The sequence below is a fragment of the Scardinius erythrophthalmus genome, assembly GCF_964197995.2.
Source record: "Scardinius erythrophthalmus genome assembly, chromosome: 22".
NCBI classification, from domain to species: domain Eukaryota; kingdom Metazoa; phylum Chordata; class Actinopteri; order Cypriniformes; family Leuciscidae; genus Scardinius; species Scardinius erythrophthalmus.
Genome location: NC_138242.1, coordinates 20,963,768 through 21,195,542, shown reverse-complemented (window position 1 = coordinate 21,195,542; position 231,775 = coordinate 20,963,768). Strand labels below are relative to the sequence as shown.

At 37.5% G+C, this 231,775-nt stretch overlaps 19 protein-coding genes across 44 annotated transcripts; 10 read left to right on the top strand and 9 right to left on the bottom strand.

Annotated features, from left to right (window-relative positions):
• Nucleotides 1-2,425: 2,425 nt before the first annotated feature.
• shisa2b (shisa family member 2b) lies at nt 2,426-9,467 on the bottom strand. The gene is made up of 2 exons (XM_081352004.1): nt 8,493-9,467; nt 2,426-4,392 (listed from the first exon to the last, which is right to left on the bottom strand). Exons 1-2 carry the CDS (start codon nt 8,794-8,796, stop codon nt 3,812-3,814), a joined length of 885 nt encoding a protein of 294 aa, XP_081208130.1. The 5' UTR covers nt 8,797-9,467; the 3' UTR covers nt 2,426-3,811.
• A 1,378-nt stretch (nt 9,468-10,845) lies between these two features.
• spice1 (spindle and centriole associated protein 1) lies at nt 10,846-18,777 on the top strand. Its single transcript, XM_081352988.1, has 18 exons — nt 10,846-10,910; nt 11,138-11,247; nt 11,346-11,393; nt 11,476-11,622; nt 12,680-12,782; nt 12,874-12,992; nt 13,102-13,184; nt 13,276-13,382; nt 13,494-13,613; nt 14,873-15,141; nt 15,227-15,358; nt 15,451-15,574; nt 15,691-15,804; nt 16,352-16,698; nt 17,672-17,855; nt 17,942-18,023; nt 18,190-18,253; nt 18,371-18,777. Exons 2-18 carry the CDS (start codon nt 11,155-11,157, stop codon nt 18,422-18,424), a joined length of 2,190 nt encoding a protein of 729 aa, XP_081209114.1. The 5' UTR covers nt 10,846-10,910; nt 11,138-11,154; the 3' UTR covers nt 18,425-18,777.
• Nucleotides 18,691-24,342, bottom strand: LOC308682959 (uncharacterized protein). Of its 2 annotated transcripts, none has more exons than XM_081352986.1 (7): nt 24,025-24,342; nt 22,710-23,000; nt 22,590-22,628; nt 22,246-22,497; nt 22,005-22,109; nt 21,477-21,713; nt 18,691-20,474 (listed from the first exon to the last, which is right to left on the bottom strand). In XM_081352986.1, the coding sequence occupies exons 1-7, from the start codon at nt 24,056-24,058 to the stop codon at nt 19,126-19,128; spliced, it is 2,307 nt and encodes a 768-aa protein (XP_081209112.1). In that variant the 5' UTR covers nt 24,059-24,342; the 3' UTR covers nt 18,691-19,125. The 2 variants fall into 2 exon arrangements, with proteins under 2 accessions (XP_081209112.1, XP_081209113.1); XM_081352987.1 differs by having other exon boundaries at nt 22,246-22,410; nt 24,025-24,332.
• Nucleotides 24,343-53,082: 28,740 nt separating this feature from the next.
• boc (BOC cell adhesion associated, oncogene regulated) lies at nt 53,083-78,311 on the top strand. 2 transcript variants are annotated; one of them, XM_081352985.1, is made up of 19 exons: nt 53,083-53,338; nt 64,046-64,170; nt 64,585-64,866; nt 67,883-68,029; nt 68,774-68,917; nt 68,997-69,290; nt 70,098-70,370; nt 70,508-70,767; nt 70,877-71,036; nt 71,829-71,888; nt 72,082-72,291; nt 72,956-73,134; nt 73,246-73,345; nt 73,432-73,554; nt 73,670-73,852; nt 73,962-74,164; nt 74,296-74,384; nt 75,615-75,775; nt 76,089-78,311. In XM_081352985.1, exons 2-19 carry the CDS (start codon nt 64,062-64,064, stop codon nt 76,223-76,225), a joined length of 3,114 nt encoding a protein of 1,037 aa, XP_081209111.1. In that variant the 5' UTR covers nt 53,083-53,338; nt 64,046-64,061; the 3' UTR covers nt 76,226-78,311. The 2 variants fall into 2 exon arrangements, with proteins under 2 accessions (XP_081209111.1, XP_081209110.1); XM_081352984.1 differs by having other exon boundaries at nt 70,877-71,042.
• Nucleotides 78,312-79,186: 875 nt separating this feature from the next.
• On the bottom strand, nt 79,187-88,618 carry usf3 (upstream transcription factor family member 3). 2 transcript variants are annotated; one of them, XM_081353275.1, is made up of 7 exons: nt 88,509-88,618; nt 87,736-87,820; nt 87,569-87,633; nt 87,213-87,244; nt 87,003-87,085; nt 86,806-86,902; nt 79,187-86,614 (listed from the first exon to the last, which is right to left on the bottom strand). In XM_081353275.1, the coding sequence occupies exons 3-7, from the start codon at nt 87,613-87,615 to the stop codon at nt 79,776-79,778; spliced, it is 7,098 nt and encodes a 2,365-aa protein (XP_081209401.1). In that variant the 5' UTR covers nt 87,616-87,633; nt 87,736-87,820; nt 88,509-88,618; the 3' UTR covers nt 79,187-79,775. The 2 variants fall into 2 exon arrangements, with proteins under 2 accessions (XP_081209401.1, XP_081209402.1); XM_081353276.1 differs by having other exon boundaries at nt 79,193-86,611; nt 88,509-88,605.
• Nucleotides 88,619-88,922: 304 nt separating this feature from the next.
• Nucleotides 88,923-95,058, bottom strand: naa50 (N-alpha-acetyltransferase 50, NatE catalytic subunit). 2 transcript variants are annotated; one of them, XM_081353174.1, is made up of 5 exons: nt 94,586-95,058; nt 91,616-91,752; nt 90,938-91,057; nt 90,647-90,713; nt 88,923-90,458 (listed from the first exon to the last, which is right to left on the bottom strand). In XM_081353174.1, the coding sequence occupies exons 1-5, from the start codon at nt 94,591-94,593 to the stop codon at nt 90,281-90,283; spliced, it is 510 nt and encodes a 169-aa protein (XP_081209300.1). In that variant the 5' UTR covers nt 94,594-95,058; the 3' UTR covers nt 88,923-90,280. The 2 variants fall into 2 exon arrangements, with proteins under 2 accessions (XP_081209300.1, XP_081209301.1); XM_081353175.1 differs by having other exon boundaries at nt 91,616-91,749; nt 94,586-94,751.
• A 2,461-nt stretch (nt 95,059-97,519) lies between these two features.
• Nucleotides 97,520-104,946, top strand: atp6v1ab (ATPase H+ transporting V1 subunit Ab). 2 transcript variants are annotated; one of them, XM_081353172.1, is made up of 15 exons: nt 97,520-97,637; nt 99,010-99,102; nt 99,385-99,513; nt 99,618-99,832; nt 100,060-100,197; nt 100,288-100,439; nt 100,646-100,808; nt 100,898-101,006; nt 101,094-101,216; nt 101,306-101,420; nt 101,897-101,960; nt 102,093-102,296; nt 102,438-102,532; nt 102,639-102,810; nt 103,378-104,946. In XM_081353172.1, exons 2-15 carry the CDS (start codon nt 99,021-99,023, stop codon nt 103,468-103,470), a joined length of 1,854 nt encoding a protein of 617 aa, XP_081209298.1. In that variant the 5' UTR covers nt 97,520-97,637; nt 99,010-99,020; the 3' UTR covers nt 103,471-104,946. The 2 variants fall into 2 exon arrangements, with proteins under 2 accessions (XP_081209298.1, XP_081209299.1); XM_081353173.1 differs by lacking the exon at nt 97,520-97,637 and having other exon boundaries at nt 99,006-99,102.
• A 602-nt stretch (nt 104,947-105,548) lies between these two features.
• Nucleotides 105,549-117,509, top strand: gramd1c (GRAM domain containing 1c). Of its 2 annotated transcripts, none has more exons than XM_081352136.1 (18): nt 105,549-105,738; nt 106,397-106,495; nt 106,821-106,956; nt 107,090-107,190; nt 107,340-107,435; nt 107,520-107,600; nt 109,012-109,136; nt 109,237-109,396; nt 109,981-110,140; nt 110,227-110,364; nt 111,254-111,372; nt 112,308-112,450; nt 112,568-112,671; nt 114,019-114,189; nt 114,420-114,489; nt 115,435-115,554; nt 115,639-115,744; nt 116,016-117,509. In XM_081352136.1, the coding sequence occupies exons 2-18, from the start codon at nt 106,406-106,408 to the stop codon at nt 116,082-116,084; spliced, it is 1,989 nt and encodes a 662-aa protein (XP_081208262.1). In that variant the 5' UTR covers nt 105,549-105,738; nt 106,397-106,405; the 3' UTR covers nt 116,085-117,509. The 2 variants fall into 2 exon arrangements, with proteins under 2 accessions (XP_081208262.1, XP_081208261.1); XM_081352135.1 differs by having other exon boundaries at nt 105,622-105,738; nt 109,981-110,149.
• A 141-nt stretch (nt 117,510-117,650) lies between these two features.
• Nucleotides 117,651-126,036, top strand: zdhhc23b (zDHHC palmitoyltransferase 23b). 6 transcript variants are annotated; one of them, XM_081353265.1, is made up of 5 exons: nt 117,651-117,936; nt 118,496-118,669; nt 120,304-120,996; nt 122,390-122,557; nt 123,784-126,036. In XM_081353265.1, exons 2-5 carry the CDS (start codon nt 118,533-118,535, stop codon nt 124,055-124,057), a joined length of 1,272 nt encoding a protein of 423 aa, XP_081209391.1. In that variant the 5' UTR covers nt 117,651-117,936; nt 118,496-118,532; the 3' UTR covers nt 124,058-126,036. The 6 variants fall into 6 exon arrangements, with proteins under 6 accessions (XP_081209391.1, XP_081209393.1, XP_081209396.1 ...); XM_081353267.1 differs by having other exon boundaries at nt 123,817-126,003; XM_081353270.1 differs by having other exon boundaries at nt 122,399-122,557; nt 123,820-124,601.
• ccdc191 (coiled-coil domain containing 191) lies at nt 125,739-135,619 on the bottom strand. Its single transcript, XM_081353264.1, has 16 exons — nt 135,355-135,619; nt 134,887-134,925; nt 133,805-133,934; nt 133,548-133,706; nt 132,837-133,239; nt 131,981-132,125; nt 131,509-131,699; nt 131,068-131,311; nt 130,568-130,995; nt 129,933-130,024; nt 129,055-129,137; nt 128,882-128,983; nt 128,257-128,400; nt 127,518-127,670; nt 126,398-126,552; nt 125,739-126,271 (listed from the first exon to the last, which is right to left on the bottom strand). Exons 1-16 carry the CDS (start codon nt 135,418-135,420, stop codon nt 126,100-126,102), a joined length of 2,706 nt encoding a protein of 901 aa, XP_081209390.1. The 5' UTR covers nt 135,421-135,619; the 3' UTR covers nt 125,739-126,099.
• A 747-nt stretch (nt 135,620-136,366) lies between these two features.
• qtrt2 (queuine tRNA-ribosyltransferase accessory subunit 2) lies at nt 136,367-149,868 on the top strand. Of its 2 annotated transcripts, none has more exons than XM_081353437.1 (9): nt 136,367-136,450; nt 136,731-136,975; nt 137,359-137,414; nt 141,959-142,035; nt 142,263-142,472; nt 143,238-143,437; nt 145,006-145,157; nt 148,275-148,371; nt 148,771-149,868. In XM_081353437.1, the coding sequence occupies exons 2-9, from the start codon at nt 136,776-136,778 to the stop codon at nt 149,012-149,014; spliced, it is 1,236 nt and encodes a 411-aa protein (XP_081209563.1). In that variant the 5' UTR covers nt 136,367-136,450; nt 136,731-136,775; the 3' UTR covers nt 149,015-149,868. The 2 variants fall into 2 exon arrangements, with proteins under 2 accessions (XP_081209563.1, XP_081209562.1); XM_081353436.1 differs by having other exon boundaries at nt 145,006-145,175.
• Nucleotides 149,869-166,046: 16,178 nt separating this feature from the next.
• Nucleotides 166,047-183,211, bottom strand: drd3 (dopamine receptor D3; the record flags this gene model as incomplete). Its single annotated transcript, XM_081353434.1, has 7 exons — nt 166,047-166,771; nt 169,516-169,873; nt 173,119-173,190; nt 174,436-174,626; nt 177,738-177,874; nt 179,045-179,157; nt 182,924-183,211. The coding sequence occupies 7 exons, from the start codon at nt 183,209-183,211 to the stop codon at nt 166,575-166,577; spliced, it is 1,356 nt and encodes a 451-aa protein (XP_081209560.1). The 3' UTR covers nt 166,047-166,574.
• Nucleotides 169,751-202,399, top strand: kpna1 (karyopherin alpha 1 (importin alpha 5)). 4 transcript variants are annotated; one of them, XM_081353433.1, is made up of 15 exons: nt 191,113-191,231; nt 191,358-191,469; nt 192,422-192,558; nt 193,329-193,442; nt 193,539-193,638; nt 193,730-193,824; nt 195,869-196,000; nt 196,149-196,237; nt 196,314-196,413; nt 197,707-197,870; nt 198,386-198,464; nt 199,830-199,955; nt 200,049-200,176; nt 200,292-200,467; nt 200,713-202,399. In XM_081353433.1, the coding sequence occupies exons 3-15, from the start codon at nt 192,433-192,435 to the stop codon at nt 200,898-200,900; spliced, it is 1,617 nt and encodes a 538-aa protein (XP_081209559.1). In that variant the 5' UTR covers nt 191,113-191,231; nt 191,358-191,469; nt 192,422-192,432; the 3' UTR covers nt 200,901-202,399. The 4 variants fall into 4 exon arrangements, with proteins under 4 accessions (XP_081209557.1, XP_081209559.1, XP_081209558.1 ...); XM_081353430.1 differs by having other exon boundaries at nt 191,146-191,231; nt 191,358-191,545; XM_081353431.1 differs by lacking the exons at nt 191,113-191,231; nt 191,358-191,469 and adding an exon at nt 169,751-169,896.
• Nucleotides 186,608-187,958, bottom strand: LOC308683138 (thiosulfate:glutathione sulfurtransferase; the record flags this gene model as incomplete). Its single annotated transcript, XM_081353435.1, has 4 exons — nt 186,608-186,662; nt 186,790-186,952; nt 187,046-187,168; nt 187,826-187,958. The coding sequence occupies 4 exons, from the start codon at nt 187,956-187,958 to the stop codon at nt 186,608-186,610; spliced, it is 474 nt and encodes a 157-aa protein (XP_081209561.1).
• An 832-nt stretch (nt 202,400-203,231) lies between the features above and the next one.
• fam162a (family with sequence similarity 162 member A) lies at nt 203,232-207,660 on the bottom strand. 4 transcript variants are annotated; one of them, XM_081352592.1, is made up of 7 exons: nt 207,237-207,654; nt 207,051-207,123; nt 206,877-206,933; nt 205,278-205,373; nt 204,839-204,950; nt 203,634-203,742; nt 203,232-203,558 (listed from the first exon to the last, which is right to left on the bottom strand). In XM_081352592.1, the coding sequence occupies exons 3-7, from the start codon at nt 206,926-206,928 to the stop codon at nt 203,445-203,447; spliced, it is 483 nt and encodes a 160-aa protein (XP_081208718.1). In that variant the 5' UTR covers nt 206,929-206,933; nt 207,051-207,123; nt 207,237-207,654; the 3' UTR covers nt 203,232-203,444. The 4 variants fall into 4 exon arrangements, with proteins under 4 accessions (XP_081208718.1, XP_081208717.1, XP_081208716.1 ...); XM_081352591.1 differs by having other exon boundaries at nt 207,051-207,660; XM_081352590.1 differs by lacking the exon at nt 207,237-207,654 and having other exon boundaries at nt 207,020-207,090.
• mix23 (mitochondrial matrix import factor 23) lies at nt 207,036-211,373 on the top strand. Of its 4 annotated transcripts, none has more exons than XM_081353411.1 (5): nt 207,036-207,502; nt 209,898-210,023; nt 210,177-210,323; nt 210,954-211,013; nt 211,099-211,373. In XM_081353411.1, exons 1-5 carry the CDS (start codon nt 207,452-207,454, stop codon nt 211,147-211,149), a joined length of 435 nt encoding a protein of 144 aa, XP_081209537.1. In that variant the 5' UTR covers nt 207,036-207,451; the 3' UTR covers nt 211,150-211,373. The 4 variants fall into 4 exon arrangements, with proteins under 4 accessions (XP_081209537.1, XP_081209539.1, XP_081209540.1 ...); XM_081353413.1 differs by having other exon boundaries at nt 207,061-207,479; XM_081353414.1 differs by having other exon boundaries at nt 207,454-207,502; nt 209,902-210,023.
• A 743-nt stretch (nt 211,374-212,116) lies between these two features.
• Nucleotides 212,117-213,415, bottom strand: LOC308682438 (cystatin-B-like). Its single transcript, XM_081352156.1, has 3 exons — nt 213,205-213,415; nt 213,015-213,116; nt 212,117-212,824 (listed from the first exon to the last, which is right to left on the bottom strand). Exons 1-3 carry the CDS (start codon nt 213,274-213,276, stop codon nt 212,696-212,698), a joined length of 303 nt encoding a protein of 100 aa, XP_081208282.1. The 5' UTR covers nt 213,277-213,415; the 3' UTR covers nt 212,117-212,695.
• Nucleotides 213,416-215,595: 2,180 nt separating this feature from the next.
• On the top strand, nt 215,596-218,612 carry LOC308682391 (uncharacterized protein). Its single transcript, XM_081352102.1, has 7 exons — nt 215,596-215,981; nt 216,086-216,230; nt 216,319-216,432; nt 217,142-217,286; nt 217,380-217,528; nt 217,610-217,749; nt 217,854-218,612. The coding sequence occupies exons 1-7, from the start codon at nt 215,882-215,884 to the stop codon at nt 218,006-218,008; spliced, it is 948 nt and encodes a 315-aa protein (XP_081208228.1). The 5' UTR covers nt 215,596-215,881; the 3' UTR covers nt 218,009-218,612.
• Nucleotides 218,613-219,344: 732 nt separating this feature from the next.
• Nucleotides 219,345-229,016, top strand: LOC308682627 (uncharacterized protein). Of its 5 annotated transcripts, none has more exons than XM_081352461.1 (19): nt 219,371-219,778; nt 220,519-220,567; nt 220,674-220,736; nt 220,839-220,903; nt 220,998-221,113; nt 221,201-221,261; nt 221,561-221,762; nt 221,857-221,937; nt 222,026-222,079; nt 222,166-222,324; nt 222,409-222,848; nt 223,591-223,980; nt 224,161-224,742; nt 224,822-225,491; nt 225,705-225,778; nt 226,022-226,183; nt 227,707-227,867; nt 228,084-228,174; nt 228,257-229,016. In XM_081352461.1, exons 1-19 carry the CDS (start codon nt 219,715-219,717, stop codon nt 228,349-228,351), a joined length of 3,579 nt encoding a protein of 1,192 aa, XP_081208587.1. In that variant the 5' UTR covers nt 219,371-219,714; the 3' UTR covers nt 228,352-229,016. The 5 variants fall into 5 exon arrangements, with proteins under 5 accessions (XP_081208589.1, XP_081208591.1, XP_081208590.1 ...); XM_081352462.1 differs by having other exon boundaries at nt 225,705-225,763; nt 228,257-229,011; XM_081352463.1 differs by lacking the exon at nt 220,519-220,567 and having other exon boundaries at nt 219,345-219,778; nt 220,693-220,736.
• The last annotated feature ends 2,759 nt before the right edge of the window (nt 229,017-231,775 follow it).

Sequence of the window (231,775 nt, the reverse complement as noted above, 5' to 3'; positions counted from 1 at the left end):
TCTGACCTTAAAGTTTCCATATAACATGCCAGTAACACAGACAGACTTTACTAACAACAGCAATTATTGTGTTTTTTGTTTGTATATTATAATTGTAGGCAGCCATTGTCTGGGTGGAAAGTTTGACTTGTGCTGTTAAATGTGTTTAAAGACACCTGTGCTTTCTAACAAGATCAACTAAACTATGAAGAGCTATTTGTGTTTAGCACATTCAAGTAATATTTCTTTAAATTCAACTCTCAAATTCTCATTTGTGTACTGTTGAATTTAATCAAATACTAACTAAACACAACTGTCCTCACTTTAAAAAGTGATCGGATGACTTATCTTAAAGTGAGGAAACCTGTTGCCTTAAAATTAAGCAAATAAACTTCATGCATAATTGAAAAAAATTAATTGTGAACTTGACAATTACACACAACTTAATTTTTTCAGTTACGTTTATTTACTTAAAAAAGTGAGGAAACCCATTGCCTTAAAATTAAGTTAATTCAACTGATGAGTTTTTACAGGGGCCTTATGTTTAAAACTTGTTGCATGTACAAAATTAAATTAATAAAGGCACAAATTATGTTTTCAGGTCCGTGAGGTCATCAATGCAGTGACATATAGGGTGAGTTCTGATTCAACTGTCATTTGATACAACAACATTTTTAAATGTTGCGGGTATTTGTAGGTAAATGATCACATACATTGTGAGCGAAAATTGATATTTTTAGTTTTGTTCAAGGTGTTTAAAACAAGTGTTTTAATAAAGGTAAAAAAAGTATTTATTATAAAATGTCACATCATACATAAAATATTTGTAATTTTAACAACAGTTTTCACTCTACTAAGTTGATGATTTCTATCACTGTAGAAAATGTAACACACAGCCTGTTAACATCTCTGTTAGACATGTTAACAGCATGTGTCTTTTTGAACTGGCAGCACTTCATCTTTCAACAACTTGAAGAATCTTACCATTTTTATTCCTAATTGTATGTTGACAGCCGCTGGAACTTACTGTCATTCATCATTTTCTATTTTATCAGCATCTCCTTCAGAGAGACAAGCAAAAACGACTTAATTTGACTGTAAGACTACAATTGTTTGGGAAGGAAATTAATCATCATATTAGACTGATATCTGAAGTATCATGTGACACTGAAGACTTGAGTAATGATGCTGAAAATTCAGCTTTGACATCACAGGAATACATATTTTAAATAAATTGAACATTTTATAGTTCACAATATTAGTTTTTACTGCATTTTTGATCAAATTAATGCAGGTGAGCATTAGACTTCTTTCAACAACATTAAAAAAATCATTGCGACACCAGACTTTTGAACAGTAGTGTATAAATATAATTTATAGCCGTTCAATCATGACGTCAGACCAGGCTGATTCAATATGGGCTCCGGTATCTATATCTATCCTAATGATCTAAAAGAAATATGAGTGCATGTGCATAAGGTTTTGACTAACTGTCTTTCTGTATATGCAAACACTTAGCATGGAAACTATGCAAAGATTTATGGACGCAGCCCCTGGTCTCGGTTTCATCATGAGTGTTGAGAGTGATGAAAGTCTGAGCACTTAAAGTCCATGTGTAACAGGAGCATTCTGGTTTTATTTAGCTATGGCAGTCTTGCATGTCTTCATTTGAGACGCCACACATACCGCTGACAGCAGCACTCAGCATCTCTAACTAACAACCCAGTGACACTTCACAGTCTCTAAAAATATTTATTATTATTAATATATTTTATATGTAAAAGACACATCGCACCCTGCTTTTAGAGAGAGAGAGGCACATTCACTCAAATACTCATTCAGTTCCACAAACACACATGTATCGTACACAAAAATAGATCTGATGTGCATGTCAAGTTGCCCACAGATACATACAGTCAAAAAAAAGACATGCTCCCTGTCAAAACGTATTACTTTTCTTATAAGGGTACATGGAGAAACCGTCTTGTCAAAATTGAAATGGATAGTTCAAACCTGAATGAATTTCTTTCATTTGTGGAACACAAGATTTTCTAAAGAACTGTTTTTGTCCATACAATGAAAGTCAATGGGGTCCAAAACAACCACAACATTTCATCAGATATTTTAGATATTTAGATATTTTTATACTATTAAAAGTATTTATTAATATTTTGAATTAGTTTTAATTTTCAGTTTTCATGTTGAGGTTTTAGCAATTGTGCTTTTATTTAATTAGTTTAAAAAAAACAGTTTTCATTTATTTTTAATTTTAGTAGACTTTAACTTAAACTTGTGATATTTCAGGTAGTTCTAATTTTCGTTTAAGTTTTTTAAGTTACATTTTTCATTTAATATTTATATTTTATTTCAGATTATTTCAATTATTATTTTTTAAAAAAATTTTTTTTTAATTTTTTTAATATATATATATATATTTTTTTTTATTGCATTTGCATTAGTAGTCGCATTCTGGAGTGACTAGGTGGATGTTTACTGATCCAAGCAAAAATAACCAACCCAAATATGGCTCGGCTCCCTGCCTTAGTGTTATTCTTTGGGAATTTGTTTGCCCTTTTTTACCATCCATCAGTCAAAAAACTGAAAGAAAACAAGCTGCCCAAGATTCGAGGTACTGTTAAAGTTTTTTAAAACGTGTGCTTGTAATACAACCTTTTATAATGTATTTAGGTCATCCAGCTGTATTATTTTATTTCAGATTATTTCAATTATTATTATTTTTTTTTAATTAACTATAACAACTCTTGACTCTCATTGTATGATCGAAAATAATAATAATTTCAACATATCTTATTTTGTGTTCCGCAGAAGAAAGACACGCATTTTTGAGTCAACTATTGTTTTAACTTTCAACTTAAAGCCAGATAACTTAGACTGGTGATTTTCAATCAGGCATCGTTTCATTTCATTGTGATTTTTCTGCCAGTTTGAGATCTAATGCTGGCGTTTTCAAGTTCAGACGGGTGATGGCCTTCTGCTGAAGGAGTCTGGGACTTTTCTTTCCGCGCTAAACTGCTGCCATTGAGCGTGCTGAAAGAGACCCACTTCAAATGAAATGCCCTGGAACCCTTTTGGTGCTCCTCGAGTGTACCTTATGCTAAAAGAGGGGAGGAAAAGTGGCACACATACACAGTCCTTTCACAAGGCAGAGACTTAGTGAAGGGGAACAGTTGGCAGACACTTTTTACTGCGTAATTGACCTTCGCACATCGCTTTCCAAACACAGGCCTATATTTTTGTATATTTTCTATTCTGTTCCTTGGCAATGCGAAAACGCAAACTTTGGTTCTGCAGAATGTGAGTGTGTATATGTGAAAATGTAAGTGAGTGTGTCTGTGTTGCAGAGGGGGGAGCGTCACAGTCTGTGTCCTGTGTTCACTTCATTAGATTTTAAGCATCCAATAGGGAGCCAGGACTGTTTTTCACATTACAGCACCTGTGATTTCCATTACACACAACATATAGTGCACTACACACACACATATTCACATACTGCATCCCATAAACCAACGCGCCTATACAGTCACGTACAGAGTGCACAAGGCACGGTTATACAACACAAATATACATTGCATATGTACACACACACGCGCTTCATTTACAACGGCACCGTTAGTAACTTAAGGCACGTTACACGCACTTCCAGCCATTTTTATTAAGCACTGTGTCCTTTATATCACAGAACCAGTTTGAGAGTCTGGACGCAAGTGTGTGTTCATGCCAACGAACAGGCATTTTGTGCTCTGAATTGATTCATTGTGTTCTTCTTGTGACTTCAATTCAAATTTATTTCCTATGATGGTCCCATTGGCATTCACATGGTAATTGGAGGGTATTTCTGATCCCCGGACACACTGGTCACACTAGCCACGCTGGTTGGCGGAGGGTACGGAGACTGCAATGGGCGGTATCCCGCTTGAGTGGGGTCTAGGAAAGCTGGACCCGGAGAAACGGGGTGTGCGAAACCGATGTACTGAGGATGCAGGAACTGGCCTTGGTGAGGAAGAATTTGAGTGGCCTGCTGGCAGTTTAGCACTGAGAAGTTGGTGGGCATGTTCACGTACACGCTGGCGTCTGGCGGCAGGCAGCACGAGGCCTGAGCGCGTAGCATGGGGACGGGTGCAGGACGGGGAGCGGCGGGAGGCGCCGAAGAGCTGGAGGAGGTGGCCGTGCTCGATTGGCGGGAGGACGAGCCTCGCGACGTACCCGTGCTGGCCATCATGGGAATCGTCTCGAGGACACGGGCGCTGCTGGACCCTCCTCCTGAGCCGCCACCTGACGTAAGCTCCTGTTTGGGACGTAGACAGCGGCAACAGCACACGGCAACAACGGAGCCCACCAGCACGAATGCCACGAAGACCGAGCCAACGATCAGGAAGGGCACGTAGATGGGTACTGTAAAGCAGAAGCAAGAAAATAAAATTATGATAAACTCAGAGAAAAAATTATATAAGCTGCACTGTTTAAACTACGTGAATAACGTAGGAGAATGACATTGAAGAAAGGGGGTTGCGCACACAATAAGAATTCTCGTCGCTTCATAATATTAAGGTTGAACCACTGTAGTCACATGGACTATTTTAACGATGTCTTTACTACCTTTCTAGGCCTTGAAAGTTGCAATGACATTGCTGTCAATGGAGGGACAGAAAGCTCTCAGATTTCATCAAAAATATCTTCATTTGTGTTCCGAAGATGTTCAAAGGTCTTATGGGTTTTGGAACGACTTTTTGGGTGAACTAACCCTTTAAGTAGCTTTTATAAACGTGCTTTAGAAAAAAAACATTACTGTTGTGCATCTTGAGACGAAATAATGGCACTGACATATTTTAAGATATGTCAGTGCAAGTTGCTTTCAGTTAAAACATTTTAAACATGCATTTTAGCCTGGGACTAGCTTAAATCTTATTTGTGGAGTCACATACTGTAAACTCACCGATTCAGGTGTCACAAAATTAAAGTACACCTCACAATAACGGTTCATTTCAAATAGAACATGAGTGAAAAATGACTCACGGTTCAGTGAGGGACTAGATGTCATTTGGCTCTTTTATTAAAACATAACCTTTTCATAAGAGACATTTGTAAATCGAACATCATGGCTCGTGCATATTCATCGCAGTGTAAAGGAAATAGACAATTTCAGATAAAACCATGTATACTCGCACACAGAGCTTGTATAGATTTTAAATTATTGTCGCTGTTTTTATTTTTTATTGCATTTGCATTAGTAGTCGCATTCTGGAGTGACTAGGTGGATGTTTACTGATCCAAGCAAAAATAACCAACCCAAATATGGCTCGGCTCCCTGCCTTAGTGTTATTCTTTGGGAATTTGTTTGCCCTTTTTTACCATCCATCAGTCAAAAAACTGAAAGAAAACAAGCTGCCCAAGATTTGAGGTACTGTTAAAGTTTTTTAAAACGTGTGCTTTTAATACAACCTTTTATAATGTATTTAGGTCATCCATCTGTATTCACTGCTATTGATAGTAGAAAATGTAATGTTATAGTATCAGGCTTCCCAAATTACAAAAACAGAGAAAAGTGCTGGATGGTAGCACACTGGAGGACTTTGGGGAGTTTTGTTTGTGCATAGCCCTTGAGCAACGTTTTTTCCGGCACTTTAGAAAGCCCATATCCGTTTTGAATTCCACTATGCATCCAAAGCAATTATCCTTCCGCAGCCATAAGGAAGACTAGGATATCAGTAGTGTGATTGAGCTCCATGTAACTTTTACACCTTTAAAAATAACAATAAGCAAGTTTGAAGCCTAAAGCATTGCTGAACCTTGTTGATGTGTCACAGTATTCCACATTTGTGTATCTTTAAATCACAGAACAGAGCGCTCGCATGTTTCCACCCCGCTCACAGATGGGTAACCTGCTGGCCCATGTGAGATGAAGGGATTTGGAGAGAGAAGCAAAAATGAAAGACGAGATGTTGCACTATAGTGACTTGTCCCCAGGGGTCCAGGGCCCCTCATTAACACTTATTAAGACAGTTTTGATCTGCTCTAATCTCCTGCAACCAGCGGTGACCTCTCTGCCCTCACTGCCTGACCATGTGCATGCTTTTTCCAACAGGTAAATTGGACATTAATTAGACATCTGATCCCCTGGGTAAGCTTTCAGCATTTGTTTTGTTGCATCTGCTCAGGATCTCTCACCCTCTGAAATTGAGTTGAATCGAATCATATATAATAGCCATGCAAAATGCATTTGATTTTATTAAAGGAGCAAATCAAACTCCACTTCAGCCATAACTTAAAAAAACAGCCATTGTTTAACAATTTATTACTACGTTATTAAATCAAACATGATTGCTGAGCAAAAAATGACAGGGGAATCATTTTTACAGGAGCTCTTTTGTGCTTTGGTAGTTATTACTATAACAGTGGAATTTTTCAGTAAATGACCTGAATTTTGGCAAGCTTTGAGTTTGCGTGCATGTTTTGAAAATCACTGCTTTTTTGGCAGTTGAAACACGAACACCCCCCCTTTTTTTAACTCACTATTCACAGTTACACACAAATGTGTGTGGAAAAACAATAGAGAATCTGTTACTACAGGTTATTTCCATAGATTTATTGTTCCTGAGTGACATTACGCTTTTTCCTGTTATAATCCAAAGTGTTAGTGGTGACAAAAGGTGTCTAATGAGATGGACGGCGACACAGTCAACCCAGGACTTTTTCAATAGTTTTGTTAAAGCATGTAAAATATGTATTTTTTTTTATTCTTTGTATCATTTAGATAAGCACATCCATTCAAAGTAACATTAAATCAAAAAGAGAAAGATAAAACTATGTAGGATGTTTAAGTCAAATCAGGAATGTTATTAGTGGATCCAGCCAATGTATCAGTGAAGTTCACATGGACAACAGCAAGGCCCCCTCATGTCCTTAAAAGGTTTGGGCCCCCTTAACTTGAATTCACACCTGTTGCATTATTGTCCATATGGAGCCAGGCCTTCAACTGCCAGACAAGCTCTGTCAAACTTAATAGCAGACCACCATTTCCTCTTGCTTTTCAGATATGCATCATTAGAAGTGTCTAAAAACCCTATGTTTCTAATGTAAAGTCTTTATTTCACTGCTGTTTTTGTCTGTTGGGTTTGTCAATTTAGGCCTATTATGTTTGAACCGTTTTCTCAGGACAAAAACAATGTTTCAACTCAGCGCAAGCTGTCACGTGTTTTGTTTTAAATGTTATAAATTCATTTTTATACATTTTATATTTTTGCACTTTTGGGGTCAGTAACGATGGAATTATCCGAACCTATATAAAATGCAGCTACTCTAAGAAATATTCACTGAACTAAATAGCGTGACAACTAGCCCCGGTGTCCCCAATGAGTGTGCACTTATTTTCAGTTTAGCTGAGGGGAAATTCGGGGACTCCATTTGAATTCAAAGTTTTTGAGCTTGCACAAAGGCAGAGGAAATGATGCACTGGCTTGGTTTTATGAACGAGGCTGTCAGCACATCGCACTGCGGATCCGGTCAAGTCTGAACTTGATCCTCGTGGGGAACCGGACGACTGGATATCGCGCGCGCGTTACTGTGCCAACTAGTTAGGCCTATTTATAACTTCGCGCAGTACAATTTACCATTTGTGAGTGAGTGGACGGTTAGGTGTCAATTTGGATGCCAATTTAACTGCAGCTGTCAAAACCTGGATAGCAATGGCATTTAACCCTTATATTTATTGGAGAGAATCGTTAACGATTCTGGTTCCGATTCCTTATTCATCCACTTCCGGATAATGATTCTTTCAGTACTTTTAAGCAAGAAAAAAATGCATTTACAGTCCTCAACACAGTATATTACTAAATGATATAATTGCAGATTTTAACAAAACAGCTATAAATTATAAGAAAGAAATAAAATAATAATTTCTAAATAATCCAATATTTGGTGCCACCAATTTAAAAAAAAATATATATAAAAAAAATAAAAAGCTAACTGATTAATTCAAGCATTGATTTATTTATATGAATTTTTGCACACATTTTCTTATTGCACACAAAAAAATCATAATGTGTATCACGGTTAATTTCGAGTCGGAAATGACGAGTCCGATTAATTCAACGGCTCCAACTGATTCAAAAGTGATTCACTAAAATGGCTTGTTCATAAGAATCATTCGCTCGTGAATAAAAGCGCTTCGTTTCCAACCCCAGTTCTGCTGGATTCTTGGAGATAAACCGCCAAACAACATTAACCTTAAGCGTTTTTAACCTCATTTGAGCACGAAACTCAACCCAACAAACTTTCTCTCATATAGTGGAGCTTTTACTCACAAAACGCCTGAGGGACACAACGGGTGGGTCGATATACGTTACACACTGTTGCTGCTGCTGCTCTGAAAGCTATTGAATTAACCCATTTAAACTTAGCTGGAGTACAATTCGATTACACAGTAATTGCCTAATTTGTTTCAGACAGAGGAAGTTACTCTACCAGAAAACAATGCAGATGTCGTCTCAGCTTACCTGCACCAGAGTTTTTGTCGTCCTTGTTCCCAGTGTTGGAGTCTTGCGTCTGTTTATCATTATCGCACGAGCCCTGGTCCAGCCGAGCTTCAGTGCTGGAGCAGCAGTACCTGAGCTCGCACTTCCCGCAGCAGATGATGGCCTCGGCGCTGTCGAAGCGCTCCGGGCACTGAAAGCCGTCTCGCCACGCGCCCTGAGAGTCATGCCAGCCGTGACAGTACTCTCCACTCGCCTTCACGTTAATGATGGTCAAAAGTGTCAATACCACCGTGACGGCCATCGGGAATCCCGTGCATCCCCGCATCCTGTCACAAACCCGTACAACGAAAACACTTCAGGTTTTGGTCAGGACCGGTTAAGTTAATGACTCGGCAAATGAAACTAATAAAAGGAGGAGACGCTGTAAAAAGGAACCCAACTAACAACTTTGGAAATGTCATTGGGCAGAGAAATTCCGAGGTTAATTCAATAGATCCAGCAGAATTGCTCCAGACAAGTATCCACTGTTTCGGTCACAAGACTTCCAGTAGCTTTGTTTCAAATTGAATGCATAGACGACACATATGAAAACGCATAAGAGCCATAACCGATGGGGTTTTATGCACATAAACCATAAATTCAGAATATCCCATATTCCTGTGAGAAACCTCCAGGACTTCAGACAAACTTTGCATCAATCCCGCTCTGAACGGATCTTCATGTCGCCACTTCTCAAATGTCTTCCCCTGAGAAACCAGCACTGACTTCACTTGTAATCCATACGCTCGATTCTTCAATGTGTTCTCACGAAATCTTTTTTTCTTCCCAGTCAAGGAAGTTTTTCCATATTAATCCATATCATGCTGTTTTCAGTTAAGTTTGAGGAGGTCCATCTTAATAATATTTAAGAGAGCACTCAACTGCTCCTAGTCAGCTGTCAATATCTCAAGCAGGACAGCAGTGCATAGTGAGGGATTGATAGACTGAGAGTGACCCACTGACAACTCTCCTTCATCCAGAGGGTAGCTGCTGCTACCCGTCAACCTGCGCATGCGCAGTGCCGTGCCTTAGATTAAAGCTCTGACTTTTTGCTTCTCCGCCAGTTGCACAGCGCAAACAAGTGTCATTGTATGTTGGCGGGGGCCCCTGGGCGATTCAGGAGCGGCTTCTGTGCGATGGGTGTTTAGCGGTGCCCGTGGGGATCTCCCTCAGCACAAAAGAGACGGAAACGCCGTATTGTAATGCATTTAGCTCGCCGGTGGCTCACATCCATTAGGGCCCGCAATTAGGATTAGAAGAAGATCGCTTTCTGTAAATAAAGGCCACTATCAACAGCAGACGGACAAAAAAAAAAAAAGTAAAAAAAAAAAAAAGCTTAATTATAGCTCAAATTATACTACTAAACGAATATTAAAACAAATAATGTATAATGAACAACATGTTACATTTAAACCGAAATAATAAAAAGGTAGGCTATGCCTATATACAGCAAACGGACAGGAAAAAATAAATAATAAATATATATTTATTAATATATTAACACAAATAATACAAAGATAAATTATGTACAGTAGTGTAGTGTTATCTTTTATATCATAAATAAAGAGAAATAAGGATGCCACTTTAATATTAATATCATATTTATTTATAATAGCCTATTACATGCTCTTTACATTTGAACAAAGCGGGATAGTACTCCCAAATATTAAAATTCTGTCATCATTCACTCACCCTCATGTTGTTCCAAACCTGTATGAATTTCTTTTTTCTGCTGAACACAAAAGGATATATTTTGAAGAATATGTAACCAAACAGTTTGGTTAAAGACATTCTTCACAATATCCTTTTGTGTTCAGCCGAAAAAATAAATCCATACAGGTTTGGAACAACATGAGGGTGAGGGAATGATGACAGAATTTGCAGTTTTGTAAAATGTAAAAAAAAAAAAAAAAAAAAATGGTTCGGAGTGTTCTCAGTGTTATATTACATTTATTTTAGTTTCTATTTAAACACAAGAAGACCTTGTTCTTCGAGACTTCTCAAATGGCAAGCTTGCAGAGCTAAATAAAATGCCATTTGAAACAATGGAAATTTTAAGGCGACAGCGCACTCTGGTGGACAATGATTAACTATTTCAGGAACGTAATAAAATATTAAAACCTATCAAACAAAGACAACATTAATTTATCTATATTTAGCTTCTTATGATATTTCCTTCCCAATTTTTTTTTTTTTTTTTTTTTAGAAATATTCTATAGTCTTTAAGAAACAAAATTAACCTATGTTATTTTACAGCCACAGAGCGTGGGGACTTTTATTTTAAACTGTGTTGTAGCGGTGCTTTTAAATTTGTCTTGATCAACGCTTCCTCAATCCTGTTACTACAACACCCACGAAAACAAACGATAACATCTTTGTCCGTTAATCCGTCAGTTTCAGGTAAAATTAGTGTAGATTTTGTCAGTATCCAAGCCAACTTGTGTCGGTCATTCATTATAGAGCGATTAGCTAGCAGTTAGCCAGGCTGTGTTTGAATTTTTAGCGTAGTATGTGCCAAATAATGTATAGATTAAGCTTCATAATTCGTAAAGATACAAGTGCAGACTTTATCATTAGGTAAACACGGCGTATATTTTGTCCAGCAATAACATGTTTTGTTTCCATAGGTGACTGTTACTGTGAGATGTCTTTAGTGCGAATGAACCGTCCTTTATATGGTGTGGGTAAAAGACCAGTGCGAACCAAGAAGGTGTCTGCACCAAAGAAAGAATGGGTGGTGAGAAACCTTCATGCAACACGTTTAAACCCTTCTTCTTCTTCTTCTCTTTTTGGAAGTGGTGCCTTATAATTTCTCTCTTTCCCTTTTTCTTTTAGGACACAGTCAATGATCTTTCATTGCATAGAGCCACACCAGAGGAGCTGGTAAGTTTACTGTTAAAGCGTGTAAGTTTATTCTTATGCATTTATTAATATATCTTTTATCCTTACATTGATCTCCTCTCAGGCCCGACGTCATGAGATGCACAGATCTCAGAATAAAGTCGTGGCACAATGGGAATTAAGAGAAAAAGCTCTCACACGCAGACGGAGGAAAAACCAGCCCTCCTTCCCTCCAGGACTTGATAGAGCCCGACTCAACATCATCAGAGAGGTGCGTATGGATCACCGACTGCTCGCAGAATTAAGCTTATAACTACAATAACTACAGCTGGAAAGAAACTTAACATGTTTTAGCCCTATGTACTGTATCATATTTGATGTGCAGATTTCTGTTAGGCCTCTAAGTTATCAACATGATGGAAACATGACTGAAAAACCTCATGGACACAATCTACTACATGCCTCCTGTAGTCTTATTGACAGTTTTTTTTAGAAACTACAAGGCCTTTTTTTATTATACTTGTAAAAACGTCCACCTTCAGGTTGTTGTCTTTTTGATGGGAAATCTTTAGTGATTTTTATAAACTAAATGTAAGAATAAGTTGTAGCCTATGTTGTTCGTAATATTTCGGTTTACTTAATTATCCATACATCACTTCTTTTTTGTTTTAGAAAAAAATCATGTTAAAACATGAGTATCAAATATTATACATCTGGCTTTTGATGAATGTTTATTTCTACTCTCAGTTTATTGTATTAATCTCTCAATCAGTATTAATCTCTCAATCATCGTTGCATTGCATTATATGTTTTGCCCCACAATACAAAATACAGAGCTTTGATCATAAAACAAATCAATTTAATTATCATGATTTAAGACATATTATTGGGAGATATGGAGTGACAACTGGTATTTATGTAAGTAGTCTACTGTTATATAAATCTTGCTATATAAACCTATTGACATTACAGAATAAAATTTTACTTTTTGGCCATATAAATATCAACGGCACCAAATTTCTTATTTTTTCTCAGTTTGGCCTCTGAATAAAATGTTTTATTTCATACTCGAGTATGAACTCCACATTCTCCTATAATGTATCATACTATAGTCATAACATCAGCCATAAAAGCCTGATGTATCAGATATAATACCCAACAAAAACACACATGCAAACTTTTTTTACAGTAAACTCTTCCATATTAAAAAAATCTGATTTTTCTGACCATTTTTTCATATGTCAGAGTTAAAACAAGCTCATACTAACATTGTTTCCACCATTTTACATATCAGATCACAAAAAGATTATGAAAATCTATTTGTTTAGGTGTTTTCAGATCAGTGTCAGTTGCAGGATGTCATTGCTCGATCAGACAGAGCTTTGGCTGTGGTGAAAGACCTGTTTGGTGATGCACCCCGTCGTCGTACAGGTAGTCCATTCTTGTGCAGTAGAAATTGATGTGCCATTATCTGATTAAACAAGTATTATGTACATATACAAGCTCATACATTTTTTTATAGGCTTCCCCACCATTACCGTGGCACCTGACTGTGAGTCTGACTCTGAGCTTCCTGTTCATCGAAGACCTGATCCTCCAACCCAGCTGTCATTACTCAGCCAGTCTATGATGGATCAGCAGGTACTGATTCATGTGCACCACCTACAGCTTTTACCCTGTAATAAAACTAGGGCTGTCACCATTCCTCGATTAAAATTAGAGTGCTTGATTTAAAAAAAATCTTTTCTAGGCCCTGAATGAGTTGGAGGAGTGTAAAGAGGATCATGATGAAGTCCATGATTCCTCGGTGCACCTCAGCTCTATGATGCACAGGTGTGAAGGACTGTTCATATCTCCTCAATAAACAACGTCTAATGCTGTTTTGATTGTCTTTAACATGCCTTTTTTTAATGCTTGTTTTCAGGAAGAGAAATCAGTGTAGATCAAAGTCCTTTCCATGGGGTTCAGACCACCCGGAGCAAGATCTACCCCAGACACCATGTAATACTGGAGTCCGAGAAGACCAGGCAGGTAATGAAGACATGATATACTTTAGATCATTTCAGGTTAGATGTGATGTTACCTTGATGTCATGTTTAACTTTGTTGTTTTATTTTAAACATCTCTGCTCCTTTTGCCTAGCCCTCAATGCCACAGTGGCTGTAAAGCGTGTGAAAGCCAGACAGACTCATCCTGATGTAAACCAGTCTTCCTCACTAGTCAACCAGGTTCTGAACCCAGAGCCTGTTTCCTCTCAACCAGGTAGGACACTGACTACGTTTACAAGCTGTCAAATATCGGGTTATGGTCGGGTTAAGGTCACTATTTGGGTTTCTGAAACATTCGGAATAACCCGTTTACATGCGTGAGCAGAGAGAGTTACTCCTGTATACATGGATTTTGTAATCAATTGGCAATATCCCGATGTAAACGGCGACGCATGGTTACCGTCTAGACGTACGGACAACCTTAAGACGCAATATGCGTCATTTCCGATTCTTCTTCCTGTATCCAAAGACAACAACAGCAGCAGCAGCACGTGGATAATGAATAGTTTGGGGCAGATAGCGATCGCCTTTGTTTGCGCTTTCCTCCTCGCTCCAAAAGTGTGGTGCTGTGGCGCCATGTTTACCTCTACTTATTGTTTACTTCTGGTATACTGCACACGGGTTTTTGTATGCGCCGTCTCTACTCAAAAGACCGAGATTCCTTGCGAATAGAACATGCGCAGATCACAAATCAATGTTCCTTTTGATGGGGATATGCCGATACGCGTTTACATGACCAAATATTCGGGTTAGAAAAGGGGTACCCCAGGGATCATATCCGGGTTTTTAAAAAACGGGATATAAGCATATTCGGGTTTTTGCCAGTGTTTACATGGCCGTGCGTGACCGGGTTATTGCTAATATCCCGGTTTTGAACGGGTTATTGGCTGCATGTAAATGTAGTCACTGTTATCAGACACTATTTTATAAATATATAAGATCATTTGAACGGTACTATACTACTATTCAACGGTTTGGGGGTGTTTTTAATAATTTTATTCAGAAAGGATGCATTATATTGCTCAAAAGTCACAATAAAGACATTTATGTTACAAAAGATTTCATATATTTCTGAAAAATGTATCACTGTTTGCATAATATTAATATTAAGCCGCACAACTGTTTTTAATATTGGTTATATTAAAAAAGTTTATTGAGCATGAATTCGGTATATTATCAGCAAAATAGAAATATATAGAAAGAAAATTTAAAAGAAACTTTAAAAGAAAGTTTTTAACGACCCCAAACTTTTGAATGGTTGTGTGTGTGTGTAAATATACACATATACATATAGGCTATACACACTCACATAATTTAAATATACTCATTTAAATATTAATATTAACTTAAATTGCTTTATATTAAATATTATTATTATATATAAAATTCTACACTTAAACATTCTAGATTAAATGGCAATAACTGCATTTCATCCAGATAAACCTTGTTTTTTTTGGTTTGTTTGTTTTTCAGGGAAGAGAAAGTCAGTTCAAGCCAATAGGGGGCGCTCAGGGCATACTTCTGTCCTGAATGGTTCAGGGTTGAGCTCTCTGTCAGGAAACCAGTCCAGTATGGAGCTTCTGCAGGGTATGCTTGAGCAAGTGGAGACTGAGCTGGACTCTCTAGACCACCAGAGGCCCATGAGCTCGGAAGCCAGACCGCAGCAAGAGAGACAGGGCCTCACCGGCTTCTCCGTGGCTCTAGTGGCGACGCTTGGACGTCTAGCCAGACATATCAGAAAAGTGAGGCCACACACAAGTGAAATACAAAAGTTGTTTTGAAATCGTTCAGTCGAGTCACTTCCTCATTGACATTACCCGCACACAGAGAGAAGAGGAGGCTCTGAGAGAGGCAGAGGAGAGAAGGCGGCTAGAGGAAGAGGTGAAGGAGCAGCGGGCTCTGATTGACGCCCTGACTGTGGAGTCACTAACACTGAGGGAAGAGAGCGCCACCCTGCAGGTGAACTATTTGTCCTTATTATCCAGATATTATTTGCTGGTTTGTCCGTTCAGATGCCATTTTTGATGGTGCTTCTTGTTGCTTCCGTACAGACGAGGCTGCAACAGCAGATATCTGAACTAGAGCAGCGTCTAGATGCTGTAGTACTGGTGGTGGGAAGACCAGATTCTGCAGAACCACACACAACCGTTCAAATCACAGACAACACAGCTCAAAGTAACTATCACAAACTGTAGATCAACCTATCAGGCACTGTTTTGAAGTATCTTACCATCGATTAATATTTGATCAGGATTGAACAGTGATTAAGAGGAGTGTGTTGCGTTCTATAGAAAGCATCAATCTGGAGTCTGGCTGTACTGAAAAGGATCTACAGCAACAGGACTTTGTCTCTGCAGCTGTTCTGCTCTCTCCTCCTCGCCAAAGAGATGGTCTGCCTCCCGCTGGTCAGTCTGAAGTGCACAAAGATCCCTCATTCTGTCAATTTACACCAACTAGTGTTGAGGGCTTAAAACCAATGCAAACATCACTATTGTTGTTCATACTTGCTTACAGTTCAAACTTAACATTGTGGAATCCCCACAAAAAAACCCATAGACATTGAAAAGAGGTCCCATACATAAGAATTTGAACAATTTCAACAGTACCCACCTAGCAACCATTCTGAATCCCCTAGCAACCCCCTTGAAAAAATACTCCTTAGTGATGAATTTGCAAATACTAGGTTACATTTTTTTTCAGAACAAGAAAAAATACTTGGGCTGCCTGGCAACCACTCAATCACCTTAGCATGATGGTGGTGGGTTTGCATGAGCAAAACAACAACTTTCACAATGACATTTTAATGATTAAGCAGCAACTGAGTTTTAAGGTTAAAAACGTATGTATTTGTGTCTTAGGAAGTTGAAAATTTAAGTTTAAATGACTCATGAATGTGAGTATGACCAATTGTCTCTGGTATGACTCACCAGTATTTTTTCTTAATTCTCCCAGTGTGTCGTCCACATTCACACGCAACCTCACTGCCATACAGTGGCTCCTATTCAGCAACAGAAAGCCAGGGTTCACTTGAGGACTTCGATATCTCCATCTCTCCTTCCTCCTTTGCCAGCCTACCACGGCCCGCTCCTCTGCTGGACGATCTCTCAAAGGACGCCATGCTAGGGGAGATCGCCGAACTGACCCGTCAGAACGCAGCGATCCGGGCCCAGTTGGGGCAGCACCGTCCGTCTTCTACTGGAGCTTCAGTATCGAGGGAACACAGCGCAGACCGGCTGTCCTCAACAAATTCTGTAGTTAGACAAGTGTCGCCCTCTACTGAGCCACAGCACACACAGCAGGTTAGTTATTGTGGAATTAGGTGCAATGTAGTAGTCTGTTTTTCATGTTAATTATCTCTCAATTTTGTTTCTCATAATTGTGCCTTTACATCTCACATCGATTTTTTACAATGTTTTTAAAAGAAGTCTCTAATGCTCACCAAGGCTGCATTTATTTGATCAAAAATACAGTAAAGACAGTAATATTAAATAGTATTACAATTTAAAAGAATTTAATTTTTCCCTGTTTTCAGCATCATTAATCCAGTTTTCAGTGTCACATGATCCTTTAGAAATGATTCTAACTTGCTGATTTAGCTCCAGAAAGTGCGTCATTGTAACATTTTAAACATTTGTGCTGCTTATTATTTTTGTGGAAACATTGATACATTAATTCATCAATGATTCTTGGAATTTAAATGTTAAAAAACAGCATTTATTTGAAATTTAAATCTTTTTTAACATTGTAAATGCCTTTTACTGTCACTTTTGAATAATTGAATATGTCCATGCTGAATAATGTAGTTAATTTCTTTAAACAAATTCTTACTGACTTACTGAAACCTTTTTCTCACATTTGCCAAGATTTCTCATAATTGTACCATTTTATCTCACAATTTACTTTTCATAATTGTGGAGATATGAAGGCAGGCACAATTAAGAGTAATAGTCACAATGTCACAAATTGCATATATATATTTATTTTACACACCTGTGACCTCATTCTAAAGCTGAAGAACCACGTTGCTTGGAAGAATTATACTTTTTTTTTTGTTGTTGCTGTGTGTTTATTTTAGGAAATCTAAAGGTATAGATTTATTATAGCCAGGTATATGTAGTAACCATTTTATAAAAGCAATACTTCTTGGGGCTTAGCCTATTGCTTTATTCTAAACCTTCTCACAATTACTCTTGAGGTTGATAGAGCTTCCATAGTACAGAGTGAGTTTGAAAGTGGTAGGTTCTTACATTGACATCTTTTTTTTTTTTTCAGTCTGTTTGTGTAGAGAGATCCTCAACAATGGAGATAAAACAAAAACTGCAGGAGTTGAACCGTCAAAGTGCCGAAGCAAGAGCTAGACTACTAGAGCTCATTGAACAACAGAAGCAGAGCACTTCCCTCAGAGTTTCCCCTGCCATTTCCCCAGTACCTCCTCACTCCAGCAGCACTCATACAGGTGTGTGTGTGTGTCTTTAAATTATGCTTACATCATCTCTCAACCTTCAAAATGAGATGTATATGATGACTATTGATGTCTTACAGTTGTTAGGGGGTTTACTCCAGAGCAATTTGTAACACTTCCTGAGAGAAGCCATTCCCCACAACCCAGTGCAAGCAGTCGAAGGTGAGTTGTGAAAAGCCAAGAGCAGATTTGCTTGTAAGATTTGATATATTCAACTTGGACTCGGAAAAGCGGCTTAACTGTACCCGTATAATTACAAGGCATATTCCAAATTGGTGTGTTGCTTTTTACACCAAGCTAAGTGACATTTCTAATGCTCTTTTCTTAGGTCAGCGGGAAGAGACTCACCACAAAGTTTAGATAGTGTGGAAATCCAGAGCATTGAGAATCAAGTATGAGATATCATTTTTAATGCACATATAACCATATATATGTAGTTGTTTTCTATCAATAGCAAGTTATTAATTTTACATATTCATGCTTGCAAACTTGTCTTTTATTTCTGGCAGGTGGAAAAGCTTAAAAGAGAGGGGTGGTTTGCATTGTCATCTCATATCAAGTGACTTGAGGAATATCATCTATGCATAATCGCATTCCAAATATATTTGGTTTTGATCACATCCTGGCTACACCCGTGTAATGCTCATGTAAAGATTCTGTGATGCCTTGTGGGCCTGCCTATGCATAGGACCTTGCACAAGGTAACAGGTGTTTCATCAGATAGATAAATAAACACTAGATGACTTCAGTCTTCTTTGCAAACAGTTTAACCTAGTGTGTAATCCTCATATGAAGTATTTAAAATATCAGTATGCATGTAGACAATCTTGACTGACTGTTCAACTTTATTTAATGCATTGTTTTTATTTTTATTATTAAAAGAAGTGCACAATGCCACAATAAATTTTAGATAATGAAATGCTTTGTGTTGGTTTTGTATTTCACATTTTTATAGGCATTATTTTTCTGATTTTGAGGACATTACAAAAAGCAAAGCGGTCAAACATTTAACAAAACCAATAGGAATTGACATTTCAGAATTTCATTGAATATTCAAGCAACTTTTAGTTTGTAACACTGGTATGGAAACAAAACTAAAGTCTTCTATAAATGTTTCTTACCTGATTATTGATTGGTTTTCAGTAGCATAGCACCATATAAACCACCTAACAATGGGAAGAGTTGATCTATAAATGTTGAGAAATATGCTTTCAAATACTTTTAATGAAGTTCAGCACATCAAACATGTCAGATACCCGTATTTTTAGTCTACATCACAGTCCCTATGTGGCACAGCCCACAGCCTTCCACTCCTATATATGAATTTGACCTCGCACTCTAAACCGTCGGTCTTGACTTTAAAGCAGCAGCCTTCATCCCTGAGCTGAGCGGAGTGTCTCTGAGCCAGCGCCTGTAGCTCATCCCAGCTGCCACTTTCTCCCTCTCTGACCCACACTTTCCCACCTACCTCGACCAGAACGTTGCCACCGCACCACTGCATGTCTCGCAGCCCCTCTGCCTTGAGCAGATACATGCATGCGCAGCGTGGCGCGCACACCTTAAAACGTCCCCTCTCCTCTTCATAGCAAAGGCAATGCAGCCGTACCAGGAAGGAAGTGGGTTCTGACGTGATAAAACGCAAGACCTCCTCCACCCCATTATCGATGGCGACAGGCCCGTGAACCCTGTTCACGGAAAACAGCTTCGCGGGGCCGATTATCCGTACCGATTCCAGAATGAACTGGAAGTTGTGTTGCTCTCCGAGTTGTAAGTAGCTCTGCAGTTCGGATAGGGTCTCCTGGTGCAGCTGCATGAGAGAGCCCAGGCCCAGCTGCGCAGGATTAAACTCCAACACAGAAAGCAAGCGATGTCGGACTCCAGCGTCAAATGCTTCAGAGTTGAAAGCAGGATTTGACAAGACCAACCGCACGTGTTGAGTGACTGTAGCAATGGAGGCGTTTGAAAAGTCAATGGTGGTTCGTGTGGGCTGCACCACTTCCAGGAGACGTGCGATACGAACGCAAGCCTCCACGTACTGTCTAGCTAGAGGGGTTGCATCCTGGTCTGAGATGGATGGTACCATGCTGCTAAGAGCTTTACGGATGACCCGTGCAGAGACGCCCTGGAAGGAAGTGACCCGGTGAAGCCTGCTGGGCCTGCAGGAAAACAGCCCCTCGACTGAAGAGGACAGCTGGAGGCCTTCCTGGAGGGGATGCAGGTCTCGTAGCACCTGAGCGAGGACTCTCACGCTTTGCAGCAGACTCTCAGCGTCTCCTTCAGTCCAGCACTGCTCCACTTCCCGCAGCAAAGCAGCCTCCACTCTGCCGCTGGCGCTCAGCTGCTCGATCATGCCTAGTATGCCTCCGCTAGGTTTCGCCTCGGGCTCCTCCAGAACCTCTGCCATGCAGTCCCACACCAGAAAACTGAAAATGGCCCACACCGTGCGCTGATCCGTGCAGTCACCAGGACACAAATGGTCCCAGCTGCGTAAGTGGTCCTGATCGTGCAGGTGGTCCCAGCCGTGCAGGTGACTGTGGATCCCACTGCGGAGGAGAGTCTCAGCCTTTTGCAGCAGCCTCAACAGCAGACACCCCCTCTCAGAGAGCAGGACCCCTACAGATGACATTCATGTTGGTTTCATGTAGTTATGCAAAACTTTGAAGCCATTTTCAATAAAAGATTAAATGTATTGTCATGTGGTGTAACTATCAAATAAAAAGAACTTACACCTTCAATACGTGTATATGTTCAAAAAATTTAAATATATTTCTCAAGATTAAAAATATTTGTATTATTTTATTCTATAAAAAAATTGAAATTATTTTAGTTTTTTTCTGCATATTTTTGCATGTTGGTTGCATCACAACATTAATAAAATACTAATAAGCATTTAAATGTATATGTACATTATTATAGTATGTAATTTTATTATATTTTCTAAAAAAAATATATAAAAAGATTATGCCAATCTACTTAAGGTTTCTTCTCAAGAATGTTTAATGAGACTTCATTATATCAGGACAGTTGTATCACCCTGACATTTGTGACTATACCCTCAAAAAATATTTTTTATTTATTTATTAGAAATGAATCATATGAGGCATATTCAAATCGTATGTATTGCATGTAAATGATCCAGACAAAAAAAAAAGAACCATAATCACTAGACCTTTCTAAAGATAATTTTTTTTTTAATTCAGAGAAAGACTTGTCTGTTGGAAACAGTAAAGGAATAAGAAATACATCTTTGTATCTGGTTTGGTAAAAGATGCACTCTACTTAAAATCTGTCATCATTGTCTCATCCTCATGTGGTTCCAAACCTGTGTGACTTTCTTTCTTCTGTGGAACACAAAAGAACATATTTTGAAGAACGGTGGTAACCAAACAGTTTTGGTGACCATTGACTTACCTTGTATAAACAAATCTCTCAAAATATCTTCTTTTATAATCCACAAAAGAAAGAAAGTCATACAGGTTTGGAACAACATGAGGGTGAATAAATGATAGAATTTATGCCTTTAAAAAAAGATTAACACCAAAAAATGATGGATCAAACAGAATCTGAGTTCGAGCCAAAGATGGATCTCTCTGGATTGGATTGGCCATGACTTACACTGAGGGCTGAGCTCTGCCACTCTGCTCAGTAATCTGCCCGCGTCCTGCGTCTTCTCCATGTACAGGGACACTAGAGCCTCCAGCTGGGCTGAGTCTTCTATCGCGACGCCTTCGAGAAGGTATTCTCTGACCGTCCGACGCGGCAAACCCACCGCCACACCAACCTCACAGACATTAAACCTAATCTCATCCCCCACAGTCAAGCCCAGCTGAGCCATGACCTGCTGCAGGCCTCCTGATGGAAACAAGACCAGACATGGACGACATCAGTTCGGCAAACGTAGATCTTACATTCATTTTGGTCAGCCCAAGCGTGACGTTCCCCGATGGGGGGGACCTAGGGGAACCTCCGCCCAATTTAACCCCCCAGCAGAGGTCTGTAGTGTGTACGCCACTGATTTTGGAAACCAAACCAAATTGTGGTTCCCTTTAAGCAAATTTACAAGCCATATACAGTATATTTCCTACCCCAAGTCAGTCTCTCGAATATTTTCAACAAAATGGGTAATGCTGAAATATGAATCACCTGACAGAGGTAAAGCTGCCCTCAATTGACCTCTGGTTTCCTCCACTGCTATTTGCACACTGTTGCCTTCAGGCTCTTTATTAAGGTCTTCCACCAAACCTTTCACTGAAAAATGCCAAATTTGAAAGACAATTTTAAAACAGGTGACTGATTGTGGCATGATAATAATAATTATTATTATAATACTGCATGCATTTAGATCTTCTCCGTTTAGATATAGATAATGGTTAGTTCTACTGACCCTTAAGTTCTTCGGCTAGCTGTTTGTCCTCATTTTGTAGCGCTGTGTAAAAGCTCTTGCATGCTTTTTCTCCTTTCTTCAGGCAGATGGACAGCAGGGTTTTTGCTTGCTGGGTTGGAATAAGTATGGCTTCGATATTCTCCATCTCCAACTGAGTCAGAATGCCTTTGGAGAAGAGATCGTAGGAGACCGGAAGAACAGAACAGCCCAAGCGTGAGCTCAGAACACTAAACAGAGCCTGTAGATGACGTTCTGCGTGGAGACATGATAATGGTGAGGGCCTGGGAGACATTTACATGAACATTTAGTGAAAGTGAAAATGCTGAGAATATGTAACGTCCTACCTGTTGGACTTTGCTGGACAACTGTTGTTTGGGACTGATCTAATATGAGAGCACAAAACGTTTCAGTATTTACATCATGCTACTGCATTTGTGATTTAAGTCATGCATGATATAGCATACCTTCTTCTGTCAACCAGGTTCGTAGACGCGGGTAATATCTCTTGCATGTCCTCAGACACTCCATGAATCTACAGGCATCGTTTTCGTCCATCTGAGCGTCAACAATCTCTAGAAGTTTTCGGGCTTTGTTGGGCGGCGTTCGCTCAGCTTCAATTTCATAACAGTTTTCTCTAGAGAGCAGCCCTACAGATATCACACAGTCTAACAGAGGACCCAGGTTATACAGGGCATCCACCAGAAGCATCTGTGAAGACAGGAGCCGGACCTTCACTGCTGGCTTCTCCTCCGGTCCTGTAGGAAGAGCGGGGTAAGATGAGCCATATTTTACACTTAAATTTCAGAATGGTTCCTATCAATTCAAATGATAAGACGGACATATAACTTTAAAAGTTCTCCAGGACCAGTACATCTATATAAATATATATTTATATAGATATACTGGTCCTGTGTATATATATATATATATATATATATATATATATATATATATATATAGTATGGGTGTATATATGGGTGATTCTTAGACTATGGGCACTTTTATGTTCTTTGGTCATATTTTTAAAAATAAACATCATTTTGTACAGATTCCTCTTTCTTTGTCAAACTAACAATACTACCACCTTAAAAACTTTTTCATACTTTTCAACCTCCTTATAGGCGTCAAAATCACTGTTTTCTCCTTGTCGCACACCCAGACTTTTTAAATTCAACAATGAAAATACAGTTTAAAAATATGACTTATCTGGTAACTATTGATGTACCTGAATTAAGCACTAGTAAACTAATTAAAATACATTATAGTATTTAATGTGAGACCACTATGAATATTAGTTTTTATACAAAATATAGAACAATTTTTTTTATTCAACTTCACAAGGCTAAAAGTGCCCCTAGTTGAAGAAACGCCAATATGTCAATATACGTGCATGTGTGTGTGTGTATATATATATATATATATATATATATATATATATATATAATTATTTGATCCCCTGCTGATTTTATCTGTAAAGAGGAGTGGATCAAAAGGATAATTTATTTGTAAGTGGACGAACTTACAAAATCAGCTGGGGATCAAATCATTATTTCCCCCAATGTATATATATGAAACAACTTTATATAATAATTTAATGAATAATAATTTTATAATCACTCTCCAAAAATAATGAAATAAGATAAAAAAAATACAGTTTATGCACAATTTTCTGAGTAGACAGACAGACAGACAGACAGACAGACAGACATACATACAGACAGGCAGATAAATAGAGAGAGTATATCAACAGTATATCTACAGTATCAACATGAAACTTACCCGAACTGTGGGGTCTCTCAGGTGAGGAAGACATCACAATATTTTATGGGCATAATTAAAACTCATCTTCAAACTATAAGAAGTTCATTCAAATGTTTCACTTTCATATTCCACGCGATTTATCCATGTCAGTTCAGTTGATAGAATCCTGACGCGCTGAGACAGAAGAATCGACGATGACAAACGCACTCGCTCTCTATGTAAAAAGAAAAAAAAATTACATAGGCCTACTTAAAGTTTAATCAATGTATCGGCTGAACGCCAACGTTTTTCATGAAGTGCCTCGAAGAGTTCCTCAGTTTACCACTTCCTGGAAGTGGTGAGCTACCAGTGACAGCTTCAAGTCTGAATCAAGTCGGTCAACAACGTTTCATGTTCATAATCAACAGTTAAAATCTCGGCTCCCACGTTCATTAAAGATTCATTTTGAAAATGAATCCTTAATGAACGTGGGGTTTTTCAGTGGAGAGTCTGATTTTGAGATCAAATTATACAGTCTCAGGACTGAAACGTTGAATATTTAATTATACGTGACTAGGCTACTCTTTAATTTATAATTTTAGTTTATATAATCTGTTATTGCTTAGGAATAAAAAAAAATACAGTTCACTATGAACACATTGATTGTTGCGGGGCATGTTGTCACACTATGATGTAAGTTGAACCAATGGAATAATATCGCCTATTGTATGTAAACTGCAAAACAATTATTTATGAAACAAAACAAGTCATTCAACTACAAAAATGTAAAAAGTAAACCTACAAACAAGTAATATTGGACAAATAATATTGCAATTAATACATTGTATAAATGTAGGCTATAACGTTTAAAACACATGAAGCAATTTACCAATATACAAAAACATTTGTGTATATTTTTATATTTAATATTTTGCTTTTTAGTCAGCAACTATCACCTTACAGCATTGTGATTGTTGACTAAAACTACACAACAAAATTACTAAAACTTAAACTGAAAATAAAAGCTAATCTAAAATGTTAATACATTCTAGAATAATATCTAAATAATACTAAAACAACACTTCCTTGCAGCTCTCGATTGGTTACTGAAGCATGCGAGCTGAGACATCTACCGGTGAAGGAGACTGCAGGAACAGGTGAGGCCAGCAGGGGGCGCTTCCCATGTGGTTCCTCCTAATGTCCCAGTGTTGTAATGGCGATATAACACTTTTTTCATGTGGGAAAAAAGGCGGCGTCCATGGGACATGACATAAAACAGGCTCCTTGTGGTGACTGAGAGGAATTCTCTACTCTGTTTTAATCACTTTGAATGGAAATGTCAGGTAATGGTTACAGAATTTTGATTGTATGCATGTTGTGCTTGAGGAACGGACCCATTTCCGCGTCCAGTTTAATATCAATATCCCACAGCTTCCACTGCGCCTTATACCAGGGGGGCACTTCACTTATCACTACTCTATGCAATATGTCCTAGTGGTTTTTGGAAGGGAGGGGGTATCTGAGGGATATGAGGAGGAGTAAATATTGAACAAAGTAACTGTGTGCTCTCATAAAGTGGTTGGGAATAGCAGTGCAAAATGCCAGGTTAGGGGTCGTCACGGAAACCCTTCATACACAGGGTGGGGCCCATTGTGGCAAGAACGGTCGAGTGGAGGAGAAGCTGAATGGCGGATTAATCCCACACCAGTGCATCTCAATGCTCCGTTCCCACCAAGAGCCAAGAGCTCATTCCCATGTGCTGGTCTTTATTTCATCCATTCAGGAGTCAATAGGTCTGCTTCACCCCCAACCTCCACTCACACACATGCACTCATGAACACTGAAAAAACATTGCAGTCCATATAAATGAACATATGCACACATAAGTGTGTTTACAATTCATTATAATAACTGATAAATTATTATTAGCAATATTCATTTCAATATAATCATTTTCATTAATCCTATAAACAAGTGAGCTCCTAATGAAATGGTAAAGTCAACACATTTTAGTCTTTATAATTTCTCACTCTTGAAAATGCATGAATTCCTAAACTTGTGCCCTCAGTAACACCCTTCACCTCCCATTTTCAAACACTCAAAACCATGCAGGGTTAAATACACATTCATTCATGTTCACATACCCATGCATTCATTGGCACACTTGTTTAAAACAATGAGGAGCTCTTATAATGAGTGTGGGGGGGGGGGGATGGGGCTGACTGGTTCTTCTTTAACACATTTAAATCTACACCCACTTCACCTTCATGAAGAGACACAACATCCTTTCACTTCCCAATGAAGCACATTCACTCACATTTTCTCTTTCATCAGTACTTGACGCAATATCCTCTGTGGCAAGAGTGACACACAGGAAACTTTGATGGAAGATTTGGTCAGTCATGTGAGCTTGGAGGAGCAGATGTCTTTGACATTTTGCCTGATTTGTCAACATTAGCATATTTCATAGTAATGCTAATGTGTACAACTAAACATTACAAATTTAAACATTTACAGACTCGGCTATAACGTGTAGTTTGTGAGAATTAATAGAGAGGTTTTATTTTATCTCTTCGACTCTCACTTCCCTCTGTCTTTCTGTCAATGCTCTTGTTCCCATCATGATGGTGACAGTCTGAATATTAAGAGTTAATGTCAGTCGCCAGAAGAGGGCGGTAGAAACTGTTGTGCTTTTGGACAATCACCGTTGCATGTGATTTATAAGAGGAATTTTGCTTGTTTTTTTCATGCTCTCACCTTAAGGAGCTTGTTTTATAAGTCCCTTATTATCTTTATCGTTTGTATTTGTGTAGTTGGTATGATATAAGCATTCCTTTATCTCAAACAGTAGAGAATGTCGCTAGCAACGTCAAAGTCATGAGTTTGCATTTAATTCCAGTCTTCAGTTTCACATGTAAACAATACTTTCGGAAAGTTGCTGTATATTCAATCTATTACACATTTTAAACAGTATTTTGCTAACTGTTTTATACACTACTGTTCAAAAGTTTGTAATTATTAAGATTTTAAATGTTATTGATTTCTTATGGTCAGCAAGGCTGCGTTTACATGACAAAGCCACAGAAAAAACAGTTATATTGTGAAGTATTATTCAAATTTAAAATAACTTTTTTCTATTTTAATATATTTTAAAATTTAATTTACTCCTGTGATGGAAAAGCTGAATTTTCAGCATCATTACAGTCATATGATCCTTCAGAATTGGAAATAGAAATCTTTTAATACCATGAATGTCTTTACTGTCACTTTTGAGAAATTGAATGCACCCTTGCTGAAAAAAGCATTCATGTCTTTTAAAAAATGACTTACCCCAAACTTTTGAATAGTAGTGTTTCACAGTTCTGATCAAATTCAAACTAAATATATCATTCCGTCTGAAGATAGTTCTTGATTTCTGCAGAACTTGTTCAACAGGTGTTTCAAGTCATAGTTTTGTTGCTATATTTTTGGGGTTTATCAGTATACTGATTTTGATTTTGATATTATATTTAAAATCATGTTTATTTATAATTGTACTTTTTCCTCTTGTTTGTTACATGTGAAGTATAGATGCTCTTTAATGTTCTGTCCTGGAGGTGTTTGTATACAACATCAAAAGTTTTAGCAGTACTGTACTCTGTATCGACCAATCAGAAGCCACAAAGTGAACTGTGGTCTTGTAAAATCTGTTGTATAAAGTTTGCATGTAATGATTTCCTAATATTAATAAGTCGTGTAAACCATCTTAATGCATGAACAAACAAATTGTTTTCAGTAGTGTAGCTCGTGCGTTATAGATATCATAAACCAAACAGAGACGCTTGAATTGTGTAATGTTTGTACCCAGAAGCATATGTCGTACAGTTTACTCCCACATATCTGATTGTGTGTGTGAGAAGAGTGCATGAATTTGCGTGTGTGTCCAGGCAAGTGTCCGCCGCAGCTGTGCGGAGCTGTGATCTGAGGCCGGCTTTTGCTTGCTGTGAAAATATTATTGCAAGTGTTTATTATTACAGCACTGAGAGACAGTGGGAGTGTTGTGTGCCGTGCGGGCCAGCGAAAAGGGGGTGTAGACCAGGAGTGTGTGAGAGGAAGGAGGGGTTTTTATGCTCATTCCTTCTGTTCCCACCGACCGGCCCCCAGCGAGGCACGGTGCATTGTGGGTAGTGGGGAGGCCTATTGGAGTTGATTAGTTCCGGCTGAGTCTCAGATAGAGTTCTGACAGGCCGGAGAAACGGGCTCACAGCGTGAACAGCCCCCTCCTCACACACACCCTTGCCCTCTCCAGCAGACAATAGAAGCAGCATGACAAGAGCTTTTTAAAACACTCCATACACTCCACTCTTCTGTCTATCACACAAATGTGGACACACACAAACCCTATAACTATATCATATTATGCACAACACAGCTAGCTTGACAAGAGCTTTGTAAAGTCTTCTGATTGTGAGCATCACTATTACAATTAAACATACTCAGGGTGGGGGATTTTAACAAACGCATAACTCTAAGTATTCAACTTTAGCATTTGACTTGTCATGCGCATGCATTACAGACATGAAAGATAACTAAAAGCATGCAACTTGTGGTGTGCATGAGGAGTATGCGATTAGAAGTGATTAGAATGAAGATTTACACGCGGTGACCGAAAAAACAGGTGAATAAAATCCTTATATAGAATGAGGGACCCAAGTCAAAAATGAGAGAATAAAAAAAAAAAACGATGCATTGGCTCAAAAGAGGCCATTATGGTAAATATAGAAATATACATACATTTAAAAAGAAAATACAGTAAATCTCTGTATGTGGTATTTGATGTCACAGAAAATTCCCATGATGCAAAGGGAATCACAGCTAGTGACCACATTGCAGTCGGTGCTGGGTAGATTACTTACAATTTGTAGTTGGTTACTGATTCCAGATTACATGACAAAAATTGTAGTTAGTAATGTAATCCATTACATTACACATTTTTTACACTACTTTTTGATTAAGTCAAGTCAAGGCAAGTGTATTTGTATAGCGCTTTTCACAATACAGATTGTATCAAAGCAGCTTCACAGTATTAAATTAAAATTACTAAGATTACTTTTAGATTACTTTTAGATTACTTTTAACCTAATTAGTTTAGCCTATCACGTTTATTTGAATAGGATAATCTTGTACCATATTCATGTAAAAATACAAAGAGAGAACAAAACCATTCTTTTTTATCAACATCATGAAGTGCATTAAATATTACATTTGTGATGGAACTGCAGTGGGTTTGTGAGTTTAATGAAAAACTATTAAGTAATTAAATCATAAAAATAAAACAGAATAAATCAAAATAATAAAAAATTTGATTTATAATAAAATAAATCAAAATAAAACACTTACTAAAGACTTTAAATTATTTGTTTACCTGCATGTCATGTGACCATTAACCGACGTCAGGGAACCATGAACTTAATATTATTTATTTATTATTATTATTTTATTATTGACCGAACTTATTCACTTCAAATCTCTGGGGTTACTTCAAGTAAATATATTACGTCAAAGAGGTTCAGTTGACAAAAATGTTTTGGAATCCCTGCATTGTATGTAAATATGAAATGACTTAATTCATGTAAATAATGAAATGAATAAATTTGTACATTTTAATGTGTTTGAAAGACGAAATCCTTCCATAGACAGTAAAACATGGTTATAATGCTCAATGAGTGATCATTCAAATAATAATTAATGTGTTCATCAGGAGCTGATTAGATATGCAATGTTGAGAAAACACTTTTGAAAACACAAAGTAAATGCAGTGATCAATTGCAATGTGCGTCTCAGTTTTCAGTGATAGTCACATGACTAGTGGCTGGTCTGTGTGTGCAATTCCACAAACCTGGAAGACCATCTCAACAGATATTAGCAGTAGACTTTTATAAAAAAGGAAGTAGTTGAAGTAGTAGGGTGAATCAATGCATTATTAATAATGTACTGCCATTTTGAGAAGAATATAGCCTGGCTAACGTCAGACCTAGTCTCATTTGAGACGTGGTCTGGGAACCACATGTTCATTTTCTCGTATTTGAGGCATGGTTTACGAATGCCCAAAGCCGTTTATTGGGCGCTACAAATGTCTATCAAATGCGCCTGTACGTAGCTCATAGTAGGGCTGGGCGATAAAACGATAACGATATGTATCGCGATAGACACGTAATCAATATCAATAAAAAATGCGTTCGATAAAACGTTCGATAATTTTTTTTTTTTTTCGTCGGAAGAAACCAGCAAGCAGGTTTGATTGCATGAACAAAGGCACTCACTCTCTAGTAACTAGATAAAACAGGAAAAGTCAGCTCGCCTGACTTGAAGTCTGACCGTAGTCAGACCAATGTCATCTGCAGATTATGCAAGACAGTCGTCAGTTTCTCTGTTATTCGCGTGCTGATGCGCTGTTCTAGCGTGTGTTTCTCAGCGTGTACATGTGAAGCTCACATGCACTAAAAGCCTGTCTACCAGCGCCTGAATACTAAGTAATCTTTCGAGTCTTATTTTGCTCATACTGTTATATACACACAAGGTTTACATAAACTAGTCGGATATGTCTAAAGTGAAAGCAAACTTGAGAAAATTGAGAGAAAATCTGCTTGACAAATGCGTGTATAATAGACGCGTCGCGCGCAGCTCTTAAAGAGACAGTAGTAATAGTAAACACATTGCCGCTTGTCCCTAAAGGGATAGTTCACCCAAAAAATAAAAATTATCTCATTATTTACGCACTCTACTGTTGTTCCAAACCTGTATTAATTGCCTTCTTCTAATATTTTCTAATATTAATATTTTGAAGAATGTGGGTATCCAAACAGTAGCTGGTCCCCATTGACTTCCATAGGAGAAAAATATACTATGGAAGTCACTGGGGTACATCAACTGTTGGTCATTCTTCCAAATAACTTTTATTTTCAACAGAAGAAAGAAACTTATTCGAGTTTAAAACAACGTGAGAGAGTAAATTATGAAAATTAGAATTTTTAGGAGAACATTTTATTAATGTTAATAAAACAACAAAATGTAAAGAGAAAATCACTCACTGCTCTTGACTAATAACTTTATTAATAGCTTTAATAAGTATCAATGTATAATTTATAGAAAATAGAAAGAAATAGATTTATAGAATTTATAGAAAGAAGTTGTAATATTATATTTTTGCCATATCGCCCACCCCTTTATAAAGCATTTATTACGTATTCTTTAATTTTGCACCTTAATGTTAAGAGATAATTGTTAAGTGTTCATTGTGATTTTAGACTTTTGAGTTTTCCATGGTCGTGTTGACATTTCTGCCTTTATAACTGATGGGATTATAATCAGAGGTAGGTTAAGTTTAAAATAAAAAATCTTTAAATGTAATATATTTGTCTCCTGAACTGGTCCTTATTTTAAATATGTTATAAAAAAATTCAATAATTATCGATATCGGCCGATATAAAACACTTATATCGTGATACAGTTTTCAGCCATATCGCCCAGCCCTAGCTCATAGCCAATCGTTTCAATTATACCAGATGACGTATGTAGAGCGACAGAAATTCGGCGAGGAAGAAGACGAAATAAACTTGCGTTCTAAACTACTTAGAACACTATCTAAAGCTGCATCGAAAGGTAACTTCGCGTCTGCTGCCATGTTGGATCCATAGATATAAACAAACTGCTTCGGTGTGTCGCATTGACGTCGTCATCGTCTTGCTGCTCCCTCCCCGTTCTGTGATTGGTTCCCTTTTTGAGGGGAAAATCTGGTCCATGGTGTCCAGGCTGCCTAGCAGCGTGAATAAAATCGCGCTGCGTTCAAGGCAGCATGGGGAAACCCAGGCTAAGAAGAATATGTAATCAATCAATAAAAAGGTAACTGTGGTCTGTAGTATTTTAAAACGTAACAATCTAATCACAAGCACTTAATTTTTGGAATCTGATCATGTAATCCAGATTACATGTAATCAGTAACTACCCAGCACTGATAGTAGTGCGCTACCAATCATTCATAACTCTTCATTGCAATACAGTTTTGCAACTTTTGTAAGGCAAACACTTGTACAGAATTTTTCATTTCAACATTTTTTTCCCCTCTACAGAGCACATATGTGTGCCCTATCGGATCATCAGCTCTTTTGACTCAGGCCAGAAACCTCACAGACCACTCTAGCAACTTTCAAGGACACACCCTCAACACCTCAGAATTTTGTGAGGTGAGTCACTCGCATTTCCTTCAAAAGATGTAAAAACTTAGTTTACATTGTGAAATTGTCAAACTGTAAACAGAGCTTCATCAAATACACCATTCAAACCTGTAGCTTCAAGTGCTTCCTGTGACATCCCAACACTGGCTTCCTTGAGCACTCGACGCACAAACACATAGTTCAGGAGTGATACGTGTAATCCTCAACACTGTTTATATAGCCAGTTACTGCAAACCACTATATAGAGCAAACTCAACACAACACTCCAAACCTCCTCTAAAAAATAACATCCCCTCACAAACAGCAACACATCGCAACCGCACAATGTTGCTAACCAGCTCTAAACCACACCGCTTAGTTCACCCACCATGGTGCACTCCAGGGGCAAACTACATCAACACCTCCCTGCCCCGTTTTTCCTCACCTCTCTTACTTTATCTTACCTCTCTGTGCTCTCTTATTGCCCTCTCCCTGCATTCTTCTCTCTTTTCTCTCTCTCCACACATAATTGATTAAGGGCCGCTTCCATAAATCAATTTGGTATGGGCATCAGTCAGTAATGAATGGGGGAAGCCCCCCTCCGAGCGTCCAGTATTAATCTAGCACAGCAGGCTCTTCTACTCAGAACTCTCTGTCTTTCTCTCTTTTTCTCCTTTTCTTTTTTGCGTTCACAAACACGCACACACTCGCATACACGAATTGGACACAACTGCCAAAAACACACTCTATAAGCTCAGAGGGGAGCTGCTTCTCATCCTGGATGAAAGAGAAAGAGAAGGACGGGTGGAAAGGATGGAAAAATGAACGGACAGGCATATGAAAGAGAGAACTTGTGGTAAAAACCAGCGATGGCAGAGCAGAAAAGGAGTGATGGCAGGAGTATGTACTCAAACACACATACTCGCTCTCATTGATTCCTCACAACCAGACTCTGGACAATGTTCCAATGAAAACCAAAACTTGTTTTCTTAAATATGTAGCGTATGTTTGATAATGTTAACGCTGGATCCTGTGGCTGTTTTACACACACACACACACACACACACACACACACACACACACACACACACACACACACACACACACACACACACACACACACACACACACACAGTTTTGGGGTAACACATTACAAGTACCATGAGTTATGTAATCCGATTACTTTTTTCAAGTAACTAACTAAGTATTGCATTACTTTTAAATTTACAACAGAATATCTGAGTTACTTTTTCAAATAAGTAACGTAAGGTACTCATTATTCATTTCACTTTTGGTTTGAAATGGCCTTCAAATTTGCAGAACTTTTTTTTTTTTTTACAAACAAGCAAGCCCAGCCTAGGTGAGAAAAAGTAATGCAAAAGTAACATAACATTGTATTCCACAAAAAGTAACTAGTAACGCAATATTGTAACACATTACTTTTAAAAGTAACTTTCCCCAACACTGTTTATATATGTATACAAATGTATACACACACATATATACTACCATTCAAAAGTTTGAAATCAGAGAAGATTTTTTTAATGCAAGGATATATTATATTGATCCCAAGTGACAGTGAAGACATTTCTAATGTTACAAAATAATTCAATTAAATTCTGTTCTTTTGAACTTCTATTCATCAAAGAATCCTGGAAAAAAATGATCAAGGTTTCCACAAAAATGTCAAGCAGGACATCCGTTTTCAGCATTGATATGTTAATTGATCACTAAATCATCATATTAGAAGGATTTCTGAAGGATCATGTGACGCTGAGACTGAAAACTGGAGTAATAATGCTGAAAGTCGTTGTCATCACGGGAATAAATTACATTTTAAAACATTAAAATAGAAAAGGAAAAAAGTCGGCACACCACGGCTCCAGAAATGTGAAAAATTTAATGATAGACTCACACACTCTTCGTCGGACGAAGAGCCGATGTGCTCGAAACGTTACCACCTGTTTGTGAGTCTATCATTAAATTTTTCACATTTCTGGAGCCGTGGTGTGCCGACTTTTTTCCTTTTCTATTAATTTCCTTGTCGAGCACCCAATTTGAGCAACATATTGCTTTGCTGTGGATGTGCGTGCTTTGGATCTGATTTTACTAAAACATTAAAATAGAAAACAGTTTTAAATTGTAATAATATTTCACAATATTACAAATATATTTATATTTTAATTTTATATTTTATTAATTTTGTATTTTTGAAAAGCTGAGTCAAATTCCTCCTCTTCTTTTGCACGAATAAGCATTTACAGATGCATACTTGAAAATGCACCATAAACAGTGTACAATCCAGGCATAAATAGCGTACTGTGGCATTTGTGGTTACCCAGAATGCAATGGAAAATAGTTTTGATGTTTCTATCCTGATCAGGTAACTATTATTGTAATATTGCTCCTCATAAATAAATGATTTCTTTTAATATCCATCTAGATAAGGTTAGACACAGTACTAAGGTGTAGTATTGCATAGATTTTCCTCCCTTTACTTTAGCCCATTTCTTCCTTCTTTACACTTTTAGTTTTTTCGTCACTGCTGTTTCTCGCCTTTCAGTACCTCAGTTCTCTCTTCCACCCCCGACTCTCTCAGCTGCAGAGTGTTAGCGCTGATGATAGCGTAAGCCATATAGACTTTAAAAACAGTTTGTCTTAATGAGCTCTGAGGAGGCGGGTCACAGCTGAAGCCAATTGCGAGCCCTTCCTGTCGGCATGGCTGCAGGCTCTGAGGTCACGGGGGGTCACTCTGGCCCCACCGGCCCAACGGTCTAATCCACAGATGCATTCTTACACTCATGGGGACACATCTGGTTCTGATGCAACACTCAGCCGGCTCTCAGGGTTTAGGGGAGAAAGGGAAAGGGTCACATACTTCTCAGTGTCAAAGTCAGGGCCGAAGGTGGCATGTGCTCGCGGGGAATTTCTTGATCTTTCTCCTCTTCCTCGTCGGTCGGAGCCGAGAGCAGGTGAGATCTGGATAAATCGACGTGGCAGCGCTTTGAAGGCACTGCCAGTAAAACGAGCAACTATTAACGATCGTAACTAACAAGCTGCAGGCCTCGCTGATGCACATTCTCATGGTTGTTTAATGCTTGTCTATTGCCATGTGTGCGTGCTCTTTCATGGATGCCTAAAGCTAATTCTTCACAGACCAAAGCACTATTTCATACCCCCTCACAGATCTGAAGATCAAACATTAATGTACCTGCACACATACGGTAAACATATGCAGGTTTGTTAAAGATCAGACACGCATTTACACGATTTGTTTGATTTATGCGATTATGCGTTCATGCACATTGGTCAGTGTTGGGGACAGTTACTTTTGAAAGTAATGTATTACAATATTGCGTTACTCCCTAAAATGAATTGCGTACTAATTAAGTTACATTTGTGTTACTTTTTCTCACCTGAGCTGGGCCTCCTAGTTTGATTTTTAATAACAAATAGACAAAAGTTCAATTTTTGGCAAATGTAAAGGCTCTTTTACACCAAAAGTGAAATGAATAAGCCTTCTGCTGGATTGCAGAAGAATAGAACGCAGGAGGAGAAAGTTTCACAATCTTAATTTAGCAATAAAAACAAAACAAAATTGAGATTTTTTGAGATTATGCTTTAAGTTCAAAAGCAAAGACATTGGTTAATAAAGTAAGATTAAATACATAAAGTGTGTAATTTAACTCATTTAATTATTGTAGGTGTTGTAGGTATTCTGAGTTTGCATTTCACAGTTTTTATTAATTTTGAGGAATACTGAATGTATTTTTATGCAAGTGAGATGAGTAAATGCCTGCTCACATTTAGTCTTGAACTACAATAACCGTCATGTTTACACACAGCGCACACAATGCCTCTGCACTTACTTTCGATTTCTCTCAACATCGGGACAGGAGAGCTGTCTTTCAATACATGGGAAAACAAAGTTGCATTTATTAGCATTTTCTTTGCTGATTTGGGGGGTAAAGCTGTGTAAATTATGCATAACTTATTTAAATGTTTAAAATAGATTGAAGCTGAAGTGTGTAATTATTGTATCACTAGCACCATGAAATGGACGGTTAAACAATTATTGTTTCCAAAAGGTTTTCCTTAACAATCCTCTATCTGCCATTGGTCGGCCAGACAGATAGTCCTTTCCCAAACTCACGTCATTGGTTGAGCCAGATGCCAAGTCACCTGACAACTTGCTGTCAGACAGACTGGTATCTGGCTCGACCAATGGCATGAATTTGGGGAAGGACTATCTGTCTGGGATGCTTAAACAAACAGAGTAATGCTTTAACAACACCACAGTGACAGTTCTCACATTTTGGGGAAATCAGCCTAATGGCTTACTTATAACATGATAAGAGAACGTTTTTTAACAATGAAAAAACACTCCAGCTTCAAAAGGAGCTGAGATTACTTCACTTTTATTGGTTTCTGAAATACAAAATATTTAATAAGCAAACATGCAATGGAATGTGTGGAACTTTGGGAATGGCATTCCGATTGTGCGGAAATCTCCGGGTGCAGATTCCATGTGGGCCTGCCTGGTCATAGTCAAACGAACTTAATTTAATTGTGTAAATTCACTAAAGCTGGTTCAATTAAGGTTAAAAACACAATAGTCACATTAACCATCAGCCATACACACATACGGATCTGAGGTGCTACTAATGAAGGCAACTGCACACCTTTGCAGGAGCTTGCATGTCTCATTCTTTACTAGTTTTGCTTCCAGATGCTCCATACACCTGAACCTATAAAACGGAGTGCGTTATGCCAATTTCTGTTCTACTTCTTCACACACACACAAACATGTACACACATGGCACCATAATTGGCTCCTACTCCCTTATCGGCTCCGACTCTACACCCCCCCCCAACCCCTAACCCCTACCCCACCCTTAACAGGCCCATAAAAGCACATCTGGAAAGTCACTCTACTCCTCTCACCCTTTCCATCTCTCTCTCTTGCTCCCTCATGCAGCCGACAAGACGAACACTACAGAAAGAGGCTCTCATGAGCGCCTACAAACACAGAAATAACACTGTCAGCCTAAGTGAGACATTCTAATGAGCCATCACCACAGAGAAGAGGCAGAGGGTGGGCTAAAAATGATACACATGCAGATAGCGTTAGCCGTGATGACCGCTCTGGATCTACTGAGGTGCGATTTCATGAAGTACCATGGAGATCCACTCACCGAAATAAGCCATTTTGGCTCATTCATATATATATATATATATATATATATATATATATATATATATAGCTGGACTAGTCAGTCCCCTAGTTGATGTTTTCGACATGACTACATTTGCACTTGCGCTTGCTTATTTTTCGGCCATTTTTATATATATAAATATATTTTCTTTCTAGATATATTCTCATAAATAAATATAAATCATTTTAATATGCTGATTTAACTTTCAAAATCCTTTTGCATAGAATAATCTTTTGTAGCATAGAAATGCCTTTGTTACTTTTGAGCAGTTTAATGCTTGCAGAATAAAAGTATAATTTAAAAAGAAAAGAAAAAAAAGCTTTCTGACCCCAAACTTTTGAATGCTCATGTATATTTATATTGTCCAAAATACATTTAAAACATTTTTTTAATTTGCATTCACTCATGATTGGAAATGTATTTTCTTGCATCTTCGAGTAATTTTGTAATATATATTGATATTTGAAGGTTTAATCCAAATGTATTTTAGTTTAAAAAGCCAAGCTGTGTACACACTGTTTTCAACATACATTAAGCATATATGAAATACATTTAGGCCAGAAAAACAAATTCCATATGGGTTGCAAATGCCTTTTCCAACATGACGATTTTTTTTTTAAGGCAGGGTTTCCTTTCTTTTAGCAGTTATGTTGAGAATTGTGATTTTTTTTTTTCCTTTCATTCTTCAACAAATGGCATGTCACGTCCTTATACCATCTCTGATATAGCCCTAGTTTGAGCTCTAACTCATTCAAACACATGATCTAATTATTGGTGTTAATTTAGTATGTAACCTGTTTAAAATGACCAATTGTGACTGTACTGTATATTGTACAAATGCACATGTTTGAGCCACAATGTTTCTGACTCTGTGTTCTGTCAACTATGTTTATCCACTCGTGGGAAATCGGAAACATCAGTACTGGGCACAGTTCATCCACCTCAGCAAAACGAATGCTGTTCTTACTCCATATCGGAGTATTACACGTTTTTTTTGTGTGTGAAAAACAGCTTGAACTATCTCCGGCACTGGTACTATAACTATATATACATTTAATGAGAGCCTCTGTGGCAAAGTAATGGTTGGTTGGGTTATGGGGTACGGCACTAGAAGGAGGCATCGGTTTCGACGAAAGGAAGGAGTGACTCGCTATGTTAATTCATTGAGATATCTCTCCACAGATAAGCTGACACAGTCTGATTCAGTCTGGCTGTGATCATTCACTCTCTGTTTTCCAACGGATCCAGGCACAGGACCAGGAAGAAAATAAAACAAGCCACAAGAATCTCCTGGCTAGGCTCTAGACTCCTTTTTTTTCTTTTTGCTCTACAACTTCTTTAGGCCCAGAGAGAGCAAGGGGGAAAGAAAAGGGGAGTAGGAAAAAAGACGCCAGCATTTTTTATTCTCATTTTTAATGAAGTCTTGAGAAATGGGAGGCATAGCAGCACGGGTTGAGTTTCACTTTTGGGCCCAAGCCTCTTAAGCAGGAACATATGCAGCTCCTGGGCCCGAGGGCTCAGGTTACTAGGGGGGCACTAAAACGTCGAGTGAGAGAGAGCGAGAGAGACAGGGTAATACAGAGGGAGACAAGCGAAGAAGATTAAGAAAGAATGTGTGTGTATTTGTGTGTTAAAAGTGAGAAGCAGAGAGCGAGAGAAATTAGGAGAGAGGGAGCGGGAAACGGGTGGGTAGTTCTGCGGTAGGTAAATAGAGTTCTGACCCGGGCCCAGTCATTGGAACAGCAGGCCTTCTGCTCCACGGGATTTTCTCTGGGTTTTGTTTTGTGTGTGTGTGTGTGTGCGCGTGTTTTTTTTCCAGGTTGGACGGGGGAAAGGGGAGGTGGGGGCGCTATTAACGAGCACCATCGTTTTTCTAATTAGAGCTTTGGGGAATATTTTCTTAAGGACTGTCGACCCTCCTTGAAGGGCTCCCAGGAGAGGGTGTGTGTCTGTGAGTGTGTGTCTGGTGGAAGAAGAGGGGAAAAAGAGATGTGTATGAATATGTACTTGCAAACGTGTGCTTGTGTGTTTGCGCTCACACACACAGACACACACATATATATTATATATTTAGCCTGTTAATGTGACATATATGTGGGTGTGTGTGTGTTTGACGACATACAGTATATAGGCGACACACATATGTATAATATATATTAGTCCTGTCCAATCGATTAATTGCGATTAATCGCATCTAACGTAAAAGTTTTTGTTTACATAATATACGTGCATATATATATTTATATATTATACATACATGTGTGTGTGTATGTGTATGTGTATATATACACACAGACACCACACACACACAAATATAATATATAAATATAATATATATATACACACACATATATTATGTTAACAAAAACATTAAGTTAAATGCGATTAATCGCAATTAATCGATTTGACAGCACCTATATATTATTCGATGTACATGTTTTTTGCTGTGTGCTTTTAACTAAAGTCAGTCTTGTTCAAATCCAAACTTATTGAGGACACATGGAGCTTAGTCATATTTCCAAGAGGATGACACAAGAGCACACACACACTCGCCTCCGTTTCATTCATACCTTATGGATGTAAAAACACACTCGCTCCCACTGTCACACACGTACTGTTAGTTCATTAAGTTTTGATGGTTAAGATCCTCTCTCCTTGTGTTCAATTCAAGGAGCAAAGGAAAATTTTCTTTTCTCTTTTCTTCCTTTTCCAAACCTTCTTTTCTTCTCATTTTCTCCTTGTGCTGTTTCTTTTCAGTGAGTCTGCTGCTCTTGTCTTGGCTTTGATCCCCCCCACCCCCCCCATTTGTGGGCCTCTACTGAGCTCAGTGGAGCGGTTTCCTGAGTCTGCCTAGATTAATGAGTGTGTGTGTGTGTGTGTGTGTGTGTGTGTGTGTGTGTGTGTGTGTGTGTGTGTGTGTGTGTGTGTGTGCTTGAGAGTTAAAAAAAAAAAGAGTGGGAGAGAATGAGGGAATGAGAGAGAGAGAGTTTGAGTCAGTGTGTATGTGAGTGTGTGGTTCTCTTTTGGCTTTCCAGAGACCGCACATTATTTTTGTGAGGGTTTTTTATCTTCAAAGTCACTGTATCCACAAAGTGCCTGTGTTTGCCTTGCTCGCTCGCCATTTTGAAACATTCGCAATCACAGGGTTGTTGTGGACATGACGGCAATCTTGCTTTCACAGTAAAAAAAGCAACACGACCGACATGCATGCTCATGCGTACACACATAAACCCGCACACACTCACAGAAGGCCAGTTTGGATGACGAGGTGTTTGAGTAAACAGTGTTAGTCCATAAAGTTGTTGCTTTGTGTTTGTGGATACATGTTCCATCCAAATAAATCCAGAGCGCCTATCAGATGCAAAACCCGTAATCAGATTCCGGAATAAATTGCAAACTGTTAAAAATAACTTTCTTATTGGAGCCATGTGTGGATTGGATAGGGGGGATGTTGCTGTGGTGGGTCATAGTGAGTTGTAGTATGAATCAAACCAGTGGAAAAAAACAGTTTGTCTTTTCTGAGATAATACAGCCACGTGAGCCATGGCTGCGGCGTGTTTATTTATTCTCACAACTTAGTGTGTGTATGTTAATACACAAACGCACACTGAACACGATTATACAAACACGCATGTCGTGTACTGGCCCTTCTTACCTACACATACACTCTTTAACCTTGATTAAAAATGCCTTGTTGCTTTGCATTCACACATCTACACATATTAGATGGGGGTAATATATAGTAGAGGTATATTTTATGATAAAGACTGTACATTAACTTGTGTATTTAATGGCTGGTTACCAAATAAATTAATTAATGAACATTAAATATAGATTTAAATTTAAATGATTTTATTATGTGAAAAAAAAAAGAATGATACAAGAGATATGACACCAGCATTGGTTGCCTGGGACAAAAGTAAGTTATATCGAGTACAACAGTCGGTTTCCGGAAATAAAAATTATATTTATTTTCCCCAGCGATACAACTTATAAACCTTTAAAGACAGTTCTTTCCCTCATTAAAGCCTTTAAATGTACCTTCTTGTGGTTGGCTTCGTTCATCGCTTACTCTTTAATGAATACTTTTTAAAAATCCCTATTGGAAAAATGTATTTGATAAACACTTCCGTGACTTTTATTGTGCATTCCATTTGTCCTCGGAAATGGGAAATTTCTAGTTTCCTAGTAGGAGATTTTAAAGGTGGGGTAAGCGATATTTCAAAAACACTGTTAAGGCCCGTTCACACCAAGGACGATAACTATAAAGATAACGATAAAGATATAATTCTAAAAATCGTTCTCCATATTAAAGAATAACAGAGTTCACACCACAACTATAACGATAAAGATATGAGGAACGATATCGTTGGGATCACTTTCAGAACGATTTTTTTTCAGCTGTCAAACGATAAAACACTGACAGTCAATCAGAATCCATTCTAATTTAAAGGTCTCGCGCATTTAAAATGGGGCGCGCGAGCGCGTGCTTAGAATAAAAAGACCGTTATCGTTCGTTGGTGTGGACGCATATATAGTTATCTTTGTCGTTATCTTTATAGTTATCGTGCTTGGTGTGAACGGGCCTTTAGACATTGTTGATATTTAAAATCAACCCAAACAAACACACCCCTCTCTTCATTGCTCCGCCTCCAAAACTCACTCTCCAATCGTAACCGCCCTGTTTCGATTAGGTCTCGAACCCCGATCCCCCCGCATGCGAGGTGAATGCACTAACAATCGTCAGCGCGGCGCTGATGTCTGTTTATCATAGCAGAAGTGCAACGAAATAATGCTTCACGAAAAATAAAGCGCAGATAATGAACAAATGACAAGGAAGCACAAAAAATACAGTACGTACAGTACACAAGTTTGTTGTTTGTTGCCAACAGCACAGCAGCTTCAGCCTCAACCGTAGTGAAACAGTAGAATATATAGTTTATTAGCACTTCTGTTTGTGTGTGTCTCAATAAACTCAGTGGTGCACACATTACTCTCCAAACTCTATTTGTGGACATAACACTTCGGCATTATCGGTGCAAAATACTACTTTTTATGTGTTTGTTTTCCAAAAGAGCAAGCATAACAAAGGTTTACCGCGTCTAACTTAGTTTTCCGACCTGAGGTCAGCTGGGGTGTGACATCATTCCCAGCTCTTCCGAGGTAAATGGAACGCAGCAAAAGGCCGTTCAAAAAGTAGAAGGGCACTGTTGCACTTATAATTAAACCACAGCAATTTTTTTGTGAATCAAGCAAGTCTCCATATCTCCGCACAACACAGAATACGTTTTTCCAATTCATTTACATCCAAAGATGCTTTATGACAGAATTCGCAAAACCCATAATGGTAAGATTTCAGTTGGATTGAAGACATTTAAACAAGTTATTCCTTTATTGAGACTAAAAGAAAAACTGACGTGTGTGAGTTCCTTTACAAGCCTGTGAGAAGGGAAACTGTGCGCCAGGTGTTTCTGATTAGGACCCCTATCAGAAAAAGACAAGAAAAGGGGGGAGTAATTGTGGAAAGGAGTCTAAAACTCTCCCTTTTAACTTTGTAGCCCATAGATCAAACTCCAGGCAGCTCCCCTGATAGGCTCATAAATACCTCCTCCAAGCTCTCATCCCTTATCATACTGTTATTTCTACACTGATTGCAGTGGTTACATGGGAAAGGCCTGATATGTCTCACACTGTGACAGCACTGACGCATATCCTCCAAATTGTGTGTGTTTTTGGGAGAGGGTTTGATGAACCACAGTGTGTGTGAGGGCATGATGGTTGAGTTATAAAGATCTGGGTCGTTTGTGTAATTTTTAAGCGCTGTGTTCAGTAATCCTCGTCCCTTAATTAGGAGACAAATATGGACCGCATGACGATGATTATTTTTTAGAGTTCAGTGGTTAAAGAATTACTCTTACATATCAACAGAGGACTAATTAAAGTTTTTTGTTGTTGTGGTTCTTTCAGTTTAATTCATAACTAATAATGTTCTAATAAAAACTAACTTGATGACAACTTGTTTGTGCAGAAAGGTTTAACTTTAATAACGTGAAAGTATGACTATATGTTTGACTGTGATTTATCTGTAAGCTTCACATTTAACCACATTTAAAGTTTCCTACATATCAAATATTGTTTCCCATAAGTCATTCATTTATTAAAAGTCTATTAAATGTCATTACATTTTTAAACTTTGATTATTAATATTATGTAATGTATTTGAAATGAGCTTGGATGAAGGATGATGAATTAAAAATGGAATGAAATACAAATTCTGAAAGTCACGGACATTTCCATTAACAATACAAAACATAACACAATACAATGGGTAATTTAAAATATAGGGAAAACATCTGTACGAAAATCTAATTCGAAGACTTTTTTAGACCGTACAACACATTGGGTCTCCCAAAAACATTGCATAATATTAATAATTAATGTTTGAAAATCCAACTATAAAAATGTATCTATTTATACATGGCGGAAAAACACTTAATTTCCCAGAGTTACATATTTCACATCCAATTTTGTTTTCATATTTTACCTTTTTTTTTTTTTTTACATTGAAGTATAACTTAGAAGATTAATTTAAGTCACTGTTTAAAGAAATGTAAGTGACTTAATTCTTGGCACATGTGTATTTGGTATGAGCTCCGTTGTACCAGAATTGGTAGTATGTAAGTTCATGTGTTTATTTGTCTTGAGTATAGGCTTCTGTGTGGTTTTGGGGAGCAGCACTGATTTGTGACACTGAGGTGGAGTCAGGGACAAAGCCAGAGCATGTGTGAAGCCTGTTGTTGGACAGCGCATTGTAACTCTGTCTGCTTATTTGATAAGAACTCGTCCGTCTTAAGGGAAAATAAACAGTTGAGTTGTTTGTTGCTTAGCCTTCAGGAAGGAGCTTTTACTAGAGCACAACACAATATTTACATCACTGTTTACATCATATTAGACACCCCTCTCTCTTTCTCTCACTTCCCGATCTCTCTCTTCCTTTCTCTCTGTTTTCTATCTCTAACTGTGGCCAAGATGAAGAAGAACTGTTGTATATGAACATTAGTTTGCAAATTAATGTCACATCAATATTTAAAGTCAGCATAAAATCAACAAAATGTGTTGCAAATGCTATTTCATATTGAATTTAAAGGGTTAGTTCACCCAAAAATGAAAATTATGTCATTAATGACTCACACTCGTGTCGTTCCAAGCCTGTAAGACCTCCGTTCATCTTCGGAACACAGTTTAAGATATTTTAGATTTAGTCCGAGAGCTTTCTGTTCCTCCATTGAAAGTCAATGGACGGCATACTGCCCATGTCCAGAAAGGCAGTACAGACATCATCAAAGTAGTCCATGTGACATCAGTGGCTCAATCTTAAGTTTATCAAGCGATGAGAATACTTTTTGTGCGCAAAAAGTAAACAAAAATAACGACTTTATTCCACTATTCATTTCCTTCTCCCTAGGCCTCGAGTGAGTTCACGTAGTGTTTTTGCGTAGCGCGTCTGTGTTGTACGTTGGTTAAGTGCAGATTTGTCAGGAAAGACTGCCATTGTTTTAACAAATGCGTTTTTTGTTAAAACCACCGGTTTGAGCTTTGAATGTTATGGAATGTTGTTCAGTTCTAATTAATGGTTCTCACATGTGGAATATTGCCTTTAAAAAAGCTCAATCAGTGCAGTCCGATTCCCAAATGAACGACTCTTGTGAGCCAGTTCTTTTTAGTGAATCAAATCCAGAGCAGCGTTTCCCAAGAGCATCGTATAAGCACAAGTAGATCGTTTAGATTGGTGCCAATGGTTTCTACAATCTACTTTGGCATTCGATACATTTGGAATACAGGTAGTCCGATTCATGAGCATCTGATGCTGTACTTTTTAGTGAAGCAAACACACACAAACTTTTTTGTTTGTTCAGTATTGTTGTTTGGTTATAAGAATACTTTATGCTGCCTTTGAAAGGACAATGAAAAGTCATCAAAAACTCTTTTTTTTGCAAGAGTTGTTCTAAATGTATTCATTATTGAACATCTCATAATTTAACAATGGATTACATTTTTTCCCAAATATTATTTCATAAAAGTAATAAAATAGGTTTCACTTTATTTTGATGGTCCCTTTAACACATTCTGTTGACTATAAGTAACGTTGCACCTACATGTCTACTAACTCTCATTAGAGTGTTAGCAGAGTATTAATAGACTGGTAGGGTTGGGGTTAGAATAAGTTGACATGTAGTTGCAAAGTTACTTGTAGTTAGTAGAACGTCTGTTGGAGGATCATCACAATAAAGAGTTATCAGATATTAAACAGACAGTCTACTACTCTAATAAGAGTTAGTTGACATGTAGTTGCAAAGTTACTTATAGTCAACAGAATGTTCAAAAGGGACCATCAAAATAAAGTGTTACCATAAAATAATTATTAATGTTAACATTAGGAACATTAGGAAACCAAAATCATTAAATTACTCACGATTCCAGCATTAAAAAGGAGTAATTAACAAGAGCGAATTTTTCGCTGCTAATGCTGCTATTTAACACTATGCGCTGTTGTATTTGGCAATATAATAAAATGTGTGTTATTTTAAGAGCTTTATTAAGGAAAAATCCACCAAGACCACCCTTGTAAATGTCAACATAATCAGTGAGAATGATAGCAAAGATATTGTAATTATCTATGAAATGGTCTAAAAGGGGTGTGCGGGTAGCAAAACAAAATTGGTACTAAGATTGAGCCCTGTGGGACCCCACAAGTTAAGAGAATTGATGAGAAACAAATAATTCTGGTGACAATGTAATCAATCAAAATGTTTGTCTAGGAAGTGTTTCAGGCTATTCAGCCAGTCTTTCTCTCTCTAATAGTCTCTGTATGTTCATCAAAATGCTTTTAGTGTGTGCACTGCAAAAAGAGAGCGAAAGTCAAAAACAGGGAATGTAAGAGAAATGGGAGTTTGTTTCCATCTGTTTATTCACTATTGTGACTCTGTCGGTAACCCTGCCTTTGGCTATGAGTGACAGATAGAGATCAGAGGGGCTCTTATCAGTCAAGTTTCTCTGGAATGGTCAGACTGTTCTACAATGCTGGGCCTCGGGAAGTCGTGCCAAGATGTTATTATGATGGTATTTCACTGAGTTCCGTGCAGAGACTTAAATATCTCAACACATAGGAACATTCACAATTCATAAATATTCAAAACAGATTCTAAATATGTAGATTACCGACAAACTGTAACTCCATGCCTGAAAAAATAACATTGGAACACTCAATTGTGCATATTCTGTTACAAGCTAAAGCATCGTGCGCACATTTGTAAAATAAACAGTCTACGAGCTCCCTGGGTGCATATGGCCTGCACTTAGATTGAATGCTTTGTCAAGAAGGTAATTTTGCTTGCGTGTGAGCCATTGCTCCCAGGTTGTGTGTGAGGCTCTGTGAGAAGTCATTTTCCGAGCCTGTTATTTGTAGCGGATGAGATCATGCTCCATTGCTGACACTGAACATAAAGAGGCATTGAGTAAAAAAGAAACCTATCCAAGAGTAGAGGTACACACACGTACGAAGAGAGGTAGATTTACAGAGGTCTGTGCAGTGCGCACACACTTGTTCAGGTACACAACCATACACACAGACACAGGGCTACATTTATTCACCGAGGAGGACACACACACTGGGAGTGGACCGTCAGTGTAGTGGAGAACCAGAGGACCATGGGGACTATCGTTTTCCTCGTTAATTATGACCGTCTGGCAAGCCCAGGGTCCAGGAAGTGTGAAGGGGGGAGGAATGGAGAAAGAGTGAGGGTAAGACAGGGAGGGGCGGCACAGGAGAGACAGGAATCAAGATAGAGAGCTCTGTGTAGGAGGGCAGGGAATGTGGATGATAAAACCAGGTGCGTCAATGGAAAAGGGTAAAAGACACCTTAAATCTCCAACATATGTCGTCTTTACTCCCCTCTAATACATTCTGCAGTCCACCTTAAATCTGCCAGACTGCAGCCTCTCCAGACATCCAACCTGGAAACCAGACTTCTTCCATCACAGACGAAACATTATTCTCCTATCACTGCCCCTTGACACCGAACACCATCAATTATTGTTCAAATATCATTCTTTTTTATTGAACAGCAATATTGAATATTACATGTTACATTTTATGAGGGATAAATACAAAAAATTAAAACTCATAATTTACTCATCCTCATGTTGTTCCAAAACTGTAAGACTTTTGTTTTTCTGTGAAAGAATGTTTCTGATTTTGTCTACATAATAAAAAAGTCAATTGGATCCAAAACAACAGTGACATTTTTTTTAAATCTCTTTTTAAATGTATTTATGAACCTAAATAACCTGTTATTTTAGTATTGTTGTATATACTATTATATATTTTATAGCTTTTAGCTTTATATTTAAATTTTCATTTGAGTAATTTTGTTATGTGCTTTTATTTTTATTAGTATTTTGTGTTTTAATTTGGTTATTTCAGTTTTTATTTTAGTAATTTTAGTACTTCAACTTATTTCAGTTTTTTTATTGTTTACTAAAAAAATTATAGTCTATACATTTTATATTTTTATTTTATTTGAACGTTATTTCAATTACTGAAAACTATTTTTATTTAGTTATTAGTTCTTCTAAATGTTTGCATTGGCAGACTAAAATTCAAAATCTCTGAAGTACATATCAAAGTGTTTTTTTAACGATTTCTGTCTAAAAATCAAGCCCTTGTTGCTTGTAATAAAAAATCCCATAAAAACACAGTAGGAGACACAATAACAAATAAGTACCGCTTGATGAACGCAACATAAAACCACATCATTATTTTTTTTGCAACTAGGCTGCAAATGAAAATACCACCTTTCCATGAAAAAAATCCAGAGGTCATTAGCCCAGGTTAAGTCCAGGGCAGACCGGGTCAGCCATTCTGAAACGCTTTCCCCCATTCCTCTGCTCCGAGTCTAGTGGAGCGACACTAGGATTTGAACGGCTCCAGGTCCAATTACTGCAGTCAGCCGCATCTGGAGCGAGTTAACAGGCCGATCCAATCCAACCGCGCCAAGGCAACACACGCCCCAGTTTTGACGACACAAGGAATAATAACAATAAAAGCATATCGCACACGCACACACATAAACTCTCCCATCCAGAAAAATAATAACAGCAATAATACAGCAGGAAATGAAGAGTCGCAGAGGCCAGGGCACAGGATCACACAGCTTTGCGCAGGCCGTTCTGTGTATGTATCAGCATGAAATGTGGCTTCGTGACATGTTTCGCTGCGAGGATTGTGATTTACATGTTTTAGTAGTGTGTGTGCATGAACATTTGCACAATTTGTTTGTTTACATAACCTTTCTAAGCTTTAATAATACAATATATTTGAGCTATTTCGTCTAATAGGTGTGGGTTCTGCTTGAGCGATAATGCACTTTTTTTAACTCTTTTACTACCGGTCAAAAGTTTGGAATATTTTTTGAAAGAAGACTCTTATGCTCACCAAGGCTGCATTTATTTAATGAAAAAACAGTAATAACGTGGAATATTATTGCAATATGAATATATTTTACGTATTCCTGTGATGGAAAAGCTGAATTTTCAGCAGTGGTAGTGTATGTGATGAAATAAGTAGTAGTATTAGGATGAAATATTTTAGTAAAAATGTAATCAGAATTTGTTTGTAAAAACATTAGCACGCAGATTTCATGCATACATGAATGAATGAAACTTACTATTCTAAGTGCAGTGTGGAGTTTAGCCATGAGTGAATGCTTATTCGATATGGTTTATTTTGTTGATTAATTCACTATTTGATTAATTATTAATAGTGATTAAGTCGTTCGGTAAATGTTTAGGGTGACTTGTGAGTTTAAATGTGGTGTACTATTAAACAGTGTTGTTTAAGCGCTAAATGTAGGCACTGACAGCGGCTCATTCTTGGTTTTGTCACACTGAGGAAGTGACACAGCTGCTAAGGTCAGCGGTAGACACGGTGCCCGGGGGTCGTTGTCATGGCGCCCGTGTCGAGTAATAAGGTTAGACCCTGAGACTCTTAGCATTCCTTCAAAGGCACACGTGCACACACATGCACACTTCACAAATACACACAATCAAATGGTGCTAAACATTTTCAGACCTTCCACACTGCGAGTACTGCTCCTCTATACACAAATAGAACACACACATTTATAAGACACAACTGCCTTACATACCAATTCTTTGAGCAACAAGTGTGAAAAGCCTTAGGCCACAAGAGCCCTGCTATTTTAAACATATCCTCTATAATCACTGCAATCATCTACATATCAATCTGTTGGTCTTTATTATGAAGCTGTGAAGTTGATGGAGGTTTTGGTGAGAGGGGAGCAATGCATGCTGGGAATGATACATGCTGGGCCAGAGGCATTCTGGGAGGAGCTCCCCTGCAGGCTTGGCCTCTGAAACAGCAGCATGGTTAATGGCCCTTTCATGGCTGGGCCACAAAGGCTTTTGTCTGTGCCTAATTCAGCCTATGGTGCACAGGGCAAGGAGGGAAAGTGCACTAAAATCCTCCCTGCACCTCTCTCTGGGATGGGGAAGCTTTTAGAGGAATATTGCAGCCATGTTAAAATGAGCCCTTTGCTAATGTAATTTATATAATACAGAAGAAAATAATAAATACATTGCATTTTACTAATAAATACATAGGATTTGTGTATACAGCAGCATATATACAAATGTTGTAATCCTTTGCATAAACAACCTCAGACCACAGATGCACCCACATGTATTTGCACTGCGACTGTGCCAAACGAATCCGCACATGCCGAACGTGAACCATAAATTGCAGTGTAACGTACACACTTCCAAACATCCGCATCTCCAGCGTCAGAGAGCCGAGCCGTGCACATCACCTATAAACTTCACAAAAAAACACAAAAGACAAGCCACAGCCATCCCTTTTTTATGGCTGCCTCTCAGTTGTGGATTTATTTATGTAAAAACAGCAAACGTTATACATTATCACAGACTACATGACATCAGATATCTCATATTAAAAGTTACCTGAGACAAATCTAATTAGCCGAACAGGACAGCAAGCTTCTCATCACAGCATCCTAAATTCTGCACTGATGCGTATTCATTTGAACTTTTGATTGCTATATTCAAATTATATGAATGTTCTCAGAGGGAACCAGAAAAATAAAATACAATTTTGAGGCTGTGGTGGGAACCCATGCCATCCATTTATTTTACCTGTAGTAAAAGGTGCAATGCAATTTCCGTTGCAAACATATGTGTTTAGATGTGTGATTCCACAGTGTATCTTATCATCATAATATTGAATTTCTACTAGTGTCTTCTTATGTTATTTAATTGACAGGTGCAAAAACATTTTTTTTTTAATTTTGTCTAAATTTTGACAACACGACAACTTTGGAACAATGTACATTTGTGACCCTGGTTCACAAAACCAGTCACATGTCGCACGGGTATATTTGTGGCAATAGCCAACAATACATTGTATAGGTCAAAATTATCGATTTTTCTTTTATGCCAAAAATCATTAGGATATCAAGTAAAGATCATGTTCCATGAAGATATTTTGTAAATTTCCTACCGTAAATATATAAAACATTCATTTTTGTGAGTGAATGCTGCACAATCATGAATATAAATGAACAACTTTAAAGGCGATTTTCTCAATATTTAGATTTTTTTGCACCTTCAGATTCCAGATTTTCAATAGTTGTATCTCGAGCAAATATTGTCCTATCCTAACAAACCATACATCAATGGAAAGCTTATTTATTCAGCTTCCAGATGATGTATAAATCTCAATTTAAAAAAATGGACCCATGTGACTGGTTTTGTGGTTCAGGGTCACATTTATGCATTTGGCAGACACTTTATCCTATATATTTTTATTGTATTTAATCACCCCATCTTGGAGTTTCTAGTTCTACTATTTGAACTATAGCACACCTTCTGACTGCTTAATTTCATTTTTTGCAGTCATTGTGAGTAGCCCCGCCCACTATGACATCTCATTGGTCTAGAATCCAACTCCTCATAACTGTATACTACATTTTTCAGTTATTTTTAATCAAGAGATGACTTGTGAGGCTATAAATGAAACTAGGGTTCTCTATCACCACAGTAACTTGAATTCAAAAACTGTGTGTTATGGCAGACAGGCATAGTATATTACACATAGGTCCTTAATACTTTTTTATTATTAGTGGTAACAGCTTAGACCCACCTGCATACTAAGACTGATGACATGATTTGAACAATGAGCTGTATTGAGGTTCCTGTAATTACTGGAGCAATTACAGCATGTGTGCATGCCAGCAGTGTGTGTGTGTAAATTGGAGAGGGTCTGATTGTTGGTGTGTCAACTGCAGCTGTGTCCACATGGGCAGAGAGCCTGCACAGCTAATAAGCATGCAAGTCTAATTCATCCTCTGCTATAACACCAGCTCTCATGCCAAGCAAACCAAAAAGAAAAACATGTGGCTCTGACATGGCATGCAAAAAACCAGGCAAGACCAACCACACACATCGCCATATAACAGGCTCATGCACGTCAACTTTCACCTGAGGAGCAACAGGTGACACGCAAACAAGGAATTTAGTATTTTTTTAGACTTAATTACTTTGTAGTATCTTGTTACTAGATTAAGTGCACTGTTAAAAAAAACTTTTTAGGTACAATAAACATGGCTGTGTAAGTCATTTAAAAAATGTGTTGAATCTCGTATAACTTAAAATAAAGTTTAAAATGGCTTCACTTATTTTGATGAGTTAAAGTAATGTAAAATCATATTAATTGATCATGTCTTTTTTACAGTGAAATACAGAAGTATCTTTTTCAGTTTTATTGAAACTATAATGCATTAGATGCTACTTATTCCAATAGTGGCTAGTCTATTAAAAAAAAAAGAATAGTTGTATAACATTTTTTTAAATATATCTATTCATTTTTAAACTGTGATTTTAAACTATTTGATTAGAAAAAAGCTATTGTAACTTGATTTTTGTAAAGTGATTTTTAAGCTACTTTGGGATAGGCTATACTTGTGTCTCATTAATAAGAACTAGAACTATATTACAGTAAGAAGAGGTTATCTATAGTAGTCATTTTAAAAACTAATAATTATAAGTAAGCCTAACATTTGTAATAATTGTTTATAATTTTAGTTTTAAGAAATAACTAGCCTACTAAAACTGTTTGCCATAGTTTTCAATGCTGAAATGCGCCTTCAGGTAAATAGTGTGGGAGGTCTTAGTGCCGTTACCACCGACCGCGTCTGTTCTCGTGTGATGTGTGCCCGAATGGCCGGTTATTAATGAACCCAGTGGCTCTGAGAGACCCGTGTTTCACGGTGAGGTTTTCCCGCACAACACGGCACAGCTGCGCCTGCGGGACTGTCGCTTCAATAGACTGGGGTCAACGCGAGCCCTGCGGGTACGAGCGCATACCAAATCAGGGAGAACAGAGAGGCAACGGGAGGGGGAGGGGCTCCGTATCCTGCGCACGTAACTTTGTGAACGTTTAGGTTTCGCACGCAAGATAACGCAAAGTTCTCGTTACGAACGTTCCACTCAAGCTTTAAAACGTATTTCTTTAGGCGAGACAAGCGTGAACTGCGCTGAGATTTGGGAAGGAATCTTTATTGTTCTGATCCCTCCTCCTTCTTGGGAAGTGGGAGGACCCGAAAAGTTGCTCGCAAAAGGGAGAATTGTTCCAGGACTCAGTCATCCAAAAACGTCCTTTCAATGCAAGAAGTTGGGGAGCCGAAGAAAATGTCGGTGCTGCTGCAGTAGTAAATTACTAAAGCAGTAGCGGTTTGCGGAGAAAAGGAGGAGAGGAATTGCAGTTTTCTTGGATTAAACAGCGAGAACCGCTGGGAAAAGTCGACCAACGAAAAACTAGTGGATTCAACTGCAAACTACTGCACGTTTTTGGTAAGTCTCTCTCTCCTCCCCCCAAAACATCTCTTGTTTTTAGGAACCCCACTATGCTATTCTAATAGATTTCTCGAGTTTTCTTCACTTTGCATAAAATTTCCTTCATTTTGTACTTTTGCGAACACTCTACCTGTAGAAATTATCGCGTGTTGTTAATCTCAAGAAGATGCATTTTTACATATTTTTTGTAAAAGCATGCGGGTGTTAGCAAAATAGCTATTTTGTTTCGACGTACTCTTATCAGATTGCTGTAATAGATTCGAGGTTACGTTTGCTATTTTTTTCTTCTATGAAAATGGTTTAGTAATCGTATTTGTGACGGTATTTCAGTAAAAAGTTAGTTAAATGGGCTTTGGATGCGGGTGTAACGTTAATATTCATTGTTCCCCAATGCTAATATAGGCAAAATTCTGTACTTGTCTGTATTTATGAGATCATGTTGTATGCTTATATCGATGTATTATTGTCAGTATTATGATGTGTAAGAGCGTCTCTACGTTACATGAAAACATTTGGCATAGTTTTACAGGCCTCATTCAGCTGTATAGTAGTTGACTTTACTGTGCTCAACGCAATTTTACACTGAAAAAATACCTCAAACTTTAGTATTCTATATATTTTGTTATTCTATTAATATTTGGACGTCTGGATATCTTATTTTCAGAATAAATGTTTTTTAATATTGATGATTGTTGGTCAAATATATCATTGTATACAATTACAAATCAGTGTTGTAGCTGTTACATAGAAATATATAAGGGCTAAAATTTTAACCGATATTATTTACCGATATTCACACATTTTCTTCTTAATCTGTTATCAATTTGTCAGACATAGCTAACTGTTAGAACAAAAATAAAATTGCCACTATTTAGATAGCAAAACAACTTAATAAGCACATAATAGATGCATAATAAATAAATGGTAATGCATAAATAAGAATATTGTGTTTTATTCTAGTAGTCTAATGATTTGGTTATTATGAAAATGATCAACATAGGCCATACAAAACTATAATGTTGGTCTATAGAATGTAATTTGCTCATTGTATGCTTTAATGTGGGAATGAAACCAAACCTAATTGAGATGAACCACTAGAGGTTTGATTTCTCATCTATTTGTGCACACCTCTTCTGCGTGGAAAACTTCATACAGTCCGTCATGGTTGTCATAGAGTCATAACAAGACAATACAGTTACAATGCCGGTAATGAAGTTCATCAGCGCCTCAAAATGTTTGAGCCCAGGTGCTGCATTGTTCTCGAAAAAGAAGGAAAACTGGCCAACTGAGAGGAATGCTGGCTGACCTTGCGTTTGTTTCAAACTAATTTGATAGATTCTTGTGAGCCAGATCGCTCTGCTCAGAATCGGATGCCAAGAATTCAATCTGAGGAAAAACTGTGGTAGCTGGTTTTTGCTCAAGATGATTGGTGGTCGGGTGGATCAAAATTGTTCCATAATTGATCCCAGTCTGATTATCTTTTTGGCTTTCATAGTGCCTCTGACCTTATTTGGTTATAATGCTGGGAAGGCCTATTAGCTATGCACAGATGGATGCACAGATTTCAGATGACATGCCCTCACTGCTCCGCATTCTTTCAGTGTAACAGGTATCCCATAGCTGAGCCAGAGAGGCCCGTCTGGGGATTTGGAAAGCATGATAAAGGCATATTAGATGGGAGGGATGAGGCTGATCGGGTATCAAGCGTGGTAGAGATGTCAGGGATGTGACATATGTCTTGTTTTCATAGGAAAATAGACAATGAGGCTGTAGACATCATCAGCATAATGAACTGATTTCTAGTGTGTGACCAAATGAGAGCTGATTAGTCTTGTTGGACGTGAAAGTTTATTGTTGCCTCAGAGGTTTTTGGACCGACTTATTGTTTGCTTAAAGGGTGTAACTTTTCTGTTAATTTGCAGAAGAAGGCTACGTAATAAAAAACTCCTTCAGGTCGGCTTTCATGTCTGTTTCAGCGGGTATATTCATGCAGTCATAACAGCCCGAAGGCAACAATCTGCGGGTTTGTGTGTGTGTGATGCTCTCCAATCAGGATTATCTTCTCATAGTGGAATGCACAGGGTGTCAGTTTGCTATTTCCAAACGCTCTTTGAATTATCCAAAGCTCAAAAGTATGGCAGCTGTCAAGAGGCAATTTTTAGCCCGCAGTGAAGAATAATTGCCTCTAAAGTATAAAGTCTCTTTTGGGACCGCACCTGGCCGAGGTAATGTAGTTTCAGGGCTTTCTCCATTTCGTTAGGCCCTTGATAACACCTGGACATCCTGGTGGCTTGTTGGCTTTCTCACTTTCTCATGTTTGGTTGATGTTTTCTTGGAAAACCAGAGCGTGTCGTATGTTTAATTTTACTCTAAAACCTATGAAATCTCGCTAATGTGTTACCTTGTCATTTCACCAGTCATTGTTATAACTGTATCGTGTCAAGCGCTTGTTTGACCAGAGTTGACATCAAGGAAACGCACAAACATAGCGGCACATTGCTGTTTGTGTCAGTGTGTCTGTTGCAAGGCGGTGAGATCATTGATAAACTCCAGACCCTGGTAAGTAAGCAGCGACTGTTTGCAGACAAACAGCTCAGTGTGTGTAAAGCTGATATTTGTACAAAGATTAAGGATCGTTTGACAAGCACGGAGTAATGGAGACGCTCTCACAAGACCGTTCACACTCTCTCGATAACTCGCCTTCAGAGAGCTATAGCTCACTGTCAGTCACACACATGCTCTGAAACACACACACACACACACACACACACAGACAGACTCTGTTAGTTGTCTTCATTATCTGTCGAGTATAGATTATACGCCACTTTCATGTTCTGAATAATTCTTCTAAATTAGTCCAAATCACTTTTGATGCAAAATGCTAATCTGAAATTGTCTGTTTAACATAGGGAGGCCTGTATAAGGCCTGTATAAGGATAGCCTACATTCATTCAAAGTGGTCAGTAACATTTTTCATATGCTGACCAATGTTTATTTGATCTAAAACAGAGTAAAATAACTGTTTAGTCTTTGAATATATTTTAAAATGTAATTTATTCTTGTGGTGGCAAAACTGAATTGCTGAATAAAAGTATTAATTTCTTTAAAGCAAACGTTTTACTAACCCCAAACTTTTGAAAAGTTGTGTATCTGATGCCGGTGACACGTCCATCAGCACAGCAGTTTTAAAAAAAAGCATTTGTTTCTTCATCTTCATGATTTTTGGACACCATTTTCAAAATCCAAAGGCTACTGTATTGTTTTGCAGTTTAGGGTTAGTTTATTATGTGGTTGGTGTTTCATTTGATGTGTCTGCAAACTGTGTGGTCATGAATGTTGCAGGTGTTTACAGTTGACAAGGGCTTCCTCTGCCAAAGCCAGACCTATGGCTCTGAAAGTCCTAGTCTTTTGACCCTTAACCATAATAAACCTTTTAAAAGACATTTTTAAACACTTTTCAGCTTTAAATGTCCTATTTTGTTTGCTTATCGACTGTTTTGTTTGAATCAGTGCTGTTTACAGCCATTCACTCAAGCAACAGAGCATTATTGCACGAGTACTTTACAAACAATATTAGTACATTTGATTTTTATTACATATTTTAATTTCCTCTCCCTTTCTGCCTGTTTTTCTCGATCTTTGGCTCTGGACTCTTGCTGGCGAGCACGCAGGCAGTCTAAGCTCACTGAGTTCCTGTTGAATAATGTGGAGAAATTGCTTTAGATTTATAATTGGTTCCATTCACTATGATGGAAAAGCTGCCAGAGCAACAGGGGCCCCTCCGTTCTTCCCTCTCTCTCTCTCTCTCTTTCCGCTCTCTTCTCCTTCAGACCGCTCATCTGCACAGCTACAAGCTTTGTCTGATTTTACGAGAAAATATGTTCTGTATTAATAGCTGTTCTTTATTTTGTAAAGAACTTTATATAGTGTTTGTGGAGCCAGAACATTTGTCCTCCCCTGTGAAGTTTTTGGTCATAATTTGAAAAGTCAGAAGGTCTATGTTGGATTTTTGAATTATGTTGTAGTTTGGTCTGTATTTAAGCTATTGAAAAGCTATGAAAGTGAATATTTATTTAAATTAGAGCAACACACAAACACTATCTTTGTGGAGACTCTCCATAGATATAATACAATCTGTATATTCCATCTCCTTACACTTACACTAACCACTAAACCTTCCCATCACAGAAAACATTCTGCATTTTTACATTTTAAAAAAAACTCATTCATTATGATTTATAAGCTTGTTTCCTCATGGGGACCTCACATTAGATCCCCATGGTGACACAAGTCCCCATGAGTCAGTGTGCTTTTAGGTTAAAGTCCCCACCGGGATAGAAAAACATGAACACACACTTTATTCCAAATCCATCAATGACTTTTCTTTTTTCTGATATATCCTCATGGCATATTTGCCTTCACACAGGAGTTTATCTGTACAGGCACAATCAACTTTTAGCTATTTTGTTTTTTCATTCGCTCTTTTTTCATTTGTATTAAGATGCGTGTGAAGTGATCTAAGTTCATTGAACCTGTTTACTGATTGCCTGACTTGACAATATTTTCTAATAAGCATCTCCAAGGCAGTTTTGTAAATGGATTTTTTTTTTGTGAACTGAACCTCTTATAATACCTGCCTTGGTGGGGAGCAGCATGAAAACAGAGTCAGTCTAATCCTAACTGACAGTTCCCATCGTCTGGCCGAACGGAGGTATGCGGTCATGTGACCATCCTGCTCACATCCTAGTGCCCGAACTCAATAATTAGCGTGTGCTAGTTAATGCTGCCTTGTTATATGAATTATGCAAATATCAGGGTGCTTAATTGATTAGAGCCCCTGGACTTGGCTCGATCTTTTGCTCGTTAATCCCTTGAGTGGGTCTCATTATTGTATTTTTTGGGCAGGGGTGGATGTTGCTCATTAATACACTGAAGGGTACGGGGGTATTGGCCTTGTTAGTGGCTTTTGATGTTTAATTTTCCGGCATGGGAACGACTGATGTCTCTCCGGTGTATTGTGGGAGTCTAGGCAGTTCTGGAAAAGATTCTACTTTGCTTACACCTGTTAATCTGTTCTGAGAGCCATGAGAATGTTCCAGAAGATTAGTGATGGTGAAGAGCCCTGAAGGTAAAGTCATGGCTTTGGCAGCAGGTGAACTGTGCCCAGAGTTAAGGATATTCATGATGAATCTGCTGGTGACATACAGTGAATCAGCACTTTAAAATATTGCAATGATTTCAATGCACATTTTATTTGGTTCCTAAAGACCATGCTGTTAGATTAGTTTCACAGTCCTTTTTTGTCTTTTAATTGTGTCCCTGAGTTAATAAAAAATGTATTCATTTCTGTGAATCAGTTTAAATGAGTTAGTGAATCAATTCAGAGCTCTGATTAAATTATCTGTTTGGATAATCAATTAATTTTTTTTACTGAAGATTCTACACTACATTTTCATTTATTACAATGATTTATTTTTTGATTCATCAAAAATATGTAGGTAAATAGTAGCCTACTGTTTGTGGTGTTTTTTAGATTAACTCAAAGAAATGAAGTTCTTCTGTTCATTTACTGAAAACCAATGTGGAACATGTCTTTTTTTAATTTGTTTCAATGTTTAAATTTACTTACACTACCGTTCAAAAGTTGTTGTTTTTAAGAAATGAACACTTTTTTTCAGCAAAGGTGCATAATTGATCAAAAGTGACAGTTAAGACATTTATAATGTTTTAAAAGTTTAATAAATGCTGTTCTTTTGAACTTTCCATCCATCAAACAAACTAATACAAATAATATCATAGTTTCCACAAAGATATTAAGATTATTGATCATATGAAATCAACCTGACAATACTAAGAAAGACTGAAGTAATTCAGCTTTGCCATAACAGGAATAAATACCATTTTATCAGTTATTTTAAAATGCAACAATATTTCACAATATTACTGTTTTATTGTATTTTTTGATCAAGTTAAAGCAGCCTTGATGAGCAGAAAAAACGTTCAAAACATCAAAAAAATCGTACCGACCCCAAACTTTTGTACTCTTGTACATCAGTGGAAGTTTGATCAAAATGGTGGTTCCTCTGATGGAAAAATATCTATTTTCTGCCAATGCAGAGCATAAATCTTTCTTGAGATGTTCTGTGTACAGAATATAAAAGGGTGTAAAATAGTGAAAGATTAATTTTTAGCTGTACCGCTTAGTCCTAGTGCTGAGTGTGTTGTTAATCTCCTTCTGAACTGTACTTTCTCCATTTTGGCTACTTCAGCCAAATGGCCAGCAAACTTCAACTATCCACCATCTCAATTTCCCCCCTCTTCGGTCAATCACCAGTTGACATCCACTCTCTAATTTGGATCCCTAAAGCTTAGATCCCCCCCTACACCCACCCCCATATCCACTAACCACTGTTGGCTACCCCCCCCAAAACTGCAGCCCTTACTTGTCCATTGAGCAGCTCCCATCAGCTCTTCCTCTGGTCCTTCTGAGAAACGTCTCTCCTTTCACAGGGGGCCGTGGGGTTATTGTCCGTGCGCCGGCTCACTGCTTTACAATGACTCTCCACTCTATTAAGGTGCGTTCTGCCTGTTACCGTCGCCCAGAGCAACGGGCCTCCCGCATGGTAGATATGTGCTGTGGCATTGTGGGCCATGGGCCCGCGCGGGCAGTTGAACCCAGCACTCCTCACACTTGACACCGCATGTGTTTATCTAAAGGGGGGGTATTGTGATGTTTGGAGAATCGAGGATGGGTCGGGGGGGTCTGAAGGACATAAATAGGGTGAAGGGAGCGGAGTGATAAATATTCAGAAGGAGCTAGACCCCACCTCCTCCCCTCACCTCCTCGTTACTCTTCTCCTCCCTCTGTGTGGAAAGCAGATGGAATGTGAACGGTATGAGGGAGGCCCACAGCCGGCAGAGAGCAGTTTTATCCAATTAGTAGGGTTGTCAAAATGAATTTCACACAGGCTGGAGGACAATAGTGACCAGAGTGGCCCTAGAAGAAAGGACTCCATTTAGTGACAAAGAGGCATTATGAAGTCACTTCAGTATTATGCTTTTTGTCTCTCTTTCTTTCTCTTATAAACAGTCTAAATGCACATGCCTTTGTACAGCCCTTATCCAGATGCTCAGATCAATGCGATCTTGGTTCTCTGAAGGGGTCACGTACTTATACCGCATCACATTTTTCACTTACAGTATCATTTGACTCCCCCTGCCCCTGTGCCCTTTGGTGAAGAATGGAAAAAAAATGGCTGTGCTATAAATTATTTTCCATTACAGTTGCGACTTGATATCAATGTGAAGTGTTTGTGTCAAAGACGATGACATGAGCTGGATTGCGCATGTGTGTCTGAATAAAGCAAGTGTGTTCAAGGGGATAACTTGTGACGCCTGAGACAGGTGGCTTCACAGCCAAGGAGAGACTATTGTCGCCTTTTCCAAACCTATAGGGCAGCTGTCCTGTTCCTGTTGACAGCACAGCTTAGTTGGCTGCAAAGAGCCTGATAGTCCTGATAGTAGTTCTAGTGTTTTTTTGATGCAAACATCTAGTCTAATTTTCACAATTCAGTAGAGCTCATCAATAAGGATGGCCCAGAGTTTCAAGTTGGATAACAGAGCTGTCTTGCCTAATCGAGTCAGTTCGGTGGTGTGTGTGTTTGTCAATATATATATATATATATATAATTATAAATTAATATATCAATTAATTATAAATCTGAACTACTTTCTCTACCAGTCTAGAAAAACATTTTTTTGTTTGTTTCACTGGAAGTTTGTTGAAAGATTTCATTGGCTGAATGATTGATAGTATACCCAGCAGGTACACAACAGAACTTGACTATGGATTTAAATATGTGGTCAAGGTAATGCTATATCTGGCTAACTTAAATGAGGTTTTTTTTTTTTTTTTTTTTGTGAGAATAATGTTCATGGTCATCACTTTGAGTAAGTTATTTGCAAAGAAAAATATTTTCATTAAACATTAGGTTCTCTCTGAAAAAATTGCTAAAATGTATTCATTTATTATTTGTTTATTCATTTATTTTGTGCTAGTGTAAATATTGGCAGAGCAATTACAAATCTGAACGATTCTGAACTTTGTTCTTGAGCAGCCCATCAGAAAAAATAATTGATTTATGTTTTGTCTGGGTGTTTGTCCATTGGAAGTTTGTAGAAAGACATATTTTCAATGTTTCATTGGCTGAATGTTTAGCAACTGACTGTACTTCCATCCCTCACAGTCACTGTGGGTCAAAACACAACTGAAACCATCATCTGCACCTACAGAAGTAGTAATAGATATAGTTGTAGTACTAGTAGCAATGTCACGAGTTGTAGTATTACTAATCTTAGTAAGTTTGATAGTATCAGACAAGGTAGTAAATCATTCATTTTAGCTGTAATATTAAAAACAGCAGTGATATGAGCCAATCACTGACTTGATTAAAGCTGACGAATCATGACAGAGCTTAAACTTAACATAGAGAACTTGACTAAGTGCTCACTTAATGTTGTAGAAACTAGTTGTTGAGTGTTTGCTTAGGTCAGGATGATCTTAGCTACGCAGTGAGGTTCCCCGGTGTGCCTGGAATCAGCATCATGCCCTTTCCACTTCAGAGATGAAAAACAAACAGGCTAATGCTGTATCGGACAGCAAAATCCATCAGCGTTTTAACACATACGGTAATTAAAATGATTAGTCCAACATTTCCAGATCAGTCAGACTAAATAACATCTCTCTGCAGCGTTATTCAGACAGCAAGACTTGTTTATTTCTGGTGTTGGAAACGGAAAAACATTTATTTAGGGCCAACCCCAAAGTCTGTAAATGGCACACATTCTATTCCGTCAGCAGAGTTTGGCTAATAGCTAACGGCTATGTACCTACCAGCTCCAGGAAAACAACTCTGAATCCCAAGACGTAGACTTCATTTATTTTTGTAGAGTTTTTTCTTTTTTTTCTGGAATTGCGTCGTGTGGTTCCCTCCCATGTTTGAGCTCTCAATCTTTCTGTGAGCTTTCATTAATCATTACTTACAATTGATGGGAGTAGAGTTGTGTGTGTGTTTGTGTATGTGAGAGAGAGAGAGGGAGAGATTTGCAGTCTGGGAGCAATGGACCACCCTCCTCCTCCTGACGGGAAGTTGTTAGTTTAACCTGACAGGAAAGAATTCGGGAAACTTGGCAATGAGAGCCGAGGGAGAGAAATGCTCCCTTTCCTGCATTAACTGTTAATACACTAACCATTACTCTTTTTCTCCCTCTCCACTCGCTCTCTTTCTTTCTCGGTTTGCGTCTCTGTAGAGAAGACATCACACTACTCACTATTTCCAGAAAATACAAATGATATCACCCCCACCCCATTGTTCTTTGTGTATAAAATAACTAAACAGTCTTTTTCTTTTGAACCCGCCGGTATCGGTTACACCTGAGTGAGGGGGCTCAGATTTCCCCCTCTTCTTATCCGGGCACCCGTCTCAACAGTTCGACCTGCTGTATGTGGGTTTCAGCGGATGTGTGTTTCAGCATGAGTTCTGTGAGCTTGTAAGGAAAGATTGATTCAGGAGTAGCAGAACGCCATTTTTGCGCTCTTGAAGGCACAATGGGAAAGCTATTCATAGGGTCATTCCAAATGAAAGTGAGCAAGAGAATCCCTTCACAAAGTGCCCTGCTTTAAGTGTACAGACCGCCATCACGCTGAGAAAGTAATTTTGCAGTTAATGATCATATGATCCTGAGTGATATTCATTTAAACCTTAAGACCTGACATAGGATCTTAAAACACACCGGAAGTGTTCCTTTATTTATTCTTTTTTCTTTTTAGAAATTCTTATTTTTTGTTGAGACGGTGCACAATTTAAAATCTCCCTGAAAGAGTACCTAGAGGGAATAATTTTTACCAATATTTTTCACAACAATTTTAACAGCTGTAAACTTAAATTTGTATGATATTTAAAGGTAAACTTTGCTATTCAGAGTCATTGCATTTCATTCAGAAGTGATCAGTGTTGTGAGTCATGTTCACTACCATTCAATAGTTTCCGGTTGGTCAATTCTTTTGTTTGCATTTACTTTTACCAAAATATTGTTACAAATTGAAATAAATATTTCAATTAGCCTATAATATATTTAATGCCTTTTATTCCTGTGATGGCAAAGCTGAATTTTCAGCATCATTAATCCAGTCTTCAGTGCCACATGATTTGCTGCTCAAGAAACATTTCTTATTATTATCAATATTGAAAACAGTTGTGCTACTTAATATTTTTGTGGAAACCATGATGTATACAGTATATAATTTTTTAAATAAAAAGTTTAAAAGAATAACGTTTATTTGAAATATAATTTTTTGTAACTTTTTAAATGTTTACTGTCAATCTGAACATTTTAATTTGTCCTTGCTGAATAAAAATACTAATTTCCTTAAAAAAACTTGCTGACCCCAACATTTGAATTGGTGTGTGTCTTCATGTAGAGTGCTCTAAATAAGCTCCCCTGAAAAGTGCTCACTTTAATTGCATTGGCCTTTGAAGTAAGTAATGCATTGATGAATAATGCTGAATTTAGTCTTTTGTTGTTTTGTCAACTATATGAATGTGTATGTGTTGTTGGCTCACTGCTGTGTTCTCCTTATTCGCAATATAATGTCACACCAACAACAATTTCAGCTGATAACCTCTTTCTCGTTCTCTCTCGCAGGGGTAGTGCATGGAAGATGTCTGGGATATTGGACTGGATACCATGGGAAAGAAAGCGGAAGTTTCGAGCGCTGTGTGCCTTGGGTGCTCTGCTGTGCTGCCTGCAGGATAGTGCTGCTGTTAGAGGTGGGTTTCTGACACCTTGATTCTGCTTCATTAAAACTTCATAAAGCTTAATTTGAGCCGGAACAAGCTGGACTCCGATCCAGCACCTATTATAGTCCTTTTTTTTAAATAACTGATATATTTGTTCTGTAGGCACTGATGTTTGCCTATAGAACAACCACTAGCTCTGCACCCCTATACCCAAACTCACTACTTCAGACTTAAGTGAACGCACCTTGTGGTTCTACGTGTACTGTGCTAGACTAATTGGGACGTTACAGCATTTACATATTGTTGCCCTACTGTTGTTTTGATTGTTTCTATTTTTCTCCTCATTTGTAAGTTGCTTTGGATAAAAGCATCTACATTTAATCATTTAGCAATGTAAAATGAAAATATATATTCACCATACTTGTGTTCCACTTTCTCTTCTAGATGATGTCCCAGTCTTCACAGAGGAGCCTTTTTCTGTGGTACAGAAACTGGGGGGCAGCGTGACCCTGCGGTGCAGCGCCCTGCCTAACCATGCCAACATCAGCTGGCGTCTAAACGGTCGAGAGCTGCCAGCTGGGGGCAACGAGGAGCTGGGAGTGCTGGTGTGGCCCGGTTCTCTCTACATCCCCTCCCTTACAAACCTCACCATAGGCAGATACCAGTGTGTGGCCACCACCAGCGTCGGGTCCTGCGCTAGTGTGCCAGCCAACGTTACTGCAGCTAGTGAGTACACACACTTTTGCAAGTGCCAGTCACTTGGTATGAACTTTGAAAATGTTCTGTGCTGAATTCAAAGGGCTCTACAGTGTGCGGTTGTGTTCCAGGCCAAGTTCTACTGCTGGTGTGTGTGTGTGTGTTTGTCCTAAGTCAGTGTTGGAGCACGGGAAGGGGTGTGTAATGTGACCCACCATAATGCCTGTGCGTGTGTGTACGGGTGAAACCACGGGCCCCATTAATGAAGGGCCTCCTCCCTGTTCTCCACTACTTCTGTCTTCTTACACAGAGACAGAACGGAAAAAGAAAGACAGAAAAAGAAACATTGAGCAACTTTTTGTTAGTATAATGAGGTGAATGTGAGTTTGTGCATGCATTTACTACCGTTCAAAATACTTTTCAGCAAGGATGCAGAAAATTGAATGACTTATGATCATGTTCTCCAGCATGATTTAAGAACGACCCAAAGAACATCTTTAACCTAAATGGAAGTGAGAACATCTTAGTGTCTGTACAAAGAAACTACATTTTTTTCAGTTTGTGAATATGTGCCACACACGAGATTCTAAAGAACTGTGTGCGGATGCATGCTTGTTTGTGTGATAGTATGAGGAGCGCAGGTTTGGCAGACTAGTCGAGGCAGGATATTCTGTCAAGATGAGACGCGACATGAGATTCTTGACACCATTTTCACCTCACAAAGCAGACATCATTCACCCCCCTGACTTTGCTCTCTCAAACTATATGCATTTCTACTCATGGCATTTAATGGTGCATTGGATTTCAGTCCTCTCACTGCTCATTTGTTTTTTCTAACTTTCAGCCTTGTTTTACTTTGACTCTTGTACATGTGTGAGATGTAATTGATAAGGTCTATGAATTGGGAGTCGAGAGCTAGGGGCTTTACAGATGCAAGCTCTTAGCTGGGGCCCCTCGTCTCTTATGATCCCACGTTGGCCCCTCACTCTAATTTAATAAAGACCTCCTCCCTTAGTCTGCCAGGGGTTGGACGGTTCTTCTGGGAGGGCGCTGCGTGTGATCGCGAGCCTGAAGTTGTCTCATGTCTCCATATTTCAAAGGTCTGCCCATTTGTTTTTGCTCTGTGAAAGAGCTTGGCTCTCCCTGGTATCCGTCTCTGTAGGAATCCTGTCTGAAGCGTCTCCCACCGGGGAGGCCGTTGCCTGCCTGAGCATTATTTCAAACTCTCCTCTTGAATTCCTCCAAAGACAAGCGAGCCTCCCGTGTCCTTCGAGCCAAGAAACATTCCTTCGGCACTCTCTCTCTCTCTCCCATTTTTTTTCTTTCTCTCGCTCACACAAAAAGCACACCTCTTCACATATGTTTTTAATACATGGCTTAACAAATTCTCAATAAACTCTTGGCCGAACCTGTTTTTTTTTTATCATCTTTTAGGGCTATGCGTAGTCTGACCAGTGATATTCCACACAATAGTTACTGTATCATCGCAGTATGAGTTTTAAATGTCATATAAACATGAGCGCTCATACGCACAGGCTCTGCGGCCCCAGACATAAAAATGATGAATGCTAAGTAACCGTGCAGCATGCATTGGAGTTGGAAACTCATCTGATCTATTTTATAAATACTATTAATTCTGCACAGCTCCCAGCATTCCCTGCTCTCCATGCCTCCAGGAGACGTATAATGTACCGCACACATGCAAAAAAAATCACATATTCACCCTTTACCTCCTCACATATAAATACAAACATATTAGAAACATATAAACGTGTGTTTCACAGTTTTTACTTTATAGTCTGCCACTGTTTTTTCAATTTATTTCATTCGTTCACCATAAAACAGCATAAAAGATAAAAAAACATGTGCTATATTCCAAGTCTTCTGATGTTCTATGATTACATATATAATTTTTTTTTGTAACATTGTAAATGTCTTTACAGTCACTTTTGATCATTTTAATGCATCCTTGCTGAATAAAAGTATTAAAAAACTTACTGACCCCAAAGTGTTAATGGCTTATTTAGTTTTTATTACATTAAAGTTAACAAGATGTTAATTAAATGTTTTCTCCCTCTTTTTTCCTCTCCTTCCCCCCCCCTCACACACCTGAAGGGAGGAGGAATGTTTTGAGGAGAAGGAGGTAAATGGGGGAGTCAGTCTGAGGAGGGGTAAAAGCTGTGCACTGAGGAATTTAGGAGAGGTTTGGGGCGGTGGGCTGTAAAAAGACCCTGATTGATTTAGCAAATGGATCCTGGAATTCTCATCTCCCAAAAAAATGATTTCAAAAACCATTTCACTTCAAAAAACCAGGCGATTATGACTTTGAGATTACAGATGCAGCTGGTGTTAGAGAGTTTATCAGATGTTGATTATTTAAGTGCTCTTTTCATCCATCATTGTATGTCTTTGCTTCCAGGAATACTTAACAAAGAGCTTTTTTAATCTTTACCTCACGGATCTTTTGGCTCTGTTGTACATAACTTAGAGACATTTCAGACGCCAAGGAATATAACTAAACTCTGGAGAACAATGAAACAATTTGATTTGTGAGAGGAGTAATGAACAGTTGGGGAGATATTTGATTAAGTTCGGGGTTTTTCAGAACAGCGCTGAGCAATTTTCCCTGTCTGCCTTTGGAAAATATTCCCTTCACAGAATGACACACAGACTCGCTTAGACAGAGTTATTCTGTTTTATTGCAATCCAGTCTGCTTTTCCTCTCTTGAAACTCAAGAGATGGGTGACCTTTAGCCTTTGACCTCATTTTAGCCTGGGCTGACTTGAGCTTAAGGAAGCTAGACTTTCTGTCTCTGTTTTTCAGAGCTATTGGGTGTCTGCCCATTCGATATCCCAGTAAAAGTCCTAAGCATATGCACTCTAAAGCTTCTCAGTTTCCTGAATGGAATACAAAGAGGCTTTCAGCTTTGAAACGCTCAAAACCAGCATTTGGACGTTTGAGATTTCCGTTGCTTTTCCTATTTTATTAAATATGCTATATGTTTGAGAAACTTTGTATGATAACTCTTTGTTTGTTTCCGTGCAGAACTGCGAGATTTTGAGCCAGATGACCAGCAGGAAATTGAGGTGGATGAAGGGAACACAGCTGTGATCGAGTGTCATCTGCCTGAGAGTCAACCTAAAGCTCAGGTCCGCTACAGTGTCAAACAGGAGTGGCTGGAGACATCTAAAGGTGCGTTTTACAAACATACTCTACGCCAGTGGTTCTCAACCAAGGGTCCTGTGACCCATTAGTGGGCCCACTTTAGCCCACTTCTAAGGGGGGTACAAGATGGCTTAATATTTTATGTAATTGCAATTAATGTCTTTGTGCAGTCAGTTTTCTCTTTCATTTTAACTACTGATCTTGCTGAGCAAACAAGTTTTAGAATTGTGCATGTTTCTAACTTGCTACCTAGGTACTACTGAGCTAAGTAGTACTCCGGTAGCTATTGGCTTGGCATAGACATTGTAACTCATTAGTATACTATGTAGAAAGTATGCTTCTGTCTCTCCTGATTTATGGCTAAAATTTAAGCCCACTGTTATCATCATTAATCATTAAATCATTGGATCTGTTATGAGCCATATCATTTGAATTCAAATATGATTTGCTGCAATTATTTATTCAAATTTTTAAATGCACACAAGACGATTCTGGTATTTGAGTGTTTGGCAGCTCTTGTCTTGTTGAGAGACATCAAGTCTTTGCATGTTGTCTGGTCTTGTCCACTCAACAAAGCGCTGCCTGTTAGCACGATTGTCTTTCTTGCAATTACTCTAGCTGTTCAAATATTCAGTTTAATGATGGGGAAGATCACAGCTTAGATTTAAGGAAATTACCTTAAGGAATGTTCTAGATTCTTAAATTAAATTCTGTTGAAAAATACTGTTCTGGCCTAAAGATGCTAATCATTGGTTCTTCATTGTGTCCTAGGGAATTACCTGATCATGCCATCAGGAAACCTTCAAATAGCTAATGCTACACAGGACGATGAGGGTCCCTATATATGTGCTGCTTACAACCCTGTCACCCAGGAAGTTAAAACCTCCACCTCTACCGATCGTCTCCGAATACGACGTAAGTGAACACAAAGCATAAAATGAACACATTCTGTCAATTTTGTTGACATAAAATTGACACGTATTATCTTGTCTAGGTTCAACATCTGAGGCCGCACGTATCATCTATCCACCTGCATCTCGGTCCATTATGGTGAACAAAGGCCAGCGACTTGTGCTTGAGTGTGTGGCCAGCGGTATTCCCACTCCACAGGTCACATGGGCTAAGGACGGTCTGGACTTGCGAAATCTCAACAACACCCGCTTCTTACTGAGCAACTTGTTGATCGATGCAGCAAGCGAGAGCGACTCGGGCACTTACGTGTGTAACGCTGATAACGGCATTGACTCTGCGAGTTCTGCTAGGGTGCTGTACGACGTGCAGGTGTTTGGTGAGTAGGATTTCAAGAGAGAAAGAGTATAACACTAAGAGTTGTGTATGGCCCATCATGCTTTTTTTTAGGAGTATTTGATGAATAGAAAGTTAAAAATTGCATTAAATAATGTTAATGTTGTTACCATTTTATTTTTTTCTATCCATTTAAAATATTGTATAATTGCTCTAATAACTGTATAATGTTAAAATTCATGGTTCTTAAAAAACATTTGGATTTGTTGTAACTGTTCAACTGGCAGAACATCATCTGGCTAGTGGCCCTTGGGTTATTTATTTGATTATTTGTTCAAGTGCAGTGGGGTTTGAAAAGCAGGAACCAGGGCAGTGATGGAACATTTTACGTGTGTGGAAATTTCGATTTCCAGTCATTTAATCCTGCTTCAAGATAATAAGCGTGTATCAGAACCAGAGGGCTTAGTGAATAAATGTGATAATAAGCATCTAAAAGAACCCACAGTACATTTACTGAACAGAAAGAGTGTGTGTGTGTGTGAGAAGGATTGAGTTGCTGAGACATTGATGAGGTTGTTTTTGTGGGCTCGTCTCACGGCAGCTGTGATTAATTAAGCCGCTCTGGCTGTTGCTCTAATGAGCTCGAGCTGATTCACTAGCATCCAACCATCAAGTTTTTGGAGAGGGTGAGAACCCAGTCTATCCCAGACTCCTCTGCAGCAGCATGCCATCACAAACAGCACTCATGTTTTGTGCTGTTAAACCATTCAAATGCTTGTTGTTTTATGCTTTTCAATTTTTTTTGATGTTTTGACACATCTTTCTGAAATTCCCTTCTTTGGTCTTTCAGAACCTCCTCAGGTGCGTGTCGAGCTGCAGCAGCAAGACGTTGCATGGGGCGACACGGTGCGTTTAAGCTGTCAGGTGAGTGGCAAGCCCACTCCCACTGTGGTGTGGCTCCACAACGCTCAGCCCCTGAGCCCGTCACCACGCCATCGGATGTCCTCGCAGGTGCTGCGCGTGCTCCATGTCGGGCCGCAGGACGATGGCATGTACCAGTGCATGGCGGAGAATGGTGTGGGAAGCTCACAGGCAGCCACAAGACTTCTCACTGTCCCAACAGGTATAAAACACTTCATTGAAAATGATAAAACTTAGTATATTATTATATAGATAAAAAGTGACCTTTGTCTTTTTATTATTAATAATAATAGTAGTAGTGTTTTCCATTTTTAATTAATTAATTTGTATTTATTTCAGTGCCGTCACGGTCAGGTAAGCTGCCCATGATTCGACCGATGAGCCCAGATAAAGTGCTGCGGGAACAGCCACCTTTGAAGCCTGTGGCCACCAGTGCAGTGCTGCCTTTCGACTGCTCTGAGGTCAGAGTCTCTCCCGCCGAAGCTCCAGTCATCCTGAGTCAGCCACGCACAGGAAAGGCCGACTACTATGAACTTACCTGGAAACCCCGTCATGATGGAGGAACACCTGTGCTGGAGTATGTCATCAAGTACAGAAAGGTACAACACTGCCCAGTTCATTTGTACAGTGTGATCTGCCTCGTTTCACTCTATAATCATGTGATTCTACTCCTCTGATTCATTGTGTGTATTTCTTTCTGTCTGGCAGGCTGGAGAATCTCCCGGAGAGTGGACCACTAGCACCATTTCAGGCTTCCAGCACAAACTGACTCTTACTAAACTGCTGCCTGCCAGCCTCTATGAAGTGGAGATGGCCGCTAAGAACTGTGCTGGACTTGGGCAGCCCGCGATGATGACTTTTAGAACAGGCAAATGTATAGCCACACAGCTACTTTAAGATTACCTTTCTGCATCAACATTTGAAAATTTGTGTTTCTAATGTTAAATGTTTAGAGGAGGTGCATCTTCTTGAAGCGGTTTATTTTTCTATAATGACCCATTTTATCCCACCTAATACTTGTCTACTTAAGTTATAACAAAATTAATTAGCAAGAAATATGGGTTTGAAATTAATTTGACCGACTAATGCCATGATTGACCAATCAGAATTCAGTATTCCAGAGATATTAGTATGAAAAAGAGCAATTATCAATTTATTTATAAGAAAATATCTAAAATGTAAATAAGTTGATCAGATTTAAAAAAGAGACATATTTCAACTGTTTATTGCTTAAAAATGAATAATGAATATTTAAAACCGTTTATTTAATTTGTTTAAAGTAGTGCTTTAGTAGCATTAGCAATCATATTTCACTGCAGAATGCCATGATTGTCCAATCAGGATCCATAATCAAGAGATAGTGGTATGTAAAAGAGCAAATGTAACTGTAAAATTAATAAATCACTTTTAAAAATGACAAATAAATATGCATATATAAAACTGTTTATTTAATTTGTTATAAAAAGGTAGTCAGTTATATTAATCATTTACAATTTAGTGGTCATTATACACAAATATTTTGCCTCAGAATGATTGACCCATCAGAATCAATTATTCAGAGAGTTGTGTAACAAATTACACTTTTTTAAATATCTGAGCTGTAGTATGAAAAAAAGAGTGAAATGGTGAATTAAAGTGTCTCTTTAATTTTGGTCTGCAGGGAGAAGAGGAGGACCCGTAGGGCCTCCAAAAACACCAGATGCGCCACCTCGTCTCACACGTGAGTATACGTTTGCCCCTGTGATTATAATATAATGAGTTTGCTGTAGTTCTTTTAAGGCTGCAGTAAAGTACTGAGGAACTGTAACATTAAATACAGCTTAAAATATGTGTCAATTGTTCTGATTAATAATATTATGATATTAACTCACATTACTGTTATTTTATTGAAAAATGTTTTTTTGTCTTTTCAGCCCCAGAAGCTCCAGACAGACCCACTGTTTCCATGGCCACCGAGACCTCAGCCTATGTGACGTGGATCCCTCGCGGGAACCGTGGATTCCCCATCCAGTCATTCCGTGTGGAGTACAAGAAAATGAAGAAAGGCAGTGGAGAGTGGGAGGTGGCTGTAAACAATATACCTCCCTCTCGCCTCTCAGTCGAGATAACAGGCCTGGAGAAAGGTGAGATTTAGATCCTCTTCACATAAGTTCTATCATGCTGATAGTATTGAATTTAGGCTTTTATTCACATATAAACATTCATCAACTCACACATCAGTTGTGGTAAACGGAAGCTCAAGCATGTTTGCTGGACATGGAGAACCAATGAGGTTTGTTCTTGCCCGTCAAGCAGGTTTAGTTGAGCTTGTTTGCTGATCAATATTTAAATGTGAATAAAAGCCTAAATTTAGTCTGTTCATCATATCAAGCGATCAAGTCTCTTCAGAATATTTGGACTAAACTGCTCAATTCATATGGATAAGTTTTACAATCTCTTTATGAACTTTTGAAGCATTAAAGTGTTAGTTGCGTAGCTGTCAATGGAGGGGCAGAAATGTTTCACCAAAAAGATCTTCATTTGTGTTCTGAAGATGAACTAAAGTCTTACGGGTTTGAAACGATATGAGGGTAATTAATGATAGAATTTTACTTTTGGGTGAACTGTCACTTTAAATAACTCATTTTTTAAACAAAACATTAGTTACACATAAAAAAAAACTTTGGCAAGTAGCTTTTCCTAATTAGTTTGCCACACTAGACCAAACTCATGTTTTCCATGATCTTAAAAACCTGTAGAGATTCACTTGCAGTTGACTTATTTCTTGTTCTTTCCATTGCATTGCAGGAACATCATACAAGTTCAGAGTTTTGGCCGTTAATGTGTTGGGAGAGAGTCCAGCGAGCGCTCCCTCTAAAGCCTACACAGTGGTGGGCAGCGGTCCACCAAACCGACGTCCTATCGACGGACCCTACATCACCTACACTGAAGCCATCAATGAGACCACAGTCATCCTGAAATGGACGGTAAGCACTTCCTCACTAAACATTTTTACATTGTCAAATTCAAGAAATGCGACCTGTTTGTTCTCACAAGATTATCAGACCTTGAAATAAATATTTATTTTCTCTCTGCAGTACACAGCAGTCAATAACACCCCCATTTATGGCTTCTACATCTTCTACCGACCCACCGATAGCGACAATGACAGTGACTACAAAAAGGATATAGTGGAAGGTTAGTCGTGTCCTTCCTTTTATTTTTTAATTTCTCAACTATATATTAAAGGAATATAAAATGTAATGGTCTGGCGCTCTTTTTAGGTGACCGCTACTGGCACTCCATCACTGACCTACAGCCTGAGACGGCTTACGACATTAAGATGCAGTGTTTCAACGAAGGGGGCGAGAGCGAGTTCGGAAATGTCGTCATTTTAGAAACTAAAGGTTCGTTTCCTTTTCCTCACACTCACATTCCAAACCGCACCTCAGCCATTTTCTAGAACATAGATCTCTTCTGACAACACAGATCTTAAGTGTGAACATCTGCGTGTACTTACAGCTCGCCTTCACCAGAGGACCACACCTCCAGAGACCTCATCGTCCAGACCCGACCATCCAGGAAACCCTGTTCCTCGGCCTGGTGATCTGCCTTACCTCATTGTGGGTGTGGTACTCGGAGCATTCGTTTTCATCATCGTAGCCTTCATCCCAATCTGTCTGTGGAGAGTCTGGGCCAAACAAAGTGAGTGCCGTTTTAGAAACATTCAAACAGTCAAAGATCTTCATTAGTGATTCAAAGATATGTTAAGACAAGGAACCCTGGATGAATTTTGTATTTCTCGTTATTTCAGAACAAACTTTAGATATGCGCTTTCCAGCGTTGGCAGCTACAGTTTCTCCATGCCAGTACACAATGGTACCCCTGCAAGGATTGGCTCTAGGTCGGCCTTGTCCTTTAGACCCCCACCTGACATCTGCCCACACTGTCTACGCTCCTAAAGGAGAATACATTCCCAATGGGAAATACACTACACAGTGCCTTCCTGGACACCGGGTAAGTTTTCACTTTGACCTTTCATGTTTTGTGATGTTCAGCACAGTAGTAAACTTCTTGGTCTGCTGAATTAGACCAGCGAAGGAAGGTATTGTATTGCGTTGATGTTCAATCTCTTGTTTCTTTTGTAGGAGGATGCTGACAATGAGTTGGAGTGTGATGCATTGTTACCTCAGAAACTTCCCAATCAGCAACCACATATCCACAATTACTGTAACGGGTAAGAATTGTACTATTGCTTCATTTTATCAGAGAAATCATCCCTTTGAAGTGCCCATATTGTGCTCTTTTAAAGGTAATAATTTAATTTCTTGGGGTCTGCTTGAATACATTTCACAGAAGCCTACTTAAATGTCCTAATTGAACTAAGGCCTAATCCTGGCTCAATCTAAGCCCTGTCTGTGAAACTAGGAAACGGTTAAAAGAAAATTTGTAGGGCTGTCAAACGATTAATCGCGATTGATCGCATCCAAAATAAAAGTTTGTGTTTACATAATTTATGTCTGTGTACGGAGTATAATTATTTTCTATATATAAATACATACACATGCATATATATATATTTAAGAAAATGTGTTATTTATATATAAAATATTTATATATAATATAAATTATATATAATATAAATATATATACACAGTATATACATGCAAATATTTCTTAAATATATGCATGCATGTGTGTGTATTTATATATATATAAAATAATTATACACCGTACACACACATGTATTATGTAAAAACAAACTTTTATTTTGGATGCGATTAATCGTTTGACAGCCCTAAAAATTTGTCTCATACTGTACATTGCTGCAGAACCTCTTTCAACCCTCTGCCTGAAATTCTCTGTTTTAGATCGTATCTCTTTAAAACCCATCTTTCCGAAAAGCCCAGTCTGCTCTGATTGGTCAGCTGGCCTAGTCTGTTGTGATTGTTCAACCACTTACCAAAATCGAGTTTCAGCTCCTGAGACTTCATGAGTAGCTGTAAACCGTATTATATCTATGGTAACTGTGGCGTCTGTATTGTTGTATCAGAGTCCGATTATAAGACAAAGCGAAATCAGCCAACTTGTTCTTTGAGGGCGGGTCAAAGCAGCAAGTTGGCAAGCAGTATGCAAATGTGTGACACAGCAAATTCGGCAAGACTACAAATGAGGCAGCAAGTTTTTTCTGTTTTTTCTGTTTTTCATTTGGTGTGATTTGTTACACACTAAAGGAAAGGTACAATAAAAAATCAAAATACGTGCTTTTGATCTGACAAATTCCTGATAGATAAAATCAAGTCCTGTTCTACATTTTATTCATCATTGAATATTGATCATTTGTCACGTTATGGAGTCAAAATGGGTTGCGAATGCTGTTTCATGGTGACTGTTATACTGTGACATAAGTTTTTTAGGGAAACCCTGAAATGAAATTTTAACTTAGTCTTTTTTTTTTTACTTTTAGGGTCTCCGGTTGTCCTGAAGAGGGATGCTATGTGTCTGATGGTTCCCCCTCGCAGGTCCTCAGCTTATCGGGACCTACATATCCATCTCAGTGTCCTGACTCCATGCAGGCCGATCACTCGCTGACTGAAGCAGTTCATTTGGAAGGGGAGGTCACTGCTGGTGCGTTTGGTTATTTTGTGTTACAACAAAAGCAATGTCAAAAATAACTGCGATTTTAAAATGAGACAAAATGAACTAAGGTGAATGAATTAATACTATCTGGCCCGGGCCGCTGCACCCTGCATCTACACACGTTCGCCACTCTACTTTTTAGATTGTTATAGAAAAAATGTTGTACACTAATTATTTAATTAAATGCATATAATTGATAATTATGCAGGGGGTGAAAATTGTCAAACATGATAAAATTTAGCATTCTAAATATTTTTTATTAGAGAGTAGATGAGTAATCTGAATGCATTTCTCCCCACAGACTTGCCCCTGTTTACAACAGTTGATGCGGGCATAAACCAGTTGCTCCTATATGCTGAGCAACAGGAAGTGGGAACAACACATAACATGAAGCAGCTTGAGGAACAAGGGACCAGGGATGATTCAAAAGATGGATGAAACTGTAGACAAAAAGGGGGGCAGGGTGGGGGGGAAGAGAAAATATTTATTTTTGTATAACAGATGCTATATTTATATATTTATGTGTTTGTACATTGTACATTTTTTTAGAATGTATATATTGGTTGTTTATATCAGATGTTATACATATTTTGGTATGTTTGTCTGTTACCACCAGGACGTTTTTATAAGTATGCTGTATAATTGATCCTCATGTGAGATAGGAACAACCTGACACCTCAACATCATACAGTATCAGTAATAAGCTCCAGGTTTTCCACTGGCAAGCATCTCTTGATGTTTGAAGTACAGCTGGTGGGAAATGTAATGCTTTTTGGGCATTATGATAATGATCCATTCATTAAGAATGTTGTAACTTGCAGTGCTTTGGGACAATTGACTTTAAGATTATTTGTACGCCTATGTACACTATATTGCCAAAAGTATTGGGACACCCCTCCAAATCATTGAATTCAGGTGTCCCAGTCACTTCCATGGCCACAGTTGGCATGCAGACTGTTTCTACAAACATTTGTGAAAGAATGGGTCTCTCTCAGGAGCTCAGTGAATTCAAGCATGGTACCGTAATTGGTTGCCACCTGTGCAATAAGTCCATTTGTGAAATTTCCTTCCACAAATAGTCCACAGTCAACTGTTAGTGGTATAATAACAAAGTGGAAGCAATTGGGAACAACAGCAACTCAGCCACAAAGTGGTAGGCCAAGTAAAAACACAGACAGGGTCAGCTCATGCTGAGGCGCACTGTGCGCAGAAGTCGCCAACGTTCGGCAGAATCAATAGCTACAGACCTCCAAACTTTGTGTGGCCTTCAAATTAAGACCTAGAGCAGTGGAGTCGTGTTCTCTGGTGTGACGAATCGCGCTTCTCTATCTGGCAATCCGATGGACGAGTCTGAGATTGGCGGTTGCCAGGAGAACGGTGCTTGCCTGACTGTATTGTGCCAAGTGTAAAGTTTGGTGGAGGAGGGATTATGGTGTGGGGTTGTTTTTCAGGGGTTGGGCTTGGCCCCTTAGTTCCAGTGAAAGGAATTCTTAATGCTTCAGCATACCAAGACATTTTGGACAATTTCATGCTTTTAACTTTGTGGGAACAGTTTGGGGATGGCCCTTTCCTTTTCCAACTTGACGGGCCTGCACAGAGTCCTGACTTCAACCCGATGGAACACCTTTTGGATGAATTAGAGCGGAGACTGCGAGCCAGGCCTTCTCGTCCAACGTCAGTACCTGACCTCACAAATGTGCTTCTAGAAGAATGGTCAAAAATTCCCATAAACACACTCTTAAACCTTGTGGAAAGCCTTCCCAGAAGAGTTGAAGCTGTTATAGCTGCAAAGGGTGGGTCAACTCCATATTAAACCCTACGGATTAAGAATAGGATGTCATTAAAGTTCATGTGCTTGTAAAGGCAGACGTCCCAAAACTTTTGGCAATATAGTGTATGTGTATATGTACTCCTTATATGTATACATATTTTATGCACAGTATGTTGTATCCACGAACATTTAATAGCTTTATGGCATGTAGATGCTACTGTGAGGTTTTAACACTCAGATACACACAACAAATAAACAGTTTTAGAACTTATTGATTGTAACTTGTTCCAGATGCGTCCTCAGTTGTAAGGGTTTTTGAATGGAGATGCAGTGTGTTACAGCTTTGTACATATGTTACTAAGATTTATCTATTTTCATCATTAACAAAAACGTTAACAAATATATGCAAAGTATAAGCTTTCTGTGTGTAGTAATATTGACTATGAAAAAGAGACCATATTGTAGGTATTTATTTTTTTTCAGTAGCCTGGATGTGAGACATTCTTAAAATAAACACGCCTACCTGGAATATGCTGATTTTTATATTCTGAACTGGTTTGATGTAGTCAGCTTGTATAGTTGTACTTTTACTTTTGGAGACCTGCAGTTCTCCTGCATCAGTATTAGCTTCTTCCCACTGTTATAAACATGAAATATGAAGGAAACGGTCAATCTCTAACATATTCTAGAAGTGTAGCTGCATGGTTACATGGATTGAGCACTATTGCCTGTAAATAAAGCTAAAGAAATCATATTTCCTGCTGTCGTTTTTATCTTTTATGTTTGTGCGTCTAATAGCATATTTGAAGGCATACTGTTTGAGCATGGTTTGTGTAGAATAGATGCATATTTCTCTATGGTTATAATTCTAATGTAATGTGTTGCCAAATTGCATATTTTAGATATTTTAGTCAGGCACAACAAACATTTATCATAACATATGCAGATCAACATATACATAACCCACAAACAAATATTTATCCATGACTATTGTCTATCTAGGGCACCAACACGGTCTGTTAACTAAATAACAATTTTAAAAAATTGCTTGAGATAAAGTGTAAATTCTTCCCTAAATATCAAAGGCTGGTCCAAAAGCTAGAAAGGTAATGTACAGTGTTCCCCCCAAAACTTTTGGACACATTAAGACAATTAAAAATGTCTGAATTGCATTAGATATAAACAAATGTGGGTAATCAGCTGTTCTCAAGGTCGTGCTCCCTTCAAATTCACAGGAGTAGAATAGCTAGAAAAACAACCACTGGTGTATTTCATCGTATTTACTAAATGCATGAAGTAAGTGTCCAGTGCCTTTTTGGAACCAGAGAATGTAGTTAAAGAAATTGACACATTTTAATTTTGTCACATTTAAATTGTTAACTGTGCAGAAAACTATTTTGTTTTTGGAACAGAACTTAGCATTTAAAAGCAGCAGTTTAAATCTAGTGACACAAAGGAATATTTATTTGAGCCTAAAATCAAAGGTATTACAAAATCTTTGAAAGGCACTGACATCTGGTGGATTTACCCTGCTAAAACAAGACATCTGGGAGAAAAAAAAAGTACCTCCAAATCAATGACACAAAAGTCAGTCAGACAAAAAAAAAAAAAACACACTTCAACTTTTTAGATTAGATAGAAACTTTAATAGCTTTTCATTTTTACAAATATCTACAGACCACACATCCATTTTCATAAATAAGCAAAAATTCTTCTGGAATGATATTCTGCAGGAGAAGAATTTTATTCTTCAGGAGAAGGAAAATATTTATAAACATTTGAAAAACAACTGATATTTTACAAAACAGCTTAGATATATCTACTGTAGCATTAAATGCACAATTATAAACTTTTTTGCTGTAACATTATTATTGGTGCTACAGTGTAAGAGACACATTATTCATTTTTCTATTAAACAATGGGAGCTGTTCTTAAGAAAAATAAAGACAAGATATACATCATGTAGAACCATGACAGACCAAACTATCAGCAAAAAACCCAAGCAAAGGAGACCTACTAAAGGCTAACAGACATAATGCAATATTTTACTTTCCTCACAGAGTGATCCTGACTTGGGACCTGAGAACATTCCACGCTTCATTTTTCTTTGAGGAATTAAAAGCCTTTACACCATGGCCATCTACTACAAAATCTACGGCAAGGTGAGGGCAATAAAATTCTCAGAAAAACACAAAAGTGTTTCTAATTTTTGTAATCTTAAACAGCAGAGGTCCCGTCATGTCCTAGGATATGACTGATGTTGTGGGCTGGGCGATTAGATTGTTTATTTGAGTCTGATGAAGTAGTGTTGGCAAGAGACAATAAAGGTGACATTGGCATAGAGGAGCCATCCGGAGGCATTGCTGTGGCAATTTCAGGGAACAAAGAGGTCAGGTTGAAGTTGGATAAATGAGGTGTGATGCCTGAAGAGTTTGTAATTGGCATTGGCATATCTGTGAGAAGCGGGAAGCTAGCCTGTGCAAAGCCCACAGGTCGAGGGGGAGAAAGAATAGAACCGAAGCGATTGTTCAGGGGTGCACTGCCGCTCTTGTCAGTGCTTGGACTTGTAAACATCTGGTTAGGGAAATACTGTAAAGGGATATCACTTGGAAGGCTAGGATGAGCTGCAGGGGAATATGAGGGGTAAAATGAAGGCAGAGTGTTCTGAGGTTCCACAGGAAGGAGGGCTGGGGTACGAGAGGCACTGGGCTGTGTGACCGGTGGGATGAATGATGCATTGGCATTAATGGGAGGTGGTGGGTTCATTCCTCCTTCAGCAATGAAAGGAAAGCCAAAGTTCTGGGTGAGATCAGACACAGCACAGCGATCAGACACCAAACTGTTGTCACTGCTGACCTGTGCACTATCTGCCATGAAGCGCACAATGCTACTTCGTCTAGCTTCACTTCCTGTTTGAGTACGGCCAAGTATCACACCTCCACCTGATGGAAGAGGCAAAGAGCTTTCTGGTTCAAAGGGATTTCCAGGTCTCAAGTTCCCTGACCGGGGTCGATCTCCTGGACGAATCTTTGTGCTTTGTGGATCTGGTCCAATATGATGGGGGCGTTGACTAACCGAGAGTGACCTGGTTGAGCCTTGAGTGCGTCCTGTGTCTGAACTGCTGTGTGGTGTTGGGGGATGGGGTGGACCTGTTCTCACAGGTGGACCATGCAAATTTGCACTGACCTGAGAAATATGGCCTTTGTTGTTGTCCCCTAGACGTATGGGAGCAGCTTTCTGTGCAGGGTGCAAATTAGGACTAGAAGATTTAGCCTGAAGTTCTCCAGCAGAGGTCCCGGGAACACAGTTGTATTCTATACTCCCTGGGGTACAGCCCTGGGCTGCCCTTTGGTGCACATTTTGTTCAGGAATATGAGGTGCCAAAAGACTTTGCATAAAGCTCTGGTGACATCCCTCTTGTTCTCTTGTCAGTCCTGCTCCAATGTGCACGCCTTGAGCAACAGGATGTGGACCTGAATATGTCCCACGTGAGCGCACATCCCCTGTAGGCCCTGTTCCCATTCTGAATCCTGTTTGCTGCTGAGGACCTCTCTGGATTTGAGGTACAGACTTACTGGACATGTCACCACTTCGAGACACTTGCACTTCAAAGTTACTAAGTTGATGCCCACTAACCAAAGCCTTGAAAGGTCCACAATCTGGTATTCTTTGGGTGTCCGTGGTATTAGCATGATCAGGTGGTAGCCTGCTCTGAGAATTATGAGCAATGTTACCTTTACTACGTGACGAGTCTACATAGCCTCGTAATTCTGACTGGTCCTGTGCATTGTTTCGAGGTGCTTGCAGGTGCACACCCATACGTTGTTCACCAGTAGCAGGAGACTTCCCTATCAGAGCCTCTGCTGAGTAACTAGAGAGACGGTGTCGCTCCTGACGTGATGAATTGCTAGCCTGAGAGGTCAACTGCTGCTCCATTGAACGAGTCCCCATTAGCCTTTGCATAGCCCCATGATCCTGTCCAGGTGGACGCTCCTGCTGCCCCAAATGATTGTTTTGATGTGCCCTCTGACCTGCCTGTTGAGCCTCACAGTTTTTGTCCTGTCTAGCCCCAAAGTGCTGCTGCTGCTGAATCTGCTGCTGAAGATGCTGATGACGTGTATGTGAGTTCTGTGGTGGCATCTGTTGCTGTTGTTGGTGTGATTGTTGCTGCTGTTGAATCTGTTGTGCCTTTTGCTGCTGTTGCTGTGATTGCTGCTGTTGATGGTGCTGCTGTTGTTGATGCTGCTGGGATTGTTGTGGATGCTGCTGTTGCTGTTGGTGTTGCTGAGGAGGCTGTTGTTGCTGATGCTGCACGCCACTCTTTTCCAAATGATGTTGCTTCTGCAAACCAATATTTGGTCCTGTCTGCCCACCACGTACCACTCCTCTCTTTTTTTGCACATGCTGGTCTTGCAGCAGGTTCCTCTGATGAATGCCATGGATCTGAGATTCTGTTTGTGTTAGGTGATGCTGAAGCTGGTAAAGGTGTCTTTGTTCTTGCTGTTGTTGATGTTTGAGGTAGGGGTTTCCGCCCAAATTCTGTCCAGACTGTGGAGCATTATGTTGTATGTGTCCTTGCTGCAGGTGCACCACACTTGGCTGAGTTTGTTCATGTGTTGGCACCTGAATAGAACAGTGTCCTTCTGTAGGGCGGAGCACAGTGCTCATGAATGTATTACCAGAAAACAGAGGCCCAACACCATCAGAGTGATTCCTTGGCATAACTGCAGAAGTACTTGAGGGCATCTGATTAATCATCATTTGCACGTGATCTGTAGCCTTGATGTCTACTCTTGCAACATTCCCTGCTGGGCACTGTTTTGAACGCTTATTTGGAAGAACAAGGTCATCTCGGGCAGACCTTTTTGACATTTCCTTCTGATGACGTTCAACCATTCCAACACCAATTTGGGTTCGCATCAGAGCATTCTTTAAAGGTGCATATTCATTAGGCTGAGCAGGGCCAGAACAGGTTTGGGGAACTTGTGAGGAAGACTGAGACACCATAACGGCAGCAACTCCTGACGAGGGAGCAGAGACCTGCTGTGCAAGATTGGGCGATCCTGGATAAGGTTGGTTGGAGCTTGGTCTGATGAGGTTATTAACATTAAGGCTAGTGACAGAACTAGGCTGAGACTGCGAGTAAGCTATGCTCTGAGGAAGTCTGATGCCAGCAGTGCTACTGGCTAAGGGCTCACCTGGAGGAACTCGAGTAGAGACCTGAGATGAAGGTTTTGACATGGGCAAATCAGCCTGCTTTGTCAGTTTTACCAGATGGTCAGTCACAATCTCCTTGTTAGAAGGAGTTGGCTGCATTTTTGGAAGGTCCCAGCCTGTAGCAGCAGTACTTGTTGGGTTGTCAACACTGCATCCAGCAGCCCTCTTGCCTGGACTGTCCTGTTCAAATATGGCTCTTGCAGCCATTGCTAATAATTCTGCCTGCTCAGAAGTGAAGGTGTATGCACCAAATGTACTTGAAGAGGCACTGATGTTGTGGCCTGCTGGAAGCAATGATGCAACAGAAAACCCTCTCCCGCCTGAACCTCCTGCCAGAGGTGAATCAGTCTGTCTATTAGTTCCCAGTGGAGGCTCAAAAGAATCATTTTCCAATGTACATACTTGTTGTGGATGAACTTTCTGAGCAAAAGCACCTTCTTCTGTCACAGCCTTTTCTGTGGTGCCATCAGCGTGTCCATCCTTGACAGGTTGTGTGTTCATATTTGATTCAGGCAGCTTGAAGTCTGTACAGTTCCCTTGGTTATTGGTTGCCATTGACAAATTCATTGAGGATGGTCGTTTTAGGGACTTGAAAGGGTCTGAAATCCTGGAAGTTTCTGGAAGCTGAACAGGTTGAGTGGACATAGAGGTGTTTGAGCCAGGAGTTGACGTTGAGGGTACACTAAATGATGCCTGAATTTGAGGAGAGTCGGTCAACTCTTCTCTTCTAGCAAACTTATCTTGTGTTTGTGAAATGGCCTGACTTGTCATGATGGAAACTGTTGGCCCACTCTCTGCTGAATTAGTACTGATGCCCAATGGCTGACTTAGTGTGGATATATGACTTGGTACTGGGTGCGAATTAACAGATTTAACTTTTGAATTGTTTTGGATAGAGGTTACAGTGGTCAGCAGAGTGGAACTCTCTGTAAAACTGGGTCTTGATTCTGTTAATCTGCCTTCGTTACTGGTGCAAACATTACTGCTACTCGCCTTGTTCTGACCAGTAGTTTCACTACAAAATGTCGCACTGCATGAAGAGTTAACATGAACTTTTAAGGGTGCATCTGACATAGTTACAACAGTATCCACAGAGCTACACTGTGATAAGAGATCAGCACTAACCGCAGAACAGTTAAGCCGGGGACCAATATCTGGAGTAAAGATTTCTTTACTCATCCTGCCACAATTTGTAGAAACGACCACGTTACCCTGAGTGGAACTTACTGAACATACACTGCTAACTGTTACATTGTTATGCATGCTTACATCATCCATAGATTTTGCTTTAGTTTTTACAATTTCTCCACCAGCAACTTGGGACTTGACAATGGATCCCTTCACTGAAGCCGTGACAGAACTGTCTGCTGATTTTTCACTGGAGGAACTGATACTAACGATTGCTGGGCTACTGCTGGTGGAAATAACACTATCGGAGGCAGGTGTACTCTGCGTATTAGCATCATGACTAACCGTATCTTTATTTGAAGAATTTACAGAATTAACACCCGTTGTTGCAGTTGATATCTCAGAACAAGTATCATCTGCAACAAAATCCTTACTCTTGACAGCAAGTCTACGCAAACTTCGCCCAGGTTTAGGTTCCTTTCGTTTAACCAGTCTGGTTCTCCTGACTGAATTTTGTCTGGTTTGATTTCCAGAGGTCCCACAACCTTTCTTTGGCAGAATTTTAACTGCACTGCCAGCAGCAGTTGATGGTACAGGAACAGAGGAAGAAAGAAAAGTTTCAGTAGGAGTGCTGACTTCTGAAGCACACGTTGGAAGAGGTTGCACAGTACTGAGTGAAGGTGGAGTAATGGTGTATATCTGCACATTGCTTTGACTTGAAACCTTTGAAATGCTCTGACTAAGACTAGTTAGAGCACCTAAACAATTCATTGCAACATTGGCCGTGGGTTCCTCACAGGTGGGCTGAAGGATCTGAGTTACACTTTGTCCAGACTGAGAGTCTCCCTTTTCTGGTGAATTTGCAGGCTGCAAAACATATACTTGTCCATTCACAGTGATAGTCTGAGGTGCTTGTGCTTGCAATTGGGTTGAGGGACGTGGAAGAATATGTACCAACTGCTTTGTCCCAGCAGGCTGCACGCTAGCTGTACAGGTAGGGTTCAAAGTGGTCGTTTGACTGGATAAAGCCGGGGTTGCAGCTGACACAATGGCAGTGTGATGACTCTGTGGTGCAGGAGTCATAGTAGGTGTCTGAATAATGACAATGTGCTGGCAGGGTGTCTGACTAGTGACATCTTCTCTGAGAACTTGTGGTGCTGAACATGAGCTTCCCTGTTGCAGAATAACAACATGCGAGTTACTTGGAGGAGAGGAGGTCACAGCAACTGGTGTTTCATCAGAATTCACCTGCAATAACTGCATCGTCTGTAACACTGGCAGTGTGGCAGCTTGTGGTTGAGGCACAAGGGCAGGCTGAGTTGGTGGATTTATGATTGGCTGAGCTTGAGGCACCACACTGAGATGCAGTTGAGGCACAACGGCAGACTGGGCTTGGGGCACCACTGTCGGTTGAGAATGAGGCTGGCATGGCAGAGCAGGCTGAACAGGAGTTTTAGATTGCCGGTTGGGGTTGCAGGTGGTCATTAGAGCTGAGCTGCGTTGAGGTTTTGGTAATAATGCAGGTTGCACTCGAACAGATGATTGTGGATGGGTCAACTGTGCTGTCTGTGTTTCAACAGATGGCTGATGGACCACTATAGCTTGGGATACAATGCTTGGCACCGATAAAATTGATGACTGTTGTGCTATGGCTGTCTGAGGGCACGGCACAACCGCTGAATATATCTGAGGAGGTCTTGGCCCAGATGGCTGAACAGGAATGCAAGTTGAAGTTGGGGCTTGCAGTTGAACAGGAGCCTGTGGTTGCAAATGGATAGAGGTGGGCTCATCAAGGGGTTTTGTCCCCACTGAACATACAGAAAGTTGCTGAGGGTTATGTGAAATGCTGGCACCATCTGTGATGAGTGCCTGGGAGACAGGTTGCACTGTATTTCCTGCCAGTTGTAGTGTGGTCCATGTAGTCTGTGTGCTACTAGTTGGACTGGTTCTAAGAAGGGTAGAGCTTGCTGGTAATATAGTGCTAACAGACTGGAATTCAGAATTCTGTGAGAGCATGGTGGGGGCTGCAGCAACAGGAACCACTGAGTTACTGATCACAACTTGAGGCAGAGAAGATAGGTTAAGCATATGCTGAAGTCTGAGAGGCGTGGCCGGACAGGTAGCAGAAGTGAGACTGGGGGTTGGGTTATCTGGTTGAAGTTGTGGAGGGAGTGGGGTGCTGACAGCAGGCTGGGGACATAAACCTTGAACAGTAATATAATTCATAGGAGGGTTTAATGGAGTAGTAGGTGCCAGAGGAGAATATTGTTCCACAACTGTAAGACATGACTTGGATACAGCAGGAATAATAGTTGCTACAGGTATGTGGGAAGATGCAGAAGTGACTACAACTTTGTTGACTGGTGCTCCATTCATAATACCAACAGTCTGGCCCGTGCCTAATGTAATATCACATGATGGTTGGACTGTTACAGCATTTGTCGGTTGTTTATCAAGATGAGAAACTGGATTTTGTGGAATGGAGATTTTGCTTGTTGGACAGTTGTTGCCATTGGAGTATACGATTATTCCCTTTGACATTAAGTGCGTCGGAGTGACTTTGGCTACTTTTGCACTGCGCTGCTTCCCTTTCCAGTGTATAGTGGGGTCATCAAGGAAATTAATGCCATTAGCTTTGAGGAGCTCAATATAATGAGCGCTTTCCTTGCGTAGGTCCTCCACCTGGTGCCGTAAGCGCTTTATCTCCTCTGCTGCAGAGACATATTTAACATAGATATCAAAATGAATGACTGCACAAAAGCCTACAAAGAATGCATTGGCAGGAAATTAATTCAACACTTGTCTTAATAAAACCATGTCCCATAAGGAATGAGTAAAATGTTAATTCATCTTATGTAAATTCAGGCAAGTTATACAATTACATTTTGTGATCATGGCTCACCTTGGACTTTGTCTCCTCCATTAAGCAGCATTTCATCACTTTGTCGCTTTAGATCAGTGATGTAACGAAAAGCCTCTCCCAGAATCATATTTTTACTCTATAAGGAAAAGCAAAATATTACAGACAGAGAACTCAGTAAGAACAATAATAATACACAGCTTTTGTGCTTAGTTTATACTTTTATTACATGGGTTTACCTGTTTCAAGGCCTGAGAGCAAGGCAAAAGCTCTCCAATCCGATTTATACCAGCATTGATTTTCTCTTTACGATGTCTTTCCACTGATGCATTAGGGAAACAAGGCATAGCATACAAAAAATTACTTATAAAAATATTTATTACATTTTAAAAACAAATATTGAAAACAGTTACTCGCACTCATACTTTTTTACCATGAAACTTTCTCACCTGCATTATGAATCTCCTTGTTTTTCTTCCGCCTAACATTTCACAGAAAATGAATAAATGGTATACAACTTGAACTCAAGTAAATCAGAAATAACAGTCCAAATTAGCCCACTTCTACCTAGCTACTAATAAAAAAATATATAATAAATATCACACTGTATTACACAATTTATTAATTAGCAAATACATACGCATAATTAAATCGAAGTATTTTAAACATTAAATAGAACCTTATTGTAAAGTGTCACCTATAAAACAAACATAGCCCAAAAATGATCAATTTAATGAAAGAGCAAAGGTTCAGTCAGAACTACTTTGACATTCAATATACTCTTTAAGCAGGAATTGATCAGTACCGTGGCGGTTTTGAGTTATTTGTTTGATTCTGTACTATCTCCGGCATCCTGGCACACTGTACAGCCTGTTACACCAAAACACAAACAAAATCTTATGTGAAAAGGATGCAACTCATAGTATAATATGTAAGGGGATATACTGTGGTTGGAGGTAAATGCAATATTACCTTTCAGCACAAAGCATGCAGCTAAGTATGTGTGAGCTCAATGCTGAAGACCATAGATCCAGGCACCTCTATGCTCCATAAAAAACTGTAGTAAAGAAGAGGGAAAATAAATGCTCTTAATAATAAATTATGACATAACTTTACATCAAACACTATTACAGGATTGTGAAGCATTGTCAATAAACTTCTTGTTCACTATATTATGTACAGAGTTTCACTGACAGTTTTGACATAATGTAGAAAGGTTATAGGCATTTACATGAAATGAAATGAATATTGTATTTACTTGCAAGTCATCAAAGCAGTAAGGAGGAATCTGACTGAGGTCAGAGGTTAGCAATACAGACATAAACAACAGATTGCAGCTAACTGAGCTTGGTTATTAATCTAAATTAATACATGTAGATATAGTACAAGAAAGCCCGTTTGACTCGCCTGTCACCACGAGCATGTGAAGCTCTTTAACACTTGGCTAACAGACTTAGCTTGTTAGCTTTGAAACCTAAACAATATGTATTGAACTCAAAGCCTGAATAGATTGAATAAATAAAACACAGACTGATGAAAATATAGCTGACTGTACACACATAACGGTACAACTCTTTTAAGTGTCTCCTTTTGCACGCCCTTAAGGTACAAAGATAGCTTGAGTGGTTAACTGGCATTGAGCTAACACGACAGCTAACACATCACCATGGTTTTCGATTATTACCTGCATCACTAATCTGTTTAACACAACATGTCAGCAGTTCTGTCAGCTGTCAAGGACCTACCGATTGCTTGTCCATTCTTTGAGCTGACGATATCCTCGTCAAAACTTTGTTGATCCTGACCAATTTACTCCATATCTTACCTAGCATAAAACTGCCAGTCACAAAACAGTGAGGCGGGATTTCCGTTTTGTCCAATCACAGTAAAGACGAATGAGATTGCATCCAATCAGATCACGAGTCCGTGCTGAAGGGGCGTATTGTTGATGAGGTCATCGGAAAAAGCACACAACGCAGGAGAGGTGAATGTTTGTTGTTATTGTCCCCCAGTATAGTGGACTTTGTAACCTTGTAAAATAAAATAAAGCTTTATTTTATAAAAAATAAAATTAAAAAAGTATTTTTACTAGTATATTGCATAACGATTAATATTAATGTTATGCTCAGTTGTCCACAAAAATAATGAAAAACGAAAAATAATGCAAATAGTATTTTTTTTTATTTAGAGGTTTAAAAGTCATACAATATAGAGCTCCAGAAAAAGATAAAATTTTCCAAAGAAAGGAGGAACAAAAAACATGCTTTTACTACAATGGAGAGGGCATGTCTCCCTGGGCATGCACTGAGTCAAGGCTTTTCCTGGGATCTGGTTCTGTAAGTCCTATACAATAACTTGTAGAACTAACCTTTTACACTCCCACATTGTATATGGGAAATAGGTGGTGGTCAGTGAACATCACTGAAATGTAACTGTTGCATTGTGGGAGGATTTATTTCTGCTGCGTTAACAAGTGAGAAGCTGGGATTTAAATTTAGAAACAGTCAGGCAGGTAATGAGTGGGGGGAAATGAAACTTCTTTCAAATAAAACAACAACAACAACTCTAACTTAAGTCCAGGTGGATTAAAAATTATTTGAGAACCACATCCACCATAAACAATGCAACCGTCAAGGCCTATAAAAAGCCATATCTTGCTATCTGAAGCTGTAACATCTCACAGGCAGCATCTCTGTAAACCCCAGAAAAAGCCCAGACTCAATCCACAAATTAAAAAAAGAAAGAAAAAAGATGGGGATATTAAATAATGGGCTGAAAAACAAAACATTCACAAACAAGTGGAGTTTACTCCCCTTAACCTCCTCCATACTAAAACAGTACCACTCTCTTGTTCGAGGGGGCTCTACGCTCCATTTCCTCACTGGGTTAGCCTCAACACGGACTGAGGCGGCTGACATCACAAGGAGACATTGCATCACATGCAACCCTCCGACATTGCATATTGCCTGTATGGTGAAACAGGAGGTCTCAGCTACCTGCAGATCCCCTTGCCGCGTGTCCGAGGGCTCAGATGGCGGGGTGATTGAGTTCTGCGGATTCCAAGTGCCCCTAAGACGATTCAAACAATCCCTCCAAGGTTGCCAGCTGGGGCGTATCGAGTCATATTTTAAAAAGACTTTACCTCTTTTGTTCTATTGTTTTGTCCAAGCAAAGCGATGTCCCCTTATCTTAAACAAATCCAAAAAAAAAAAAATGCAAACAGTATGCTTTGAAAACAACCTTCACCATGTCAGATCAATAAGAAGTCAGCAGCTTTTTGGAGCACTTATGAATTCTGCTTGAAAACCTCCATGTAATTTCAACTCTAAATGATGAAAACAAAAACAAAAAAATTGAACGGGGACTAAAGTTTTTGCACAATAAATGCAGCAAATACGTCATTGATTTTTTTTCTGTCTAAAATGTCCTCTGAAGAAAGTGGTGAGTGTGTCAACCCTGGGGCATCTGTTACAGTTCCATTTGGGGAAGAAACCAATGTGGTGTTGCGCTTCGACCCCTAGTTGGCTTTCTGCAGCTCTCCTGCTGGGGGCGCACATGGGCTGCGCAGGCTTTTCTGAAGAACGTGGGCGTCTGCTGGCTCTATCCTCTTGTAATAGTTCTTTTTTGTCTCAATGATCTCAAAGCCAAATTTCTGGTAGAAGTCAATTGCAGACTCATTGCTGATCTGCACATGACTGTGAAGACATGAAAGAGAAACCGAAACCATGTGACTTTAGTATGTAGAAGACTCTTTACATATTCAGTGATTCATTTTGCAGCAGACTTCACATAGTTACTCAAGTATCAACATTAAACATTATATGAATGAGACACAGATGGATGTTTCACAACAAATAAAGCACAAGACCGTTTTCAGACTCACAGGTAAATGTTGTCAAAAGTGCCATCCTTCTCACAAATGTTCAACACATGGTTCAGCATTTTTGTTCCTTCAAACAAACATGGCAAGATACATATCAGTAACTGGAAAACGTTCAAATAACAAAATTCAAACATCACTGCTCTAGTGGATTACACAAGTCAGGCATCGCTCAAAGACAATAATCTGATTATGCAACCATGCATTCAATCGCAGGGAATCTGACTCCTGAATGCCCTTTGAAATAACTGAGGACACACGAGCACCTAAAAACAGTCAGAAAACTAATCTTACCTATGCCAAGTCTGCGGTAAGGTGCTAGACAACCCAGTGTCATGATGTAGAGTCGCTTCTGGTTCTGAGAGTGATCCACTCTACAGCACACGGCACCAACTGCGATGTCGTTGAAATACGCTGGAGAAGGTTCAAATGGTTAGCGGGAATCTATTTACAATACAGTTTAAAAGTTTTAAGCCAATACGATTTTAGAAATTAATCATTTTAGTCATTAAGGACACATTAAATTGATCAAAAGTGGCAATAAAGACATTTATAAATGTTACAAAAATCTTCTATTTCATATAACTGACATTTTTATTTATCATAGAATCCTGATAAGTGTCACGCTTTCTACAAAATATTAAGCTGCAACTGTTTTCAAACATTGATAATAATCAGAAATGTTTCTTGAGCAGCAAATCAGCATATTAGAATGATTTCTGAACGATCGTGTGACACTGAAGGCTGAAGTATGATCACAGGACTAAATTTCATTTTCAAATATATTAAAATAGAAAAGAGTCATTTTAAATTGTAATAATATTTCATAATATTGCCACTTTAAATAATTACAGCCTTGGTGAGCAGAATCTTTTGTAAGAAAAAAATCTTACAAACCATAAACTTTAGAACAGTAGTTTACACATAATGACAAAAGCATCATTATGAAGTCACAGAAGCTTTGTTTCTTACCTAGCTTGGCGAGCTCTCCTACTTCAAGAACATCTTTGTAGAACTTGTCATTGTAGCTGACAGGGAAGATCACTTGGTTCAGACGCTTCAACTGTTTAATGTTGTGGGGTGTAACGTCCCCCAACTCGATCCGGCTACTAGAACAAAAGCAGAATGGTCAACTAGCTGTACACAAAAGAACTAACTCCATCTCTCTACATGTCAGGAAAGCATTCAGTCTCTACAAATATATGCATTATAGCTTTACCATTAGGAATGCAGAAAATAGTTATTTTCATATTATATATATATATATATATACATACACACACACACACAAATAGTAGCTATATGTATATAATCTTACAGATTACAGAACATTTAGATTTTCTGTCATGTAACGCTCACTTAAATTTAAAACACAAATATATATTTTTTCCTAGTGTTAATCCCGCTTATTTGCAAGGTCTGCTTCATCGAAATTATCCGCACACACACACACACACACAGGTTTGGCAAAGGTTTTACACCGGATGTCCTTCCTGATGCAACCCAGGGACACACTCACACATGCTCCTACGGTCAATTTGGCATATCCAATCCACATAACCTGCATGTCTTTGGACTGTGTGGGGGAAACTGAAGCACTCGGAGGAAACCCACACTGACACGTGGAGAACGTGCAAACTCCACACAGAAAGAACTCCTGGCTCAGCCGGGGTTCAAACCGGGGACCTTCCTAATGTGAGGCAGCAGTGCTACCCAAGTGCCCAGTGCTAAAAATGTAAATTATGAATATGCACTTTGCATACTCTATCATGTTTTGATGCCTTTTATTTAGCGTTTTATTTTTAATTTACTTCCTAAACAAGTGTTCAGCCGAGTCCGAATTGCTTTCACATTCATGCAAATCACGCCACAGTTCCAGCACAACCACATGACAGCTGTCACCGATTTTTCATGTGAACCGTGCCCCGTGTTTCGAACTAAACTGCCAGTGTGAAAGCATCCTTAGTATCAGTGTGTCTCTTTTTACTTTTTTTTTTTATATTGGTACCATCCAAACAATGCACCCGCCAAAAATCAACACTTTAGTTTAGGGTTCAATGCTCACAATGAGCTAGTTGTTCATTAGCATGCATATTAGCATTTCATTAGTACTTATTAAGCTCATATTAATGCCTTAATCTGCATGACGATATTCTACATCCCTTAATTCTACCCAATACCTAAACTTAACTACCTTACTATTAACAAGCAGTAATTAGGAGTTTGAGGCAAAAGTCATATTAAAGGAATAGTTCACTTAAAAATGAAAATTAAGTCATCATTTACTCACCCTCAAGTTGTTTCAAACCTGTATGAATGTCTTTCTTCGTCTGAACACAAAGGAAGATATTCTGAAGAATGTCTGTAACCATACAGTTGATGTTCTCCATTGACTTCCATAGTAGGAAAACAAATACTATGGAAGTCAATGGGGAACATCAACTGTATGGTTACCGACATTCTTCAAAATATCTTCTTTTGTGTTCAACAGGTTTGAAACTACTTGAAGGTAAGTAAATAATGAGAGAATTTTCATTTTTAAGTGAACTATTCCTTTAATAGTTAGTTAATTGTGAGAATTGGACCCTAAACTAAAGTCCGACCAAAAATGTATCGGGCCAATGTATGATCACTGTAAACCAGCAGTGTATAAAGCAGGTATTTATAGGAAGGCAGCATGCTGAAGCCCAGCACCAACACAACAGCTGCTGGTCACATGCTTACCGCTGCCACTTGAACGACCAGTATGAGGTGACAGGAGAAAAACATGGATACTAAATATGTAACCCATATTTAGTGTCCATGTTTTCCTCATACTGGTGGATGACCATTACTATCACAAAACAAAACCTTGTGATTCCCAAACATCACATCAAAGTGCACTGGTTTCAAATAGTAAGCTTCAGTGAAGATAAAGTCTCCCATTTTATCGCTAAGCAAGAATGACAGTTCATTCAAATACTATCAAATCACCTTCTAAACATAATCGGGCACTGTTATAGCTCTGGTCAACCTTGTTCCTGGAGGCTCCCTTATAAATACACATTTTTGGATGTTTTTCTAATCAAACACACCTGATTCTCATCGGCTCCATAGCAGAGACCTGTAATGGGTGTGTCAGATATGTGTGTAAGTTACTGTTGGAGGCCCTCCAAGAACAGGGTTGGGTACCACTGTATTTAAGATGTGCATGTAAAAATTAAAAAAAAAATATGACACTTAAAATGAAAAGTATTTAAAGATAATTAGAAAGGCAATGTCACTCATTTTCTTTATACATGATCAAAGCATCACTTCAGTGAAACTATCATGCCGCAACATTATATATTTATTACAATAATTTCATCCACCAAAATTAAAGTAACAGCCTTCATTAAGTGATTAAAACCCTCTAAACGTGTTCTGTCATTTTCAAAGAGGATATGCTATGTGGCTAAGCTCACTCCATCACGTGTGTCACATCTCTCAATTTTTACATCAAAATATTCACATATGAAAGAAATCAACATGACAACAAGCTTTAATGTCAAACTAACGGCCTCAGGATCCACGAGAGCTTATTTCAGAGGAATATTTAAGCGTGGTTGGCTAACCAAGATAGCAACTTGAAGACTGACTCAACATTTTCGGATTTAGATTCGACACACGATCCAGTTTGGCACGGACTTAACTCGTGCCATTTGTACTGGCATTTTGATAAATCTGACGCTAGATTATATAAGGGATTTTTAAGGCGTTTTCGGACAACTGGTGAAAAAGGTAAGGCAATGACTAAAGGCTGGGTGTGAAAATGCGGCGCAAATATTTCTTCTCCACATTAAGCGCGCAGAGAGCTAGCAGCTAGCATTAGACCAACTCCACTGCCCCCCTACTGGAAAAAAGAGAGAATAGAGGGGAAAACTTTACTTGAAATGAATAGACTCTTCTTAGCTGTTTACTCACCCTTTCATGTTGAAGAAAACACGTTTGTTGTGAGGGATACAGGGGCAGTTGGCGGTATTTGGCAGTCTAAAGGGGAATTTGGGCAGAGTTTGGGATGTGATCCCCTCCACATGTATGCTGCTAGCACACTAGCTAAGCAGTCCGCATTTGCCACTGTGCTGTGGCCGAGGGTTGCCAGATCTTTGCGAATAAATCGCCGCAAACAATTTAAATCAGGATAAGGACCAAATTAAACGATTTTATAGTTGTTTTGAAATATTCCTAATTTACTATAACAGTTAATGTAATGTAGATAGATATGAGCACGCGTTTAATCCTTGGAAATTCACTTACGATCTCACATCGGTGACTAGTCGAAACAGAGGATTTGGCAACGCTAGTTCTGGGAGGCTGCTGCTGTCAACTTTCACCACTGACAACAAGCGACAGGAAACAGAAAAACGGGAAATTACGTTTAGGTAATTTTGTGACCTGAAAATACAAGTCCCGCCCTATTATTTTAATCCAAATAAAATAATGTAACGACAAAACAAAATGTTTCTTAAGGCAAGACAGACACCCCAGGTGAATATGGTAAAAAAAATAATAACTAATAGATATCACGATTATACTTCCCCAGTTGATTCATTACATTAAGAACAGGAAAAATACACAAATTAATAAGATCATGTGTTTAAAAAAGAAATCGAAGGAAACATTTTACTGTTTATATTTGAACTCTAGTCAAGGTTGACTTTTACATTTAAAATATTTTTTACATTATATTCAATTTTACACAGTAACCACAGTATTACTAGGTGAAAACTACCTCAAAAGTATGGATACATCCAAGAGGTCGAGGTTTGACTAGCATGGCCCTGTTAGGCCTGGTGTTAGATGCCATAACCACACCATCTGGGTGCAAAGAAAGAGCATATCCTTCACTATTGACGGCCATCAGGATTGTTAAGGGTTTGGGACTGTGACACAAAAGTCTTTAAAAATCAACAACTTTAGATTAGTGTTATGTTTAAAATGTCTTTAGATGAGGGAGCTGAAGGTTAACCGTGCACTTCAGTTTCTTTTTGCAGGATAGTCACAGACCGAAACCTTTAAAGGTGGACAAATCTAAGTGTTGTAGTGTGCGATTGGCTCCCAACGTTTTTTTCTCTCTATTCTGTCACTGATGGAGTTTGGGTGTTGCAGTGATGTTTGTCATTCTGTAGGTTTCTCCTATCTTATATAATCATGGAGCTCAACCAGAGTGACCATCAGCTAACCCAGGCCTGTCTCCATCGATTGCTCAGTTTGACCAGGAGGCCAGCTCTAGGAAGGTTGTTCGAAACATCTTCCATTAAATATTGTGGAGACACTATGCTTCTGTGAACTTTTAATGCAGCAGATTGTTTTTGTAGTCTTCCCCAACTCTACAGGCTGTTTGTTTGACCTCATGGCTTGGTTTTTGCTCCTTTTATTGACAGGTGTGTTGTGTGTGCCTTTTTCAAATCATGTCCATTCAATTGAAATTGCCAAAGGGTAAATCCAGTTGAAGTGTAAAAACATCTCAGATGATCCAGTGAAACTGGAATGCTCATGAGCTACATTTCAAGTGTCCCAGAAAAGGCTACTTATGCCATGTAATTATTTCAGTTTTTTATTTTTAATAAATAATTTAAAGCAGTTTAGCATAAAGGCTGCAACGTTCAATTTGGGGAAAAAATGGAAGGGATATGAATACCTTCGCAACGCACTCTATGTAATAAATTAACAACCAGATTTCACATAGGACGAATATAATAGTGATCATGTGAGAATATCAAGTACCAAATACCTCATAATAGCATTCATATTTAAGTAATACTTAATTGTTACAGTAAATTTAGTTGAATTACGTTGACTTACTGTTTGGATGTTCAGCAATGAGCCTAGACTTTTCAGCCTTGTGAATGTGATCCCTTAAAATAAAATCCACAGAGAAGGAGATCTGGTTTTGTGTGTTAAGATACTGCATTAACTGCATGGTTGCACACAACTCCACAATCATTATGACTGACTGAATGTGTAGTACACATTTATATATTATATAATTCTATGTTTGTTATTTTGAGACGTATACCCTCTTTGCCCCGTGTCTCTCTCTTTTTCAAATAACTCCATTTGAATCTAGACAAAACCAACCAGAGCAAAAAATAAACAGCATATAGGCTATTATTTTTCCGTTTTATTTTGACTGTTTTTATTTAGAATTTTTTTTCTTACAATTTGATTAATTATTAGCTTTTCACCAGTTTACAAACCATTTTGCTGTTCCTATAACACAAACCCCTGTTTGAGAAAGCCTGACTTAATGCACTTCACATTGTTGATATAACAAAGTGTTGAAAAAAAAAAAATTCCCTTTGCATTTTTACATCACTATGCTATGAGATTATTCTATTCAAAACAATGTGATTAATGCGTTAGGTCAAAAGTAATAAAAAAAGTGACCAGATTATATTACTTAAAATGTGTCATTTAATAGATACTGTATTACTATAATTTCATCATATATAGGCTAATTTGTATTCAGTAATGGATTACAGTAAGTAATCTACACTGTGTATGATTAGTGTTGTGGCAAAAATCTACAGAAAAGTGGACCTTAAGTGCCAGAGTTGAGAACCCATATGTTTCAAGTAAAGATTTGTGCCAAGAAAAATGATCCCTGAAAAGATTTAACATTTTGCTTGAACACTTGTGTTAGTTTCTGATTTCTTGCATAGTCTAAAGAAAACAGTGAGAAAACGGAGAAATGTGTTAATAAGAGAAACCGCTTTGTTTACTTTGATTTGCTGGATTCAAGTGAAGAATTCCTTTAGAAATGAAGTATATTTGTGACCCAGAGAACAATAGAAAGCAACGGCGCACACAGTAGGGGGCGATGTGAAGTTTAAAGCAAAGACTCTTCACTCTGCAGAGGGAGAACGGGCCGTGACGTCAGCTCTCAACTGAATGAAGTCAGCTGACTTTTCTCGTTTCTCTCGTCTCATCTCTCACCAAAGGATCTGGACACAGGACCGTCTCATTATCTGAGGTATTTTTGGAAATTACTATCATTTTTTTTTAGTGCTGAGACCGCATTATACCGTACTTATTAGGTTAATCAAGCTGAAAATACGATTATATAAGATTTTTTTTCTTAGATTTTCTTTGTCGTTTATTTATTCTTTAATAACCATTATTTAACAGTTTATTGTGCTGTTGTGTGCACTGTGTCGCTGAATCACTGTTCGCTTCGGATCTGCGCTCGCCTCAGTCATCTCTCGTGACATGTTTATTTTCCCCTGCACCACTGGGAAATATCCCACTTGAATGCTAAACAAATTGTGGGGGATTTCAATATATCATCTGGATAGATTTCCTCACGGGTTTCCGAATATCAAGATTTTCAAGTGAAAAAAAAATACCTTAGATTTTCAGCAAAGGTCAAATCGTATCAGCAGCATCGTGATCATGTGATCATGCAGCATCTCTTCGCAGCGCAATCTCCATTGCAACATACAACAGCTACAAGCATTAAAATGTTTATAGAATATTAATATACTTTAATATTTAATCTTCAAATCTTTATCTCTGCAGAGGTTTTTTGTTTTTGATTATGTGACAACCACTGCTGTTCTCTCTCTCTCCAGTCAACAACAGCATTCAATGTTTGCAGACCACATGTCCTTAAGGAATTTTCATTTTTCTTTACTGACAGTACTTTACTATTATTATTTCATGATTTCAAAAGTCAGCTCTGTCTGTTTTTTTATCCTATTTATTATGCAGGATTGTTGCTCAAATTCATAGTTGTCCTCCTCAATGTTGGGCTCATATATTGGAATGCTGTAGAGAACTAAATGGATCATTCGTCCCCAATAATCCCACATGTCATAGAAGCATCATGTGATTATAAATTCACAAAAACCTGGAAGTTCGACTGGTTCCTCTTGAGGCGTTTAATAACAGGAATAGATGGTTATATTTATGAATAAATGTGTCAGTGCAATGCATTATTTTTATAGACCATTTGGGGTGTTTAGTTGTAGTTCTCAAATTAAAAAGGATTTGTTCAGTTTGTCCAAAAATGGCACAACAAAACAATTTTTTTTCCAGATTTGCTCAACTGTCTATTTTCCCCACTTCCTCGCATGGTTTCTTTTACAGTCAGTGTCATGTGCCTTTGGTCATGTGACGCTGTTCCATGTTTTGTCTCACAGTATGCCTATATAAATGTTGCTTGTATAAATATAAATGGGCTTTTTACACAGGATAACATAAATACTGCAAATTATTCTGATATAAATATGTAAAAAGAAAGTAATGAAATAATCCAGATAGTAATCTCTATAATTACACAGATTTTTGTATTTGGATTGTATTGTATTTTTATTTATTTAAATTTTGACATTATTTTGTGTTAGACACACTCAAAATGGATTTCTCCAAGCTGCCCAAGATCCAAGATGAGGAGCGGGAGGGACAATTTGGATATGTGCATGGTGTATCTGGACCTGGTTAGTAGAAATTCAGTTGTCTTAAATTGTATTTTATTTTGTTTTATTTGTATTATACACATAAATAGCTTTCCTGTAGCTCAAACAGTAGAGCGTTGGCGCTAGCAACGCCGAGGTCATGGGTTCGATTCCCAGGGAAAGCAAGAACTGACAAAAAATGTAAAAATGTGTACCTTTTGATGCTTTATTCTATTGTATTTTATTTTTTTATTATTGTTAAACTGTCCATAAGTCATTTTTAAGGTTCCATTTATTGTTACTGACTCTCTAATTGTATTGTAGTGGTGACGGCCTCCAGTATGGCGGGAGCTGCCATGTACGAGCTGGTGCGAGTGGGTCACTGTGAGCTTGTGGGAGAGATCATCAGGCTGGAGGGTGACATGGCTACCATCCAGGTCTATGAAGAGACATGTATCCTATTCTTACCTTATTAAAGGACACACTTTCTACGGTTGCTGTTATGCGGTGTGTAGAATCTATTATATAGTTTAGTTGTTTTCCTGAGCTTTCATCAGCTGGTGTTTCCGTTGGTGACCCTGTCCTGCGCACAGGGAAACCTCTCTCTGTGGAGTTAGGACCAGGAATCATGGGTTCAATCTTTGATGGTATTCAGCGTCCCCTCAAAGACATCAATGACCTCACTCAAAGTATCTACATTCCCAGAGGAGTCAACATTGGTGCCCTTAACCGTGATCTGAAATGGGAGTTCACTCCAATCAAGAGCTTGCGTGTAAGTGAATGATTCGTTTTAGTTTTAAGTTAAGGTACTGAATTATGGAGGCATCACAATATTATGATGTGAAATATGAAAAACTAATATACTTTTCATAACATTATTAGTGGACCTCAAGGAAAAATATGAAATTACCACTTTAAAATTGCTCCAACTGGTGCTGTCAGGTGATCAATCAAATCAAATGTTTGAGTGATTTGAAGCTGTTTCTGTGTCCATCACAGGTTGGCAGTCACATCACCGGAGGTGACATCTATGGAATGGTGTTTGAAAACTCTCTTATTAAACACAAAATAATGTTACCGCCAAAAAGCAGAGGAACTGTCTCGTATGTGGCTCCACCTGGAAACTATGATGTCTCGGTGAGCCTAGTAACAGGTTAAATTTGTGAAGAACGGTAAAATGTTAATTATTTGGATATGGAAGTCAATGTGCTTGTGTGTGTTTGTCAGGATGTGGTGTTGGAGTTGGAGTTTGAGGGAGTGAAAGAGAAGTTCACCATGGTGCAAGTGTGGCCCGTGCGTCAGGTCCGGCCTGTCACCGAGAAGCTTCCTGCAAATCACCCTCTGCTGACTGGTCAGCGAGTACTGGATGCCCTTTTTCCGTGAGTCATGTTGTATAAAATAATTCAATATTAAATGTTAATATTTCCATAATTTTGAAATGACAAAAAATGGACAAATCATGGATCTAGCCCAATTTTCTCCAATCAGCAGAAATGGGAGTGGTTAAATAATTGGTTTAAATAATTAAGTACAGTAGAAGTTTTGGTTCAACAGATCTTTTAGTTTTCCCTGTTTGATTCGACAGATGTGTGCAGGGAGGAACCACAGCCATCCCTGGTGCTTTCGGTTGTGGTAAAACTGTGATCTCTCAGTCCCTGTCTAAGTACTCCAACAGTGATGTCATCATCTACGTGGGCTGTGGGGAGCGCGGTAACGAAATGTCAGAAGTACTTCGAGATTTCCCTGAGGTGAGTAGCATCAGTTATTATTGAACCAACAGCACATAAACTATAATAGAAGGTTCAGTAGAGTGATTGACAGTTCTCTTGTCCTATAGCTGACCATGGAGGTGGATGGTAAGGTGGAGAGCATCATGAAGAGAACAGGCTTGGTTGCCAACACATCCAACATGCCCGTAGCTGCCAGAGAAGCTTCTATTTACACAGGTTTGTAGAATATTTAATATAGAAATAATGTGCACTTTAAATGTAGCGGCTGTGTTCTCATCATTTATGGGTGTTTATTCCATCTAGGAATCACACTGTCTGAGTATTTCAGAGACATGGGCTACAACGTGAGCATGATGGCTGACTCCACCTCTCGATGGGCAGAGGCTCTGAGGGAGATCTCTGGTCGTCTGGCTGAGATGCCTGCTGGTACGTGTGCTGTGACCGTCTCAGCCACCACAGAAAATGTTATAAATTCTAAACTAAATTTGTGTTTGTGTGTGTGCTCTCATTCACAGATAGCGGTTATCCTGCCTATCTCGGAGCACGTCTGGCCTCATTTTATGAGCGCGCCGGCCGAGTTAAATGTCTTGGTAACCCAGAGAGAGAGGGCAGTGTGAGCATTGTGGGAGCGTAAGTACTTGATTCCATGCTTTTTCTTCTTCATTTGCTTTTTTACTTTGGTTAAGTTTTTCTTTTATATTTGATATATTTTCAACAAATCTTACAATATATGGCTATTGTTGTTACTGTTAAAGGGATAGTTCACCCAAAAATGAAAATTCTGTCATCATTTACTCACCCTCAAGTTGTTACAAACCTATAAGAATTTCTTTTTTTCTGCTGGACACAAAAGAAGATATTTTGAAAAATGTCTGTAACCAAACAGTTGATGGACCCCATTGACTTCCATAGTATTTTTTTTTTCCTACTATGGAAGTCAATGGAGAACATCAACTGTTTGGTTACAGACATTTTTCAAAATATCTTCTTTTGTGTTCAGCAGAAAAAATAAATTCTTACAGGTTTGAAACAACTTGAGGGTGAATAAATGATGACAGAATTTTCACTTTTGGGTGAACTATCCCTTTAATGTGTTTTAATTGCAGTGTGTCTCCCCCTGGTGGAGATTTCTCAGATCCTGTGACTTCTGCTACACTTGGTATTGTACAAGTAAGTGAAGATTCTAGATTTTCTTCTCATTGCTCTCTAAATACTTGCTTATGGTGAAAAAAACCCAACATTTTTTTTCTTCTAGAGGTAAACCATCTCAAAGTTCATATTATCTCTTATTCTGTCTTTCAGGTGTTTTGGGGTCTGGATAAAAAGCTGGCTCAGAGAAAGCACTTCCCTTCAGTGAACTGGCTCATTAGTTACAGCAAGTACACAAGAGCTCTGGATGAGTACTACGACAAGCACTTCCCTGAATTTGTGCCACTGCGTACCAAAGCCAAAGAGATCCTGCAGGAAGAGGAGGACTTGGCTGAGATTGTGCAGCTTGTGGGGAAGGTGAGTTTGTGGGTTCATGTGTGTTTTCTGTTTGTACACATCGCTTAAACTTGATTGATTTTGTAGTGTTATTATGTATTATTATTATTATTATTCAGTCAGTTAAATTGGAACATACAACACATGTTATTTATATTATAGGCATCATTGGCTGAAACTGATAAGATCACACTGGAAGTTGCCAAATTGATCAAGGATGATTTCCTACAGCAAAATGGATACACACCTTATGACAGGTAGTGAACACATGCTTGTGATGTGTATAAGCTGATGATTATTTAACTTTGTCGCATTCGGGTTAATGGGATAGTGTGGAACTAAAACATTCGATTTCATTTGCAGGTTCTGTCCGTTCTATAAGACAGTAGGTATCTTGTCCAACATGATTGCGTTCTATGATATGGCACGTCATGCCGTAGAGACCACTGCACAGAGCGACAATAAGATCACCTGGTCCATGATCCGGGAGCACATGGGAGAAATTCTCTACAGGATCAGTGCCATGAAATTTAAGGTACATGATGTAACACTGATTGTTTTTGTGCCGTCCCAGATTAAATAAATCGCGCCTTAAATGTGTCCAAATAGTCTGTGCCACTTGATTTATTAGAACTTCCATTATCTTGGTTTGTCAATAGTTTGGTTCCTCTTTTATGCTGATTATTCACAAGTATCAGGAACAAGCCAAACAGTGCAATTTAATCATATTGCATGCCAGAGGTTGAATATTATGTACATTTTTTAAGCTGAAGTGATTTATTTTAAAATATTACAATTATTTTAAATAATTTTTAATATATGTATATTTTTTTAATTTTACAATTATTTAAACACTTTCTGCTATCCAAGCTTAACATGCTTTCAACTATAAGTAAACCATTCATTGGTTTGGACTGTTAGAGAAACCACTATGAAAGAGTCATTATTTTGTTGAATAATTGTAATTGCTTATAAAACATAAAAACAAGAATCAATTTAAAAGACTGTTTCTTTCTATATATTTAAATTGTTTTATTTTAATTTTTTTTTCATTATATTCCATTTTCAAGATGTTTTTTAAAAGTCTGTAACTGCATTTTAGGACCCTGTGAAAGAGGGTGAGGAGAAGATCAAAGCTGATTACGGCCAACTCCATGAAGACATGCAGAACTCCTTCCGTACACTGGAAGAATAAAAAAAGAGTCTTGTCTTAAGCCATCATTCTCAGGGCAGGGCAGCAGAAACCACCAATCCCCCCACCCCATTCGCACAACACACCCACAGTCAGTGTCCCTTTTCTCTGTCTAATACATTCCACTGCTTTACATTCATCTTGTGGTGTTATAGATGCTCCATTGTTCTTGAGGTACCGCCCAATACCTTTGATTGTTTGTGTGTGTGTGTGTGTGTGTGTGTGTTTGTGTGTGTGTGCGCATTTGTGTATATGTGCAATCTGTATTTTCCTCTTTAAATCTTCTGCTCTGCCCAAGTTCTTCTTTATATATTACCATCCTCTCCATAGATATAGATGTTATTAAATAATTTGATGTAATTATTGTTATATTTGTATCTGTACAGAAGATTGAAAGACATGACTTCAGAGGTTCGATATATTTAAAGCTGGTAAATTTACAGTTTTAATGGTTTACAAAATTTGGTATGGCTGTTTATTGCAGTATTGTCCTGTATATTTTTTTGGAGGATGCAGTACATTTCCTCTTCACTGCTCACATGAAAATGTGTTTGAGTCCTGAAAAATTAAATAAATATTAATGAATTTACAAGTATTGTGAATTACAGTATTTCTGGCTGCGTTTTGGGGGTCTTGCATGTTCAAATAGAATGCTCGTAGTTTCTTTTAATGAAAATTAAGCCTTTTGGCCATTTTGCTAAATAAAACTTGAGCAAGAAAGATTATCATGGCTACAAGTGATAATCTCTGAAAATGACATTTTTGAAAATGTATTCCTTGCCACTATCACACTATCTTACTCATGGAAGGTTTTTAGGCAGTCATCATTTTACACGTTTTGTAGTATGTACTGTGTAAATAGTTCTTTAAAAATAAATTGGGTGGTGTTGTGTTTGCATCACTCCTCAAGTAGTTCCTCAAGTATTTCTAGCTTTGTGCAAGTCACTGTGCAGCCAAGAACAATGCACTTCTTACCATTTTCATATGGTGTGATATGAAATGCCATATAATTGTCCATTCTATAGGATAAAAGAAACCGTTTGCTCCTATAAACGTTACAAATGCAGCCATTACTTAAGTTAAGAACTATACAATACATCCAAAATTACTGATGGGTCAGTATTCTTGCCAATGTTACTCGCGTAATTTCTTACCCTTCAAGTTTGGTTTGTTCTCAAAGGTTGAATGTCATGTTTAAGCAGAGGTGTCTTCTTTTACTATGTCATATTTACTTTAGGAATATATACTTGTGTGTGATGTCAGTTTGTATAACTGGTCTTACTGCATTTTCTCGTCTTAGTTTCCTACCCTGAGTTCTTGTCGATACATTTCTAACACTTTTTATCTTCCAGTCTTATCTCCACGTGTTACATAAACAGCCTATCTTGTCTATGATTAGGTTTGACTTTACTATCTTGTTAGAGCTTATATCAAATGTTACAGGTAAATCTAACCTTATTAATAAAGATGTCCAAAGTGCCTCAACCTCATAAAGCTATTTAATTAAAGAAATTCTATAATATTTGATCTTTTAATGATTAAAATTGTTGCCTAAAATAAAACTGTTCAACCGGAGCAAAAGCGCTATAAAATTTTACACCACATTATGTTTGCTTATCCATCACCCATGAAAATATGTCACGCCAATATCTGTCATATTAACTTGATTTTCCGATTTTCCGAGCATGATAGGCTAGCCTAACAAACAGTGCGGTCAAAATTGCTAGGTGTCTGTAATAGGTGAATAGGATTCAAACAGAAACATGCTATTAAATATACATTTTAAACTGAACAGACACTGCAAATAGCCTTAAGTAATAAAGACTAATACAAAATGATCGGCTACATTTAAACTTTTATTAATCTGTAAAGAAATAAAATATAATTTTAAATTGAATGTTTTGTCAACTCCTTTTTTACAGAGTCCCAGTTTAAGCGTTATGCTTAATCGAAACTTTCTTAGAATTGGACTTCACACAAAAAGGAGTCTCCTTTGTCATGCGTAAAATATGTAAATTACAAAGTGAGCTTGTTCTCAGCGTCGAATGTTGCTTCATGAGCTGGTAGAATCTGACTGTACAGGTTGCCAGGTGTGAGTAGGACGGTCTCAATCTCAACAACGAGACAGACAACAAGACCACAGCACGCTGAAGACGACACACTGCTGTCGAAAGTTTACGAGCATTTGGAATATCGGCGACGGTTGAAGCTTATGGTAACGCTCTTACACCTGGATGTAACCAGGACTAATACTGAACACGACCTTCTCAGGTATGTATTTTGTCTATGAGAACAAGCTTCTGAAGTCTTTTATTTATACATTCAATGTTCTGTAATGTTTCTGTCAACACTTTTAAAAATAAAGGTTCTTTATTGGCATCAATGGTTCCAAGAACATTTATCATCCATGGAACCCCTGCACAAAAGATTCATTATAGTAGAAAAAGGATTCACATTATTAAAATGTCCTAAGAAAAATTGTTATTTTAAGAACTGTTAATATAAAGCTTCGTTGGGGAACTTAAAATGGATCTTCCTTGTGGCAAAACCCCCTTTTTAAGACTGAACACTGTAAAAAGTTATATGATCTGAAAACATATGTTTTTACAATGCTTTAACTCTTCAAAACAGGTTAAGCAATTTTCAACTGTTTAATGTAATTCAAGTTGATTGTACTTAAAAATTGAAGGCAGCTACTTTTTATTTATTTATTTACAGTGAATAATGTCTAAAAAAGGAAACTTTTTTTCACACAAAAGTCTGTTTTTTAGAATGAAGCTTTAAATAATTAAATCATTTGTAATGCAGATTCAAATGAAACACTTTTGTGTGCTTATTGGTTTTACTAAAAGCTGGTAGATCAATCGGACCATTATTATTCAAAAAGTGGTTTGGTAAAACATCATTACCTTCAAGTTTACTTCACCAGGCGAAAGGCATGACCGAAATACCAAAACAAGAGATGGGCAATGAGCTCACACAGGACAACAGTCAGTCTGGGGAAGTCAGATGGACAGAAGAGAAAGAGGTGAGATTGAACTTGCTGTTTTTACTTGATTACATTGATAGAAGTCCCATGGCAACACTGTATTAACTTCAATTTATAGATATGATCTTAAGCAGAATTATCTTGTACAGTTTGCTGTACTTTGTCCTGCTAAAGATTACAGACACTGTATCAGGATGAGATTACGCAACTGGCATTGATTGCTAAATGTTGTGAGATATTAGTAAGCTATTGCTGATTTTACAGTATGTATTACACAGATTCACAAATATTATTATTATAATATTACAATATTATTAATATTTTTAATTTTTATTTATTTACTTGCTGTGATTTTACCTCACAGGGTCCAGAAGTCAGTGGACAGGGCATAGCTGCACCTCAGTCATCTGAAGCATTGCTGTACAGTAGTTATAAACAGAGGAGTGACGAGTTTCGGAAATTATTCAGAGAGGTGCCTGAGTCTGAGAAACTAATTGCAGGTAAGACTGATAGAGGGAGACAGAGAGAAAACAAACAAACACTTTTTTTTTTTAAATATAGAAAAAAAATTGTTTTATACAATATTTGTATAATCATATTAGATATGATTTGAATGATCCATTTTTTTCCTAGACTACACCTGTGCTCTCCAGAAGGATATCTTGTTACAAGGCCGCATCTACCTTACAGAGAATTGTTTTTGTTTCTACAGTCATGTTTTTCGTGGTACAAAAGTGAGTTGTGCAATAAAACTTTGTCAATCTATGAATTATTGTCATGCCATGACCTATAGTGAGCATATCAGAGATGCTTTATTAGGAATTTCTTTTATAGATTCCATTGCTCTGCAAAAAAAATGACAATAAACCTGATTTTGACTTAGATCATGGTAAATATGAAGGATGTCACCTCAATGTCAAGAGAGAAGACAGCAAAATGGATACCAAATGCTATCCAGATCAGTACTAATTCAGAAAAGGTGAAGTTCAACGATCAATGTTTTTAATTCTTAATTTTGTCGTGTTTATGAAGACGGAAAAATTTATTTTGGAATTTTCCACAGCTGTTCTTCAGCTCATTCCCAGCAAGGGAGAAAAGTTACCAGAGTATATTTCGGCTTTGGCAGAATATTCTAATGGAGAAGGTAATTTATTTCTTTTTCAGTACTGTTCAAAAATGTGTTGTTGTGACAGATAAGTTAGCTAATAATTCCTTAAAATATGCATATCATCTTGGCTGTAATTTACTGTATGTTTTTACTCTACAAAACAATTTTTGCCTATTCTCAAATATGATCTGAAACAGATATAAAATAGTTTAAAAAAATTAACAACACATTCTTAAAAACCCGTCCAATATCAATTTTAGTGTTCAGTGAGTCTTCATAGCCAACACAAACTATTTATTTGTGTTAGGTAGCCTAGGGTGATTAATAATGTGGCATATTAATACCATGTGAGGAAAACAGACAGAATAATACCCTATAGACCTACGTTCAGGGATGTGCTTCAGTGTAAACAACCTAAACCAGTAGGGTACACTTAACAAGGCAGCATGAACATAGTTCTTTGACCTCCATTGAGGCGTGACTTTCTTCGTCTGAAAACATTGCACAGAGAAAATGCTGCTTCTTAAGAGGAATACACGCGGAAATGATAGGAGGAAAATTAGTATGGAGATAAACGACTAAAACCATTTATAGTCCTATTGTTAAAGTAAATGAATAGCTCACCACTAGGGGGCGCAGTGGTGGCCTTTCGTGGCTTCCTGATTTCAGCATGAGTCTTTCGCTGGAAGCGCACAGGTTACTGGCGTTCAGCAGGTAGGTGACCCTACGGGGAGCCTTTACTGACCGTATAATTTAGCGTATGAATAAAGAACATATTCTAGTTTTAGCTGCTTCTTTGAATGTTTGATGTAACTCTAAATAGGTGGGGGCTTTTTGGAGGTTTATAACGTTACATCCATAAAATGTTTTCTCTTCGGTTTGTTGTGTGATTGTGTCCGTGCCATACGGCCTTAAAACAATGTTTTGAATTTCGTTGCGCTTATTTGAAAACTTTTTTCACACGACGCGGCTGAGAATTGAAGAATTTTTATATGAATATCTTTTTCATAAGGCTTTTGTTGAAGTTTTCCGGTTGCTTTTTGTCGAACAAACTCTTGCTTATGTTCGCTGATACTGTCTGTCTATTTACATGTGTCGCTGAAACGTCTCTAACGTTACGCCTTTTTTCTATGGTAACCGTAGTTTTCTGCAAACTTATCGTTGCTACTGCGAAACCATACATTATCATGGAATATTCTTCATAAATCTCCATCTTTCACGTTACTGTTGCTTGTCATTTGCCCTTCTAACAGATTTGATCTTTGGTCAGCGAGGTGTGGAGCAGGTTTGGGCTGTTTTATGTGCTGGTTTAGATTAATATCACCACAGGAACTTGAATAGAAATGCTTAAGTAAATAGTTTCAGTTTTTATAAGACAAAAAGTGCACATAGGAGGGACGGAAATAAGTAAGTGTATGTTGCTCAATGTAACTTTCCTCTCTTGCAGAAATTGACCAAGTTGGAGCTGTTGCAGATGATAAAGCAGCATTATGGCAACGACTTAGGATTGAGTCATGATGAAATGGAAAGCTTTCAAAGATCAGTAGATACTGTCACACCTACCCTGCCCAGGTTAACTACACACACCCATTCACATCTACACATGTCAACAGCTGTTTGGATATATGAGAGATTAGTTACTTGGATTTCAGGTCCCATCTCTCTGTTGCAGTCTGAATATGCGTGGAGAAGATTACACCGGGAGGCCAGAAAGGCCCACATCGCTTCGTCTTCCCCAAGGGGAGATGAATTCTTATGAGGCCACCACAACACAGGGAGACGACACACAGTCTTCAGTTGGACTGCAAAGCATGCTCTCAGCAAATGGAGGGGTACGTCGATAAATATGGTTCCCTTGGCAGATGGATTCTTCCTAAAATGCTTTGTCTAATGACCCATATGGCTGGCTGGGGTTTTATATATATATATTTCACTTGCTCTCTAAGGGACTTGTTGAAAATTTTGCTAGAAAAAGTTTTAGAACATTTAAAAAAAAAAAGTTTTAGTACGTTTAAAACATCTTGAGTGATTTTAATCAAATACACACACACTCACACACACAAATTAATTGAACTTACCAACTCGTAACATGCTCATGATTTTGAGTGTAAATTTGTGTAATTAAACAGACTTTAAGAAACTTAAATTCTTAAAATATATCATAATAAAAGACAATAAAATAATTTATATTCTTGATGTTGTTTAATTTTATATTGCCAGAAAAGTCTTGAATATATTGTCAATATTAAATATATTACCCAACCCTACCAAATGGTCAACTTGTTAAATTGTTGAATAAAAAGCTATGTATTCAGCATTTTATTTTATTTTAAAGAAAGAAAAGTAGATTTTATAGCAAAGTCTTTAAAGTAGAGCTCATGTATAGTTGTTGATATTTGTGTTAAACCCTCAATAGGACGACTCTCTCAGTACCCCGTCCCATCAGCGCAGTCCAAATCTGTCATTAAACCGCTCGGGGTCTGAACGAGTGTCTAAACGCTCCTCTCTCTCTCTGGATCTAAATGCCAATGAAGACCAGCTCTCTGATAACAGCAGATCTGACAGCCTGGAGGAGGGTGAGATGAGTATGTATGTTGCCTGTTTCTCATTCCATGGCTGTGTTGATGCATTTTTAGTTTACTTTAGTATTGATTTCTTGTAGTGGAAGAATGTGAGACTGTGTCTCAGGGAAGGCTGTATGTGAACCGGGTCTTTAACATCAGCGCTGAGAAGATGTTTGACCTGCTTTTCTCCGATTCTAATTTCATGCGGAGGTTTATGGATGTCAGGAAGATCACAGGTACTTCGGTTTAAATTTAGTTTACATTTTAGTAGTTTTGTTAGGTGCTTTTATCATCTCTAAGTTTTGAAAGTTTATTTTTAAACTAATATTTATATATATTTTTTAATGGTTTAAGTATTAGTTAATGGTGCACTCTGCATGATTTTCAGTTACTGTTGGTAAACACAACATTCACACTTAGCCCCTCAAAAGCACAAGCCCTGTCCCCTAATATCAGTTGCACATGCAGCCCAACTGTCTCAAGAAACTACCAGCAGGAAAATGAGTGATGAGCTATTTTGCAAATATTTTTTTCAATTATTGTGCTTATCATCATGCATAAATTATTTTTGTGTATTATATGAAAGAACAGTTATGCTAATAGTTAGATGACTGGCTGTTGTTTGCGAGCAAATTTAGCCATCTTCAGTCTAGCTCGCTAATAAACAATTACATGTCATCACAAAAATGTAATTATAATGCCTAGTAATCTGTCAAGTTACAGATAGTAGTCAGTAGCAACATTAGCGAACTGTTTTTGTGTTGAGACACGACAACTTACCAGAACTTCCCAAGCTTCAGACACAGAAGATACAGTCCCGCCCTCACTTGCTCTGCACAACGTTATTAGTTAGGGCTACACACCCACTGACCAAAGGTTGTAGCCCAGAAATGTACTGAGCATAGCAGTTCAAGAAGAAAATATGAAAATGCAGGCACAGGGCATTGCGTCTATAGATACAAGCACCACACATTTCTAGGGGGCCATAAGTAATGATTGAGAGGCATTATTTTTGTACGAGTTTATAAATCCTGCATAGTGAACCTGTAATGATAACAAACAATGTATTTTGCACATATTGTTTTGGCATACTGTTTGTAGTAACGAAAGCATATCGCCTGACAGGTGCAAGCTCTACCTCTTGGCAAAGAGAGGCCTCTGGCGGTATGAAAAGGACTTTGAACTACACCATCACTATTTCTAACCCCCTTGTCGGAAAGTTCTCCACTGCCACAGAGAACCAGGTTAGATTCGCCACTGTGTGGCTCTGTCACAAAACCTAGTGAGCTGCACCACTATTTACTTCCTACACAGGAGCCTCAAAAGTGACCGGTTTGTGGTCAAACAAATATTAAAAACGGTTTAACCTTATTGAAAGGCTGCATTTCTTTGGTTGCACTATCAGTTTAAGTGCAGTATTTGGTTATGCCACATTTATATTTAGACATGGATGGCAGGAAGGAGCTGTGGCTGTGGTTGTTATTTTTGTGATATTAGCATCTGTCACTTCTGTAAATCTGACAAAACGCCACGTCCAAGTTAGTTGTGTGTGCTTTGTCAGTTTTTTTAACTTAAAACTATAGAGCAGTTTGCCAGTGTAATTTCCACTGCAAAGAGTATTCAGCTCTTGTTCTGTGACGCATAGAATGACAAAGTATATAACTACTGTTCTGTTCTCTGTTAATTAGGCAATAGACAGTTTTTGGTTTGATTGTATTATGCAACAATTAACATTTATAAGAAAATGACCGTAATTACAAAACCACCTTCTTCCAATTATTTGATGTAGTTGATTGCACTTTAAAGTCAATGCAGTCAATTAGATTGAATTATCACAATAAGGTTCAAATGCAATAATGGTGACTGGCCTAATGACTACATTCATATAATGAATGTAAACACGGTGACAGATAGTGCTAGTCAATATAGACTTAGACATACAGGTGACTTTAAAGATTACATTTTTATATTTGGAAATATATTTATTAGCAAGTCATAAATATTTAAGGATCGCTTTATCCAAAATTTAAAAGAGATATTGTATTTCTGGCCTTACTAAACCGTGTATGAACAGAACCATATTTAGCAGTCCAAACAGGACTGACAGCTGTATTGTGCTGCTGTGTGAATGCAGCCTCTGTGTGTAAGTGGAATATTTTCTGATTTCTGTGCATTCTAGACACTATATAAAGAGTCACGAGAGGGTCAGTACTACATGATAGATTCGGAGGTCTACACACATGATGTCCCTTATCATGACTACTTCTACACTCAGAATCGCTTCTGTATCATCCGTAACTCCAAGCACAAGTGCAGACTCAGGTGAGCTGGTCTTAATATCTGTGTGTCTAACCTCTTTCGTTTTGACTATGGCACTGAAATCTCTTGATGTGAGAGCCATTTAGTAAATAATTGAACTCGTGATCTCTTTCTGTTCAGGATTTACACTGATGTCAAATACAAAAAGCAGCCCTGGGGTCTTGTTAAATCCTTTATCACCAAAAACTCCTGGAGTGGCCTTGAAGACTACTTTAGACATCTTGGTTAGTATGAATTTTTTTTTTTTTTTTTTTTTTTTTTTTTTTTTTTTTTAACCCTCCCTAGCACTCTATTTTACCTCTGAAAAAATCAATCAAAAACCAAATTTTATTTTTCTTTATATTCAATATGCTTTAAGACAAACCCATGGCTGAGTATTTTCTCCTTAAAACTGCAATGTACAGTCTCAAAAATGTGGTTTGAAACCGTTTCCTACTGTCACAAAAATGTAACCAATCCCGGGTGGGGCTTTTCCTATCAGTGAGCACAAAAACACCTTTAAGAAAGGACTTTATAGCAATATAGCGGGTGAATTTTGTATATGATGTCTATTAAGATGTTATGATGAATTATATGCCTTTCTCCACTGATGTTCTAAGTTATTCAAAGCGTTTCTAAGAATGCAAATTTTTAGAAGGCAGCTGTGTGACTCTGAGATGGCAAACGGGAACATGGTTTTTGTAACATTAGCAACACATTATCAGCTGTTTGATAATGTAGTCAAGCCAAAGGCTAATCATATCAACCCGACGTTGTAGAGGGCGATATATAAAACACTTTAACATTACATCAGCTTGTAGACGACCCTGTATATTTAGCTCTTTCTATACTTCTTCTGAATCAAGTTCCTGGTTGAAACATATATGGCTGATTTAAACCAATATTTCAACTTGCCATTGTGTGGCGTTTACTATAGTTGACTGAGTGGGATCAGGTAGTCCGAGCTGGTGTGATTGAGTAGAGGCGGGGCCAAATTTGCATATTCATGGTTCTGCGTATACTAGGTGAAGCAAGCGTGTTACATTCAAGCTGTTTTAAAGCATAAAAATAAATTTTCACAGGATTTTTTTTTTATATGTCATTTTGATTATCAAAGATGAGTTTTAAGGGATAAAATAATTGACTGCAGCAGGGGGACTTTAACTTCATGGTCTGTAGGATGTGGCCATTTTCTATATGTCCTAATGTCACTAATTAAATCTATATATAAGTGTTTCTTGTTTCATTAAAGTGAGCAGAACAGCAGACTCCACAATATTTTTCTTATCGACTGCGAAAAGAAAGCTGGCTAATCGCTTCTGTGCCATGGGATGTTGGATTAGGGAATCGAATGAGTAATGAACATTAGTGACTTGCTCTGAGTGTCTTGGGAGCGCTATTAACAGCATGGATGTGTCCATTTCCTATTGGTGAAATGCATCAGTTGGATCCATTGCCTGCAAGGCCATTTTCTTCATTTAATTGCAAAACTACAGGGATGCCAAAAGCCAGATCCCTAACCAATCCAGTGACCTCCAGGCTCTCATATTAATGCAATTACCATGATCTTTACCTCACAATGCACATCCCAGAGGCAGAGCTGCTTGAAGAGGAGGCAGAGTTGACTCAAGGTAGCGGAGATGCTGGGAAGACGAGTGGTTTGCGCAGGAGGCGAAGAACCTTCAGTCGCACCCTACAGGAACACATGAAGCCGGGGAAGCAGTACAGCGCAGACTCTGATCAGCAGAGAGGCGGTACCATGGGTATAAATATATATATCTATCTATCTTTTTTTTTATATATATATATATATATATCTGAATCCAAAATCTCTGCTACTGGCCATAAAATACTGATAAACCCTAGAAAAAGATACTCATACTAATCAGATGTGCTCATTTGGTGGTCTGTTCTTTTTTATATTCAAGCAAACATGAATATATTGTGTTTTAGACTTAAAACAATTCTGTTTGCATTGCATTTTACATTACAGGTGCCATGGACATAAAGAACACACCACACAGATGGAGCGTCACTTCAATTGTAATTGGGATGAGCTTAATGTAAGGCTTCATTTACTCTAAGGCCTGTTTCACACCTCATACATAAGCAGTGTAAGATTAAGCCGTTTTTACGAGTATTCTAGGGTTTGTGTACAGTGTGCATGACAAAAATACCATATCATTACAGTATGTGCATGCGCAGCCTGATTTTTCTAAACGCACACACATGCGCAATGATTCTTTTGCACTAATTCTTTTGTCCACATGGTGGCAACAGTGCTACAGGGCCATTGTTTCACAAGGTAGTTAAAGAATTTTTTTTTATTGGGGACCGCCTGTGTAAGCGTTTAGTTTGAAAGGCTATGCTTTGAAAGTATACTTTGAAAGGCTATGCGTACAACTTGCGTATGTGTAAAGAAAGGTATGCTTTGGGATTTAGAGCTCTGATACTAACACTGTTTCTGCTGTGTAACAGAGCTACAAAACATTACTACTGTACGTAACTACAGTTTTTCTTTAATAAAAATCTCAAATCCTTTAGAACTTGCCTATTGAGAGTTATTAAAAACTTGAAGGGGACCACATTTACACATTTGTAAAAAATCTACATGGAACAGAACTTTAACTTGATAAACAGCTTAAACGATCCAGATTCAGTCAGATTTAATGAATAGAAAGTCTTTGTTTGAAACCCAAAATTCCAGAAACTTTCACTGTGTATCTCAGATATATTGTCTAAAAAAAAAAAAATCCATAACTACATTAGCATATATTGCAAGAGATTATATACTATACAATTATATATTATATGTTATCTGCTTAGTTCAGAAATAGAAAAATAGAGAATCTGAGAATTCTGTAACCTGTTAACATAAATATGCACTGCTTACATCTGCGGTGTAAAACATGGAAGGAAGACTATTAATTTCAACCATGGTCATTTAGAATTATGTACGAGATAAATAATTAATGTGCTTATGAATGTGACATTGTTTTGCCTTTCAGACTTTTCGTTCTGGTGGTTCTGAACTTGGGGCTGTTCTTTAAACTTTGGGCCATGGAAGATGTCGCTCATCGTATGTATCTGAACACCAAGCACAGAATGGAGGAGAGAGTAGTGTCTAGGTAAAGGCTCTTTCAAAAGACATTGTATTTTGTTTTTGGTACATTTTTATGAACAACATTGACTTACTAACTGTTTTTATATAGTTTGGCACCTGACCTAGGGGCCAGACAGGGTATGCCACACAGAAGTCGAGAGGAAGCACAACTACTGAAAGCAGTACTGCAGGACTCCATTAACCTTCTTGAACAAGTATGTTTGGGTGCCATACTGTCTCTTATTAAACCCATCCTTCAATGACACATTAATGCAAAACAAACCGTGGTTGTTCACCGTTACTCATCAGTGAGACTTCTTTCCTGTCTAATTTGGCAGTTCTTGACCAGAAATGTCGATCTTATGGTGTTAGTCAAAACTATTGCTGGGGTTACAAGGGGTTACATTTACATTTGTCATTTCTTTTGGCTAAGAGATCTATTATGTAATTTATTTATTTATATTTCTGCTGCTTCCTTCTTCACAGCTACGCAGTTCTCTAATGGTGCTTCAGCAGAACTTTCAGGTCTACAACAGGTCCTCCTCTCAGCTTTAAATGGCATTGGGTTTGGCGACCTGACAACACAAGGGTATTCTTCCCATAAGACCTGTCCTCGCTGAGGAGTGTTGCCATAGGGCTAGTCACCCCAGGGCAGACTCGTAGCCATGTTCATCATCTCTCTGGGCTTTTTTTGTTGTGGTTGGATGTTTTTTTAAATTGTCAAAGCTGTTTTTGTCTTGAATGGGATCTTCGCACTAGCACAGTAAATCTTGCGAGTTTCCTCGTGAATATGCAAACTTGAACTTGAAGCTGTAGGAGAAAAGTGTCTTTTGCTTATCGTTGATATTGCTGAAGTGAAGGTAACAGCAATGTAGCAGGTTTAAACACAAAAGGTTCTCGTAATCATGTTCTGAACTGCCGGATGCTAATATGATGTCCATTTTTTCTGGACTACAACAAAAGCTTTAATTCTCAGATATGGAATGGATTCAGTGCAGTTGCACATGTCCTTCATTTTGATTATGGAGGGGGCAATGCTGGCCCGTTGCCTCCGGTTCACATGTTAAAGATCTGCCTAAAATTTCCTCATGTGGCTTTTTTGTCTTGATTTAGACAGAGCTCTTGTCTTTAGATACCTCTAAGAATTTGTAAATGATTGCACCTTAAAACATTATTAATGCAGGGATCACTACTGACAAATGATTGTGCATATTAAAATTGTAGAATGTTTGAAGTTCTGAATGCTCATCGGGATTTTAATAATGTCTTACAGTACAGGTTCATATGGAGAAGATGAAATCTCTGACATTTACTGTAAATGAGTGATGTTTTACCTATAAATTGTTTACACGTCTTTAAATACCACTTTTGGTTGTTTAACAGCTTTTAGGGACTGAATTGTCTTTAAAATAAATTTGTGACTCATTCATGTAAATGTTTACTTGGGGAAAATAAAAAATTGTGTGGTAATACTCAAGCATTCCAAACAGAGAAACATTAGGTGGATGATTGTGTATAGATGTCTATTTTTTCTCTTAATATATTAAGACATTTCTTCTGAAACTATTTATAAATAAAATTCAAATGTTCAATTTGTGAAGTTTACATTTTATTGATTTTATTTTTTTTAATGATCTTGTTAGTAACATCAAATATCACAACATTATTACATTGACTTCATCTCAAAACAGTGCCTTTAAACAGATGCTGTCTTACTCCACAGGCTGTGACAACACGTCCAAAGAAGTGTGCATTTACATTTTAAATTACTTTATAGTTTGTTTTATTTCATGTGTGCTGAATTAAATGACAGAAAACTAGCTTTTTTGGTGTTTTAAAAGGCTGCGGATGTGCAGATGCCCTATATGACGTCACGCGACGTAAATATTCTGTCAATGAACTTGTAATAAAAATAAAATATGTTGCATTGTGTTTGTCGAGAGGCATTTAATAAAAGATTGTCTTGATAATAGCCCACAGAACGATTCTCTGTCTATTTCAACATTTGTATATTTTCAATTCAGTGTCCACTAAAAGTGGGGGGTAAAAGTAAAGTCATATTTTGTTGTTTAAACGTGTTCATTAAGTAACGTTTATAATCAGAGGAAATTAAAAGTTTGCACTGACGTCAGGAAAATGAAGGCAGTCTATCGACACACACACAGCGCGCGTGCTGTCTGTTCGCGGTTGCTGTGTATACTACGCGACTTCCTGGTGCTCTTCGTAGATTTGGACTGCTTTAGTGTTTCTTGTGCAGCTTCTTTTAATGATTAAATGTTAAAACGGCTTGCCAGTAGAGTGGTAAACCGACTAGAACGTTCCGATACCGAGAATGAGACTACAGCTGACGCTTATACTGACTGCACTTCCGAAAGGAACTTCTACTACAATATGGCTGTTTTGTGCTGTAAGTACGAAACAACAATGCCACATATGCACACATTATATTCCACATATGCTACGTTTAGTAACGTTATGTCCCTATTAGTTTATTTACGTATTGTAGTGAGTGCTTTTGTTCGGCGTGTTCTAGACGGCCAGTGTGTCGTTTATCAGAACACCATCGCTTTAGCCTACATACATCCGACGAACTTTCCAGTCTCGTAACCTGCGCGTACAAAAGTGTGTTAATTAAATGTTTATATTTAAAATATATTCAAAATGTTCTTTCTTTCTTTCTTTCGTTGTGTATGTATGTGTATGCATCTTTTTTTACAGTCTATCTATGGTGTGTGTGTGAGAATGTGTGTGTGTGTGTGTGTGTGTGTGTGCATGCATGTATGCATTTATGTATGTATGTATGTAGTTCAAGGTCATGGGTTCAATCCCTAGTGAATGCATGAAGAGATCAATTGAATAGGCCTATCTTGTACGGTACCCGTATCGCTTTGGATAAAAGCATGTGGAAATTAAGTCTAATAAATCGAGACATGAGATCTAAAATTTTTAATTTGGTTCCCTCACAGGAATGATACCTGCCCTCACCTATGTTTTCTTGACGTCATGACGAAGAGATCCCGTCGAACACTAGATCAGGATGATCCTCTGTGCTGTTGTGAGTACATTGATCGCCATGGTGGGCGCAGTCACATGGCAGGATGTTGCTGTGACTGTGAGGATTTGGATGAGGCTTGTGACAGGTGAGCGAGGGATTCATAGATTTCTACTTGTGGTCTGTTCACACTTGTATTCTATTACGAGAAAAATCTGATATTCTCGAGCACTCTGTCCTTTGTAGGGACGCATCTTGAGACATGTTTTTATTTTTTTGAGAATGTCTTTGGTCCATGTTGAATATACACTCACCTAAAGGATTATTAGGAACACCTGTTCAATTTCTCATTAATGCAATTATCTAATTAACCAATCACATGGCAGTTGCTTCAATACATTTAGGGGTGTGGTCCTGGTCAAGACAATCTCCTGAACTCCAAACTGAATGTCAGAATGGGAAAGAAAGGTTATTTAAGCAATTTTGAGCGTGGCATGGTTGTTGGTGCCAGACGGGCCGGTCTGAGTATTTCACAATCTGCTCAGTTACTGGGATTTTCACGCACAACCATTTCTAGGGTTTACAAAGAATGGTGTGAAAAGGGAAAAACATCCAGTATGCGGCAGTCTTGTGGGCGAAAATGCCTTGTTGATGCTAGAGGTCAGAGGAGAATGGGTCGACTGATTCAAGCTGATAGAAGAGCAACTTTGACTGAAATAACCACTCGTTACAACCGAGGTATGAAGCAAAGCATTTGTGAAGCCACAACATGCACAACCTTGAGGCGGATGGGCTACAACAGCAGAAGACCCCACCGGGTACCACTCATCTCCACTACAAATAAGAAAAAGAGGCTACAATTTGCACGAGCTCACCAAAATTGGACAGTTGAAGACTGGAAAAATGTTGCCTGGTCTGATGAGTCTCGATTTCTGTTGAGACATTCAGATGGTAGAGTCAGAATTTGGCGTAAACAGAATGAGAACATGGATCCATCATGCCTTGTTACCACTGTGCAGGCTGGTGGTGGTGGTGTAATGGTGTGGGGGATGTTTTCTTGGCACACTTTAGGCCCCTTAGTGTCAATTTGGCATCGTTTAAATGCCACGGCCTACCTGAGCATTGTTTCTGACCATGTCCATCCCTTTATGACCACCATGTACCCATCCTCTGATGGCTACTTCCAGCAGGATAATGCACCATGTCACAAAGCTCAAATCATTTCAAATTGGTTTTTTGAACATGACAATGAGTTCACTGAACTAAAATGGCCCCCACAGTCACCAGATCTCAACCCAATAGAGCATCTTTGGGATGTGGTGGAACGGGAGCTTCGTGCCCTGGATGTGCATCCCACAAATCTCCATCAACTGCAAGATGCTATCCTATCAATATGGGCCAACATTTCTAAAGAATGCTTTCAGCACCTTGTTGAATCAATGCCACGTAGAATTAAGGCAGTTCTGAAGGCGAAAGGGGGTCAAACACAGTATTAGTATGGTGTTCCTAATAATCCTTTAGGTGAGTGTATATTTCAGTCGAACTGCATCAGAGTTCACTTGGAACTCCTGAAAATGTGGGTCTCGGTCCACTTGTTTTGTGCGTGCCAAGGTTTGGATGGCAGCTTTTAATGCTTATTCAAATGAACTGCACTGTCAGAGCAATCGCACCAGAGATCATTTATATCAAACCAAACCTGCCAAGTGAGAACACACCCTTAAAGGGTTAAATATAGTAAAATGTGTTAAATGAAGAATATGATCGAATTTTTTTATTTTCCAGATGGATGAAGAAGGAGTCTCAGAATCCAGACTCTCTGTCTCGGGTAGTTGCCACGATCAGTGATCGTCTGCGGGTGCCCTGGATATCTGGTGCCCGACAAGTTGATCTATCGTTGATCCCTCCTCTTATTCTCCTCCCTGTTTTTTTGCACATTGCAGCTTTGCACTACCTGCTGGGTATTGTAGTGCTAACAGCAGTGCCCATCATGGTCATTTGGTACTACTACTTTACCCACCGAAAGAAAGGACGCACTTTATTCTTCCTCAGCCTCGCCCTCTTCTCCCTCTTCTACATGTTCTACCTCTTCATCACCGAAATCGTCCCTCGCGGTGATGTGAATCATCTTCAGTTGTGCGCTGTGACGGCGGGTGTTGCTCTCACGGTCATTTCTCTCATAATCACCAAGAGGGGGCCGGGCTACGTCAGGCCTTGTCCATCTGACACTCATAGTACAGTGACCTATCACAAACCACCACCTGATGTAGATGCTGCCTATCTAAACGGAGAACAGCACCAGGTGGTGATAGCCAATCACGCCGGTCCTCCTGAACAAACTGATGAATCTGGGACAGGACAGGAGAGTGTTCAGAGGAGGAACTGGTGTACAATATGCAAACTGGTGCGTCCCCCGAGAGCCGGACACTGTAGGATCTGTGGAGTCTGCATCCTGCGTCTGGACCACCACTGTGTCTGGTGGGTTCCTTATTCAAGAGGGTCTTAGTTATTATTATCAGGGTAAATTTCATCTGCAGGTAACACGTTTGGGTCATATTTCATGCAAAAATCTAAAGACAAAACTAAGCTTAAAGAAGATAAAGCCTGTGATTAGCATCATTAGTATTTTTGCATTAAATTATTTTAAACGTAAACATAAAATTTGCATTATTGTAGCATGAAAAAGATAAAATTTTGCAACAAAAAAAAGGACATTTACATTTACTTTTTTACATTTAAAGTATTTAGCAATTTGTACATTTAATTTAATAAAAAAAATTATTTGTGTATATTTATTTAATTTGTATTTATAATACTGCCTTTAATTTATGCTGATTGTAATGTATGTGTACATATAATATACATTTTATTTTACGCTTAATTTTAAAAATAACTTTTTTTGCAAGTCATCAAAAATAATTATTATAATTTTTATAATGAATAATCATTTTATAATTAGAAAATTTATGAGAATTTGAGAATATTTTTAATTTGACATGAAAATAATGTTAAATTAATGTTTTAAACACAAACATAAAATTAAACACATTTTCTCCCGAAGTTCTCATTATTGCAGCATAAAAAATATCTAATTTTACAACAAAAAAGGAAAAATAAGTATTTAGTAATTTGTACATTTAATTTCATTTAATTAAAAAATGTAGTAATTTAATTAATTAATTTTATTTGTATTTATAAAACTGGCTTCTGCCTTTAATTTATGCTGATTGTAATGTATGTGTACATATAATATAAGTTTTATTTTACATTTAATTTTAAGCATGTTTTTGAGCATGAATTCATCTAATATTATTATTATAATTCTAATAATTAATCGTTTTATAATTAGACATTTTAAATGTAATAAGAATTTTTGAAAATCTTTGAATTTCATTTCACATGAAAATAATGTCTCAATGCAAAAAAATATGGTACATTTTCATGCAATATTTTTCAAGCCTACCAAATGCAAAATGCGGAATTTTGAGAAATTATGTATTACCTGGCTTTGTGTTTCTTGTGCTTTGTTAATTGGACTTTTAGTTTGCATTTGACTTGGTTCTGTTCCTGTTCCCTGTCCTGACTCCTGTGTGTCTTTTTCGTAGTCCTTTTGTAGTTCTGTGATCATTCCCAGGTGTGTTGTTTGCCTTTTACCCCTCTAGTGTTCAAAAATGGTTCTGTGTTCCTTGTCGAGTCAATCAGGTTTTTTGTGTCCTGTGAAATATCTTGTTCTTCATGTAAACATATGTGTAACGGAGACAGTGAGTTAATCTCGCCCTCTGCGTGCTTCTTATTCGGTGTAACTGATATGTGTAACTGAATCACCAGGTCTCAGTTCGGTGTCTTGTCGGTCATTTTGTTTTTGTGATAGGATCAACAGCTGTGTGGGACAGGCCAATCACCCCAGTTTCCTTCTGATGCTTGTTTTCTTTCTGCTGACTTCGCTGTACGGGATCAGTTTGGTTCTTCGAAGCGTGTGTCCCCATCAGAGTGTGATGACGGCACTGCTCTACTGTCCTGACGTCTACCAGCAGTACAGGTGTGGATTCAACGACAACACACACACAAATGCTTCTGCTGTTTATGTCTTTCTATTCACCACTTCAATTCCTTCCAGTTCAATAGTTATTCATGAAAAAAGATGATTTTCTTTTCTGGAAAGTCTATTTAAAATAGTAAATTTAATGGAATTTTGTTGCCGTTCTGTTTGTGTAAACTGCTCCAAATGCACCATATCAGTGTTTCACAGAATCATTGAGGGTTAAGAGAACACAAATCTGGCTTTCCCAAGTTTTTTTATATACTACAATAGTATTTATTTATATTTTGAATTGGCTTTTATTTTATATTTTCTTTTTTAATTTAATTTAAAATTTTAAGAATTTTATGTTCTTGTCTTTTTTTATTAGTTTTTTTTCCCCATTTCTATTTAGCTATAATTTTATTTCAGTTTTAATAATTCTAGTACTTCTCAACTTAAACTTAATGAATTAGTATTTTAGTTTTTTGCCAACTCTACATTTCTAATTTTGTCAACCTTTTTTAAGTTTGTTTTTCATTTAATTTTTATATTGTATCTCAATTAACAAAAAAGATTTGTAATAATTTAGGATTAGTTATAGTTAACAATAACAATTACAAACACAACTCAAATGAAAAGTTTCTTTAACATGGAACAAATTACACAAATTAACGTGCTATAAGTCATGAACCAAACCCAACCAGCAACGAGTTGAATTACAACATTATAAACTTTGATCTGAAGCAAAAAAAAACGAAATACAAAGGGACAAGACTGTGTACTTAACGGCTTTAGTGAGGGAAAGAACTACAATCCCATGAAGCATTGCGAACAGCATAATCATATTAAAACCAATGGAGGAATATAAAACTACTAATTATATATAATTATGGGCTGATGGCTTCAACAGAAGCTAATACCATTGATTAACAACCTCGTAGCTCACAACAATCTGTCTTTTAAGATTTATAAGTTATCATTAATGAAGAAAAGACAGGTTGTCCCGCCCTCGCGCCAGTAAACACGCCATCAGAGAAGAGATGTCAGTGCAAGAGGGAAGGGAAGCTATTTTGATTAAATATAATGAGGGTATATGACTTCTAAAAAAAGCTGTGCAATCTGTGCGTGGATAAATCATTTATAATACATATATTCCATTAAAAAAAACAAGATTTATAGCAGCATTTTTAGTATTTAAGGTATTAATAATAATCAACCCGTTTGTATGTCTTTGTGTTGGTCAGTTCTGCTCTGTGTTTCACCTGTGCCTGGTACAGCAGTCTTGTGACGGGAGGTTTGCTGCACCTGCTGATCTTACAGCTCATCAACGTCAGCTTCAATGTGACCGAACGTGAGGCACGCCTGGCTGTGAGAGAGAAAACCGGTCGCAGACGTCTCTGGGGTCTGGTCATCGACACCGGCACCTACTCCCGAGGTTTCTGGAGTAACTGGACTGAATTCTTAACCATGAGCAAGGCTTCAGAGCTGTCAAACCATAAAACATCAGATCTGGTGTAGACATTAAACTGGCAGTGTCTGCTGATGGAAAAGTCTGTCTTTAAAGTGAATTATCACTCAGTGAAGTATAATGTTGTGCTTCTTAATGCCTTCAACATCCATTCCGGAGTCAGTTTTATGGCTCGAAACGTTGTGGTCAAGGTCTCATCAAGGCGAATGTTGTGGATCAGTAGATGGCAGTGTTGTAGTATAATACATCTCTATTAGTGTAATTCATCATTGTGTGCTTCATTACTCAGGCCTGGAGATGATTTGCAGTGTTTACACATGACTTTGCATTACAGATATTATGTGAAGTTCTCCTTAAATACTTTTTAAAAATCAAAATTATTTTTAGTCATTTCACTCAGAAGGAACCATTTGAAATTTGCATTTAGTTTTTACAATTTTGCAATAAGGTTTCATTTGTTAATGCTAATTTCAACATTTTAATACAATTTTAAAATCAAAATGATCTGTTAGCATTAATTAATGCACTGTGTGAACTAGTATGAACAAACGGTAAACAAATGTAATTTTATTAACAAAGATGAATAAATGCTGTAAAAAAATATATTGTTCATTGTTATGTTGGCTAATGCATTAACTAATGTTCTGGATTACATTCACTGTTTTACACAGCGCTTTGAACCCGGGAAATTGCCGGCAAATTGCCAGAGTGCCTTCTGTGTGAACGCAAACACAACCCGTGATTAATGCAGGTGTCGTGCCGAATTTCTACCCCCGCCAAATTATTACCGCCCCCCTAGTATTGGTAGGTTTAGATTAGTTGTGGGGGAGGGGTTAGGATTAGGGGTGGGGTTAGGATTAGGCAATCAGGTACTGACTTCAACGAGGGGGGTAATAATTTGGCAGGGAGTCGAAATTCGGCACAACACCGGAAAATCACTGGCAGTGTGAATGAACCAAAATCAAACTAACCCGGGTCAAATCCCGGGCCACTATCCGTGTATTTTCCGGAATCTCTGTGTGAAAGGGGCTTATGGATTGTACTGTCTAATATTTGATCTCTCAACTCCAATATGTGAATGCACATTCAATGTCAAACATTTTTTTAGTGCCTTTTTGGGACATCAAAAGTGATGCAACAATTCATCTATATCTAGACATCACACAGCTTTAAAACTGTCATCTCAGAATGAATCTTTTATGTTGAGCTTCATGTTTGTTGTTATCTCTCTCTCCCTCTCGATGGCTAGGCCTTGTTCACTCAGCTTGTACTTGCTCAGGATCCGTCTCTGCTTTGTGTCTCTCACACTCTGGAGATATTCTTCCAATTCATAATTTGAGTTCAGAGTTTGATAGAATTGTAATTTACTATGTGTTTTAGTTTCCTGATCCCAATGTTCCACATGTATTTTGTTTGATAATTTGGTTTATTTGGATGTTTGTGAGAAGTAGAGCTGGTCTGAGGCTGGTTAGTGTTAGTAGAGTTAGTCAGGTTAGTAAGTCTCAGAACCAGCTGACTGGGGGGAATTTTTTCGGTGTTCAGTTCTTCAGTTTGAAGTGCTTTAAAATGTTGCAATTCTGTGGGACTTGACCTTTTTTGCATATTAACAATCAATGGGAATCGGCCTAATTCTGCCCTACATGCATTATTGGGTGTTTACCCTTGGTAGTTTTAGTATAATTTTGCAGAATTCTGTGTAGGGCTTCTGTTGTCCCATCTAGTGTAGCTCTGATCACTGAGTGGACCCCAAACCTCACTTCCATACAGCGCAATGGGCTGAATTACAAAGATTTTTTTCTTAATGCTCTTCAAGCTTTATCTTCTGCTTCAATTGAGAATAAATGCTGCTTACCATCCTGCTACATTTCAGAAGCAGATAAAGAAGCTGTTCAAAATCCAGATGTTTATTTGTCTCATGTGAGCGGTTTTATAATGTAATGCATTTCATTCAAAAAGTTGTTCAATTAAACTGTACCATGGAAAAATAAACGAGCGTAAAAAGATTAAACACGGTGGCTCATCAAGCTGCAGATGTTGTCAATGTCATTTAATGATGTGATGTAAAGCTTGGTAGTTGCAGCCTGTGTGCTGGTTAAAGAGGATTTACGGAACGCCACAGGGAGTTAATAGGGGAGGCGTGGAAGTCAGGCAAAATCTCCGAGACTTTACGTCTGAGTTGATCTCTGCGTTCCTCTCTTTCTTTCTCCTCTCGCAAGACAACAGGAAGACTTCTCCAGCTAGCAAAACACTTCTTGACAGCTCTCCTACAAAGCCCAGAGAACCAAAGTCAGAGCAAACTTTAAATTCTTTTATAACTACACATGTTCATCTTTAGATTTGGCCTTATGGTGCAGTAAACGGACACATTCACACTAATACGAGGTAAAGACCTGCTGTTGTGCTCCTCTGCCCGCTGCTCGTTGTCCCAGGCTGTTATTCGCCCTTCTGTAGCGTGATCTAGCAGTGCCGTGAACGCCTTCCTCTGGGTGTGTATCCTGTGGAACCGCTCGGCTCGGGCTTCCAGTATACAGCGCAGATCTTTTAACTGGTATGTATTGAAATCAAAGGCAGAGAATTGCTCATACTTAAGGGTAGGGGTTTATTAATATTACTAACCCTAAATATTAAACTTAGGCACATAAATATAAAATGAACTCTTTTGGCTTGGGGCAAAACCCCCCAGAAAACATTAGTAACTACATTGCTCCCCTGTTGGTGAGTTCTGGTGATAATTTCTTCAGAAAATGTAAAGATAATAAATATAGTACATTAGATTTTTTTATGTATTAATTTCATTAATATTCATTTCCTTTATTACAAATAATACAATATAAATAATCTATAAAGATATATATATATGTATTTAGTTTCATAAATATTTACAACAAACAAATATTCATATTAAAATTTATAAATAAATATTTATTTAATTTATTATAAATATATTTATAACAAGTTGATAATACACTTTTTGGCTATTATAAAAAAAAAGTATTTTTTAATTGAATTTATTATAAACAATACAATTATTTATATGCCTATAAATAAATGCCTGTCTTTTTAAGACTTTTTAAACAAACAAATAAATATAAATATTAAAATAATATAAAAATGAATAAACAATAAATATGTATTTAATTTATTATGAATAAAATAACATTTTAATAAAGTTATAAGACGATAAGGCACTGTGGCTGTACCAAATTTTATTATAATATGCCTGAAAATGGTTTAATTTATTATAAAAAAATACACTTATTTATGTCTATAAAAATATTACTATTAAAATAATGAATTAATACATTTATGAATTATTTAGAAGACTATTTAAAAATAATAATATTAATATCAAAATAATGGATAAATAATACATATTTATTATAAATTAACTAAATTATTTATTAATAATAAGTCGATAAGACACACCTTGCGGCTATCCCAAATTAAGCTGTCCTAAAATCTGAATCTTTTCTAATCATTGACAGGTAATGCGTGTGTGTGGCATTTCACCCTTGTCCAGCTCCACACGGCCCTCTGAAGCAGGATCCGGTGATACAGCTGGTTGGCACTGGCCTCTCTCTCTGCGTGGGCTTCATCCACACACTGCCGCCAAGAGCAGAAGCAGCTTCTCTGCAGAGCCAGAGAGTAATGATCCACCGCTTTCTGGAGGAGACCGAAAAGCCAAAAGCACCCCAACATAAATAACTGCCAGCTTTAATTAACAGTGTCATCATCTCATGCACTCCCATGGTTTAGTATATGGATCGCAAACTTTCCCTGTTGACGTCCTGTGAGAACTGTAAAGATAGAGGCACATGTAACTAATTGGACCTTGAGGTTTCTGCTCTCATGGATGTGAATCAATATCTAAACAACAATGCAAATTCTGAATTCAAAGCCATTTCGTCATCCGTTTCTCTCTCTGTCTGTCTTTCCTCCTCAATCTCTCCCCCTCAGACAGTCGCTCCATCCTGCATCTCAGATATCCGCTCTGGTCATTTATTTTGAAAACAGGTGGTTAGCCAGGTGGAAACGCAACAGTATACTGTAAACATCATTAAAATTTGGGGAATGGGCCAAGAGCTAATGCAATGCAACAGCTGGTCTTCTTGTCTGTGTGTGAGCGGCCATAACTCTTTGGATGAATAATTGAGTGTGTGAGTATCTGTCTGGAAAGCAGACGAACGGCCTGCATTGTTACTGTAGGGCATGAATGTGTGTGTGTGTGTGTCTCTGTAGCAGCGCTGACCTGTGTGTTTACATGGCTTTGCTCCAGCAGGAGTTTCCATGGTGCCAGGCCTCGGTGCAGTAACAGGGTTCTGAGGTAGTGCTGGGCCGCCCGCTTTGACAGTTCCTGTTCCCATTCTGCTCTCTTCTGCTTCTCAAGCTCTTTCTAAGTTCACATACACACAAACACAGTTCCTTAAAACGAATAAACTAAAAAGCTGTGTGCATAAACATGATGAATAAATTAGATATACATTTTTGTTTACATTTTCTTGTTTATGCAAAACTCCTTGGCTATGTTGAATGTGGCTAAGTAATTCTGAATGGTTTTTAGCATACTCTAATCAGTTGCTAGGGCGTTCCGGTTAGTTGCACACTGGCATTCTGGTCCCTAGATGAGGCTTGGGATATTTTTCACCAATTCCATCATCCCTAAACGCTGAAAATCACCTGAATGAGCTGAATTACAGTTATTTACCTGTAGAAAAGTGAAAACGCACCTCTCCTTAACAAGCCGCAAGATTTGAGGTATCACTCATGTACGGAACACATGCAGAGCAGCTACCATTTAAATAATCGCCATTAATAATAACATAATCTAATTATGTAAAGCCTATAAATCCATGATAATGTGTTTCGCCACAGACCTCCCTCTGCTGCCTTTTCTCTTCCTTCTTCCTCTCCACCTCCTTTTGTTTCTCTTCTTCCTCAGCTCTGAGCCTTTCCTCCTCAGCTGCCTTCATTTGAGCCTAAAGAACAAAAAAGGAGAGGTTTGTGTCATCACATACACATACACTTATTTCCATCCTTCAAGTCTTACCAGTTTCTCCTCTTTCTTCTGTCTCCTCTGCTCCTCAATCTCTCTCCTGCGCTCGGCGCGCTGGCGTGCTCGTTCCTCCATGGCTGAAAAGTTGAATTAAAAAATTATACTCAACAAAATGGGCTTTTCTTATACATTTTTTGTCATTTATAAAATTTATTTCTTTATTAATTTGAGTATAGAAGGTGGAAAACCATTTGGTAACACAATTACCATGTACAAAAGTCTGGGTTTGGAGTATAAGGCCTTGCGTTTGCCGAGGAACATTTTGGATCAGATCTGGTGTGCGTTTCCCAAAAGCAATGGTCGCAAGTTTCGTTGTTACCAACATAGGTCAATGGAACTTGCGACCATATTTGTCTAACGATACTTTTGGGAAACGCACCCTTGAGCAGGACAATAACTTGTTTTTCAGTGTGAGAAAAATCTCATTGGTCATCTTGTTGTGCCAAGGCCACGACAGTCAGCCTCACAGACTGATAAATAATCTCATAAATGTTGGATGTCGGTAGGGGCTTTTACTCAGCAGAATGTTGAGTTGTGGGGGCTGTTGACAACCTCCCGCTGAGACACACAGACATGTGCGCCAACCCACTCAGATTCTCAAACAACCCTGATTAACGAACAAATATGACTTTGCGTTCAAAAACAATGAAATTTGAGGTTTAGCACATGGAAAAGGTATTGTGCGACTTTGGTATTGTTCTGGGCTTGCAAAGTGGATTATGAGTGTATAGCGATTATGTGCATCTGTATTCAATGCATTCAGCATCAGAGTGTTTAAATCTAGGGCATGGCCATGAAATTAATATTCCATGCTTGGAACCATCACAGTGACAGTTTTTCTAACTGCTTGATTGTGTGTGTGTACGACTGACCTTGTACTGTGGGATGGGGAAGCGCTGAACGGCGCAGGGATGATTTTTGGTCGGTGTGGCTGCTGGCGTTTTCCCTTGAGGCACTCTTTGTTCTGAGATTGTAAGGAGCATGAATATCTTTGTGAAATTGTGACTAACAAACATTCTGTCTCCCACACACACACATACACGGATAGAACAGCAGTGGGAAGTGACCCTTTGGTAAAATCTAGAGGGATTACATTAAGCACTTGAAATAAGCAAATATTACATTCTGATCCACCGCCTAAGGTGGATTTCTTACAGTATATTTATTCTGTCCTCTTCATGCAAATAATAATCTCACAAAAAAATAAATAAAATCAAGCCTATTTTAAAGGTGCAGGTTTTTTAAAAACGCTATTGAAAAGTGAATTGGACCGAGCACCAAAACACACTTGAAGCCAATCATAAAAATACATTTAGACTGCTTAACACAGTGATTGCTATCAGAATATGAGGAGACTTTCAACCAGCATAACAACAAATGTTTCTGTAGAGAATCACCTATTGCACCTTTAATATCGGAGAAGCTTTCCAGCACTGGATTGCCTTTATGCAAAAAACAAACAAACAATTCTTTTGATTTTGGGAATATGCCACACACATGAGGGTACCTTGGTTTTTCTGTACTTCTTGCAGTCTTTGTGTTGGGTTTAGGTGGGCAGCATGTGCTTATAGCTTCAGGAGGACCTGTTGCTAGCAGTGCCGATTTCTCTGCCTCGTGTCTCAGTTCCAGAATGTTCTGTCTCTCTTGCAGATGCAGAATATGCTCCTGTTGCTCGTTCAGAAGGCGCCTCTGCTCTGCTACGGTTTGCTGCAGGTCCACATGGCCGTGTTTGATCTGTCCACCGCTAAGCTCTGCGCTTCCACTCCGGGTGGTCTTCTGCTGTTGCCCCTGAAGGGCCCGTCGCTGCTCAGCCGATGAGAGAGCGGCATGACGTCGCGTTACCTGCCATGCTTGGGTGGGCGGGGCCTCTGAACGCCCAGTGCTTTTAGTGGCTTGTGCAGTGGGTGAACTGCTTTCTGGAGCTGCTGGCACTTCCTGTGGTGGGATGAAGAGAGTTTGTGGAATACTTTCATCAGAATAAAAAAATATTTCAGTATATGTCCTTACCTGATGACTGATGTGTTCTGTAAGACTGAGTGTTTCAGGTGGGTTGGTAATTAGTGGAGATTTTTCAGCCCCTAGTTTCCCAGAAGCAGCCGCACTGATCAAGGCAGCCATTTTACATCGGGTTTCTTCTTGTTGTCGGAGAAGCTCCTTGCGATGACATTCTACCCGACACCACACAAGCCAATCACTGAGGCAGCGCCTCAAAAGCCTCCTGCGGTCACTCTCCACCGCCTGCTGACAGCGCCTGTGGGAATGACAGATATGACTTAAAACCAGTCTGACTGCCAAGGTTGCCAAGATGAATGAAAGCTTTGAATTAACCTTTAATTAAGCAATTAATATGCTCTTTTAGTCTAAAAATTTAGTTAAAGAGCAATCGCTTTTCTTCCAAATGTTTATCAAACCCTATATGACAGGCTTTTATAAACTGAGTTCTCCTGCCTGTGCTCCTGTCTCAGCTCTTCTTCAGTCCTTTCAGCCTCTTTTTCCTCCCTTCTGGCCCAAACAAGAGCCCGCCATGCCTGCCATGCCCTCAGCTGCCTCCTCCAATCACACAGCGCCGATGCCTTGCCCATACGCACCCTCCTCTCCATTATCACAGAGTACCATGCCGTAAAATGCCTGTGCATGCACTAAAACATATGCAACCAGTCAAAAAACGGTATTTTACAGTCCAATACTTGCACTTACAGTGTACTTAAAGTACTTGAAAGTAGTGGGCAATACAAGGTAACTACATGGGTTAAGGTTAGGTTTAGAGGTAGGTTCAGGGTTAGTACCTAGTTATTACCCAGTAATTACTATAATAAGCACATAGTATGTCCATGTGGAATAGGACTGTAAAATAAAATACTACCCAAAAAACGTAAGTGTTCATTGCATACAATATAATTCAACTGTAATATCGTCTAACCTGCAAATTGAGAAGGTGGACTTTGGCTTCCAGGTTCTTCAGCTTAAGTTGAAGGTCTTTGTTCTGTTTCTTCTGTGCGGAATTTTGGCATTTTGAAATGACAGAGCACTCAGTGACCCTTTGTTTCTGAACCTTTTCCCTCTCCCTGTGTAAGATTGAAATAAAAATGTCATGCAATCATCTCTTCAAAAATTTAAATGGCATTTCAATTGGAAGATTATATACAGTGGCCCCGAAAAGTATCAGGACACTTAAAACACACTTAAAAATGTATTCATGTCATTTCATTAAACAAGAAAATATCAAACAAAGTGACATTTATTTTAAAAAAGTACAAGCACACTCTTCAAGACAAAACATCAAAAGTATTAAAAAAATAAATAAATTGTTAGGGTTTAAACTATAATACTGCATTTAAAATTAAACCAAATGTATTTAGACTCTTTCTGGTTAGCGTCAGATTCCAAGCAGTGAGAAATATAGATATTTATTCTCCTTAAATGTATAACCAGATCCTTCCAGATCACCACCGGTCTTGTCCTAAAACCTCAATTGAGGAAAATAATCATAAAATATTTAAATAATCATGCATATATTATAGAACAACTGCAGTGGATATAGTGGGACATTTGTGCCCCAAAGCCCCATGGTCCTTTGATCAGACCCTGGTATAAACTTAAGGGGAACTGACTTCATACAACTACAAAAAATAACCGTGTGAGCAGTAAAGATGAGAAGTGAAGTTAGTTGAGAAAGGGTTCAGATTTGTTTGCAGATGCCAGTTTGTTTGATATGTTGACATTCATACATTTTTAATGGTGGTTAGGGTGTCCAAATACATTTGTGATTGTTGTACATGTTTCGTGCAAGCTGCTCCACACTCTTCTTCTCCTCCATCTCTCTGCGCAAGCGAATCATCTCCTGCTGTATCAGTTCTTCCTGTCTGCGAGCCTGCTGTCTCTTCTTTCTCTGCTTCTCCTGTTCCAGTTGCCAGGCTTCCTCTCGCGCCTCCCTTAGCACTTCCTTCTCTTTACGCAGTTTGTCACGCTCTGCATCTCGGCGCATGCGGCTCTCCTTTACCTGCTTGTGACGCACCTCCATAGTGATGCTAGGGTTCCTCCATTTCTTCTTACTCAGGTCAGAGTCGACTTTGAGGTTCTCCATTATTCCAAAGTCCAACACATCTGTGTCCATCAGGTCCTGGAGGAAATTGTGCACTACAGAGTTGTCCTCTTCCTGCGCTAGGTGAAAGTACATGTCTAAAAAACAAAAGAGAAACTCCAGTTAAGTATTAAATTATTATTAACTATGAAAAAACTTTTTTTTGTGTGTGTAAATAAAATAAAATACAAATATTAGATGAAAATCTTAAACTCAAAAAAAAGTAAACAAAATTAGAAATGTTGCTAAAAATTAAATAAAAATAAATTAAAGCTATATATAATTTTTTTCTTTTTAATAAATACACTAATAGTAAATAAATAATACTAAAATAACATTGGTTCAGATTTAGGATCTTTATGGTAAACTTCAAGGAAAACAAGGCAGATAATTTGTTCATTTGTACCATCAAAGTTATTATAACTAGGCTGTGAAGTCTTAACAAGTTGTTTGAATTCTGAATCATCCTTTTTTCTGGAACTCATCTCCTCTTCCTCCTCGTCATCATCCATTTCAAGCTCCAGACGTAACTTCTGGTTCATCCATTCACTTAGAATAGACTGAGCTGTGGAATACAAGAATGAGGACACGTCAGTATGATTCTAATTTAAAAAATCTGAATATGTGTGTAGCGCTGAATATTATGAATAAGTTAAAGACTACCTTCACTGTATGCATCATCATGATCCTGTAGCTGTTCTACGCTCTGCAGCGCCATACTGTTTTTACCACCACGTGGTTTCTTCATGGAAAACACCTCAGCTACAGCGAACTCTGAAGCCATCTCCACCCTCTGAGGAGAATAATACAAAAAAAGTTTTAATTACAATATATACACATAAACACAGACACTGCATCTCTTGTGAAAAAGAAGTACACTTTAGCATACTTTAAAGAGTACTTATTACAGAAATGATATACTATAAGTGGAGATAATCTTGCAGAGACATCTCTTCTCTGATGATGTGTTTACTGGCATGATAGCGGCATCATGAGATCGCAACAATAGCAAATGACAATGATCCAAGCGATTCCCGATTTACAAAATCAAGTCCAGCCCTACATTTTTTCTAGTTCGAGAAGCCATTTCACTCAGATATACATCACAATAGAGAAGAAATAACTATTGCAACTTACGTTTCATGGCAACTTTAAAATAATATACTTAAGTGCAAACTGAATGTGATGCTTTCGGACACTTTCGGAATTTTAATTGCAATTGAAACAAAAATATTACGGAGGGCACTTTTTTAAAGTGTACTTGGGTACGTTCAGAAATATAGCCATGAAAGTGCATCCTATTTAAGTACACTTAAAGGGATAGTTCTGCATTAATTTACTCACCCTTTAAGTTGTTCCAAACCTGTATGTGTTTCTTTCTTCTGTTGAACACAAAAGAATATAGGCTATTATGAAGAATGTTGGTAACCAAACAGTTGACGGTAGCCATTGACTTTCATAGTGTTTTTCAAGTCAATGGGGCCCATGAACTATTTGGTTACCGACATTCTTCAAAATATCTTCTTTTGTGTTCAGCAGAAGAAAGAAACTCATACAGGTTTGGAACAACATGTGGGTGAGAAAATTGACAGAATTTTTATTTTTGAGTTAACTATCCCTTGATGTGATTTTCATTATATGCAAGTACACATTCAATATAATCAAGAACACTTATTTTTCACAAGGGATGGCATACATACACATTAATTTTCTGCATTATATGTATTTAAATGATTGAAATGTACCTTCACCCACTGTTTTATGTCATTCTCATTCAGCTGCACCTGCAATATAAAATATGAATTCAGCAATGACCATTGTTTCAATTCAAAATAGACTGAGTCATCAACATTTATCATAAGCTGATCATCAAGAGGTTTTCAGCCTTGTTGATGCCTGAAGTTGACATAAGTTGAATATTTTGCCACACTGGCCTCACACATCTAATCCCTGACTAATAATATGCCGTCTCACCTTAAACGGGCTCTATTGCGGGTTAAATGGGTTTGCATTGCACATTTGAGCTAAATCCTTCTGCTGAGCTTAAAATACATTCCTTCATTACTAATAACCAATGTGCATGACCAAAGATAACCCGAGTGTGACATTTATTTAGATTAATACCTCTGGCTGAATATTGTAAAATGGGAAACACCACTAAGAAGCTAAATGTGAAGAACTGTGTGAGCAAAAAGGAAGTAGGTTTTACTTGCCTTATTACTGCTTGGTGTTTTAGTCTTTGTTGTTTTCCAACGAAAAATATCCGGTCTGAGAGCCATGGTCTTTTGTACATGGGCATGCGTTTGGATTGTAAGATAATATAATATATTTTATAACATGTTTGCAAAGTATATATAGCAGCAATTTACAGTATGGGTTATACAAAATTTAGCTTCTTCAAAACATTCATGTACTTAAGTGAGAAACTTTTCACGCGGCAATGGAATTGTGGGATTTGTAGTTAGCGCAAAGTGACGTAGCATGAATTGGTACGGTTGGTACTTAAAAAGAACTACTTATCCCAACAAGAGCTGATGAGGACTGCAGCGTCTACTTTGAAACCATGGAGACAGTTGTTACGTCTGTTATCAGATCCAACTAAGCAACCACGGCCTGATAAATAGCGTGTTTAAACATGTTCATCTTCATCTTTATATATGAATAGTAAAATGTTATCCTTTATAAAAAATAACATATCAGTAAATTAAGCTGCTTATAAGTCCACAATAATAGTTTACATTTTGAATTCTTTTTTTATTTTATATTTTTCCGTTAACATTTTAACTTTGTTCAAAGTTTTAGTAATTTTGTTGTATGTTTTTTGTAATTTTTTAATATGTCTATATAGTTTTAAAATTTTAAAATTAATCAGTTTTATTAATTTTATTTCAGTTTTATTTTTTATTTTAGTAGGCTACATCAAGTTAAATGAAAACGTTGCCTTGGCCACTGTAGCTAATTTAATTTTATTTCATTTCATTTCTTTCAGTTAACGTTAGCTTTCAATAAAAAAAAAAAAAAATATATATATATATATATATATATATATATATATATATATATATATATAACCATTTTTTAATGGTTGCAATTTTAATTTCAGTTACCTATAATAACCCTGATCTGAATGCGTTCTGTTTTACAAGCTCTCTTGACTTAGAAAAAATGTAAATCAAATGAACAACTCTGTGCTGTAGAAATGTTATGACGTCGTAAATGTGAGACGCAAGTCAAAGCGCTACGAAATATTTCTGCGACTTGAAGTTCTTCTCACATGCCCTGCTTTCTGAAGCAGCTAAGAGCAAATTGGTAAGCTTGAGACCCTGTTACAACGTTTTATGTATTGTCGCATATGATATATTTTTTTCAACGCTAACAAGTTGTCGCAGCGTACTGTTCTGACTGTGTTGTGTACTTGCTTACATATATATTGAAAATTATATTCAAGTATGAAAACTAGACAGTAATGTCTAATATATTTCACTCATATTTGCATATCAAGCACTGTATCCGTCTGGAAAATGGGAGAATAAAGATGATGAACGTATTATTTCTGCAGTTAACGAGCTGTCATTTCTTCTCCCTTTAGATCTGAGAAACCTTTACATTAGGAAGCTACAGCTCCACAAGTGGGATGAAGCTGGAACTGTCACGAGTGGTACAGGGATGTCGCTTGGGGGTTTTGACAGGATTGGGAAAATCAGGGCAGCACTCATTAGAGTTGCCTGGCTGTCTCCTGTACACTCGCTGTGCAACTGTTCCCCATCTGACCCAGGACACATTACACACTTTAAGAGACCTGCCTTCAGTCACACAAGTGTCTGTGGATAGCCTGTAAGATTGTAGTTATACATTCAGGGTCAGGGATTCACTAAATATTTGGCAAATAGTTTTACTTTTTAGCTAAACATGTCGGTCTGTAAAATGGCATATTTTGCTGACAGATCTGGGTTCGGTTCACAACATTTGATGTTGTGACAACTTGAAGCTTCATAGTGGATGGAAGTATGAGAGTAATGATTATTTTTCTTGCCATCTTTAAAGTGACCTTGAGTTTCTAACAGGCACTGTATAATATAAAATAAATATAATTGTTAAATTGCTATATGGAAGAATCTCTCTTTAAATTCTGCAAATATATTTTACATTGAAACGATGTGTTTTGTTCTCTGAAATTTTTCTGCAGTTTCAGTTCTTCAGCCCTTTTTCTTTTTCAGTGCAGAGCATCAAGAGGTTCTGGAGGAATTCAAAGAGGGTGTCAGAAAGTTTGCAGGTTAGAAGTTCACTCTTTTACTAACTTTTTGTTTCTTGCTTTCTCTTGGTTTAAAAGATGGTAGGTTGTATGGAAGCTTGTTTCCGCCACATGATAAAAGAAAAAGGGTAATTGTGAATTTTTGCTGGCACCAATCATAATGTCTTTCTTTAAACATATCACATTTCTAAGTTAAGTGGACCCAAGGGATCAATGTTTGGTTGCTTTATCTTGGCTCTTTTAGTTCCTGATGGCCATCTGGTTCTAAAAGCGTCTTCTTACCTTGATGGCCATTAAAACCTGCTACGTGTGTATATGAAATAAATAATTAAATATCACAACACTAAGCAACATATATATCACTAATATTTCATTATAAGTACAGATGGCTGAATTATTTTTTAATGGCCATCAAGGTAAGAAGACGCTTTTAGAAGCCGCTTTTAGGTGGTATAATGCCCTTCTCACAAGATGTAAAATAAGTCTCTGTTGTCCCCAGAGTGTGTATGTGAAGTTCTAGCTCAAAATACCCCACAGATATTTTTATATAGCATGTTAAAATTGTATCTTTTTGAGGGTGAGCAAAAACTCGTCGTTTTGTGTGTCCTTGTAAATGCAAATGAGCTGCTGCTCCCGGCACAGAGGGCGGAGCTTCAAGAGCTTGCACGCACACAGACATGCACTGAAAATTTCAAAAACTTTTAGCCTTTTATGTTCAAACTGAAGTCAGACAAAGATGGAGAGACTCAAGAAGAAGTGACAACATGTAGAATGCAACAGGACGTTTCTGAATGGTTAGTTGATGAATTTATGTAGCTTATGTGTAGTTATATTCTTGTCATTGATTAGCATATTCTGTCATGATGATCTATAAATCGTGTTCCCGGGGGAGGTTTTTTTTTTAGGGTTGGTGATGCCACTTACCCGGGAGGAATGTCGTGTAGTCCCTACCAGCCGTTTGTTGTAGTCCTTGAAAAGCTTCTTTTTTTTTTTTTTTACTTTGAGCGTCGTAACTTTGCAGATGTTGTTTATGCTCAAACAGCAACATTACACACTAACTAAAGTTAGAAAAGTGAAATCATAATCAACCACCCCTTTAACTGAAGATAGTTGTTAATAAATAGTTTGGGGCTCTTGTGGTGCCATCAGCCACTGTTGTCATTATCATTTTCCTGTGGTTCTAAAGCGAATAGTCACATGGCATTTACAGCTCAGGCGATTGACTGAATTGAAAACATTTGTGGTCCCATGCCAAAGATGGCATATTTCAAATCACAAAATTCAAGTGGGTCTAGCAACTGCAATTGAGATAAATGGCATTGCAGATTCTATTCAAGAATCATTAGGTACTTCCCAAACGGAAAGGCTGCATCCTAGCGAGGCGACGTTCTTCCTAGTCTGGTCCTTCTGAGGCTTGTAGTCTAGAGTCCTCCTCAACATTAAAGGTGGTATCAGTGATTTCAGGCCCAAAAATATTTTTATCACATTCATCTAATCTTTCCTAACGATCCGCTAGCTGTCCGCCCCATAAGCATGCCGTCAAAAAAATGCGTCTCTGTAGGCAGCCTAGGCTCTGAGATCTGCACACAAAAACAAATGGTTTAGCCAAACACTCAAAACCAAAACAAATAGTGTTCCAACCAATCACCGACAGGGGGAGGGTGTTGTGAGGTTTTGAGCCAGCTTTTTCTTCGCTCTGACTTCGCGTGCATCTGCACGTGCACAAAACCTCACAACACCCTCCCACTGTCGGTGATTGGTTGGAACACTATTTGTTTTGGTTTTGAGTGTTTTGCTAAACCATTTGTTTTTGTGTGCAGATCTCAGAGCCTAGGCTGCCTACAGAGACGCATTTTTTTGACGGCATGCTTATGGGGCGGACAGCTAGCGGATCGTTAGGAAAGATTAGATGAATGTGATAAAAATATTTTTGGGCCTGAAATCACTGATACCACCTTTAAACTGTCTAGTAAGTGTGTGCATGGCTACGTCACACATGTTCCTTTTATCTTCAAAATATTTTTTTTTGTCTTGCATTACGTAGTGAAATTGGACAAGCTTAGTGCCGATTAAAGGACAAGTTCGGTATTTTACACTTAAAGCCCTGTTTACAGATCGTTTCTGATGAAATAGAACGGTTGAGATAAAAATGTGGACACATGCTGCTGTCCCGAGAATTTTAGGTTTATTTCGCTTCTCCCCCCCACCTACACAATGGCAGCCTATGGGCACTGGAACAATCCTTCCTAAAACGCATTAAACTTTCGATTACAAAGACGTGAAACTCACCGAGTGGTCAGGGGTGTTCAATGATATGCTCACACAAAAATCGCTGCAAAAGATGCTTTCCAACAGGTTTTATCGTAGTTTTTGTCCAACTGCATTGACTTGAATTGGATGGGCTGTGTGCGGTACGGTATTACTCCGCCGCTTCTTCTTCTGCTTCTGTGTATTCAATGAAATGCCAGTGGTTTGCTTGTAATTGGCAAAGGTGCATTATCGCCACCAACTGGGCTGGAGTGTCTATTATTCAAGCTCTCAACAGAAGAATCTACGGGTGTGAGACGTTTGGAAAAATAGGTCCACAGTTTTACAACGAATGGTAAAACACCTGTTGGAAAGCATCTTTTGCAGCGATTTTTTTGTGAGCATATCAGTGAACACCCCTGACCACTCGGTGAGTTTCACGTCTTTGTAAACGAAAGTTTAATGCGTTTTATGAAGGATTGTTCCAGTGCCCATAGGCTGCCATTGTGTAGGTGGGGGGGAAAGCGAAATAAACCTAAAATTCTCGGGACAGCAGCATGTGTCCACATTTTAATCTTAACCGTTCTATTTCATCAGAAACGATCTGTAAACAGGGCTTTAAGTGTAAAATACCGAACTTGTCCTTTAATATTTTCCTAGTTCTGTTTTGTGAATTGGAATGTGTGCAAAGGATTGTGGTTGATTGGAGGATGCAAAGGATACGCTTGATGCATTCTTCAAAACAGGCCGAATGAAGGATGCGAAATGAAGACTGCCTTCAAAGGATTCTTTAAATTAAGAAGTCCTTTGACAGAGCTTAATGATGTGACAGCTGAGTTATGCAGCCTTACTAGGACGCAACCTTCTGATTGAGAAGCACCTATACTGTCACTTTAGAAGTTTGTTCAAGATCATTGAAAAGTCAAAGAGGAGCGGGGCAACATGTCACTCACATGACATCACAGCAATAGCAAACCTCAACAATCCAATCAGTTCCCAATGGACAAAACTAAGTCCTGCCCTACATTTTTTCTTGTTTGAGAGGCCATTTCACTCGGATATACGTCCCAATAGGGAAGAAAAAATTATGACTTCTTTTAATGGCGACTAAAGACTTTATGCAAAAAGATTTTATTCAATTGTATCTCTTTTACTCTCAGTACTAGAAGTTGAGTTATGGTTTAATTCCTCTTGAAGGTGAAATGTGTAATTTCAGCACAAATAGCATATAGCAATATTGCAAAAATAAGCTTTAAGAAGGTTTTAAGCACACATCTATTGCTCAAACAGATTGTAATTCCATTTGGTGCCATTAGTGATCCAGAAATTACACCTTCACTATCCCAAAAATTCTAAGTCATTGTATAATAAAATAAATATAAAAAAAGAAAATCAAATTGATTTTGTTTTAATCTTCTTTTAGCTTTCTACCAAAAAAAGAAATCACAGTGTGTGTTGTCTTAATTTTTTTAGTTCTGAAGGCATGTTTTCAGATTCTCTTCCTCTCATTGACCACTAGTGACTGTTAAGAAATAATTATGCATTCATTCTTGGTTGCATACCATTTTGCATTTAAAAAAAATTAGTTTTCAGTTTTCATTTTGCAACCGTAACGAAAAGAAGGGCACTGTTTCAATCATTGCCTTCTGCAATCCAACCAGAAATGAGAAAGGTAATTGTGTTTACAGTATTAAGATGTGTGACCGTGAAACATTTCAAAGGATGACTTGAGGCGGCTGCAAGTGCTCCATTTGGATAATTACAAAAAGAAAATTGGTGTACATGATAATGTTGGTCACCAAAGTTCACCTCCATCATTTCCACACATTACCACCGAATTTAGATTCCTCCTCATGTTCCTTTCGTACATGTGCATGTTCACTTTATCTACAGTTGGCAATTACTTTGTACAAGCTCTGCAAATGTATACTTTTGCCCCAATTTGTCCTAATCTCCATATAAATGCATTTTTATATCTTCAGAATAATGAGTTGAGCACTTGGTTGTTTATTTCGCCAGTAAACAGTATTGCCAAAAAGAACAAGTGTTCTGCCTGATTGCATTGGACTGTTCTCATGCAGCCAATCACTTCTGAGGATTTAGATGGATGAATAACAAGTGTATTTTGCAGTTTGTCAAATGGTGTGTGTTGGCACCATTTATATCTTTGAGATTGCAGTGTTTGAAACTTCTGTTAAAACTTTTTAGATTAATTTTAGATGAATGACATATTTTTTGATTCGAAGTAGTTTCTCGAGTTGTGCTGATTACAATAGACATCTGATCTGCTATTACTCTGACGTGGTTTTCTTGCGCAGGTCTTCATGATACTGTGATTTTCAGCTCTCTGCATGATTCTGCTAACACCAGCCCTGCCGGTCACGTCACCAACAAGGTTAGCGAACTATGTCGAATGATTGTTTTCAACCTCTTTTGTCACTGAGATGGACTGAAATTCTATTAAATCATTACAAATAGTCTAAAAGGGCAATTTAGTCAAATGTAATTGGTTTTCAACTGCTCCATTTTGGCTTAGAGAGGGAGCTTTTGTGTCCTCTAAAGCTATGCCATCCCTTTATTGTTAATTGTCAGGGACTTAATTGTTTGTTTGTGATTTAACAGACAGTGTCGGTGTGGGGCAGCGGTGGAAGGATAGAGCTGACGGCGAATCGGTTCATGGCGATTCAGGCAGCTATTCAGCCGGACTGCTATCAGAGCATGGCGGACGGGGAGACCTGGCAGGCCAATACTTCTCGCAAGAGAGTCCGTAAAGCAGTGGACAGGACTCTGGCCCATCTGGATGAATGTCTGGTGTTGCACCAGAACTCACAGGTCAGTGCACAAAAACACAGACTGAGCTCTGAATACCTGTCAGTGACTGCAGGATACATTTCCAATGAAACTGGCGGATGCCACGTAATTCATATTCTATACTATTCAGGGCTCAACTTTAGTGTTTCAGAGAGAACCACAGAATAAAGTCAGACAAGAGAAACTTTACGAAATGATTTTAAATCTGACTTTACATTGCAAACGTGGCACACAATCGTGGGAAACTCAATTTTAGGGTCAATGTTAGTCTAAATGGCCTTGCAATAACATGCCATGTCATTTTATTAAATAAAAAGTAGTAATGTATATGTTTACATAATTTATATATATTCATGGTTCGTCTCAATCGCTTTAGTAAAAAGTAAGGATGTACATGTATACATTTTGTTATATATATATATATATATATAAATGTATCATATAATTTATAACTAAAACTATTAAAAACATTTCTGTTAATTAAAATGAAATACAAATGTAATATTTGTTGAAAAAATAAACAAAAATTAGAAATGTTGCCTTGGAAATAAACTGAAATAAGTTTATGTTGAAGCACTAAAATTGTTAATTAGAAATAAATAAAAATGTAAAGACTAAAAAAAAATTAAACCGTATTTTAAATTAGCAGTATTAAAAAAACTTGACAAAACTGAAAATTAAAAGAAATGTATAAAATAAAAAATATATAAAAATAAAAGCTAATTCATGAAACTATAATAAAACTAAAATATAAACTATTTGCAAACAGACTGTCTTTGTCCACAGGAATTAAAACAGGCAGAGATATTTGGGGTTGTGGAGGGTGGAGATATTATGGAGGAGAGGCTCCGGTCGGCACGAGAGACTGCCAAGCGTCCTGTGGGCGGGTTTGTACTGGATGGATTTCATTCTGCTGCCATGGACCAGGATGTCAGGGCTCAGCTGATTAGAGCGACATCTGCAGAACTTCCCCAGGAAAAACCCAGGTAAAAAAGGAGTCTATTAAAATTTCTGCCTCACAGGCTCAGACATTTCTTCAGTTGGAGATTGAGAGGATAAATCATCCCCATCTTATCATTCTCTGATTATGCACCTCGATTCTCAGCAGCCATAGCAACACTCCATCCCACCAGGAGCCCATAGCAACCACCTCATCCCTTATGGAGAGATGGAAGTGCTGGGGTTAGAAATGGTTCAGGAAGAAACTTCATCTTAAATTCCTAGTGTTTTAATGATTGATTTCTCTGATCTCCCTCTCTTGGAGAATGACGGGGAGGTTGCAGAATCACACAGAAACAGCAAGACAATGGCAGAAAGTAAGGCCGTGTGGATCTGGAAGCGTCCTTGGACTCAGGGGGTCTTAAGAGGGCTGCTTCCCACTGGGCTTGTACAGTCAGAAACCGACATTTCCCTTGGGTGTATCTCAGGTCACAAATAACTGGAGCTGGAGAAGGTTGTGAGGCACAAAGGCTGGAGGACAGGATACATAATTTAAATTTAGAGCAGGACAAGATGTTTCTGTGCTGCAGTATATATGCTGTTTTATATAAATAGAAATAGAAATAAGTATATAATATATATATATATAGTGTGTGTATATATATATATATATATATATATATATACTGTATAAAAAATATTTTATTTTTATTTATATTATATTTTATTTTATTTTATCTTTTATTCAGCATTAAAATAAGCAAAAGTTATAATATAGGCATTTATAATGTTACAAAATATTTATATTTGAAATCAATGCTGTTCTTTTAAACTTTCTATTAATCAAAGAAAAAAATTGTTAAACAGCACAACTGTTTTCAACATTGATAATAATAATAATAATAATAAGCATATTAGAATGATTTCTGAAGGATCATGTGACACTGAAGACTGGAGTAATGATGCTGAAAATTCAGCTTTGCCATCACAATATCTTTTACTTTAAAATATATTAAAGTAAAAAAAGTTATTTTTAATTTGAATAATATTTTACAATATTAGTGTATTTTTGATCAAATAAATGCAGCCTTGATGAATTTAAGAGACTTCTTTCAAAAGCAAAAAATAAATGAATAACTGTCCCCAAACATGTAATTGTCTTTTTGTTTTTTGTAGATGTGCTTGTGGTCCTCATTTGTTTGTTTCAACTATCCAAACTCCCAAATTAACCAATTAACAATTTGTGTTTCACTGCATGAATTTTTCTATGTATTTATGGGCTGAACTTGGCTTTGATTTATTACTATAATCTGTCTTTCTGAGGAACACTGAGAAAAGTGTTCACTAACCAACTGAAAGATCCAAAATGTGAGATCCAAAGCTTTAGAATTATGTTCCTGCTGAAGTGTGTAATTTATTCAATGTTTAAATACCTTTTCCTGTCTCAGCTTAACATGCAAAGACAACTATGACCTTTAATTAACATTTATATTTAACCTTTAATTAATAATAACTCCCATTAAGGCAAAGAAAAGCATTGTATTTGACTGGTATATTGTACTTTAAGCCTAAAAAAAAAAAGGTTTTCCATCTAAGCTTTTGCCGTTTATTTCAGGTTGGTGTTGGGGATTGGCCGTCCTGATGAGGTCATCAGCTGTGCTGAAGCAGGAGTCGATCTGTTTGAGAGTTTCTTCCCCTTCCAGGTGACAGAGCGGGGTTGCGCGCTGTCCTTCGACTACACCATTGATCCCGACCCTGAGGCGGCAGGTACATCAGCTCCTACAGGTGTGCAGGAGCCCATAGTTCCACTATTCAAAAGATATTACCTGTAAAGCTTACTGTATCACATCTGATACACACATTTCTAAGTCCTCTAAATTATCACCATGATCAAAACTTTGATGAAAGACCTGTTGTACATTATCTATTACATGCCTACTGCCGTCTGATTGATAGTTTATACTTTTTTAGCAAGTAAACGGCCTTTTTAGTATAATTCCAAAAAACGTCCACCTTCAGGTTTTTGTACATGTTTCTTTTTGATGGGGAATCTTTAGTGATTTTTATAAACTAAACGTAGTAATATAACTTTTATGTTTTTAGTAATATTTGAAGATGAACGCTTACTGAACTGAAGCAACTTCATCTTACATTTTTGCCATTTAAATGTCAACAACTGCACCAAATTGCACATAGTTTGGGCTTCTGAATAAAATTGAGGTGTTTTTTCATCCTCAAGTATGAGATCCATATTCTCACTGTATCATACATACTATATGAGCCATAAAAGCTTGATCTATCAAAATTACACTTTTCAAAACACGCATGCAAATCTTTTTATTAGTATTATTATTTTTATTTATTTTTTGTCTAAAGGTTCAATAAACTGTTCCATTAAACTCTTCCATTTTCTGACTATTTAAATGTCAGGCTTTACATGGTTAAGCAGCTTCTGTGTCGAGAACATTGAGATTGAGAACTGATAACATAACAGCATTTTCCAGTTTCAACATTGCCATAGTTATTGTATTTTCCTTTGTATGTCATATTAAATAATAGAATATAATAGATAAGTATTTTAACACTGAAACTTTAATTTTAAGAGAAGCCTGTTTCAGATTCATCTTGTGATATATAAACGAGCTGTTTAGAACAATAATATGAATAAATAAAGTCATATTTCAAGTGTTTGCTACCAGATCAGTGTCAGCAGGAACTAAGAGCTGCATGTGAGGCTGTTTTTCAGTTTGACTTGGTGGAAGTGGAGCTGTGCTTCTTCTAGCCGTTTCAGATAATTAAGTTTGATTTAAGAGAATAAAGTCTTCGAGAGAGAGTGTGTTTGTTCAGGCCCCAGTCAAATTAAATAATTGGCTCATTTCTAACAGAACCGGAGCCCTGGGAATCCGTCTTGCCATCTTCACTGTCAGCAGGAGTCAAACCTTCACTGATTGAAGTCAAAGCTTATCATGGTTTCTCACAATTTGGTGTTGCTTTTTTACTTTTAAAAGCATATTCTGTGAGAAAAATAATGCAAGTGTATCTCTTCAAGTATCTGGATCACATAAAGAGACATAAAAAATTCACTATAGGGCATAAATAATTGATTTGGGCTGTTAGGTGTGCAGCAGTCTGTTCTAAGAAGAAGCTAATCGATGTGTTACGATGGTAATAGAGTTCAGGACAGGCACTTGCAGGGGGAAGAAAGAAAGATATCCTCTCAGCCACTTAGAGAGTTCTGCAGGGGTACTGGCCATAACCTCACCCTTATCTGCCGCCTTCTGTCACTACAGGTCACAAGTTTTAATTCACTCCGTTCTTGTCTTTCGCACGCTCTCTACAGCTCTCTTCTTTCTCTCATATGTGTCTTTTCTCCCTTATTTTCTTCTCTTTTTACTGGTTTCTCTTCGTCATGCTCCAAGTAAATTTTTTGCATTTACATCACTGAACATATTTTATGCAAATTTTGAATTCTTTTATTTGTTCATAGAATATGAAAGGCATCTATGATTATATACAATTAAACGTGCACTCAGTAATTTTAGTTGCACTATAGTACTTCTGAAAAATGTTTAAAATCTTATGGTTAAATAAATGGTTAAAATCACTCACATTCTGGTCATATTAATAGCCTATTAAAAACATGGAGCCTTATGGAGGCTGCCATGTTGAGATCACGTGACTATAGCCATATGGCTTTATGAAACAAAAGTTGCAATAGGTCTTTTATTCCCTATTGAGTGACATATCCGAGTTAAGTGACTTCTCGAACAAGAAAAAATGTAGGGTGGGACAGACTTGATTTTGTCCAACGGGAATTGATTGGATGATTGTGGTTTGCTATTTCTGTGATGTCATGTAAGTGACAGGTTGTCCCGCCTTCGCACCAGTAAACGCGTCATCAGAGAAGAGATGTTGCTGCAAGAGGAAGGGGAACTTATTTCCATGAAAGATTTGGAGGGCACGTGAATTAAAAACAATAATTATGTGCACGAATAAATAATTTATAATAAATACTGCAATATTCCATTTAAGAATTCATTTTAATTTCATGGTGATTTCATGATGATAATATTATTTTATTATGTTGTAAAAAATATATTTATTTTCATCACTAGAATTTAAGGGAGAAAGGCCTTCAGTCTTTCATTCACTAACAATGCATATGCACAAATTTGTGCGTGAAATCAGCATATAAATGCTTTAAAGAACAAATCATGATTAATCTTTCGTACTAAAATTAATTCTTAATTTACAAAAAAATATAGGAACAACTGAACTTATTCTGGGTGGCGTTATAAACGTTAAAATAAAAATTTATAGGAGATTTTCATAATAAATATTTCATTATACATGTATACAATAAAATAGTCAGAAAATGTGCTTTATACTAGAGCAGAGAGGTCTATAATCTTGGTCTTTATAAAAGGTGTTTTAGTTTGAACTGGTTTTGAGGATGACACACTTGGCATTGCTTGGGCAAGAGCATGTCTTTAGAGAGTGATGAACTGTTGTGCGGCAAGCCCTTATATGGATACTTTTGGGCGTGTTTTATGTAAATTACAAACAAAGCTCATTTTGAATACAACAAATTCATTAACATTAGAATGAGGTTAAGAATAAAATACTTGTTGTAAATGTTGTGAGAGACGCTCTTGTGCATTTAAATGCATATAATCCATGCAATTATTAGTGAATGAGACCTGGTGTTCTTTTAATAGAAATGCCACTGCCTTTAAACTACCATAATTTCATTCAATTTGAAAATTACATTTCCTTGTCATGTACACACAAGACATGAAAAATCGTTATCTGGTCATGAAATGTATATGTAATGGGGTTTTGCCTTGTGATGAATGTTTAATCATGTGTACATGTTTGACCCAGTGCTGGAACTCAATGGAGACATGCCTGCTGTCAAGAAGATGAATGGAAATGAAGATATAAATATGACGCCTTTCGAAATGAACCTCAAAGATAAAAGGTGCGTGTGTGTGTGTGTGTGTGTGTGTGTTTGTGTGAAGGGAGACAAGGACATACTCTTTCACCCCTCATACAGCTATGCATGTTTTCATTGCTCATATCAGATGAGGCTACTAATGCTTTCTTTCACATCTTTCAAAATCTCAATCTCAATTCATTTTCGCTTCTGAGGGCATTATATTGCTCCTATCACTAGAGTCAGATCAGATTAGTGGTAAAAGGAGCGATGAAGGATATTAAACAAAAGGATTTTCCAACCCCCACACCCATGTCTCAAACCACTGCCTCAAACCTTTTTTTTTTTTTTTGTCCTTAAATAAATTTTTATCCTTTAAAATCCCTAAACATGCAGATTCCCTAGTGTGAAAATTAGCTCCATAACACTGTGTTTGATTTTCAGGTATCAAGATGATTTCCGCCCACTTGTGGAAGGCTGTGGCTGCTACTGCTGTAAAAAGCACATGAGAGCATATGTTCATCATTTACTGGTGACCAACGAGCTGCTTGGTGGTGTTTTACTCATGCTGCACAACATGGCACATTACCTAGGCTTTTTCAAAGCGCTGCGGGAGGCAATAGCCGGTGAACGTCTGCAGGACTTTAAAAATAGAGTGCTTCAGTGCAGAGAAGGTGATTTAAAATGATTGAAGGACTTCAGTTCAGGCAACAACAAAAAAGAATGAACAAAAGAACCCCTACATCAGAGCATACTTAGGGCTTTGGTTTCTGAGTATGTTGTCTCATGAATATAAAGCTGGATTCTGATGCACATGCTCTTGCCATGCAAATTATAAGTGCTACTGTGAGTGACACAGCAAACCTTTTAAAATTCACACGGCTCATCTCAGTTCTCTTATGGATTCTAAATTTGCCGTCTGTTGCATCAAATGAACCATTTAACTTAGAAGGAGCATAAATAATGGTGAAATTATCTTTTCTCACTTTTTCAAGCCCTGAAAAAATGGCCACCTGCTGTTTTTCTCAGCACAATTTCTTCTGACGAGTTACACAGTTAATATTGGAAAAATGCAGCTCTTTTTTTCTTTCTTTCATACAATAATGGTATTGTATAGTAATATTTATTATTATGCATTATTATTATTGTATATAATTGTGATGTTTAGATTATATTAACATTTTGCCCTTAAGTTATAAACTTTTTTTCTTTAAACCACAATGCAAATCTAACTTACTGACTTTTTTTGTATTTGTTTTTCCGATCTTTACATTCCTATTCATTATGTATTTTTAACTTTGCAATAAATGCACAGCAGAGTGCCTGTAAACCTTTTAGCTGTGACTATATCCACAACATAACACAGCCTAAAGTGCCTTATTGCTTTTATATTGCAGTTTAATGTTATGTCTGTGTATATTTTAGCACTGCTAAAATGCTGTATTGACCAATCAGGTTCCAGGGTCATAACAATCCATTTTAATTGTTGTTTTATGACCTAATTAAGGATGTATGCATGCATTTTTAAAAAGTGAGTACTGTAACATTTATTCATTTTGTAGACCTTTTTACAAATAAGGAATGCTGCAAGCAATTCTTAAGGAGACAATAACATAAGTGGACCAATACAAAGTTTAAAAGTTGACCATGTACAATCTAGTACTGAGATGTAGGTGTAAAAGAGCAACAGTACAGGATATTCCTTTAAATACTTAACCCAAAAATGAAAATTCTGTCAGTAATTACTCATCCTCATGTTGTTCCAAACCTGTAAGACCTTCGTTCATCTTCAGAACACAAATTAAGATATTTTTGGATGAAATCTGAGAGCTTTCTGTCCCTCCATTGACAGCAATGTCATTGCAACTTTCAAGGCCCAGAAAGGTAGTAAAGACATTGTTAAAATAGTCCTTGTAACTACAGTTGTTCAACCTTAATATTATGAAGCGATGAGAATACTTTTTGTGCGCAAACCCCCCCCCCAAAAAAAAATAACGACTTTATTCAACAATCTCTTCTCTTCCATGTCATTCTCCTATGCTTTTGATGTAGTGTGAACAGTGCAACGCTTCTGGGTTCTACGTCAGAACGTCAGCTCGTTATTGGCCAGCATCGGCCAATAGTGAGCCTACGTTCTGACGTACAACCCACAAGCGCTGCACTGTTTACCCAATGTCATTAGTAATATCGTAATAATGTCGTTATTTGGTTTTTTTTTTGTGCACAAAAGTATTGTCGTCACATTGTAATATTAAGGTTGAACCACTGTAGTTTCATGGACTATTTTAACAATGTCTTTACTACCTTTCTGGGCCTTGAAAGTTGCAATGACGTTTCTGCCAATGGAGGGACAGAAAGCTCTCAGATTTCATTAAAAATATATTCATTTGTGTTCTGAAGATGAACGAAGGTCTTATGGGTTTGGAACAACATGAGGGAGAGTAATTAATGACAGAATTTAATTTTTTGGATGAACTAACCATTTAAGGGAGAGTGTGTTGGAGTGAGATTGTGCTAAAGCATTAAAGTGAGAAATCTTTGGTGAGGTGCAAGCTGCAGAAATTGGAAATCAAAGAGGGAATCAATGGTTTGCAATGTTACTAACTAAAGCTATTGTTTCCCATATATAGAAACTGGGGCTCAAAGGTCTGACATAAATTTTTTTTCAATGCAAATTATAATATCAGCATTGAAGAGCACCCATTATACTTTTTTACATTTTTTACTTCTTTAGTGTGTAATGTTGTTGTTTGAGCATTAAAACGATCTGCAAAGTTACAAAGTCACTCCAAAGGGAGTTGTTCAAAGTAAGCACTGTTTCTGAACTCCCTGAAACGCCTCGATTTTCGTCATGAGATTTCTTCCAGGAACACACGTCACAATATTCCTCAATCCTCATTAAAATAATTTCTGCCCAAGACAAAACCCAAAAAAAGTGGCAAGGGCAATTAGAGCATATTGTTCTTTTCGGATGGAGAGGCTTCATAGAGACAGAAAATAAATGGGTTTCCCAAAAGCATTGTTTCCCAAGCACTGTTTAAGTGTTTCCCAAAAGCATTGTTAGCCAACTATGGTTGAAATTTCTGTCGATATCAGCATAGTTTAACAAGTCTCTGTTTCCTAAAACCATAGTTCCAATGAACATTCACAAACAGCATAGCAAAGTTGTGTGATTGAAAACGAAAGCTCACAACCTGTTACTTATGAACATAGTTTCTTCTTTGCATGACGTGGACTTAATAAATCTTTATTTTGAGCAAAATAAGCAAACTGACATTCGGTACAATCTATACCCCCAGAGCGTTACTGTCAGACTGGGAAGAGAGGTGCTGCAATAATAGAAAATATGTGAAAAATACGTTTGTTTGTTTTTTAACATTCAAGCATGAAAACTGATTCTAGTAGACCCCAAATACAAAATCAAGACTTTGTAAAAGGGCATAATAGGTCCTCTTAAACATGAATTTCAGAATATCTAGTTTATGTAACTTTATAATGATATGTTCCAGATTTACATTTTCAGTGTGATCCCATATTTTTGAAACCCACTATATATGTTTGGCACCCTGCGTTCACTTTTGAACATCAACCCGGTGTGTGTGCTCGTATGAGTAACAGCAAGTTGCATTTCCATTTAAAAGCAGAGCGACACTTTCCCAGCAGGTGGTTCCTCCCCACGTTTTAGCCAATTACCTTTTCCGAAGAGCCAGGAGAGGTCATTAAAAAAGTTTGAGCTTCTGGACTACTTTCCACTGCTAGTCTCTGCAACTTGATTTAGACTTCACTTTTATCCCAACCCAGCTTCCACTCGTCACAAGGGCTTTATCGCAGAGGGTTTGAGGCAAGTCAATTACACAAATGTGTTTTTATAAGCTAAAATGGTTGAAATGTTCAAGCTAATGTAGCTAAGACTTTGAAACTGACTTTCAATAATAGAAAAGTATTTACTGGAGTAAAAAGTTTGGCAACTAGCCCCAGTCTCCCCAATTAATCATAAACTTGACAGCCAGCTTTTAAGCTTTGCGTAATTAGCACTTTATAGACCATCAGAACCAATATATTAAGATGTACTTTTAGCCTTCTCTCTGATGAAACTTGTCTACTTGTACCTTTTGATATTTTTTTAATAATGTTTTTTATATCTTTTTTGTGACCGATTTAGTATAGCAGTAGAGTTCGAAATGACTTTGGGAAACCTTAACTTGAGAATCCCAACTCAATTTCTTTTTAAATTTACTGCTTGATTGCGATGGATTCTCCACGGCTTTGTTGAGACCCAAGGTGATATTTCCTGAAGAATTGTGCCCTTTTAAGGGTCACTCAAGTATGTACAATGTATAAATGAAGAGGTTGTGAGAGTAGAGCTTCTTTCCAGTCAAATCTCATCGTGTTTGAATTTCACTGTTCATCTACTTGGTTTTTGAAGTATCAGTGATCTAATGTAGTGTTCAGTATGTCTCAATCTATAATCTTGCTCTCTTTTTTAGCTGAATGGCAGTTGCGATCCTTGTCAGATTTACTTCAAAAGCAAAGAGACAGCTATGAAATGAAACTGAAGGGTTATTCTTGTGGGAAAACTTGACCTTTCAGTCTTCTCAACTGCTCGATTAAGTGCAAATCCTGTCTTCTGGCTCACCACATGGCTTGTTTCTTGAATTATACAGTGTATGAAGGCTTATGATGTTACATATATTTGTCAAATTGACGGCACATAGCTAACGCAGTTATTCTAAAGCATTGCTCAGATTCTCCCTTCACCTCATATCTTGTCAAATTCAGTCTCTTCCTACATATTTTATCAGGAGCAGTGTCAGTGGGAATTAAATCCTATATGTATATTTAAGGGTTTGATTTAATTATTGAAGAGGTTAGAGAACTGTAGCATTGGGATTTTAGGATGAAGTGATCCCATGGCACCTCACACTACTTGTGAGTTCACTGAATTTTATAAGAAAAGTGGAGAGAAGGCAATTTTTTCACAGTTCAAGTGCCTATTTAATCCATAGTTATTTAATCAGATAGCCTATTATGGGACAAGAGGGTCATAGGGTCCGAAGGTCACTATCCAAAAATGATCACATATTTTGTGCTAATGACTGCCTCACTGTTCATTATCTCGCTACTCACCAAAATAATAATAATAATAATGTGGACATGAAATATTGAGCTAAAATTATAGTCCATTACAATGTACAAAACATTGACCTAGCAACAAGACAAACACCACACCAATATTACAGTAATGTTAATACTGAAATGCACTGAAGTCATTTTTACAATAAACAAAAATCTCAATAACAGAGATGCAAGATGGCTCATGTCGCATTATGAAACAAGCCAGTGTGAGTCCGTAGTGTGAAACAAGAGACATGAAAGTAGTGCCGGATAATTAGCATGAAACAGAAGTTGCAATAGTCTTTTCCAGAGATGGTCTTATTATTGACTTCTCTTCCCTTTTGTGACATATGTCCAAGTGAAACAGCTTCTAAAACAAGAAAAAAATGCCCGTCAGGAATTGATTGGATCAATGTGGTTTGCTATTGCTGTGATGTCATGTGATTGACAGGTTGTCCCGCCCTCACGCCAGTAAACATGTCATCAGAGAAGAGATGTCACTGCAAGATGGAGGGGAACTTATTTTGATTAAATATTATGAGCAGGGCCTAAAACTAACTTTTTGCCACACCTGCAAATGGTCGGTGACTTTTTAGATTTACTGCCCATACATATTTGTTAAGCGGCCATCAAATTGTTTTTGCAAAAACAGTCAGTAATGACAGCAAAATTTTAGACACCAGTGAAAATTCACAATTTTCTATTCTGATTTCAAAACTACCTAATACCTTTCAAACATTATTAAAGACAAGTAAACAGACAGGGATAAAGTAAAAACAAATAATCAAATTACAAGCAATGGCACAAATGAAAGGAACACGCCGACTTTTTGGGACTTTAGCTTATTCACCGTATCCCCCAGACTTATATAACCCAGCGTCCCCCAGTCCATATATAACTTTTTCATCTCTATGCGTGCCATTTTCCTATTTACATGTTGTGATTTGTATAGTCACAGCGTGTACAAATAACAAGGTCACATGAGAAACAGCCATCTTCTAACCGTATACATACTGGGAACTAGCCTATATTCTCAGAAGGCGAAGCACTGCTACTTGGGCGGAGTGATTTTCTTGCAGCACCTGAGAAGCCCCGTGGTGAGGAGCAGAGAGTTCGCTCAGAGTTGGAGTAAATCACTCTGCAGAAGTAGCAGTGCTTCTCCTTCTGAGAATATAGGCTAGTTCCCAGTATGCATACGGTTAGAAGATGGCTGTTTCTCATGTGACCTTGTTATTTGTACACGCTGTGACTATACAAATCACAACATGTAAATAGGAAAATGTTGGCGTTATTTTTTCACTTATTGGGAGCAGTATGCTAGCTGGAGCCATTTACCTCCAGTCTTTGTGCTAAGCTAGGCTAGCCGTGGGTGTGTCAGACAGAGTTACGGCACGCACGGAGATGAAAAGGGTATGTATGGACTTATCTAACTCTGGGGGATACGGTGAATAAGCTAAAGTCCCAAAAAGTCTGCGTGTTCCTACAATGATTTTACAAACAATGCAATGATGCAAATTAAATAAAAATTGCTTTTCAGGTAGATTTATAGTAGTTTTCAGATAGGGCCTAGATAAATTTAATGTATAAATGTAAAATAACACTGGATAGTCTTCACTGTATAAATTAAATGATTAATCCTTATTAAAGTTATTCAGTCAAGAGCAGTGAGTTTTTTTACATTAAAAACCTGCATCACTTGCTTAGAATAACCAGAATGATATCGTCCTCTGGATGTTAGTTAGTAAGTTGTGAAAGTGCCAGATGAGTGGAATGATGGATTCCAAATTGAGTATTCCAGAGTAAGTGCTGTGTTACAGAAGTTCTGTTCCACTTTTGCTTGTCTCACTTTCCCATTATGTTCTGTTTCTAGACTGGAAGGTTAGGGAAAGTTGAGGTAAAGGTCATTGTTGTCTGTGTTGCTGAAAAGGTCTAACAGGAAGAAATTACCTTCTCTCAATCCATCATTCATCTCTTAACGTTATTTGGTGCAAAACGATTTATCTGTACCAGCCTGCAAGTTTTCAGGACATTCCTTTTGATTAAATGATAACAGGTGCTGAACGCTGAACTTCCACAGGTAACAAATGTGTCTTATGTCCTTTGGATTGTCTAAGAGAGTTGTTGATCATGAGGGTTATCAGTTGAGTAGAATCATGACCTTCTCTGAAGGAGGATTCCTTTATTTTTGGAAGGACACCATTATCAAAAAAGGTCAGTCAGTCTGTGACTTTGTGGCCACTCATGTTGATGCTTTGGTTAAACACCATCAGCGGTTTGTCCAGGCAGAAAATATAGATAATTATTTAGGTAATGTTGTCTTGGAAATTACTCAATCTCTTTCACATCACGCACACCCAGGCACCTTGAAAAGGGCAACACTGTTCTCACATACAATTAGATGTCCCCATAATCCATTACTCGTAGATTAGAGTCAGATGTTTTAAAAAAAATACTTTTTAAAATAACTATTAGATACGTTAGTTGAACTATAACAAACTTAATCTAGATAGTTACACACATTAGATGTCTGTATTCCCCCTTAAAATGCTGAAATTTGGCCTGTCCTACATCAGAGGTCTCGATCTTCTTGACCGTTGTTAATGTTCTCAATTAACAATGTTAATTAATTTATACATGTAAAATTAATCACCTCCATCCGCTGCCCATTTGCTGAAGTACATTTATTGAATAGAAGCCATATATTTTGTGACATTTTCATGGAAAGTGATTTGAAATATCCCAGGCTTGGGATATTTCAAGTCACTTGCCATGAATAGATTTCACATAGAAGAGTTAAAATGTAGGTGAAGTTGGACACATTTCCTGTGAGACAGTGGGGTGATATGGGTAATGTTGAACCTGAAGCCTTGTAGGAAGCGCCCCACTTTGCAATTAAATGGGACAGTACATTCTCCACTATAAGTCCTACATTACTTTCTGCTGTTGTTTTTATTCACCAGTTGTGGTGTTTTTAACACCAAAGGACCAAAGGTTTAGTTAGGGAGAGGGATAGTTATTGGCTTGAGTTTTTATGAATAGAAAATGAGTTTGAAATAATCCCCTCACTACTTTTATCTGGCAGAACAGGTGAATTTATGTTATTCATAAGGGCTTAGACAGGAAAAGATTCACTCAAGTTTAAGAGGGTCAATAAGGGATTTAGGAACAAGGGAAAGATAAAAAAAACATGGTATTTGGCCAAACTAAAGCATGAAGGAATCTCTCTAGACAATGTTAATAAAATTGAAACCAGGACTGTAAGACCCTGTTTTGAATTGTGCAGCATTCTTGTGAATAGATTCGACATGGCATACTGCTTAAATTTGCAGCATGCTAGCAAGTTTTCCCATATGGATCAATAAAGTTACTCTGTGAAAATGAAATTTCAGAGGAAGGGAGATGGGGATGATGCAGTGTGAAAATTAAAATAATGAAAATTATATTTAAAAAAATAAAAATAAAAAAATGTATTGGACAATTTTCAATAATGAAATGGTTAATTGTTTTTTATTATTATTAATTTATTTAAAATTAGTAGAAAATACCACACATACATATATACACTCACCTAAAGAATTATTAGGAACACCTGTTCAATTACTCATTAATGCAATTATCTTATCAACCAATCACATGGCAGTTGCTTCAATGCATTTAGGGGTGTGGTCCTGGTCAAGACAATCTCCTGAACTCCAAACTGAATGGGAAAGAAAGGTGATTTAAGCAATTTTGAGTGTGGCATGGTTGTTGGTGCCAGATGGGCCGGTCTGAGTATTTCACAATCTGCTCAGTTACTGGGATTTTCACGCACAACCATTTCTAGGGTTTACAAAGAATGGTGTGAAAAGGGAAAAACATCCAGTATGCGGCAGTCCTGTGGGCGAAAATGCCTTGTTGATGCTAGAGGTCAGAGGAGAATGGGCCGACTGATTCAAGCTGATAGAAGAGCAACTTTGACTGAAATAACCACTAGTTACAACCGAGGTATGCAGCAAAGCATTTGTGAAGCCACAACACGCACAACCTTGAGGCGGATGGGCTACAACAGCAGAAGACCCCACCGGGTACCACTCATCTCCACTACAAATAGGAAAAGGAGGCTACAATTTGCACGAGCTCACCAAAATTGGACAGTTGAAGACTGGAAAAATGTTGCCTGGTCTGATGAGTCTCGATTTCTGTTGAGACATTCAGATGGTAGAGTCAGAATTTGGCGTAAACAGAACGAGAACATGGATCCATCATGCCTTGTTACCACTGTGCAGGCTGGTGGTGGTGGTGTAATGGTGTGGGGGATGTTTTCTTGGCACACTTTAAGCCCCTTAGTGCCAATTGGGCATCGTTTAAATGCCACGGCCTACCTGAGCATTGTTTCTGACCATGTCCATCCCTTTATGACCACCATGTACCCATCCTCTGATGGCTACTTCCAGCAGGATAATGCACCATGTCACAAAGCTTGAATCATTTCAAATTGGTTTCTTGAACATGACAATGAGTTCACTGTACTAAAATGGCCCCCACAGTCACCAGATCTCAACCCAATAGAGCATCTTTGGGATGTGGTGCATGAATAGTTCACTTTAGACATTCTACTAACTATAAGAAACTTTGCATGTCAACTAGCAGTCATTTAAGTATTAATAGACTCTCAGCTTAATATCTGCTAACAATTTATTTTGATGCTCCCCCAACAGATATTCTTCTAATTAACTTGGCAACTATTTCTACAACCCGAACCCTAACACCTAACCATAACCTAACAGTCTACTAACAGGCTACTAATACTCTAATGACAGTTAGTTGACATGTAGTTGCAAAGTTACTTATAGTTAGTAGAATGTCTAAAGTGGACTATCGAAATAAAGTGGAACCAGATATACTACTAAATTACTTGAGTCTATAATATTATAAATATAGGCATTAATGTCCCTTATCTCACTCACACCATATAAAGATTGTTTTGCAAAACATCAAATAAAGTCTGACGTGTCTGTGTCATAACAGTTTAATCTGCCAGTTAATGAATGTCTCCCTGGTCGTTGGAGGGATGAACATTTTCCTCATTCATCTTGGAAAGAGTGAACTTGAAGTGAGTGATGTACTACAGTATATGGGGTTACTTAGCTGGAGCTGGAGCAGGACAGATTGGTTCTGTTTTGGAGTCGGCCTGATAGACAGACTTAAATCCTCTATTGCCTACAGCCTGATGCTCACCTCATTACTTTAATCTTATGAGGCCAGGCATGAACTGAATCTGAAATGAAATGCCGCAGGTGAATGTTTAGTTGTGAGTTGGAAATATATTGGAAAAATTGTGTATTGTATGATGTTTGACTTGTTGCTGCATTAGCGTTATACCATCTTTTTGCATGCGTTTCTGCTGCTCTCATCTTCATTTCAAAATAATTCTTTGGCTGAATATAATTGAACTGTGCAAAGCGGTTCCTCACAGTGTCATTTTCATTTGTGTCAAATTAAATAAGCTGTGTTGACATGACACTTTCTGTTAGTGTCATCGTAAATAGACCTTTATGATCTCTCTTTTGAGCATTTCTTTTCTAAATACCTGCAATATCTTCTCGTGCTCCAGTAATTTCATCATTAGAATGCTTCACTCAGCATTACCTCCATTATCCTTAGAATAAAGATTAATGTAAATTTCCTTTACTGGCCTGGAACTGTAAGATTCCATTATCTGGACAGAAGAAGAGAGAGCTAGAGAGACTTATTGACTACAGGGAGCAGTGAAAATTAGAACAAGACAGCGTGTGTGTGTGTGTGTGTGTGTTTGTGTGTGTGTGTGTGTGGTAAACCCATACGTTATGAAGACAAAATGTCCTTTTCCTCTTCCATGTGGGGACATTTTTGGTAAAAATAAAATGTTTTCTGTTAGGGTTAGGTTATAGTATTTATAGTTAAATATAAAAAACATTATATTATTTATTACCAAAATGTTATTATTATTATTATTTTTTTATCCTACAAGTTCAATTAAATGATCAAAATATGAAGAAAATATTTATATGTTTTAATTATTGTTAATGTAAAGGGAAAAGAAAACACTAAACACACTTTGCAAAAAGGGCAATGGTTTTTAATATACCATGACTACTACAACATAATCATTTATTAATATTTTGTTGGTTCTCTCTTTTGTTTTTGTTTTTCATAATTTCTTTGTATGACAGCCTGGCAAATAATTATGTCCACACAATTTGGCATGTTTCATTCCGTTATCACAAATAAAACAATTAACACCAAGCACTAATAAAAGGTGAAAATGTCAAGTTTCCTATAGGAATATAACATAATTGTTGTTTTATTTGTGATAACGTATAAAACATTTAATATTTTTAGGCTACATCACTTTTGCCCACTACTGTACCGTGGCGTATATAATATTGAACTCACATTTTAAAAAATATATTAGTTTTATTTAATCACAATATCCCAATTCAAGGCTGAATTTCTTATATAAAAAACATTCTATTATTCATTAATTTCACTTGCCATCCTGTAACAACCCTTTCATCCCTCAGGAAGTGATATTATTTTTTATTGAGAAAATTATTAAAATTATTAATTGGTTTTAGTTTAGTACTGGGTGTCTGCCTCAATTTAAAACATTCAATCCTGTTTGAAAAAATAATTACAGAAGGAATATCAAATTGACATAACTAACTTTCGCTCTTTATTTCCATCCTGTTTAATTAATCGAGCTCTAATTAATTAAGTGCCTGAGTCTGGTGCATTTCTGAAATACCCTTTTAAGAAAATAATTCCTTTAGAAATAATTCCTTAAATTGGGAATGACCCAAAATTGGGTGCACTGAGATGACACTGATCTATTATAATTAGATTACTGCGGATGGTGAAGAGTGTGATCCGAACTGCTGATCAGTTGATTTACTTCCAGACCTTGATTGTCCTTATCTACAACTTCCATTAACAATCATCCCTCAGAGAGAGAGAGAGGTGCTTTATCACTATCTGTTGATTTTCTTCCACATTTCATCAACTCACTTTGTATTTTTACAATGTCCCGGCTCTAAACCATCAGGGCCTTGAACAACAGGGCAGATAGACTTAGATAAACTGTTACACAGTAACAGATGGGTACAGATTCAGTATGGTCTGTCTAGACCAGCTAAACTTATGCTTAGCCTTTTTACAGTTGGCTTTGAAACAATAAGTTGAAATTAAAGTCGTTTTTTTTTATATTGTCATTTAAAAATGCAATATGCTGACGTGGAATAAATAAAATTTCAGAATGGACAGCCTGAAGAAACTACCACCTTTGACCTCCTCAAATAACCTGCAACTGCTGATTCAGAGCTGTGATGCTGTCCATGAATATTTATCCATATATATATATATATATATATATATATATATATATATATATATAATTATATATATATATATATATATATATATATATATATATATATATATATATATATATATAAAGTTTTAAATTAAACTTTTATATCAACAGATTGTTAGTGTGTTTTTGTATGGTAGAATATGTCATCATGACTCGTAAAATAAAACTCTTCCTGTCAGAGCAATGACAGGCTCATCATGATGAGTGATGAACGTGTGGGAGTAATTTACACAGCATTATGAAAACTTTGAATATGATTGCATGGTAATTACTTAAGTTATGGATTCGCTTTGTTCCCTGTAAAAAATGAAGGATTTGTTGACGAGAGATATAGGTGAGAAAATGAAAGTGCCTGGACCTCGTCAGAACTGCTTAAAGATGCATTTGCTTCATATGCAAACACACATTTCTTTCCTTTTTTTTTCCCTTTGATCCTTCCATGTTCACATGGAAGACAGAGGTGACCTACGTTCGGAAGGTGCATGTATTGACAGAATGAGGGTTAGCATAGGAAATTAGGACCAAGGGTGAAGAGCGTGATACTCTATTAACGGAGCATGTATAAATATTACAACATTTTTGACAGTTTCACAGGCAAGGCTTAAAGAGGAGTGCTGTCAATACAGAGAACAACGACAAAAATCGGTGTTGCCTACACCATTTTATCCTCTTTTTAAAATTTGCACCCTGTTGACTTCAATGGGGCAAGTTTTAAACCTGCTTTTAGCTTCTTAACATCCTTGATGTGTCATTACAAGTGCACAGCCAATGTGAGTGATTCCTTCAGAGTGATCACGGGTGAATCTGACTGCAGTAGATGTGAAAGATATTAATAAAAATGATGATATTTCAGCCAGCGCACATACCTGTATTTTCTTCCTGTTTTCGGTCGAAGTCCATAGTAATCGATTGTCGAGTTCACACGCATAGGTTTAGTACCTATGATCACGCGCGTGAACTCAACAATCGATTACTATGGACTTCGACCGAAAACAGGAAGAAAATACAGGTATGTGTGCTGGCTGAAATATCATAATTTTTATTAATATCTTTCACATCTACTGCAGTCAGATTCACCCGTGATCACTCTGAAGGAATCTGGCCATACACTAGACTTTCAAGTTGCTCTGAACACAGCAAACTCAAACATGCGCTTGTTGCTAGGAAACACATGAAAAACAAAAACAATGTGTTATAAAATCAGCTCAAAATATCAAACATGAACCATAGCCTGAATATAAAAACATCTGAGTCTGACTCTAGACTCCTCTTTGCCAAAAGTGTATTTCAGAGTTTACCAGTGTACGTGGTAAAATATAGCTATAGTTTACATAATCTATCTGTGTTGGGACTACATGAATAATTCGTCCAGGCAAGGAATTACCAGTCCCCAGCATGCTTTGCAATGTTACACTGGGCAAAAAAATTTGTTTTGAGCAAAATAAGGAACAGGGGAAAATATGTGGGATTTAAAAGAGTTTGTTTTAAAATACCATTAATTTACCATGGTACTAACTTTTCACAGTGCTAAAACCTGCTGTTTTTCTGCACTTCCTCTATAGCTGACTGATGATTTCCCTCCCATACTCTTAGGGCATTTAGTCCTGGAGTATAATTACTTGAGCCAATTCTAATGCAGATCTATTTGCTGCAGTAGCAACGCTTAAACGGATCTGCAAAGGAGGTTTATTGAGAACTGCAGTGCGTGGAAAAGAGCCTGCAGGGCTGTTCGTTTGGTGCTGAGCTGTGTTGACAGCATCTCATTTCATTCCCTTTTGTCACCACAACATACATTGTCATCTGCAAATGATCCTTTCAAGCTATGCCAAATGCGTTATGGCCAATATAAAACACACTATGGCGAAGACTTGAACATGATCATTATGCCGGTAGTAAATCCAAGGACGTATGCTCACCAGAACCTGCAGTCAGTGTGGTTTGTCAGAGAAGACCTTGAGGCAGAGATAAATGGGCCCTTAAATTCTCCTCTCCACTCGGCTACCAATGAATCACTTTAAATGCATTGTTTTAGGAGCTTCATATGTTAGTCACGGAAGGAAAGTATAGTTCCAACTCTTTACACTTTTTATCGCACGATAGATACAGGATAAAGCGGGACAGATAATGGGACGGGTGGTGTGGTCGTGAAGGTGAATCTCTCGGGTTAACAAGGGCATCAAACTGAGTTTATTTATAGGCATTCACAGTTTTCCTGGGGATTGGCAGAGATTTGCATAATTATCAGAATTCACACAACACTGCCGCTGCAGATTACGGTAACGAACGACCAGAGTCCCGTCTCCCAACTGGGCAGATTTACAGTATAAACGCACCATGGGACTATAAATCCAATAGTCATTTAACTGTCACCGGTGAGATGAATCCTCTGTGTGTGTCTGTTTTAATGTTAAATCAAACCACACAGTAATGAAGACATGTATGCTGTCTTTCTTTAGAGGCTGAATTCTTTTTCGGTCAAAATGTCAAGTGCTTTTTTGACATATGCTGTTCTTTTATTGCTCATACTGAGGGTTAGGGATTAAAATATTAGATAATTAAAATTAATGCACAATTATTTCTACCATATTGGTAATCAAAATGATGATGTTTTGATGCATAAATTTACTTGTAGCATTACTGATTTTAGTTTTTAGTGTTTTATTTTTTAGTTTATTTAGACAAAATTGTATGCAATTTTAATATCAGCGTTTATCGATGATAATAAGTATTGGCTTATCGTATCAGCCAGAATTTGTATATTGTTGTGTCATGCACTACTTAAATTATAAATATGAAGTCAAATTTTCTTTATTATTCTACACATGCTAAACGTTTTCTGTTAGGGTGTGAATTGGTATGGAAGCCTTTTTCCGCCATATGAGAAAAAAAGTAAATCATAATAATGATATAGAAGGTCATAATTATGATATTAAGCATCAAAATGATTAGATACTAAATAAGAATTAGGAGATAAATTCAAATTTAGATTTAAATTTTAAATTATCACAAAAAATCTAAATGTTGAGAAAAATCATAAAAAGACAAATTTATAAGATAAAAGTCATATAGCTATGACTTTTCATGTTGTAATTTCGACTTGTCATAGTTTCGACTTAATGCCACAATTATGATTTACCAAAGTATTTTTTTTCTTATGTGACGGAAATTTAAATGTTGGGAAAACAGCTTATAAATCATTCAATCAAGTGATGTTTTTATTTTATTTTTTATAAAAATGCAAAAAAAATTCTGTGATGGGTAGGATTAGGGTTAAGTTAGAATATACAGTTTGTACAGTATAAAAATTATTTTGTCTATGGAATTTATGTTGTGTGTGTGTGTGACATGGAGAGGTCCCATATGGACCTGTTTCCCAGGTGTGATTGAGCCTACTCTTGAGTGATGGGCTGGTGGGTGGACAGAGGCATACTGTGAAAGGTAGAAGCTGATATTACATTACACACGTCTTTGCAACAGCCCACCTCTATTTTGAGCCGTTATTGAATGTAGCTTAGCTTAGAACGAATGCCAGCAGGGTTCAGCCACAAAAACATGTATGCACACACTCTCTCATAAAGAAACAATTTGCAAACTGACAGGACCTCTTTGTGCGCACAATGCAGCCGGATCAGGATCTGCAGCAGGAAGTGAGTGTGTTCGACAGATACGAAGGGGTCCAGAACAGAAGGAACAAAAGAGGGCTGGATTTTGTGAGAGGAACGCCAATTTGAATTCATTAGCTGTCACTCGCTCTGACAGCAAGTTAGAGCCATGATTCTGAGCGCGTGCGAATCACAACCGTTAAAGCCGGAGCTCAGGAGAGGCCTGGCCTCTCGCCAGTGTTTAGTAATTAGTGAGAAGAGGCCATTACTCACATTGTCATTCTATTGAACCAGCTCTCACTGATACTCAGGGTACACACGCATGTGTGTCTTGAAAAGCAACAATTTGGGTCAAGCCACACTTGAGCATGACACTTTTTTTTCTCTCTCACTCATCATTTTTCTCCAATCATCTGGATTCCAGCTGAGCTTTCCATCAATGCTGCTTGAAATTCAAAGTGTCTTTTTTTCCCTTGTCTGTTCAAAGCTCTGTCATTCAAGCTCTCACCCAATCAAATTGCTTGTTTCAATTCACTCACACCTTTTCACTCACTCACTTCCTTCAAATCAACAAACTGACTTATCTGCTTTCACACACTCATCTCCTTGGGTTATGTTCTTCATATTTCTCCTTCAACCTCCTCTACTCTTTTATCTTTCCAATCCAGTACTTGTTCACTAAAGGCGCCATGCATCTATTCTTTTTTCCTGTGAGGGGCATCAATTGTAGTCCTGGCACATTTCTTTTCTTAGGCATGAATAAGACATGAGGGTAGACGAAAAATCACTTTTAAATGACTTAAATACTATGTAAGATATAGCCTAGTGTAAGATGTTTTTTTCCTAGTAGTACAGGTTTTGTTGAACATGTGAGGGGACACTGGGTTCACATTATGATCTAAAAATCAAAACAAAACTTAAATTTGACAGTCAGTAAAGGTTTTTTTTTTTGTATGTATGGTAAAGACTTATGAGATCTGAATGACTGCATATACAAATACACAGTTATCCATATTATAGTTACCACTATTCAACAAGGATGCATTAAATTAATCAAAAGTGACAGTAAATACTTTAATTGTTACAACAACAAAAAAATTCAAATAAAAGCTTTTGAACTTTCTATTTATCAAAGAATCATTAAAAATGCATCACGAGCAGTGCAACAAATTTAATAATAAAAAGATAATTTATAATTCTTCAGCAGCAAATCATCATATTAGAATAATTTCTGAAGGATCATGTGACACTGAAGACTGGAGTAATGATGCTGAAAATTCCGTACATTTTAAAATATATTAAAATAGAAACGTTATTTTTAAATTAAAATCATTTAAAATAGTTTTTAAGGAATTTTTGATCCAATAAATGCAGCCTTGGTGAGCAGAAGAGACTTAAAACATAAAAATCTTAGACGACATATGAAACGTGTATTTGTATTTATGTATAGTTATATTATTTATTATGCAAAATGGGCATAATGCCTCTGTGTATATATTTCAGATGACACCGGGGCTCATGGAGATTCAATGTAGCTTTAATTCACAGCACAAAACCATATTTCATCCATAACAATCATGACCATCTCTTCTTTTTTCTCTCCTGATATGCAGTTGGATCACGAAGCCGGCCGGCCTTAGACGGGAGAAACCGTTAAAGGTACAACACAGTCTTCACGCTCCTTTGGTCCACCTGCTTTATGTTCCCTTTGACAAATCACTAGCCTTTGCTGCCACATAAATTGTTTTCTTAGCTGTTTTACAACTGAAGAGTTTCAGGCAAAACTCAACTCAGCTTAATTCAATCATGATGACCTCAGAATTCGCCTGCATGCGAGAAGGTGTTGAGATGGATATTAAGGTCTAGAATGTATTCTAGGCTTTTTTGTCTGACGTGAAGCCGCAGTTGGAACTCCAGATTGGTCCATCCTCTAAAAGTGAACTATAGAGTTTGGATGAATGCTAATCCACCAATTGCAAGCGTGATGTACTTTGTAGCGAAAGTAAAATAACCTTGAACACATTCAGATTATTCAAGGCCTTTATTCATATCCTCTGCATATGGCACTTTGCATCCAAAACTAGAATCCATAATGTCTGGAAGCTGCATTGAGCATTATAATGGGAGTGGAGCCAATGGTTTTAGCAGCTCAAGATTTTAATAAAGGCTCTGCGGAACTCCGTGTTGAACGTGGTGTAGATGATTGGATTGAGAGCGCTGTTGACGTAGCCGAGCCAAGTGAAGGCGCTGTAGAGCTCAGGAGGAACATGGCAAGCTCTGCAGTGAGTGTTTAGGATGTGGGTCACAAAGAAGGGAAGCCAGCAAATAAGAAAAACCCCTGCGAGACAAAAAAGAAAAGAAAAGCATTCTTCAGTGGAATACAAAAGGAGAAATTGAGGAGGGTGGTGGTCGATCTTTTCCATGCACCAGAAATATCATAAATGTGTCTATCACTTTATTCCTAAGTCTTTTGAAACCAGTGCAAAGCTTTGTGTGAAAAACATACAGAGCCCCTAAAGGGACATGGTGAAGGGAAAAAATATGAGAAGGAGGAAAAAATAATTGTCAGTGCTTTTGAGAGCTTTTCAATGCTCTCCCAAATGTTTTGCGTTCCCCAGAGAAATTTTGCGTTCGCTGGTAAACCTTATGAGCTCTTTTTGAGAGTGAACGCAAAGTTTCTCTGGGAACGCAAAACATTTGCGAGAGAAAGCAAAAGCATTGACTTATTATTTTTCCTCCCAACTCATATTTTTATTCCACCTCCATGTCCCTTTAGGGAAAACAGACCACGTTTAGGTATATTAAGAGTTCATGAAATAGGTAGCGATTCACTTTTAATCTAAACTAACTAAAAATCCTTTACTGTATTTAAAATAAATCTGAAATAGATTATAAATATTAGATGAAAAACTTAAATTAGAAATGTTGCTCTGACAATTGAAATAAATTCAACTAAAATGAAAATAAATAAATTGAAGAATAAAAATAAATGAAGAAATTGAAAAATAAATAAATTGATTTCAAGCCAAATAGAAATTAAAAATGAATACAAAGCAAAATTACTAAAACTTAAGTTCAAGTGAAACCTGAAAATATAAAAACAAACGCTAATTCAAATATTTAATGATAATTATAATAGTGTATATAAATAATTCTAAAATAACACTGATTCATTTGTTAATGAATTGTTCTTTTGAGTCAGATCTTTTCAATGAATCAGCTGATCCAGTTCACAAAAGTACAAAATCACATATATGTGAAAAACAGTATGGGAAAAGAGTAGTAAAAGAGTAGTAGCAAAAAGTACCCCGATGACCTAGACCTAATTACTGTACCTACTCAGAGAGTATTTGATTTCGGACGCAGTCAATGATTCATTTAGAATCAGACTGATTCAGTTTTTGAGTTCTCACTGACTCAATGAACCGGTTGCAGTGGCAAACTGTATCAGTAGATAATGACTTGTACATTTTGGTCTGTTGCTCACATAAAACTATTCAATAACTTCAGCAGATTTTTGTGAAGCTTTTTTGCCCAGAAGAAATAAAGCCTTTTTGGGTGAACTACTCATCAAACCTCTAATTATAAAGTCTTTTTACATGCAGGTATTTTTGCAAATGACAAATAGCTTTGTTGAATTGACCACAGGCAAAATGGTCATGTGACAACCCTGACCAATTGAGGCAGCTGAGCCATTCTCTCGATCTTAGACATCTGTCTCCATGAGTGTGATTTAATTTCCTCCTCAATTAAGCAGACATCTCAGATTACCATCACTGTCATTTATCACTTTACAGAACGCTGACTCATGGGTCATCAATTGACACTAATAGAGCCTAATTGGTTGTCTGGTACGTGATGTTTTATAAAACTAATATGTTGGAGACTGACTGTACTCTGAATGCCAGTAGCTTTATACAACACCTACAGAGTCCTCACTATTCCCCAGGTTGCAATCTGACAAACTGTTGCACATGCCAGGCACAGGCTGACTGAGCTCCATGGAGCGACTCTGCAACCCACTTTCAAAATGTCAAATGAAAAACTAAGTGAATCACTGTTTGAAAGGGTTGGAGGAATTGTCAGGACACCCAATATGAAAGGAAAACCGTTTTGAAATAGTGAAGATAAAAAAAAAAATCACAAAATCAATTTGCTGAAAGCAATCAGCAAGATGGTGAATTTCATAAATTACGTGTCCGTCCCCCACCACTTCCTCTAACTTCTGCTGCTGTCTGTCTCAACGTCCATGAAAAAAGTCTCCTCATCTGCTAGATCTGAGAGAGGGATTAATATCAGTGTTGATAATGACATACTTCAGAGGTCGAGTTAATCAAATGCAACCAAATGTACCCCTGCTACCTTCACCTGGGATTCAATCGCTGGATAAATGCTCTTTCTATTCATCAAAGAATCCTGATTTACATATTAAGCAGCACAACTGTTTTTAACATTGACGATAATAATGTTTCTTGAGCACCAAATCAACATATTAAACTGATATCTGAAGGATCACATGACACTGAAGACTGGAGTAATGATACTGATAATTCTAATTTGCCAACATGGGAATTAATTACATTTTAAAATATATGAAAGTAGAAAACATTTTACAATGTTACTGTTGTTACTGTATTTTTTATCAAATAAATGCAGCCTTGGTGGCCATGAGACTTTAAAAAAAAAACATTAAAAAACCTTACCAACCCCAACATTTTTAATGGTATTTAAGCGAGCTCTTCATGTGTATCTTTGACCTTTTAATTTTAAGTGATAATTCATTTTAATGTATTATATAATACATATATGATCTTGCCAAGGCCACCAAGGGAAAACAGATGTGTTTAACCTTCCAAGTGATGCACACAAATGGCTTTGGGCCAAAACAAGATGTAACAAGGTGAATGTAAAGTGAGACAGTTTTCAAGTTCTACATAAATTGAGTCACTGTTGTTATGAAGCTCGGGGCGACAAATGGAAGTAAAAAAACAACAACAATGACATTTTATTATGCAAATAACTACCAAACACTGTGGAGTCTGGAATAATGGAGTCTGGATTTGTACATGAATCACATCTCACCCAGAACGATGGCCAGCATCTGTGTGGCTTTCTTTTCCTTGGAGTGCATACTTCTACACCGGACCTGACTGGGACACACCATGACACTGCCGGGCGGACGCAGTGTGGTGTGTGTTCGTCCGTTTGACAACTTCTTCACCTCACAACTCCTAACTGTCACCTGCTCCTCGTCCCCACCTTCCTCTTCCAATTGGTTTCCTTCTTGCTCAGTGCGAGCAAAGGACGCCTGGCTAATACTGCAGTAGTTGAGCGTGATCACAGGGGGCAGCAGTGAGTTTTCGGCAGGGGCGGTTTGAGGCCTCTTACGGCGCAGGCAGCTGGAGAGGAGCCGCGGACGCATCACCTGCTCCGTGCTTTCCTGAACACATAGGGAGATGAAATGTAAGCATGCAAACTTCAAGGTGTGCTAAACATCTTTATTCCTTCTAGCATGTCTGTTCTATAATTGATTAGCACAAGGAGGTATGCTGTCCTCATTTCCTCGAATAGAATGATATCGTCTCAAGGACTACTGAGTATTTTATTTTATTTTTGTTGCAATGCAAAGCTGATTTCACACCGCCTTACACATTGCAGTAGTTTTGGATCACTTTTATTTTTGACTTTGCAATTCCTTAAGAAAGGGCAATGAGCCAGTAACCTTCAGGTTGTTTTTACAGCCATATTTTATTCAATTCTCTCATGTATTTTCCTATAACACAGCATTGGCATTAAATATAAAGCAGTATTGAGTAATACACTACTTTTTTTTTATTAGACTTTTTAAATGTTTAAAAGGCTTTTTTTGAGTTTCAATCCCAGTGGATAGAAAGTCTTTCAGCTGATTTGTGTTATGGACAATTATATTAACTGGACTAGTTGAAAAACATAAAACATAAAAAACTGGTTGAAGAACTTGTTGAACAAATCTTTATCCTAAAGTATCTTTGTGTTTGTGGCCATTTGTCTTTCTTAAATTAACAAAACACACAGCAAAATATGTTTCTTAATCAGTATTTTATCTTGTTTTCTGGTAAAAATATTAACACCTCTCTAAAACAAGATAAATTGACTTCAGATAGGCTATATCTTAAATTTTTCCTAATGGTTTATTGAATTTTTCACAACCTAATGATAAATAGTTTTTGTTTTAAGCATACATGTAACAAATGTAGTCACTTTTAGGCATTTTTTCTGAATATTATATTAAACTTTTTAATATTAAAAGTAAATGTATATTATTTTATTATAAATTATATTATTCTATATATTTTTAATAGGGCTGTCAAGCGATTATATTTTTAAAATCGAATTAATTACATGATGTGCCAATTAATTAATCTAATTAATCATATATTATTCACACATCAAATTTGGCTGAGAAATTATCCCCAAAAGATCATTTCAAGTCATTGTTGTGTTAAATGAGAACAGCATCAAATAGACATTACAAAAAGTAGCTTTTAATTAACATTCATACTATCATGGTTATGGACTTTCAGTTTGTTTAATTAGTCATTTCGTTCACATGTTGTCATTTAATTAGTTAATCTTAAACTTGTCCAGCTGTTCCTTTTTAGTTCCATAATTTTTTCTTGTGTATAAACACTTCCTGTTTGGTTCAGTTTGAGGTCGGTCATTCTATGTTAGTCGTGTTTAAGTTATCCGCTTTCTTCCTGAGTATCTGAGTTTCCTATTAAGGCAATATTTTGTGAAATCATCTGTTTCAAGTCTCTTTTAATTCTAAGACTCGTGATAATTACTCAAACTTTTAGTCTACAACGGCCATGTTTTTTTTGTTTTTTTTTCAGAAGGTGCATCTGAATTGCAGATTTGTAGATTTATCAACCCGATCTCACAGCATATTGTTCGTATTTTACGAGGTGGCTAATTCTTCGTACGAATTCAAATGACCTCACTCGTAAGAATTTCTACAATTTTTTGCTAAATCGTACATATTTTACGAGTTGCCCAGTTCGTATGAATTCGTACGAATGACCTACCCCTGACCCCGTCCTTAACCTACCCATCACTGACATTACTGAGGTTTAGACAAATCTGATGAATTCGTACAATCGTACTCACTCGTTCGAATTGGTCATGAGATAGCTTTGGATTTATAGACCAAAACTGTTTGGACTGTTACAAACATTCTTTAAAATATCTTCTTTTCTGTTCCACAAAAGAAGAAAGTTATACAATTTTGAAACAACATAAGGGTGAGAATAAAGAGAATTTTTGGGCAAACTATGATATTATTATAAATGGAATGCGACTCTAATAAGAAACTAAAACTGCCAGTAGGTGGCGGTATATGTCTAAATGTGTAGGTCTAAGTCATTGAGTCATTCATTCGATTCGTTCAAACAGATTAATTCAGGAATGAAGTAGGCTAAATGGTTCTCTTTGGGTACTTCTCAATTCTTATTTGTGCATCCTCGTTTCCTTTCCTCGCGCCTCAGCTCCACTCCCTGTAGGATACGAGGGAAGGCTGCAAGGAAAGAAAATGAGAACGGAGGAATCGAATGAAAGCTTTTTTATACATTGGAATACTTGATCACTCGAGCGTCACTTCACAGCGTCATCAGCAGTGCTCTGCCCGTATGTTGTTAAAGTTTGGTTATTTAAGAAATTCATAATCAATATTAATAAAGCAAGATACCCTGTTGAAATATGTGAGATGTGTGGTTTATATAAACTGTAAAGATAAAGTATAAATTAAATTATTGTGACCTATGTGAAGGGGGAGGAGAATTTATACGTGCGCCACGTTTAGTCGATAAAACTCTTCCACAAAGGATACACCCGTGTATCCTCGCTTATCACTCCTCAGGAAGCCTCCTCACTCCTCGATCCTTTCCTCCTCGTGGTGCACTTTGAGAATTGAGATGTTCTTCAAGATGGCTGAGCTCGATCGGTTTCCGGGTCATAGGATGGAGGACAGAGGGACGAGGAGACGAGGAGGGACATTGAGAAGCACCTTTAATGAATGGGCCATTGAATCGTTGGTTCACCCAATTGATTCGGTCAAAAAGCGAATACATTCAGAAACAAAACACTGCTGTGTTGCTTGGAGACAATAGTTCTGCTTTGGCTTTAGCAGGTAATATTTTTGTTGGAAAAATTGAACAAAAACAGACAATATTGTGTCTAAAACATAACACAATATTTACTCCTTATTTATTGAACTATTAAAATCAACTTCACTTTTGCACTTGTGCTATTCGGAACAAAAGCCTCCGAACTGACAGCATTTCCTATGGCTCTCTACTAAAGCCTGTTACTCCCTAACTTTGAAGTGACTCTTGTGGATACAGTTTAAAAAAAAACAGAAGTGCCAGTGAAGGGAGTAAAGCACCAGCCAGAACAACTTGGGGGCCAAACGTCAGAGTCACAAATTTCCAGTTCATAGCTTACAGCCAGCAGGGATAAGTCTGTGGAGGCACGTCGACAGAAACACACCCGCTATGCTAAATCAGGAAGGAGAATGCTGCCAGCAATCTCAAAATACCTTGTAGGATTTCTTCACAGAGTCTTTTGCTCTGAGAAGGCTCATTTCATGCAAGATTAGAGTAAACACACACATTTCTATACACGCATGCAGGCACACAATAGTATACGCACATTTATCACATTGATCCTGATGGGGGAAAGGTCTCTTTTCTCTTTGTGAGTGCCATCTTGTAAACACGTCTCCTGTGGAGAGATGTTAAAGAGTCAGCGGGTGGAAAACAAAGGCAATGCAAAAGCATGCAAAACAAATTTGGGAAGCAGCTTTATAAATGTAAAAAGACAGGAAAAGATGCCTGAAGCAAGGCAGGGAAAATGAAGAAGGGCGCTATGGAAAAAGAATCAAAAATCAGTTTTCACTGGATTCCAATAGTAGGCTGTGATGCTTCACTGAAGCTCATTATATGACTGGAATGGATCATCTATTTTATATTTCATCCATATTTCAGTTACTGACAACAATTTTAATTAGTTTTAGTTCACAATAACAACCGCAACCTTGAAACTATTTGAACATTGGTACTCTCCGTCTGTTTAATTATAAGTGACAAGTTATGCCTATAAAGTCCATGAACCTTTTGTATTTTAATTTTTTTTTACACAACCTTGGGCCCCATTAACATTTTTCATATGAAAAAAGAGAGACATTTTTCAAGTTTGTCCAGTGTTTGTCTTCCAAACAATATATTATTTTGTGTCCCACAGAAAGTCATAAGTTTGGAACTGCTGTACATCAGGGTGAGTAAATTACAGAATTTTCATTTTTGAGAGAACTATTTCTTTAATAAAAAAACAACTGAAAGCTGATTGTTTAATTTAAAATCTGAATGGTACAAAATCAATCAAGTTTTATTTATAGCTCAAATACTTTTTAAGTCTATGCTCGGACGTAATTTTCTTTATTAAAATTAGATAGGACGGGGAAAAAAGATTATAACAGTCTTTTTAACAGGAAGAAAAATATTCAGGGCAGTCTACAAAGCCTTTTCTCCATATCAAATTTTGCTCCAGTTAGCTGGAACTAAATCTTGCAATAAAATTCCTAGGGCGCGCAGCAGAATGGCTTTGCTGGAACTTTTCCAAAGACCTGATGTGCATCTCACTTTCACATGAGGCCAATGATGCAAAGGTCCTATCCGCTGATCTGGAATGTTGTTTCACTGAATAAAACCACCCAGTAATGTTTCCTAACAAAGACAGACTGTATTCCAAGCTTCTTTGAATTTAAGTGAAATGTAATGCAGTGTTTCGATCCAAGATAGCCTGAGTTGGAGCTTAAATGCATTTCCAATCTATACTTACCACCGGTAACAGATACATCTAGTCATTATGCTCTGTTATTGGTGGATTATGTGTGTTTTAAGTAGAGTAGATAATCCAAAACAGCTTGAGGAGATTATGTGTAGATGTGAAATGTGAGAAAACTCTTACCGCTGATGGTGGCGCGGATGCTGGCTGAACTTTGCCACCTTGACGGAAGGTGATTCTCTTCCGTCTTCGTCTGAGAAAGATGTAGATGCGGACGTAGACCAGAAGGGTCACCACGAACGGCAAGTAAAACGACACCACGGAGGAGTAGATCACAAAATCGGGATTTGAAATCGAGCACACTGCAGGGTCATCTGCAAGAAACACATGCAACACATCATTACTGCAAAGTGCGACTGTCACGATTATGTTCTGTTTAGTTGTTCCTGTAGTGTCTGTATGAGTTCTCGTTAGTTTCTATGGTTACTGATTAGTAAATATTTGACTGGCTGTTCCTGTTTAGTTCCTTCATTTTACTACTTTCCCTGTTCTGGTCAGCCCTTGGTCGGTTATTGTTTGTGTGAATGTGAATGTTCCTCCTGAGTTTGCTATTAAAGACTGTATTTCATCATATCCTTAGTTTTGCGCTTTTTACAGCCACCGTACCACTTAAAAACGAGTAAAAAGAAAAAACTATGGAATCAACAGACACCCCCCCCCCCCAAAAAAAAAAAAAAAAACGGAATATGTTGGGGTATTTGAGCTGGATGCTCTGACACGGCGGCCTCTCCCTCACAGCCTGCGAACCCAATGCAGCCTCAGAGGTTGTTCCAGAACCAGAGCCGGATTACATCAAAGCCCCAGAGTCTACGCATGCCGATCAGTCCATCTCAGAGCCAGGAGTGGACCTAAACCTTATAGATCTGTGGTCCTCGGATCAAGTCCCCAGCCTTGAATCCTCGTCTTCTTCGCCGTTCCCGTCCGGAGATAATCTTCTTCCGCCGATATTCGCACCTGATTTCCTGGCCCCATCTCCTCCGCTGGTTACGGCCAGTCTCCTGGATCCGTCAGCACCACTGGTGTCGTCTAGCTCCTCGGCTCTGCCCCTGCCTCTTGCTCCTTACGGTTCGTCAGCTTCGTCTCTGGCTTCTCCTCGACCAACTCGGCATTAGGCCAAGTCCCCGTCTCCACCTTGGCCTGTCAGCCTGTCGGCTGCGTCCCAGCTCTGCGTTCCTCATCTTCACCATGGCCTGTCTGCCCTAGGACTCCTCTGGGCTCCCTCATCCATCTGGAATGGATCAGCCTCGGTCGGTTGGCGCTCAGCTTCTGCTATGGACTTCCAGGTCTCTGGCTGTGCCCTCACCCTCCATCCCTTCGGCTCCACCAGGCTTCTCCTTCCCTCTGGCTTCTCCATCGTATTCGATTGCTCGATCGCCGCCCTGGTCAGTCGAGTCCCCGTCTCCGCGAGCCAGCAGCTTCACCTTGGGCTTCCGAGCCGTGGATGTTGCCCTGGTCCTTCAGCCTCTCTGCTCCGCCGCCCAGCCCTGCAGCCAAAGTTCCACCCTGGCTCCTCCCACTGTCGGCTCCACCATGGTGTTTGTCTCCGACTTCTACTGATAGTCCCTGTCCATCACCAGCTCCACACCCACCTCGAAAGCCCCCTCCCTCCTCTATTGGACATAATACGTTGCGAGGACGCACCTTTCAGAGGGAGGCGTAATGTCACGATTATGTTCTGTTTAGTTGTTCCTGTCATGTCTAAACAAGTTCTTGTTAGTTTCTATGGTTACTGATTAGTTCATCTTTGTCCAGCTGTTCCTGTTTAGTTTCCTCAATTATGTGTATATATTCTTCCTGTTCTGTTCAGCCCTTGTTATTGTTTGTGTTGGATGTGAATGTTCCACCATTCCGTGATAGCGACTCAACAGTAGATACATTTTGAATTTTGTTGTGATTCTTTTGTTTGTTGTTTTTGTAAAATATTCCATTGTATAGCAATATAATTAAGATTGAATATCACAGATATGAAATAATAAATAGTGTGGATGTATGTAATGATGCCAGCTGTGTCAGTATAATCGAATACTCTTATCAGCAGTAATCGGCGACGTATAAAATTGTTTCTGCGCCAACATAATTAGACCCTCAAAGTCCTTCCCTCCCATCTGCAGTACATGCAGCCCAAGCAGAACAAATCGCATGCATATCTAGGAGGCTTGCGTGTGTGTGAGAGATGACATTCATTATATCTCACCGTGAAACTAATTAACTGATTACTCTAATTAAATGGATGATTCATTTCTTCGCAAAGTAATTTATTGACATCTGATGGTAGCTCACTAAAAGCGTGTAAAGTAGGTGACATACAGTCAAGCTACCCTTTTAAAAAATAGATACACTACAAACTATTAAAGACAAGATGCAAACTAGACTAAAGCTATAACTTAAAATCTGAGTTAAAGTTGTTTTGAGTCAATGGAAATGACACTATACTACTAAGATTTTTTAAAATGTATTTCAACTCTTATGCTCACCAATTAAGGCTGCATTTGATCAAAAATACAGTAAAAACAGTAATATTGTGAAGTATTATTACAATTGAATTTTTATTTTATTTTAGTATATTTCAAAAATATATTGTAATGATTCTGAAGGATCATGTGACACTGAAGATTGGAGTAATGGATGTTGACAATTCAGCTTTGCCATAAATTACATTTTGATATATATTTAAATAGAAAACTGCTGTTTTAATTTGTAATGTTTCCCAATATTACTGCTTTTACTGCAATTTTGATCAAATAAATGCAGCCTTAGTAAGCATAAGTGACTTTTTTTAGATTCAGATTTTTGTCCAATCAAATGCTCACAAGTACTAACAAGTAGCAAATCAAGTCCATGCCTGAGGTAACTATTGGCTATTACAGAACACATCCCTTCATTATGTTGTCTTCCTTCCTTCCGTCCTTCCTAAAAAATTACATGATCAATAAGTTATGGCAAATTTTTTACATTGCTTTAACTCATCAAAATAAGTTAAGCAATTTTTTTTACTTTTTTTTATAAGATATACAAGATTACACATTTTAAGTCAGTTTAAAGTAATTTAAGTTGAAATGACTTAAACATTCAAGTTGATTGAACTTAATTTAAGGCAGCAAATTTTTTCTTTTTTTCTTTTTTCATTCTTTGCAAGACACAGATTTATGCCACTGCCAATACTTTTGGCCACAGCTGTATATAGCTAACCCCATTTGCTATGAATTAGGCCTGTACAAGATTTCATCCCTGCAAGCAATGATTTCACACTATTGGACAAGTGCAGTGGTTCTCAACTGGTTTTGCTTCAGGAAGCAGATTGTATTTGGCAAGCTAACAATGCATAATAATATGGTAATTTGCATGTGTTTGCATTTTATTTAGCATTATTTATTAGAGCACCAATGACCCTTGAGTCACAGCCCACCAGTTGACTTGGAGCTCACCTGTAGTGTTGAATCCAAACAGTAGAGGGCAGGAGACTGCAAAAGCGAGGACCCAAACTGTAGCAATCATAACGGAAACCCTTTTGCGGGAGCTGTGAGTGGTGTTGTATAGCACGGGCATCACCACAGCCGTATACCTTTACAGAAGGAAGAATTCATCTCAGAGAAATTTTGGGAATAACTGATCAGGAAAAGGTCACACTCACTGAAGCACGAAAGTGTGAGTTATGAGATTAAATGAAAACTTTTAAATGACCCCACAAAGTATTTTTGAATATACATCCGTTCTGATATGAAAGAAAATATCAAAGTCAATTTCAGATAAGCTTTCACTGAAATGCTTTTTTTTCTGGATCTGCCATGAAGCGTTAAAAAGAAAATATCAGATTAAAAATTAATAAGCCAGGACGAAAGAGAACGTGCAACATCTTTGCAATGAAAAGAGATTAATTATGCTCGACCCCTATCAGCAGGATGATATGCAATTGTATTAGCTTTTCATGATAGTTTTTTTTATAACTGCAGCAGCACACTGCTTTTATAAGTAGAATACCAGAGGAAAGAGGGGGGAGAACCAGGCTAGTCTGAAAGGCATAATCAACCTAAATATATGCCTTTCTCTCCCCCTGGCTGAATACATTTCCCTGCACTCTGTATCATACATCTTTTTGTCTTTTCTACTGAATCGTTTTCTCAAAGCCTTTCCATTTCGTCCTATTTGATCAGGCCATTACACCCCCCAAACCCAATAATTAAACTTCTATATGTTTTCACACTCATGCCATGCAGTCAAAATTAAAACATAGGCCCCTACCTGCTCTATCTATGAAGGTGTTAATGACGCACCTGTCACTGCAGGGATTTGCTGATACCATATTAAAGGAATATTTTGGAGTTGAAAGCTCGAACAGCATTTGTTGATAACCACAAAAATGAATATTCACTCTCTCCTCTTTGTTTGCTGGGTGTATCTCGCCTCATGGCGAGATCGCTCACCGCCTCTCCTCTGCGTACAGGACAGATCCATTATTTGATTATATTTGAATGTTAATCTTTGATGTTGTTTATTATCTTATGTGTAATTGTTGTTCGTTTGACTTTCCTATTAAACCTTTATGGCGTGATTGGACGTCAGAAATGCAATCAATCGTCTGTGATTTTTGATATGTTCGGTCTTTAACTTTTGTCGGTTTTAAACGGGCTAAAGTTGGTTAAGGGCCGTAACATATTATTCACAAAACCTGGAATATTCTTTTAATAAAAAGGAACCACAAAAAAGAAGTACACATTTATTATTATCCCCCTACCTGTCGATGCTGATGGCACACAGGTTGAGAATGCTTGCAGTGCACATCATCACATCCAGGGTTACAAAGACATTGCAATACAAGCGACTGAAGAGCCAATCTCCGCCAACCACCTGCACAGGTACAACATGGTCATATTAAGGGACTAGATGCACAAAAAAATTTTAAGGAAAAGGATATACATATGAAATATGTCTAACTAAGCGACTTCTAGTCACACTGCCTCACTGATTCTCCAATGCAAGTAAGGAGAGAACTCTTTTTGAGAGTCTCAGCTTTTATCCCAAACTCCCTTTGCAAATAATGAGTGCTCCACAGTCAGACAGACTCTTGGTCCATCTCTCAGAGGGTCTACGACGATAGTGTCCATCCAGGTGGCAAGGGAGATAATAAAGCTCCGGCAGAGATGAATGGGCTGGCTGCATGCTCCTGAATCTGCTAGGTATGTGTAGAACGTCCAGACAGGAAGAATCGTCTTTTCTCCCTTACTGGCACTAATCATGAGCGGCACAATGCCTCCTACTACAGCCATTCACAAGATGTGCTGCCAAATTTAATCGAGTAGGAATGCAGTCTCTGAATGAATGTTTTTAACTGAATCACCAAACCCAGGGAAGAGTGAAGGGAATTTGATATTACACTGTGAAAATTATAGTGTAGTTGCTGTAACTGTAAAATTAATCAGGTTGATTTAGTCATACTAAATAATATTTAAACAAAAGGTGTAACGTTTGCCAATTAAAGGGATTTGCCAATTTCATTTGGGCCCCAAAAATGAAAATGATGTCATAATTTACTCACCATCAAGTTGTTCCAAACCTGTGTGAATTTCTTTCTTCTGCTGAAGACAAAAGAAGATTTTAAAGAATAGGGGTAACCAGACGGTGGACGGTATACTATAGAAGTCAATGGCTACAGTCAACTCTCTGGTTACCAACATTCTTCTTTTGTGTTCAACAGAAGAAAGAAATTAATGCAGGTTTGAAACAACTTGATGGTGAGTAAATGACATAATTTTCATTTTGGGGTGAATTATCCCTTTAATTTAACATTTAATGTTAAAATATTTTAGGCTAATTACTGTGTAGATCAAATGCTTAATGAATTGTAGCTCTGAAAGTAAAACTGCTAATGTTTCTGATGGATTCAAGAGTTTAACCCTTTGTCCATAGCAAAGGGTAACTAACTGTTCTTCAACCCTGCTCCTGAAGGACCCCCAACACTGCACGTTTTCTTTGTCTCCCTAATCAAACACACCTGATTCAACTCATTAACCCATGTGATAATGAGCTGATGAGTTGAATCAGGTGTGTTTGACTAGGGAGACAAAGAAAACGTGCAGTGTTGGGGGTCCTTCAGGAGCAGGGTTGAAGAACACTAGAGGACATATTGAATGAAGTACGACTTGACAGATTTGAGAACCATTATCTACTGCTCTCCAGTCTATAAGCTTTCAGATAATATTGATTTAAGTCTCGTTTCTTTTGTCAATGTCAAGTAATCAGCTATTGATGTAAGAAAATAATTGGAAATCTTAACTGATTATAGCACAGATTTGTGTCCCTTAATGGAGACAGTGGGAAATAAATTGTAAGATTTAATTAATGAATTTTCATGGACAAAATGCAGTCATTTCAACAGGAATTCTCACAATCTGGAATTTCTCTTGAGGACGTAAGATATCCCCAAGCAGATTTCACAACAATTCACCGTGTTGATAAAGCTGCTTGGTTTGAAAGTGACTTCTGTGTGAGCTTCAAATCGCTACACTATTGACAATAGACAATTGTCCTGGTTTTACTAATGAAATTTCACGAATGTGACGGCACCATAACATGGCTTTGTCCATTCAATCATTATGTGTAAGGCACAAAGTGATGGTGACGAAAAAACTGTTTTTAAAGTATACTTTAACTTTTCCAGTATTGAGTTTTCTCAATAACTACATATGTATTTTTAATTTCTGAGTTGAGGGAATGAATCGGTTCATCCTAAACAACCCTCTTCCTTATATACAACGTTGGGAAGTCTTGTTCATTCTAGTGATTCGGCTCATCCTAAATGTTCATGTCTCATATAACGGTGGAAAGTCAGATTCATTCTAGTGAATCAGTTTGTTCGGATGGTTCATAACAGATTAAAAACATTACACACAAATTTGAGTCCCTGGAATATGTTTTCAACTCGCTGTAAATTTACCTGTTCAAGATTGACACTGTCACCCAAATTGACATTATTCACTCACTCGATCAAAAAACTGCTTAAAAGAATAGTTAATTTCCACAAACAATGCCTACAAGAAATTCCACAAGAATTTCCAGTCTATTTCCTTGTACATGTCATTAAGTTACCAGGCAATACTTAAAAACACCTTATCTAATTTATTTGTTGAGTTTCTTTTAATTAGGGGGTTCAAGCATGTAGCACTGAAACCCTATTATAATTGTTAGAATTTCTCCCCTAAAAGTGATCGGGCTGACCAAACCATAAATCATAGAGACTTGAAACTTTTGAGGGATGGTAGTACCCTCCCCATTTGGCTCATAACTCCTAAACCATTCGACGCAGACTGTGTCTTATATCGCGAAATTGGCTAAATTTTCTGGTATTTGTGATTTTTCTAAAAAACTATTGCGAACTTGTCCAGTGCAGAAAGATTCTCTGGAGCCTGTTTGTCAATATATATATATATATACATATATATATATATATATATATATATATATATATATATATATATATATATATATATATATATATATATATATATATATATATATATATATTTAAGTCAAAATTTCCATTCACATCCACGACGGGATGCCAAAACGTTTGAAGTGGGTGTGGCCACTTTGACTAAAATAGCTAAACCTGTGGTTGATTGTGGTTTAACTTTTCTAACTTTAGTTAGTGTGTAATGTTGCAGTTTGAGCATAAACAACATCTGCAAAGTTACAATGCTCAAAGTTCAAAGCAAAGGGAGATATTTCATTTTAAAGAAATTGCTTTTTAAGGACTACAACAAACGGCTGGTAGGGACTACATGACATTCCTCCATGGTTAGTGACATCACCAACCCTAAAATTTACATAAACCCCTCCCCCAGGAATGCGATTTATAGATTAGAGATAGAATATGCTAATCAATTAGAAGATAACTGATACACATAAGCAACATAAATTCATCAACTAACCATTCTGAAACGTCCTGTTGCATTCTACATGCTGTTACTACTTGAGTCTATCAATCATTGTCTGAATCGGGTTTGAACATAAAAGGCTAAAAGTTTTTGAAATTTTCAGTGCATGTTCATGTGAGTGCAAGCTCTTGAAGCTCCGCCCTCTGTGCCGGGAGCAGCAGCTCATTTGCATTTAAAGGAACAGTCACAAAACGGTGCGTTTTGGCTTACCCTCAAAAAGTGACAATTTTAACATGCTATGTAAAAATATCTGTGGGGTATTTTGAGCTAAAACTTCACATACACACTCTGGGGACATCAATGACTTATTTTACATCTTGTGAAAAGGGCATTATACCACCCCTTTAAATATCGGAAATTATTTCAAAAACCTACTTTCGCAAACTATAGTCTTAGGTTTTTGGCTCAAAGTCGATAACTGTTAAAAAGCTTTAAAACTTATATTTCCTTAATAAATTGCCTGTACTGGCTGTAAATGGTCTTTTCCATATGATCTAAGAGGTTACATGCTTGCTAAATAAAACAAAATATCTTTTTATGAATGTGCTTAAAGGCCTTAAAGTGCTCGAACCCTGAAATATAGCTCGCAGCTACATTTACATTTAGTAATTGTTATTGTTAATACCAACAACAAAAAAACACCCTGAACTATAGGCTACAGCAAGTTCTGGTGTACTCACTTCCAAATAGACGGCCCAGGGCATAACCAGTGAAGCAACCAAGAGATCAGCAACTGCCAGACTGACCACCAGGTAGTTGGTGGTGGTCTGGAGAGCCTTCTCACGAACCACAGCAATACACACTAGAACATTCCCAAATACAATAGCCAGGATAAGTAGGGAATAGAGCATGGCATAGTAATTCCTCTTCCCATCTTCAACGCCTGATACCAGGCTGTAGTTTCCTCCAGAAGTTAGATAATGTTCTGACTCATTCCACAGCCATTCACTGCTGCTAAACATTGCCATGAGTGTGGAAGATCTGGGAAGAGAGAACAGTTTTTCACTTTTGGGAATCAAGAACATAGACAACACGTATTGTAGCATCTCTAGGGTGTCTATTGAGACTTGATACTCTTTGAAACCTTGTGTTTATATCCTGACATCCCTGAGTGTTATATTGTGCAAAGAGACTTGGTAACACCTCACTGCTTGAGACATGACAGGCTGCTTGGTGTCTTCACAGTGCAGCTTTTATACCTTTGAAATTTCTATGTATTGATTGCAGCAATAAAAGACAAGATATCGCTATATATATATATATATATATATATATATATATATATATATATATATATATATATAGTGAAGGCTCATTTGGAGAGCCATGCTTTATAGCCTAACTTGTATTGCCACAATGTACACCTGCTCATCGTCTCAGCTCATATTATGCAACCCTTTACATTTGGAATTCAGTAATAAATTATCTCTAATAATACAGAAAATGCATTCAAGTAAAGAATAGTCAGTCTAGATCAATGTTAAATCTTATGAAGGTCAGAGAAATATAGCTATAATAAACATAAATTATAATTTATTAATCTCGAAATTTAACCAAATCTTAAACATGGATAAGTGATGTTCCAAAATGCATTGCAGATAAAAAAAAAAATCTAAAAGTTGCATTGTTGGTTCATAAAGGCACACTCATTGAAGGCAAGGGGGACAAATCATAGTGATAATCTGCAGAAATGTTAACGCATGCATTTAATTAGTTAATGGATAACATCCAATGATGTGCTGCATTCCAGAGGCAGATTACACGATTTACAATGTGTCTACCTGTTAGGCATCTCCAGCGAAGAACCGAAACAGAACCACCTCAGAATGCACTTTCCCTGAGATGAAAGTTATCCGTCCAGTCGCTTTTCGCGCAAGCCGTTGATGCTGAGGAAGGGACTCCATCCTTAACGCACACCGGACGAGCGCAATATGTGAAACTTATTAAACCACGGCTCCAATAAATACTTCCACTCGTTGCTTTTGTTCACTGAATAACCAGCACCCAAATGGTTTCGCACAGAGCTTGATTCGGATGGTTGGATACAGCTGAGGGACGAGCTTCATTCCATCTCCAAGAGGTCTTTTACGCACGAAGCATCTGCTTTCGTTAGTTCAGTGCTTGATGATGGTATCAAATATGTTTTGAAGTGAATCCAGGTAGTGAAAGAATAAAACAACATCTCAAAAATCCCAATTGTAAATCATGGCATAGCTCTAACGGTATTCGCGTCCCGCTGACGATTCGAGGGATGTCTATATCCACACGGTTCCCTCTCAGGCTGTGATCATAACGTCTGAAAATAGCAGTTACCTGTGACAGCACAGAGCCACACCGAGTTCACCTGATAATAGCACGTTCAAATTAATTTCTTACTGAGAAAATAATTGCGTAATTATGGGATTTTGGCGAGACTAGTGGTCGCAATTTTTACTATTGAATATTTTCAAGGTATAGGTTTATTACTGAAAGTAAATTATAGGCATTTTCTTTAGTCTTGGCAAAAAGCTATTAAATATTTTCACCGTTATTGCCCAAAAAAAAAAACAAAAAAACATACTGTTCATTAACCACAATGTGCTCCAAATAGGCATGTTGTCAATAGGGGGTAATTTGTCATTAACCTGTCAATTATTAGGTCAGACCGTCAGAGAAATACCTAAAAGCTATAACTAAGATATAAATTAGGGTTTATTAATCTCAAATAGAAATTTGTCACAATGGAACCTGCCATTAAACCTAAACAAGAAATAATAGCCTACATAAAAAAGCTGTAGAGAAACAGCAAATAAATAAATAAACAGCAAACAGCAAAAATAAAAAGGGTTACCTACAATATCAAACTATTATTTTGGCCAACAATTATTGTAATTAATTATTAATTTGTACAAATGTATAACATTTAAAACACATAACTTCATTAAAATGTGACGACTTACCCCTACCAAATATTTATGACAAATACCCTTCTCCTGATAACACAGTTCAACACTTCAGTTAAAATTCGTACAGAAAACATATTTTAAAAGGTTTTCACCTAGGTGTTTAAAACCAGCATGCCAGAAAACACATTTGTGAAATTGTATTTTTGACTCAAATCTTTTTAGTAACTAGAATGCGCTGTGACAACTTGCCCCACTCTCAGTATCTTCTCTTATACTGATTTGATATTTAGGAGGATTTAGCAAGCAAAGAGGTCAGAAAATCAGGAACAAGAGCAAAGGAGAGAAACTAAAATGAAATCGAGATTTGGAATATGGAGAAAACACGAAAGCAAATAAACCCCAGGCATATTAGGTCCCCTGTGGCAAACAAAGAAATTAGTTTTAGATTTTTTTATTTTACAAACCGGCTCAGTGGTGTGCAGCCCATTATGGCTAGGGTGAAAGTGGCACGGCCACATTTATCATGCTGTTCTCATCGTTCAGGGAAAAACAAGGCTAAGGCTCAGATAACGTGTGCCAAATCCAATATCTGGACAGCTATTGCTTACATCTGATGAACTACCAATTACTGTTACCTGTAACTCCTCAATAACAGTGCTCTATGAGTTGACACTCAAGTAATTCTCTCCAGGATGGATGAAGGGAGGTGTTGATTTGATTGCACTGCAGTCCAGTGAAAAATGTGCCAGCCTTGATCTGTGTTCAGTATCAGTCTGACAGCTATTTACTAAGATGCAGCCAACCACATCCAAACAGCCAAACAGCCAACAGTGAAATGAGCATCAGAGCACTCGTGAAACCCTGCTTGCTGCCCATTAAACGCTCCCTTATTTTGCCTAATTGCATTACTGCCACCAAGTGGTAACAACCACAGAATGCAGAAGGGCAAAACCATATAATCAGTAAGTCATAGCAACTTTTTGTTGCTTTTTATTTATTCGAGATCCAAGTCAGTTTAATACAATTCAATTTGAAATAACTTGTACAACCAAGTTGATTATACTTAAAAATGAAGGCAGCAAGTTTATAAGTCGAAACAGGTGGATTTGTTTTTTTACAGTGAGACGAATTAAGAAATGTCCAAGGTCTTTTAAAAATATTTTAATGAAGCAGATTTGTAAATATATATTCACACTGTTTTTTTTTTACAGTCCAATGCCTTTTAAATTCTTCTAATTCAGTCTGAAGCAGCAATTATTTCAAGTATTTTGCTCCATCCATTCTATATTCGGCTTTATTAAGTTTGATTAATAATAACAATAGATGAACCATTAAAAATATATTAATAATGACACTTATATTAAGTCATTCAAATGCACATCAAAATATGCTGTCAGTTTTATCAGTTTCAAATGTCAATAATTAATATTATCTTCCATTTCCAGATTAATGGTCCAGATCTATGAATATTAAGTACTGTTACTTTTTCTCATGCTCTTCCCAATCAATGTATCCGCCTGCATAATGCCGTGCCCTGAAAAAAGAAGAAGAAAACAAGTAGTACCTCTAACAATAGGGAATATTTTATTAATTGGATCATATTATGGATAGGCTTAATGAGATCAGTGTGTGTATGTGTGTGTGTGTTTTCAGTAGCCTACTTTGAGAATCCTAGACGATGAGCAATTTCGAGAGCAGACAAACTCCTTTTCCCACTTCGGCAATGGAAAACTATGTTATCATCTTCTTTTTTGGGGGCTTTCACCTTAAACTGCAGTTGAAACTGTTGTGGTGGGAGCTTTAGCGACTCCTCAAGCTGTCCCACTGAGAGATACATTAAAACCGAGAGTTAGTGTGCACACTGAGAAAAAAAGAAAAGAAAAGAAAGAAACACTGATTCTATTAGTAACGACTTACATGGAATGTTGATGGAATCAGGAATCCGACCAGCCTGGAATTCATCTGGATTTCTGACGTCAAATAGCTGTACGCTGTGATTGGCCAGCATAGCTTTGAGCTGTTCGTATGTGACAACTGACACTGAAATGCAAGATCATATTTGATCTTAGTTGCTATTCTATTACTGTCAATTAATATAACGTTCAGGTCAGTGAAAATCATGTAAGATAAAAAAACAAACATTTTACTTAAGTCCAGCTAATCATGGTTTTTATACACATAAAGCTGCTTGTTTGGCTGATGGGATACAAAAGATGAGCCAAACAATCATTTTGCTGTAATCAGCAGAAACAAAAACAAAACCATTGCTAAGTGGTTTAGTCAGTACAATTAGCCACAATTTAAAGCATGAAGTAGTCATGTTTCTTCCTTTAAATTAGACATTCTCAAAATTGCTGCATTATAGTGAAAACAGCTATTAGAAAGTATATTCTCCATCCCAATAAATGACAATAGGCATACACTTCTGAGTGTAGTGTGTAGAGATTGAATACTTTGATGTGTTTTCCTTAAATATCATTGCTTTTTATCAAGTAGAAAATAGGCAATGGACCAAAGTTCAAAGTTCTTATAGGCTAATAAATGACTCACCTGACATTGCAGATTCAATTAAATACAGCCTCTAAAAGTTATTATATCTTCCCAAAAAATGTACAAAGTTACAAAAAAATTATCAGCAAAAATAAATCCACCTATTTATTTTGTGAGGATATAAGTGCCTCTTTTGCTGCTCTATACCTGGATCAGGTTGTCCGTGACTGTGATTGACGGTGGGAGTCTTCAGTCCACATGCTGAGATCACTCTACCATGAAAAACCGGTTTTGTGACTCCAAAAAAGCACAAACGACGTAAAACCTGAAAAGATAACATCTCTAACCTGGTCACAGTCACAGTGACTGGTGCTGAAAATGAAATGTTGGATTGTCTGTAACCTGCCTGTGTGTGTGGGGTAACACCGGGAAGACAAGACAGATCCGCTGCCCTCTAGCGTCAGAATCGTGTCCAGGTAAAGGACACCTGGATGACATTTTGACGAAGAATTAGACTATATTAGGGTGCTTCCGTTAAACCTGGTAAATAAATATGCCTATGATGTGATGTCTATACAATACAGCGTATAAGGTTTTTATGAGATAAAACAACAACAACAACAACAACAACAACAACAACAACAGTGTTGCGCATCGCATTAGGCCAGCGGTTCCCAAACTTTTTTTCCTGCGCACCCCCTTCTATGTCCCAACCGGGTTGGCGCACCCCCAATCCCCACTTCAAAAAAATAACGCAACAAAGCTTTGTTTTATCGCCATATAAAGACTCATGTTTAATCATGCGCAAATAACCAACACGCATGACAATAACAACATCAACAAAGTGTCAATATAATGCAACAAAGCTACGCACAAGCTTCCACTTTTAAGAGGACGAGTGACAGACACAGGCTCAGTAACAGAAAGCACGGTTATTTTCAGCCGCGTAAAAGAAACATTGCAGCAATATTAAATGACCGTAAATGACCGTGGAGCTAGCATCATCATCATAACACAACGGTTATGGAAATTAGAACGACAGTACATTGAATTAAATTGCAATGAAGTTACAAACGATCCACAACATTAAAGAGAATAGGCTCCGGAATAGATAAAATAAATAAAAACGAGGATCAATCTGATACTTTTCAAGTGCGACAATAAAATTAGCCTTCACACGATCCACAACATAATTAAGTAACAAAGAGCATAGGCTCAAACATAAAATAAACAACAATATTTTGAACAATATTTTATATATTTTATATATATATATATATATATATATATATATATATATATATATATATATATATATATATATATAAAAGAGCTCACCAAAGCTGAATTTGTTTTATCAAAAATACAGTAAAACTTGTAATATTGTGAAATAGTACAATTAAAATTTTTATTTGAATATGTTTCAAAATGTAATTTATTCATGTGATTTAAAAGATGAATTTTCAAAATCATTACTTCAGTCTCACATGACCCTTCAGAAATATGAAAACAGTTTTCTGCTTAATATTTTGGAAACTATAATTTTTTCATGATTCTTTGATGTATAAAATTTTCAAAAGAACAGCATTTATTTAAAAACGAAATATCTTGTAACATTACACATGTGACATGTTTTAAGGTCACTTTTGATCATTTTAATGCATCCTTACTGAAAAACAATTCTGACCAACCAACACATTTTTGAACGGCAGTATACACTCAGTAGGTCATCATTATTGCAATATAAACACTGTCAGAGTGATCAACAAATCTTCATTTACCAGTCGAAGACGGAGCCACTGTTCTTATGTTTACTCCGTGCACTGTCAAGGTCTTCATCATATTTGTCGTGGTACCGGTCTTTGCAGCAATTATTTTACCGCAAATACTGCATCGCGCGTTGTTGGCATCGAGCCTGGAGAAATGTAGCCATACTTTTGATCGACTTTTCCACATCTTTATGGTATTGTGTGTGTGTGTGCTCGCGTCTCGTATGTGCGCGGAGAGTTTGTGTGTGTGTGCTCGGGTCACATTGAGTATTTGCGCGAGTTTGTGTGTGTGTGTGTGTGCTCGCGTTTCATATAAGTATGTGCGTGGAGAGTTTGTGTGTGCGCGCGCGCGTCTCATATGAGTATGTGCGCGGAGAGTTCCGCGCGTCTCGTGTGTGTAGAGTTTGCTTGTATGTGCGTGAGCGACTTTAGGTGTGTCGTTGTGCATTTCATATGTATTTGTTTTACCAAAAACTAATAAATTATAGTTTTTTTATTTAAAATAAAAGGAAAAGGAATTTACAAAGGAAATGTTTACTGTTCATGTTTTTTTTATTCTATGGAAAAACCCCATTTAAAAAAACAGACCGCCATTACATTTTTCCTCTCGCGCACCCCCTGGTGGTAGCTCGCGTACCCCTGGGGGTGCGCGTACCACACTTTGGGAATCCCTGCATTAGGCTATCTCAATTGTTGCCATCAGTCATTCATTAGCCAAATGATTGTTTTCTAAATTGGTTAGATAAAATATCGATATCGATAATGTAAGTAAACGTTACATTCTAAAAATCTAATAGTGTGCTTATTCTTTTATATAGGCTCTGTTATTAAATGTTTCCTTTCATTTTACTCTTAATTTAGGCTATCTGTAGCTATACAACAACACGGAGATTTTGGTTCAACCATTATCTTCGTATAATATCCTTGTAGTGAAAAGAGAAACATTTAACATGATAACCTACAGTGTAGCGCGAAAAAAAAAAAAAAAAAACTAAACCTCGTTAACCAGTGTGTTGCCAGATCTTGCTGGAAAAACACCTGCTCAAAAATTGTAGCCTTTCAATCAGGTGAGGATATCTGACAGTTGAAGGAACTGGAGGAAATATTCTGTTACATGGTGTCTGACGATTACATTACTTTCGTTTAGCATTTTTATAAAAATAAAATCCATTTAGTTTAGTTGGACAACGGAGCAGCGCTGGAGTCACGTGACTAGAGTGAGGCGCGATGACTGACTGGACAATGGAGGAAGCAAAAGCTCAATATAACTTTTGTTAGAAAAAGTTGAATTTCTTCATTTTTGTTTTACTCAGTATTCAGTTTGTTTTACTGTTGTTGTATTTTCATCAGAAAAATAATAATGAACCACAAATTTGGGAAAAAAATCTAAAGACCTTTCATTTATTTGTTACAATCAACTCCGGTAGGCTATAGCCTACCATATAGGCTAATTCGTATGATTCATTTTGTTAATAAACGTTCTGTTTAATATAAGCAAGTTTGTCATTGTACTGTTTTATTGTTGTTGTGTTTTTTTCATTGAGGGCATGATAGGTTAATAGGTCATAATTACCAAGTCCAAATACAACTGCTATTTGTAAATAAGCTATAAAAATGTTGCTTATAAGCGCCTTTATTAAATAAATAAAAAGACCCAGGTTCTTATAAAAAGTGGACATGGCAACCCCGTTCGTTACACAAAACTGGCAACACCGAGAACTAGACATGCGCTTCAGTACGCACACGATGTCCTCTGCCAGTGCGCATGCGCAGTATCACTATACCGGCGGAGGCTGAACGATAGAGCTTAAACGACACAGGGATAAATTAGACTTTTTTGACAGGTCAGTACGCCAATGTGGATTATTTGTGTGTGACTGGTTTTATTACTCATATATGATGTTAAATTCAATACATATAAATGTTAAAACATAAATATAAGGCAGTTGTCGGATAACCTTATTGGGTAGGTTAGCAGGGGAGCTAACAGAGGCTGCTGCGCAGATCTGGGAGGGAGAGGCGAGCCTGGCGTTAAGACGATATTACCAACAAACCTGCTCTTCAATCGATGATCACTTCCCCGTGAGGACCTAAAATTACGTTTTATTGCCTTGAATCGACCGTCTTCGCCTCATAGGCGTTATGTACGGTTGGATTGGTGAGTTTGGCGGGGTGTTTTTTGGTGGAGATGGTTGGATAATCGCTACCCTTCACTGCGGGCTGAAGCGCCACTGCCCATGACAAGCTCGGTTCCAATCTGGCTGTTTCTTATCTGAATTTTTTAGTGTTTTAAGGCATAACAACACAAGTGAATGGGGTACAAATTTTAAATAATAGATATCAACAACCTTCCCCATTTGATTAATCATTGTACATTAGGTCAATTGCTTTGTATTTCTAAATTTTCTGAAATATGTTAAATATAAATATTAAACGCAGTTAAGGCAATATCGAATTAAATTTGCATACATTTTTAGAACAGAAATCTGAACATTGGATATAGCCAGGTTCAAATGTCTTGTTTCATTATGTTAACATGCTATACTCATAATACGGTCAGAAAAACAACCAGGACAAATAGGAATAAAATGCTAAATAAATCAGGCAAATTATTTATGAATAAACCCCTCTTTAAAAACCTTAAAAGTATAAATAGGAATAAAAACTGAAAAGTATGCAGGTGCTGCTTAACTGGAGATTTCTGGCTCATTTTGAGAAAATAGCCTTTAAACATTAGCCTGTGTAATTGAAATCTACAGATGCAAATGAATAAAGTGTAAATAAATAATAATAAACCCTTAACAGTGGTTTATTATTATAAACCTCTTAATCTTGTCAGATTAGTTATGCCACAAATGGTGGATATGAATGCTTATATGGCATTGTGATTGGTGTACTTGTCCACAGCTGAGGAAACAAGTGACATTAAATTATTTTTTGAAGAGGTCTGTCAAAGCCTGTCATCTAGCTGATATCAAGCCACTATTTCTTGGTGATTCCTTTTGTGCTCATCTTGCTTTGATTGTCTTTCCAGCAGGCAACATCATGAGTCAGGGGAAGGACAATGCACGTCTCAAAAGCTATAAAAACAAATCACTCAACACAGATGAGATGAGGAGGAGGAGGGAGGAAGAAGGCCTGCAACTTCGCAAACAAAAGAAAGATGAACAAGTAAGAGAATTGGAGATATGAGTTCATATGATTTCATTCTTCTCTAGGTGTTTTGGATAAAGGTAACTAACATGAGAGCATGGACTGAGGGAGTTTTGGGAGAGTTGACAGAACTGTCACTTGATGTGCCGTGTTCATTAAATCGTACATTCATTGAACTTGTACATATGTTTTTGTCTTTTAAAAATTAAACATTTGTTGTTATAATTTGGTATTGCTGTTGAAGATTGAGCTGAATTAAATGAAGGTGACACAATCTAGCTGCTTAACATAGATGTGATCATGTGGATTTGTCAAAGTTGCAAGAAAAACTTTGTATCATCAGTCAGAATGGGTTGAAAATTATTAACCAACCATATTTTGCCATCATTTTCCAGCAAATGTGTTTATTATTTATATTTGAAGGGGTTACATTATAGACATAATTGACTTATAGACCTAAATATTTGAACTGAACTACATCTGAAAAATCCAAGAGATTGCATACTTTGATGTTTTATCATTTGTTGCTGTGTCAGACTGGTGAGGATGCTTAAACAGTGTAATGTTTTAAAAGCTCCACAATATTTATGCTTGTAGCAAATATGCCTATTGCCTACAAATGCCTTACTTCTAGTTGATTCTGCTGGAGATTATTTTTGAACGTAAAAAACCCCCCTCACTTCCCTCTTCCAAAGAAAGAAATGCAACATTAAGACTGATATGCGGCACATGTTGGTTGTTGTTTTTATCGAGCACACAGTGATCTGAGACTTTGTGTGTTCTTACAGCTGTTCAAGCGCAGAAATGTGGCCACAGTGGAGGAGGACGGAACACTGGAGGATGATGGGATGTCAGACAGTGGATACCTGGAATCACAGGCCAACAATATGGACCAAATCACGGTGAGAAAGTTAAAATAATAGTTAATCATAGTCTTTACTAACTGATGAAAAAAATAAATTGATTTTTTCCCTCTTCTTCCCTTTTCTTCTTTATAGGGAAATGTTATTTCTGAGGACATGATACAGATGATCTTCTCTAGCTCCCCAGAACAACAGCTCATAGGAACACAGCGCTTCAGAAAACTCTTATCTAAAGGTGAAAGATCCCAGAGACTAAAATACTAGCATTTACATAATCATATTTTTGATAAAAGGATGCTAATTGCATCTTTGTAATTCTCCATTAGAGCCTAATCCCCCTATTGATGAGGTCATTGCCACCCCCGGTGTCGTGGAGCGATTTGTTGAGTTCCTGAAAAGAAGAGAGAATTGCACGCTACAGGTGACCTTAATAAGCTGTATCTGGGTCATATTAATACTAGGGATTTGAGAGGCTATTCAACTAAACAATACTGCTGCTGTTAGTCGACATTGGAAATGCTAGTTGGTTTTAGTTTACACATTTATCTCTTTATTTTTATTTTTATAAAGGCTACATTCAAATTACTGTCATGTTAATTTGATTTTACCTCAGACCTTGCATGTGTTGTATGGTAGTATTTTGACTTGGAAGAAAACGGAAAAGTATTGTGTTGGTTATGTCAAACTGTATAACAATTAAGCTTGCTTATAGGCTTGTTATACTACCGTTTATAAGGGTCAATACTGGTATGAAATTTTATAAGGGAAACAATATGAATGAAACTTGACAACAACAGATCCTATAATGGTATCCTAATGAATAGAATACCCCTAGTGGAAATGAAGCAGTCAGTCAGCTTAACATTTAGTAAGTGGATTTCTATTCTAATCAAAAATTATATAACAAACACGATAAATGTAGCCATTTAAAAGAAAAAAAGATTGGTATCCTAACACTTTAGTTTTGGGTTCAGTTCTCACTATTAACTAGTTGCTTATTATCATGCATATTACTAGGATATTGACTCTTCATTATTACTTATTAAGCACATATTATGCCTTATTCTGCATAACCATATTATACATCCCTCAATCCTACCCAATACCTATACTTAACAACTACCTTACTAACTATTAATAAGTAGTAATTTGGAGTTTGAGGCAAAAGTTGTTGTTAATAGTGAGAATTGGACCAACTAAAGTGTGACCAAAATATGTTTTTTATAGATTTTGTTGCTAGGGTGCTGCCATTTGGTTGGCTCCATTTCGTTGGATTAATGAAGATTATTTTAGTTTCGATTCTGGTCTTTGATTTTTCTGCTTAGTTGCAGAAACTAACTGTTAATTCAAGTATTCTGTTAATAATATTGAGTTTGAAATTATTGGTTCTGCACTGCCAATTGATTGTTGATTTTAATAAATATGTCTATATTGGCTAACGTTGATTAAAGGTCAGTCAATAATAGAAGTGGTCTAAATATTATAGATGCAATAGGAGATCTGGGAAATGCTAACTTTAGCCTGCTAGCATTGAAAGCATACGATCCCACCCTCCCTGCAAATTGCTGTCCAAAGCCACGCCTCCTCTAAAACACATGAACGTGCACAGACCAGAAGCGAGACAACCAGAGACAACGTTATTGGATTACATCATGTGTCATTCACCGGTGAGAAAATGTTACAGTACAGTGAGTAGCACTACTACAATAGCGAACGTAAACAGCTGTTTGGCTGCCATTCTCGCTCTGTCTGCACATGAATGCGTTGATGACGTTCAGCTGCCATTTACGGTACCTCCTGAACCAAAACAATGAGCTTATGCTGCGTTCATGCTGTCATAACCGTAATTAAGAGACGGCAACCTGTGAAGTTCTACCTCTAGATATTCTTTGGAGAGCTCTCTGAAGGGAGGGTGGGATCTCATGCTTTCAAAGCTAACTTGCTATTGCTAGCCACTCTGAAATTGCCTACCCTACCTTTAAGTTAACACTGTATCATAATGCAAGACAAGCACAGCAAATGAGCTATTTTTCAGCATTATTCAGTACAGCATTTGAATAAACTGGTTGATTTATAGATCAAGTAGCCCATTTCAAATGCATTGCTTAGTTATACACACTGTTTTTTGACAGTCTTCTGGGGGTTTCTAAGACTAGAGTCTAGACGACCAGTTGTTTACAAAATGTCAGCAAATTATGGAAATTAGTCGTGGTGCATGTCCCTAATTAAAATGAACTATGCGGTCTAGTGCCAGAAAAACCACTTGCCAGTCTTAGGCCCCAAGTCACAGCAGTGAGACAGTGAGTCATCCGGCATGAGTCTCTCCCAGCATACGCTCGCACTATTGGAATGTGTATATTTTGCAAGTCTCATAGGTATCTTTATTTAATCCTCTTCGGCTTTTGAATGGTGCATTAGTGAATGCTTTTCTGCAGTATGGTGACACATACTCTGTCTCTGTGCAGTTTGAAGCAGCGTGGGTTCTGACTAACATCGCATCAGGAACATCCCACCAGACACGTGTGGTCATCCAGGCTGGGGCGGTGCCCATTTTCATTGAGATGCTCAGCTCTGATTTCGAGGATGTACAAGAACAGGTAAGCATCTGTACACATTTGCATTGAAGGGGCACAAATAGACCCAGTTAGGTATAATAAATAGACCCAGTTAGGTATAATAAAATAGGACTTAATTTGATGTAATTTGATATTTAATTTGATGTGATTGTCTTTGTTTTCACTCCAGGCGGTGTGGGCTTTAGGCAATATCGCTGGGGACAGCACTGAGTGCAGAGATTATGTTCTGGACTGCAATATTCTACCCTCTCTAGTACAGTAAGTCATGCAAGCATTCATTTAAAACAACCATACTGTTGAATGGTTGTCCTAATGATGCAGGTTCTCATTGCAGGTTATTGGCTAAACAAAATCGTCTGACTATGATGAGGAATGCCGTCTGGGCTCTGTCCAACCTGTGCAGAGGGAAAAACCCACCCCCAGATTTTGCCAAGGTAAAATCTCCTCCTATTTCCTCACAATTAAAAACAATTAATTTCTATAGTGCTTTAAAAAATTATTTTATTATTTGCATCATTATTTAATTGTGCCAAGCTCATCTTTACATTTTGATGATTTTTACCATCATCTAACACTAATTTTGAAAACACTAATAATGTACACTGTTAAATTTACATTCTGTACATTATAATGTGGGATGTCCAGGTTCACTTGAAATATTTAAAGTGATTAACTTTAGTCTTTAGAGTGTGTCATCATGGTTATGTTTGCTTAAACTAGAACATGTTATTAATAATTATGGTTAATTAAATATCTTGATTAAGTTAATGTTGCTTTTATAATTTTATAAAAATGTTCATTTGTTTTCTTTTATAATATATTGATGTGGATTAACATTAAAATATAAACCAATATTAACTTAAAGGAGAACTCCGGTCAATTTTAACATTGAGCTAATTTTTTTGTAAATTTGGAGTGCTGTCAGTACAGAGAACAACGACAAAAATCGGTGTTGCCTACACCGTGTTATCCTCTTTTTTAAAATGTGCACCCTGTTGATTTCAATGGGGCAAGTTTTAAACCTGCTTTTAGCCTCTTAACATCCTTGATGTGTCATTACAAGTGCACAGCCAATGTGAGTGATTCCTTCAGAGTGAACGCGGGTGAATCTGACTGCAGTAGATGTGAAAGATATGAATAAAAATGATGTTATTTCAGCCAGCGCACATACCTGTATTTACATCCTGTTTTCGGTCGAAGTCCATAGTAATTGATTGTCGAGTTCACGCGCGTGATCATAGGTAGGCCTACTAAACCTATGCGTGTGAACTCGACAATCGATTACTATGGACTTCGACCGAAAACAGGATGTAAATACAGGTATGTGCGCTGGCTGAAATAACATCATTTTTATTCATATCTTTCACATCTACTGCAGTCAGATTCACCCGTGATCACTCTGAAGGAATCACTCACATTAGCTGGGCACTTGTAATGACACATCAAGGATGTTAAGAGGCTAAAAGCAGGTTTAAAATTTGCCCCATTGAAGTCAACAGGGTGCACATTTTAAAAAGAGGATAACACGGTGTAGGCAACACCGATTTTTGTCGTTGTTCTCTGTACTGACAGCACTCCAAATTTACAAAAAAATGAGCTCAATGTTAAAATTGACCGGAGTTCTCCTTTAATAATTGAGTAATTTATTGAAACATAATTAAGTCACATGATTATACACGCCTTTAAACTTAAGGTGAGATCTAAGTTGTATTTGTCTTTTAATGCAGGTGTCACCGTGTCTCAGCGTTCTGTCCTGGCTGCTCTTTGTGAACGATACTGACATTCTGGCTGATGCATGCTGGGCTCTTTCTTATCTGTCCGACGGTCCCAATGAAAAGATCCAGGCTGTTATTGACTCAGGAGTCTGTCGCAGACTAGTGGAGCTGCTGCTGTAAGACATGAAATACAGATAGGAAGAATAATGAATAGCTTAGGTCAGTGGTTCTCAACCTTTGTGATTTAAAGGTCCTCCATTGTCGACTTGACTTTCACAGTCATTTGTGCTTTACAAATGGATTAGAGATATTCTTTTTTACTCAATTTCTACCAAATAATTATTTTAGAGCTGGGCATAACCAAAAATAAAAATATGTATTCTAAATGTATTTCATTCATTTTTGAAAATTAGGCTTCCTCATACACTGTATCCGGGTTTTCCAAGACTGGGGTCTTTACAGAAAAAATAAAATGTGAAATATCTTGGTTTTAGCTGATTTGAATGATGATTCATATTATTTTAATTCATTTTGATTAATTCATCTTGAGGTCCCCTGGAAGTTTGCATTGGGCTCCAGTCCCTTCGGGTTGAGAACCACTGGCTTAGGCTTTTAAGAGGACTTCTCTTCTTTGTATTTTTATTGGCGATACTTGAAAACAGTTTTCTGAGGTTGTTTTCATGTGTTGCAGACATGCAGAATATAAGGTGGTGTCCCCTGCTCTAAGAGCCGTGGGGAACATTGTTACAGGAGATGACCTACAGACTCAGGTGAAATAATTGAGCTTTTTTTCTTTCCTTTTTTATAGTTGACAAAATGATATCTCAATATTTTCTGGGATTTTGTTGATAACAATAATTAGACAATATTTTGCTGTGTTTTTTTTTTGTGCTGGTACCTTGGCTGGTTTAGGCCTGTTGGTAAAAAAAAAAAAAAAAGATTTCTAGGGGCAGTTTAACCTTTTATATGGGCAATTATTTCTAAATTTATTAGGTGTGCATCATGTGAAATTCTTACATTTAATCAAAATCAATAAGTTCAATTAGAGTTTTAAGACTAGGCTTTTACCAATCAAATGAAATCAGTATCAATAGCACATAAGCTCCATCTAAACTTAAGCATTTGGATGTATTTAATGCATAAATAATGCTATGAAATTAATGTCATGTAATGTAATTTATTTTGAATATTAAACTATGATTTTTTAAAATGTAAAATTTTAAATATGAAAATAAAATGAAGGTCATTGAGTAATTTATTCCTGATTAATTCAGGAACGAAGCAAGTGACCGCCTTTATGAATGGATCATTGAATCATTGATTCGCTCAAAAAACGCTAATTCATTCAGGAACTAAACTCTAAGCAACTGCAAAGTTGAACTTCTTTTAACTTTACATGGCTTTCTGAACATGCGACTCTCTTGTGTGAGACGCGAGTGTAACAGTCAAAGATGTCCATCTAGAGCATGTTTATTTTGAAAAGCAGTGCTGAAAATGCATTCTGTGTGAATGGCTTGATTACAGGGTTGATGTAACCTAAGCCCTGTTTACACCTGGTATTAAGAAGCATTTTCATCAATCCGATCACAAGTGTATAATGCTAAATACAGATGTAAATGGGGTCTAAAATGTTTTGAACATGTCCAGTTTCCACCACTTCCAGAAGTAGTCGAAAATGCTTTCGCCTGGATTGATTTCCTAGTGTAAACGCTAATGTGGCCAAATGTGTTCAAACAGCATCTGACGCAAAAATAAAATTTGAATGCACCGTTTTTGCATTCGAATGTGGATTTTATTTTAAATTCGACTAATATTTTAAATTTGACATCTCTAAAACAGCACGTTTGGTTGTGATATTGCTTAACTATATCAAATGGATATATAAAACAAAAACTCACACAGGGAAAAATTCTTTGTCTACAAGTATTGAATTTTTGGGGCGTTTTAACTGCGTTAAACTAGGCTACATCATGCAGTAAAAGCTATCTCAAGGTGTTAATGTCAGCTTCCACATCGTTAAAACAGCAATTACGATATTATTGTAGCTGATACATACTGCAATCCCTACCTCTGCTGTAATGTTGTAGCTAATACATACTTCAGATGTAACTTTTCATTTGTTTTCTTATGCACAGGTGATTCTTAACTGCTCTGCCCTGCAAAGTCTGCTTCACCTGCTGAGTAGCCCGAAAGAGTCCATTAAAAAAGAGGCATGTTGGACCATCTCCAATATCACAGCTGGGAATCGTGCACAAATACAGGTGCATGCATGTTTGAACAGTTCAACACATAAACTTCAGTTTGAGTGTCGTTTTCTCTCTCACACTCTTTCTTTTGATCTTTGTAACTTCTAGATGGTGATGGATGCAGATTTGCTCCCCCCGTTGATAAGTATTCTGCAAGTAGCTGAGTTTCGCACAAGAAAGGAGGCGGCATGGGCCATCACAAACGCCACATCTGGCGGCTCTGCTGAGCAGATCAGGTGAGACAGATCACTTCTTAAGCCTGGTATTAACGTGTCATTTTTGATCGGATCACTTCCTGCAGCAGCAACCAAGGTGGCTATATATATTATAATGCTTTGATCTTCTCCTTAGGCATCTTGTTGAGCTTGGTTGCATCAAGCCCTTATGTGACCTCCTGACGCTGATGGATTCAAAGATCGTGCAGGTGGCCCTAAATGGCTTGGAGAACATCCTACGACTGGGTGAGCTGGAAGCTAAACGAGGAGGAGGAATCAACCCCTACTGCGCGCTCATTGAGGAGGCATATGGTATGTTAGCCGTCACACTTTGAATGTGATGAATTCATTAATGAATAATTTTTAAACCTGAAGGTTTAACACCAAAGTATACTTCAGTTTTGATGTCAACACGCATACTATGCTGAAAGGTTTGAATAAATATTGTTTTATTTTTTGCATCTCCTTGTGAAATTACTTTTAAAAATAAATATGACCAGACATATGACAAAAAAAAAGACAAACTATGATAACATTTTTCTATTGTTTTCCATCAGGGTTGGACAAACTGGAGTTCTTACAGGGTCATGAGAACCAGGAGATCTACCAGAAGGCTTTTGACCTGATCGAACGCTACTTCAGCACAGATGATGAAGATCCGGCTCTGGCACCTGCCGTTGACCTCCAGCAGCAGCAGTTCCTTTTCCAGCAGTGTGAGGCTCCCATGGAGGGTTTCCAACTTTAACACTTCCACTCACTCCCTTATCCTCCAAGCAATCCACCCTGTAGGGTGAGAGACGCCCCACTGACCCAACAGAGCGAAGGATTTAACAAATGAACATTTCAATTAGAGTGTGATATACAAGAGCGTGTGTTGCCGGTCAACCCATTTCCCCTCTCTTGTCCTTCTTCCCTGATGTCATTGGCCCGATCCGGAACGATGGCGACATGCAGAAAACATGACCAGTAGACATTTTCATATGACTAAAATAACCCACTTCCTTCATTAAACTCTCATTCAGCCCTTCAAAGCACGCGTATCCCATCAGTCCCGATTCAGGAAAACTGCATCCAGCGATGAGTTGATAGAAGCTGGAAAAGCACAGCTTGTGTGACGTGACTGCAATATTGACTTTCATCTATTGTAAAACACTGGACTGACCATGTGACTGTGTTTGCATGTCTCCAAAATCCCCACCCCCCTCCCTCCAAAAAAAAAGTGACGGCCAATGTACGCCGAAGGACGTCTGCTGAAGGCAAGGCACTTTTTCCTTCCCATTTGACCCAGACAACTCAACGACGGACTAAGGGGTCCGGGCTTTCTGACTGAAAATGCCAGTCTGACAGTCTTTTGCTTTTTGACACACATTGAACATTCCGACGATGACTGAACTGTACAGGCGCCGCCTCTCCTTTTAGGGTTACACATTTGCACCTTTGGAATTCTGGGAGTTGGAGTCTTCCTGCTCACTGAGACTGCTGGACAGACATAAAGACAGGTCCTGTATCCTGTGCATTAAAACCATTTGATACTTCAAGGTCAATTTCACATGAGCATCATCTTCATCAGCACTTTACGTTCAGAACAGACCCTTTGTTTAGATTGGAACATCTGTAGTCAGTTTTAGTCCCTCGAAACGCTTCTCAGGATATCAAGGTGAAGAGGAATGGTATCTGCATTACGGGATTCATTTACAGTAAACACTACGTATTTAAGAGTGCTGAGAAAACGACCCCTTCAAAGCTCCCACCATATTTTAACAAGCTGTTGAAAATTGAGATGAAAGGCTTTAGCTTTCCGATGTTTGTGAGAAAACTTTAATATTAATGTCTAATCATGGTGAATGCACACACACATTCAGAAACAACATATGTGACTAGAACTATATAAGACAAAATACAGAGCAGAAAGTTGTTCAGTACCTTTTGGTTTTCTGTTTTATCTTATTGGTTTTGTGAGGGTTAGAATCTCTTGATGCCGAAGGTGCCATAATCCTCATTTTAAAAAATGGAGGTGGAAAATGACAAACAAATGGACTTTAAAGAAGACTAAAAACTTATCAACACGTTTAAACATAAGATTCAATGGGTATTAGCTCAAGATATGATTGTTTACTTTGTTTTTCTTATTTCATTGTCAGATTCTTCCCAAGAGATGACCAGCTCTTTGTTCAATACTGCTGTTGTATTGAGATTGTGTAACTGTTCTCTGTTACGCCATTTGCATAAATGCTGTTTCATGAAGCTCAGTGGTCAAGTGATTTACTATGAAATCTGTTGGTACTTTAGGAGACTCATTCATCATTGCTTCATTCACAAAAGGGCCAGTCATTACATCAGGGATGGGATTTTCCCCCTATTTGTAAGAATTAACGTGTTTTATGACAAGTCCGAGAATAAAATGGTTTGGTTGGGGCCTGATTACTGAAGAAAGTGATATGGCTTAGTGCAATCATCAAATCGCAACGGATGTGATGAAATTATAAAAATATATAGTGCTGCATGTTTCAGAGTAAAGCACAGCACTGTGTTCCCTTTTTTTTTACAGTAAATACTACTCTGCAAGTGCTGTGTGTTTGAGTCACTTATAATTTGCATTTGAGAGCTGAACACACCAACCATCTTCCCAAATTCATAATGAGAGTTTATAAATCTGTCAACAGAGAGAAGGCTTTCCGTTTAGCTGATGTTTTTCTCAACTACTCTCAACCTATTTTTTGACCATGTACTCAATGTTTTTCTATATAGTTTAGGGATATTGTGAGCAAACATTGCAGGATAACTTAATTTAAAAATAAAGCACTAAGTTTATTAAATGCTACAATTTAATTTAGCCATCACAACATTATAATGTACAGTATGAAAAAATCATATTCATTTTGATTTTGATATTAAATTATAATATGGTTACATTAATCTGAATAGGAAAATAGGAAATATCCAATATGGACAGATTATGATAAATTCATTTCTAATATCGGCTGATATATCTTTACCTTCATGTCATGTAATTCTGGCATTATTACTATTAAATATTAGCTACAAAAACAAAAGACATTCACAATGAGACTAAAGATAATAATAAACATCATTGGACCAGTATTTTATTTTTTCTGAATATATACAAAAATCACACAGAGGACAACTCACATCTTTATTTTATACACTAGAGAAGTTGTGGAGGAACATCTGTACCACCTCCACAAGAGTTCCCATGGGTTGTGGCATGTGATATTTGGAAAAACTGGATGGTGAATGATGGGCTTTTGGGCGTTCGATTGAACGCATATCACTGGGCTTTCTCTGCAAGTGCAGCGGCCTCCTTCTCCTTCAGTGCTTCCTCTCTCAGTCGAGCCTTCTTCTCCATGTTACGAGCGGTCAGATTGTCATGCCGACCAACCGCCTGTCACAGAAGACATTTATTAAAGGATCTGACAGCCATCAAAGACGCCATTTCATTTATACACTGTTTTATTACCTGTTTGCCAGAGATAACCATACCGAGGCACGCCAGGAGGGTCAGTGCCATCATGACATAGCAGGCCTTCACGCGTACTCTGTTCCTGGAAGCATCAATCATCTCAAAACTGAAAACGGCACAGTTTTTTCATTAGTATAGGCATTAGCATAAAATAGTACACCCACAAATATATGTTTAAACAAGTGAAGTCCTACTGTATAACGCTGTGATTTTACAAAGAAAAACATTGAAAGATTAGAGCAGGGCATATTTACAGATTTTCTCATTTGATTCAATTGCTAATACCCCCAAAAAACTTTATTTCTTTTTGAATGAATCATAAAAAAAAGAGGTCATTCATTTTGTTGACATTTGCGCTGTATGTTTTTGATTCACTAAAAAGAACAAGTTCAAGAGTCATTTCTTTTTGAATCTGGCTTTTTCCTACTATGGAAGTCAATGGGGTACATCAACTTTCTGGTTACCGACATTCTTCAAAATATCTTCTTTTGTGTTCAGCAGAAGAAAGAAATTCAAACAGGGTTGAAACAACTAGAGGGTGAGTAAATGATGACAGAATTTTCATTTTTAAGTGAACTATTCCTTTAACAATAACCACACAGAGGAACGATATTGTTGGAATCACTGTCAAAACTTTTTTTCCCCAGCTGATTAACGATAAAACCTTGACAGCCAATCATTTAAAGCGGCAGATGACATCACTGCAGTGCACACTTATAATAAACAGAGCGCTATTGGTGTGTGGACGCTAATATAGTTACGGTATTAGTTATCGTTCTTGGTGTGAACAAGCCTTTACATATACATTCTCTCACAAAGCTACTAAAAATAGTCATACGCTAAAAAAGATTGATCTTGGGATTTTAAGAATCGGGATAAAACGAAATATCACGATTAATCAATAAATCATTATATTCACCAATCCCTAGAAAAGCAACTGTATGTATGGAAGGTCACAAAGGACGTGCCTGTTCTGTTTTGCATCTAACCATCACAAACAGAGTCCACTCTGATCTCCCTCCAGATACCATGAATTACACTAATTACCTGTCATTACACTGGGAGTAAATCTCATTTAAACCTTACAGCAGACAGCTCTTGTGTTCCACCAATAAGCTGGCACATGACCTCATTAACCAACTACACGTTTCATGCCTGAAACTGGGGGTTTCTTCAAACGTAAAGAGGAATAGCCCACTTACGACACAAACTCTGGAATCTGCTCTGCGGTTTTGAATCGCCCGGACCACATCAGAATCTTCTTATCCCAGTCTGTTGGGCGGTAGCCTGGCACTTTAAACCCAAGCCGTTGAGCTAAAGGCAACACCGAGAGATGAGAAACAAGGTGTTAGTGAGGAGAAGTTGGTCTGTTGGGAAAAAGATCAAATTCCCTCTGGTATAATCTGATCCTTGTAGAACAGCCAGAACAGGAACTTCTCTTGCTCTACAAGGTAATTACGCGGTTGCGTGCTACATGCATTTTTTTTTTTTTGGCTTTGCTTTGCTGGGACAAAACGTGCTGGAATGACGTAATTCATTCAGCACATCAAAGTGCCGTGTCATTTTGAGTGCTGTGTCATGTCCTATGCCACACCTTCTAATGCAGGCAGGTAGAAGTGAATGGATATTTAGAGTACTGACCCGGTTCGGTGGTCTGTTGGGGTGTAGATGCCCCTTCTTGAGGCTTGATGCACAGTCTTCTGCTCCCTGTGTTCATCACGCCTCTCTGCCACTGCCCTATGAGGGAAAAGGGAGAATTAAAGGGATAGGTCAGCCTAAAATGTAAATTCTGTCAACATTTCTTTCCTCAGTGGAACACATAAAGACAATTTTAGCTGAACTGTCCCTTTAAGGCTGCCATGGTGATCAATTTTGGCTGTATGATGATGTTTATACAAAACTAATATGTTATTTCCTGTTAGCCTACATTTGCACTGATTATGAGTCCAAAACACTTTTTTTATTGTTCCCCGAATGAGGACATGAAATTTCATTTAAGATTTTGATTTCTCATTTGAGCAGCTGTTTTAATCATTTGATTTATTATTGGATAATTTGAACATTTGATTTATCATTTCAAATTTGTTAGAAAAAAACATTACCTTTGTAAATGTTAAATGTCCAAACTATACTCAGAAATGAGAGTATAGTTTCTTTCTATATTTACTATATTTAAACTATATTCAGACTCACCATAGCAATTATAGTTTCTGCCAAACTATTTCAGTTACAGAAAAACTGTTATTTACTGGAATCTTCTTCAAACAAGCTTTCACAATCTTTTCGTGTCATTATCATTAATACTACTGTAACTGTATTATTTTGGCAGAAACTATGATTGTTATGGTGAGTATGAATATAGTTTGAATAAAGTAAATATATAAAGAAACTATATTCTAATTTTTGAGTATAGTTTGAACATATATATAAATATATATAAGAAGAGTATGAAGTGCCATCTGAAATTTTCTTCTAGAATAATCATTTTTATCAAGCTTGTATATTTAAGTTCAATAATTTCACTTAAATGGCAATGCAAATTACCTATTAAATATCATTTAAGTGAAATGACTTAACTTAAATATACAAGCTTTATAAAAATGATCATTCTAGAAGAAAATTTCAAATGGCACTTAGAGGCTTTTGCATCTGAACTCTTCATATATTAATATTATATATAACAATTAATATATTATTAGTATATTATATTATTATATTGATATGATCAATATATATTGAATATAAAATATATAACACTTACATAAATATTAATGATACATACTAATATATGAAAAAAGTTTGTAAATGTATTGTTGTATTTTGTATATTTAATTTGTAAGTTTTTGTAAGAGATTAGATATAGAGTACCAATTCTTCTTTTTTTTGATGACATACTGAGCGATATTAAGTTATCACAGCTGTTACTAATAATTATTTACTACAGTAAAGAGATCAGATAGAGTTGTAAAATCGTAAATTCACAAGAGGTGTGGCTCTTTTCACGTATTAGATAATTAAAATGAAATTAAAATGATCAAATCCATGCAATAACCTCATGAATCCAATCATGCCAGTATCGAAAAGTTAAACTACGTCATAATCGTTTATAAACGTTTATAATCATGTGTTCAGCGCGTAGTGTTGTGCTAATAAGTGTGTCAAGAATGCCCACTGTCACTGTGCCCAGTGCCAAAGCTTATCACATGCTGCGTCCAAAACAAACTTATGGAAAATACTGACCTATTAAAGTCCCAAAGGCAGCGCGAGGCCCGCGGATCATGTTGAAGATCATGACTTCTGAAGAAAAATATAATGACAGAAAAAGACCAAATTTAAGGCATGAAAGCCTGTCCAAATGACAACGCTAGGTTTAGTTCCTCTACCAGAATAATGAAAGTCAGTTCGAGTTCATACTTGAAAGAGCGCAGAGCTGAACGTAGCTGAACACTGAAGGACCCTAAGAAGTCTAAACAGCTCATAGGAGCGCCTGTTAAGGACATACGTATGTGTTCGTAACACGCATGTGGTTGTAAAAAGCATAGTTAAATAAGGTTATATGCACAATATTTGAAGTTCTTCATAATATTTCGCATAAAGCACCTGTGGATTTTACACGCTCACGTTTAATCCTGATTATAGTGAGAAATAATTACATCACATAATCTCTCTTAAAATGGCTCACACTAGTATGAAAAATACTCAGTAATTATCTGTAACATTATTTGGTTAGTGTCAAAGACGATCGTTTTTGTAGTAAGTATAATGTAGGCAGTATTTGGACAGCCTCGGCGCGCAGGACCTCTTCAGAGTCCAGTATGGCGGCGCCCGGTGGAGTTCTGAACTGTGAGGACTTTTCAATGTTTCAGGTAAAACGAGCGAACTTGACAATGGTTAGGATAAAAAATTATGCAGGATTCTTAAGCGCACATTGATTTTTATGAGCACGGTGTTATGATGTTTACAGGAAAAGATGTACAAATATATGACCCTCTGGTCTGATGCACGCAGTCGTGTGGTTCAATACATGGGTTTCTCGGCGACGTCATCACTGCTTGCGCACGCAACCAGGAGGCAATAGACCCGCGGTCTTCGTATCGGAGTAAAGGGTTTAGGCTAGTAGCATAGTGGTGGTGTTGTCTCTAAGTCAAAATGCAAAGAAGTTGTTGCGTAATTTATTTATATGCAGGCCTATCTGTTGTGTTTTATCTGCTCATTTAAATTATACATGTTGCAAGTAATTCCAAATTTAGGCAAATGGAAGAGTGGGACAGAAGAAGGAAGTATGTTATAGGCTATTCTTTCTATTCATAATTTGACGAGCTGCACATGACCACATAGCACGTAGTTGTATGCATCAATGGATTTGTACGCTCTAATCATTTATTTTGTATACACACTTGGTGTCTGAATAAGATAATTATATAGCCTATATCAGGCCATACAATTGCTGGCCACTATTTGTCATCCGCAATCCAAAGATCGTCATGTATTGCGTAGGGATCCGGCAAGATCTCACCATTGCTGAGAGTAAGTTTTTTAATATAATCGCCACGGTCGGAGGTACTAAGGCTACATAATCCATCGTCAAATCTTTGATTTACACTAATGTAACGTTATATGTGCAGTCATGAAATGCTGCAGGTCGTAAAGTAACGTAACGTAAACAAGGTTAACTTATATAAAAGCAAATGCTGCACTGCTAACATTACATTACTAACTTAGTCTAACATGATAATTCATACATGCATCACAGTATGTCCGGATTCGTAAACAGTTGGACGTTTTACATATGTTATAATAATATGAAACACAAACAAACAGATCCAACTCTGAAATTGCAGTTTATTATTAAGTCAACAAGAAATTACAAACAATGGGAAATCTACGTTAATTACAATATCTTTACAGAATTCGGCATAACAGATAGCGGGTTTTTTGCCTCCTGGATGCGCGCGCATCCGGTATTGTTTGTATACAAGAAACCCGTGTATAAGCACAAGCAGCCGAGCAAACATGACTCTGCTTTTCTTTATAAATATAAATATAAATGTATGCATTAAATGACCTATATTTTATACACAAAAACAATATACAGAAATTAAAAGTTTTTTTATTAACGCTATTAAGTACATATTTATGTGTAAAATTTGGGTAGTTGACATCATGAACTCGTGAACTTTTTTCAGCATCAGGATTTGATTTGAAGGTGAAGTTTAAAGAAGAACTCCGGTCAATTTTAACATTGAGCTCATTTTATTGTACATTTGGAGTGCTGTCAATACAGAGAACAACTACAAAAATCGGTGTTGCCTACACCGAGTTATTCTATTTTTATAATTTGCACCCTGTTGACTTCAATGGGGCAAGTACTAAACCTGCTTTTAGGCTCTTAACATCCTTGATGTGTCATTACAAGTGCACAGAAAATGTGAGTGATTCCTTCTGAGTGAACACGAGTGGATCTGACTGCAGTAGATGTAAAAGATATGTATAAAAATGATGTTATTTAAGCCAGCGCAAATACCTGTGTTTACATCCTGTTTTTCGGTTGAAGTCCAAAGTAGTCGATTGCCGAGTTCACGCGCATAGGTTTATCACGCGCGTGAACTCGGCAATCGACTACTTTGGACTTCAACCGAAAAACAGGATGTAAACAGGTATTTGCGCTGGCTTAAATAACATCATTTTTATACATATCTTTAGGGTGCAAATTTTAAAAATAGAATAACTCGGTGTAGGCAACACCGATTTTTGTAGTTGTTCTCTGTATTGACAGCACTCCAAATGTACAATAAAATGAGCTCAGTGTTAAAATTGACCGGAGTTCTCCTTTAAGGTGTTATAAACACTTTTCCCTTTTTAAATAATTTTAATAACCTCTTATTTATTTCATTTCAATAGTACGATTTATTTCAATTCAGTTAATTATGTCTGCGGTATGTGTCAGTGTCCCTCAATTAATATGAGCTTATAAAGCTGCATATAATAATTATACGAGAACATAGTTTAAAAATGGGTTTAGATGAACTATAACGTCACACTGCAGGACTCTGCTTGAAATGGTGTCAACTATCCATGTGTAGTTATGTTGTTTACATTATAAATGTAATATGTGATGAATACGGAGGGGTTTTACTTTAAGATAGTAATATTAATATTCCATAAATGGAGAAAATTATTATTAAGGCATCAGAACAACAATGATTGCATTGCTTACAGTCAATTTTCTGCTGTTTTTCTATCTCTCCGTATGACCTCTAGGAAGTATTAAAAGGGATGCGCACCATAGATGACAGAATTGTCCATGCCCTTAATACCACTGTGCCCACTGTGTCCTTTTCAGGCAAAGTGGATGCCACACAGACCTGCAAAGAACTTTATGAATCTGTATGTATCACCTTACAAAGTGCTTTTAAATAATCTAAAATGATTATTAGAGAGACCCTGATTCTGTGATTGATGTATGACTTATTTTAGTGAACTGTCTCTAGTATGTGTTGTTTAATTACAAACTTTGTCCCTGTATTTTCTGTCTTTCAGCTCATGGAAGCCCATCTGTCCAGAGATAAGGCAATAAAATCATGTATTACAGAGACCTCTGCTGTCGTCGGACAGTTACGTGAAAAGAGAGCAAAAGATAGTGACAACTTGTCAATTATCAAGCAACTCAGGAAAGAACAAACTAAGGTAATACCACTGTCTGCCACCAGGGGACCCATGAACTCTAGTGTTATGTAGTTTTATCTGTTGACTCATAACCAAAGCGATAGAGGTCGCCCAACTTACATATATAACAGAAAATAAGAGGAACCACGTGAATCTGTGTGCTTCTCAAATCCAAGGTTGCTTAAAGTTTTGTTTACATTATTATATTGCATTATGGGTTAATGTTCCCTTTTATATAATTTGAAAGAAGGGTTATTATCGTTAAGTAAAACTATTAAAAAACATTTCTGTTAAATAAAATAAAAAACTTAAACTAAACAAAAATTAGAAAATGTTGCCTCGGCAATAAACTGAAATATGTTTAAATTGAAGCACTAAAATTAAGTGGAACTGAATTAAACTAAAATCAACTGAAATAAAAACAAATTGAACCTAAATAGCAGTAGTATTTAAAAAAATGAATAAAATGAAAACCGCACATAACAAAATTTCTAAAAATTAAACTTAAATGAATATAACTAAAACTATAAAAATAAATGCTAATTCAAAATATGAATAGTTCTATAATAAAACTAAAATAGCACTGTGTGGAAGTCTGTTCACAAATGGATGAAATCGAAATCTTCTGAAATCTTCTCAATTTGCCTACAGTTAAAAATCATGCAGTCTGAGCTGAATGTTGAAGAGGTGGTCAATGACCGGAGTCTGAAGGTGAGGTTTTTGAGTGTCTATTGATTCTATTGAACATGAGCTGTTTTCATTCAGAAACATGTCCCTGATGGCATTTCCCTCCTAGGCCTTCAACGAAAGGTGTCGAATTCACTACACCCCTCCCAAGATCAAGTGAATGATAGTTCTGTTGTCAACATGAACCACACAGTGTTCTGAGGACCACACCTGGAGCTGAGCCGGGACATTGACCCCAAACATCTCACAAACCCTCCTCCGCCAGTGTGCTGTCTGTGGCTTTGTGTTTCTACAGTGAAGGAACACTACCGTTGCCCTAGTCCTGTAAACCTTTTTGTATAAATACTGTACAAAAGATTTTATTAAAAATGAAATGTTTTCCAATTACTGAAATGTTATTTGCTTTGCAACACAACGATGAGTGTTCAGTTGAAGAGGAGGATACGTTTCTTGATCTGTTCTCAGACCTTGACATGCCCACTTGTGTCAAAGGTTAAAGCAGGGGTTTTCAGTTTCTTAGATGCCACGGACCCCCACACGATGACCCCCATCCTAAAAATTTAAAAGACCAGTTCTTGTATAAAGGCCCTATTTATACTGTGAAAAATTATTATAAATTTGTCAAAATATTATTTGGAAAAAATTTAGCTTCTATTCAGTTACATTACTATGTTTAGCCTATGTATTTATTAGATTAATTTTATATTTTTAAATTAGTTATTAAAATCAGATTCTTTTTTAATCACTTATTTAAATCTAAATATCTAGTTTCAATTCAGTTACATTACATTTAATGAATGTTTAGTCTATTTAGACAAAAATTATTTTTAAAAGAGTTATTTAAATTAAATTATATTTTTAAATCATTCTTATATCTAAAATCTAGTCTATTACATTATACCATTTAAACTTTCAATTTATATCTAAAACCTTTTAAATTTAAATATTTAGTTTTTATTCAGTTACATTACATTTATTTTTTTATTTATAATTTATTTAAATCAGATTAACTTTTTTAGCATTATTTAAAACCTTTTAAATCAAATAGTTTCTATTCAGTTACATTACTTTTAATTAAAAAAAATATATATTTAGACTGACATGTTTATTTTAATCATTATTATTAATCAAAATATGGATTTATTTTTATTTAAATCCAAAATCTTCTAAAGAATGAAATCAAAATATTTTAGATTTTTTCATGGACTCCCTAGCACTCATAACTTGAATAACAAATCCATACATGCCAAAAGTCCACTATGTAAAAAACAACAAAAAAAACATTCATCAACAACTTTTCATCAATGCATTTTATGTAAATACAATACATTATAGGCAATCGAGTATAAAACTACGATTTACTGCATCAGTATCACTAAGTACAAAGCCCACAAACTATAGGCATGGATAACTAGATGTGAGTTAATTGATGTTTTGAGTGTAAGGGAGGGAAAACAAACTGTTATTGTACAACTATGTCAAAAATATTATGGAGACATGTATTTAAAGGATTGCTTAATTCACAATGAGTTATGCACACTAGTCAAGAAATCAATTATTGATTAGATCATCACATGTAATACATGAGTTAACATGTTTCATCTTCAGATGTTAGTATAACATTTACCGTGTAAAACTGGTAACAGTGGGATTCATGACTATTTTGGACAATATTCATGATGATTTGATCTTTCTGGAGGTTCACTTCAGAAGTATTCAATGGGATCATGATGAGCCTTGGATGTTTGTATGCTGTGCAGCTCCAGTTTGTCTCCAGCATGGGGCAGGGTTTTATAGACACGCAGATGAACATAGTCTTCCTCACCTACATGCACCTAAAAACAGATCATTTAGAACAGTGCATTCAAAACCCATTATAGTTCAAGACTCTTAAGTGTTATCTGAGGCTTGCTTTTACATAAATAATCAGTTTATTAACAGGGTCCCCCCTAACCCTGAGTGATTTTACAAATGAACTTATAGCCTATACGTTCATTCATAAAATCACACAGGGGTTTCTCTTACCTTAATAAAGTAATTTTTCCCCGCAACAACTTGCGTTTTAAAAGATTTGGCGGTGAAAGCGTCAAACTTGCGGCCAGCTTTATCCTCGGCATGAGACTTTATCTGAGGAAAAACGGGAGTTGTCAGTGAATGTCGCTGTGTGACACATCACATCACTATTTCTGTTTTTCTGCAATGTAACGTTACTAACCTCATCGCATATTTTCTGCACCTCTTCATCGGCATCTTTCGCCTCGGATGTTCCGCCACAAAGTAAAGGCATTTTGAACACAGAAGGTTAATAATAAAAAAATACTCGGGAACGTCTGCTCACAACAAGATTTTCTGACTGCAAAGTTTACTTCCTGGATATCACGAGACATTGGAAGAGACCATTTTTGTGGAATAGACCAAAGAGGGTTGTAGTGTATCAACAGAGAAAGACCTGATATATAATCTGGTGTTGTGCTTAAATATATATCTAAACATTATAATTATTTAACTTTAAATATAAAATATCGATATTGTTTATGTTAATGTATCTCTGTTCATGGTTTATCACCCCCGTAAAGTGGTTTGAACCTCGTATTACCGCACATGTTACTCACATTTTTTACAGTCTATGGTTACTCATTAGGGCGTGGATACACTGACATTTTTACTAAATGAAATATTTTAAATTTAAATAATTATTTTAACATAGTTAAAATAACGATAAGGCACGATAGGTACATTTATAGAAATGGCAACATCACTCCTTCAACTCATATTTTAACATTTAATTTCGTAATAGATATCCCTCAGATTTTTTCTAGAGAATTTGTTCAGCCTATTTTTGTCTATCCATCATTTACTGAACATCATATGTCCATCCATGTGTTCATTAATCCCCTCCCATTTCCCGTTACTGTCAAAGACATAACACTCATGGTTAATGACTAAGCCATACAAGATGTTATCTAAAGAACATTTACTTCATGTACTCTTTGATAAAAGTTTAGTTTTTACTTCAGAAACTAAAGAAACAACCTTAAAAAAATACAAAACCCTTCTTCCATCTATTACTAATATTTTAGTTTCTTCAGAGTATGCAAACCCTTACGAAAAAGAAGTTAATTCAAGTGTTCTATTAGTTTACTTCTTTTAAACTAAACATAAGAAAGTATACTTTCAGTCTACATTTGATATATTTCTCAAAATGATACTTTATGTACTTCTCAAAATTATGCTTAAAATCAAACTTAAGTGTACTTGACTTAAAGAAAAGTCCAAGTAGCCTATATTTGACCAGTACTTGTACTCAATCTTTTGATCGAGATATACTTAAAAGTATAATTAATTATTCAAAGTATACTTAGCTTGTAGTTGTGTTAGCTCTTTAGATCGAGTAGCCTATTAAATATACTTTTTTACATAGTTTTACAGTCTTATGAGACTTACATTGTTTGAAAATATTGATTAGAATATTAATATAAAACAGATATGTTTCTAATTCTGCGTATCTAAATTTTTTTGTTGGCTAGTCCACTGGTAGTGAATAGGAATTCACTCTTCTACTTTCCCCCACCATTCTGAAAGCCATCCATGTTTTCACTGGTATACGGTAGGGGGCGCCATATGGAACAAACACAGGAGCAGAATAAGCTGAAACAAGTGATAGAAGATTGCTCACTCAAATGTTAAATAACGTGATCATCAAACATTAAATAGCGTGTAAATCAAAACTTACCAAATGAAACGAAGCATAACCCATGAAGAGAAAACGACTGTGACGCTTTGGAGGTGTTGGACTTGATCTACTCCATCTGTTTTGATCATCGTTCTGAATCTGATCAAGGCGTAGTCTTTGACAAAGATTAGATTTTCTCAACTTTTTTTGTTTAAAATGTTGCCCTGCCTTGAAACTTTCCGACATTTAAGTATTGATAAAAATGCATGAAGCTAATAAAATGTTTTTAAGATTAAAGTACTGTATAAAAGTATGATTAAAGTATAAAAAAATAGTATCTACATTTGAACATAGTAGTATACTGCAAGTGCAAAAATAATATATAAATAGTAAACTATATGTTATGTTCACTTAAAGAAAACTTACAAGTATACTTGCAGTATAAACTACTAAACTAGTAGTTTACTGAGAGCACACTTCAGTGTGTACTTTCATAAACTAAAAAAAATACTACTTGTATTAAAATAGTAAACTACTAGTATACTTATACGTTCACTTGTAGTACAAATGCATTACAAATGAGAAACCTAGTTGTGTACTTGAAGTTTACTACTCTTACACTTATAAACGTACTAAATATATAGGCTACTAAAAGTGGGCCAATAGTTCCAAGTAGTATTGAAATAGTACACTTACAAGTTTTCCACTAGTACACATTGATATTATAGTTACTAAACAAAGTATACTTTAACATTACTTAAGTATACTTCATAAAATTAACTTTATGTATACTTCTTTTTCGAAAGGGAAGTAAAGTTCACTTTGTTGTGTAAGGCTTTTTCGTAACCATCAGAAATTTATGCAATGAAAAAAACTGTTGCCTTGACAGCCATTGTGCGCATGTACTTTTGTGTCACAGCCTACTCTGCACGTGTACTCATACAGTTACACAACCCGCACAATTATAAAACCAGTCGCACGGGAAAAGTACAGTATTTGTGTTTGTCAGTCCTCAGGGTGTTATGTTAACTTCCTTCTCTCTTTTTCTCTTGGCTTCAGACTCTGGGAGTGTTTTCAGCTGTAGGTTAGATACGATTCTAGTGCGTTTATGTTTATAGTCAATAGGCTAGTAATACTATTAGCAGTGCTTCTGAGTCGAGTGCGATTCTGTTAAATATTTTAAGATCGCATTACATTTTCTTTACTTCAGCTGCTCACTATGGGAGATCACAGCGTTGCCCGTTTAGCACTCATAGTCCTTTCTGTTGTCATGTACATCATTTGCATCGTATTCAACGCACTTGCTGGACCGGGAAAAGGTACGTACACCATATAATCTGAATACTGTTTCTAAATAAATGATAGGTGCAAAAGTACATTTTGGTCGAATATATTGCTACAATGTTGTTTTACTCATCCGCAGGTCCTTATCGGAACACCACTAGTGCTATATCAAATAAGTACAATACCGAAATCACTCCCTCGGGATGGACCTTCTCAATCTGGGGTGTCATCTACACCTGGCTGTCCCTCATGCATGCTTACATCCTCTCCACTACCTGCAGGAGGTATGAACTCTGAGCTAGAATCAAATGATATCCAAAAATAAAGTGGTATGTAATAATATGCTGACATTTATTTATATTGTCATCACAGGACTGTTTATGGTCCAATGTACTGCAGTCCTGCTGTGTTGCCATATGGATTCTTCATCACCTGGATTGTAAACATGCTGCTGAATATAGGCTGGCTTCTTCTGTGGGACAGAGAGTAAGAAGGAACAGTTTTTATATTTTGAAATATAGGCTACTGTATATGTCCGGAGGGGATATTTGTTTTTTATGACCCCTACAAGTTTGATTAAACTATCAAAATATGAGGAATCTTTTTAAAAATTAAAGGTAAAACAAAACACTAAACTAAGGTATTTATCTGAAAACAATATTTGGCAATATTAGGTTTTATTTTACTATGCAAAAGAATGTGAGGGGGAGATTACTCTGTAGGAGTCACCGTAGGAGTTAAAACGCCCTCGGAATGGGAGGGTCCAGAAAGTAATATTCTGTTGGTAATCATGTACTATTTCAATTTTTTTATACGATGTATTGTTATGTTTACATAATATATGTGTGTATATATTATATTATATATATGTCTGGGTGTGTGTGTTTTGTGTGTCTGTGTATTTATACATAAAATTATAATAATAATATATACGACATATATATTATGTAAACAAAAACGTTCATGTTAGATGTGATTAGTCGATTTGTATAAATTGTTTATATATATGTATTCACGATATATACTGTATATATATATTCGTAATTGCACTTATTTTTACATTTTGTAAATACAATTTCTTTGCATGTATATTTAAAGAAAAAAATATGTATAAATTATATACAATTTATACATACATTTTTCTACAGTAAGAACATATTTTGTAAAAACTCAATTTCCTTGCATTTATTTAAAGGGAGATGATTGCTGGATTTGTGTTCCTTGCCTTGATTGCCTTCACAAACTACTTGCTGATCATCTTCACCTGTAATGCCCTCAAACAATATGGATCCTGGTTGAACAAATATCACAAAGTAGACCTCTGGTGCATTCGGATATTGGTGAGATATCATTGGAATATTACTCAACAGCTTCTCAAACTTACATTTTAAAAACATTATGCAGTTTTTAATGTCGCATCTTCAACCTTGCAGGTTCAGAATGGCATTGCAACATACGCAACATGGACAACTATTGCCACCTTGATCAACTTCACTGTTGTGCTGAGCTATAACGCTGGAATGACCCAATCAGATGCAGCAACAGTCTCTCTCTCAATTCTTTTGGGTGAAGCTATTGCTTGGTAAGACCATAAACTCTAATAACTTATTTGAAATAAATGAAAGATGTTAATCTTGAGATTAATGCGTAATGATTTTTACAGGTTTATTGTTGAGACCTTTGTGTTTGAAAAGCACCTGCGATACATTCTGACAGTCTACCCTGTTGTCATTGTCGCTTTGATCGGAAACATGACAAAGAACTATAACCCTGCGGATCCAAGTCGCAATGGCATTTACATAGGTGAGCCAGAACAAGCGCTGCATTGACATCATTATTGTTTTGCTGTTATGTTCTTAATCTGTTGTGTATTTCATGACAACCATATTGTGTGTTGTATTCCACAGCTGTTCTACTGGGGTTGGCTTGTACACTATTTGCCATTAAAGTGTTGCTGGTCATATGGAGGCATATTAAATATCCTCTCTACAGAGGCATGGATACAGACGAGGCCGTGTCACCGATGGAAATCGCTGAAAAGCAAAAAAAGATCTTCATTTAATCTAAACTGTACATATAATTGAATTGTATATTTGTGTAATCATCCTACAATATGCCTTTTTTTACTATTGATATTTATTTTTTTAATTGTTCAAATGTGTACATTGTTTATATGTACTTTTGATACATAATAAAAAATAAAATACAAAGCGTGTGTAACTGAGTTACACAAAATGAATTGCTCTTATCAAGGCAGGGGGCATACAGTGACCATGATCTGTGCACTGTTATGTACTTTTTTCTGCAGCAATAAAATCATAAAACTAACTAGAGGTTCATAGTAAAGATTTAGAGGAGATTCCAAGAGGCTGGTCGGGTGATTGAATATAGAGTTACTATCATCACAATGCTGTTATATCAAATGTCAATCAAATTAATGAATTTAGTATTGCTCTGTGTAAAAACAGTTTTTGTATTGTCTACTAACTCATCCTTACATGTGACATCTGTTTAAAAAATATTGATATTGTTGATGAATAAAAAAAATTATATTATAAAAATTCGGAAAATCTTAAATAATATTAAAATCTCATTAAATGTATACTCTTCTATCTTTATAAATTAAATGTTTGCTTTTTCATTAAAGGAGAACTCCGGTCAATTTTAACATTGAGCTCATTTTTTTTTTGTACATTTGGAGTGCTGTCAGTACAGAGAACAAAGACAAATGATGTTTATTCAGCCAGCGCACATACCTGTATTTACTTCCTGTTTTCGGTCGAAGTACACAGTAATCGATTGTCGAGTTTCTCGCGCGTGATCATAGATACTAAACCTATGCGCGTGAACTCGACAATCGATTACTGTGGACTTCGACCGAAAACAGGATGTAAATACAGGTATGTGCGCTGGCTGAATAAACATCATTTTTATTCATATCTTTCACATCTACTGCAATCAGATTAACCCGCGTTCACCCCGAAGGAATCACTCACATGACCTGTGCACTGGTAATGACACATAAAGGAGGCTAAAAGCAGGTTTAAAACTTGCCCCATTGAGTCAACAGGGTGCAAATTTTAAAAAGAGGAAAACTTGCCCCATTGAGTCAACAGGGTGCAAATTTTAAAAAGAGGATAACTATCGGTGTAGGCAACACCGATTTTTGTCGTTGTGCTCTGTACTGACAGCACTCCAAATGTACCAAAAAATTAGCTCAATGTTAAAATTGACCGGAGTTCTCCTTTAAAAGGAGGCAAAAAGAAAGATAACTTATTTGTAATAATTTTAAGAAATGTAAAAATTATTTAAAAATATAGTCAGAGATATATGAGGGTATATTTTATCCGAGTGACCATTTTAATTATTAATTTAATCATTTCATCCCCAGTTGACTTGCTGTAGCGTAGCTGTTAGACACTCCATGGCACCGGGTGGCAGCATTTCATTGTGTGTCTTCCTCCCGCACAGGAAGAAAATTGAGCGGGAGAATTTGTGTTGTTGTTGTGGGCCAAATACAGTGACGGACTCTGAAAGATATTAATGCTTTTTGTGGGGTATTAACATTTTATTAATTAATTTCTCTGTTGTTTTGAACGCAAAACTATCGTAAATGTAACAGGAATACATTAGCATCGAGACTTTCAAATTGTGTAAACAAAGAAGAGTGTAATGTAACGTTAAGTTAATCGGCGAATGGCGGTCGGCTACCAGTAACTTAATGGGCATGTTGATAGTAAAACGAATAATTGGACTATTTGCGGGTTTATGAGCTTCACTGGCGGACACAAAGTCTCTGTAACCGGGGGTGGACTTCAACACGATGTCGCAGGTCAGTAACGTTAGTTACGAGTGTACTTAATGAACAAAATCATCATCGTTGTTTGTAGCAACTGTCTGTGGCAGAGTCTGTCAGTGGCTGCGGTTCAAAACCTAGTGAGCTCCCTACCTAGACAGCATCTTTGGGCATCATAGGTGCTCAAAATTCTCTCCGAGTAAGCAGTCCGCTAGGTTTTGAGACAGAGCCAATGTCTAGTAAGAAACGAAAGTAGATGTGAAGTGACAGTTCCGACTGATATAAAATATATGTTATATTATATATACACTATATATTACCGTTCAAAATCTAGGGCCAGTAAGATTAAAAAACAGAATATCTTTTTACAGCTAGGACACATTAAATTGATTGAATTGGCAGTAAATATGTTTACACTGCTACAAAAGATTTCTATTTCATATAAATGCTGTTCTTGAGAACTTGCTATTCATTGAAGAATCCTGAAATGTCACGGTTTCCCCTAAAATATTAAGCAGCACAACTGTTTTAAACATTGAAAATAAGACATTTTTCTTATGCCCCAAACCAGCATAAATTATTTCTAAAGGATCACGTGACACTGGAGACTGGAGTAATGATGCTGCAAATTCAGCTTTGCCATCACAGGAATAAATTACGTTTTATTTTACAATAAATTATAGAAAACAAGTTATTTTTAAATTGTAATAATATTTCGCAAATATTTATCATCACACAAATATCACAAATATTTCTTTTTGATCAAATAAATGCAGCCTTGGTGAACATAGGAGGCTTCTTTCAAAACCCCCACTCTTTTGAAAGGTAGATAAATGGATAGATATAGGTGTGTGAATTTTATGATAAATGTTCATGTGTTTTATATGTTATTTATTTATGTATTTTTTCCCCTTCATATGAACTTGTGAAGTTTGAATCAATTATTTCAGGTCAAAGCCAAAAAGAAACTGGATTATTTCCAAAAACGGGAAATGTAAGTAATGTGCCGCTTTCAAAACATCTGTATTGGATTAGGTTAAATATCTTAAGCTCAAGTAAGAGGCACATTTCATTACATGTTGCTGCTGATTTTCAGAGCCCATTCTAAACTCAAGGATGTCTTCACCTTGCCTGACATTGACACTCTCTTCGATGACATTGGTAATTATATTCTTACATTCACCTCATTGCTATCTCATTTTGAATTGTGCCATTCATTGTGTGAAACCATATTCCATGTTGTTGTTATTGGTAGATGCTGACTCTGAGCTGGATTTGCCTCTGCTTCCTCCATTGCCCAAAAGCACTGGTGTAAATGGTCAGAAAAAAAGCTCAGGTGATCCAAAAAAGATGAAGGCATCATCTAAGAAGGTACACATGCAGTGAATAACAGAAATCAGTCTGTTCTCATTGCCACAATGTGATGTTGATTGTTAATCAGATGACTCTGATTGTCAGGTACACAAGGATTCTTTGATCCAAGAAAATGGCATTCAAGAGGATGAAATAATTGATAGAGGTAACCCTACATCCACAAAAATCTTTTATCAGTTGTATTATCGTGACTGTAATATCCTGCTATTATTGCCGATCATCTTTAAAGAATGTTCAACATTTGATTGAAAAAAAAAAAGGAATCAATTAATAATTTTGGTAATTTAAAACATGTATAAATTAAGATATATTAAATAATAAAATTAACTATCTGGGCAAGCAGAAAACATCTTTACTTTTGATCCCTGTAATAGAGCTAGTTTTTGTAAAATTTGTCCGTATATTTCACCACCTTTTGTCATATTTCTTTCATTCCTTACAAAGAGAGTCCATTTAAAGAAATTGCTCCCATAAAGACGTCCAGCCCTATTGCTTTGGCAACAGAGAGGGATGAGTCCGGGGATGGAGTCAGACCTGTGGCTGATCCTCTTCTCTTTGGAGTTGAGGATGAGGAGCCCATTGGTGGAGACTTAAGCAAGGTGTCCTGCATTCAGCAGTCAGAACCACCGAAGGAATCCCTCTATGAGTAAGAATAAAAGAGTCTGATAGCTGGTGTTGTTTGTTTTGTATTGTTTCTTTTTCATTACCTAACTGTTCTGTTATTTTTTCTACTCTGAAAGGGATAGCGGGTCTCTGGCATCACCACCAGAAAGGCTTGAGTTTAGAAAAACTGCTAAATCAAGTGCGGGTTCCTTTTTAAGGTCAGTTATTAATGTATAACAACAGCATTGTACATCTGCATCTTTTATTTTTATAATAAGAAATATAACCTTAAATTGTATTTGTTAGTATGAAGCTTGCAAAAAACACTAAAACTCCAAAGAAGAGGGAAAACATAACGATGTAAGTTAACTTAGATTTTGTAATGTTAAAACTGAATTGTTCCTGCAGATTTCTTAATGAATCATCTTCTTTTTATTATTATTAAGGGATAAAGATCCTGGTCAGCTTTCTCCTGTTTTGGTTCGGAAGAGTGAACAAAAACTTCGGGTGGCAGAGCAATGCAGAAATCAAGTGATGGAGGATCCAGGCAAAGGATCGTCTTTCCAGCAGAAGCTTAAAAAAGCCATGATGCCTAAATCCCCATGGTGAGTTTAAATGTGACGTTCTGAACATAAACCACATGCGCTGTTGTTACTTTCTTGTAACACATTTCTTATTCCATTGATAAGTTACAGGAAACATGCAGCAGTTCCAGCTCCTCCACCTGTAGATTTAGAGGAGGACTTCATGATCCTGGACGATGAGGCCCCTGTTCTTTTCATCATCCCTCGCAAGGCAGAAGTCAGCAGGAACAAAAGACCTGTCCCAGCAGACACTGCAAAGGAGAATGTTCTTACAGAGCCGCACTCCACAGATCAGCTCCCGCAGAGTGAAGCGGAGACGAAAAATCAGCATGGGACGGATGCTAAAAGAAACAAAGCACAAAGCGAGTCTGGTAAACAAAAACCGAAAGGAAAACATGGAAAAGCTTCAAAAAAGAGTGGTAAAGACTCTGTGACTCATGATGGTGTAGAGGATGGAGCAGACCCTGTAACCGAAGCGCATGAGGACAGGGTTTGTGATCAGACCTCTTCTCAAACTGTACAGGGACACAAAGAAGTACAAGCAGGTAAATCACACTTTTACCAAATCTTTATAACATCTTATAATATCATAATCTTAGATTTATGATGTATAAAAAGGCAGTATACTTTATCAGTGCAGCCAGTGCACATGCAGTGTAGTGTTAATTTTGTTAGCTATTTTATTATTTAGTCTTAGTCCTGTGTCAAATTTACTTTTTAGTTTTTACAATATTTATTAAACCTTGACCTGTTTTTGTTGTCAAGTTTTAGTCGACTAAACGTCTGGGCATTTTCGTCTAGTTGTAGTCAAATGAAGTCACATTTTCTTCATGCTTGATAAGGGTCAAGATGATAATAATGATAATTTTGCTTAAAGTTGTAATCTCAATTCACAATGATTGTTGTCATTTGAGACATTTAATTTTTTACATTTCATCAGAATTGTTGCACTTTAACCAATAAACACAAACTCGTTCACATGCTTTATTTCACCTTATCTAGTTTCCTGATTTATTATAGACTTTTTATGTTATAAATTAAAATTAACAATTATGTAATCTACATTATGAAAACTTTACGTAAATATTACATTCATAAGTGCACAAATACATTTTAGGGATACTGTATTAGTGCATATACTTTATCACCACATTTATATTTACATTCATAAAACATTGATGGAGAAGTATTTATATTATTTATAAAATATTGATGGAAATGGAAGATTGTGATGTATTGAAAAAAGTTTACACCTCGTTATATTTGAAATATTGCTTTGTGTGATAGTTACAGGAAAGAAACGGGCAAACAGCAAAGCACCTGAGCCAGCTGAACTTTCCAACAAAGATGAAACGGATGCAGGTGGCAACCAAGAAGTTCCAGTTCCTGTGTCTAGAACCACAAAGAAATCCTCAAAATCATCTAAGCAGGAGAGGTCAGGGTCAAATGCGAAGAAGGAATCTAATAAAGTCACTGCTGCAGCAGCTCTTCACTCCGCAAACTCTGTGAAATCCAACAAAAATAGAAAGAACAGCAAAAAGGAGGAAACTGTCTCTAAGACAAAGAAACGAATTTCCAAACAACAAATAGAGTTGGAACAGATAGATCCTTCCTGTGATGAGCAAGAGCATGAACCTCCACCTGCCCTCAATGAGCAAAAGGAGGAACAAAGAACAGGTCAGTTCCTCTGGCTTTTGCTTAATTATGCTGTGCATCAATAATTATGAAGCAGAATTATGTAATTTTGGTTAGATGGGCATCTAATACTCCAGACTCACAGATTATGCATCCCTGACAACCACCAGTCCTGTGTTGTGGAAAACTTTCAATCTTTTCTGTTTTGTTTTTACATTGTAGCTGTGAATAAACAATCTTCAACCAAGGAAGATGCTGTGGATCCAGCCAAAAAACAGAAGAAAAAAGTAACGCAAAAGCGGGAACAAAAACCAAAGGATCCACCAACAGCTGCATCTGACATTTCGTCAGATAGTCCTCTGTTTGCCAAGAGGAAAAGGAAACCTCCAGGAGCATGGTGGCTCTCTAGCCCAAATGAAAGTAGCACAGAGCTTCAGCCAACGCAGGTGTTGCCTACGGCACAAGGACTGAAAGCCAGTACAAAAATGTCAACGAAGCAAGGAGCTGCTGTTGATTCTGAAGAAACACAGTCTCTCAGGCCTGCCCAGGGGAATCAGAAGAAACCAAAAACTCTCAATGTGTTCAACGATGTGAAAAAGTTGATAGCAGGTGGTGATGGACATGATACTGGAGCTGAGCAGAAGACCGCTAAGAAGACAGGTGGTCGAAGGAGACCAAAATCTGCAGCCACTCAACCTCAAGTGGCATCACCAGCTCATGTGTCAGGAGAGGAAGTGGGAGCTTGTCCGAATGAGATTAGTCCAGAATTCTGTAGTCCTCACAGACTGCACAACGTCCTACCAGGTAAACTCATTCCCAAACAGCTTTTACTTTGTATGATTGAAGTTTCTGAACTAACCCTTTCTTCCGATAAATAAAACAGGTGAGAAGAGAGTGTTTGACTGGGTTTACTCAAGAGAAAATGACTCTGCACAGAAACCACCTTCCTCTTCTCTTCGAAGGCCAGAGAGTTCTGCATCAGACAACTTTCCACAGAAAAGACAAAGAAAAGCTCCGTCCAATTGGTGGGAAGCGCCGCAGTCTCAGGAACCAGCTGATGGTTTTCCACCACCTCGCAGTCCCCCTCCACAAAAGTCCAAACTATCAAAAACTCCTCTTCGTGGTGCATGTAATAAGGAGGGAAATTCAATAAAATTGCAAAAAACTAAAAATCGCTTAAAAAGAAACATAATCAACACACCAAAGTCAATTAAACGATCTTTGGCCTCAATGAATGCAATTTTTGCTTCTGAAAAACCTGAAAGTTTGGTAAAAAGTGGACAAAGGGGCAGAAAACAGGGACGCAGAAACCTTCTTCACTCTCTTGAGGACCAGTCAGATCATTCAAGTGAGAATGTGGCCCAAAGTGATCAGCTGCAGGGAAACAGACACGCATCCTTTGGCTTCACCAGTGGTGTTACCGTGGAGCCGTCAGGGACCAGAAACAGTCGCCCCTCCTTTGGCTTCACCAGTGGTGTTACCGTGGAGCCGCCTGAGACCAGAAACCGAACGAGTGTCCGAGTATCCAGTGGACCCAACACTTTATCTGATGTGTAAGTTGATTTATGAAATGCAGATGTATGTCTGGCCTAAACAAATGCTATTTGCACCCGAGTGTTAATAATAAAGATGCAGATCTGCAGTATATACAGTATTGTCTAACCCCTGCACCACACCATCGGGATAAAAATAACTGTTGTGAGGTCAAAAGTCACTGTTTAAAATTCTGTGCTTCAGGACTGAGTGTTTTTGCTTTTTTTGTGTAGTGACGTTGCTTTCAGAAGTGGGCCGTCATCAATGCTTGAGCTTCAGCAACATGATGAAGGTGATGATGATATTGGTGAGAATTCATGTGCGATGTATTTTAAATCTGCAGTGTGTCATTTCTGTGCCACTAAAAGGAATTGCAAAATAGGTTTACCAAACACTCCCAAGCGTTCAAACTCACACGACCGGTTGAGCCAATGTTACTCTGTTGTGCCTCTAAAACAAACAATAATTTGACAGTTCCACAGAACCAAGCGTTTTTACACTTATCAATTTAAGAGCTTTAACAACACGATTTGTACTCCTTTTCTTTCAGATTTGCCATCGTCTAGGGTGACACCCCATGTGCGACAGGCTGCACGGGTGTTGGCGCACTGTGACCTCTGTGGGCCTCCGTTGCAGCCAGTTGTCTTGGAAAATGAGGACTGGGACAACCTACATGTGTGGTTCTCTCACTTGTGGCCCCCAGCCTCGAAAAGTAATGACATTACACTCACAAATAAATCAACACGCAAGACTATTTTACATATCAGGTGTAGCCATGTTACAGGGACACATTGCCTGAACAGCCTTATGTTGAATGACACATTCATGGGCACGATAGTGACAGGACAGGAGCTCCCCCTTATTTGGGCCTGAACCTTGAAATTTTGTGGTTGGCTGATTACATAACTACAATCATTATATTAATTAACATACTTGCTTTTTGTTTAACAGTTATTTTTGATTGTCCTTACAGATTTTTACTTCCAAGTGCTGAAGAGTACAAAATGCTGGAAACTAACTTAAATTGCGGCTTGTTTACGTGGGACTTATTCCCATGAGTGGACCTCTTCACTGAGTTGGGAATGTGCTTCCATGGAAATATTGTTTTTCCTACCTCTTAACATATTGTTTTCTTTTCATCTAGATTATTAATGATTTAAATCATCTATTTGAATATCTAATGGTCTACAGGGTTTTTTTTTTTCACACAGGAAGCATTAAAACAGAACATAATGAAAAGTGATAGCTTGGTCCACAATTCATTGGACTCCAGACTTCTGTTTACTTGCTTTATGGATATTTACAACATGTCTTCCATACTTTAAAGTCAGCATTAAACACAAGATGCAATAGTCTTTTCTCCCCTATTGTGACATATATATCCAAGTGAATCGGCTTTCAAACTAGACAAAATGTAGGGTGGAATTTGATTTTGTCCATCTAGAATTGATTGGATTATTGGATGGTTCTGGTTTGCTATTGCTGTGATCTCATGTGAAGAGAAGAGAAGAGATGTTGCTACAAGTGGGAGGGGGAATTATTTTGAATAAAGATTACGAGGGCACATTCATTTTTATCATTTATAATGAATACTGCAGTGTTCTATAACAAAAAAAGAATGGTCAATTTTGATTTCATGGTCGAATACCATAACCATAGATCAGTCCATTGATGGTGGCTTACTACCATTGCTCGTTCAATGTAACTATGGTTTTAAGTATTACTAAAATACATTTAGAAACTATAACCAAAGTATTCTTCCCGAATCGAATTCCTACTGTTGGTGTTATCACAGTAAAACCATGATAAATTGTCAATAAAAAGGGTGTTGCTATGTAGTTTGAAAAGCATTTGAGTTTACATGTGACCTTTTTTCTTCTCTTTTCCTTGTCATTACTGTTTATGATGCTCTGGCTGTCCAGCTGCTTGATATGTTTGACTTCCTCCACAGCACATTAAAGTAGAAAATTCTCAGTAGGATTCAAATGCGTCATGCAGTGCACCACACAGATAATTGGTCCTCGCTCGCTGTGAGGTTTGGTGCGAAGCACATTTAATGCTTATCACATAAAACATAAAAGCCCAGGATGTGAGACGAAGACTCAATCTTACTGTCGGCAGTTGTTTGTATCGGATATAATTACATATGCATTTTGCAGCATGTATTTTTGCTTATTTTCAATGAAAAAAATGTTTTATATAGCTCTTCATGTGCAGGTTTTTTTTCCTTTCTAGACGGACGAGTTATTAGTCCTGATGACTTCCACTGGCACTCCCATGGAGGCCGAGCAATAGGTCACGCGGTTGACCTCCAGAGCCACTCTTTCTCACACGGAAAGATTCTGCTGGGGTCGTTCATGAAGAAACCCTCACAGGTGGATCATGATATGGTTACTGTGAGTAGAAAGTGTTTTGTTTTTTTTATCTCAGTTATTTGCATAACCGGAATAGTGTATTGTAGCCGTTTGAGATCTAATTGTAAGTTCATGAGAAGGTTACATGACATGTTTAAAACCCCTTTCTGCCCAGTTGGCTTTTATCATCATCCCAAGCTTTATGTTTACATTTACATTATATAAAATTTTAACCTTACTGTGTGTCTCTTTAATAAGGTATTCAGCATCATCTCAAGTTGTGTGCGTGTTGATATTGATGGTGTAAAGTCAGTCTACAATTGTGGAGAAGTGTTTATGATACCCTCTGGTGAGTGAAAACTTATTACTAAATATTAATTACTAGTACATGCGTTCTTGATTTCCTCAATTTAATTTAATTTTTGTTACAGGACAAGCGTATAGCATCCACAACCTGTGTCAGGAACCTGCAGTGCTGATTTACCACAGGACACTGTCGATTGATGCGACGAGCGGATTGACATGATGTGGCTTCCTTTGAAATATTCAGCTGCAGAATTTTTTTAAAGATGAAATTGTAGATTTTCTTTCAAAAAGTCTTACACATGTAGTTGTTTGGCAAAGCTCAAAAACAAAGCTAGTTGTTTTTTGTGTGTAAATAGCTTAAAGAAAATTTCAACATTGAAGAGACAGTAAAACATGATTTTATGATGCTATAAAAAAGCTTTTCAAAACCATGGTCTTATTAATATGTTTCCTCTCGGAATGCAGCTCTAGTTTTTGTGAACATATTTGTTGGGTGGTCAGCAGGGGTCAGCAGATCCTTTACTATATTATATTGCTGTTGCATGTCCAACTCATTTTTATACTCCGAAGTAGTGCTGTTTATTTGAAAAAACTCAATTCATTAGTAATAATTCCATCAGTGTAATTTCGTGTGTGTGATTTCACTGCATTCGTTTTTGTAATATTGATATGAACTCTTCCTCAACCCAATTTGGGAATGTATTTATGTATAGACCTGTAAGAAACATGTTTGTTTAAATGTTGCTGTGTTTAAAGCTTGTCATTCCTTTGATGTTCCATCAATCCTGAAAGAGCAATGAGGTGCAGATGCTGCCATATCACTCTAAATATGCTTTTTTTTTTTTACCAAGTAAAATTTTATTTGAAAGAAGCAAAATGGATACCAACAGTTATCAGATGTTTCAGTTTTTATTTAAATTATCTTTATAGATAGATGCTTGAGACTTTAATTCTCATTTCTGTCTAACATTCACTTCTGCGCAACATTTTTTCCCCTGGTCACTCACTCTAAACCCATTTTGTAAAGACCTGGGGACCTTTTATCGTTTAATAATGCAACATGCTTTTCACCTCAGACATGCATTAGGAACATGAAAAATATAAGAACAGCTTTTCATAGCAAATCATGACACTTTAAACAAATTTATCCCTTGGCCATAAGACACCTCTTAGAATATTTTACACAAGTGTGATACTGATAACACAAAGACTTTTTGTTTATAAAGATAATACATTATTTTTGCTTTTAACAGCCATATGGTTCTAGTTAAGATGCCCCCATCCTTCTCTGGAGATTTTCAAACCAGTTTACACAAAGGCCTCTTTCATTGTGTGCCTAAAAAGCGAAATGGTTTGTTTACCACGAATTCCAGTAAATTCAGGATTACTTTGTCCAATCAAATCTTTAGTGAAGGTTGGAAAAGTTTCAGTTAACCACTAAACCAGTCATACTTTGTTACAGTTTAATCATATTGAATCCTTAATCAGGAGAAAGGTGAAAAGGTCGACAATATACTGCCTCACTTGGAATCATGCTGAAATAACATTAGCTACATGCATCAATAATTCATTATCTTTATCTCAGAAGTCCACCTGTGGATCCAGTCTTTCTGCTTTAAGGGAATCATTTTTCCCAGAGGAATGAGTATATTCCTGGATAAACACATCAGTGAGCTTTTTGATGTCAAGAGCAAGCATGTCAAACCAGTGCCTTCTTAAATGATTAGCAGTGTTAAATGGAATGACTTTCCATATTTCTAATTGACTTTTGCGTCTGGCTAACTGGAAAATGGCAAATGTTTGTATCCTGCTGTTGATGCATACATCTGGTATTCCTGTGTCACTGTAAAGGTCATGCATAGAGACCCACAAGGGAATGAAAAAGGTAAGGTGCTTTTCTTCAGTGTGCAAAATATTGCTTAGCTTAAAGTTATAATCTAGACTGAGGGCTTTCATGAAGAGCCTCTTGAGTTGGTCTTTTCTCCATGTATTCACAGTCTAAATGTAATTAAGGTCCTGAGGAACTCTAAAATTAAACCGAAGACAACTAGCCATGGGCTGAAAGTGGAAAACAACTCAAAGCTGGTGAGTTTTCAGTAGTTTCATAAGCTTGTGGAGGCACTCTAGGCTTAATGCATTAAAACGCTGCAACCCTTTCCCTCGCTTGGTAACATTGATTACTGTGCTCTCACATTTGTGGTGCTAAGTGAATCTGAGTGCAGATGGATGAAGGATTTGATTCAGGGTAGAGAGAAGCTCTAAAAGGGTACCAGACGCAAGGCGACAGTGAGTTGTAAATTCTGGGGGTGAATTATAAATGTGGAGGAGGACAAATCACTGCTCCCCAAGGAACATTTCCAAAAAAGTAGAACTTTGGCAGAGTAAAACCCTGATAAAAATGAATAAAGGGGTCATTAGATGAGAGTTTTGCATAGTATTGTTGTTTTAGCTACATTTTAATTTTAACCCCCCCTGGAACCTTTCTTTTTAGGGGGGGGGGGGGGGGGGTTAGGGGTAGTTAATATGTCACTACTAAGTCATGCAACTTTGTTAACCTTTAGTTAGACAAGTTAATGGTTTAAAATGATGCATTCCTTTTCTGTATGCTAATGTCTATCAAGAACTGTATCTACGATGGCGCTAATCGCAGTGTGATGGTTTTATGAACAGCAAAATTCTGGCTCCGAATGCTATCAAAGGATATCCAGAGTATAATGTAACTTCCTTCCATTGTTGAAAGATTTTCACTTGATGCTGCACACATCTGTTAGCTTTAACTAAACACATTAAAATCAAATCAGCTAAACAATGCGGCTCTTTTACTAAAGCGGTCGCTTAGAACTCGACGGCAGACTTGGCAGCATTGAACAAATCAAGGAAATTCCCAATGTCAGACACTTAGCAAGACTGATCTGTTACCCAGATGAATGCTGATTCTTTCAGCTCTTTGTGCTGCAGCTGATTTCTTTTAAGGAAAAAGTCAAATTTGTACCAAAAATTTTGCTGAGAATTGTACTTTTGCTGTTTTTTGGATGTAGTTATTTTTACAGTTGTGTGAACTAGCAGAGCAATGCATCAAAGTCAGTGAATATGAGGTTCAAGAGGAAGTGTGTTGATAGACGGTTTATGCTTGTGTTTGTTTAAATATACCTGTATGTAGGACAATGTCAAATTTGTTTCTCATGTTCTGTTGTTCCAGGAAGCTTTAGGCCATAAAACCACAGCAACATTTTGATCTGACTGATTCTTGCTGTGTGACAGAACAATGTTCATATTTCGAACATGGTCAGCCCTCATTTGCAGGAAATGATCTTGTGTTCTGCGAATCACATTCTTTTACATCCAAATAATCAATTCACAAAAGTTTGTTGTCACAAAAAAAAAAAAAAGTGTCGTATTGAAATAACAGCAAATTAAGACTTAAATTGTCAGTTTTTTATATATATTTTTTCAAGTCTTTAAGGGGGGCTATTATGATTTTATCCTGGAGGACGATAGAACTGTTGAAAAATCCCACATATCACGTGGATCTTTGTGATAGTTAGTCTGTGAGTGTAAACAGTAAAATATAGGACTTTTTTGTGTTCTTCATTAACATTTTTTATTATCAATGAATAGCATATACACCACATCATCATAACACA

Bases quoted from the DNA above. Each gene is read 5' to 3' on its own strand.
- shisa2b (XM_081352004.1), bottom strand. From the start codon at position 8,796: ATGCGGGGATGCACGGGATTCCCGATGGCCGTCACGGTGGTATTGACA. The intron at 4,393-8,492 runs GTAAGCTGAGAC...TCTGCTTTACAG, and splicing joins CGACAAAAACTCTGGTGCAG to TACCCATCTACGTGCCCTTC.
- spice1 (XM_081352988.1), top strand. From the start codon at position 11,155: ATGTCTTTAGTGCGAATGAACCGTCCTTTATATGGTGTGGGTAAAAGA. The intron at 11,248-11,345 runs GTGAGAAACCTT...TTTTTCTTTTAG, and splicing joins CACCAAAGAAAGAATGGGTG to GACACAGTCAATGATCTTTC. The intron at 15,142-15,226 runs GTGAGGCCACAC...ACCCGCACACAG, and splicing joins TAGCCAGACATATCAGAAAA to AGAGAAGAGGAGGCTCTGAG.
- LOC308682959 (XM_081352986.1), bottom strand. From the start codon at position 24,058: ATGTCTTCCTCACCTGAGAGACCCCACAGTTCGG. The intron at 22,629-22,709 runs GTATGCTATATC...CTCTCATATTAG, and splicing joins AACCTGGTTGACAGAAGAAG to ATCAGTCCCAAACAACAGTT. The intron at 22,110-22,245 runs GTCAGTAGAACT...GGCATTTTTCAG, and splicing joins GCTAGCCGAAGAACTTAAGG to TGAAAGGTTTGGTGGAAGAC.
- boc (XM_081352984.1), top strand. From the start codon at position 64,062: ATGTCTGGGATATTGGACTGGATACCATGGGAAAGAAAGCGGAAGTTT. The intron at 70,371-70,507 runs GTATAAAACACT...TATTTATTTCAG, and splicing joins ACTTCTCACTGTCCCAACAG to TGCCGTCACGGTCAGGTAAG. The intron at 72,292-72,955 runs GTGAGATTTAGA...ATTGCATTGCAG, and splicing joins GATAACAGGCCTGGAGAAAG to GAACATCATACAAGTTCAGA.
- usf3 (XM_081353275.1), bottom strand. From the start codon at position 87,615: ATGCCGGAGATAGTACAGAATCAAACAAATAACTCAAAACCGCCACG. The intron at 87,245-87,568 runs GTACTGATCAAT...GTGAAATGTTAG, and splicing joins AATAACTCAAAACCGCCACG to GCGGAAGAAAAACAAGGAGA. The intron at 86,615-86,805 runs GTGAGCCATGAT...ATGTCTCTGCAG, and splicing joins TGGAGGAGACAAAGTCCAAG to CAGAGGAGATAAAGCGCTTA.
- naa50 (XM_081353174.1), bottom strand. The intron at 91,058-91,615 runs GTAAGAAACAAA...AACCTTCTCCAG, and splicing joins AGGAGAGCTCGCCAAGCTAG to CGTATTTCAACGACATCGCA. The intron at 90,714-90,937 runs GTAAGATTAGTT...GTTTGTTTGAAG, and splicing joins TTACCGCAGACTTGGCATAG to GAACAAAAATGCTGAACCAT.
- atp6v1ab (XM_081353172.1), top strand. From the start codon at position 99,021: ATGGATTTCTCCAAGCTGCCCAAGATCCAAGATGAGGAGCGGGAGGGA. The intron at 100,198-100,287 runs GTGAGCCTAGTA...TGTGTTTGTCAG, and splicing joins CTGGAAACTATGATGTCTCG to GATGTGGTGTTGGAGTTGGA. The intron at 101,217-101,305 runs GTACGTGTGCTG...TCTCATTCACAG, and splicing joins TCTGGCTGAGATGCCTGCTG to ATAGCGGTTATCCTGCCTAT.
- gramd1c (XM_081352135.1), top strand. From the start codon at position 106,406: ATGACCGAAATACCAAAACAAGAGATGGGCAATGAGCTCACACAGGAC. The intron at 107,191-107,339 runs GTGAGTTGTGCA...ATTTTGACTTAG, and splicing joins ATGTTTTTCGTGGTACAAAA to ATCATGGTAAATATGAAGGA. The intron at 115,745-116,015 runs GTATGTTTGGGT...CCTTCTTCACAG, and splicing joins CCATTAACCTTCTTGAACAA to CTACGCAGTTCTCTAATGGT.
- zdhhc23b (XM_081353265.1), top strand. From the start codon at position 118,533: ATGACGAAGAGATCCCGTCGAACACTAGATCAGGATGATCCTCTGTGC. The intron at 118,670-120,303 runs GTGAGCGAGGGA...TTTATTTTCCAG, and splicing joins TTGGATGAGGCTTGTGACAG to ATGGATGAAGAAGGAGTCTC. The intron at 122,558-123,783 runs GTGTGGATTCAA...TGTGTTGGTCAG, and splicing joins GACGTCTACCAGCAGTACAG to TTCTGCTCTGTGTTTCACCT.
- ccdc191 (XM_081353264.1), bottom strand. From the start codon at position 135,420: ATGGCTCTCAGACCGGATATTTTTCGTTGGAAAACAACAAAGACTAAA. The intron at 130,025-130,567 runs GTACCCTCATGT...TTACAATCTCAG, and splicing joins AGAAGTACAGAAAAACCAAG to AACAAAGAGTGCCTCAAGGG. The intron at 128,984-129,054 runs GTAAGACTTGAA...TTTGTTCTTTAG, and splicing joins AGAAGAAAGAGGAGAAACTG to GCTCAAATGAAGGCAGCTGA.
- qtrt2 (XM_081353436.1), top strand. From the start codon at position 136,776: ATGAAGCTGGAACTGTCACGAGTGGTACAGGGATGTCGCTTGGGGGTT. The intron at 142,036-142,262 runs GTTAGCGAACTA...GTGATTTAACAG, and splicing joins CCGGTCACGTCACCAACAAG to ACAGTGTCGGTGTGGGGCAG. The intron at 145,176-148,274 runs GTGTGCAGGAGC...TGTTTGACCCAG, and splicing joins AGGTACATCAGCTCCTACAG to TGCTGGAACTCAATGGAGAC.
- kpna1 (XM_081353430.1), top strand. The intron at 193,443-193,538 runs GTGAGAAAGTTA...TCTTCTTTATAG, and splicing joins ACAATATGGACCAAATCACG to GGAAATGTTATTTCTGAGGA. The intron at 199,956-200,048 runs GTGCATGCATGT...TGTAACTTCTAG, and splicing joins GGAATCGTGCACAAATACAG to ATGGTGATGGATGCAGATTT.
- fam162a (XM_081352591.1), bottom strand. From the start codon at position 206,928: ATGATCTTCAACATGATCCGCGGGCCTCGCGCTGCCTTTGGGACTTTA. The intron at 205,374-206,876 runs GTCAGTATTTTC...TTTCCCTCATAG, and splicing joins TGCCTTTGGGACTTTAATAG to GGCAGTGGCAGAGAGGCGTG. The intron at 203,743-204,838 runs GTAAGTGGGCTA...TGCCGTTTTCAG, and splicing joins CAGATTCCAGAGTTTGTGTC to TTTTGAGATGATTGATGCTT.
- mix23 (XM_081353411.1), top strand. From the start codon at position 207,452: ATGGCGGCGCCCGGTGGAGTTCTGAACTGTGAGGACTTTTCAATGTTT. The intron at 207,503-209,897 runs GTAAAACGAGCG...TATGACCTCTAG, and splicing joins AGGACTTTTCAATGTTTCAG to GAAGTATTAAAAGGGATGCG. The intron at 211,014-211,098 runs GTGAGGTTTTTG...TTTCCCTCCTAG, and splicing joins TCAATGACCGGAGTCTGAAG to GCCTTCAACGAAAGGTGTCG.
- LOC308682438 (XM_081352156.1), bottom strand. From the start codon at position 213,276: ATGCCTTTACTTTGTGGCGGAACATCCGAGGCGAAAGATGCCGATGAA. The intron at 213,117-213,204 runs GTTAGTAACGTT...GTTTTTCCTCAG, and splicing joins TGCAGAAAATATGCGATGAG to ATAAAGTCTCATGCCGAGGA. The intron at 212,825-213,014 runs GTAAGAGAAACC...ATCTGTTTTTAG, and splicing joins GGAAAAATTACTTTATTAAG to GTGCATGTAGGTGAGGAAGA.
- LOC308682391 (XM_081352102.1), top strand. From the start codon at position 215,882: ATGGGAGATCACAGCGTTGCCCGTTTAGCACTCATAGTCCTTTCTGTT. The intron at 217,287-217,379 runs GTGAGATATCAT...TCAACCTTGCAG, and splicing joins TCTGGTGCATTCGGATATTG to GTTCAGAATGGCATTGCAAC. The intron at 217,750-217,853 runs GTGAGCCAGAAC...TGTATTCCACAG, and splicing joins TCGCAATGGCATTTACATAG to CTGTTCTACTGGGGTTGGCT.
- LOC308682627 (XM_081352461.1), top strand. From the start codon at position 219,715: ATGAGCTTCACTGGCGGACACAAAGTCTCTGTAACCGGGGGTGGACTT. The intron at 220,568-220,673 runs GTAGATAAATGG...GAACTTGTGAAG, and splicing joins AACCCCCACTCTTTTGAAAG to TTTGAATCAATTATTTCAGG. The intron at 228,175-228,256 runs GTGAGTGAAAAC...TTTTTGTTACAG, and splicing joins AGTGTTTATGATACCCTCTG to GACAAGCGTATAGCATCCAC.